The 260,738-nt window shown below is 57.2% G+C and overlaps 3 protein-coding genes across 16 annotated transcripts; 2 read left to right on the forward strand and 1 right to left on the reverse strand.

Moving 5' to 3' along the window:
• The first annotated feature begins 10,406 nt into the window (after positions 1–10,406).
• On the forward strand, positions 10,407–33,580 carry SLC19A1 (solute carrier family 19 member 1). 11 transcript variants are annotated; one of them, XM_081234908.1, is made up of 6 exons: positions 10,407–10,474; positions 12,878–14,430; positions 18,480–19,248; positions 19,326–19,518; positions 22,602–22,743; positions 29,861–33,580. In XM_081234908.1, exons 2-6 carry the CDS (start codon positions 14,242–14,244, stop codon positions 30,083–30,085), a joined length of 1,518 nt encoding a protein of 505 aa, XP_081091034.1. In that variant the 5' UTR covers positions 10,407–10,474; positions 12,878–14,241; the 3' UTR covers positions 30,086–33,580. The 11 variants fall into 11 exon arrangements, with proteins under 11 accessions (XP_081091034.1, XP_081091031.1, XP_081091038.1 ...); XM_081234905.1 differs by having other exon boundaries at positions 10,419–10,508; XM_081234912.1 differs by having other exon boundaries at positions 10,419–10,508; positions 14,192–14,430.
• An 80-nt stretch (positions 33,581–33,660) lies between these two features.
• Positions 33,661–129,983, reverse strand: COL18A1 (collagen type XVIII alpha 1 chain). 4 transcript variants are annotated; one of them, XM_081234888.1, is made up of 42 exons: positions 129,868–129,983; positions 129,672–129,766; positions 70,615–71,162; positions 63,677–63,766; positions 62,800–62,847; positions 60,961–61,090; positions 58,457–58,533; positions 57,903–58,079; positions 57,559–57,585; positions 56,135–56,197; positions 55,962–56,048; positions 55,602–55,655; positions 55,289–55,447; positions 54,403–54,465; positions 53,516–53,542; positions 52,287–52,418; positions 51,873–51,935; positions 50,573–50,599; positions 49,726–49,761; positions 49,209–49,280; positions 48,862–48,897; positions 48,501–48,590; positions 47,996–48,025; positions 47,888–47,914; positions 47,635–47,697; positions 47,328–47,402; positions 46,373–46,399; positions 46,123–46,176; positions 45,796–45,870; positions 44,438–44,506; positions 43,864–43,906; positions 43,285–43,347; positions 39,713–39,756; positions 39,341–39,463; positions 38,599–38,752; positions 38,442–38,515; positions 37,922–38,053; positions 37,473–37,505; positions 36,136–36,381; positions 35,631–35,828; positions 35,014–35,129; positions 33,661–34,084 (listed from the first exon to the last, which is right to left on the reverse strand). In XM_081234888.1, exons 1-42 carry the CDS (start codon positions 129,876–129,878, stop codon positions 33,871–33,873), a joined length of 3,972 nt encoding a protein of 1,323 aa, XP_081091014.1. In that variant the 5' UTR covers positions 129,879–129,983; the 3' UTR covers positions 33,661–33,870. The 4 variants fall into 4 exon arrangements, with proteins under 4 accessions (XP_081091014.1, XP_081091013.1, XP_081091012.1 ...); XM_081234887.1 differs by lacking the exons at positions 129,672–129,766; positions 129,868–129,983 and adding an exon at positions 81,237–81,978 and having other exon boundaries at positions 37,922–38,050; XM_081234886.1 differs by lacking the exons at positions 129,672–129,766; positions 129,868–129,983 and adding an exon at positions 81,237–81,978.
• A 108,942-nt stretch (positions 129,984–238,925) lies between these two features.
• On the forward strand, positions 238,926–250,048 carry POFUT2 (protein O-fucosyltransferase 2). Its single transcript, XM_081235485.1, has 9 exons — positions 238,926–239,161; positions 240,512–240,762; positions 242,957–243,101; positions 243,658–243,768; positions 246,200–246,266; positions 247,893–248,018; positions 248,305–248,485; positions 248,638–248,761; positions 249,765–250,048. The coding sequence occupies exons 1-9, from the start codon at positions 239,031–239,033 to the stop codon at positions 249,916–249,918; spliced, it is 1,290 nt and encodes a 429-aa protein (XP_081091611.1). The 5' UTR covers positions 238,926–239,030; the 3' UTR covers positions 249,919–250,048.
• Positions 250,049–260,738: the final 10,690 nt, after the last annotated feature.

Consider the following 260,738-nt stretch of genomic DNA (forward strand, 5'->3'; position numbering starts at 1 on the left):
TTCCCGGTTCAGGGCTGGGGCTGGTCACCCGCCCAAGGCAGACACCGCCAGCCTCACAGCCCAGAGGGTCAGGGTTTATCCCCAAGGTCAGGTGGGCTCCTTCCCTGGGGCGAAGGAAGATAGCGGAGACTGCCGGTGCCGGGAATACGCACGTTCCCAACATGGGAGAGTCTGTTGGCTCAGCTCTGTTGGGAGGAAAAGCTTCTTGTGCCCCAGGTCTTGTGTAAAAACCAACAAAGCAGTGGTACATGTCGTGACCTGTCCCGCCATCACCTGGGCGCTGGCGCAGGGCAGGCGGACGGGCAGGCCCTGTGTCGGGCAGAGCCCCGGCGGGGGACAAGCTCAGCCCAGGCCTGAGGGTCACAGCGGGGGGACCCACTCGGGGCTCAGCTCAGGGAGCCAAGGAACGGCTCGGGGCTCTGGGCTGCTCTGGGCAAGGCACCTCCTCCTGTTCTGGGGACGATGGCAACACGCTTGTCCCTCCACCCGGGATACTCAGGAGGTCTGCGCCCCAGGGCCGGGTCTCTGCTCGCTTGGACACTGCCGGGCGCTGGCCCTGGGCCGAACTCCAAGTGGGCGGCCTGCCCTTCCAGCAGCTCCCCTGGGCAGCGGTGCCAGCCTGGTCCCCCAGAGTCCCCTAAGTGTCCCCAGGACAGACACAACACACAGCAGCAGGCAGAGCCGCACTGCCTGCGGTGGCCGCCCGCTCCACTCGCCTGAGGCTCTTCCTGAGGTGGTTCGTTCTGGTTCCTCCTTCTCTGAACAGAGGAGTGAACCCCGCAGCACAGAACCACCAACGACACTCACTCTGCCTGAGGGCCCGGCCTTAGGGCGGCGCCTGCTCACTTGGGCCGAGTGCCCCCTCTTCTGGGTCCCGGGACATGGAGGGGGGACAGTCCCTACCTCCTGGGGCTGCAAGAGGGGCCGGGGTGGGGGGGACCAGCAGGTGACAAAGACTCAGATCCACAGGGGAGAGCACCTGGGTGTGCACCTGGGAGCAGGGGGATGGGACGGCCGCAGGGGGAGGGGCGGGAACGGGGAGGGAAGGGGGAGGGGAGGAAGCACGACTGACCCTGGAGTCTCTAGGGGCTGGACCTGGGATCTCGAGATCTCTTTCTTTACGCACTCACACTCACGCACGTGCGTTTACACGCACCCTGCACACAGGAAGTATGAACACAGCGGCCGTGTGTGACCCCGAGTTTGCTCTCTGCCTCTTCCACACACAGCAGTTCCTGTGTCAGGATGTGGTTTTAGCAGCCTCGTGGTGTCTTCTGCAGCCCTGCCCCCGCCCCCAGCTTGTGCAGCCCAGCCGGGGTCCCGCTGACGTCCCAGGGTTTGCTTTCTAAACAGCACAATCTTTCTGGCCCATCACAACTTTACGGAGGTGTGATTTACCCCAGTGGCAAGTCTTTCATCGTTAGCACGAGCCCGCCGTGGACTTCATGCTTCTTTGCCCTCAGCCTGGAGAAGGGCCTCCTTCGTCATCTCGTTGCCCCCGCCCGGCCCACAGGCTGAGCCCAGACCCCCAGCTCCGCAGAGGCGATGCCCCGGTCTCAGGGGACCCGTAAGTAGCCCTCTGTCTCCCGAGGGTTTGGATGCTTTGAACACAGTGGAGAGAGCAGCAGAGGGACTGTGCTGCCCCTTGTCAGTGAGAAGGCCCGGCCCGGCCCCCAAGCAGACCCAAAACATCCAGCAGGAGGGTGGGCGGCAGCGAGCCCCAAATGTCTGGGGTGGGGGAGGGGAGCACTGATGCCCAGGAGCAAGTCCCCCTCCCCACCCCCCGCTTCCAGTCTCACCAGGCCCCGCCCCCACCCCGCCCACCTCCCCATGAAGCCCTGAAGGCAGGCGGTAGCTGAGCTGGTCATCCGTCTTCCTGGGAGCCCGTGAGCTGAGGGCCACGCTCATCCCCTCTCCACCTGGCTCATCCCCCCTCCGTGGCCTATCCCCTAACCCTCCCAGAGCAGGGCCCACTGCAGCACTCTTATAGTAGCACCCCTGCTGGGGCAGCCCCTGGGCAGCCGCAGCACAGCGTCCCGAGAACCCCAGGCTGCTCACACTGACCCCATCCTCCAAGTCTTCCGACGGTCACTGCTGCAAAGTGATAGCCAAATAGCCTGTCCACCGAGAGATGAGGGACATTTAGACCCCTATGGAGTCACAACGAAGCTGTTTAGAAGAAGAAGAAGAATATCAAGTAATAATAGGAAAGTGCTCAGAAGACATTAAAATAACCAGTGGAAAAGAGCCACTACAAAGTAGAATTTGAATGTGACCATTTCAGAGACTGCCCTGCCTGGTTCTCATTTCCAGAACACAGAAGAACCCTCTCACCCTCTAGAAGCACTGGTGTCCTTAGCCTTCTCTCCCACATGGAGTGACACCCTCGCTACGTGAAACATCTGGGGGTAAGAGGGGTTTCTATCCAGCCCGGAAATCACTGGTAGTGGACGCTGGCTGCAAACAAGCTATTTTTAAAACTTCCATATAACATTATTCTTAGTGACCAGAGACTAGATGCTTTGCCTCTGAGGTTGGGAACAAGGCAAGGATGTTTGTTCTCACATGAGAATCAAAGTGATAAGGCAAGGAAAAGAAATAGAGGCATAACAATTGGAAAGGAAGACGTGAAAGTCTCTATACACAGATGGCATGATCGTGAGTACAGGAAAGTCTAAGAAAGCAATCCAGAAATACTAGGATCAATAAGTCAACTTAGCAAGGTTACAGGATACAAAGTTCATACAAAAATAAACTGTATTTCTGTATTCTAGGAACAAATAATAGGTAGATAAAAAATTTAAAACACCATTTACAGTACCATTAAAATCATAAAATATCTAAGAATTAATTTAATGAAAAATTGCATGTTCTTTACACTGAAAACTACAAAACATTGCTGAGAGAAATTAAAGACTATCTAAAAATGGAGAGATGTACCATGTTCATGGATTGGGAGGCCCACTGCTTGGGTGAAAATTCTCTCAAAGTTGGTCTATAGATTCAATGCAATCCAATCAAAATCTCAACAGGTTTTTTATTTTGTAGAAATTGAGAAACTGATTCAAAATTTATATGACAATGTAAGGAACATTCAATAGCCAAAACAATTTTGAGAAAGAAGAGGAAAGTGGGAGGGCTCAGACACACAGAAAATCAAAGGGAATGAATAGAGTCCAGAAAGAGGCCCACACATACACAGACAACTGACTTTCAACAAAAGTGTCAATATAATTCAGTTGGGGAAAGAATAGTCTTCGGATCAAATAGTGCAAGAACAGCTGGGTACCCACTGGGTACCCATTTTCACAACACTCACTTGAAATGGGCAATGAACCTGATGACTAAACAGTCATTCGCCATCTGGTTCTATGAGAATTAGGTCACCGACCACTGCAGTCCTGACCTTTAACACAGCCTGAAAGGAGTTCAGGGCAGAGATCAGGAATGAGGTGCTCTGGGTGAAGGGCTCTGGGAAAACTGGAAGAACAGGATGTCAGATGGTTAGATATTTTCAGGAGAAAATTTTATGAACCCAATTCTTGCATCTTCTTATACCTAGAAAAGCAGTAAATCCATTAACACAGGCATCTGCTCCTCGTGACCAGCAGCAACCTTCTACCGAGATATGTGCTTGATTGCACATACTGCCTTCACCAAAATCACGTATATACTGATCTCCCCGCTTTACCTCTTCAGAGCGTTTCCTCAGAGCTACTGAGAGGCTGTCTCCTGGGCTACAGTCCTCAGTAAGTCCCCAAATAAAACTGAACTCACGGCTCTCATGTTGTGCTTTTTTTTTTTTTTTTGCAGTTGACAAACCTCAGTTTAAAAGCTAAATCTGTAAAACTTCTAGACTTGTGTTGTCCATTTGGGGAGCCATTAGCTATACATTGTATTTAAATTTAAATTAATTGAAGTTAAGTTAAAAATTCAATTCCTAGTCATACTTCTAGTGCTCACACATATCTGGTGGCTGCCTGTCGGATGGCACAGACATGAGACATTTCTATCATCACAGGGACGTCTATAGGACTGGGTTGTTATACATGAAAACATAGCAGAAAATTTTCCCAGACGTGGGATGGGCAAATATTTCTCAGGATACAGCAAGCAATATTCATGAAAGGAGAATGGATGGACTGGACTTCATCAAAAGTAGATCTTCTGCTCTTTAAAGGATACTTAAGCAAACAAAAAGACAAGCCACACCTGGGGGAGAATATTAATATCCTATGTATCTAACACAGAAATGGTATTCAGATACGTAATAATCATTACAACTCACCAAAGAGAAGACAAAAATCCTCTTTCTAAAATATGCAAAAGATTTGAATGGCACTTAAAGATACATAAACTACTAATGAACACATGGGAACGTGCTCCATATCACGACAGTTTGTTAGAAAGGCTGACATTTAAAGAGGTGACATCACTCAGTGTTGACAGGGCTGTGAACGGGGCAATGGTACAGCCTCGGAACACAGGCAGTTTCTCGCAAAGTTAAATGTGCACCCACAATCAGACCCTACAGTCCACTCTTAGGCATCTACTCAGAAGGGGCGAAAATATACATTCACCAGAAAAACTCATGCATGGATGTTTGAAGCATTTTTATTTATAATCCTTAAAACTGGCAACAACCCAAACGTCCATCAAGGAATGAAGGATGAACACGTGAGGTGGATCCATATAATGAAAACTACTCAGAATAACAAGGAAAGAACAGTTGAGTGACTCCTAGAAGCACTGCTGAGTGCACAGCCGACCCTGAGTAAACCCTCTGCCCTTAAAACCCTGTCCTGAGGGAAGCAGCTCAGCGCTTGCCTGTGGCTGGGAAGGGGCTGTGGGCTCTCTGGATGGATGGACGTGTTCTGTATCGGGTGGGTATAAAGGTGGGCGGGGTGCTGTCAGAAGGCATTGAACTGCATACTTCAATTTATTTCACTGCAACTTATTGCATGTGAATTGCACCTTAATAAACTTGATTCTTTAAACCCTGCACTGCCCTAAGTGGGTGAAAGGTCGTGGGACCCCCATCTCGCTCCCTCATCTCCTGGGGGTCCAGCCCCAGCTTGTTTTGACAGGGAAACAGGCCTCGGGAGAAGAGGGTGGTGAGCAAGGGAGTCCGAGGGAACAAGAGGCTGGGGCAGGGAGCAGACCTGGGTGATGGGGAGGGCTACTGCCTGGACCCTCCCCAGCCAGGAGCATGGGCTGCCAAGTGGACGGGGCGCTGGCACCCTGGCCCTCGGTCGCAGGTCAGTCCAGGTGACCTTGGAGCCTTGAGGTGCATTGGGGGTAAAGTCAGGTGCACTCCATGTGACTTACACGCATCTCCCACGGAGACCATCCCCCCCGCCCCTTCTCAGCCCCAGGGCCGCCCTCCCAGGCTGCAGACCCCCGAATCCCTCCTGCACTTTGGGGTCGATCTCTCCGCAGAACCCAGGCTGATGCGCTGGGATTTCCAGGGGTGGCCATGAGTGGTTGGGGCTGAACACAGCGGCACCTGGCCGCACCCCGCCGCCCTCCCTGTCCCCGTCTCCCCAGCCCTCCCTGTCCCCGTCTCCCCCGCATTCTGACAGTGTCCCCCAGTTGCCCTCCTGCCCACCTGACCCAGGGGATGCCTCCTGCTGGTCTGAGTCACCCTCCTGGTTTGGGGCCCCCCACCTCCCGGTGTGCCCCGGGGGGCACGTGGGCCTGGCTCTGGGGACCCCTACCTGAGCAGCAGCCAGGGGTCCTCGCCTGCTCCCTCCACGGGCTGGACCCACTGCTGACACCACTGCCGTGTGGAAGTGAGTTATGAAGGGCCCTTCTCCTTGGAGTTTCCTTGGCTATTTTGTCTTATTCAGTCTTAGAAATGAACTTAAATTTTATTTGCCAAGTTTCATAAAACAGACAGCTCCTCCTGAGATCTGGAGCAGAACTGCATTAAATGAAGAGGCAGTGTCTCTGCAGACTGAGGTTTTGCCAGACATCATGGTCTCCCTCAGTTGTCACACTCGGTGGGAGGGGCTGTGCACAGACCCCCAACTGTGAGCACCGTCCTCCAGCCCAATGGGGACATTTGTTTTTACTGTGTTTCTTGGTCAAATTGACAAGCATTTGACAAGCATTCCCTACGCCATGTTATTTTAATTTTTTGAGGAGCTCTCTTTTGGATTTTTAAAAAATCAAGTTTTATTTGCTTTCCAGTTAATGAATTTCTGTTTTTCTCCGTATTTCATTCTTTTTTTACTTTCTTTTGTTCATTTTGTCCCATTTTTGATCTAGCTTCTGAGTTAACTGCTATGTTTCTTTAACTTTAATAGTACAGCCAGGAAATGATGAACATGATCTAACAGAGAATTCTCCTGGGGCCATTTGTCCAGGCCCCACCCACGTTGGTGACGGGTGTTTATCCACAGAAGCCTGATTTCCTCTTCGACCTGTGGCTCACTTGGAAGAACAGTTGAAAATTTTCAACCCATCAGATTTGATTGCCTTTTTGGTATCCTTAATATTTAGTTTTATGAAGTTAAGATCTGAGAATATGGCCTAAGCGAGTTTTCATTTTTTGAAATTGGTTTGAGCTTTGATTTGCAGCTTGATTTTGGGTCATCTTTTAAACTTTTCCATGGGATTGTGGGGGAAAAGTGTCTATTCTCGCTATGCATACTGCAATTTATATAAAAAATAGGATCAAAATTGCTCACAGTGGGACTTAAGTCTTCCACACACTCACTATGCATGTTCCATGGGGATCTCTTGAGTTTGGCCACAGGAGTCAGCGTCCCCTCCACGGCTGGATGTGGCCGCATCCTCCCTGCACATTCCTGTACCCGGTGCAATACCATGACTCTTAGAACTTCTGCACCAGGTGGGGTCTGGGTGAGAGGCAGGAGTGGGCAGGGCAAGTCCCACCTCAGTGCATAGTTCAGACCTCCACCTGTTATCGCCTGTCATCCACGGGCCAAAGCCAAGGGGCGATGACTCCCCCACCTCCCCCTGGGCCACGCGCACCTTCAAAGCGACCTGTGTTCCCAGTAGCCCGACACCCACCTTGGCTGACATGTCTCAGCTTGTTTACTCCTGTCCTGACACAACCCCGCCAGCCAGAGGCTCCGTGACCCTGGAGTGGAGCCAAGGGCGCTCAAGCATCCCTTACACCCCTGGGGGAGGGCAAGGCCCCTTCCCTGACGTCCTGAACCCCCAGCGCAGACATTCCTGGTCTCCATCTGAAAGCAATGCTGCCCACGACTGTGGGTCCTAAGCCTCAGAGGTGCCCTGACTCCCAGGTCCCTCTTCCTGTGAGTGGCCTCAGTCCTCCTGAAGTCCTCATCCAAGTTTTCTGGGCACCAGAGACCGCAGTACACACTTCGTTGGTGAGGGCTGAACAGATGCTCAGGATGCGGGGCCGCAGGACACTCGGGGCCGATCCGTCGTGCACCAGTGCCTCAGGGCGAGAGCCGGGCCCCTGGCCTGACCCTGTGGTGGCTGCGTCCTTGGGTGCCTTTGAGGGAATCTTTCCAGAAGGTGCTTGTTGGGGTGCCTGTGGCATGCGTGTGTGCCCATGTGTGCGTGTGCCTCTGTGTGCTGGCATCTGGTCTCAGCCTTGCTTCCAGAGGTGACACATGATACCGAGGCCGAGGCTTGGGGGAAGGCACGGTCCATCCCACTCGCCAACCAGGCCAGAGGCCACAGGCTCCCCAAGGGGCCCTGAGCCTGGGGCGGCCCAGGCGTGCTGGGCGGGTCCAGGGCCCTGTGTACCTCCCGCACTGAGCACCGCCGGTACGTCCTGGTCCCCCCACTGCGGTCTCTCCGTGTCTCTCCATCTCTCTCCCCCCACCCCTTCTCTCCACGATCCCACACCTCTCAGTCTGGTCTCACTCAGCCCGGGTCACCTTGGCTCCTGTCTCCTTTCTGTCCCCCCTTGTTGGGCATTTTGCAGTCGAAGACAGTCAGCTCCTCCGGTTTGTGAGGATCACTTTCCTTCTGCACTCTCTCCTCGGCGCAGCTCAAGGCCACCCCCGCAGCCCGTCCCTGGGCCCTCCTTTCGGGGATGGACCATTTCCCTGGGTTTGGCCAGGGTGTCCCCGCAGAGCCCGAGGGGCCTGGGCAGGAGCTGGCAGCGGGGAGAAGTCCACCATCTGCCCCCCGAAGCCTGGGAGAAGCCCTTTGGGAGGCTGGGCGCCATGGACCCCCAAAGATGAGCCTCCCTTGAAGTCCTCCCAGGGGGAGTCGTGCCCTGGATTGGGACCTCGGCAGGCTGGCCTGGACAGCAGTGAGCAGGCCCCTTGCTATCTCAACCTCGACTTGGGGTGCGGGGCTCTACCCGGTGGTGGAGAGGGAAGGGGATGGAAGGGGGAGGGGATACACTCTGGGGGGGGTGGTCCCAGGAGGTGGTGAGCTGGGGACGCCTGGAGCTGACAGGCTGGGGTACCCCGTCGCGGGGGGACAGGGCTGGGTGGGCCAGGTATGGGCTGGGGGCTGTCATTCACTACAACTGCTGAGCGTGTCTGAGCTCCCCTTTGAGAGAGGAGGGGTCTCGTGGGGCAGTAGACCCTGGACATCTCTGTGAGCAGGCATGACTGGAGCCTGAGGCTGGTGAGGCTGTGGTTCAGCGCTGCCGGGCCCCTCCTGACCCCTCCCGACCATGGGTCCCCCCAGGGACCAACTCTCTCTCCCTCTGTCACCCCGTGGCAGCTACTCCGATCCTGCGTGGAGCCGGAACGTAAACATCTGACGAATAGACTGTTAAAGCCAAGAGAACCACTTAAATCTACAATGACTGAAGCACAAGATCCATCCTCCAAAATGACCGCTCGCCCCAAGCCACTTGATTCTGCACGTCTCTCTGCTTGGCAATCCCACTTTCCAGCCAGCTGCACCTGTGGGGCCTCTGGGACCCTGTGCCCTGGTGTCCAGGCTGCTCCTGGCAGCAGGATCACATCCTGGACTCTGGAAGCCCTTCCCTCTTCCCACGGAGGAGCGGCCTCCTGGTGACAATGCCCATGGGGTGCTGTTGGGCACCATGGCCCAGCCAGACACTGCAGCCCCAGCTGGGCTGAGCCCGCCTGAGACCCCTTCGGGCCAGTGACACCCCCCACCCCGCCCCAGGCCCAGCGCAGGGTCCCTGAGGGACTTGGGGGACGGAGCTCCGATCCTCACTGTGGGCCTGCTCAGGGGCAGCTGCTCTCTGCACACCTGTGCACACCTGTGTGTGCCATGGGCGCCCACCCTTCCTGTCCCAGTCCCAGGGTGCTGTCCGTCCTGCTCCCCAAGGGGCCGCGCTGCTGGTCTGGGCCAGTTCCCAGACTTGGCCAATGGCAATGGCTCACGCTCCTTTGTGCCATCCTTTAGGGCAGCGGGAGGGCGAAGCCACTTTCTGAGGTTGTGAGGCCAGCCTCCAGGTTCTCCCCCTCCCAGCAGAGAGGAGTGGGGAGCAGTGGGGCTGCCACAGGGGCTGCTTCCCACTGCTCCAGCCTGAGGGTCACAGCCTGGGCACCCGCAACCTCCCTGCCATGACTCAGAGGCCGGCATCCCTCACCGTCACGGGCCTCACTGCGCCAGCCAGGTCAAGACCAGGGGGGTCGGTCCTGCCGTGAGGAGCGGGGAGAGACATTGGCCTGTCGCCTTCCTGGGATGCCTCCAGGGGATCCAAGCAGACCTCTGGTCCATTCCTTTGTCTTTGTGCCCCTCTCCCAAATTATTCTGCCTCCCTCGGGGAAGCTGAGCCTGTGCCTTGTTGGAGTCCCCAGTCAACCACCAGAGCACGTGTGGGTCAGGGTGATCCGCACAGAAGGCTGCGTGGGGGGAGGGTGCCCCTTCCAACCCCACAGTCCTCTCTCCTGCCTGGCTCAGTGGCCCACGTCCCTGGCTTGAGTTTGCGGGTTGGCTAGGAAAGGAACATCTCAGAATGAATGAACCAAAAAGAAAAGGCACAGGGTGGCGGCGGGACAGGGTGTGCAGAAGTCAGGGGGTCTGCACTCGTCGAGGGGCGGTCACATCTTGCGGGGCGCGGGGGACGCGTCTCTGTCCAGGTCCGTTCCCGGAGGCCTCCAGCACAACCCCGAGCTGTGATCAGTATGACCAGAGCCAGGCGCTGCGGGGGTAGGCGCTGCGGGGCGCGCGAGGAGTTCGGGAGGGGGCTCCGGAGGGTGCGGCCGGGCGTGTGGACGCACGGGGAGTAGCCCGCGCTGGGCGGCCAGGGGCGTGTGATCGGGGGCGGCGACGCGGTGGGCTGGGGTGGGGACTCAGTCCCGAGTCCCGGGGCGCGGGGCGTGCGCGCGGAGCTGCTGCGCCCGTCCCGCGGGGACCTCTGGTGCCACAGTGGGGCGCGTGTCAGAGACCGTGCAACTGCCGTCCGCGGTGACGTGCGGCGGGGGCGGGACCAGGTGCGCCCCCTCCCCCAGCCTCCCGGAAGCGAGCCGCCGCGGGGCATTGTGGGCAGTGTGGTCCCTTCTAGCGCCAAGCAGCGGAGGCCGCGAGCGCGCAGGTAGTGGGGCTCCCCTGTCTGCAGGAGCTCCGGGGTGAGGACCGGGGGCTGCGGGAGGAGCGCGGGGGTGCACGCGCTCCGAGAGTCGGGGTGGACGGGGGCCGGGGGCTCTGGGGCCCGGGGAGAGCACAGGGTGCATGGGCCCCTGGCGCAGGGCTGGGCGCGGGGGCGCTGGCGCTGAGTGAAGGGGTGGTGAGTCCCACGTGCAGCCTCGCCCCATGTGGGAACCCAGGCGCACGCTCCAAGCGTCTGTCACCTTCGGTCTCCGCGCGGGCCTGTGGAGAAGCCCCCGGTGCGCTTCTGGTCTCCAGCCAAGCCACTGTCGTTTCCTGCGCCCGGAGTCTGTAGTTGTGAACAACTTCCCCTTGGAGCAGCGCCTGGCGCGGTTGGAGCCCAGCGCTGGAGACTGTCCAGAGCAGTGGGAAGCTCTACACGTCTACGGGAGGAAAGCTATCCCCCGGGTCCTATCCGAAACACTTGTCCTGAGTGTCCAGGTATCCGCCAGGCACACACGTGTGTTCACGGGGTTCCTCGCCATGTGGGGATCCCCGGCCGTAGGTCTCAGATTACAGGTTGGAATCTGGGCCAGCTCGGAACTCCAGAGTGCATCTAGAAGCAGCTGTCTCCCAGGCTGCCCCCAGTGCTGGAGCCGTAGTCCTCGGAGCTCCCTGCTGGGGCCCGACCTGGCTGGGGGAGAACCTTGCTCCGCGTCCGCCCTTTCCTCTGCACCCCCACCCCAGGCCCCAGTACAGGTGGCCTTTCCTCCCGGGGGCCCTGCTTCTCCTGTGTGGCGGCCCGTGCTCCCGGGATGGGGCCAAGCAACTCCCCGTGACCCTGCAGTCCAGCCATGGGCCCATGAGCTGGCAGCCCTCCGCTTGTTTTGGAAGCTTTGGGAAGCGCGTCCGGTGGTGCGGAGCCAAGTGTGGGGGACTGTGTGGGAGGGACGCACCTTCCAAAGTGGGCCCAGCCTGGTGTGGCGGGTGTCCCTTTAGTTCGGATCAGTGCCACCGCTCACGGCCCCGGGTGGTGGTCCCGCAGTGCCGGCTCCTTGAGGCCTGGCCCTTCTCTCCAGTGAGGCCTGTAGGGGCGTTTCCGCCTGTGACGGGTGGCAGAGGTCAGCGCTGCCTCGCGGCCCCCTCCCCACAGTTCTGCCCTGGGTGCCCCTGCAGGGGCCCTCTCCCCATGGGGAGCCAGGGGTGCTGGTGAAGGGCGGGCCCAGGACTGTGCCCCCCACAGGAAGTTGGAGGAGGGCCTTACGTGGGTGGAAGGAACAGATTTTAAAGCAACGCTCAGGAAAAAACGTCAAACAGGGATGACAGTGGCCATTTCTGAAGGGAGCCCCGCGGGGTCTGGTACCTTCTGTGCTTCTTGGCATCCTCACTGCTGTTTCTGCTCCCCTGGCACGGGGCAGGGGGAGGCTGGGCTCCAGGGGTCACTGGGCCGCCACGGGGCGGTAGAGGTTTCCTAGGATAGGCAGCTGCCTTTGTCCGGGGAGGGCATCTTCACTCACGTCCTTGGAGAGTGGGTCCCTGGCACCCGGGCTGAGTGAGAAGCACAGAGGTAGTTTGAGTCCCTCTTTCTGGCGCGTGTGATGGCCCTTCCCAGCCCCCGTGAGAAGGCTGCCTTCCTTCGGCCACCCCTGCTGGGTGGCAGGCCTGAGGCTCAGGGGCTCCTTGAGCAGATGTTTTCGGAGACGGCAGGTAGAAGGCTTCCCGTGCAGCCTGGGAGACCCGCCAGCCAGGGGGCTGCGAGACCGTGTGCACGTGAGCCCAAGGTGAGCCCTTGGCCCTTTGCTCCTGTGATCCAAGAGTAGAGGAGGCCTGGGTTTCTCCCTGCTGGCCGGCGGAGGCCCCTCCTTCCTTCCAGCTGTGCCGTAACTCGGGAGGAAGGTGAGGGACTCCAGCACTGAGCACAGCGTCCCCAGATTGTAGGGGTAGGGCTGGGAGGGAGGGGGCGCAGCTCGTGGGACACTCCCCGAGACCCCATGTAAACCCCGTCCCTCCAGCCCTGCTCCCCGGGTGTCAGCAGACACTGCCCCCTACCCCTACCCCCGCCCCCCCAGCTCCCTGGCCAATGCAGGGTGTGGACCCTTGCATGTCCTTGCTTCTGGGGATGGCGGTGATCCACCACTGTGTTGTGACCCTGGAGGACTCCTGGGACCCTCAGGGCTGGGCGCCGGGGCCCTGGGGCCCATCTGCATGTCGGCCTGAAATACCGGAGGCGGAGCTCTTATCGGTGACCAGCTGGGAATTCCGAGGCAGCGGCTCCCTGCGTGCTCGGTCACCTGTTCGGGCGTGTCTGGGGGCCGAGTCAGGGTGCAGAGTCCTGGCGTGTGTCCGAGGCCTTCAGACACACTTCTGACAAGCTCACTGGAGTCTCAGAAGCACCGCCTTGGGGTTTCAGAAGCCATGGGAGTCCAGGAAGTAGAAAGAAGAAGGTGGTGAGCTTGCTGGGTTCTGGTGTCTGAGACTTCCGCCCCGGGATTCCGGGACGCCAGGTAGGGAAGCCTTTGTCATCTCTTTCAGAACAGGGGGGCCAAGAGCAGCGGTTTGTAAATTCTGGGCTTTGTAAATTCTCGGCTGTTCACCCCACGCTGGGTGCTTATCTGGCTGAGAGTGTGCATTTTTCTGGCACCCAGGGAGCAGCGCCCCGGGAGTGGGAGAATGAACTTGGGGGACTCCTGGGGCTGGAGTGGGGGGCCGTGTGTGCACCCCCTGCCCCAAAAAGCAGAGTCTTTCTGCTGGAGCCATTTGGCCTGTGTGTTCTTGGGGGACCACACCTCCCGGGGGAGGGGTGCTGGGGGAGGGGCCGGGTTCCAGCCCCCCTCCTAGCTGGCGTTTCGCTTGGCCCTTGAGAACGTTGGGACCTAGGACCCTGTAACTCCGGGGCCACTGTTGCCCCCCTCACCCCTACCCTGCCCCTCATTGTAGCTTCACAAACAAACCTGCCAGCCGCAGCTTCCTCAGGGGGTTGACTGCCGTCACACAGCAGCCCCCCGTTCTCCCTGAGTCACAGAAATAAACACAGGAGGAAGGAACAGCCGGGCTCATTTGACTGCAGTAGTTCCCCTTGCTGAGCAAGGCCCAGGCCTGTGTTGAAATCACGGTACTGGGTGAAGTCTTTCTCCGCCCTCGGTGGCCCCTGGGGGTTCTCTGCCCCCATCCCTGACCCCTGTACTGTGGTCTGGTGTGTGCCTGGCCCGGCAGGTCCTCCTGCCACGTCCTCTGGGCTATCGCGGGCGCGACTGCTTCTCCTCTGGGTCTGGCACTTGGACACGCCTGGTGCTGTGACCCCGGGAGGATCAGGCCGTCAGACCTGGCGGGGGAGGTGCACGCAGCCCAGCAATCGCAGCCGGCGCCGTGAGCACGTGAGATGAGCCCAGTGTCCCCGGGGACCTGGATCTTAAATTGCACTTAGTTTTCGTTACTTAACATTTATGGGCCCCACGTGGTTGGCAGCCACCCTATGGGAGCTGCAGCCCTGGAGCCCCCAGAAGTGGTGACAGCGTGGCCTGGCTGGGCCTGGCTCCTGGATCGTCACACGCTCCAGGTTGGACCACGGGGCTGGGACTGGGGCTGGGGCTGAGGCCTGTCCACCGTGTGAGGTTGAGCCCGATTGAATGCCGGGGGGAGGAGCCCTTTGCAGCCAAGTTTCCGGGGGTGGGAGACGGCTGCGGGCTGTCTGCTGTGCTGCCCTGACTCTGGCTCTCCTTCCCAGGTACAGCATCCCCTTCGGTCTCCTGCAGGGCCGTCGGGGACCTGGGCAGCATGGCCCTCTCCGGCCCGGAGGTGGAGAAGCAGGTGCCGGCGGAGCCCAGGCCGGGCCGCAAGCTGCAGTCCTGGTGGAGCCTGGTGTTCTGCCTCTGCTTCTACGGCTTCATGGCCCAGATGCGGCCCGGGGAGAGCTTCATCACGCCTTACCTCCTGGGCCCCGACAAGAACTTCACGCAGAAGCAGGCACGTGGGTGCGCGTGTGGGCGGGACGGGCCGGAGCGCGGGGGCTGCTCGGGCTGCGGGCGCTGGCGGCTACCAGGTCCCTGCTGTTAGAGGGATGGCGGGTCCGGCAGAGGGGTCTATGCCTGCCGTGGGCTTCTGAAGGGAGAGTGCAAGGGGGCCCCCGCCCGCCCGCTGGGCCCTTGCTTCCAGCAGAGGCCTGTTTGCCCAAAGGGATTACGGAAGGAATTTGCCTTTTGCTCAGAACAAGGACAAAGGATCTCATTGGAACCTGACTAATAAGCTTATACCTGACGGGAGTCTCTGGGGTCAAACGTGGAGTAGAAGCAGCAACAGGCAGTGTCCCTCCCGGTTTCTGGCTCCATAAAATAAAACAAATCAAAAGGGCTCAGAGGCCGTTGGTTGATGAAGCTCACGGTCTAGGCTGTGGTCACCACACCTCGTCCTGCCTGAGGACCGCCCGCCACCCCAGAGCGTGGCCCCAGCCCGCCAGCCCTGTCTGTCCCCTCCAGGGTGGCCGCCGGCCTCCACACCCGCTGTCGCTGTTGCTGGCCCCCTAGATTTCCCACTTGATTTCTTCAGGGAGCCCCTGCCTCTCCCTGGCCCAGATCTTGGCCCCAACCCCTCAGCAACCCCAGAATTAAGTCACATGGAGTCGCCGTGCAGATGAGGCCTGTTCCCTCAAAGTAGTCCTCTTGGAAGATGGACACACTGGGGTGCCTGGGCTGCGTGCACAGACTCAAATCTGTGTGTGTGTGTGTGTGTGTGACTGTGTCTGACCGCACGGCCAGCACTGCAGCCAGAGGGGTCACTTCCCAGGTGAGTCCGGAGTGGGGGCCTGCCCCCCTCGAACAGCCAGTCTGACACATCCCTCGCTCACTGATTGGCCAGCTCCCCGGACACCGCTGTGTTCTGCAAGGGGCTGTCTTCCACTGCGGAGGTGAGACGTGAGTGAGTGGGAAGCTCCGTGAAAATAACCAGAAGGAAAACCTGCCATGAACTCCCCCCACCTGCCCTCTTAGCTCATGCAGTAACTGATTAAACAATAGGTTGCAGAAATTAAGCCACCCACCAGGCCTTGGACGTGACCGGAGGACGGCAGGGGCCTGTGTGGGAAGAGCCCGGTGGGTCTGTGACCCTCCCACACAGATTTGGGCTGCAGCTGCCCAACTTGCATTCAGGACCTCAAACCCCAAACTGAGGGCCTGCCCACCCCTGCTCCAGGGGTCTCCGGGGTCTCCAGCTCGTCCCTGAGGGAAACGCTGCTGCTGGTGGCTTCCTGCTGTGACCCCCTGCAGCGTGAGGCTGCTTCCAGCTCCTCGGGCCCGCACCCGCGAGGCACTGTTGAGTTTCTGCCCATCTGATAGACGGAAGAGCTTGCTGCTGGGTTTGCATTTCCTCGATTTCTGCCGCGGTCCCGTGTTCCTGGCTGTCCCCGGAGCGAGGCCTCAGCCAGTCTCCCCCCTCCCTGTGGGCGTCTGCCTTCCTGTGCCTGGCGGGCTCCTGGCGCTGGCGGGATCCACCGCCTGTGGGCAGCGGCTTCTCCTGTCTGCGCCGGCCTCCTCCCTGCTTGCCGTGGTCCTTTTATGCCGCAGCTTCACCTTTTCATTCTGCTGGATTTTCCTTTTGGTTTGTGCTGAGTGTTGCCCCACATGCCGCCACCCCCGGTTCGTGAAGTACCTCCGGAGGGTCCGAGCTTTGCTTTGCGCCTTTGGGCCTGTGATTCCTCTGCATCTGAGCTGCCTGGGTTGGGTCGTGCCCCCACCCCTGCCATGATGACCCCTGCCCCTCACACAGCAGTCCCTCCAAGCCCATGGCTGACCCTGCCGTTCTGGCGGGATCCTCTGTGACGGCCCTGTCCTGTCCTCCCTCCCCTGTCAGGCAGGACTCAGCGACCCCTGGGTGCTGCCAGGTGTTGGCTCTTGAGGCTGCTCCTCTTGGAATGCAGGTCCCCTCTGGCCTGGCCTGGCCCTGCTCCCCGGTCCTGCCGGTCCTCAGGGCCCATGGCGCCCCATCCTGGTCCTGGCTGCTGTGGGGCCCCAGCCAGGCCTCCTGACTTCAGAGCAGCTGCTGCCCTGAAGCCACCTGGGTCATGACCTGGCCCCAGCTCCCGCATCCTGCCCATCAGCCTGGACCCGGCCCGTCCAAACCGAGGTGTTGGGAAGTGGCCCAGCGATGCTGGACCGAGGCCAGTAGGAGGCCGTCCTCCTGCCCCAGGGACTTTGTGGGTGCCCGTGCTCCCAGCACTTCACAGGTGTGACACAGGGCAGCCTCTCGCCTGGCCTGTGTGCTTGCCCTGCCTGAGAAGTGTGGGCAGCGGCAGCGGGACGGAGAGTCCAGCTGGTGTCCCTCAGCCCTGACCCCGTGGCCCTTGCAGCTGTGCAAGCCATCTGCCAAGAGGTTTTGTCAGCTAACTGAGGGATGGTTTGATGTTCCAGGACTTTTCCATAAACAAGGCTCTGACCCCTGCAGCTGGCCCCCATGGCTCTGGGACCAGCGCTGGTTACTCATCCTGCCCCGGGGACGGACTTGCACCAATACTGTCTTAGACTGTCCTGGGGCCATTAGTGCTCGGTGTTTGGGGGACCACAGCCTTTGGGGTCAGCCGTGGCTTCTGGTGGGCATGTGGTGCAGGAGGCCACCAGGCAGGGGAGCCCTGGAGGTGGTGGGTGTGCGTGCCAGCCCGGGGTCCTGGGCACACACTGGGAAGCACTGCCCTGGGGCTGGCTGGTCAGGTGGCACATCCTGGGTGGACAGATTCGAGGGCTGCAGAAACCTGCAGGTGAGCCGGCCACTAAGCGGTGGGCTTGGCTGGGCCCCACGTGCTGGCCTGGGCTCGGCCCTGGGTCCTCGGTAGCATCTGTAAAGTGGGCCTTGGTGCCTGCTGGCCTTGCAGGGCTGAGGGCCCCCTGGGCTGGCGCAGGGATCGCCCCATGGTGTTAGCAGGTGGTCAGGCCTGAGTCAGGTAGGACCCAAGGGAGGCCAAAGCCTCTGAGAGCCCAACAAGGCCCGAGGCACACCTGGTGCTGCCCTGGCTGATCTGAGCCATGGCCGGGCCCTGGGCAGCATCAGGTGGAATCCCTGGGTGAGGCTCTCAGTCGGAGCCCCTGGGAGGTGTCAGATGGGGTCTGGTGCAGCCCCTGTGAGGGGCCACCTGCTGAAAACCCACCTGGGGCCTCAGGAGAGGCTCTGAGCACAGGGTGCCCCCCGTGTCCATCCCCCAGGAAGGGGCCAAGGCCAGGGGCCCGGGCCTCTCGTGAGCTGGGACCTCTTGGTGGGGCCTGGGCCCAGGTGAGTCCAGGATAGCCCTTCCTGGGCGGCCATGGGCACATCTGGCTGTTGTCCCAAGTGGGTCTGTGGCTCTGGCCTCTGCCCTGTGTGCCCAGGAAGGAGGTTCCTACTGGGCCAGCCCTCTTGGAATGGAGAGCTGAGTGACCGAGGCTGCGGGCAGCTCCCTTGGTGGAGCTGGGAGTCCTGGGTCCCGTGGACGCATCCCCCTAGTCCTGCCTGGCAAAGCGGGGTTGAGGGCCCGGTCCTCTCCTGCATCCCTTGTGCCCTGGGACCGAGTGGGATCGGCCACTGAAGGCCTTCCTTGGCGGCCAGCATGAGTGTAGATTGGTCACGGCTCTGTTTTCTGTATCGGTAGACTTAAGGTGAAATCGTGTCGTGTTTTTATTTAGGGAGAAACAAACAAGCCTGGATCAGCATGGCTTAGCATGTAGTTACTGGTTATTTTCAGTGTACTTACCAGCTCTCTGCGTGTGTCAGCACCGAGCTGCTGTGTGAGAAGCACGCCCGCGGGGGATGGGGTCAGGGTAGAGCACGGTCGGGGGTCGGGCTGTGCTTTTCTCCATTTCCCTGGCTGCCCTGGACAGTCTTAATGGGCTGCCCGTTTTTGGAGGACGGCGCTCCCCACGTGGTCCTGGTGGGGCACCGCGGTAAAGGGGTGCGTGGGGTCCGGGTGGGGCTCCCAGGCACCCGGCCAAGCCCGGTAGACGTGATGGGCGACGGGCGCTCTGGGGGCTTGGGGTCACACGCCTGCTGTCCCGCAGGTCACCAACGAGATCACGCCCGTGCTGTCCTACTCCTACCTGGCAGTGCTGGTGCCCATCTTCCTGCTGACCGACTACCTGCGCTACAAGCCGGTGCTGTTGCTGCAGGGCCTGAGCTACGTGTCCGTGTGGCTGCTGCTGCTCTTCGGCTCGTCCGTGCTGCACATGCAGTTCATGGAGTTCTTCTTCAGCATCACCATGGCAGCCCGCATCGCCTACTCCTCCTACATCTTCTCGCTGGTGCCCCCCGCCTGCTACCAGCGCATGGCCGGCTACTCGCGGGCCTCCGTGCTGCTGGGTGTCTTCACCAGCTCCGTGCTGGGCCAGCTGCTGGTCACGATGGGCAGGGTCCCCTTCTCCACGCTCAACTACATCTCGCTGGCTTTCCTCACCTTCAGCCTGGTCCTCACGCTCTTCCTGAAGCGCCCCAAGCGCAGCCTCTTCTTCAACCGCGGAGCGCCCGCGTGTGCCGGGGCCTCGCCCTCCGAGCTGGACCGGATGAACCTGGGCCAAGTTGAGCCCATGGGTGGGAAGCCGGGCCGGCTGCCGGCCTCCTGGCGGGACTCGGCGCTCGCGCACATGCTCCGCGAGCTGGGCCGCACCGCGCAGCTGCCGCAGCTGCGCCTCTGGTCCCTCTGGTGGGTCTTCAACTCCGCCGGCTACTACCTGATCGTCTACTATGTGCACATCCTGTGGACCGTGGTCAACCCCACCACGGACACCACGAGGGTCTACAACGGCGGGGCGGATGCCGCCTCCACTCTGCTCGGTACGCCCCGCCTGCCTCACCCAGACGGGGGTGACCCGTGAGGCCAAGGACGGCGCCGACGCGTCTTGTCTCCCCAGGTGCCGTCACCTCCTTTGCCGCCGGCTTCGTGAAGATCCGTTGGGCGCTGTGGGCGAAGCTGATCATCGCGGTGGTGACGGTGCTGCAGGCTGGGCTCATCTTCCTCATGTACAAGACCAGCAACATCTGGCTGTGCTACTCGGCCTTTGTGCTCTTCCGTGGCTCCTACCAGTTCCTGGTGCCCATCGCCACGTGAGTCGGGCTGGTGCGGGGTGGCCACGTGGGACTGCTGGCAGGAGAGTCCCGAAAGACTGGGGCCGAGGGTGGGCAGCTGGAGGGTCGTGCACTGTGTGTATCGAGAGGCCTCCTTCCAGAAGGTTCCATGGGGAGCAGCAGGGGTATGTGCCGGGCAGCGTGGAGCAGGTGTGCTGGTACGTCACTCACATCAGGAGGCGCGTGAGCCCTGGGTGCCTTTAGCCAGGGCCCCACTTGTCCACAGCATGCCCCGTCCTGGCCACTGGGATCGCAAGGCTGGGCAAGGAGCCATATGGGTGTCCCCTTTGCTCCCCCCTTGAGCCGCAGTGTCCACAGGGACCGGACCTTGGGAAGTCCTTTCTTCCAGTCTCCTGGCCCTGCTGTCCTATCTTGGGTCATTCCCATCCCCTCCCACTCCGGCTGCTGGGCACGGTGGCCCACAGCCCAAGAGTGACTGGGTGACCCAGCTTGCCTTCTGCCTGGGGGAGCCCTTCCCCTGATGCCCTTGTGTTCCTCACAGTCCTGGGGATGCTCCAGCACTGGCCCAGGGACATCCGGGGAGCTGTGTGCTGACCACCCATGCCTTCCAGAACCTTCCTCAGCCTGCATCTTGCTGGCTTCTGACACCCTCATACACCTTTGGACTGGACCTCTCACAAAGCTGCACATGCACACCATGTGTTCACCCCAGACATGTGCTCACACCATATGTGTTCACACCATAACATGCCCTCATGCCACACACAGCGCACATGCTCAGGACACATGCTTACACCTCCTGCACCTAGCAGGTGGCCTGTCATTGCCCCAGCTGTTTGGCCCTAGCTCCCCTCCGAGCCCCATCTCCCTGGGGGCACCTCCCTCCGCACTTCAACTGTCCACTCGGATCACACACAACGAGATCTGTCCCTGCCTGGTGTTGAGCTCAGAGCGTGTCCTCAGACTCCTGACCCTCTGCAGCCGTCGCCCCGCAGTGTGGTGGCCTGATTCCCCTGAGCCGTCTCACAGGAGCGCCTGGCACCCAGCGTCCCTCTCCTGCCCTGGGCTGCGTCCTTCCTTTCCTCCCCCTCAGGGTCAGTGCTGCCCAGACACCCCGACTACCCTGCCCCTGCTCTCTTGGTTTCTGCTCCTAATGCCCCCCTGCCCCCGTGGCCGTGGCTATGGCCTGGACTTCCGCGCAACTTGGACGCTGTGTCCTCCCCTCCTGAGGCTCAGCCTGCAAACGTCCCACCTGTCCTGTCACTGTCGGCGTTCCGGAGCGGGCGCCAGGGCCGTGGGTGTCCTTCCCTCACTTCTCCCAGGACCACTTAGTGTCTCACGAGTTCTTGTTAATTGTGGAAGCCATAGATGTTCGTGGCAAAAAGATCTGATACGATGCAGAAAAGGTCAAATGTGAGGCAGGAAGGCGTGAAGGAGACAGCAGACCCCCTCGGACCCCCTCGGACCCCTGCAGACCCCCTCGGACCCCCTCGGACCCCCGCAGACCCCCTCGGACCCCCTCAGACCCCCTCGGAGCCCCGCAGACCCCCTCGGACCCCCTCAGGCCCCCTCGGACCCCCGCAGACCCCTTCAGACCCCCTCGGACCCCCGAAGACCCCTCAGACCCCCTTAGACCCCCTTAGACCCCCTCGGACCCACGCAGCCCCCCTCGGACCCCCGCGGACCCCCCACGGACCCCCACAGACCCCCTCGGACCCCCTCAGACCCCCTCGGACCCCCTCGGACCCCAGCCCCCGTGGCTGACGTGGGTGTTGGGCTGCCTGGAGCGAGCCGGGGCCACTCTGCACCCCTGCCCCTCGTAACCGCGTGGCTCCACGTCAGAGGGCATTGTCGTTGGTCCTCCTGGTGATAAGGGCCCTGTCTCCGATATCTTCCTGTGACAGACAACATGGGAGCCACACCTTCTCACCTACATTTTTCTTCCCAAATTCTGATAATGGCCTCAGGTGGGTCCTGGAAGGGAACCGGCCAGGTCAGAGGGCACGTGCTTTGGAAGGGGGTTTCAGAGATGTTGCAGACGCTGTCCAGGCAGGCACACAGCCCCTGCGGGTGGTGGAGGGCGGCCCGCGGGCCAGTTGCCTTTCCCTGGTGTCCCGCCCAGTTTATACCTGTGGCTTCTTTTTCTGCTGGGATTTCTTTTTTCCTGATTATCTGCAGCGCGCTTACATCTACCACACGTGATAGGAGCCTTTTATTACGTGTTGCCGTGTTCCTGTTTGCTTTCATCCGACTCCCGGAGTTGGTGCAGCACTGCCTGAGTCGGTTGTGTGTGTGGTGTGGCGTCCGGCCTGTGCCCGCGGGACCTGGCCCAGCTCCCGCTTCCCAGGAGTTACTCTGTCGTCAGGGACCTTTGATCCGCCTGCTGTCTTCTCTCAGTTAGTGCGCCGTTTGTCCCATGACTGCTCATCCTCCTACTTCGTGTACTGTCCCCTCCCCCGAGCCCCCCAGCAGAAGCTCCTCAGTCATTCTCTTTAAAGACTTCTTGGGTATTTTTGTTCGTTTATTCTTCAGAACTCTAGGACACTTCTTGATCAGTTTTTTCTTTTTTTTTTTAAAGGCACTTTGGGGCTTTTAATTGGAAGTACGTTCAAATGTTAATTTCTTTGCAGAGCATTGCAGGCTCTGAGCGTATTAATTCCTCCTGCCTTCTTTGTTTGTTTTACGGTTCTTTCTATAATGTAGTGAATCACTTAACGACAAAGGACTTTAATCCAGAATTTTCCTCATACTCTGTCCGGGCAGTGCCCTGTCTGTTAACGCCCGGCTCTCATGAGGCCGATTTTCCGGGAACCTGTAGCGATGATGACTTACTCTGCCCTGGAGTTACCAGGAGACTTGAAGTATCTCCCGAGGTTGCCTTCTGCACCTGGCTTTGCGCTCGCTTTGTGAGTCGTGCAGGAGGACGTGCCAGATCAGGACGCAGCCCCGGAGCGGTGGGCCGCCTGGGCACTGGGCGGGTCTCGCCTGTCCCCCGCGGCTGTTCCTGGCGGCCCAGGAGTGCTGCCCCGCACCTGGGCCTCTGCGCCTGTGCGTGCCTCTCGCCCCCAGCTGAGTCTGACCTCGGCCGCTTCCCCGTTAAGTTTTCAGATCGCGTCTTCTCTTTCTCAAGAGCTCCGCGCCCTTGTCTTCGGAGTCAACACGTTCCTCGCCACTGTTCTCAAGACCATCATCACCCTCGTTGTCTCCGACAAGCGGGGCCTGGGCCTCCCGGTCCGCTCTCAGGTGAGCCCCCGTTTTGGGCTCACTTCCTTGAGGAGGGAAGGCTCTGGGGCGTGTCCTGGCCAGGCCTCCTGGTGGCCACCCAGCCAGTGGTGTTGCCTTTCCCGGGACCCATACCACAGACCCGCTGAGGGTGGGGCGTCTCCATCCAGACCCTCTGGACTGAGCGGGAGCAGGGAGGGAAGGGTCAGAGGGCAAGGTGACAGGGGGCCACAATCCGGCCTGTGCGGCTCCCTGCCAGGGCTGAGTTTGGGGCTGTAAATGCCGCCCGCGTCTGGGCAGTGCAGTGGGCATGCGCGGTCGAGTGTGGTGAGACCTCTGGGGCCTCCAAGGCTGGCCTGGGTGCAGGTCGCTCTGGAGGCGCTCTCACTGGCCCTGGGCGCCCCCTGCACTGGCTGAGGTCCCAGGAGGAACAGAGGCGTGACCGAGCATTCCCTGTGCCCTCGTTCAGGTCCCTGCCTGCGATGGGTCCTGGCTCACCTGACAGCTGTCTGTCTCCTCTGTGGAGGGCAGCGGAGAGTGGAGCTCGTGGGGTTGACGTTGGCGCGTGCTGGCCCCTTTCCCATCCCCTTCCTCCATCCGGTCCTAGGCAGGTCCTCAGTCTTCCAAGAAGAACTTGAGAATTCCTGTTCGCTGTGAGGCTGGGGGCCGCTCGGGCATGTGACTCCCGGTGGCCTCACCCAGGGCAGGACCACTCTTGAGTGAGCTGGAATTAGCCAGAGGATGGTCCCATGGGAGGGATTGTTACCGGGCTCCCTGGGGATCCTGCCCCACCCTCTGCCTGTGGGACGCAGCCTCCATCTGCTGGGAGCCCAGACCTCCCTGGGGCTTGGTCAGCTCCATGGAGAAGTCCCAGCCCTCTGTCCGAGGTGCCTTGGTGATCTCAAAGCTGGCCAGGAAGGAAGTCCCGGGCATGAGAGACCCTCTTGTTCAGAAACTGGCTTTTTGGATGGGGTTTGGGCATCCATTTTGGTGAAGAACATCAGAGCCTCTGGTCCTTTGTGTCCACATGGGCAGGCAGGTTTTGGCCCTTGGTCACCAGTGGAGCCCTCCAGGGACACTGCCCCATCCACCCCAGGCTGAACACTGGGGACTGTGGCTGAGCAGGGTGGCCAGGCTGGACTCAGGTCCACAGGTGCATGTGCAGCTGCACCTATGGGGTGGGCGGGAGGGGTTGTCCGGAGAGCACAAGGCCTGTCGTCCAGAGGTGGCGGGCTGGGGCCTCCTTCACTGGGGACCCTCCAGGGCAGGCCTCTCCCCCAGAGCGGTGACCTCCGCAGGGGAGCATGTTGTCCCCTGGCCTTTCCATGGGGCCTTGCCTGGCAGCTCTCCAGCTGGCCTGGGAGGGGCCCCAGCACCTGGGGGAGCCTCTCCCTTTCTGGAGCCCTGGGTGTCCCAGCTCTGGGCAGCGGGGCTTCCGAGGGGCCCAAGGCGGGGGGCAGGGGCTGGGCCTTCCTCGCCTGACCTGGCCCCAGCCCCTTCCACGTGACAGCTTCTGGCCACGTTGGGTCAAGCTGACGACAATATATGGATTTTTCTCCTGCTGGATTAATCTCCTGGTTAAAAGGTAACTCTAGAGGTTTGTTCGTAGCTGGAAATCCTGGGGGCGTCCAGAAGGAAAGTCACCCTGGCTCCGCCTACTCACCTTTCCTGCGTGTGGTGCTCCGGGTGCCCTTTCCCTCCATCCTGGGTGGTGAGAGCCGGGCAGAGCCGGGGGTGGGAACCAGCACGGAGCGTGCAGGGAGCTGGCCTGGGCTGGCTTGTCTTCTCAGTTGAACTCTACTTCCGGGTCACCACACACTCACCTGTGGGGTAACAGGGGATGCAAAGACCCACGTACCTGGTGCGGGCCCAGCCTCCCCACCGGTCACGTCCTGCAGTTCTGCGGCGCGGGCGCTCTCGGGATACGGACCGCGCACAGTCGAGACGGGAGCAGCCCCCCCTGCCCCGTGCGGCCACACCGGGCCCCCACCCTGCCTCCTCCCTGACCGCTGGCCACCACGGTGTGCCCCCCATTTCTATAGCATTGTCATTGCGAGAGTGGGACCCTGCAGCTGTGAGTCGGGATTGCCTTCCCCACTCAGCCCAAGTCCTGGAGACACGTGGCTACTTCACTCTGGTCCTTTGCTGCGTGGGGCTCCGCGGTGGCTGGACCACGGCTCATTTACTGACTCACCGCCAAGAGCCCTGGCTTTATCTGGTTGGGGGCTGCTCTAAACATTTGTTTATAGCTTTTTGTGTGAACCCAGATTTCCATTTCTCTGGACAAATGCCCTGAAGTGCAGTTGTTGAGTCACGTGGTGGCTGCCAGACTGTTTTCCACGGTCGCTGCACCATTTTACATTCCCACTGGCCGTGCCTGAGGGATCCGGTTTCCCCACATTCTCATCAGCTTTCAGTGTGGTCACCATTTCTGTTCGGCCGTTGCAAACAGTGTGGAGGGCTGATGGTCCCTGTGGTTTGAATTTGCATTTCCCTGATGGCTGTGAGGCTCTTCTTCCCACGTGCAGCTGCCATCTGTACATCCTCTTTGGTGAAGTGTTTCTTCACTTTTCTGCCCATTCATTTCCTAATTGGCTCCTTTGTTTTTGCACTTGAGTTTGGAGAACGTCTGTAGATTCTAGGTAGTCGTCCTTTGTTGGGTGTGTGCTTTGCAAAGTCTTCTCCCTGCTCGTAGCTCACCGTCTCATCTTCCTAATAGGGTTGTTTTCAACATAAGTTTTTAATTTTGATGAGGTCTGATTTATTCACTTGTCCTTTTGTGGATCTTAGTTTTGGTGTCACATATAATAACTCTTTGGCCCTGGGTCCCAAAGATCTTCCCCAACATCTCAGTCTGTGACCTGTTTTGAGTTAATCTTTGTGTAAGGTGTGAAGCTTACAACATTTCATTCCTTTGTCTGTGGATGTCTGGTTGCTCTAGCACCATTTGCTGAAAAGACTGAATTGCTTTCCACCACTTGCATGAGTCTGTTTCTGGGCTCTCTGTCTGTTCTGTTGAGCTATGTGCCTACCCTCCCTCCACCACCACACTGTCCTGCTTGTGTAGCTAGGTGGTAAGTTTTTGAAATTTGGTACACTGATTCCTCCAACTTTGAAATTAAAAAAAAATTATTTTAGCTATTATAGTTTCTTTGCCTTTCCCTATAAATTTTAGAGTAATCGTGTGTATATCTACAAAATTTTTTGCTGGGCTTTTGCTAGGAATTGCATTAAGCCTGTTTATCAATATTGGGAGAATTGACATCTTTTATTATGTTGAATCTTCCAACCTGTGAACATGGTATGTCTCTCCATTTATTTAGGACTTGGATTTCTTTCAGCATTTTGTAGTTTTCATTCATTTCTATGTATTTCTGTCTCCTTTCATACTTTCTAGTTGACCTATGATTATTTCAAAATGTGTTGGTTTTTTTCCAAGTGTTTTGATATTTTCCTGTTATCTTTCTGTTATTAATTTCTATTTTGATTATGTTCTATTGTGATCAGAGAATACAATCTGTATTATTTCAATTCTTATAATTTGTTGAGGTTTGTTTTAGGGGCCAGGACACGGTCTATCTTGTTATAAGCTCCATGGACACTTGAAAAGAATGTGAATTCTGCTGTTTTGGGGTGGAGTGTTCCATAAATATCAATAAGGTCCTATAGTCGATGGTGGTATTGCTTTCTTCTCTATTCTTATGGAGTTTTTTGTCTGGCCTATTGTTGAGAAGGGGTGTTGAGGTTTCCATTTATAACTGTGACTTTGTCTATTTCTCCTTTCAATTCTGTCGTGTTTTTGCTTCACGTTTTTGCAGCTCTCTGTTGCATACACATACACTGGATATCTTGGTGGATTGAGCCTTTTATCATTATACAATGTTCTTTGCTGCCTGTGGCCATTTTCTTTTCTCTGAAGTTTACTTCACCTGATATTAATATAGCCATTCTGCTTTCCTTTGGTTAATGTTTACATGACATATGTCTTCCATCCTTTTACTTTTAACTTGACTATATTGTTATACCTGAGTATCTTGTAGATAGCATATGGTTGTCATGTTTTTTTAATCCACTCTGCCAATATCTGTCTGTAATTGGTTTATTTAGACCATTTATATTTAGTGTAATTGTTGATGTATTAGTCCTTATGTCTGCCATTTCATTTTTTGTTTTCTTTTTATTCTCTCTGCCTTTTGTTTCTGTTTTCTTTTTTTGTGCCTTCTCATAGATTATTTATAGATTCTTCAGAATTTCATTTTGGTTTATCTGTTGTATTTTTGAGTGTATCTCTCATGGTAACTTTTTTGATGGTTGCTTTGTGTATTAAATGGCCAGTTGTAGTGAAGTATTGAAATCTCACCTCCTTTAGGTCACTTTTCTCTCTACTGTTTAAGTATAAGTGCCTTACTTATTTCTTCTATATACCATTAGAGCCACCTAAGATAGGATAATAACTTTTGCTCCAGCTGTCAAACATTTAGGAAACTGAAGAGATGGAAAGTCTATTTACCCGCAATTTTGATCACTGTGTTCTTTCTCCCTCCTGGTGTTCCAAGTTTCTTATCATTTACTTTCTGTTTAGAGAACCTCCTTTAAGCATTCTTTCAAGGCAGGTCTGCCAGTGACAAATTGTTCTTTTAGTTTTTCTTTATCTGAGAATGTCTTGATTTATTTTTCATTCCTGAATTTTTCAGTATGAGAAAAATTTGTCATTTCCTTGTGGCCTTCCTGGTTTCTGATGGAAAAATCCAGTCGTTCTAATTATTTTTCCCTCAAGGTGTCATTTTTTTTTTTCTGGCTGCTTTCAAGCTTTTTCCTTTTTCTTTGTCTTTAACTTTCAAAAATTTGAATATAGTGTGTTGGTCTGATTTGGGGGGTGTTGTCTTGTTTGGGGTTCTCTCAGCTTCTTGAATCTATAGGTTTATGTCCCTTGCCAGACTTGGGAAGTTTTCCGAGTCATTATTTCCTCAAGTACTTTTTCAGCCCCACTTTTTTTCTTTCTTCTTATTTTACACCCATGACACAGTGTTACATTTTGTCCCCTGGAGAATGAGGCTCTGCTTTTTTTCCCCCATCTGTTTTCTCTTTGTTGTTCAGATTTGATGATTTCTATTGTTCCATCTTGCAGTTCACTGATTCTTTTCTCTGTGCCCTCCATTCTGTTGTTGAGACCATTTGCTGAGTATTTATTTTGGTTATTATATTTTTCAATTGTAACTTTTCGTCTTTATCTCTCCTGTTTCTTTGCTGAGACTTTTTTCATTTGTCTCAAGCATGTTTGTTATTGCTTGTTGAAGCATTTTTATGATGGCTACCTTAAAATCCTTCTCAGATAACTTTAACATCTCTGTCATCTTGGTGTGGGTGTCTGTTGATTGTATTTCATTCATTTAGAGATCTTTGTGGTTGTAAGTATGCTGAGTGATTTTTTTTTTAATGAAACCTGTACATTTTGGCTGTTACGTTTTGAGACTCTGGCTCTTATTTAATCCTTCCGTTTTAGCTAGCTTCTCCTGACACCAGCCTAGCAGAGGACTAGGGGCATGCAACTCGTTATAGCCAGGTGGGGTGGAATTCTAGGCTCCCGACTCAGCCCTCCTCACACTGAAGGGTGGGGTGGGGCTTCTCCTTACTGCTGGGCAAGGAAGGGAGTGCCAGCTCCCCACATGGCCTGCAGTGGTCAGGAGGGCCATGGGTGCCTCATTACTGCTCCCCATGTGGCCTCCAGTGACACTGGTGGGGGAGGGGCATTCTCACTGCTGCTGGGTGGGGTAAAAGTCCTGACTCTTCAGGGAGGGGGGGCACCACCTGGGGGGAGTGAAAGTCCAGGCTTTCCATGTGGTCCCTATGGGGGTGAACATTCCAGCTCCCCACTGGGCCCTGACCAACACCACCCGACGGGGGTGAGGGGTTTTACAGCCTGGGTCACGAGGGTGGGGTCTGGCTGGAGGAGAGTGGTTCCCATTCATCAGTGTCCTGTCCTGATGGCTGGGGTGGGGGTCCCTCTCCTGATCCTTCGGTCGGAGCAGCTTTTGTTGAGTGTTTTCTTCTGTGTTTCCTGGTATTCCTGGTTTGTGGGCTTCTTTGGTTCCTTTTTTTTTTTTTTTTTTTTTGCGGTATGTGGGCCTCGCGCTGTTGTGGCCTCTCCCGTTGCGGAGCACAGACTCTGGATGCGCAGGCTCGACGGCCATGGCTCACGCGCCCAGCCGCTCCACGGCATGTGGGATCTTCCCGGACCGGGGCATGAACCCGTGTCCCCTGCATCGGCAGGCGGGCTCTCAACCACTGCGCCACCAGGGAAGCCCTGGTTCCTTTAAAAATACTTGCAGCAGAAAGAAAAAAAGCCCAGGGAACACATTGCCGTGGTGCTTCTTGGATTCCAAGGTCCCAGCTAGTCTGCCCCCATCCACTTTTCAGAGGCACCTTCTGTGTGTCGTCTGTGCAGTGTCCAGGGTTTTAATCGTACTTGGGAGGAACAGGCAAGTCATGCCAGCTCCGTCTTCCCGGAAGCCAAGTCCCCGACGTTTCATTTCCTGGTTTTGCTTCTGAAAATGAGCTTTCCTAGAAGGGCTGAGCATGCAGTGCTGAGGGGTTCTCGGGGAGACCACTTGGGGCAGCTGAGCTCCGGGGCCGTGGGCGGGACTCACACTCGTCTGGCCCCCACACGAAGGAGACCACCCTGGACCCCCTGCCCACTGCGGTCTGAGAATCGGGGGGAGTTTCCCGTGTGCAGGGCACTCCTCCGTGTGCGTCACCGCTGTGCAGCTTCACTGGTCCCCGGGTGCAGGGCTGCACTGCCCTGGGGCCATGGGGGCTGCGGGGGCCGCGAGACCTGGGCGGCCTGTTCTCCTCCACCAGCCTCCGCCCGCACAGGTGTCCTCCGTGAGGACTTGGCCCCAGAGCCAAGTGCACATTTGCTGTCACACAAGGTGATCAAAGTGCTGCGGGGCAGATGGCGAAGGCGCAGAAGTGCTGGGTTTACAGAAGCTCCGCTGGGTGGGTGGGGGCTGGGCCCTGCTCCTGCCTCCACGACCCCTGGGTGCCCACCCCCCTTGCTGTGCGTGCTCCGCTGGCCTCTGAGCGGGAGGGCGTGAGGGCGGGTGCCCCGCCCGCCTCACCTGCGCCCTCTCTCTTCCAGTTCCTCATCTACTCTGTGTACTTCCTGGTGCTGTTTGCCGCCTATGTCCTTGCGGCCTTGCTGGCGGGCCTGCGCCACTTCCGACAGGGCCGCCACCAGCCCCTGCCGCCGGCCCAGGAGCTGATGAGCCCGGTGCGGGAGCCGGCCGCGCAGGACGGGCCCGCCCCAGAGGCCGGCGTGCGAGCCGTGGGGGAGCCGATGCAGCGGCCCGAGGCCAAGGCCTGACCCTGCCCGACATGCTCTCCTGGCCGGTGGGCGGCCAGATTCCTGACACCAGAGGCAGCGAGCCTGGGCCTTGACCTCACAGCTGACACGTCCCCAGCAGCTGCCTGTCTTCTGGGTGTCAACAGCCAGGTTTCCGGCATCGTCCACGTCGTCAGGTTGTGGCACTGGTGACTGTGGGGCCCCCGTGCTCTGTCCGTGAGACCCAAGCCTCGGGGGCCTCCAGCCTCTGTGAGGGGCCCTTGGCTCACCCCGAGCGGGGCACTCCTCAGCCCTGCTTCACGCCCTGGCCATGACCCGCGGCCTGCCGGGGACGCTCAGGCAGCTGCCCGGCCACTGGGGGCTGGTTTGCTGTCCCTGCCTACACGTGGCTGGTGTGGGGGGTCCACGTGCCCGCCAGACCTCCCTGCTTTCACCCCCTTGTCCCAGGGAAATGGCACAGTGGTCCCAGACGCAAGCCCAGGGGACCCGGTGCCCACGGGGGGTCCCGGGCCCTGGGGGTGGGGGCCGTGTTCCTGGGCCCGTGGCTGGACTGTGGCGTCTGCGCTTGTCCAGGTGCCTCCGTTGTAAACAATGCTCTCTTCCTTTTTTAAAAAACTGACCAAAACGAGGACCCTCTTCTGGCTTGTTTCTGGGGGAGAAGTGGGGCGCTGGGGTGGCGGTTCCGTCGGGTGGAAGCCCGGGAGCACCAGCTCCTCCGTTCTGGGCTTCACCCCAGGTCCTCTCTGTCCTTCGATCCGGAGCTGGGTTGATGCTGGCCCCCTCCTGGTGATGGGGGCCACTCACGCGCCAGCCCCCGGGGGACTTGCCCACGTTCCCCGGGCACTGCCGCCGGGCCCGAGAGCCGGTCGTGCTTCCTCTGAGATGTGACACCGTCCACTTGGCCCCAGGCACGTGAAGCAGACACACAGCCCCAGGGGACCCCTGACTCCACGCATCCATCCGGTCAAGAGAGGGTCCCAGCCCTGCCCCCCAGCAGGTGAGGACCCAACCCCGTCCTGAGCTGAACCCGGCCCCTCCCATGGCCTCCGACCCTCATCCAGGGTCTTTGGGAAAGGTCGCTGCTGCGAGTTCAGAGCAGGACGCCTGGTGGAGAAGGGGCCGGAGCTGGCTGCCCCCTGGGACCCCTGAGGTCAGGTTGGGTGACCAGGGCATCTCGGGGCACCCTGAGGGTCAAGGAAGAGGCTGTACACGCAGCTTGACTCAACTCACGGCTGTTGGTGTGGGTCAGATAGGGCAGGTGGTCCCCAGGCGCCTCCGCTCAAGACACCACAGCCGACCCCAGGGCGCTGCTGGGAAAGGGCAGCACCCCCTCCATGGCTCAGGGAGCTGGCGGGGCTTGATGGGTGGAGGAGGCTCGCCTCTGGCTATTGACCCAGGAGGCAGGGCTCTGCTCTGTGCCCCCCATGAGCATGACCCAGCGCCCTGGTCTCCCGCTGCCCCCTGCTTCCCCTGCAGCCTCCCCACAGGCGCTGGTCCCCCCACTTGGCCTCTGCCACCCCCGGTCCCGAGCTCCTGGGGCACCACTGAGCCCCTGCTCTGTGCAGTGTGCACGGCCCCTCGGGCTCAGACATCTGCCACAGCTGTGGGGGGCACGGGGGCCGGGGCCGGACCACCTACCCGGCTCCGAAGAGCTTGTGAGGCTGCTGGCCACTGCCAGGGAGACCCTGAGAGAGAAAAAAGGTGTGGGGCGCCTGTGGCATCCATGGACAGCCGTGTACATCCATGTGTTTCTGTATCTCACATCCGTGTACATCTGTGTACACCCACGTGTATCTCACACCCATGTATATCCACTCACATCTATGTGCCTCTGAGTTTATCCATGTACACCCATGCACAGATGTGTATATCTGCACATGTGTATATCCATGTACACCAGCGCACACCCATGGTGGCCCTCCATATCCGTGCATTCCACATCTGAGGATTCAACCAACTGTGGATTGAAAATATTTTTTTCTAAATTCCAGAAAGTTTCAAAAAGCAAAACTTGAATTGGCCATGTGCCAGCCACTATTTACATGGAATTTACATTGTATTTACAACTATTTATATAGCGTTTTTCTTGTGTTAGGAATGATAAGTAACCTGAGATAAATTAAAGCATACAGGAGGGTGTGCATAGGTTATATGCAAGTATTACACCATTTTATATAAGGGTCCTGAACATCTGCAGGTTTGGTATCTGAGGGGGTCCTGGAACCAATCCCCCACAGATACCGAAGGACGACCATGCATCTGGGAACCCATGTGTGTTCATGTGCATCTGCACACCTGTGTGTACCCGTATACATCTGCTGCGTACACCTGTGCACACCTGTGCTCCTTTAGCAGGACTGACCAGCTGGGCCGTCCAGGACAGAGGCTCCTGAGGACTCACGACAGTGAAAGCTGCTTGCAAACCAAGTGTCAGTGGAAATGGTCATTTTTATTTGGCGCCTGTTTGGAAACCACAGACACAGTTCACAGGACCAGCCCCTGCGGTTTACAGTGCCTGGACAGCAGACCCTGTGGCAGCTGGGCTCTGGGCCACCCCGCCAGCTCCCCTGGAGATACCCGCGCGCACCCCAAAATGTCCCCTGCACTCCTCCCACAAGGAGGGCAATGATGTGGGTTTTCCCCGAGACGCGCTGCTACAGACAGTGGTGAGCAGGGTCCAAGCACGTGTGGCCCGCCTGTGGACACGGCCCAGCCCCTCCGTGCAGCCTCGCCCGTCCCAGGGCTTGCTTGGCTGGCCAGCCTGTGGGCTCTGTCCTGGCGGGGGGCACGTGTGGCCTTTTGCCTCCGAGGGCTTCTGCCTCTCTGTCCTGCAAAGGTGAACCCGGGGCCTTGGTGCCAAGCTCAGCAGGAGGCAGGTCTGACCCAGGACTTGAGGCAGCCTGGGTCCAGGCCCAGTTGGGTCCCTGGACATGCTGCTGGGCAGAGCTGGTCAGGCATTGGAGTCAGGGAAGGAGCACCCTGTGTGAGGTCTGGGCCCAGGGACCCGGTGCTGGTTTATGGACCCCTCAAAGCTCTCCCAGTACAGTCCGGGCCGGGCCAGGCTCTGTGCCGGTGGGACCTCGGGACGTGGGAAGCCAGCGTGGGACAGAGAGGACCGCAGACGGGCCCATGTGGCGGGGCTGGCTGCACACTGCAACACCAGGAGCCCCGAGGGTGTGCGGGGGAGGGGGGGGGTTGAGCTTGGAACCTTGCAGCCAGGGGAGTTGCTGCCAGAGGCTGAGAGGAGGTGGTCTCCCCTGGCACTGCGTGTGACCCGAGAGAGAGCCGGCCAGCTGGAGAGAGGGCAGGAGGGAGGCCCCAGCGGCCTCCTCGTGGCTGCCCTGCAGACAGGCCTGGCATTGGCGCCACAAGGCTTTCTGGGCAGGAACAGAGCCACCGGCACCTGCCCGGGTGGCTGGGGGCCCCACTCGGCACCCGGGAGGCCTCCCCAGGCCGAAGGTTCCAAGTCGGCCTCTTGCCTAAATGGGCCAGGTCCACCCCCTGGTCTGATTCGGGCCAAGAGGGCAGCGCAGGCACCGAGGCTCTGGGGGAGCGGTGAGTGGGAGGGAGAGTCTGGGCACCAGGCTGTCTTAAACTTTTTTAAAAATACACTCTTTGGCTTCTTTTTATTTCTGGAGGATTACATGAAACGTGAACCATACAGCAAAGTGTCCCAGCCAGGTCCCCGCCCTGGGCGCCAGCAGAGGCTCCCTCCGCGGGCCGGGGGCGTGTCCACTCCCCTGCCTGCCGCCTGGCTCTTCTCCGGCCCTCTGTGTGTCCATCTGTCCGTGGAGCCAGCAGAGGCCCTACTTGGAGGAGGAGGTCATGAAGCTGTTCTCGATGCAGAGGACGATGAAGGCGTTGGAGCAGCCTGCCGCTTTCTGCTCCAGCAGCCGGCCCGCCAGCAGCGAGGAGGCCTGGCCCGTGGCTGCCCTGGCCTCTGTCCGCCACGTCTCGCAGTAGCTCTCCGTCAGCCGGCGCCCGCTGGGGTCCGAGCCGTGCCACAAGCTCTTCTGGGGCCTGCAAGGGGCACCGGCCGTCAGTCTCACCGGGGGCCACCCCCGCCCCACGCTGGAGGCCACCCCAGGCAGGACAGGGCGTCTCCCAAAGGCAGAGGTTTGGCGGGATGCGGGGGCCACTGGGAGGGCAGGGACTCGGGTGGCCAGGAGTCAGGCCAACCTCGTCCTGGGCGCTCGGTCTCCCAGATCACACCCCGTCCTGCTGCTGCTTTTGGGGGCACAGCCTGGCCAGCAGCACCCGGTGACCTCGAGGGCTGACCCTTCGGGGCCTGGGTGGACCTGGCTTCGAGTGCCCGTGCTTCGTAAAGCCCATCTCAGTACGGCCTCCTCGCTGGGAACGAGGCGCAGGCCTGGGGTTCTGGCCTCAGACCAGCCCCTGGGCCAGTGGAGCCCACAGCCCTGCCCGAGGCTCCCACACGGGCCGGAGCACGGCCCTGGCTCCTCGGTGAAGGCAGGGACGCGGGCTCGTCTGAGACCCTGAGCCCCCGAGTGTTGGGTAACAGGGGCCTCACACCTGCAAGCAGGGGCACAATGGGCGTGAAGCCAACCTGAGGGCAAGCTAGCGACTTCTGCCAGCGTGTCAGGTAGGCACGCGTGTTCTCCGACCCAGAGATTCCATATTGAGGAATTTATAGAAGTAATTCGCTGTGATGTTATGTGACAGACAGAGGGGGCTGGAGCCTGTCTCCCCAGCAGGAAGTTGGGGGCACTTGCCCGGGGAAGCAGGCCAGGTGAGGGTGTTTCAGGTAACACCGCAAACGACGCTCTCTACTCTTCCTCCTGTGCTTCTGGATTTTGGGGGTTTTAAGCCGCGAGCGTGTTCCAGGATTGGGTCAGCCTGGAGGCTCAGAGCCAGGAGCGTCGCCCCTTTGCTCAGGGCTCTTGGATCCAGAGAGGCCCCGAGCTGCTGCGCCCACACAGCGGACCTACCAGGCGGGGTGCTGTAGGACGTCTCTGCCGTCGAAAGAGAAGATGCGGGCACCGGGCTTCAGCTGGCCCTCGGAGCCCGAGAACAAGGCCTCCCAGCTGGGAGACAGCACCTCATCCTGCGGAGGGAAGCGGGGTCACCCCGTCTCTGGTCATCTCCTGCCAGAGGGACGAGCGGCCGAGGGGGCCGCAGCACCGCCCACGCCCACCCAAGGCGGGGCTGGCCCCAGGCCTCCCGCCCTCTCCCAGGAACGCAGGGCACCCGCCCCCAGCCCTGGACCCTGGGCCAGAGTGAGTCCACCGCCTTTGGTCCCGGGGAACACCGGCGCTCGGTGCATCCAGAAAGCACGTGGTTCCGTTCGTGGAAGGAGCCGTGGACACATCCCCGTGAAGAGCACCAGCGCAGGGATGCCCAGCCCTGGACTGACACACGAGTGGTGAGGGCCCAAGGGACCAGGCCACCTCTGGAAGCTGGTGATGCACCAGCGCGCCTGGCAGGCGGGGGCAGGGGTCGGGGACCACGTGGGGGCTCCATAGGGTGCCCGGTGGTCCTCAGGGGCAAGACCTGCCCAGTGCCCACCCGACCCCCAGGCCTGGCCCAGGTTGGGGCGCGCACGCACTCTGAGGTTGACGATGGGCAGGGTGGCGCGGTCTGCGCGGCGCACGATGCTGTAGAGGTCCTGCAGCCGCGAGGACAGGAAGGCACGGAAGGTGCCCGCCAGCCCCGCGGCGCGCGCCTGCTGGAAGCACTGGAAGTCGGCGCCGCGGATGCCACGCAGGCCTCCTGACTGCGGGCTGTTGAGCGCGACCAGGTGGAGCTGCAGGTGGAACCGCGTGTCAGACCCGATGGCCCGGGTCTCCGCGGCCCCCACCCCCGACCCCGGGTGGGTCTCTGGGATGCGATCAGGGTGGACCCCGGGGCAGCGGTGGGGGGGGAGGGGGGAGGGGGGAGAGGGGGGAGGGGAGGGGGGAGGGGAGGGGGAGGGAGGGGAGGGGCGAGGGAGCGGGGAGGGCGGGTCCCAGCACCAGCACCAGCACCAGCACCAGCACCAGCACCAGCACCCTCCCCGGCTGCTCTGGGCTCCGGACTCTCCAACCCCAGCACCGCCCAAGGTGGTCACTCACCACTGGCTGGAAGTCGTGGTGAGTGTGGGCGGGTGAGGCCGTGGGGGTTGCCGGCCGGAGGTGCGCGTAGGCGCCGGGGTGCGGGGCCCCGGGGTAGGGCTGGGCGTGTGTCAAGCGCGGGGCGCTGGCCAGGATGTCGTCGGCCCGCCAGGACCGCGCTGTGGGGTGCGGGGGCTCCCGGCGGGGGTACGGGTTGCCCTCGTGCAGCTGCACCACGGGGGGCTGCAAAGCGGCCACCTCGTTGTCCTGCAGGCGGAGAGGCAGTCGGCGCCGTGGGGCTGGGCCTCCTGCACCCGCGGGTCCCGCTGCCCGGCCCTGCACACCCTTCGTCTGCACCCAGCTGTGCTCTTGGGCCGGCGACGCCAGACTGGAGGTGGCGCCCGGCGTGTCGGGCCAGAGCCGGCCTGGTGACACCTCAGTCGGGCTGGGTGGCCCTCTGCTCAAGCCCCCGGGTCCATCACCCTCAGGAGCCACCTCCTCCCCGTGGCCCTGGGCACCCTTGGGCCGACCGCATCCCCCTGACCTCCCCCTGCTGCAGCCGTGGTACCAGCCGCCCCTTAAGCCTCTGCCCGGTTCCTACCTCTGACGGTGACCTCGACCTCCAAATGCCAGCCCCTGTGCCCCGCCCGCTTCCCAGTTCCATCCCTTTCCCACAGCACCCAGCACCTTCGGACACCTGTTGCCTGTATACCTGTTACCTGGTACCTATTACCTGGTAGTAACATCTAATGCAATCATAAGTTATAGAATGAATTCATGTATCTATCTGAAATGTTTATATTTATATAATTATATGCTATTGCCTAGTCACCTACTGCCCTTACTGCCTGTCTCCCCAACACGATGTCACCTCCGCGGGGCGGGGGCTTTGCCTGTTTCAGGCACAGCTGTCCCCGTGCCTAGAACAGCGCCCGGGACGAGGTGCTGCGTGAGAGAAGGGACTCCCCGAGCCTGGCGTCGGGGCAGACCAGCCCACACTGAACCCGGACCCCCGAGACCTAGCACGGAGCCCCGCTCTTGAGCCGTCTGAGAGGCTGTGACTTCTACTCAGAGGAGCCACCGTCTGGGGGACGTGACCCCTACTTAGGGAGACTGGAATATCCCGGGCCCCCTCCCACCTGCCCCCTCCTTCCTCCTCCCTCCACAGCCTGAAGGGTCTGTCCCTGTGCCCAGCCCTCTGGACGAGGGCAGACAGACAAGGACTCAGAGGAGCCCCTCACCTGGGGAGGGTGATGAGGACGGTCTGCACCCCCATCCCCGGCAGGGGGCCCCACCCAGGCTGCACCCCTGCCCACCGTTCCCCCGAGATGGTCGTGGGAAGAAGGGATGCTCCTTACCGTCCTGCGGGGAAGGGGCGTGCGGGCCTCCAGCTGGAAGAAAACAGGGGGTCACCCCGGGACCTCTGACCCAGCCAGCGCCACTCGCTCTGGCCGCCCCCCACACCGGGGAAGGCCGGCATGGCTGCATCCCAGTGCCCCCCACCTGGTGCCCGGCACACAGTAAGCATATCTGTTAGTTTAAAAACTGAGAGTCACTTCTCTGTGAACCTAAAACTGCCATAGAGCAGCTTCTAATAGAAGAGAGAAGTGGAGGGAAGCGGGTGAGGATGGAGGACCGCTGGCAGCACGCCCGCGGGCCCTGCCCGGCTGGTCCCTACTGCTCGCCAGGCGCCAGGGCCCCCTGCAACGCGGGTCCTCCGCCTCCCATCTTCTCCATACCCTTCACCCCGAAAGCGAAGTGGGAAGTCCCCCCACCACGTGCAGGGATCGCCCTGTCCAGAACTCACCAGAACCTTCCGGAACCCATTCCGGACCCGGACGTACAGCTCCTCTCTGTCGGCCACATAGACGAGCCAGCCCTCCGGCACTTCGGGCACCTGGTCCAGCAGGGTCTGGTACGTGGCCCAGACCCTCACCTGCTGGAAGCCCAGCCCAGTGGGGTCCCCCGCGCATAGAGGGCCTCTGGGCTCATGGGGAGGGTTGGGGTCTGCGACAGTCTGAAGACCTACGTGGCCGCCTCCTTGCCAGGCTGTGGCCCCATGAGCACCACGGGGACACCTCAACCCCGGAGTGCCGGGGCCACCACAGCCTCCGCACAGCAGACCCGCCCTCAGGGACCTTCTCAACGCCCTCCTTCGTCCTCCTCCCTGGCCCATCTCAGACCCCAGCCACACCTGGGTCCCCCACTTCCGCTTTGGAAACCTCGTCTCAGGGCTCGTGGCGCTGGGGTACCCACCCACACGCCTCCAAAGGGAAGGGTAGCCGGGCAGTGAGGGTCCGACAGGTCAGGAACAGGGTGGCGCTTACCCCTGAGGACGAGCCCATGGATCCGGGCGGTCCTGGGGGCCCAGGTGGGCCCGGGGGGCCAGGAACACTGATAGCTACAAGAGAGAAGCCAGGGGTGGGAACAGTGGCCCTTCCTGGATGAGGCTGGAGCCCAGGGCCCACTCTCCACCCGACTTACTCTGCCTGTAAGGGCCAGGAAAGGATGGGGGTCCCGGGGGCCCTGGAGGTCCGGGGGGCCCAGGAGGCCCCTGGCGTCCCTCGTAGCCGATGCCAGGGGGTCCCTGAGGTCCAGGAGGGCCAGGCTGGCCCTGGATGCTCTCTCCCTTGGGCCCCTAGCGTGGAAGACAAAACACAGGGCGCTGTCACCTATGTCCCCAGGCTGGGGACAAGCAAGCTTGAAAGTCCTGGCTGCATCTGCCACGAGCCCCTGCAGGGAACACGGCCCCCAAGCCCCCGTCCCCCCACTGCCCACGCGGGGCCTGGGAAACCCAGCCTTCCCACCCCGTGTGTCCCCCACTGGGACGGGGCCCTGGGACGTAGACGAGGACATCCACCCACAAAGGTGCAGCCCCGAGGGCCCCCACCCCTCCTCCACTCCCGGATGGCAGCTGGGGCCCACGGTCCCCCAGACGCTTTCAGGACAGAAGTCTCCCTGAGGGAGCTTGGTGGAGAACAGCGCCAGCAGGAGAAAGGAGGATCAGATGCCCAATCCGGGAGGGCAGCCACTGTGCACCCACCAGGCTCCCCACGTGGGTGCCCCACAATCGGGCAAGGAACCGGGAGGGGGACGCTCGGGGCCCAGGCTGCAGGGTGGACCTGCCCTTGGCTCCAGGCCCCAGGGACCCCGGGGATGCGAGCTCTGGCACAGGACGGGACTGGGCCTGTGTGTGGCACCCACAGGCGGCTGGGGTCAGACTCACCGGAATCCCAGGGTAGCCTGGCGGGCCGGGGGGGCCAGGTACGCTGGAGCTGAAGAACCCACCGCCCCCGGGCTCACCCCTTTCTCCTTTCTGCCCTGCGGCCCCTTGGTCGCCCTTCTCCCCCTGTGGATGGAAAAGCTTGTCGGGACAGCCCCGTTCCCGTGCCGTGTGGGGAGGGGCGGGCGCTGACCCCCAGAAGCCCACGGTGAAGCTTCTGTGGCCCAGGCCTGGCCAGCCGGACAGGACAGGGCTCGGCCTCCCAGCTTCCCACTGCGTCAACCGAATTCCCGAAAAACAGAGCCAGGGGTGTGCGTCCCGGGTGCCCTCTGGGGCCCCGTGTGGGGGGCGGTGTGAGGACCTGGGGTCACCCACCTTCATCTCAGCGCCCAAGTGGAGGAGGTCCAACGGGAACTGCCCTACGGGGGGGAGAGTTTGGGGGGTCCAGTGAGGTGCTGTCTTCCCGCCTGGTCCCCCCGTCCGCCCGCCCCTGAAGTTACCTATGTTTCCTCTGTGCTAATTCCTGTATTTCTGTGCAGAGACCCCTGCAGGTTTTGTTACACTTACTCCCAATCACTTGATATTTTTTGTTCACGGTGCCTTTTTCCCTGCAGTTTTTATCACTGACACACAGCACTGCAGACGGTCAAGGGGGACCGCAAACGATGGGCTTAACATTCGCTGTGAAATGACCACCACGGGACGTTTAGTTAACAGCCACCACCTCACAGAGACACACACGCAAAGGAAAAATCATGGTTTTCCCTCGTGACGAGAGCTTTTCTCTCTTCGCACCTTCAAGTACACTGGGCAGGGGTGTTGGCTATAGCTGCGTGCCCCCAGATGCTGTGTCCTGTAACTGGACGTTGGTACCTTCGACCCCTTTCACCCCCTACCCTGCATCCCACCTCTGGCAACCAACCTGAACTTTTTCTAAATGGTGCCTTTTAAAGATTTCATTTAGTCTATGACTGGCCATCGATTTTTGTGAACTGCCCCTGTGACTTTGGTCAATTCACTCATTAATTCTGACGGTTTATCTGCACATTGCTTTGGTTGTTGACATTCTCAAAGGCGTCCTCTGTGAGAACAGCGGGTTTATTTCTTCTGGAGTCACACTCTGCACTTGTTTCTCTTCCTGCCCCCGCACCCTGGCTGGGCTCCACGCCGGCGGCGGCAATGACCGGCCACCCCCCGTGGCCCCACCCCGCCACTGCGGATGGTGGAGGGAGGGTGTCCGCTCTTTCCAGGGCACGGGGGTGCCATCTTCAGTGTCTCTTGCTGTCTCTTTCCTTCATCAGTCCCTCGAGGGGAGTATTATTAGTCTTTTCAAAGCATTAACATCTGAATTCTTTGCTTTCTTGATGCTTCCTGTTATGTACATTTTTTTTTGTTTCCATTCACTGCATCTCCCATCTGTTTTCTGGGAGTTAAATCTATTTGTTTTCTAACTTCCTGGGCTGGATGCTTGAAGCGCAGGCTACTTAAGGCTGTGACCTTGTAGACAAGGAGCTGACAAGACCCTCACTCCTTCTGGGTGGGAAAGCGACCTTGGCTTACCCTTCTCCTGTGGCCTTTCCCCTGGAAACCTGATAAGGGTGGGGGTCAGACCCCCAGGGTGAAGTGATGCCAGCTGAGTGAACCATGGGCCTCGGGGAGCCCCAGATCTGGGCTCCGCCACGGCTGCTCCGGGAAACCCACGCCCGCCCAAGGCCACCCGGCTCATGTTCACGACCTGGAGCTTCTGTCCTGGGTCCTTCCTCAGAGGAGGGTGACCCCACTGCCACCGCGGGCCACGGAGTGAGGGCCGAGAATCCCAACCCCGGCCCTGGCTGCACCCTTGCCCCTCAGACATATCCTTGTCCTTCAGCTCCAGGGTTTCCAGTTCCCACCGTGGCCTCTCCTCCCCGCAGGTGCCCTGCTCAGTGGGCCCGTCCTGGTTGTGTCTTCGATGCTCCCTCGAGGGCAGACGGGCCTGAGGGACTTGCTGTGTGCCCGGCGTGGGCCTGTGGCCTCCCATGTTGGTGCTGGGACTGGGGGCCAGGTTGTCACTTGCTGTTCAGACCTTCCACCTCCCAACTGACCCGGTCTTTCGTCTGCTGCTTCCCTCGCTTATAGATTTCCCCCTGTACTGAGTGATTTGTGTGTTTTCCCTTTTAGTTCTCTCAATTTTTGCTTTTCATATCTTGAAGCTATGTTGTTACCGGTGTAGAAATTTAGAAGCGCTGTACTTCCTGGCAGGTTTACCCCATTATCATTATGGAGTTTAAAAGAATTTTTGGCAGTATTTCCTGCTTTAGAATACACCTGTGTGATTTCTCACGAGCACGCACACACGGCTCCCTTCTCACCAGACCACCACCCCCGTCCCCCTCGGCTCTCAAGTCCTTACACTTGGGCCTCTTGTACGCAGCACAGCTCCGCTTCTGTCGCGTCGACGACGTCCGTCTTTATACGGGAGAGTGGACCCGCTCACTGCACACACGCGCCAACGGCTCTGAGTTTAATCGATCTTCACTCCGTTTCCTGTTTCTCCGCCTGTTCCGGGTTCCTCTTCTCTCCTTTCCCGCCGTCTTCGGGTCGGGTTTTTCCTACGCTGTTCTTCCTTCCTGCTCGGTTGTCAGGGGCACGTTCCCTCCCGTCCTTGGCTGGACCCTGAGGTGACGGGTGCGTCCTTCACTTGGGTCTGATGTCACGAGGCTCCGGCCTCCTTGGGGCCAGGCTGGGGTCTCGGGGACGCGACCTCCCTGCGGCGCGGCCAGACGTGGACGCGTGGTCTCGCCGGCCCTCCTGCTCTACCTCCGTCCCCGTGTCATCAGCACCACTTCCTTCTCCCCAGCGGCCCTCGCGGTCCCCACTGAGGCTCGTGTCCTGAGAGGCCTCGCTGCCCACTTGCTCTTCCTGTAGGAGACGGTTGTCTTTACCGGATGCAGAATTGTAGGTGAGCGGTTCCTTGCTTCCAACCTTTGGGACCCTTTATGGTCTCTGGCTCCTCTCATCCCCGTGAGGAATGGGCTCGTGGCTCGTGTTGACCCTTCGCGTGAAGGGCTCCTGGAACCCTTCCTGGTTTGGAAGCTCGGCCGTGACGCCTTCAAATGCTCTGCTGCCCCAGCCCCACCCGCGGGTCCTCACCCGCACGCGTCTGACCTCCCCCGGCGTGTCCAACTGCCCAGCGCGTCGCCCAGACTCCGGGCTGACCCCTGCCCTCCTCGGCTGTGTCCCATCGAAGTCGCACGGAATCCTCACATCCAGAGGCTGCAGGTTTTCAGTCCCAGAATTAAACCCGACTCTCGCCCATGGGCCCCAGCTCTGTGCTGCCATCCCCTCTCCTCTACGTCTGGGCATCATCGTCGTCCTGGTTAAGGCCAAGCCTGGAAACTCCGGTCACTGCTGGCTGGTCGCTTGCCTGCTTGGGAATCCCAGGACCTCAACGCGCTCACCTTCCTCAAGGGGAGGGTTTGCTTCTGCTTCTGGCAGCTCGTAGGGCAACCCCGAGCTTACACAGACTCTGGCAGTGCCCGGGGGTCCAGCTCTCCTGGCTTCTGCCTGGCCTGCGCCCGGCATCACACTTGTTTTCCTGCTTCATCAGCTGCAGAAGCAGGATTCAGCAGGGGATTCTCGCCATCCCAGGGGACAACCGAGGTGCTGGGAGTTCATCGCCTGGATGATCCGGCCCGATGAGGCCCCCGCGATGCACTGGGGGTGCCAGGTGTCCCCTGGGAGGTGCACACTGGGGCCCAGCCCTGCTCCTCAGCGAGTGGGGGGCTGGGACATCCTGCCTGGCCACCACCTCAGGCCCCTGTCCTTTTAGCCCCCAGCCCTGCCCCGAGATCGCGGGGCCAACCAGGCATCCCGTCAGAGCCCCCTGAGCCCCGAGGGCTTCCTTCCTCCAGGAGCCGGGTGGGCGGGTGACCACACACAGCCCAAGGCCCCCAGAGCACTCTCACCTGGTGGCCCGGGTGGGCCCACTTCTCCTTTGTCACCCTTCGGTCCAGAAGGCCCCTGGTGCCCTGGAGGGACAGAGACCCCAGTGCCTGTTACTAAATATGTGACAGAGGCGCCTGGGACAGGCCCTCCTGCCCACGCATGGCCCAACCCTGGTGGGCACTGTGTGCACTGCGGACCTGGGCCAGGGAGGGGGCAGCGTGTGAACCCAGGGACAGTCAGAGCAAGAGCTCATGACCGGTGGAAGTGCCCGGTGGTTGCGCCCCAGGGGCTGCAGCCTCTGCTCCCAGAGGCCACGTCACTCCTGCAGGGAGGGGCTCGAACAAACAGCAGGCTTGGACGAGGAGCTGGAGCTGGACAGTGGATGGCCAGTGGGTGGCCGCTCGGTCTTCACTCCCATCCACGGCTGGCCCGCCTGGAAGGCTGTGCTGGGAGGACCCAGGAGCCCAGCAAAGGGGGCCATGATCAACCGGGACTGGGGGGCCTGGATCATCCAGCACCCCGGTGAGGGATGCCCACACCCTGCTTTGAGCTGTGGCTGGAGGGGTGACCTGCCCTCCCCGAGGCCCCAAGACCCTCACCTGGCAATCCCGGGGCTCCAGGGCGGCCAGACTCCACAAACGCCTGCAAAGAACAGGCCAAAGATGGCCGTTGAGAGAGACGCTCTGGAAATTGAGGCCACCACCTGCCCAAGGGTCTGCGAGGCCACACCCCCAAGCACCCCTGCCCCCCAAGACAGAGAAGCAGGGAGGGGGAGGGAGAGGACACAGGATTTGGAGTCGGGAGCCCCGGTCACGACATGACTGCCCCACGTGGTCACTTCACGTCACTGAGCCTTGTGAGGTGGGGGGTGTTCACCCCCCAGGACCCCAGGGCTCGTGCGCAGGAGCCCAGATCCAGAGAGCCCTCCCCGGACCTCACTTCCCCTGGGGGCTTGTCTTCGAACCAACGGCCCACCAGGTGTGGCCTACAAGGTAGGTGGGCCTGGGTCCCACCACTGCGCCCCTCCCAGAAGCCCCCCACCAGGGGCTCAGAGGCCGTGGCTCTGGCTGCCCTGCCTGGGGTTCAGCCCTCCCGGGTCAGTGGAGGGGAAAGGAAGCCAGTGCGGGGAAGTGTGAGGACGCAGTGGGAACAGCAGGTGTCGCAGTGACTTACGTTGCTGTCATAGACAGGAGTCCCGGGAGAGCCCGGGGGCCCTGGGGGCCCAGGTGGACCGGGCGGACCCTGCGTGGGGGGGAGAGAAAACCTGGTCAGTCAACACTGGAGATCGACACTGGCCAGGACAGCAGATGTGGGCAGAAGCAATTCTGAGAATCACGGTGAAGTCAGAAAACATCACATGGAGAATGCTTCCGGTTTACTCTGTGGTCGTGGGCTCCCTGAGGGCAGAGCCGTCCCCTTCCCGTTCCCAGATCGGAGTCCTGCCCAAATGCTCCCACGGGAGCCGTGCGGGCGGCTGTCTGCGCTGGACACGACCTCGGACACGGCTCGTGTGGTTACTAACTGCCAGCTGGGTGAAGGTCGGCTCCGTTCATTCACCCACTCGCAGAAAAAGGACAAACGGCCGATTCAGGTAGTGTCAGAAGAGCCTGTTCTGAAAGCAACGGCTCACTCGCCAAAGGGCTGGCCTGAGTGATGAAGGTGCCTGGGGACAGGGACCTGGGACCTCACGGGCACCTGCTCTCGGGCCCCTGGGCACCTTCGCCCCTACCCTGCGGCCAAGAGGGCTGGCAGCAGAACAGAGGCGCAAGCTCAGGCCCACAAAGAAGCCGGACGCGCTGGACGCCCTGACCAGGGCGCGCGCACAGCGGCTGGTGCTCCGCCTCTACAACTCAAAACCGCGGGGGGGGGGGGGGATTCGAGAGCCCCCAGTCCTGCTCGACCGAAGTGGCCCAGTCCACCTCCATCTCAGAACTCTGCAAGACGCCGCCTCGTGTTCTGAGATTTCATGAAACCACTGCAAGGAGGAGGGAGCCCGAATGAAGACACGCGGTGACGGAAACACCGGGAGAGCCGCAGCCTAAGCCACTGCCCTCAGGACCCCGCGTCGCTCGGCCAGGCCGGGTCGGAGGGGGTCCAGGAGAAAAGGCACCGGGTGCAGCTGGCGGGCCCACTGGGTGCCCAGCGGGGTCAGAGGCGAGTCCTGCCTCTCGATGGCACCGTTTCAGGTAGAGGTGATGACAGGGCCTCACCCGGGGACTTCACCGAGCCTTCAGCCCCCGAGGCGGCAGTCACTGCAGCGTGACGGTGGTCGAGCAAGAGCCCCACGGGCCAGAGGCGCCCACCCCAGGGCCCACGCGGCCTACAGGCCCTTCCGAGAAAACCACGCCGGGGCACTGTCCGGTGGCCTTGGCGCGTGTGTGTGCGTGTGTGTGCACACACGTGTTTGTGTGCATGGGGGTCTGCGTGTCCGAGGGCCACGAGGCTGCTCAGAAGCCTCCCACAGGTGAGCTCTGGGACCCGAGCCACTGCGGCCGGGCCTCCTACCCCCGCCTGCCCCGCAAGACACTCACCCTCGCGCTGAATCCCACGCTGGCATCTCCCGGCTCCCCCTTCTCCCCTTTCAGTCCGTTCACCCCGGGGCGCCCCTGGGGCAGAGCACAGTGGGTGGCAGCCGTGAGGGCTGGCCCAGCTGCTCCTGTCCCCACCCAGGGCCTCCTCGGGGTGCCCGTCCCTCTGCGGCCCAAGCTGCCCGCGAGCGGGGCTGGAGAGAGCCACGCTCTGGCGGGGGGTCCCCAGGTGGAGGACAGCGGAGAGACTGCAGCCCACTCCCCTCCAGGACCATCGTCCACGTGGGCCTGGGCTGTTGTCCACACCCGGCACGAGACCCAGGGACTCACCGGCCGTCCAGGGAAGCCAATTTCGCCCTTGTGCCCGGGCCGCCCGTAGGGACCCTGTGGGGGAAGCCAGGATTTAGGTGAGCCGTGACCGGCCCGCTGCCCCGTGGTCTCCCTCCCGACGCCTGCCCCCGCATTTAGAGGCACAGCTGGGATAGAAGCTCAGCTGCCACGCCTGCCCAGCAGCCAGGCAGGAGACGGTGCCCTCTGCAGCACGCGCATGTGCACTGTGGGAAAGCCTGGGTCTACTCACTGGGGGTCCTCGGAAGCCAGGCTCACCCTGAACAGAAAACCAGAAGGTACCGTTAGTTGGCCATAGGTCACGCCCCACAGTGGGCAGCCCCCGAGGGGTCCCTGTGTCCATCTGGATGCCCCTGGCGGCGCCCGAGGCACTGACAACACCCAGGAAGAAAAGGAAACAGCAACAAGGAGAAAGCTCTGGTCTGGTGTTTGTGTCCCGGGGCCCACCCTGGGGGCCCTGAGACCCAGAGGGTCGGCCCCACAGCGCCTGGGCTGGAGGGGTCTATGGGCCCCGACCTCAGCTGTGACACACGGCGGGGCCAGCAGAGTTCTCTCTACCCCGCGGCCCCTCGGCCCATCCCCCGACAATCCTGGGGGCCTTTGGGGAACCCCTGCAGGCCTGTCCCCAGCAGCCTCCTGATCCAGACCCAGCTCTCCCCAGGGCTGGGGGTCCCCTGTTAGGGGGGCAGGGGACCCAGGGCACAGGCCCCCGTGGAGCCCATTCCCGAGCCCAGCCATGCTTGGCCCCCTTCTGAGGAAGGAAGGCCAGGATCCCTGCCCCCAGCGGCAGCGCCCCCAGAGGGCCAGTCAGGCACCACAGGAGTGCAGCTCCCACAGGAGAGGCCCAGGCCGGGGCCCCCAAGAGCCCCCCGCTCCTCTGCAGTGTGGGCTCCGGTGACGGGCAGAGGAGAACGAGGGGCCAGCCAGGCTGAGGCTGATCCGAGGCGCAGGCTCTGAGGGGCCCCGAGGACCCTCCCACCAGGGTGGTGGGAGAGGAACAGACGGACGGGTGAGGGGCCCAGGCTGCGGAAGCTTCCAGAGCCCAATCAGCAGAGGCTCCCACACACGGGCAGGAGCTGGCCCTCTCAGGAGGACAAACCCCTCTGTGCCGTCTCCACGGCCCCCAAGCCCCGCTGCCCCGGCCAGGCAGGACAGAGGGTGCAAGCTGGGCCCAGACGCCCCCTCACCTTGGCTCCTTTCTGGGCGGAGGTCAGCGCTCTGCCATCAGGGCTGAAGACCATGCCCGGCTCACCCTTCTCGCCCTGGAACAGGGGGGCGGGTAAGGGAGGCCGGCTCGGGCAAGAGCAGGCCTCGCGCCCCCCCAGCCCTGCAGTGAACCGCCCTCGGCACCGACGCCACAGCCCAGGACACGGAGCCGTGAGCGGGGCCTCTGGCAGGTCCAGGGAAAAGACCAGAGGGGAGTCCGCCCCAAGTTCCCAGGCACGGCCCCCCTCCCCACGAGCGGTCACCCAGTGACCCTGGACGGTCCCTCACCTTGGGTCCCGGGAGGCCCTGCTGGCCTCTGGAGCCCAGGTCTCCCTTCGGCCCAGCTGGTCCCTGCAGGAGACACAGAGTGCTGCCCGGAAGGCCCCTGCCTTAGGGCCGTGAGCCCCCGCCTCACCCTAGACGCCCGCCCGACACCCCTGTCCGGATGGGGTCTCCGGCTCCTGTTTCTCGGCCTCACGGGGGCCCACCCGGCCCCCTGCCTGCGAAGCAGAGACCCCGCGCCCGCTGGGGAGGTACTCACGGGGAGGCCTGCGAGCCCCACCCGGCCCTGTGGAGAGAGAGACAGCGCCGGTCAGGACCTGCCGCGGGGAGGTGCCCGGCGCCCAGCCCGTCCCGGGGCCGCACGTACCTCGGGGCCCGGCACGCTCGCCAGTGCTCTCTGTCCACGAGTCAGCAGAGCCAGTGTCCCGGAGAAGGAAGGAAAAGGACCACATTTACCGTGAACACTCAACCCCCATGGCATTACCGACACAGACCCACAAAGAACACCAGAAAGTCAACGTGAAAGACATCTTCCTGGCTTTGGCCTCAAGGTCCCTGAGACGAGAAATGAAGCAGCCCCGGGAGTCCGCTCCCGCACCACAGAACCGGCCCGGGACCCTGGGACCAGGGGGTAGTGCCCCCCACTTCCCTGGGTGCTGTGCATGGGGGCCGGAGGGGGCCTGTCACAGCTAGAGTGGGTGACATGCGGGCAAACAGCACGACCAAAGGGCGGCTCTGGAAGGGCCAGCTTCGATGCCAAGAAACCCCATGGCACCAACAGACGGGGACCCCGGTGTCGCTGGAGGTCGCCCTACAGGGGGACGGCTGGGGACCTGGGGCAGAGCACATGTCCACCCAGGCAGTGTTCTTACGTCCTGCTCCGACACGTAGATGACAGGCCCTGGGGGTCCGGGGGGTCCTGGGAGGCCTGGCTGCCCCACTCCGTCCTTCCCTGGGTTGCCCTGGAAGAGAGTTTCCCCTGGGGGTTGAACTGCAGCCCAGCCCGGACTTGGAGGGGCTTCCGGTGCCCACGGGGTGTGAGGAGATGCCTGAGGGCTGAGCACAGTGGCCCACAAGCCCCCACCCCAGGCAGGGCAGCCTCTGAGCCCGGATACCCCCCAAGTCTCTGCACCACGGGGGCGGGCACGGGGCACAGGGCACAGGGCAGCACCCCTGGCCCTGCCGTGCACCTGCCACCCGTCCACGGACACCCACCAACTCCCGCAAACTCACTTTCTCTCCCTGGGGCCCTTTTTCTCCTTTTGGTCCCTGTGGAGACAGGAAGGAAATCATTCATCATAAACAGCACACAAGCCCCGCTTCCTGGAGACCCCAGGCCACCGGGACTGGCCCTGAGTTAAGATGTGGAGTTTCCCTGCACTGACCAAATGGGGCCTGGAGGGTGGGGGGGCCAGCCACGCAGGAAACCCCCTAAGGCAGCCTGGACCGCTGACTCACGTCCCACGGAGCTGGGGTCTCCGGGTCCTGTGGGGCCCTAAGATACACACTGGGCGCCAGCTCTCACCCAGGTGTGGCTACTTGGGGGGTGTCAGCCGCAGCAGCCCTGGGTGGCCACTCACCTGGAGTCCGGATACACCCTCCCTGCCAGGAAGGCCGGGGAACCCAGGAGCTCCGTCTGCTCCAGCCTCTCCCTGCAGTGGACATAAGGAGAGCACGTGCGTCAGCCGTGGCACCTGGGGGCCACGGTGACCCGGAGCTGGCCAGGCGGGGGTTTCCGCTGGCCACCAGCTCACACCCGATTCAACCTGGTCTGTTGACCACGTTGAGGGAGCTTCAACCTGCTCGGCCTCCTGGGGAGCGCCGTGGGGCAGAGGAGGGGGCAGGGCTCAGAGGATTCTGCTGCGGAGCGGGGATGGGAGGAAAGCTGTCCTACAGGCAAACCTGGGGGCACCCGGGGGGACAGGGGGACAGCGGGAGAAGGATGCTGGGCCTGGCATGGACTCACCCCTGTTTACTGAGGCCCCAGGCAATGGGGACCAGCCAAGCTCCTGGTCTCAGCCTGGGGACCCCGCCCTGCACCCTAGACCAGGGCTGCTAACGACTGTGGATTTCCTGAACCCCAGGTACTGTTCTTACCTTGGTCCCTGGTGGCCCCATGACTCCAGGATCCCCCTAAAATGGACAAAGGGTTCTGTGGGGCCGCGAGCGCTGGCCCAGCCCCCAGGCAGCGCCCACCCCTCCTCAGGTAACCAGGTGGTCCCCACGCCACACCCCGCAGCTCAGAGCTGAGGGCCCCGGGCCCTGCACCCACCCACGCGCTGAGCGCACACGGCCTGGACTGTTCTGGAGGCCAGGCCACCGTTTCCCGCAGAAGCAGGAGCACTCAGGTGACTTCACCTTGAACGGTTCAAGCAAGCTAAGAAGTACGTCCTTCTAAAAAAGCCATCTTTCCAACTGTCTCAAAGGTTTGCATATCACAGCAGAACGCTCTAAGAGACTGGGTGGCACAGCTGGCCCGCGGGGGAACCCTGCACTCCCGGACCGCACGGGTGCCGGAGGAGCAGGGTGGGGCTGCTCCTGCCCTCGCCCCCCGCCCCCCCGGGACGGGTGGGAGCTGCTGTCCCCCAGGGGCGGGGAGGGGGCAGGGCCAAGCAGGGAGGCGGGGCCAGCGGCAGCGAGAGAAGCACCCAGGTTCTGCCGGGCGACAGCCACTGCCCCCCGGGCTGGGGGCTCCTTCCCTGAGCCCCTCGCTCTCCCTAAGTCCGCACACACCTGGCACGTGTGGAGCCAGAGGTCTCGACTCACGGGGTTAGAAAGATGGGACGGCGCTACCCCCTGAACCGAGCTCTGGGGATCGTCTCCCCGTTAGGCTTTTCTGTGTTTTGCAAATTTCCCACGAGGAACTGGGGGCCACTGAGCAGTAGCTCCTGGCGGGGAGGGGGTGAGCGGCGGGCGCCCCCGGGCTAACAAATCTCTCACTGACCTTGACTCCAGGCAGGCCAGGCGGTCCCTGTGGGGGGCAGAGAAGGAAGAGGGCCGGGTCGGTGCTGCTCCCGCCCCTCGGGGGACAGCCTTTCCCCCCAAGAAAACTAGCCCCTCTTATAAAAAATACAAGAAAAGGGCGTTTGTGTCAACAGGGGCCCGCACACCCCGAAACCCCACCAGAGGTGGCCTGTCCTCGGCACCACCTGGTGTCCCACAGATGGCACACAAACTGGCCGCGGGGAGGGCATGAGCAAGTCACCCCAACACAGAGAAACCGGCATTTTATTAACTAGAAACAAATGCATTTGAACGGATGGGATGCTGCCTTTTGGCCTCCCCAGGGCACTGGCTGGTTTAACCCCACCCGAGGGTCTCCATCACCCTGAGGCCACGAAACAGCCCACAGACCCCTCCAGGGGTCAAGCGTCATGGGAGCTGCGTCCTTGGACCTAGAGGAGGGGACCCTGCCCCGCAACCTTGCCCTGTCCCCTTGGCTCCGATCTCACCTGATGCCCAGGCAGCCGACAGCTACTGCCCCAAACTAAGCCTTTCCAACGCATAAAGGGGAAGGCACTCAACTTCAAGGGGCAAAACTGCTCTATGTCACCAGAGTTAGCTTCTGCCCAAGTGAAAATCCTCATCAGTGGTGCTCAGGACAGGAGGCCCGTCCCACCACCCTCTCGCTGGGCTGAGACTCCAGGGGCCAAGCTGGACACTGGTTCGAGGTCCCCTAAGGACCCCCAGTGGGGTCTGTGTCGGCCCCGCGGGCTCCTGGGGGAGGGAACCCTCTCCCTGCCTGTCCCAGGCATCCTGCCCCCGGGATGGCCCCTCGTGCGTCCGTCCGGTCTAAGCTCGGTTACCTCTGGACGCCAGGAGCGCCAGCTGGACCTAATCCTGACCAGTGCATGTCGATGGCACAACAAGGTGTGATTTCATAGGAATCCATCCATTTTTCACAGGAAAAGTGTCCCCATTTTTCTTTAACTAAAGTTCTGCTCAGGTCAAAACTGTGTAACTTCCCCAAAGTTAGGGCCATAAAGAGAACTGGACTAGTATTTCTCAGGAAGACCTGTCTTTGGGGCCCATCCTGCCCCGTGGTCATTCAGCTCCACCACCAGTGGCATTCCCCACCCTGGAGACCAGTGGCCCCGAGGTGGACAGTGTCCTGGAGGCAGGTGGCTCGCTGGCTCTGCAGGGCTGCTCCTGGGCCCACTGGAGGCCAGTCCCAGGGACGCTCCCCCGGACCCCCCCAGGCGGCCCTGCCCCCAAGCTGACCAAGCCCAGCTCTGTTGCAGTACCTGCAGCCCATTGGCACCTCGGGCTGTCGACCAGAAGGGGCCCCCGGAGCCTTCCATGTCGTCCTGGAGGAGAACACACAGGGATGCCAGGGTCTGCGTGTCTTCTCATAGGAAGAGACCTGCCCCAGGCTGGGCAGGACCCAAACGCCCGAGCGGGTGGATTCTGAGGGTGGGGTTGACGGTTGCAGGGCCCCTGCTGGGTGGGTCATGGGGACGGCAGGGCGGACATGCGGGGCTACCAACGCCCCCCATTCAGCACTCACATGTGGGGACTCTGTCACCAGCCAGGAGGAGCCCAGGCAGGGGTGGCACCAGTCTGGCTGCTGCCCGGCAGTGCCGGTCAGTGTGGGTGCCCGAGGGCACCTGGGGCTGCAGAGCCGGGCTTTCTGGGGGCCAGGAGCAGCAGGTACTCACAAACCCCGCAGCGAGTCCTGGGCCTGGGGGCCCGGGGGGGCCCGGGGGCCCTGGTGGTCCTGCTGGTCCGGGGCGTCCTGCCAGGCCGTGCTCCCCAGGCGTGCCAATGGGGCCGGGGTCTCCCTTGCTTCCCTGCACAGGTGGGAGAGAAGGTCATCACCCTCGGCCCTCGGGTGTCCCTAAACCCCAGGCGCCACCGCACTGCCAGTGCACCAGTGTTTTCTCACGAGCATTTTACATCTGAAGAGCCAGGGGGGTGAACAACCAGCCAGGAGCTACGCAAACCCCACAGCACCTCTTTCTTCTGGCCTCACCAGACTTTATCCACTTAACACGAAACCACCAAGCAAGACCCCCAGGCGGGGGCCTGAGACACTCCTTCCCGGAGGGGGGAAGACTCCACTGGCGAAAGCAGGGCAGGGGGCCCAGGACCCCATTGCCACAGGGATGAGGGAACCATGAGAGCGTCTGTGACTGGAGCCAGCCCAGGCATCTCAGTCAAGATACTTGAGACCCGTCTCTCAGGTCTGAGTGGCCTTGGTAGCTGAGCATCTAACTCTGGTGTCCAGGATCTCCAACTACAAGTGGAGTCTGGCCTCACCTTTGCTGAATTTCACCCCCCGCTGTAGCCTTTTCCCTCACTGTAAATCTCACCAGCTTTCCCCGTTTATCCCTGAAGCCCATGGCCGTGTGTGCATGCACGTGTTATGTGTGTGCGCGTTTACACACCCAAGTCTCTACTCTGAATCTCGTCCCTCCCTCCAGGCCCCTCCAGTCCCACTGTCATCCTCCCCCTCCTCCCCATGGGTTTTCCCGGTGGACGAGTCTGGAGCTGCACCACCACGGCGGCCTCCCCAGTGACGGGCTCTCCCTCCTGGGAGGGCTGCCGGTTTGGCTCATGGAGGAGCTGGGGCGGCGTCCCCAGGACCAGGCCTGTGTGATGGTGCTAGGGACCCACTCGGACCACCCTGGGGCCCCAGCAGCACCCGACTGCCAGCAGCCACTCCCCCGCTGCAGCCCCCGGGACCCCAGGGCTGCCTGCCTCCGAGCACATCTGAACCAGAACTCGAGTGGAAACGGTCTTACAGGACAAACGCGGTTCCTGGCCGGACCCCACGATCAGTGCCCGGGAGCTCGATCTCCCGGCCGCCATGCCCTCACCCCCACCCCCTTGGCCGGCGGGCCCATTCCGTCCAGAAAGAGCAGCGGCACTGGGGCTTTGTCAGTACCTTGGGTCCTGGGGCGCCCGCCTCGCCCTGAGGGAGGAGAGAACAGTTACTTCCAGATCGGACCAGGGTGCAGGCAGCAAGAGAGAGCAGACAGCGTCTCACCTGCTTTATCCTGACCCATGAGGCCAAGTTTTCCCCTTGTACCAACTATTTATAAAACTCCAAGTGTCTCCTCTTGGCCCTGGTGCACCCCTGGCTGTTCCCGCCATCACCCCTGTTTCAGATGGGGATGGAGGCTCAGCCGTGGAGGGGGCGGGGCTGACCTCGCTAAGCAGCAACCCTCGCCCCCCGCCACCCCTGGAACCAGGCGGAGAGTCCTTCTAGCTCAATGGCTGTAAAGCAGCAAGCTCGGAGCACAAACGGTTCCCTTAAAACTGGCCTCCTCTGCTGGGCCCAAAACAGCCAGGTTCTCGCTGGAAGATCACAGGGAAGTAGTATCTCCAGACGACTGTGTGGGCATCTCCCGTGGTCCATCCCCGAAAAACCACATGGAAACCACGGGCCCTGGTTACAGGTTTGTGCAGCCTTGAAAGTTTCTCCATTATCAATGCAACCAAAATGGAAACTAGAAATAAAATGTCCAAATCAAGTAAAGGGTCGATATTCTTCAAAACCATTAGGCCAATTGTCATCATAGAGAAACAGCACTATGTAGTGAAGTCCTGGATTTTTACAGGAGCCCCAGCGGCCGGTTTTGAGCCAGCGTGGGAGGCCCAGGGTTCCCCGGCTGTCGGACCGAGAAGACGGCGGCTCCCTGTTGGGCTAAAGCCGTCACCGCCCTGCCCTGTGGCATTTCTCCTCTGTTGACCCGGGGCCACACCACCCAAGTACCCACACGCCACGTTGCTAGGTCAGGTCTGCCCTGGAGGCCAGGGGGAGTGACTTACAAGGCTGCCTTTCTGGCCGGCCTGTCCTGGCTGCCCATCTTTTCCTGGAGGACCTGGGGGTCCCTGGGGAGAGAAGAGCAGAGTGTGAGGCCAGATAGAGAATGATTTGGGTTAGCAGAAGCCCATCTGCGCATCCGGCACCCGAAACACTCCCGGAACACGGCCCAGAGTCCCACAGCTCACGGGAGACCCACCCACGTGCACGGTCAAGGGCGTCGGACAGCTCTGTTCGGGTTTGTATTTCTTTCTTCCCCCTTTTTAGTTTAATTTGAGTCGCCAATCAAATTAGGGAGGATGAGAAGGGCCACCAGCCCCGCGGGGAGGGCGTGGCCTTGCGTGCAGAGGTTGGGGCTGGTGACTGGCCGTGGACTCTCTGTAAAGGGTCATCACGCCTTCAGCAGGAAACCGCGTGGTCCACGGACTCTGTGTCCCGAGCACGTTTCTGGGTGAAAACCAGGTGCACATCCCTGGTTCCTGGGACCCAATCTCAACAGCGACACCTCTAGGCACCTGCCAGGCCACGGTGCAGTGTCCCCAGTGCCAGGAGCGGGGCCCGCAGGGCCAAACGTGGGCCCCTCTCAGCCTCCCATCCTCCAGGCATCAGGGCCAACCCCGTCCCATGAGTCACCCCCAGACGGCCTCTGCAAGGGCAGGGAGGTGAGCAGCTGTCGTGTGGGCACCAGCGGCTCGGCAGCCAGAACCACGGGGCTACCCACAGAGGTCCCTCCCACCCTGGGGGGCCCAAAGACGGGTGGCCCCCCAAAAGGTTTTGCAGGGAGGATGGAGGTGGTGAGGGAGGCTTTCACCCAGATGGAGGAAGGCCCCATGCTCACTGTCCCCCCAACCCAGATGCGGACACAGGCAGGTGAGGGGAGGCGGGCCTTACCGGGGTCCCAGGAAGCCCGGGGGGCCCATCCCGCCCAGGCACTCCAGGAAGGCCTGCGGGTCCGGGGACGTCCGAGCTGTTCATCCCGAAGCGGCCTGGCTCTCCGGGCAGGCCTGGGACGCCAGGGGGCCCAGGGGGGCCGGGGAAGCCTCGAGGGCCCTGGACACGGAAAACACAGAACCGTCACTGCATGCAGCACTGGCCGAAGGAGGCCCACTGCCCCCCACCCCGCCAGGCCTCGTCACCGCCCAACGGGCTCCGCTGGTGCTTGGGGACGTCAGGGCAGCGGCCACCCCGGCCAAGGGTCACTCACGCGGAGGCTCTCCAGGTCGCCACCAAACCCAGACCCCTCCATGTCGATGAAGGTCTGAGGGGAGAGGCCGAGTCACCAGAAGCCCAGACGGCCCACCTGCGGTCAGCCGGCGAGGCCACACCCCTGCCCCGAGGTACCCCCCCCCAGCACCGGCCCTTGGTGCTAACCGTGCAGGACTGTCACAGTGGCCTCGAGCCCCCCGACCCCCAATGAAAACACCCGAGGCAGCGCAGGGGCCAAGTGCCCGAGGCCTGCACACGCCCCCGGGAGGCCGGTTCCGGACCTGAGCAGTGCGGCATCAGAAGCCGAGCACGACCAGAGGCCCCTTTGTGGGACCGGGGTGGAAGAGGGAGGACTCACCAGCCTGTCATGTCTGAAGGAGGGTCCGGGTGGCCCCGGAGGCCCTTGGGGTCCTGGGGGTCCCCTCGGCCCGACCCCAGGATCCCCCTGGGAACAGAAGACCCCTGTCACACCAGGGTTCACAGCCCCACCTCGGGTCGCGCCTGCCCCACGCCCGGCCGGTTACCTCTCACCTTCTCGCCCTTGGGGCCCATGTCTCCCGGGGTTCCTGGGAAGCCCTGAGGCCCGGTGTCCCCCTGGAAGACAGAAGCCAGGAGGCTCGGTCAGGAGAAGACCCTGTGCCCGTCACCGGCCAAGCCACCACTGACACACAGCTCTGTGCCTATCATGGGGGCCACAGCGGGGCACCGCCAACCTCGGAGATGCGAGGCCGCCACCAGGAGCAGCAGCCCGCAGAGGTGACCTCGGTGTCCCGGGGACACCAGGCCAGACGGTGGCAACTGCCCGCCGCGTGTGTGCTGGCTCGCATGTGCTGCGGGGACACTGAGGACAGGAGTGCCTCCATGGGTGCTGCCTGTGTGAATGGGTAGAGTCCGCGCGCGGCTGAAACGGCCCCCTATGTGTTTGAGCGTCTGCACGCAGGGCGCGTCCGGCTCGAGGCCCCAGCGCACCCCGATCCAGGAGCTGGCAAATCCAGTCACCGGACCCTGGATCCCACACGTGCACACACACGCACCCCGCTCTGCAGAGGCTCCCGCAACGACCGAGCCAAGCTTGGTCCTCAAGTGCAAAGAGGCCGATGAAGGACAGGCTGAGTCCACATGAAACGTCCCCGCCGACCTTCCTGATGTCCCCCCGGGCGTCCACCAGGTCTCCGCTCAGTCCTGAGAGCCTCCCTCCCTGCCTTCCCGTCACCATTTGTGGGTCGTTTCACAAATCTTTATTTGAACCTTCTTGTGTCATTTTATTGTTATTATCAACGAATAGCATTTGTTGATTTTTAAAAATCCAAACTGTCTTAAGACAGAAGCTGTCTTATCCACTGTGATGGCTGACGAGCCTGTGGTTTCTCCTTTTTTTTTTTTGCGGTACGCGGGCCTCTCACTGTTGTGGCCTCTCCCGTTGCAGAGCGCAGGCTCCCGACACGCAGGCCCAGCGGCCATGGCTCACGGGCCCAGCCGCTCCGCAGCATGTGGGATCTTCCTGGACCAGGGCATGAACCCGTGTCCCCTGCATTGGCAGGCGGACTCTCAACCACTGCACCACCAGGGAGGCCCCTGTGGTTTCCCCTGCGAGCGTCTCTCTTCTTCTCTACGTGCTGTGTCCTCGCTCCACCGCCCACCCCCGACTTCAGGCTGTTTCTCTCTCACCTCTAAGAATCTGGAAGCTTTACTTTTACTTCTTTCCTTTTCTTTGTTTCCTGGTAGCCTAAACGTCTCAATACCCACGCATAACTTTATATTTCTCTATCAACCATTAGACTTATATTTTCTTAACGAAAGTTGCATTTTGAAAATGGCTTCATTTTGAAATCTCTTCAGTTTGTTGAGCTTAAAAAGAGTCACTGGGTAACCCCACTGGGTGGGGAAGAGAGGGAGCCTGGGGACTCATGCAAATGTCACAGATAACACAGGTTCTGAAAGAAAAGGCAACTTACAGGTTTCCCGTCTTCGCCAGGATCACCCTGGAAAGTGGGAGAGAAACCATCAGTGACAGAAAATCACACCTGACCCCCCCCGAGCTGACCGTGGAAACGGACCCCTGTCCCCCCAGCCCTCTGCTCCGAGAGGGTGGCTCTCTGCACGGGGCTTGAGAACCTTCCGTCCAGGGCCCTGTGGCCGCGTCCCCGCCCACGGCCCTGGGCTGGCTCTGCCTGCCCGCCGGCCACCCTCCCGCTGCACCCAGGGAAGGAATCAGCCGTCCGGAGCCCCAGGACCCTGCTGCCCTCTCCCCTCTGGCCAAGCCCCCACCCCCGGCTGGACGAACAGAGACAGTACTCACGGGCTCGCCATCCCTTCCGGGGGCGCCGTCCTTCCCCGGGGGTCCCGGGGGTCCCTGCGGCCCGGGAACAGGCTGTGCATCGGGACTCTGCACGGCGGAGCCTGCAGGACCCTGGGGACCGACCGGGCCGGGGGGGCCCTGGGCGCCTGGTTCTCCTTTCTGCCCCTTCAGGCCTCGCTGGGGACGAAGAGGAGAGGGTACAGGCTGGGGCGGGGGCACATACGCTCGCCTGCGTCCTGGGCTGGGCCCGGATCACACAGCAGGGGGACACAGACAAGACAGGCGCAGGGGACAGGCAAGGGGACATGCTTGTGGACGCACACGGGGCCGGCATGGTAGTGCCAGCACCAACAGAGGTCTGCCTGCCCGGCGTCCCCTACACCCGCCCTTGTGCTCTGGCTGGGGAGCGTCCCCAGCCGTGGACACCCAGTGCTGCTGACGCCCACGGGTACAGGGGGGCACAGAGGACGGCCGGGAGCCCCAGAACACTGTCAGGGTCCCCAGTGAGCAGAGCAGGGGCTCCGCCTGCTCTGGGGTCCCCGTGGCGACCTCACCTCTTTCAGGCTGCCCCCAGGGCTCCACTCGCTCCCGTCCCATGTGGCGACTGTGCTCAAGCTGGGGAGGGTCTGAGCTGTAGGAGGCAGAGATGGCCATCAGACCGTCCCCAGGCTGCCCCCGCCTGGCGCTCAGTCCTGGCCGGGCCCCAAGCCCAGGCTCCAGCTCCGTCCCCAGCACAGGCTGCCCCCGCCTGGTGCTCAGTCCTGGCCGGGCCCCGAGCCCCGGCTCCAGCTCCGTCCCCTGCACTCCCATTTCTCCTCCCGATGAACCGTCTGAGGGTCTGCGGCATCCTCGCGACCCTTCCCCCCTGAGTGCCAGGCGGCAGCGCCTGGGAGCGAGGGCCTCCGAGAACCCGGCTCACACATGGGAAGTGCAGTGCTGTTCTGTGCGGTGACCTAACCCAAGTCTCCCCTTGCGCCCAACCGCGTCCCTGTGGCTTCCTTTTGGGGGATGGTGATGGTGGCGGTTCCAGGACCCGTGGAGGGTCGGTCCACCTGCCAAATCCGGCCAAAGCCAGCCTCAGCCCAAGCTAAGGACAGTTCCCACAGCGTTGGGGAAGCAACAAAACAGCACAGAGACGAGTGCCTGCGGCACGGACGCCTGGCCCGACACATCATCCTGCGCGTCCCCCCACCCCCGTCTGCGGGTTTTCCCTCCACTGGGTGCAAGATGGCGCCTCCCCTTTGTGATGGACAGGAATCTGGGGGTGGACTTTGATACTGTTCCCCCAAAGCTTTCATCCAATAGCATCAGCACCACTAAGTCAATTACAAAACGGGATTCAAGCCGCTTTCCAACGTCCCGCTTCCTGAGGGGTCTGTGCCCTTGCGAGGTCCTGATCTCACTCTGACAGTGCCGGGCGCTGAGCTTGGGGGCCGGACAGGACCTCAGTTTCCAGGGTCGCACAGCTCTGGTGGACGTCCGTGCCCATTTCCAGAAGAACTCGGCGCCACAGCCCCCCATGCCCACCTGCAGCCACCCCTGGGCCTGCCCTGCTCAGTACGCGAGCCGGCCGGTGCCTGCTGGGGTATCGCCTCAGCCAACCCCGTCCCACCCCCACAGACCTGCCAAGTCACAAGTCAGCCACCGGAGGGCACCCCATCCTGCCCCACGCTGGCCTGGGAGGACACCTCCCAGGCCTCTTCCTGTGTTAGCATGATTTAAGACAAAATTAAAATTCCTGCCTCAGAAACATTTAAAACCGCAAAAATGTCGCTCCGAGAAAGCAAAGGCCTAAATAAGCCAAAGGAGACAGATCCTGAGTCCGGGGTCGGAAGACTCAACATTAACTGGACGCCCAGGCCTGTCCTCACACTGACCTGCAGCGTCAAAACCCTGGCAGCCCTTCTAGGAGAAACTGACACACGGATCGAAAATTCACACGAGCCTGCGAAGCACACAGAACACCAAAGCAGCTCCGTAAAGGAAGAGCAAGGCTGGAGGCCGCACACCACCTGAGCCCAGGCTTATCATAAAGCCAAGCGATCAGGACCGTGTGCAACAGCTGTGAAGACGGTGAGACAGGGTCCGGAATGGAGGAGAGTCCAGACAGACTGGCACATGCGCACATCTGTTCTCAGCCAAGGCCCAGGGCAACGCAGAGGCGAAGCACCCTCCTTCCAACAAACGTGCTGGAACCACATACGAGAACTACATCCTGTGGATCGCAGGCCCGAGTGAAAACCTAAGACTGGGCCGGCTTCTCAGACGTGACACCAACACCGAGACCCACAAAGAACAAACTGATAATTTCATCCAAGTTAAAACCGTGTGCTCTTCTAACTCACTATTAACAAAACGCAAAGATAAGCCGCCGCAGACGGAGAGGATATGTGACAAAGGAGTCGTGTACAGAAGACCCTCAGAATTTGACAACAGGAAAACAAACGGCCTGTTAGAAATCGGGCGTGAGACTGGAACAGAGTTTTATTAAAGAAGATGCAGGAATAGCAACTGAAGGGAGACGTGGGCCCTGTGGCAAGCAGCAACCTTCGTGGGCACCTGCACACGGCCACAGGCAGCTGTGCACAAAGACACGGTCCACTTCCCAGGGTGGCCCGGGCGTCCGAGCCTGTGCACCCTCTGGGCCAGGCGTGGGGGGAGCCCCTGAGCCCCCAAATGCTGCCCTACTTCACAGAGGGCCTGAGCAGAGGCACCTTTGCACCTCTTCCCTGAAAACCAGCTCTCACATCCTCCAGTGACCCCGCTGTCCCCAGGCTGGGAAGTAGCAGCACCCTTGGGACGGTCCCACAAATCCCTCAGGAGCAGCAGAAAGTGAGAAACAAAACACAGGAGAGACCACGTCCACGGAGCAGCTGAGGACCCGCCACCGGGGCAGCGAGGGGGCGGGGCATGCATGGGCCCTCCCCAGCGGGGCGTGCGTGTGACGGACGGGAGCCCCTCCTCTGCCACAAGGACACAGACACGTGCTGGGCGCACACACTGAATGCACACGCACACCCCACTGACAGACACTCACACCACCCCAGCAAAGCTTTACCTCCTAATGAAGACACCGTGGTCTCCTCCTCAATTTCCTCAGTTCTGAAATCTTCCTGGCTGCCCACTCCGGCCAAGGGTGGAGAAGTGACTGGAGGAGCCTCGGGCAGCCTGGGTTCCAGGGGTGCGCCCTGGGGTGAGAGTGGGAAGCAGCTCTGTTATTCAGCGACGCGTGTGGCCCATGAGCGCCGGCAAAGCTGTCAGGTTTACATGCGTTTGGTCGTAAAAAGAGATGTTTACGCACTTCAGGGAAGTTAAGGAGCCACCAGAGACTCCGTCACAGACATGAAGAAGCTCTAGGCCCCTCCAGAGCCATTTTCTCCTGGAAATGGGGGTCTCCACGCCCTGCAAGTCGACAAGTCCCCAAACCCCCCACACCTGGAGGGATGGCTGAGCGCCGGCCCCCCCCTCTCCCTGCAGGGCCCAGGACGGCCCCTTGGAGACTCAGGGAACCCCAGTTCCTGCCCGTGGTCCGGACAGTGACCAGCACGTAGCCGTCACCATGGCGGAAGCCCAGAGGGAGGGAGCCTCTGCGTTCACTGCACAAGGGGAGGGGTGGCCCTGCTCTGTAAGCCCACTTCCCTGTCCTCAGAGGCACCCGGAGCTGCGAGGACGTGGGCACAGGTGCACTGAAGACGCTTCCTGTGACCAACCATCCACACCTGGCACGAGCTCCCTGGCAACAGTGCTCGGGAGACGGTGCTGGTCCAGGTGCCCGGGACGGCATGCCTGTGAGGCCCGTCCAAGGGCTCCCCCACTGCCCGGTGGGCAAGCGGCACCCAGCGCTGGACACCAGGCCTCCCCCACTACAGCCACATCCCTCCGATATGGGGAGGGTCCCCAGGGACCCGGAGCTGGTCAGCCACTGACACCCCAGACCCCGTGGGCAGGGGAGGGCAGAGGCACTGAGGAGCACAGAGAGCGCGCAGGGGGCGCTGAGAGGCCGAGGGTGCCCTGGACCAGGCTGGGCCCCGCACAGAGGCTTCCGCACGGCCCCTCCTGCCTCCCTCACTGTGGCCTCGGCCAGACTTTCTGAAGCAGGAGCTGGCGGGACGGCTCCCTAGTTAGCGCACCGCAGGCCGGATGACCCTTTCCACCTCTGGCTGCCCCCCCCCGCCTCCAGTCTGTTAAGAGAGGCCCCGTGGCTGCAGTGCTTCACGCCTTGGCACCGGCACAGCGGGGACACCGCCGTCGCTGTAGTTTGTGCCCAGGGCCCCTGGGTGGAGATGGCTGAGGAGTGGACAGGCCACATGACCCCCGGCAGGGCCGGCGTGGGCACCACCCTCTGACACCCTCCAGGGGGCGGCCGGGCGCCAGAGCCAGCGCGGCTTCCCGAGAGCTGCTCTGGCCAGTGCAGGGAGCCCCGGCGTCCCCGGCGTGCGGGGGGCCGCCAACCACCCACCCCAGGGCGGCTCAGCACTCCGCCCCATCACGGTCCCTCAACTCCCAAGCCCTAGGAGGAGGTGATCTGTCCAAACAGGAGAAGGCGATGGTCCTGTCACTCCCGAGACACCCCCAGCCCTGTGTGTGGCTTTGGGCCGTGTGGGCTACGGAGCAGGGTTGGCCCCTTAGTCCCTTACGGCCCCACAAGCTGACGGGAGACGCAACAGATGCCAAGGTCACTCAGACAACCGCACGAGGTCTGGACCAGACACCGGATTCGAGAGAACATTCCCCCCCAGAGGAGGCTCAGCCGGAAGGCGTGCCAGCCACTCAGCCAGAGCCCCGGTCCCCCATCTCCAGCGGGAATTTGTCTTGGCCGCCCAGGGATCCCTTAGAATTCACACACTCGTGTGTACACATGTCCCCGACACCACACCCTGAGGGCCCCGGTACTCACCGACTCCTCCCAGGTCTCCGCAAGCCCGCTGCCCAAGTCTCCTGATGCCTGCAGGGTTGACAGGAAACAAGCCGGTGACCGAAGCCCCCAGCCCCCTGGGAGCTCGGGGCGGGGGGAGAGGGCGGACTGGGTGTGGGGGTCAGGGTGGTCCTCGACAGGGCACGTGTCCATCAGACCACTTAGAACGAAAGGCCCGCAGGAAGCGAGCTCAGCGACTGGCCGGACACACAGACCCGCACAGAACGCATTCCTTCCTCTCGACGGGTCATCCTGTCCCTGGGACGCTGTCCTGGGAAACAGCCGAGAGGGGAGGCCCCGCCCAGGGACCCTCAGGGGCTCGGACTCAGCGTGAAGGTCATGCCCCCTCTCGCCTGCCCTGCTCCCTGTACACGGCTGAGACCTGGGCTTGCGCTGGGGACACAGGTCTCCTGCCCGTCTGTCCTTCCCACGCCAGAACTGGTGTGCTTTCTGCCTTAGGTCCCACGGGACAGTGTGCACACACACATACACACACACACACTACTGCACACACACACTACTGCACACGTGCACACACACACACTTTTTGCTCTGGTGACTACTAGTGACTCTATCGCCAACTGGCTATTCTAGGGGTGATTTTTAACCTTTAGGTTCTGTAAGTGTTTCTATGTGGAAAGTTCTAGGCAAGGGAGGTTCTTTCTCAGGTTACAGGTAGATAGAAACATAATCCCAGGTAACATTGACCCAAAGCAGCAACTTTCAAAAGAGACCTCTCTGGTCCTGTTACTTTGGGTTTCCAGGCAAGGCCACCCCACTCCCGGCCTTGAGTCCCTCCTCCCACAAGGTGGGGGAGGGGAGGGAGCCCCCTGCCTGAGCCCAGGCAGCGGCCACTCACCCTATCGTCATCGTCCTCCTCGTCCTCATCCAGGCAATGCAGGGGGCTCACCTGGGGGTCCTCACGCAGCCTCAGATCCGAGATCAAGCCCTGAACACAGGGGGGAAGGTAGGTCACCAGGGGTCCCAAGGCAGGAGGCCCAGGGCGCAGGGAGACCCCGACTCAAGTTGCAGCCAGCTCGGAGTCCGGCACGTCTGAGGCCAATTCCAGGGGTGACACCACAGTGGGGGACACCACAGCGGGGGACACCACAGCGGGTGGCTTCACTCCCTCCCTCCTTCCCTCTTCAGCATGAATGCTCATCACCCTCTCGCAGGCTCCGCGCTCCCTCCGAGGTCCCAGCCCCACACTAGGTGCCAGGATACAGCACAAACATCTCTCGGGTCCCAGTGCAGAGAACAGGTCGGCAGTGTGCAGTGTCCTTGGAGGTGGTGTCCCCTCGGGGCACGAGGCAGACGGCACTGGCTGGGGGGAAGTCGGGGCAGCAGGCATGGAGAAGACCAGGACACCCGCTCCTACAGAAAGCCCGACGCTGGGGCAGGGCCACCACCAGCTGGGATGGCACGACGGCCGAGGACCTCAGCCTGGCTGCACCGGGGCCTTTGCCATGAGGTCTCCTGTTCCCCAGAGGGTGACACAACCACAGGTTCTGAATCGCAGCCGAGATCTCGGAGACATGTGCATGAGGCCGCTGGAGCCCGGGCCTTTGGTGCCCTTTCTAGAAGGCGTCCCTGCCTGGAAGTTATGAGTATTCACACATGCTTGCCTGGTATTTCTTTTGTTTTCATTTTAATCCACGGGATTTATCAGTGCATCTTCTCCTGAATAGAGACCACATTTCATCGAGTCTAAGATGCACATTTTCACAGCTCTCAATACAGACCAGTTTAGGTCAGGAGCTGGCCAACGTTCTCAGTCAAGGGCCAGATGGTGCATATTTCTAGGTCTTTGCTGCTGCTGCTCTGCGGCTGTGTCAGGAAGCTGACCACAGACAGTTGGTGGACGCTGGACGCAGCTGCCCCCACCAGACGGTACAGGACACGGAAACATTCACACCTCACAAAGTATTCTTCTTCTTTTGGTTTTTGCAACCACTTAAACATGCAAAAGCCTTTCTAGTCGTGGGCTGTATAAAAATAGGCGCGGGCGGGATGTCCTCGGGCTGTGTGCCGACCCAGTCAGGTTACGGTTTATCCCCTAAGTGCCCTTCACACTCCCTTTATCACTGATCCTCCGTCTCATGGCCATCCTGCTCCACACGTGACCACAAGCCGACAAACACCCCCCGCATGTCCCCATGCGCCCTCGCCTGAGGGCTCCACTCCTCTCTCCGGGACCAGCTCAGGCCACCTCCTCCAGGAAGCCCCACGGACGCCCTCCCGAGGATGAGCGCCTCCGGGGGCCAGTGCTGCCCGGCTCCACACTCAACCTTGCACCTCCACTCCCACTGATAGTGAGGCCTACGGGGTGGGACACCCCACCTCCCTGTGTGTGTGTTTGTGTGTACACATCGCGTGTGTCACATGCACATGGATGTGCACGTGTATACATGAGTGTATAAGTGTGTCATGCAGGTATGCGCATCGTGTGTGAGCGTGCACCTGCATCCCCATGCTTGTGTGTATGTGCACACGTGGGTGTGTATGTGCACAGGTGTGTGTGCATGCTCAGGCACACACATCTGATCCTGGGAGGCGAGTGAGGTCAGTTGGCCCAGGTGGGGGGCTGAGGGAGAGCCCCACAGCCCCCAGTTACATGAGGTCCTCATGTCCCCAACACAACTCTCAGCCAGGCCTGCGAGGGGAGGAGGGGGCCAAAGACACAGGTTGGGAGGAGGTGCAGGCGGGGAGTTTCAGCTCTGCAGCGCACGTGTGACACCCCCCTTTCTCAAGTGAGCACGAGGGCTGGCCTCAGGGGCGGTGGGCCCTGCTCGGCCTCACCAGCCGACGGGGGCACCAAGTCGCCGACAATGGCGTCCTGTCGCTGGTCGATCTCCAAAGGTGGCGAGAACAGTGTCCGTTGGTGGGAACACGGGCCACGTTCACTGTTTTCACCACCTGACCACAGCTCATTTCAGAAGCTCTAAGGCAGAAGCACCCATGGCTTCATGGCCAAGGCCCATCCTGCCTGGTGAGCCCCTCCTGCAGCTCCGACCCTCACACCATGGCAGGAGGCTGCATGCTTCTCACACTCAGGATGACCAGTGGTTCCAGAAGGTTCTGCAGGATGGCCTGGCGAGGACCAGCACCTGCCTGGTAATGTCTGGGCCTCCAGGGGAAGCTGACAGACCACAGGGCGGGGGTGCAGGGGTCACGGTCAGCACTGCCGTCCAGGAGCCTGTCCCCTGGCTGGCAGGAGGGAGGTGGCAGCGTCTTCCCGGAAGTGACCAGGCATGTGGAGCGCCGTCTCCCTCAGTCTGAGGTTAGCCCGTTGTTTCAGCTGAACCAGCGCAGACACCTGTGTCCAAAGCTGAGTCCAGCTGCTTCTGCCCTTCACATCCAGCTCCATCCTTGCCTCCCCTGGGTCCCCCGTCACCGGCCCCCCGAAAGCAGAAAGCCACGGTCTTCTTTGGAGCCTTGAACCAGCCTGCAGAATCCCCGCAAGGCCCACAGTCAGAGTGGAGCTGGCCCCTTCTCACGGCGACCGTTGGGGAGCTGAGGCTGTGTCCAGGGCTGGAGATCACTGGTGGGACAGAGGACGGCCTGACTGACCGCGGGACTGTGTAGGCATCGGGGTCCCTGGGCCCCGTGTGGTACGTGGATCCTACGGGCAGAACCTGGTTGCGGGTGGAGGAGAGGCTGCGAGGGGCTGGCGGCCTGCAGACCACCCGGGGCTGGAGCTCCGGTCTGAAGGGGGTTCGGCCGTGGGCAGTGGATGGTCTATGCCCCCCTGGAATCCTGAGATGCTCCAGCCACCAGGGAGGGCAGTGAGCTGCCGGGAGGGGTGTGTGGAGGGTCTGTGTGCGGGAGGGCACACGTGTGTGCATGCACAGGGGTTGGTCACTGGGCTCGGGTCAGCAGCATGTTGGGGATGGAAGTTCTCGGCCCACCCAGCCCTGCTGGAGGAGGGACAGGGCGTCTCCGGGCGACAGAGAGTCATGCCAGGGGCGGCGCGAGGGACCAGACGTTCAATTTCTAGAAAGCCACACTCTGAACGGCGCTGGGGGCACTTCGTGTGTGACGGCGATGCGGGGAGGGCACGAGGCTCCCGGCAGGCGGAGGGCATCTGGGCATGACCGTCCCCACACGGACACTGTGCCCTGAGGCAAGGGTCCCCACACCAGCCGGCATCAGGCCAGCCACTCAGCAACAGGCTGCCGGACGCCAGGAGAAATGGGGAGCAGGACACGCCGAGACCACGCTCAGCTGGGAAGACGCCAGCAGCACAGAGGCCACGAGACCCGCTGCACTGGACGGGCTCGCACTGGACGGGCTTGCACTGGACGGGCTCGCACTGGACGGGCTTGCACTGGACGGGCTTGCACTGGACGGGCTCGCAAGCAGAGGCTGTGAAATCCAGACCGTTTGCAGTCTGTCCCGTTGCCACCTCACAGGGCCACTGGGCTTAGGGTTGTGTGCAGACGACCAGAGCCCCACGCCATGAAAGCGCATCCCTCGTCACTGGTGCTGGGTCCATCTCCCTGGGACCCCAACTCCAGGCACCCCAGGGTTCTCCAGGGGGCCTCCCACGCCCCTGAGGGGTGTCAGGGGTGTCTGCTCCATCTGGAAGGGCCGTGTCCCGGCCCAGGGCAGTGGGGCTGAGCAAGCCTGGACGGGGGTGGGTGGGCAGCAGCCCTCCTGGGCCTGCTTCGCCCCTCCTCACCCCCGGCCCCTCCCTCCTCTGCTGGCTAACCCCCAGGTTGCCTGGTCCCTTGTCACCTACCCCGACTGTCTCTGTGATTGGCCCACACCACCACTGTCCCATTTCCCATATGTCCTGAACTGAGTGGCTTCTGACCATATCAAGCCCCAACTCCTCAACTATTTGCGTCAAATTCTATTACAAGCAACTCTCTCCCCATTTCTCCATTTCATGAAGTCAGGGAATTGCGTGACTGCTGCAGGACTGTGACCAGTTACACGACGGGTCGAGGTCAGTTCAGATGACTGACAGAGGAATATTGGGAGAAGCTGGTGACAGTGACCTCTGGTGCCCTGAGCTGTCCCTCAGTCAGGGGCAGCAGGTCTGGTATGGCTGGACTTGGGGGCCACAGCGAGAGGACTAAGGGGTGTCAGAGGATGCCAGCACTTTCCCTGCCTGCTGTGCTCCATCCTTGGGGCCAAGCCTACCCAAACCTAGCGTGGCTGGTGGGCACCCTCTTGGCTTCAGTGGACCAATCACTTATTCCTTATATAACGTGGCCAACAAAGCTGCCTGCTGAGGAAAATTCACAGCCTCCAGTGCCCTCATCATAGAACAAAAGCTGCGAATGTTCAACACAAGGTGCACAGCTGGAGCACAGCCTGGAAGTTGGGCCATGTCTCTTGTTCCCAAGCACAGTCTTGCCCTGGCCCAGTACCAGTTTCGGACGAGGGTCCCAGGAGGTCTGAAAACACAGATGACTAAACCTCAACAGAAACCTGGGTAAAGAGGAAAGTGGCTTCATAAAGAGAAAAGCCAACAGGAATGAGAAAACAGGAACACTTTCAACAAAGAGAAATTAAGTCAAGAAAATTCAACTACACAGTGTTTGAAATAGTTAAAAAAAAAAAGAATGAGGTCAATAACCACAGAAAAAGAATTGGAAGTAACATTTTAAGCAGAATGTTGCAACTACTGGGTGGAATTAGGGATTTCCCAAGAAATATTTATTACAAAATAAGCTCAAGAATAAGAATGAATGTGAAAGACCAAGGACGTTATAATTTTTGTGACAGGAGAAAACAACAGAGGGTCTGCAAGGATCGTCAGGAGGGGGGCCGCGCTGAGCACCCTGCTCCAGAGACCATCAGTGGGGACACCCTGGCTCATTTCGCACCCGAAGTTCTGTGCTCATCTGGGCCAAGTCTTCGCAGTCACACATGTGAGTGAGGCTTCCCCAAGAGTCTGAGTTCAGAGAGGCTGACAAACCCTGTCCTAAACCATCTTGTCTACTCCTCCCCCCAGAAAACACGCTTCACCTCTCACTTGGCTGGAGTCTGATCAGACTCCCAGAGAGAGATTCCTGGAACTGGAGTCCAAGCGGACAGAGGAGCCTCACCACACTGGACTCAGCTGGAGGTGGCACGTTACAGCAGGGGGAGGGGCAGCACCCTAACCCTGGTAAGCAGGGCTCCAGACAGAGCCGGCCAGTCCCCTCTGCTTGTCTGCTGCTCCTGTCTCTCTAATCTTCAAGGATGTTTCTGGGTGTCTATTCCAGGCCAGATTTAACCACATAAACACTTTAAAGATCCCAATGGTTAAAAAGAATGACCAGGTGAAAAGGCAAATGAAAAACTGGGAAATAAAATCTGCTGCATATGAAACAAATCAGTGTCTTACATACATAAAGAGTTCATATAAACCAATAAGAAACAACTGAAGCCATTAAAACAAAAATGCAAAGGACATAAACAGGCTAGTCACAAGAAGAAATACAAATAGCCAGTAAACACGTGAAATATTAAAGTTTGTTTTCACTCACAACTAAGAAATGCAAATTAAAACACCCAGACACCATTTGCCTGTGTATCTACCTGGCAAGTGTGTTTTGCACAGGTGACACCAGCCTGGTGAGACCCTCTAGCTATCCTCGAGGCAGGAAGGTGGTGACCTCTGTCAGCACCGCGAGACAGGCAACCCCTGTCCCCACCAGCACAGGAGCAACTTTTCTTTTAAAGTGTTAAAGAAACATGGAACTTATGGGGGAGATTTCCGTCTAGAAAAGCGTGGGAAATCTCACAACACCTCGCCAGTCCACACAGCCCCTCCCTACATAGAACGGCTCTCTCCAACTTCTCTCCAGTTAAACAAGTTTGAGGATCAAAATGAAAACACGAAGAGGCCCAGTTTGGTATCAAAGTCCTGCTGGCTCCCAGACCCCATGGGTGAAAGTTCCTGCCAGAGGTGAAAGGTCAGCTTTCAGAACCGAGTCACCAGGACTTAGAACAACTTTAACCAAGCAGCCTTTGTCTGGGCAATAATTAACTTTCTGTCCCCTGGGGACACATCCCCCATTAGCACACACAGGGACCCCTGTCTGGACCGCCGGGCGGGGCGTGCCAGCTGCAGAGTGGCTGCAATGTTAGAATTCAGGGACTTGTGGATCAGTGCCTGCTATGGGTGCCCACGCACTGTTTCCAGGAGGCGGGCTCCAGCTAAAGGTTCCAAGAACTGTGAGGGCCGAGGGCCCAGGAGAAAGACCCCACTAGGATCTGGGATCTACCTCCCCCCGAAAGTGAAGGCCAGGGCCAGGCCTGGGGGAAGGGGCTTCCCTGGGGACATGGTAGAGACCGCCACACGCCGGTCACCGCTGGGGAAATTCTGCCCATGCTGCTCTGAAGCGGAGGCCTGCCCTGGGCTCACCGGCCATGGGGCCACTGCACAGTTTGGCAAAAATAATAACCAGCACGATGAATGTTGGTGCGTGGCATGAACCCCCTGACCCACACTCAGCGCTCCACTGCCATCTAATTTTCACTGTGTGTGGTCTGCTGCTGGGCCTGGACAAAGCCCCCTGCTCACTGATGGGGGCGGCACCACACCCACATGCAGACACACATATGCACACATGGAGTGGGGCCCCTGACAGCGGCAGAGGTGGGTATCCAGTGAAGAAGGCGGTCCCAGAGCAGCAGGGGAATAAAGCCCAGGGGGAGCTGGGTGGACCAAGGGCCTGCTCCCCCCGGGGTTCTCCTGTCCCCGGAGCCCCTGCCGCAGCAGGTGGGAGCAACCATCGTCCCCATCCCCAGCCCGCCCCCTGCCCCCCTGCCCCGGGTGCTGGCGGCCATCGCGGTTACCTGGAACTTGTCAGGGTCTGCTCGGCCGGCCTGGGCCACGAAGAGGCGGGCATCGGGCTCCAGCTGCAGGCTGCGTGGGGAGTGCGCCAGGGGCAGGCGCTGGACTTCCTTGCAGTCCACGAAGAGCGCAGCATGCGCGCCGTCCACAGTGAGGGCCAGGCGCGTCCAGCGACCGTCCAGCGCGGGCAGCGTGAAGCTGGCGGCCGTGTGTGTGCGGGCGGCACCGGGCTCGGTGTAGAGCAGCTGCACCTGCTGCCACGCCCCGCGCGCCGCCGCCAGCTTCACGCCCACCAAGACCACCGCCTGCACCGCGTCCGTGACCGCGAAGAGCACGCCCGCGCGCGCCGAGGCCGGCCGCACGCGCACCAGCAGGGAGAAGTGTTGGAAGAACGTGCTGGGCAGGAGGCTCCGGGCCGCCCAGCCGTCACCACCCACGTCCGCGCCGAACTCGTAGGCGGGCCCCACGTCGGGGTCGTGCACCAGGGCCACCTGCCGCGGCAGGGGCTCCCCGAGCAGCGGCTGGAGCCCCACCTCCAGGACCTGGCTCTCTGTGGAGAGAAAGACAGCAGTGAGGCCCCACACCCCCAGTGAAACCAAGGCCCGGCTGCCCTCCCGCCCGCCCCGGCGGGGACACGACAGCCACCTGCCCGTCCAAGCGCCACGCCCACCCCCACAGGCTCGCTGCTTCCAAGTGGGGTGCAGAGACCCTCCCAAATTAGCGTGGTGGGAGGGGCAGGGGCACAGCCCTCTAGGGACCCCATCCCCCGCTAGCTCAAGGAGCCACCGCCAGGTGCCGAGGGCTCGAGCCCACCCCGTTCCCACACTGGAAGCCCAGGAGGAACGCACCAGACACTGGTCAAGGTACCCTCACCCACCCCGGACACTGGTGTAACTTCAAGACATCGCAACGTTACAAAAAAGAGAGAGACGCACACAGGGGGTGCCCTGAGCTGCGTCTACACTAGGAACATCCCGGAAACGAATTACACTCCTAGGAAGGGAGGCCATAAAAGGGGCCGCGTTTCTTGGGGGGCCCTTCTTAGCTGCGGTCTCCATGTCTGTTCACACTTGGTACCGCAAACTCCACCCCCGCCTCCCAGGTTGCTGGGGGTCTTACCAGCTGGTGGCTGCTTCGCGGGGCTCCTCACTGCCCAGTGTCCACACCAGGCGCCACACACAACCGCCCGACCTGGACAGGGCTGCCTGATGGACGACCCTGGCCTCTTCCCTCACCGCCCGTTCACACTCTCGGCCCCACACCGCTCCACCCATCCTCTCAGTTACCCCGTGCGCTTTTGTCCCTCCTCCTCCTCGTGTGGTCAGCGACCCCCCACCAAACGGAGCACCCTCGGCAGCATGGGCCCAGGTTGGGACACAGCCACGGTGCCTGGACCCGCCCAAGCCGTGGGTACAGCATGGACAGTGCTGCTTGCCGGGCGTGTAGGGGCCACTAGTGGCCTGGACTGATGATCGCTGGGACCGGGGGTGTCCAGGGCTGGGGGCGGCAGGGCCTACCTGGTCCCTATCTGTACAGGGGACGTGGTCACTGGCCGCCCCAGGAGGGGGAAACACCATTGCGAGGAGAGGCCGGTTCACCAGTGGCTTCCCTGAACGCCCACACTGCCGGGCAGAGTGGGGACTTGGGGGCCGTGGTCTGGCCAAGGGCCCCCCCAAGGCCTTTTCTCTCAAGAACCTCCGTAATCTGGGCGCGGTCTCCCTCCAAAATGAGGTCCACAGGGAGACGCTCTCCTGGGAGCGGCTGCTGACGTGTGGCTGTCCTGACCAAGGTGCGGATGAGCCCGCCAGTGTACACGCGACTATGTGTGCAGGGGACAGCATGGCTGCGTCCGTGCGTCAGTGTGTGGTGGGCGCCTGGAGTCTGGCCCCCGAGCGCAGGGTCAGGCCGACCTGGGACTTCCTGGGACAAAGCAGAGGGAAGAAAAGCTGGACCCTAACTTCCTAGGACAAGCCGTGCCTTTCAAAGAGCACCCTGAGAACAAAATATGAGAAGAGACAAGAGGTGCCCACACGAAGACCAGGGCTTTGGGTACCCGCCAGGCTGGTCCCTCCCAGATAGCGGCGTCTCTGCATGGCTCCGACTTCCCACAATGTGGGCTCCCCCTCAGCCTCACCCTGCCCCTTGCAGGTAAGACCCCTATGCAAATGAGAAGTGGGGAACAGCCAGGGCAGTGCAGACAGCAGCATCCACGGAACAGTGGCCTGGCCTCAGCGCCTGCCCAGGGTAAATGGTCCCCCTCACAGGGGCAGGGGACGTTCCCCAATACCCTGGGCTCTGGGAGGCCAGCAGTCACTTCCTGCTCAGAGACAGACACTGCTGTCCACCCAGATGGTGGCTGCTATATGGTCCCTTTGTATCAGAAGTGCCCAGGGCCCAAGTGTCCACTCGGGGAGATGCTCTAAGATTAGGAAAGAGGACCCTCACCAGCCTGAGTGCCAGTGGCCCCAGTGTCCCAACTCAGCTGCCCCCAAAGTTAAACATGGATGTGCCCCAGCAGCGCCCTTCCTCCCAGGCAGCTAGAACTTTTCCAGATTAATTGAGAACACAAGATACAGCAGCCGTTGACGTCCTGGGCTGGAAGACAATAGCGTGTTATAGGGACAGCCCAGGGACCCCAGAGATGCATGAGCAGTTCCTTTCCAAAGTTCTCCCATTTCCTCTCCATGAAATTCTCCATGGTTCCCATCGGGAGTAGGCCTCTGAATGCCACAGCCCTAAGATCACTGCTCCATTCTCCAATTACAGGCGTCTTGTGCGGGGGAAGTGGCCACACCTCCCTGCAGATCTGGCAGCTGCTGTGCTGGAGGTGCTGGCCAGAGGCGCTGGCCCAGCTGTCTCGGGAAGGGAACCAGTACCTCTCCAGAGAGCAACTGCCCAAGCCAAGCTCTGGGAGCTCAGAGGTACGCATTCCTGGGAACACAGTGGGTGGCACCTACATAAGCCAGGGCCCTCTGGTCTGCCACACTCGCTTCAGATCAAGGAACTGGGGACTTGCTCGTTGAAGACAGTTTCCCTTTCAGCAAACAGGCCAGCCAGGATCAAGTGGGATTTAGCCCAGGTACTTAAGGTTGGTTCAACATCTGAAGATCAATTAATGGAATCCGTCACACATCAACAGAATTAAGAAAAATCACATGGTCCTATCATTAGATGCAGAAAAAGCATTTTATAAAATCCACATTATGATAAAAAACTCTTAATAAACTAGGCATAAAGGTGAACTTCCTCAAGTTGATAAAGACTATCTACTAAAAACCTACCGTGGACATCATACTTCATGGTATACTTGAAGCTTCCCCACTAAAACCAGGTACAAGGCAAGGATGCCCCCTCTCACCACGCTTTTCACCATCATAGCTAATGCCATAAAACCAGCAAAGGAAATAGAAGCACACAGATTGGAAAGGAAGAAATAAAACTATCAATCTGCAGATGACATGAAAATCAAAATGTAGAAAACCCAAAACAATTACCCAAAAAATACTCCTGGAACTAGTGATAATGGCAAGTCTGTAGGGTATAAGATGAATGTCCAACAGTCAACCGTTTTCTATATACCAGCAATGAACAAGTGGAATTTGAAATTAAAAACACAGTACCATTTACATTAGCACCCCAAGATGAAATATTTATATTTATACCAGGTATAAGTATGACATATATGTATACAAGATCTACATGAGAAAAGCTACAAAACTCTGACAAAAGAAATCAAAGAAGAACTAAATGAATGCAGAGATATTCCATGTTCATGGATAGGAAGACTCAGTGATGTCAAGATATCAGTTCTTCCCAATGTGATCTATAGATTCAGTGCAATCCTAATAAAAATCCCAGCAAGTTATTTTGGGGCTATAAACAAGTCAGTTCTGAAGTTTATACAGAGAGGGAAAAGACCAACACACTACTGAAGGAGAAGAACAAAACTGGAGGACTGACAGTATCTGACTTTAAGACTTACTATAAGCTATGGGAATCAAGACACTGTGGTATTGGTGCAAGAGAGACAAACAGATCAATGGAACCAAACAGAAAGCCCAGAAATAGACCCACATAAATACAGTCAACTCATCTTTAATAAAAAAAATCAAAGGCAATACAATGGGGAAAAGATAGTCTTTTCAACAAATGGTGCTAGAAAAAAAAAGAATCTAGACACAGACCTTACACCCTTCACAAAAATTAACTCACAATGGATCACAGACCTAAAGGTAAAATGCAGAACTCCTAGAAGATAACATGGGAGAAACTCTTGATGACCTTGGGTTTGGCAATGACCTTTTAGATACAACACCAAAGGTACAATTCATGAAAGAACTGACAAGCTGGACTTCTGTGCTCCAAAAGACACAGTTACGACAATGAGAAGACAAGCCACAGACTGGGAGAAAAAATTGCAAAACACGTATCAGATAAAGGACTGTTATTCAAAATATATAAAGAACACTTGAAACTCAACAATGAGAAAATGAACAGCCTGATTAAAAAATGGACAAAAGATCTGAACAGACGCCTCACCAAAGAAGATATACAGATGGCAGTTAAGGACTTGAAAAGATGCTCCAAATCAGCTGTCATCAGGAAAATGCAAATTAAAACAACGAGGGAATTCCCTGACGGTCCAGTGGTTAGGATTCGGTGCTTTCACTGCCGAGGGCACAGGTTCAATCCCTGGTTGGGGAACTAAGATCCCACAAGCCGTGTGGCTCAGCCAAAAAAATATATATATGTGTGTGTGTATATATATATATATATATATGTAAAATAAAAAAACAATGAGATATCACTATACACCTATCAGAATGGCCAAAATCTGGAATATAGACAACATCAAATGCTGGAGAGGATGTGGAGCAACAGGAACTCTCATTCACTGCTGGTGGGAATGCAGAATGGTGCAGCCAGTTTGGAAGACAGTTTGGCGGTTTCTTACAAAACTAAACACACTCTCACTATAGGAACCAGCAATCATGCTCCTGGGAGTCAAAAACTTATGTCCACACAAAAACCTGCATGTGGATATTTATAGCAGCTTTATCCACAGTTGACAAAACCTGGAAGCAACCAAGATGTCCTTCAGCAGGTGAACAAATAAACTGTGGCCCGTCCAAACAATGGAATAGTATTCAGAGCTAAAGAGAAATGAGCTACCAAGTCAAGAAAAGACATGCAGGAAACTTGAATGCATATTCCTAGGTGAAAGAAGCCAATCTGAAAAGGCTACAGGCTGTATGGTTCCAACCACATGACATTCTGGAAAAGGCACAACTATGGAGACAGTACAAAGATCACTGGCCGCCAGGACTCAGGGAGGAGGGACGAACAGGTGGGGTGCAGAAGGTTTGTGGGGCAGTGAAAACACCCTTTGCGATACTGTAATGGTGGCTACATGTCATTTACATTTGTCAAACGCACGACGGAACATATAACGCTAAGAGTGAACCCTGAACTCTGGACTCCGGGTGATTGCAATGTGCCAGGGCAGGTTCATCAATAACAACAAATGTACCACTGGTGGGGGTGTTGACAGTGGGAAACTCTCTGGACCTTCCCCTCAAGTTTGCTACGAGCCAAAAACTGCTCTAAAAAAAGTCTGTTAAAAAAATTAGGCAAATGATAACAAAAGTAAGTAAATATTGCAACCCTGTTATCAGATAAAACAGAATTCAAGATGAAAGGCATTAAGTGGGACAAAGGGGATGGTAATTCTGACAATCCACCGAGACGTGATGAGCCCGGTACCACCCCGTGCACCCAGGACGCATGGCAAAAAGGGGAGAAAGTCCTCATTCACGATGCAGACCCTGGGTCTCTCTCCTGCCCTACTTTCCCGTTGAGATGGGACATAACCTCCTCAGTGAGACAACCTGATCACATGTCCAAAGAACGTCCATCCTGTCCCTTCCACACACATGGCAGTGGTCACCAAGTCCACACAGCTGTGGGGCTGGGGAACCTCATCTCAGCATCACAGAGAAAACCCACAGAGAACAAACATCTCAGAAACATGCAGGACTGGGAAGCATCCTAAACAAATGGAGAGGTGACCCAAGTCCCTGTGGATATGCCGACATGTTTACAGCGTTCAGATCTGTGCACACGTCCACCGTGACCAATCACAGCCTCGGGGGATGTTTCTGATGACCTAGGAGGGAAAGTGCCCAAGGGCATCCGAGGAGTCTTTGAAGAAGGCTATGCATTCCAAGTGGGGCGTGTTACCCCAGCACCCAAAGCTGGGATGCACAGGGGCTCTCGGGCCGCCAGTCATTAACACAGACGTGAACAATTGAGGAACAAAGAAGTCGGGAGGCTGAGCGGGGCCACTGGCCCTCCAGCGACACAGGGAAGCTTCCCAGACCCTGTGCAGGAAGAGGAGACTTTCAGGTGCACAGAACGTGATCCCACGTCCACAAAGCAGGACTCACAAGTATGTGTGGGTGCAGACACGTGCACGCACACGCTATGGCAGCAGAATAATGGGCCCCAAAGATGTGTGTCCCACAACGCCTGGAACCTGTGAGTTGTCGCTGCACTTGGCAAAGGGGACTTTGCAGGTGTGATTACAGTGACGGCACTTGGGATGAGACCATCCAATCTAACCACAAGCTGAGCAGAGAACCTCTCCCCACCAGGACAGAGAGCCAGAGAGACGCAGCCTGAGAAGGGCGGGCGGCACCACTGGCTTTGAAGGTGGAGGGGGGCCGTGAGACAAAGAACGCGAGCTGCCTCCAGAAGCTAGAGAAGACAGAAGCCGAATCTTCCCTGGAGCCCCAGAAGGAGCGCAGCGCTGCAGACACCTTGCTTCTGGCCCAGAGAGACTGATTTCAGACTCCTGACCCCAAAGGTGACAGACTTGTGTTGACTTGAGCCCCTGAGTTTGTGGTCATTTGTCTCGGTGGCCATAGGACACGCACATACCACATGTGTGCAAATCCACAGAGACGCCCCGCACAGGGAGCTGTGTCCGGCCCTCCCTCGTGAGGCCCGGACCTTGATGAGTGTCTTCACGACTAGCTCTGGGATGAAGATCTAACACAGGGAGAAGCAGCGGAGGACACAACGAGAGCAGGGGGGGCCCTCAGGGGCGAGAGAGGCAGGTGCAGGCGGTCCTGGGCCAGCACGTGCACGGTGGCAGGAGGAAGGCCCGCTCTGAGCAATGGCCACTCTGCACTCTCCCTCCTCGGGACTGAGGCTGCTCACCTGCAGAACCTGCCCCTTTCAGCGGGGCCTCCCCCGACACCGCAGGCGCCCCCTCCCCGACCCCAGCTCCGTCCTCGCTCCCAGGGGTCAGCCCCCGCCGCTGGCCCACCCAGCAGGGACCCGGGAGGACCTGGGACGGACGGTGCCCCACCCGCCCCTGTGTGGAGGCCTCACTCCCCAATCTCTGGGGCCTGAGGGACAAGAGCCCCTCCCGAACAGAGCGCTCTGCCCACGACACCATAGGGAGGGGAGGGGGCCGGGACACACACGGCCCACCATGGACCGGCCCGGTCTGCCAGGCAGGGGGCGGGCACGGCTCAGGGGCCCAGCCTGACCGCAGACACCGACGGAGCTGGCGGGGCCTTGGTGGCGGCAGCCGCCCTCCCCTCCCCTCCTGGCCACACGGTGCTGGGGGCCCCGCATGGGGGTCCCTCCCAACCACCTCCCCGAGCCCCACACCGCTGGACGCGCATCCCCCCAGCAGCCAGCTGGAGCCAGGGAGGAAGCAGGTCCAGGGGGAGGCGCTGTGATGGGCTGGACAGGGCCGCGGCCTCAGGCTGCTGTGCACCCATCCACGCCCCACCGGCCACTGTGAGGTGAGGGTGCCCGTCTGTCCTGGGGTCCTCCACCGCCCTGCAGGACACACTTGAGAGCAGGGACGCAAGTGGTGGTACCGCGGGCGTGCGGGGCCCCTGCGGGCAGCTCTGCTGGGGCCTGGGAAGGAGGCAGCGCCCGCGGCTCGGGCCTCGCCCACCCCGCCCCACGGCCGGCACAAGCAGCCCCAGGACCTCACTTGGCCAGAGCCAGTTTCATCCCAGGGCCGCCCTCCCTGGCCAGGCCTCCCCCCTCCGCCTGCCCCTCCCCCACTGCACACAGGGCTGGCCCAAGGGACTGGCAGGGGGCAGAGGAGGGGAAGGGCACTCCAGCCCTGGCCCCGTGGGACACCCCCGGCCAGGCCACAGCCAGCAGGGTCCCTGGTGTGGTGGACGTCCGAGCAGCCGACAGAAGAATCCCACAGGCTCCTGCTTTGAACACGGCCTCAGGCCGCGGCCCACGCCCAGTGAGAAGTCCCCTTGAGGCCGCTCCCCAGACCGGGCCAGCTGCGGTCAAGGAAATTCCACACCCCGTGCAGCCCTGCCTGGGCCCTGTCGGCACGAGGCCCATGCTGCACCGGCCCTCGGCCCCAGACCCACCGTGGCTGAACCCCCAACCCAAACGAGACCTGGGCCCAGCAGCAGGATGTGTGTGTCCAGGGCTCTGAGCGGGCAGGCCTGGCCCGTCCCTGCTCCCCGCCCCTGCCCCGTGGAGGTGGGCCTTTGCGTGGCCCCGGGGACCCTCCTGGCAGGACACCTCCCTGCGGTGCTGCCCCTGCCCCACGCGCGTGGTTGGGGACAGGGCAAGGCTGGCTGGGGGACGCGGCACAGAGGCTGGAGGGGCCCGGGCTGGCCCAGCATCGGGTGTACCGGGCACTGACGGCATGGAGGGTGAGGGAGCATGCAGCTCGCTGAAGCCCCCGCCCTCGGCGTGAGATCGATGCCCTCCGTGCCAACAGCCCGGGCAGGCCCCTGCCCCCGCCCTCGGCCCCGCCCTCAGGGACAGCCACAGGGCCCATGGGCTCCTCATGCGCCAGGCCCTCCCAGAGAGGACCCTGCCCGGGCTGTTCCTCGGACACCCTCCTGGCCATCCTGCTCACACGCAGGGCTCAGACACCGTCCCCCCTCAAGCAGCGTCCCCATCCGTCTGTCTGCAGAGGCCATGGTCCCGCCTCCCTCTTCTTCCCAGCCCTTGCTTTGCTTCTTCCTGGGGGTGGGCACCACCCGTCATGGGCACTGGTTCCTGCCCTGCCGCGGCCTGGGCACCAGCAGCCACCTCCTTGCTGCATCCCAGGCCTGGCCAGGGAAGCGCCCATGCACACCCCTCAGGGGCCCAGCAGAGTGACCCCCCCCTCCCGGGGTCCAGTGCGGGTGGCTCACCCCCGCTGGCCCAGCTCCAAAGCCCAATGACTTCAGAGACCAATGAGTGGGCCAAGGCTGCTCCCCGTGGCACCACGGTCGGGGTGGGGGTTACCAGTACACACACAGCAGGGCACGGATGGGCCCGCAAGTGCAAACGGGCAGCAGGCTCCGCTCAGGGGCCCAGCCACACCAAGGATGCAGAGGCAGCTGGTGGGCCCTAGGAGGCTGCGGCGGCCCGTCCCTCTCCCCTACCAGCCACGTGGTGATGGGGCGAGTCCATGTGGGGGGATGTGGCCCCCAGGAGGGAGTGGCCCTTTTGCTGCCCCGGGGTGGAGAGGCTCTGGAGCTCACGGACCAGCTGGGGGGCCCCTGTGAGCCCCACAGACTCACTGGCCGCTAGATGGTCAAGACCTCTCGACCTTAAGAGCAGCAAGCTCCCCCGTCCCTTCCGCCCCCTCGACCGTGCAGGCTGGGCACAGTGGCTGAGAGCAGCGGGCAGAATTCGGTGGGAACTCCTGTCGCCGTCCTGTGCCTTGGTTCCCCCTCTGCAACAAGCGTGTGGCATGCGACCTCAGGGCATGGGGGACCTGCCGTCACGCACAGAACCTCTGGTCTCGAGCACGCCTCTCGGCCTCCCCAGGCCTCAGCCTGCCCCCCAAAGGAAGCAGCGCACGCTGTCCAGCCTCCCGAGGGCGCTTGCCCAGCTGGACCGATGGGAAGGCGGGCGGCGGGCCGGCCGTTACCTGCAGGCGGCCCAATGAACACGCAGTGCCCGTCCTCGCGGGCCGGGAGCGAGGCACAGGGGAACGGCAGCCCGCGCCCGTCCAGGCGGCTCCAGCAAGCGTCCTCCAGGGCCTCGCAGAACTGGCGGCAGGGCGGCGGGCCAGGCAGGGCACCGGGGCCACAGGGGGGGGCCAGCAGCAGGCAGAAGAACCAGGCCAGGAAGCGGTGACAGTGGGTCTGGAGCAGCGCCCCCCAGGCCCGGACCGTGGCCTGTACCTCCTCGCCGCTCGCGTGCTGGAGGTGGTTGGGCAGCCAGAAGTGCCCGATGCCCAGGTGGCCGCAGAGCGCCAGGGAGGGCAGCAGGGGCAGGCAGCGGCCGGCAGCCCCCAGCAGTGAGGAGTTGTCAGCGAGACCAGGCCCCGCAGGATTAGCCACGTGGGGAACCCAAGCACCCCTGTCCCCACTTAGAGCCAAGAGTGCGGCATGAGACAGCTTGGAGGGGTGAGAGGAGAGAGCCCAGGGGGCAGCGTGCGCTCCCGGGGAGCCCGTCACCAGGGCAAGCGGAGGAGGCGTGCGCGTGCGGTCATCAGGGCGTCGGTGCTGTTGGCCAGGACGGGCTGCCGCGGGCAAGAGTCCCTCGCTGTCCAGCTCCTGGGGCCACCCCGGGGGCGGCTGGCTTCCCTGGGGAGGGGCCCCAGCCCGCGAGGAGGACACAGAAGCTCTACCTGAGGATGGCGGTGGTACCGCAGGCTCCCCGAGCAGGGCCCGGGGCCTGTCCGGGGAGGGCGGCGGCTGGGTGGGCGCTGGCAGGGTGCCGGCCTCGGTCCTCTGGGTGTCCGGAGAGCTCGGGGCCCCAGTGCTCAGCCAGAGAGTGGTCCCGTCATCCTGGGGGCCGCTGGAGGGTCCAGGGGTGGTGAGGGGGTCCGTGGGGTTCTCGGGGCCTGGCGTCCCTGCCCTGGTGGAGCTCTTGGTGGGGGTGGTGTCGTCCCACAGCTGGACGAAGCTCCGGATGCCCAGAGCCACGTTGAGGATCTTGGCTCCGACGCCGGCAATGTTCTCCTCCTTTGTGTCTGGGCTCACAGTGGAGGCCGCCGAGGGGACAGCGGTGGCCTGGCCCTGGCCCACCTCCGGCCTCTCCAGAGGCGGCTCGGGGCTGGCAAGGGCTTTCCACTGCTGGGTGGGGTCATCCTGGGGGGCCACGTGCGTGGTGGTGTCCTCTGTGGGCCGCACAGGTGAGGTGTCCTCTGTGGGCCGCACAGGTGAGGTGTCCTCTGTGGGCCGCACAGGTGAGCTGCCCGGGGGCTTAGAGGCCAGTGTGACCGTGGACCCGGCAGTGCCAGCGGGCCAGAGCCAGGACATCAGGTCGGCCCGGGCGGCCGTGAAGCAGCAGACGAGCAGCAGCAGCAGCAGCAGGCCGCGGTGGCCGCAGTGGCCGCGGGGCTCCGGAGCCATCAGGCTGTGCGCACCACGGAGCAGCGGGCGGCCTCTGCTGTCCCGAGGCGGGGCCCGCCCCGCCCGCCCCCGCCCCCGCCCCCGGGCCCGCGGCCAGCTCCCCTCCCCCTCCCGCCTCCCTGCTCTCAAGGAGGGAAACAGACGGACGCGCGCCTCTACCCAAGGTGACAGGCCCCCTGGAAAACGCCTCACACCTAGAAGCAGCCACAGACGCTCCCTCCACCAGAGGCCAAGGGGCAGCACTGACAGAGCAGTCGGAGGACTTCCCAGCTCCCTCCCCGGGCCCTCCCAGACTGCCGCGAGTCCCTGCTCTGGAGCGTGGGCACGCGTGGGCTCCGGGCCAGCACCCCGCGGTCCCCTCCGGGGCGGGGGCGCTCCTGGGTGCTCTGGAGCTTTGGGAAGGACCCTCCTCCTCGCCCTGCAGCCTGCAGAGCCCAGACCCAAGAGAAAGCGCCAGGCTCAGGTCCTCGGGGCGTCCGTCCTGCGCGTGGTTGGGAGCCTCAGGACACCGGGGTGCAGCCCCTGGCCCCCCCGTGCCCACGATGCTCTGCACTTGGAGCTTCTCTGACGGAGAACAGCCTGGAAGCCTGGCCTCAAGCCACGGCTCTGGGGCAAAGCTGGAGCTTAGAAACCACTGGATTCGCTGTGAGTCCATCCTCCTGTTGCAGCTGCCGCCCTGAGATGACAGCGTCCAGTCCCCTGGGGCTGCTCAAGTCACCTGTTTCGCAGCCTGCCCAGCTCTGTCCCCCAGCAGACGCCCGGCCGCCCTCCCCCCAGCTTCCGCTCTTAAAACCTGCTCAGACGCACCAGCCCTCTGTCTCACGGGCTGGTACCGCGCTCCCCGGCTGACGCTGCCAGTGTCCGAGTTCTCATCAGCTCTCGTCAGCGCTTAGCTGAGGCCTCGGGGGGTTGCTGATGAGCTCCTGAGAACTGCTCCAAAGGGACCGAGCACAGCAGTTCGGAAGCGACAAAAGGCAGAGGAAGATGAGGGACTCGGTGAGACCAACGGTACACAGACAGACAGAGGTCCCCCCTGCCACTCCCACACCTCAGAGCTCAGCCCGTGTGCAGGGTGGGTGACTAGGGGATAAGCCCTTCACGCAGCCCCCGGGCGCCAGCCTCCTCCAGACATCACTGGGCGCCCCTTCCGGGGGTGTCCCACTCTGCGGACCACTCCGGAGGCCGGGTTAGCCTGGCCGGCCTGCAGCTGGACTTTTCCCACCGAGCCCCGACTCCTTCCCTTCATAAAACTTCAGACGACACAATCCCTCTGTCCAAAACACTATCGGATGCTGCCCCGTGGCCTGAAGTCCTGCCAGCTCCTGCTTCGGGCTTTGGGGAGAAGGCCCGGGCACCGGGAGCAGCCTTGCCTGGGACTCGCAGCCTGTGCGGGTGTCTGACGTGGACGATAGCTGCTCCCTCCCCACCTGGCGCCTGCAGGGACCCAGCTCACGCCTTCGCTGTGGCAGGCACACCGCGTGGTGAGGAAACCTCGGCCGGAGACCAGAGGCTCTGGGTCACGGCCCAGGAGAGGGGGGTCCCGAGTGGAATCCAGGCGGTCTCTACACGCACACACGCCTGCACACGCCCGACACTCGCTTGTACAAACACATGTGTTCCCTCCCGCAGGCTCACATCATCACATGCACCCTCACACATCCACACACACACGCACAGGTCTCACCACACGTTCCACGCTAGACCCCACGCGTGCCCTGCATGCCAGCCACCCCTTCTGTCTGAGTCCCCTTGGAAGCCCGTCCTCTCCAGGGTGTGGCAGGGACCCCAGCTCAGGATGCCAAGGATGCCGTCGACGAGCACGGGCCAAAGGGCAGAGCTGGGCTGCTTGGGATCAGAACCCACGTTTCAGGACAGCTGAACAGCGGGTCCCCTCTCGAAAGGCGGGGGCACCCTGTAAGCCAAATCTGGGTCCCACCATCCATCCCAGAATTCTTAGAAACGCCTAGAGAACAGTCTCTTGCTAGTCACTGCCGCTAATGTGATTTTATGCCTAAAAGTCTCTGGAAAATCTCAGGGCAGATATTCCAAAGGCCCTTCCCCTCCTCCAAGCACGTCCCGGAGAGGGACCCTGGGCCCTTTTGAGGCAGAGCCCCTGAGCCCATCAGGGTGGGGCCGCCCTTGTCCCCGACGGCTCCGTGCCCTCAGTGACTCCCTGGGGGCCACTCGCCAGCCCCCAGCCCTGCATTCACTCGCTCAACTCACGCTTCCCGGGAGAGCCAGGAACGCGGAACCGCGGGGCAAAGGGGGATGGTAGCTGTGACCCCACTGCACTGAGCGACACACCACCATCCAGTGGGCAGCCCCCGCCCTCCCCGCTCCAGACCGCACCCTTCCTGCCCACCTTCTGGAGGCCGCGGTCACTCCCCGGCACTCCTAGGACGTCACACGTCCACCTTCTCTGGAAAACGTCAGCACAGCTCTGCCCAGGACTTGGCTCCCATCAGGAAGCAACCTGCCAAGGTGCTGGTCCGTGAGGCTCCCTGCACACATGTGCCCACACGTGCCCAGGCTCGCATGCACGTGTGCACATATGTGCACATGCACACACACACACACACGGGCGTAGCCCCACATGTGCACACACTCACATGCACACTCACACGGACACTGCAGCATTCAGAAAGCCTGAGGTGTAGCCCAGGCTCCCCCAGCAGGCTGCGGCTGCAACAGGACCCCCGCCCAGGCCCAGTCCTCAGGGACACACGGGGCTCTGGTCCATCCGTGCGCAGGGTCCTGTCAGCACTGGTCCCTATGGCGTCTGTGCTCTTTGTGGAGGCTGGATCATCTCCCATCACTCATGGGGATGGAGACGGAGAGGAAAATGGGTTTCGAGGGAACCCATCTGAAAGCCCACTGGGTCAGGTGACTTGTTTCTGAAGCACGTTGCTCTCCAAGGCCGGGCCCAGAGCGCCCTCAGCCCTCCTCAGAATCGCCACAAACGCTGTGCTGAGGAACGACCCAGGCCCCCCAGGTAAGGTGGCCCCTGCAGATGTGCCCCCCACCGTGTACAGAGTGGTCCCTCGGTCCCTGGTCATGCCCCCACCCATTCATCCTCATGCCCTCGAGGGAGAGGGAGCGGACGAGATGCTGAGGGGTGCACAGGCGGGTGCGTCCAGGCCAACATGCCCTCACCCAGCCCCCAGCGGTGACCTGGCCTTTCCTCCCTCTGCCCACCGCTCAGGGTATCACAGAGGCATTTCCGTGCAATCTGAGACGTTTCGTGGTGCCTCGGCGCTGCCCAGTCAGAACTCGGGAGCACAGCCTCCTCTGGCCCTCCCAGCCCTCCACCCGGAGCAGCCCGGGGGCCCAGTTTCCCGGGTCCCAGCCTCCTTCCTGGCGGGGACTTGGCCAGCTTCCCTGCGGCTCCTCAGGCCAGATTCGAGAGCAGAGGCCCAGGTCTCAAGGGCACTCGCCCCATCGCCTCGGGGCTGAAGTGGACCCCCCACTCCCCCACCCTGTGTGCCCTGCCCAGGGTTCCCAGCCGCTCCTGACAAGGAGCACGGAGGCCATGTCCTCAGTTACTTCACGGGGAGCTCAGGAAACAAACCAGCCCCTAATCACACACCCCCAGGCAGCATGTGCAGACGGGTGGGTCCCCGTGGAGCCCAGAGCATCCTGGGACCCCATAGGCCCCATGGAGCCCCTTCGTCGCCCTCAAGGGTCTGTGGTCTCCCTTCGGATTTCACTTAGGAGAACAGCCGGCAAAGGGCTGTCCAGCTGACCACAGGCTGCCCAGCAACATCTAAAGCCTTCCTGGGCTCCTATGACCTTGGGTCACTCTCTAGTCATCCCCTGGTAACCTGGGCACTGGTGTCGGTGGGGACAGTGGCGCCTGAGAGGCCAGCCCCTTGGAAGCCATCGCGGGGGCTCCCTGCATGCAGTGACTCCATGCGGGGCAGGCCCCTCGTGGGACCCTGGCCAAGAAGCCACCTCCCGTGGGACCTGAGGCTAAAGGTCCCTCTGCCCTGAGGACTGGCCCTCCCCCGAAGGAGCTGAGCTCTGTCCCAGGCCCTCCAGCCAAGTTTGGCCAGGAGGGTTCCAGGAGTCTGAGCATCTACCTGGCCCTGGAGGACCCTGAGGGCACTGCCCCACCAGGAAGTGGCCTCGATGTCCATAGACCCATGCGTGGGCTCGCCACTGCCTGCCACCAGCCAGCTGGGCTCAAAACTCAGAAGCAGGCAGCAGCTCGGCACCCAGGTGGGATGGCCTCTGGGGAAGGCTGAGATGCATCCAAGAAGACGCATGCATTGATCTAAGCTCCCAGAGCGGCCCCCTGGAGGACCCTCTGACCACATACAGGTGCCCAGAAGGGAAAAAGCCCACAGCTGCCCAGAGTGCCGTCCTCTGAGGACCCACGGCAAGTCCTGCCCATGCAAGGAGCCCTGGGGCCCCAGCACCCAGTTCAGGAACGACCGGGATCCAGGAATTCCTGGTGAGCTGGGAATTCACGAGGTCCAGGACCAAAAGCCAATGACAGCACAACTGCTGCTGTGGTCTCCATCTGGCAAACTCTTACACATCCCTCAAGACCCCATCCCCTGTGCTTGCTGTCCTGCGGCTCCCAGACAGGGCTCGCTGTTCTTGCCTTGGATCCTGCCTTGGTGACAACGCCCCACCCCTCGATGGTGTGGTAGCTTCTGTGCTTTGTTAACCTGGTGTCCACCTGTACTCACATTTCATGCTGCGTCCCTGACTTAAGGCAAGTTCTCCTGCGTGGGTGGGTTCCTCCTCCCACCCAGCCCTCCCCATGCCTGCAGAACTGTCTCTGGTGGCTGAAAACTCCCCTGGAGGACATCGGATTTCTGTCTGAAGGCTCCTGGATACTATCCAACACAACAAGGGTAATTTAAATTATAGAAGAGAATTCTGGACCCAGAGGAGACATGCGGGTGGCACTGGCAATAACAAGGAGGCTTTCTCTTTCTTGGAAATGAACTGGCCACAACTCCTGTAGATGCCTTGTAGGTGCCAGGTGACCCCTAGCAAAGCTTTGGGTGGATTACCGATGCCCCTTCTCCCCTCGCGCCCGCACTCCTCCCACGCCGCCTTCCTGGAAGGCCCCCCCTCCTCCACCCACGACACACACAGCGGCTCGTGGCCCAAGCCAGCGAACACCTTCACCTGTTAATTCACCCCAGGGCTCGCCAGGTGCACGGGTGCACGTGCGTCTATAGGTGTGTGTTTGTGTCTCTCTGATGGGCGTGTGATTACGTCTCTGTGTGCGTGCATGTGCATGTCTGTGTACACACACGTGTGCACACATCTTGGATCTGTGCCCACATGCGTCCACTCACTCCCGTGCACACAACTGTCTCTGGGTTCCTGGACGCCAGGGAGGCTGCAAGAAAGTCCTGCCAGGCCAGGGTTTGCTGGCCACCCCCTGGGGTCTGCATTACTCGGGGACGGGGGTTAGGACTTGCTAACTTGTTAGCCAAGGTTTGCACGTTCTCGGAATGACGTCCCAAAGCCGCAAATGTCTAAGCCGCTCCCTCAAACACCTGCCTCGGCCTCCCCACGGGCACCCGGGCGCCGGCCTCATCAGACGGGTCTCTCTGGCTCAGGATCACTCCCCCTACAAGCACGGGCGGAGGTAGGGGGGCGAGGGGCCGGCCACTCCTTCCGAGAGGACCCAGCACCCTAAACTTCCAGAAGGTTCTGCCCTCCTGCTGCGGGGAGACCCGCCCGCCTCCGGACCCCCCTCCGGTCCGCCTCCAGCCCCGCCTCCAGCCCCGCCCTGCGCTGTGTTCCATGTGGCCCTTCTGGTTTGGATTCCTGAACAATGTGGTCTTTTATTTTCATTTTTTCAAAAGCACAAAACACCCTCACGTGAGCAGAGCAAGTCCGAGGAACAAAGCGGAGAGCGCGCTCAGGACTGAGGCCTCAGGCTGTGAGCTCAGACGGCGGCCTCGTCTGCCCGGGTCTCAGGAATGCTGCCACTGGGGCCTCAGCCACCCTGGGCCTGAGGCGGGTTCTCTCCTGGGCCCCTCCGGGGGGGTCTGCCTGCGGCTGCCCACACATGGCCCAAAGACTGGCCCTGATTCCTCTGTTCAGCCCATCCCTCGGCCCGTCCCCGCCCCCAGCCTCCCCAGGCCAGCAGCGTCCTGCAGGGACCCCTCCTCAGGTCACCCAGGGTCACCTCTCCTGCTCCTCCCCTGAGGACCAGATACTAGAGGCCATTCAAGACGCGTGGGCCTGCGAGGAGCTGGCCAGCCCAGGCAGGTGTCCCCGGTCTCCAATAAGCAGGCCTGGGAAACCACAGTCCCAGCATCCAGTGCTGGGGACAGCCCCCAGGGTGGCAGCACGTCCAGTAAAGACCCGTACATTGTGGGGGCTTCCCTGGTGGCGCAGTGGTAAAGAATCCGTCTGCCGATGCAGGGGACACGGGTTCGAGCCCTAGTCCGGGAAGACCCCACATGCCACGGAGCAGCTAAGCCCATGTGCCACAACTACTGAGCCTGCACTCTAGAGCCCGTGCTCCACAACTACTGAGCCCGCGTGCCACAACTACTGAAGCCCATGCACCTAGAGCCCGTGCTCCGCAACAAGAGAAGCCACCGCTATGAGAAGCCCACGCACCACAAGGAACAGTTGCCCCCGCTCGCCACAACTAGAGAAAGCCCACGTGCAGCAACGCAGCCAAAAATAAATAAATAATATTTAAAAATTAAAAATAAAAAGACCCGTGCGTTGTGGACACGTTTACAGCCCTTCCAGAATGGAACACACCTGCTCATCTTTCTGTTTATAATTGTCCAAATGTTCTGCCCCAAGCCTGTGTTTCATGGTGACTTTTTTGAGCCACAGTGAGAAAGGCCACAGCTCTTGAGATGCCCATTGAAGGCCCTGCTGCTGGGCCTGCTGACGACAAGCTCTACGTGGAATGACTGCTGGCCAGGTTCCTGCACTGGCCGGGCCTCTCCTTGTGGCCACTGCCCGCCCTCAGGTTGCTGTGAAGATTAAGTGGCACAAGGTGGCCGGGCAGCCAGGGCTACAGGTCAAGGCCCACGGGTGCCTCCCCTCCCCTCGGGTGTCGGTCACCCAAGGACCCGCCTGGCCACACCGCCAGTGAGAGCCGAGCACACAGACATGAGGACCGTGGGCAGCGGGTACGTTGCGACACCGTCTAATCTTTAACCACCAGGCTGTCCAGCCCTCCCCCTCCGCCCTCAGGTGTCCTTTAACCCACTTCATCCCAGTGTGGGAGAGTGGAGACCCGGGTTCAGGTTGCCAGGTGCACGCCCTCAGCTGAGCCCCCAGCTCCCGCGAGGGCCGAGGCCCCACTGCCTGGGCACAGCGGGCAGGGGAGGTGGGAAGGAGGCTGTCCCGGCCCAAACCCAGACTCCTCTACGGTAACAGCAGAGCCCACGGGAACCCTCTGGATCCCAGATCAACACCAAGCGTCGCCCCGCACTCAGCTGGGCGCACTGCTCCCACAGCCCCACCACTGGTCTGCGGTGACAGAACACAGGGGACCCTCCGGCCCCCACGGAGCCGGCCCTTGGGGAGGCGAGCGTGGCAGGTGGAGACCCCCGGCTGGAGGGGTCGGCAGTGGACGTGAAAGGTGGCTGGGAGCAGAGATTCTCAAGACGTAGACACATCTCAGGGAAAAGGTGCCTCCCCGGGGCCACCCAATGACCGCCAGACACCCACACCCTCCCACCTCCCTAGGGAAGGCCACGCGGGGCACACGCGGTTGCCTGTCCAGGGTGTGCAGCTGAAGCCTTAATCCAAACACGAGGAAACAGCTGGACAAGTCAGACAAGGCGTTTCACGGGACAGCGGCAGACTCCCCAGAAACATCCACGTCAGGAAAGATGAGGCACAGGGGGCGGCTCTAAACTAATGGGCTGAGGGGCCACGGCCATCGAGCGCCACGTGGTTCCTCGATGCTCCCAGGGCCGCCGGGCAGAGACAGGGGCCAGCTTCATAAAGGACGCTATTGGGACCCGGAGGACCCTTGAATGTGGCCTGTGTGATAGAGGACAGGTGGACAGGAGGCGCACGCGAAGAGCAGGACACGAGTCAGGATGCAGCGCTCACATCCCCAAGGAGCGTGTGCACCTGCACGGGGATGTGAGTGTGGATGCACACGTGGACACGGTGTGCAGGTGTGCACGGCCCTGGGTACAGACAGGGACGGACCTGGAGACCGAGGGGAACCGCGGTGAAGGAAGTACGTGAGCAAACCCCACACTGTCCTTCCGACTTTTCTGCAGGTTTGAGACGTTCCCATGAGAGAACTTCATGGGGAAAGTGAAGCTCTCCTCCTGTGTCCGCCTGGAACGTTCTCTCCACCAGCTTTGTCTCTGGAAAGGCAGGTGACACAGCGGAGGGTGGTAAGAACTGCTTTCCAGGCACGTCCCGTCCCCGGGGCCACACGTGGGTGTTATCCCTGCCGAGCCTTCAAAAGCCCCTGGCAGGTCGCCACACAGCTGGGAGTGGCTCCCGCCTTCCCTGAGCGCCCAGCGGGCAGCAAAGTCACCGATTTCTCTGACTTGGCGTCATTTAGGTTCACTTTCACAAAACAAAGATCTAAACGTGTTTCTCTCAGTCAGGTTTTAGACTCTACAGGAATCATCCAGGCTACACCCCAAGGCAAAGCAGATACATTTACAGGCTCTAAAAACCCCTTTAAGAACCGAGGGGTTATTCTCCTTTTTTCTTCTTTTTTCAAGAGTGTTATTCTGGGTGCCTTGAAATTCCATATGGATATTAGGATCGGTTTGCCAGTTCCTACAAAGGCATCATCTGGGATCGGGTCGGAGCTGTACTGGCCGGAGGTTGTTTGCGGGAGGGATGTCGTCTTAACGATATTAAGTCTTCCAATTCGTGAACATGGGATGCTTTTCCTTAACTTCTCTCTATGTTGTTTTTTTAAGTTTTCAGAGTATACATTTTGCACTTCTTTGTTAAATTTATTCCTAACTATTTTACTCTTTTTGATGCTTTTGTAAATGGAATTTTTTCTCAATTTCATTTTTGGATTGTTCATTGCAAGTTATCGAGAAATACAATTGGTTATTTTATATTGAGCTTGTATCCTACAACCTTGCTGAATTTATTTGTTAGTTGTAACAGTTTTTTAGCAGATTCCTTAGGACTTGACACATATAAGATCACGTCATCTGTGAACAGAGTACAACACTGAATAGAAGTGGTGAGAGGGGGTGTCCTTGTCTTGTCCCCAATCTTGGGGGGAGCGTCCAGCCTCTCACCAGTAAGTTCGATGTTAGGTATGGGTTTTTCGAAATGCCTTTTATTGGCTTGAGGAAGTTCCCTTCTTTTCCTAGTTTTTTTAACGTTCTTATCACGAAAGGGTGTTGGATTTTCTCTAATGCCTTTTCTGTGTCTATTGAGATGATCATGTGATTTTTATTTTTTATTCTGTTGATTTGATGTATTACATTAATTTTCAGACATTAAACCAAACTTGCATTCCTGGGATAAAGCCCACTGGGTCATGATGTATAATTCTTTTTCTATGTGGCTGAATTTGGTTTGCTGGTATTTTAAGGATTTTTGTGTTGAAAGAAACACTGGACTGTAGTTTTTTGTGTTTATGATATCTGTATGGTTTTGGTATCCAGGTAATACTGGCCTCATAAAATGAGCTGGGAAATGTTCCCCCCTCTCTTATCATTTGAAAGAGTTTGTGAAGAACTGGTTTTAATTCTTCTTTAAATGTTTGGTAAAATTCAGCAGTGAAGCTGGTCTTTTCTTTATGGGAAGTTTTGGGATTACTAATTCAATCTTTTCATTTGTTATAGATATATTCAAATAGTCTATTTCTTATTGGATTTCAGTAGTTTATGTCTTTCTAGGAATTTGTTCATTTCATCTAAGTTATATAATTTGTTAAAATACAATTGTTCACAGTATTGGGTTAGAACAAAACTGGAGGAATCACGTTTCCCTACTCAAACCTTTTATAATGCTAAGTAACCAAGACAGCAGGGTACTGGAACAAAGACAGGCAGATAGATGAGTGAAACAGAATTGAGAGCTCTGAAATAAACTCACGCATCTATGGTCAACTGACTTTTGACAAGGTTGCCAAAACTATTCAGTGGGGAAAGAATAGTATTTTCAACAAATGATGCTGGGACAACTGGACAGCCACAGGCAAAAGAATGCAGTTGAACCCTTACCTCACACCATATACAAAAATTAGCTTAAAATGGATCAAAGACCTAAATATAAGAACTAAAACTATAAAACTCTTAGTAGAAAACATAGAATAAATCTTCATGACCTAGGATTTGGCAAAGGATTCCTAGATATGACACCAAAAGTCTGAGCAACAAGAGAAAAAACATAGATAAATTGGACTTCATCAAAATTGAAAACTTTTGTGCTTCAAAGGACACAAGAAAGTGAAAAGACAACCCACAGAATGGAAGAAAATATCTGCAAATCACATACCCAATAAGAGATGTGTATCTAGAATATAAAAAGAACTCCTACAACCCAACAATAAGAAGACAATCCAATTTTTTTAAATTGGCCAAGAATCTGAATAGACATTTCTCCACTGAAGACATACAAATGGGGACTTCCCTGGCGGTCCAGTGGTTAAGACTTCGCCTTCCAGTGCAGGGGGTGCAGGTTCGATCCCTGGTCGGGAAGCTAAGATCCCACATGCCTCGAGGCCAAAAAACCAAAACAAAAAACAGAAGCAATACTGTAACAAATTCAATAAAGACTTTAAAAGTAGCCCACATCCAAAAAAAAAAAAAAAGACATACAAATGGCCAACAGGCACATGAAAAGATGCTTAATAACACCAGTCATCTGGGAAATGCAAATGGAAACCACAATGGAAACCACAACGAGATACACTTCACACCCACTAAGATGGCTAGAATCAAAAACATAATCACAAGTGCTGGCAAGTGGGGAAGTCACAACCCTTATCCTCTCCTGGCCGGAGTGTAAGATGCGGCAGATGCTTTGGAAAATAGTCTGGCAGTTCCTTGAATGATTAAGCAGAGATACCTTAGGCCCCAGAAATTCCACTCTAGATACACACCAAGAGAAATGAAAGCATACGTCCACACAAAATCTTGTACACAAATGTTTACAGCAGCACTATTTACTTCACCCAAAAGGTGGAACAATACAAGTGTCCCCCAGCTGGTGAAGAGATACACAAGGGGGTCCATCCACACTTTGGAGTGTGACTTAGCCACCAAAAGGACTGAAGTCCTGACACACGCCACGACATGGATGAAGCTTGAACACATGACGTTCAAGTGAAAGAAGTCACACACAAAAGGTCACATATAGGTGATGCCATTTACATGAAATAGACAGAATAGGGAAATCTATAGAAAGTAGATTAGTGATTGGTTAGGGCTGGAAGTGGTAACAGCTAAAAGGTTTCTTTTTTTTACTGAAGTATAGACGATGTGTGATATCATATAAGTTACAGGTGTACAATACAGTGATTCACAGTTTTAAAGGTTATACTCCATTTAGAGTTACAGACTCTTGGCTATACCCCTATGTTGTACAATATATCCTTATGGCTTATTTTATACCTAGTAGTTTGTACCTCTTAATCCCCTCCCCCTATCTTGCCCCTCCCCCTCCCCTCTCCCCACTGGTGACCACTGCTTTGTTCTCTATATCTGTGGGTCGGCTTCTTTTTTTGTTATATTCACTAGTTTGTCACATTTTTAAAATCCCACATATAAGTGATAACACGCAGTATTTGTCTTTCTCAGTCTGACTTATTTCACTCAGCATAACGCCCTCCAGGTCCATCCATGTTGCTGCACGTGGCAAAATTAAAGGCTTCTTTCTGAAGTGATAGAGATATTCTAAAATTGACTGTGGTGATGGTTGCACACATCTTTAACCATACTAAAAACTGCTGAATCATACACTTGAAGTGCGTGAATTATGGCTAAATAAAGCTGTTTATTTATTTATTTATTTTTCTTTTAAAAATCAAATTTATTGAAGTATAATTTACATTTAAAACACTAATTTTAAATATACTGTTAGATGATTTTGACGTATATATATCCCAGTGGACACAGTTCACCAATCTATATATAGAATACTTTCATTACCCTAAAAGATTTCCTTGTGCTCCTTCCCAGTCAATCCCCATCTCTACTCCCAGCCCCAGGCAATGACTGATATGCTTTCTATTACTATTGATTAGATTATATTTTCTAGATTTTCATATAAATGGAATCATACAGTACGTAGGGGTTTTTTGGGAGTGGGGATCTGGCTGCTTTCACTCAAGATAATGTTTTGGAGAGTCACTCATCTGTTGATGGACATTTTGACTGTTCCCACTTTGAGGCTATTATGAATGAAACTACTATGAACTATCAAGGTAAAAGTCTGTATGGATATTTGTTTTGATTTCTCTTGGGGAAATATCTAGAAGTAGAGTTGCTGGGTCATATGGTAAGTGTATTTCTAAGTTTATAAGAAGCCATCCAGCTGTTTTCCAAAGGAATTATGCCACTTTACATTCTTGCCAGCAATGAATGAGAGTTCCAGTTCATTCACATCTTTGTTAATGTATGGTATCTTTTGTCTTACCTTAAGAATCTTAGTAGGTGTGTTGTGGGATTTCTTTTAATAACATCAAATTTATTGTACTTTTCTTTTATGGTTTATGTTTATTGTGTCCTAAGAAATCTTTGTCTGTCCGAAGATGGCACATTTTTTCTTCTATGCTTTCTTCTATAAATTTTACAGTTTTTAGCTTTTATGTTTTGGCCTATGATCCATTTTGAGTGTGTGTGTGTGTGACAGAGAGAGAGAAAGAAAAAGATAAAGATAAAGGTTCATTTTTTCCCATATAGATATGTTGTTCTAGCCCCAGTGTTGAAAGACTATTCTTACCCAGTTGAATTACTTGGTACTTATGTCAAAAATCAGTAATTGATAAGTATTTGGCTCTGCCTCTGTACTCTGTTCTGTTGCTTCTATGTGTCCATCCTTATGCTAATACCTCACTTTCTTGATTACTGTAGTTTTATAGTAAGTCTTAAAATCAAGCTGTGTAAGTCCTTGACTTTGTTCTTTTTCATAATCTTTTGGCTACTCTAAGTCCTTTATATTTTTACACGAATTGTAAAAGCAGCCTGTTAATTACTCCAAAAGTGCCTGGTGGGGTTTTTACTGGGATTGCATTGAATCTATAGGTCATTTTGAGAACAGTTAACATCATAATACTTTTGTGTTCTAACCCATTAACACAGCGTAGCTCTCTATTTAGGTCGTCTATAATTTCTCTCATCAATAGCTTATACTTTTCAGCATAAAAATCTTGCACATATTTTGTTAACTTTATCCCAAAGAATTCATGTTTTGATGAAGTTGCAAATGGTATTACTCTATTAATTTTAATTTCCAGTTGTTCATTGCTAGTATATAGAAATAAAATTGATTTTTTAAAATTATGGTAAAATTTACCATCTTAACTATTTTTAAGTGTACAGTTCACTGGCATTAAGTACATACTGTACACAGTATTGTGCAACCACCACCACTACCCATTTCTAGAACTCTTCATCACACAAAACTAAACTCTGTGCCCATTAAACAATAACTCCCCACACCCCCTATTCCTCAGCCCCTGGCAACACAATTCTGTGTTGTGTCTCTGTGACTTTGACTACTTTAAGTACCTCATAGAAATAGAATTATGCAATTTGTCTATTTGTGACTGGCTTATTCCATATAGCATAATGTCCTCCATTTTTATCCATGTCGTAGCATGAGTCAGAATTCCCTACCTTTTTAAGACTGAATAATATTCCGTTGAATTTATATACCCCTTTTTGTTTATCCATTTATCTGTTGATGGACACTTGGGTTGCTTCCACCTTTTGGCTACTGTGAATAATGTTGCTATGAATAAGGGTGTGCAAGTATCTGAGTCCCTACTTTCAATTTTTTTGGGTATATACCTAGGAGTAGACTTGTTGGATCATATGGTAATTCTATGTTCTTTTTTCCTGAGCATCTAGCATCTCATTTCTGAGTTTTTCTGTTTTATGCTATTCTTTCATATCTTGTATCATTTTTCTTAATGTCTTCTGGCTCATTTTGAAATAGTTACAGTTTTGATCTGTTTTGTGGGCACATTTTTCTTGCATGCTTTCATTTTCTGTGGAGGTATTTTTTCTGCTCTTTATTATTATTTTTTTTAATTTATTTATTTATTTATTTTTTATTTTTTGCTTTATAACAAATTTTAAAAAAAAGTAAAAAAAAAAGAACGAAGGGAGACTGTGTCACCTTTTTCAAACCACACAACCCTAAACGCTACTTAATTTGCATTTATTTGATTGTTCCTGAGATTGAGGTTTTGAATATATCAATGAAAATATCTCTTTCCTTTATAAATTCCTATGAATCTTTCCTTTATAAATTCCTATGAACTTTTACTCATTTTCTAAAGGAGTATTTGCCATTTTTTTAAAAAACAGGGATATGGTCACAGGTCATCTTTGCTGCTAATGTTGTTTTTCAAGCTTATCACAAAGCCTCTTTCACAAAACCCAGGTTCTTACTTTTAATGAGCTTAAGGTTCCCCTCCCACTCTTTCTGTGCCCGCAGGGCCTCTCTGGGCCTGGATGCCCGGCTCATCCACAGAGCTGCCCGAGCTCAACTCCGCGGGCCCGTGGCTGACACTCACAGGGTGCTCGTTCTGCACGAGGCACGTCGGACCACACTCCTGCCCTAGTAGGCATCAGCCTCACTACCCTCCTCCATCACATCAGCAGCCCAGGGAAGGAAAGGAGGTGGGCCGGCCCCCCAGCGGGGGCGGGGAGCAAAACCCTCCAGCTCGGTGCCCAAAGTGTAGCCACTCCTCTAATTCTTCACCGCCTGGGACATCGTCCCTTCCTTCATTCAACAAACATGCACCGAGCTCCTACTGTGTGCCCAGCCCTGCTCTGGGCGCTGAAGATGGGTCAGCCTCAGGGCAGGAAGAGTCCACCACAAAGAGGACATGAAGGAACAGAACCAGCTGGGAGAGCAAGGGACACACGGGGTGAGCGCCCAGACCAGGACGCAGGGCAGAGGGAAGGCGCCTCTAGGAAGATGATAAACAGAGCAGCGTCCCCGAAGCCCCCAGGGAAACGGGTTCCCCGCACGCGGACACCAAAGTCCTGTGCAGTGATGTGGCCTTCCCCATGGAAAGGCCAGACACCTGCTTGGCTACCCAGGAGGGGAGAAGCAGTCCCTGATGGCCAGCGGGGAGGACGGTCCCCTTTCCAGGACTCTTGAGGTCAACCAAAGCCGATGTCACCGTGAGACCTGGGTACTTTAGCAGCTGCAGAGTCCTCTAGTGTCTGCAGCTTCAGTGTCATGTTCGTGACACATACGATGGGGCACAAGGGGGCCAGCGTTTCAAATGCAGGCCCTTGACCCAGGAAATTAATCTTTGACTAGTGTTTCCACCAAGCGTCCCAGGAACTCGGAGCTGCAGAGCGTCACGTCACTGCTCCATTCTTTTTTTTTTTTTTTTTGCTGTACGCGGGCCTCTCACTGTCGTGGCCTCTCCCGTTGCGGAGCACAGGCTCTGGACGCGCAGGCTCAGCAGCCGTGGCTCACGGGCCCAGCCGCTCCGCGGCATGTGGGATCCTTCCAGACTGGGACACGAACCCGTGTCCCCTGCATTGGCAGGCGGACTCTCAACCACTGCGCCACCAGGGAGGCCACTGCTCCATTCTTCAGTGACATGTCCCCACCACCCCCTCATACAGGCACAGGGCAGCCCCAACCCCCCGTGACCTTCTAGAACCCATGAGAACATGCTGGGGGGGCAGGAGGCCCCAGCCAGGGGCTCCCAGCATCTCGAGGGCCCCCCAACAGCTGGGAGCTGGGCTCCTGCAGGCGCGGGCCAAGGGGGGAGCAGAGAGGACGCAAAGGACCCGAGGGGACCTTTAAAGCAGCGAGCAGCCCGATTAGTTTTTAAGGGCCTGGCAGCTGCTCATTAACTGGATTTTTCACGGAAGGCTGGAAGGCAGGCTCCCGCGGCCAGCTTCCCACGGGGAGGGGCCGGGAGGCGGTGGCCTGCTTGGCCCCCACCTGTGACCACCCTGGTTAGGGTCACGCTCCCTGCAGGCGCCACGCTCTGGGGCTCACGGCCCGGCCAGTCAAGGCAGGAGCCCGATGCCCTGGGGGCTGCACAGCTGCCCTACTGATTTCACGTCCACAAGCACTTCCTCGATGGCGGGACCCTCACTCATCTCACAGAGCCGTGCCCTCAGGGAAGAGGGCCCAGGCGTGCTCGTCCACCGGAGGGTCGGCCAAGACGCTGCTGCCCGGTGCAGGAGGACCCCAAACCACAGAGGACGTGTAGGGGGCCAGGGAGGAGGGCCGAGGACCCGGCCAGGCTGGAGGGTGCCAGGCAAGGACAGGACATCTCCGCGGTGACTGTGACAACATAAACGGGGTGCAGCCCGGCCGCGGGTTACCTGATCCTTGCTCTTGGCACATGTTTTTGAAAATTATGAACACAAAACTCACAGACAGTGAAGAATAAGGAGAAAGAAGAAGGTGCAGGGACTGGGAAAGCGGATGGTTTGCTTCACATGGGCACCGTGCAGTCGAGTGTGTGAGCAGTGTCCAGTGGCGTCCACACTCAGGGTAGTGGCCCAAGGTGGCTGGGCTGGGTGCCTGGGCAGGACCAGCCCACGTGAGGGCGCTGCATGGATTTATTTTAAGGACAGGGGTGTGCGCACCTCTGTGGGACGGCTCCTGTGTTCTGGTGCTACACGTGAGCTGGGCCCTCCCCTGCCTGGACTGTCTTCCGGGTCAGCCCTGGCTTAGCCATCTCCCACCCGGACCCTCCATCCCACACCCCCGGCCCTGGGCCCATGTCCCCCCTCACCTCCAGCAAGGCCCTGACCTGGAGCAGCTTCTGGCCGGGGCTTGGGTGCCAGCCCCGCAGGGCTCTGCAGAGTGCTGGGGGCAGGTGGGCGAGGGTGGTGGCCAGGCCAGGCTCTGTGGAGCACCTTGGGCTCTGGGAGGGCGTTTCTTGTCCTTCCTGCACTGCTTGGCCTCTGGGTGGCAGGACCCACAGGCTGGCTGAGTGAGCACATATGCCATCACACCCCAGGAGCCGGCGGGGCTCACAGGATGGCAGGAGAAAGTGTCACAGACACCCCAGCGCCTGTGGTGTCCCCAAAAGACATGCCCACCTCCTAAACCCCCACAGTACCCACGAACATGATCTTATTAGGGAGAAGGGTCTTCGCAGGTGTAATTAAGGGTCTCAAGACAGTATCATCCCAACCGGGTCCCAAACCCACGACAAGGGTCCTTACAAGAGACACAGAACAAGGAGAAGCACATGGAGATGCAGGGAGAGACAGGAGGGATGTCAGGGTGAGGGTGAGGGTTAGGGTTAGAGTTAGGGGTTAGGAGTTAAGAGGTTAGGGTTAGGGGTTAGGGGTTAGGGGTTAGGGTAAGGGGTTAGGGTTAGGGGTTAGGGTTAGGGGTTAGGGCCGGGTTAGGGGTTAGGGTTAAGGGTTTGGGGTTTGGGGTTAGGGTTTGGGGTTTGGGGTTGGGGTTGGGGGTTAAGGTTAGGGGTTAGGGTTAGGGTTAGGGTTAGGGGTTAGGGTAAGGGTTAGGGTTAGGAGTTAAGGTTAGGGGTTAGGGGTTAGGGGTTCGGGTTCGGGTTAGGGTTAGGGTTAGCTGGAATAGGCAGGAAAGACCCTCCCCTGGAGCCTCCGGAGGGACCACAGCCCTGCGATACCCTGACCTCAGTCTTCTGGCCTCAGATCTGGGAGAGAATAGTTTTCTGTTGGTTTAGCCACTACAGTGTGTGGTCATTTGTGATGACCACCCCAGGAGCCCCAAGGGTGGGAACAGTGGGGGCAGGCAAGGGACGGGGGTCAGCAAGCCCACCCCGAGCACCACGGCTCTCCCCTGCAGTCGGGCTGCCGCCCTGTGACCTGCCTGCCCACAGCGCTGGTCCCACATCTGTGGTGGAAACGGTCCCTAGTCGGGCGCCTGTGCACTGGGTCACGATCACCCACGGGACGCCAAGGCCCTCGGGGGCAGAGCCACGGCTGGGGCTCACCACTGCCCACTCTGTCCCCTCCCCAGGTGGACCCTCGGCTGCGCAGGAGACGAGGACGTGGTCTGCTTACAGCCGCGTATGCAGGCTGCCCAGGCCCCTGACGAAGTTCGAGGCGCCACGGTGGCGTCTTCCAGAGGCGGCCTCTGGTCACCGTCCATCTGTGTCACAAGAACGTGACCTCACATACAGGGGCCTCAGCTGCCTCCTGGGGTCAGGACAATAGGGTCGCCTTGCTCTGGCCTCAGGTGGGGAAGCAGAGAGAGCACGTTCCCGGCTGCCCGTTGGGCTCCAGGCCTCGCCAGGGAGGGCTCCATGCAGCTAAGACCCCAGCGGGAGAGTCGGCCCTGGTCGGAGGGCAGGGACCCCATGCCACCCCTTGCACAGGCCACCCACTCAGGGGTCCACTCCACGGGCTGAGAAGCCAAAGGGAGGGACATTGCAGCCCCTGACCTCCTTGGCTTCAGATCTTTTGCTAACACGCACCCCCCCCCCGCCCGCCGTGCCCCACCATCGAATGGCACTTGCTTGGAGGATGCAATCAAGTACACCCAGGATACAGAAAACGTCACTGGTAAGTTGGTGCCAGAACAGTTATGAAACAGACAGCTGGTCTGGGCCATGATCTCCTTCTCTGCCGCCTGAGATGTCCCAAGAACCAGGGGCAGGAGACCCGCCAGCCCACCCACGGGCCCTGCTCCCTGCCCTTTCAGGGCCGCCGGCGACATGGACGGGTGGAAGGATCAGGTCGGGGCTCCACCCTCACAGGCGGGCGTCCAGACACCGTTGTCCACCGGGCTCCCACTTTCCCTTCTGGCTGAACGCATAGCCGGAGCCTGTAAATCCCTTCTCAGGCTCATTCGTACTGAGCACCCTTCAAACACCAGGCTCTGTGCAGATAAACTGCCTCCCAAGCCCCTAGCTGAGCTCCCCGCGTGCGTCCAAAACTGTCCCGCGCTCTGCTGTCAACAGTCTTTGTGCGCGGAAGACTCCCCAGGTCCCGCGAGCGCAGGGTTGTCATGAGGGGGACCGGCCACTGGGTGGAGCCACAGACCCAGGGATGGGAGACCCGGTGGCGATGGAACCAAAAAGTTCACTCTGTGGGGTCCTTTCAAAGAATAAAAGCATCGTACATGCTGTGATGCACAAAGGCCCAGGAAGGAGCCACTCCCGCCCACAGCTCGGTGACACCCACTCCTCTGTCCCCACCCTCGGACCCCCAGTGACTCTGAACCTTGGGACCCTCCAGGCCGGCCTGCGGGGACCCAGCTCCATCCGGCTCACTGGGCCACCGGGAGGCACAGGCGCTGGGTCCCAGTGGGTCTCGTCTGGTCTGGCTGCTCTAATGCTGCTGAACTGACGTCCTGACAGGAAGTGCTTCCCAAAAATGGGGTCATGGGGTCAAAGACACAAGCTCCTAGAATGTAGGTAACAGAGAGGGTCGGGACCTTCCAATGAAGACACAGGATGCACATGCCCCCGGCACTGCCAACCCTGCAGTGGGGATGGCATGTTTCGTGTTTCCTCCACGCAGGGTGCAGGCAGGCAGATGAACGTATTCTGCACGTGGGCCAGAGGGAGGGGCAGACAGAATCAGAATCACCAAGATACGCACATGCTGTTCCCGGAGCCTGTGAACACTGCGGGGAATTCAGGTGCCGGTGGATTAAGGCTGCTAGTCAGCTGACCTTAAAGAGATGATCCTGGATTATCTGGACAGGCCCAATGGACTCACAAGGGCCCTTAAGTAGGGAAGAGGGAGGCGGATGAGCCACAGCCAAAGACATGGCATCACGAGAAAGACTGAACTGGTGTCACTGGCTTTGAAGGCAGAGGGGCCCAGAGAGTCAAGGACGCGGGCACCTCTAGAAGCCAGAAAAGGCAGGAAACGGATTCTCCCCTGGAGCCTCGGGAAGGATCAGCCCTGCCCACATCTTGATTTTAACCTAATGAGACCCACGTCAGACTTCTGGTCTCCAGAGCTCTGAGAGAATAAATCTGCGTAGTTTTAAGGCGCTGACTTTGTGGTCATTGGTCACAGCGGCCGCTGGACCCTCATCCGCTCTGCATCTCCTGCCTGCTCTGCGGTGGGCCCTTCACCTGACCAGCAGCCCCTGCATCTCCACGTTCGGGGGTCCCTCCTGCATCCAGCCCTGTTCTTCCGCGTCTGGGGTGCGGGTTGCCGGCCCCCTTTGTTACGGGGCACAGGCTTCCTTCTGACTCAGCTTTGCAAACACTTTCTCTGGTTTGTTCTCACTTTCATTTTCATGTGATCAACCCTCCATCCCTCGCTCTTGGTGGGTTCTTTTCTAGCTGCCCCCCCACACTGTGATGCCCCCGACCTTGCCCTGAATGACAGCCTGATGTTTGTAGTTTCCTTCCTAACATGGGGACCTTCAGACCATTGCTTCTCAACCCGCCGGCCAGGACCCGCTTCCCCCGACCTGTCGTGGCCAATACTTTATAAAATACAGTAAAAATGTCACAGTGATGCAAGATGACACAAGCGTTTCCACACGGGGACTGTCGCTTTCTGTGCTCAGTGCCCTCACCCCAAACTGCCCGGGAGCCCTGGGTCACCATGTACGGAGACATCTGAGTCGGTTTTTTCCAGCTGCAGGGACAGACCTGCCCACGCAGGTCAGCAAGCAAACCGCCGCTTCCAGAGAACAACCACTGAGGCGTGCTGCACGGGGCCAGTGGGAGGCCGAGCACAGAGGGGCCGCGGTCAGGCTCAAGCCCCGCAGCCCTCCCCTCCTCTCCTGGGGAAGAGCTGCCCCCAAGCCAGACCCACCAGCCCTACAGGAGAGCAGAGCCCTAGGCTGGGGCTGGCGGGGCCGCGAGAAGCTGGAGGAGGGAAAGGAGGGGTTTGCCGAAAGGGCAGGATGGACGGCTGGTGCACCCACTCCCACGGCTGCCGTGCCCACAAGCCGGCTCTGGGAGTCGCCACCCAGGGCGTGTGAGTGTGCATCTGTGTGTGTGTGCGCGAGACACACACATCCCACCTCCAGAACTCGGGCAGCTAGGCTGGCCCAAACCTGGGAGGGGACAGTCCTTCTTGGCCTGGAGCTGCTGGGGATGGACGCTCGAGGACACACCATCAGCTCTAACGGCCTCTTCCTGGCTGCAGCCTGGGCGTGAGCTGCGTCCAACAAAGGCGACCTTGTCCCCTAATTAACAGCCTCTCTTGTTCCAGAGGAAAGTTGAAAATGGGTATTCCATTAAGCTTTAAAATCACAAAAAACGTGGTGCAGGAAGTTATAAAAGTGAAAGTTGATTCATCTGAAGATGGTTTGTTTCACTGGGGCGCCAGGCACAGCCCCCTTCACAGCCCACCCTGAGTCATGTGGGCCGTTCCCCCTCCACGCGGCTGGACGGGGTCCAGGACAGAGTGCGGCTGCTTCCGTGCCGCATTCCACTGGAGGATGAAGGGGCCCCGCCTTCCTGAGAGGCTGCTTCTCAAAGCAGGTCCCCACCCACGTGGCCCAAGGAAATCAACGAAAGGTTAAAATCAGTGTCACCAACAAGATGACAGAGTACATGGGAACACCGCAGGTCAGACTGGAGATGAATTCCCTGTGAAAACGTTCCTTCTCAGAGGACGTTGTCTAAAAGAGCCCAGAATCATCCTGGCTTTACAGGCCACGCCCAGGAGGAGAGCCGGGGCCCCAGTACGTCCCACGCTGGCCCTTGACCAGGCCACCCGTCCCGCTCCTCCCACGAAAAGGGTTGCCAGGAGGGGCTCCTATGGGTGATGGAAGGGACGTGTGTTCACAGAAGTTCCGATTCACACCCACACACCCACGCGAGGGGACCACAAGTCGTCATGACCCCCACGAAGCCCCAGCCCTGGGCCACACCCAACCCCTTGGCCCTGTGGGAGCCTCCTTAGTGGTGTCAGACCCTCCCATCTGCCCCAGCTCCCCACCCTGCCCCCAGCAGACCCCACCCACTGCAGACCCCGCAGATGTCCCTCCTTGAGCCGGCCTGTCTGTCCCATAGCCGTGGATCTGGGCAGGGCTTCAGGGCTCGGCCCATACCTGCCGGACACTCAGGCCATGCGGGGCTCCCTCTGCCAGGATGGGGAGCACCCTGGCCCCCAGTGCTCACCAAGGATAGGGCTGCCATTTCTGGATGGTTCTGTGGCCACAGCTGAGCGCCAGACGGTGGGCCTCCACACCCACCCTGACTGCCTGCCCTCGGACCAAACCACTCCCTCTGGGGGCCAGGGTGGGGGACCCACAGCACCGAGGAGGTGTGTCCCCTCCTGTCCCCCTCCTGCCCCACCCTGCTCCCTGGGACCCTCACCTGCACCTGCATCCCCCGCAGGGGGCTCACCCCACCCACACCTTCTCGTGGCCCCCACCTGGGTGTGCACGAGCTCCTCTCCCACCTCGTGCCATCAGGGAAGGGGGCAGGGTTGCAGACACAGACAGCAGGGCAGCGGGTGCACCAAAGACAGGGCCCACCGAGCATGTTCCTAGAAAGCCATGGGGGTCGGACACTGCCTCCCCGATCTACCCACTAACCCATGCCCTGACAGGGTTCCCATGCCTGGGTTCTTCTTAAACTGCAGCCTGTTTGTGTAACGCGGACCGCAGAGCCCCCATCTGCCTAGAACAGGCTGTTCAAAGGCCCTGGGGTCGTTCCACACCCAGAGCCATCCCAGCACTGCCCAATGAAGATGAGCGTCCGCAGGAAGCCGGGCTCCAGAGGCTGCGACCCTCCAGGACCCCTGGCCAGGGTGAGGGGTAGCCTCCGGACCCTGCAGGACACCCCCTATCTCCACCCCAGCTGCCAGCTTGCCCCCGCAGACACACCCCAAACCACCTGCGTTGACAAGCCCTTGGTAGGAAGGAGGCTGAGGAAGGAGATCCGAGTTGCAAATCCACCTGCTGCGCCCTCTGGGGCCCTGTCACGGTGCGGGCTGAGCAGGACAGACAGATCCTCCCACTTGGATGTGTCACCCTCGACCTGGGGTCAGATGGTCTCTGAGCTGAGAGCAGAGGTTTCAGGAGCCCCCGCACCTGTGCCCATGTGGGGGCACCTGCGTCCTGCTCCCTGAGGCCGGGATCAAAGGGCAGAAAGGCTGCTGCACCCCACCCCCGGGGGGCCACACCCCCTGGGTCCCCGTGCACGCGACCGTGGGGCTGGGGCTCCTGGAGAGGCCAGAGCCCGTCCCCCAGCTGCCCACTTCTCAGCGCCCGCACGACAGCCTCACAGCCCCTTCGCGGCCGGAGGTGCAGGGCAGGCACGTGGCCGGTCGCCATGTCAAGAAACATCCAGAGAATGGGGCCTGTTGGGGCCCCTCAGAGTCTCCCCTAGACCTGCTCCCCGATGAGCAGAACGAGCTTCCCTCTTCCCAGGACCTGTGAGGAGGCCACGGAAACCTTGGGGAAGGGGCCTCCTCACAGGTCCTGGGCAGAGGTCTGTGAACCTGAATCCAGCCGCGAAGACCGCCGAGGCTGTGGCGCGCCTGGGCCGTCCGAGGCTCCCCCAGCCCCCGGAGCAGCCCAGCCCGGGACGGCCACTGAGTCTGCCTCTCCCTCGGGAACCAGGTGGTCCCATTGGCACACCTAGCAAGTAGTGACAACCTAGTCCCTTAAAGTCTGTTCAGAATGTACCTATTAAAAATGAAGCATTTTGTAAATTTTAAAAGATTGAACCAAAACATTCCATCTCATCAGCCAGACTTCCTACTGACATCTGAACAAATTCAACATGTTTCTGTCTCCGTGTTCTTCTACAAGACTCAGAAGGTCAAAAGAAATCAAACATTAAAAAGAGTCTGTGACCCCTCTCAAAATGAAACCGCTGTTGTTATTTTCTTTGGCTATGTCGTTAAGTCAAGTTTCAAAGAGGATTAACATCTGTGCAAGCTGCTGTTTTTCTCTAGAACCTTTCTGGCGTTTTCTCACGCAGTCATTACAGGAAGGGGGCCGGGGTGCCCTGTAGGGGGCGTTTTTCGGGAGCCCTCAACGGCACATTTGACATCACTCTTTAGTCAGGTGGGCAGTCAAGGGGTCAGTCTGATTTGTGCAGTTTCCGTCCACGGAGAGGTGAGCAAGCCTCAGGCAGGAGGGGACGAGACTGCGCCCTCCCCAGGGGCACCTCAGGTGGGTCCCACGTCACGTCTTCACAGTGTGGAGCCACCAGGGGTGTGAGGGAGGGGTCCTGCCCTGGGTGACCTGCTCCAGGCCCTTCGAGGAGCGTGAGGCACGGGAGCCTGGAGATGGGTGCAACAGAACCTCCGGGGCCGCCTCGGGGGAGCCCACCCTGGAGAGCCATGGGCAGGCTGGTCCTTGGCCAAGCTCACGAGAGGCACCTCGGGGGGTCGCTCCCTCTGCCCCTGGGGTTCCTCCCCGGGGTCCCAGGGTCGGGTTGGCCTGCCCATCCCCAAGGCTCCAGGCCCTGCAGGATGCCCTCCCACCCCAAGGCCGAGTCCCTCAGCACAGGGGCCTAAAAGCAGGCACCTGGGCCCTTGGTAGGCATTTGCTCCATTTAAACCTGACAGCAACTTGACTAGACCAAGTCTTCAAAGACAAGAAAGGTGGGGTCCCCGAGGCCTTCCATGAATGCCTCCTGCCAGGGACCCACAGGGCCAGGCGAGCACCACTTGGGCAGCCCTCCCTTCTCACCTTCCTCCAAGGTCCACCTCTGTCCAGCCCAGGCCCCGTCCAGCCCCGCCGGCTGCCTGGCCCTTACCGGCCTCTGCATTAGTCCTGGGCCTGCGTCCAAAACTGTCTCAAGTAACAGACACTGAAAGCTCAGAGAGCGGCCGGGGGGCTCCCTGAGACCTCAGGGAAAATTCTGTTGGGTTCAGAAGCGTACCCAGCGCAACTACTGGGGCCTTGAGAAAACTGCCATCCTCTGGGGGTGGCAGGAACCCCCATCAGATCCATCCCCCTGCCCCACCCTGGGCCATCAGCGCCTGGCTTCCCCCCGGCCCCTGCGGCCGCTGAGTGGGGGGGCCCGGGCGGGGAGCCATGCGAGGTGGGGCTGCACACGGTCCCTGCACACAGCAGGCGCTCACTGGAGGTGTCTGGGGTGCCCGCCGCCCTCGCCCGGCGAGAGCTCTGCTCTGGCTCAGGTCGCCCCCCAGGCTGCCTGACAGCCCAGATAAGCTGCTGTGCGTGGAATGTGACCTCCCCGGGGACATCAGGCCCCAGCCTGGCAAAGAAACCACCTGGAAGACAATGACAACAGTCCCCGCAGGTCACAGTGGAGCCGGCAGCCGTGGCCTCCCCACTCGTTTGTGTCGGTCCCTTCCGATCCCTGCCGGGCTGCCCACCGTGCAGGGTGACTGTGCCACAGAGCCTGGTGACCCCAGCTCCCCGGCTGGCCAGTCCCCGCTGACCTGACGGCCTGCGCCATGAAAGGGCCAGGCCTGGGGCCTCTGCCAGAAGGGTCTACGGCCCTAAAAGTTCTCTCCGTGTGGCCTCTGCCTAGACATGAAAGCAAATTCACCCACCGCACGACGAGGCCCGAGGCCCGGACCAGCCGCCTGCACATTCCTAGACTTCCATCTGCCTTGGAACCGGACCCAGGGTCACCAGGAGCGACCCCCGAGCCTGCCCTGCACAGGCCTAGGCCCCTTCTGCAGCTCCCACAGGCCAGGTGGGGCAGGAGCCTGGGGCACCCCACCTGGAACCCCCTCCCAGGCACCCAGGCAGGTGGCTGAGGCCCCCACGGCAGTGGGGAGGCCCCCCCATTCCTGCCACTTTAATCGCTTCAAGCCACCTGCCCTAAGTGGGGGCAAAGTGACTAGAGCTGAGGAGGGACCTTCCACCGCTTGGACTACAGCTGGGAGCCCCCATAGAGGGTCCTTGAACATGCAGGGATGCAACCGAGACCACCGGGGCCCACATCCCCACTTCATGGTCACGCCACGCCCCGGCCCCCAGCATCAGTGTAGAAGCAAGCAGCAGGGCAGCAGGACCCCTTGTGGGGGACACAGGGCGGCCGTCAGGGGGGTCAGAGGCAGCCACCCGGGGAACCAGGCCCAGGTGCGGATGGGCCCCGGGGAGGTGGAGAGCGGGCACCGGCAGCCGAGGTCCCATAGCGGCGATCACGGTCACGCAGCTCACATGCCTTCCAGATGCTGGGGGTGGGGAACCAGACACCCAGCAGTGTATCTGGCTGTACAGAAGGACCCCCGACACAGACAGCGACCTGGGCCCAAGAGGCACTGCGCTCCCCGCCCCACCTGTCCCCTTCCTCCTCTCAGGGGCTTCATCACGGTCGTGGGGCCTGGTTGCCTGCTCATAGCCTGTTCATCAGCTCAGAGCTTAAAGCGGGAAGACCACGCCTCCAGCCCCACCAGGGACCACGGGCGGTGGGGGGGGGGTGACCCGGAACTGAGGCCCCTGGATGCAGCTCCAGCCATGCTGCGCACACAGGCGGACGAATGAGTGGAGGAGGATCGTGAAGGAAGACGCCCCTGGGACAGCCACGCGTGTGGCAGGAAGCCTCCGCCTGACCTGCTTGACCACTCCCCGCAGCGACCATCCTTCCACCTGCCTGCGCCTTGCGAGCCCCATGGTGGTGAGCAGAAAACACCCCTCCATCCTTGAGGGTCCTCAGGAGGCCACCGCCGGGGTGCTGTGCACACATGGTCCCACGGGGCTTCCAAGAGAAGGACCCTCAGACACAACCTGGGTGCTTTTAGGGAAAGCCACAGTCGCGAGCCCGGAGTCCCAAGTCCAGAGACAGTTCAGATACACAAGAAAATGTTTTAAAAGTGAAAGGACCTACACCGGCATATCATTTAGTCATTAAAACAAAACAAACAAACAAAAAACCCCACAAAGCACTGACACTCTACAACGTGGATGAGCCTGGAAAACATGATGCTCAGTGAGAGAAGCCAGACTCAAAAGGACAAACACTGTAGGATTCCATCCACATGAAATGTCAAGAGCGGGCGAATCCAGAGACAGGAAGCAGATAAGGGGGACCAGGCGCTGGGCAGGGAGAGTGACCGCCAGCGGGTACGGGGTTTCCACGACAAGAATGTTCTCCAACTGCAGGGCCAATGGCTACATAACACGGTGAATGTACTAAATGTCTCCAAATTGTTCACTTTAAATGGTTAGTTTTATGCTATGTGAATAAATAAATAAAAGTTAAAATAAAAAAAAGTTAAGTAATCTAGTTGGTCCGCAGCCTAAAGAAAAGAGAGCATATGACACCCGTGTCGTGAAGTCTCCTGACCTCAAGTCCTGGCCCTGGCCACGCCCAGCCGGTCACCGCCTGCACCCGGTGGGTGAGGGTGGCCCACCTCCCCCAGTCTCCTCAGCCCCTGTCCGGGAAGGCCACCCCATCACGCAGCACATCCACGGCCCCCAGCCTCGCTCACCCACATGCTCCTGAAGCCCTGAGGGGCACCACGCGGTGAGATGCACCCTCAGAGCTCCTGGGGGGACCAGAGGGGGCATTCAGAAGGGCTGCGTGAGGGAGGTGGTGTGGGCACATCCGCCCACCTCGGCTCCGACCCAGGAGCCCTGGGATCCTCTGGCTCCCAGGACGACGGCAGGAAGCAGCCTTCGCCACGGAGGGGCCAGAACCCCTGGGGGCCCCTGGGGCCTTGAGTCACTGTGCCTCATTGCTCAGCCGTGAGCTCATCACCCAGGTGCCAGCCTGCACCCCGAGGCCGTGCCCTGTCTGCTTCCCCATCAGCCCTGGGGTGTCCGGCCCCAAGCCCCGAGCTGAGCGCAGACAAGCCAGGGCCCACGTGTCTGGAGGCAGAAATCAGAACCCAGATCCTAGCGGGACTGGGGCCACTCAGACCCCACCGTCCAGCAAAGGGGCCAGTACAACATGGTTAGCACGTGGGCAGCTCCACCCGGACATGCCCGGCTTGGCCGGCGGGGCCCCGACACGCAGGCAGGCAGGTGAGATCACGCTGGGTGGGGGCAGGGCAAGCGGGGGCCTACCCACAGGGTGTGGCGCCCTCACCAAGCAGCGTCCCAGTGGGATGGGTGCAGTGGGCTCTGGGCTCTGACTGCGGCAGAGGCCAGGGGAGCCAGGTGCCTTGGGCTGCCGTGACCAAGGGGCACCTGCCCCTTGGGGTCCAGCCCAGAAGGCGCGGGCGGGAGGGGGCTCTGGGCCCCGAGTCTCTGGGAACATGTGCCCACATGGGAAGGAGAGGGATGGGGACGGCGGGCGGGGGCACATTCTGAAGTGAAAGCTCCAGTGAGACGGAAGCAGACGTGAGGAAACATCAAGACGACAAGCTCGGCCATTGCCCACTTGGGGCACCACGTGGTCACAGCATCCAGGAGGTTCAGCAGACCCGGCCCTACGAATGCTCCATCCAAAGGAGCCTCAATTAACACACACACATGTGCACACATGCACGTGCACACAATACACACCCATGCACCTGCGCGCACACACATGCACACTCACACACCTGCACACACGCACACCCATGCACCTGTGCGCACACGCATGCACACAAGCACACCCATGCACCTGTGTGCACACGCATGCACACAAGCACACGCATGCACCTGCATACACACATGCACGTGCGTTCACACACATGCACACGCATACACGCACACACTCACGGTCTTTAAAAAAAGGTCTCATGAAGCAACGGGTGCTCTCTTCCTCAGGGACTGTCTGGCAGCAGGATGGGAGACGCCCGCTTGCTCGGGAACACCTGTGTTCAGTGACCATCACACCCTCTTACCTCTGCTCAGCCCCGAGCTCCCTGCACGGCCCTCGGCAGCTCCTTCCACCACCAGGGACTGTGGGTGAGACTCTGCAACTCCCAGGGTCTGGGGTCCTCCCCCGCCAGCCAGCAGCCCTGGGGCCACTGGCCACGGTGAAGAGGCAGGCAGAGTGTCTGCCGGGGGACAGGACAAGCTAGGGAAGAAGACAATGGAACCCACAAATCCGCAGCCTAGCCTTAAATCCAGGGATGCCAGAGTTATCACCCAAGGGACGTCACCTCTGCGGCCAGCAGACAGGCAGGGGCTCCCTTGTGGCTCACCAGGAGCCCTGGCTGCTGCAGAAACGGCCCCAGCTTCAGACACACCTCCACTCGGGACTGTTCGTGGAGGCTTGTGGGCCCCTGAAATCCAGCAGGGAACACACCGGGCCCCGTGCACAGTCGGTGCACAGAAAAGGTGGGAAGGGTGCGCCCTCCAGGCCAAGCCCTGCCCACCCCCCGCCATCTCAGACGCTGACCCCCACAGCCGGGGACCCCGCGGGCCATCCGGCTGTGGATGCCTCTGCCCAGACACCCCTACCCTAAAGGCTGCAGGCAGCCCTGAGCCCAAGCCGCAGGGCCCTCGCCGGCCGCCTCGAGGCCAGCCCCCCAGCTGGGACGGAGGGCACAAGGCCACATCCTCAGAGGCACGCACCTCGGTCCACAGGGTGCAGCCAGCACCCCTGCTGCTCCCGGGGCACCTGCAGGCTCCTCGGGGTCTGGGGAAAACGGAAGCCACCAGCTGCCCCCACTGCCCTTCCCGACCCAGTCACTGGGCCTGACCGGGGCCCTCAGAGCCGGTTCTCCCTGGTCTGCCTCAGCAGGAATGGGCACCCAACCCCACCGCCACCCACCTGCGTCCTCAGCCTGGCCAGAGTGGCCGGCCAGGCTCGGGCGGGAGGACCTGGAACTCTCCTCCCCAGTGTCTGGGAGTCACAGGCCCCCCTCACCTGCACACATGGCCCGTGGTCCAGCTCCCGGGCTGCCCCTTCCCTCGTGCCCCGTCACCTCGGCCCTCACCCCAACAGCAGCTCGCATCAGCCGCGTGCTTGTTCCTGAAACTGCTCAATGTACTGAGGTATCAAATGATCCACCGAGACAGGCGCTCAGAGGGACCGGCCTCTGAAGGGGGCTCAGGGCTTTGGAAAGACGCAGACATAGACAAGCGGCTTAAGAACACTCGCTGTCGTTTACGCCAGGCAGGGCGCCTGCAGAAAGGCGGGAAAACCAAGGGGACTCGCGCTCAGCCCCTCCCGAGTTCTCGTCCAGGTTACAGAGGCAAACAGAACCACAGACGATGCTCCACGACGTGCCGGGATAAAGGACGTCGCTGGGTCAGGACCAGGTGCTTCACCCACGCAGGAACCGCAGGTGGCCCTGAGGTTTGCGTTTCTGCGTCGGCGAACAGGAATCCTGGGGCCTGGAGCTGGATGCTCAGGTTCCTCTCTCTCTCCTTCTCTCTCTCTCTCTCTCTCTCTCTCTGTCTCTCTGTCTCTCTCTCTGTCTCTGTCTCTCTAATTTATCAGGGTTTAAAGTCAGACAGAACTAGGTTCATAGCAGCACACAGCCACGTCCTTCAGGCCCTGGGAGGAGCCCTCCTGGATGACGTGGGGAGCAGGCGTTCCCCAGAGGCCCCCAGTCACCCCACGCCAAGTCCTCAGGCAGGGGCGTTTCCTTCCTGGCACCCCATGTCTGGAGCCCCAGCTCTGCATGCCCCCCGGACCAGGGCCACAGCTGGGGAAGGCAGGGATGCAGGACACACCCGGGGGACCTTGGCCCCTGCAGGAGGCCCCTGGGGGCAGCCACATGCGCCAGCCAGTCCCGCCCGGGCCCCCGCAGTGCCGTCCGGCCTTAGAGCACAGGAGGGATCCTGACAGCAGAAAACGGAGGTTTAGAGAACGAGAAACCACAGGCAGGGACGGGATCACGCGGATGAAGATCAACAGGCCGACAGGCACACAGCTTAAATTCCTTCCCAAAGTGACAGTAAGACGGAAAGCAGCCAGCTGCAGCCTCTGGCATCTGGGAAGTTTCGGGTTTGTTGCTCTCATTGTTTTAATCAGCACGGGTTCTACTGGGGCCCACCCGACGGCCCAGCCCAGGCCACCACCGGGGGCTGCAGGCCCTGCCTGTGGCCCTCAGGGACGCCTGAGAACTGGGCAGTGTCCCAGGTCTGGGCTGGCGCCAGCCACCTCCTAGAGATCCTGCTGTGACACCAGGGTTTTCAGGGGGCTTTACAGGGAGGGCCAGTAACCTGAGGCCCTCCGGGGGCTGCCCGGGGCAATCTGAACGAGGTAGGTCACCAGGCGGAAAGGGGAACAGCCAGCCTCGGGCCTCGTCAGACCTGTGGGAGGCCGGGGGGGTCCGTGAGTGGTGGGCCCCACAGAGGGAGCTGCGGGCGGAGGACGGTGCCCTGCCCTTCCAAAGTGCAGGACGGAAACCACAGGCCTCCAGCCACAATCCCCCTGTGCCCCCTGAACTGAAGGGCTCGATCCACACCTTGGACCGGGTCTCGGGGGCCGACATTAGAGATGGGCCCCTCCTCTGCCACAGCATCCTCCTGAGCCCTCTCAAACAGAGCAGCACGAGACACAGGGGGACATTCTGAAGTGAGAATGGGAGCAGAGTGTCCCTTCCGTCCAGTGACTCTCTGCGGGGGACTCCAGGCCAGCGCAGGGCTGGCCCCGGGTGGTCACCATGCTGCGGCGTCCCCTGAACACTCGCCCGGGCCCCGCAGCTGACACACGGCAGAGCTGGGCACCAGGCGTGATGACCGGCAGCCTGCCCACCTCCCCACCCATTCCAGGGCCTCCCAGCGAGAGGGATCTCGTGTCCACTCCCAGAGTCTGACAGGCCTGCCACGGGCAGCACCGAGTGTGCTCAGCCCAGCAACGGCCAGGACCCCGCTGTACGGAGGCGCTCAGTGGGTGTGGGCGTGCTCTTCAGCTGCTGTGTGAATCGACATGCCCTTCCCCATAAGGTGCTGGCTGTGCTACCACGGGTGTCACGTTGGGCGCTCAGGCAAAGAGGTGGCCCACCAGGGTCCTCGGGCGGAAGACCCTCTCCCGACCCCATGGCACCAGCGCTGGGCACTCAGGGCTGCCCCACCAGGGTGGCAGGGGCAGCCCAGCTCCCCCAGGCCCAGTGCAGTTTGTCTGGTGGTTCCGGCCAGAAGGCCGCTGAACGGCTGGCTGGACACGGGCTCCCCAGGCACTGAGACCCCGGCGGGGAGGGGGGGCTCCTCTGTCCAGCCTCTCAAGCCTCACGCGCGTTCTGCACCTTACACTCCAAATCAGACGCGCGGCAGGAACGTCTGGGTTGGGGACACTGGGCGCACCCGGCCACTGCCCGCAGGGACGGCGCTGCAGAGCCTGGTCCTCAGACGGCTCCTAGGAGCTGGCTCAACCTGGGGAAGGTGCCACCGCAGCTGCTGACCATACATCTGGGGTGAGAAGGAAGTCATTCTTCCAAAAACGGGGAGGGGCTCAGGGGGGCCTGAGGGCTCATGTTGAGGAGCTCGGCGCTGATGGGGTCCCACAGCAGGGCTGGGACAAGGTGCCCACACGGCAGTGAGGGCGGCCCCTGGGAGACCAGGACTCAGAGAAGGCGACCTATGGTCACCCAGCGAGGCAGGTTGTCCAGGCCGGTCTGCGGCCTTGGCCTCCCGTGCTCTGTCCCGCCTGGGGACACCCAGGACAGACGGACGCTCTCGAAGGCGCCCAGCCCCAGCAAGGCTTCATCATCAGACCCCGAGGCTCAGTGACCCCATCTCCCAGCTCAATTTGCCCTGAGGACAAGGAAGAGGTAGCAGTGATGGCTGGCCACAAGTCAGGGCCCCTGAAATCTCTCGAACCTCCTAGAAACTGCCCTCCAGGACTGAGGGGTCTCCCCCGCCGACCCCCATCTCCCTGTGGGGACAGCGGCCCTTCGGCCAGGGAGAGCCCGTGAGCCTCACGACCCCGAGACAGCCATCCGAGCCCCTCCCGGCACGGCCTGGCCTCGTGCAGCAGGACCTCGTCTGCTCCGTGTCTGCTGACACCCAGCATCCAGCGCGGTGGCCAGCCGGTGAGGGGAGCCGGGCCAGACCGTGGGCTTCAGCGTCTCTCTCCCATTCCTGCAGCTCCACGGCGACCAGCGTCCGCACACCTTCAAAGCCCGCACAGGAGCGGGCAAACCCCCTGGTGACCCCTGGGTGCAGGAACGCCTCTGCATCCCCAGTAACTGCGCACCTAAGCCAGGCCCTCGCCCCGCGAAGCTGCACCGCCAAGACCTCAGGCAGGGCCGGCCGTGCGCTCTGGCCAAGTGCATGAGGCATCATTCTCACGAAGCCCTCAGAAGTCCATCCATGCATCTGGGAAGCATTTACGAGCCCCAGCTGTGGGCCAGGCATGACGTTAGGTGCTGGGGGCCTCAGGTCCCCGCGCTGGGGGAGGATGGCAGCCAGACACTGATGCCCAGGGCACTGGGCAGGGGAAAGGTCAGCGGCCACAGTGGAGGTGCAGGCGTCAGGTCCAGGGGGTAGATGAGGTCCACCAGGCAGGGACGGGGTAGACGGAGAAGCAGGTGGACACTCGAAGGCGGGCGTCGTCCCCTGGGGTGGCCATCCCGGTGCCCCTTGGGCCACGGCCCACCATCTCCTTCCCAGGCCACAGAGAGGCTGGCATGGAGCGGGGAGTGGGGGGGCCCGGATGGGCCTGTAGCCGCTTCCCTCCAGGTGGACGCAGGGTTGGGGAGAGGGGGCCGGGCTGGACCAGTGGCCAGCTAAGGACCCCCTGCCCGGGCTCCGCGGGACGAGGGGCAGGTTGGCGGCTGGACAGCTCGGGAGGAAGCTGCGTGTGGGGGGTGGAGATGGGGGCGGCGAGGCTGCAAGGAGCTGACCTGGGGTGCAGATGCCACTTGGTTAAACCTCAGGGTGAGCCTGTGAGTGTGTGCTGTCCGGGTGGAAGGAAAGGAGGTGTGGGCCGAGTCGAGTGTGGGGTGGGCTCGGGCCCCCCCCCACCGTGGGCGTGAGGGTCACAGCCGCCCAGAAGTCCCACAGGCCGGTGACCCAGGGCCCTTGGAGCCGAGGACATTTGCGCAGAGCTCTCACTCCTCCAGTACAAGCAGGTGCCTGGCGTCCGGTGCCCAGAAGATCTTGACGGCCCTCCCAGCCCCAGCGCCCACCGGTCGTTGCCCAGTACCTGGGGCTTCGTGTCAGGAAGGCACCCCCCGCACGTGGCTGAACTTAAAATGACATGAGCCTCGGTCAGCTAGGAGCAAAGATGCCACCTGTCACCCCCCGCCATGCGCCCACCCCTTCCAACCCCGTGGGAGGCACCTGCAGGAATCGCCAGATGGAAGGGACTGTTACTAATCAAATGAAAGCATAATAAGTAGCATGCGGAGACCTAGCTTCTCATTGTGAGCGGTTCTGGAATCTGCTAACTGCAAACTAGCCTTACCATCAGGAGCGGAGGAATCTGGTGCCCACAGACAGGAGCTGCACTCAAATGTCCACCCATGGCCTTGTGGTCGGGAAGGAGGGTGTGCTCGGGACCCTGTACCCCCACCCCCTCCCCACCTCCGGGCTGTGTCAGGGGCCGTGTGACAGAGCGGGAGGAGGGAGCGTCCCCTGACCAAGGCCCCAAAAGGACAGCGAGATGCAGGAAGGCCCTGCCGGCCGTGTGGAACTCTGCTCCGAGGTGAAGTAGTCAGGACTCTTCCTCACTCAGCACAGCCTTGCTGCTCTGTACACACTGGGCCTCAACCTCCCTTCACCGGACTCACCTCCTTCTTGCTCCCATCCGACTACCGCTGACCCTGCGATGGGACCATTCCTAGTGCTCAGCCCACCCACTGTCACTCCTGGGGTCAGAGGCACAGGTGGTCCTTGAACGTGGGCCACAGGTCTCCTCACAAGGGGCACTAAACACATGGCACAGGATTGTAAATTTCAGTAAGGATGAAACAGGGCTGCAAACACTTCCGGGGACAAAGTCCAGTCTCACCCAGAGGCCCTCCGTCTGCCCGTCTGTCCTCAAGGAGCCTAGAGTGTGCTGAGCGGGACCCACACGGGCACCAGCCAACCTGACACAGAGTAGGCGCCAGTGCAGACGCCGCTGGGGAGCCCGTCGGGAGCCACAGAGAGGGGCCCGCCTTCCAGCCTGGTGATTCGGGGGCACACTGAGAAGCACAGGCAGGCCATCAGCAGCCCTGCCCTTCCTGGTAAAAGGCAGGAGTGTGCAGCAGGACCACGGAACTCGCCACGCACAGCTCCCCATGGAGGCCCCTGGGTCCGGAGCCGCAGCTCCTTCTCGCTGGGAGTCCTGCACCGCTAACGCTTGGTAGCCTGAGGGCAGCTGGGTCCAAGTGCCTTCGCTGCCCACACCCACCGCTGGCCCCAGAAGGTTCCGGAGAGTGGAAGGACAAGGAACCCGCTCTCTCAGGGCTACAGGAATGCCATCCCGCCAGCCGTAATCCTGTTGCTGGGATACGAGCGAAGAGGAGACGCAACCGAGCTGGACTAGCGTCTAGACAGCACGACCTTCTCCAGATATAATTGGGCCCAAATCGCAGCGTCATGAGCTGATATAGCACAAATACGGGACGAAGCTGTTTTTGGTGTCTCGTGGGGACATTCCTGTGGTGAGAGGGCCATCGCACCTGCTCAGGCCGTGAGCGCCAGCCCAGGGCGGGGCCGGCTGCAGGCTGTGCACAAAGGGGCTTTCATCTGAGGGGCCTCACAGCCTCGATTAGTGATGAGAGAGCTCAGAGGTGGGGGGGATGTGAATCGTGAGAGGGGAACTCCTGTGCTCAGTGCAAAGTGAAGTCAGAGCAACCTGCACCAGTGCACCCACCTGGGGCCCAAGCAGGTGCGAGCAGCCACCCCCAACCCCGGAAGCCAGAGCCCCACCTCCCATCATGAGCGTCCCCCCACCTCACAGGCAGCCACCGGCCCGGGAACGGCACAGGCCACAAAGCGGCACCTCGACCTGGCCTCGGGGGTGACGCGGGCCGGGGTGATGGTGGTGTGGCTTCACCTGGGCCGACGCAGCCACAGCTTACAGGGGGACGCCTTTACCTGAGAGCAGGTTACACCGCGGCCTGTGCGGTGTCTTCCCGCCCGTGTCCTGGGTGAGCCGGGGCTCACGGAACGGCAGGGTCGGCATGTTGACCACCAAGGAGGAGCAGAGGGACGGCGGGGGGCAGGACGCACAGCCCAGACCCCTTGGCACAGGGGGGCGGCCGGGCCGGGACCCAGAGCCGTGACCCACGGGGAAAGAGCAAGGACACCCAAGAGTGCGGTCGCAGGGACGCCGGGCCCTGGCACACGGAAGGGCGTGCGGGGGGCATCCGGGGGGCTGGTCAACAGGCACAGGGAAAGAGAACGGGCGCCCCGAAGCTCGGGCAGTCACAGCGAGCGACCGTCACCGCTGATAGGACGAAGTCCGCTCGGGACACCGCGGCACAAGGAAGGCGTCTCCGCGGATCCCACCCCCGTCTCTGTGACCCGCGTCTCCCAGAAGCTCAGGCCCAGCGCTGCCCTTTAAGAAGTGGCTCCCCAAACATGCATGTCCTGAGCCAGGAAAACAGGAGAGACTCCTCATCACTCAAAAAGGCCCTTTAGTAAAAGCACATTAAGGCACGAGGGTTGTTTCAGTAGAAGAGAAAGGCAAAGGTCAAATCAGATGCTTCCAAACACCTGAAACTCAGAGTGAGATGGCACCCCTGGAAGCGTCGATCCTGGATCGTTCCCAAGGGATGCTCGCATGTAACTGGGGAAACGCAGGGAAAGGTGGATGGCGGGGAGGGGCTGATTTCCAATCCAGTGGGCAGGTGAGAGCTGCGGCTTTAGAATTCAACTCCTCATCGTCTACTAGCTACTTAGGGTTCAAAACCCAGTACAACCTGCACAGAGACCTGGTGAGCAGGGTCTTCAGCTGGGACTGAACAGACCAGGGTGACCAGCCATGATGGACGACGCTGCCGCCAAAGGCCCTGGATTTCTGAATCCAAGCAGAGACATGTGCCCTGCCCCTCCTCTGTCCCATGACCCGGGGGAGGAGCTGCACAGCCTCCCCGCAGAGTCCCCTGAGGAAGTGACCTTTGGGCTGGGCCAGCCCTGGCCGCTCCTGAGATGGCCTACAGAGGGCCTGAGGCGGGGGGCCCATCCACTTCTGGGAGTCGGGGGATGGGAACAAGAGCAAACTGCACCCAAGGGTCACGGGCACAGCCCCCAACCCCTCCTGGCTGCCTGCCACCCTGGGCTCCGTCTCTGGCCGCCCAGAAGGTACAAAGCCAGGCCTGCGGGAGCCAGGCTGAGCTCTCAGCCACACGCCCTGCCCGGACGTCCCTGGTCTCTCTGAGTGCGTGAGATCTGAGAAAGGTCCCTGTGCCGGAGGAGGGGTGACAACACCCAGTACGTGAAGGCAAATGAAGATGTAGTTTGCCTGTCAGGAGCCACCTCACAGATGGGCCAGTCTGGCCATTTTCGTAAGTGAAGCAAGTCTGGCCACCAGTTCCCACAGGCCATCGAGTCTCTTGGCACAGATAACTGAAGGTCCACCTCGGATAACTGAAGGTCCACCTCGGATAACTGAAGGTCCACCCAGAATCCAGATAACTGAAGGTCCACCCAGCACCCGGATAACTGAAGGCCCACCCGGCATCCGGATAACTGAAGGCCCACCTCGGATAACTGAAGGCCCACCCAGCACCTGGATAACTGAAGGTCCATATCGGATAACTGAAGGTCCACCCAGCATCCAGACAACTGAAGGTCCATCTCGGATAACTGAAGGTCCACCCAGCACCCAGATAACTGAAGGTCCAGCCAGCACCCAAGATGGTTGGAAGCTGACAAGCACTGGTCCATTCCACAAGTACTGAGTACTGTCCACCTGCCCGGCAACTGGTCAGATTTACTTTATAAACCCTTTCTGCAACACGCCAGGACACTGGGCAGAATTGGCACTTTCTGGGAATGTGCTTTTGTGCCATTTGCCTCATTCTCCAAAAACAGAACAGAGGGGGTTGCTGTCCAACCTTGTGGACAATAACACCCACCCCTGCCCTGCGAGGGCCCTGCCAGAGAGAGTCGCAGGAGAGACCCCCCGACACACACAGTCCCCTTGCCCACAGGCCCGTCCAGGCACTCTCAGGCGTCCTGACGTCTGCCCCGGCCCCGCTCACCTGCCCTCTGTCCGCCCTCCTCCCTCCCCCGTTCAAGCTTCCATCAGCCAGTTGGAGCCCAGAGCCAGCATGTCAGAGCCCCTGGTGCCACCCGGGGACACATGGAGGTCATTCTGGGACCTGAGAATGGGGTCCCACTGAGCTCTAAGAGATTCCTAGGATGGGGCCCCTCTAACCTCTCCACAGAGAGTCCCCAGGCCAGGGTGCTGGGTGCGCAGGACGGGGAGTCGACCCTCGGGACTTGGGGGTCAGGAAGGGCACTCAGGGGCCCTGTACAGGGCGTGGGGGTCCCAAGGCCTTCGAAAGTTTCAGAGGTTTCACACTGTCGAGAAGCAGCACTTTACCAACGAGAAAATTTGTGTCACTGTGACTCCACCCCTGCCGCTGACCTAGCCACACACTGGACAGCGTCCTGCAGCTGCTGGAGCAAATGACCCCAGAGTCAGGGGCTGGAAACCACACGAACTGCGCTCCACAGTTCTGGAGGCCAGAGGCCTAAAACCCAGGTGTCGGAACGACTGTGCTCCTTTCCGGAGGCCCCAGGGAGGACCCAGTCCCTCGGTTCCAGCATCTAGAAGCCGCCTGTGTTCCTCGGCTCGTAGCCCCTTCCTGCATCTTCCAATCTCTCCCTCAACCTGTGCTTCCATCGCCACGTCTCCTTGTTCTGACCTGACCCTCTGGCCTCCCCCATCCCTTCTTAGGGCCCTAGGATTACATGCAGGCCCACCCGGGTAATCCAGGGTCATCTCCACGTAGGCCCTCCCGGGTAATCCAGGGTCATCTCCATGTAGGCCCACCCAGGTAATCCATGGTCGTCTCCGCAGCTCAAGAGCCTCATCCCACTCAGAGTCCTGTTTACCACGTAAAGCAGCATTCACGGGTCCTGTGGATCAGGATGGCGAGGTCTTTGGGGGCTGACATTCAGCAGACCATATGCCATGGGAAGAAAAAGTTTAAACGCTGGGAGGTGGGGTTGTCTAGGGTCTTAAATGTGGGGAAGTTAGGTGCTTGGGAGGCCAGTTCGCCGTCCAGGAGTGGGCGGTGGGGTGGGGATGTTTTCCCATCTGGGAAGCAGACCAGCTTGCGGCTGGCTCTCCGGGGGGCCCTGAGGCTTCTGCACCCAGAGGGGCTGTCCACGCAGGCTGGGAGTGGAGTCAGCAGGGAGGGCAGCCCAGGTCCGTTTAAGATGTCCCATTTCCCCCACATTGACAGTAAAGACTGGGTTGGAATGGGTGCTTTTTCTTTCTGGTTTCCAAGCCTCCACGGCATTCTTAACTATTGCTGCAATATAAGGTTATGAAGGAAGGAACAGCAGAGCATCGCAGATTCTGAGTCAGCGCCGGCCGGGCCCGAGTCCCCTGGGGATGGAGGCTCACATTAGCCAGAAAACAGGAAGGTCCTGGCTGCCCCAAGGACACGGGTGACCTGGACCAAGATGGGTCCCCCGGTGCCACAGGGGGACAAGGCCAAGATGGGAGGACCCAAGGCAAGCAGAGGTCGCTGCCAACACTACCCGCCGGTGCGGAAGCATGCTAAGCCTGCAACCCTGGGTCAGCCTTGGGGAAGTGAGAAGAAGTGAGCCAGAGAAGTGAGCAAAGTGACAGCTGGAACCTTGAAGTGGGGCAGGAGGGCCGGGCCCTGCAGGGGCATCTGGGCTCAGAAAGGGCCGTCCTCTCCTCCAGGGGCCAAGAGGATGAGGAGCAGAGGTGGCTCAGGGCCAGGTGTGGACACGCCCAGGGCGGCGGAAGGAGAGCTGTCTAGTTGGAATGATCGTCTGTGGTAGAAAAAGCCTCTCCCAGCTCCACCGATGGGCTGGCTGCGCCCTCTCCTGGGGGGGGCTGCCTTTTAAAGCCCTCAGGCCCCGTGTGAGGAGGGGAAGGAGGGTCTGAGCTGGGCCCGCGAGCGGTGCCTGGCGGCCTGGGGTAGAGCCGCTGGAGAGGGAGCAGGTCTGCCCCAGGTAGGGAGACCCCGAAGGTGAGCGTGCACGGGATCCAGGGTGGCTTCCCCTCGTTCTGGTTGGAAGGCTCGGGTGACAGAGGACAGAAAGGACGCCACCCTGTCTGTTGTCCTCTGAGCAAGCGCTGCCCAGACGACACCCCATCAGGCTGAGCTCAGATTCCCAGCACAGACGGGGCCTCAATGCGGGAACCCCAGGAACTGGCCTGGCTCGCAGAGAACAAGAGGCTCCGTGGAATCTCAGCGGGAGATTTTTTCAAAATACAGCAGCCTCGTGACAAGATCCAACAGGCAGAGGCAGGTCTGCGATCCCTGGATCACCCCCATGGGACACGTGGGTGGGTGAGACCACACGGGCACCCGGGCCCAGAACACTTGCAGGACTTCGGAGCTGCGGGCGTGAGTGGGCTGCTTTGTCTAAAACACATGATCGTCTTAGCAGGCGGAGCCCATGGCCAAGTAAGAAGGACAAAAACTGTGTTCCGGTCACGAGGACCCACTTCCTGCTCTTGGTGCTCACCAGGCCCTCCTTCCAGGCCCCGCCCTGCCGGGTGGCTTAGGCCATCCCCGACGGTGTCCCCAGAGCCCAAGGAGGAGTTGTCAGGGCACATCCCAGGAAGCTCCCTGCAGGAATGCCCTATTCAGTCCCACAGAGCCCCACTGTCTTCCCCAATTTACAACCAGAGGCACAGAGACGGTGAGGAGTCTGCCAAAGGTCACACAGCGCTCAGAAGCAAAGCTGGAATTAAAACCTGGAGCCTGGGCTCTCAACCCACATAGCAGATGGTGTCCCATCCACAAACACAAAGTGGCCAGCCAGGTTGCCTGCCAGCTGTAATAGACCACGATTTAGTGACTCCATACTTGTTTTCTGCAAGGACTAGCTCTAACTCCATGCCCACCAAAGCCGAGTCAAGAAAATAAGAGCCACATGCAGCACGTGGCCCCCCAGCACCCTGCCTGCTGGCGCGCACAGTTTTCCTCTCTGAATTCTCCCGACCCCCGCATCACCCCTGCAACGCAGATGAGCCCAGGCCGCTGTCCCTGAGCCGTGATCGTCACACGTGTCCTACCTCTACAGGAAAAGGCCATAAAAATAAGGGGAAAAAACAACACCCTGCTTTAAGAAATTTCACGTTCCCAATTAAAGCCTGCCCATAAACTAGAAAATATGCCAAATATGCCCCCCAGGAGGTGACACCACAGGCAGGCATGAAAAGGAGGAAGAGAGTGCAGAGGATGGATGTCAGAGAAGGAGAGATGCGAAGGCCAAAGAACACTCCAGAACCTGCACCCTCACTGGACGGAAACTCACAAAGTAGAGCACAGAAATGGTATTTCTCCATTTATCAGATTAGCAGGATTTTCAAAGTGACAGTGCCCAGCGCTGGCGGTTTGGGCTGAAAAGCTGCACGGAACTAATATCCATCTGGAGGGATGTCCACCCCCCTCCCGTAGGTCCCAACCAGAGCCCCACCCCCGCACTCAGCCCCAGCGCTGCCATGGGGCCTCCCCAGATAAGCAGCCCAGACCCTGCCCTCGGTCACCCAGGGACACTGCTGTTTACCTTCCTGTTTGGGGCAGGCAGGGCGCAAACAGGTGCTCAAAAATGACTCAGGAAAGAGGAAGTCAATGGACCAAGGGGCCAGGTGGCTGGGTTCACCACCCACCACCTCCCAGCCCCGGACCAGTCGGGGCGAAAGGAAGGCCTTCCCGATTTCTCCACTAATGAAAACCCCGACCCCCGGCCCCAGATGCGTGAGCCCCAGCTTGGAAGAGACCCTGGCTCCGTGGGCCAACTGGCTGGTCCAGGGGAGCTCAGGGGCAGGCAGGGCCCCCTCAGGGGCTCAGGCCCACCCTGCATCAGGCACCCGGTCGGCCTGCGGAGCACTACCCCCTCTGCCCACGGCCCTGCCCTCCCGACTGCAAGGGGAGGGGGAGAACCTTCCCGCCTCACGCTGTCAAAGCAGCGGCATCCAGGCAAATCACGGTTTCCCTTCCAAGATGAAGTCCCCTGGTTGCCTAAATGGAAACGGGGAAGAAAGGTGTCCCTTCGCCCTAGAGGCCATGGGGGCTCTGGATTCAGGCCCCAGCAGAGATGCTTTCGGCCTCCAGCTCCCAGCAGCTGGGTCGGTGCTCTTCCCTGGGCCCTCCCCGTTTCCAGGACGAGAGAAGCTTACTTTTGTGCACGGTGGGCACCAAGATGCGGTTCAACCGCTGCTGGGACGTGCCCTCCAGGCACTGCTTTCACAGCGGCTCAAGTCTCCCCAAAGCGGAAGGGCGCCTCTCGTGCTCACTGAAAACAGCCTGTGCCAGCAGGTTCTGTGCAAACAGGAGACCCAGCTGCCGGAGCCTGGTACCGTCTCCAAGATTTCTGAGCTTGGATGCAAAAAAAGGAGGCCTGACCGTGCCTAATTCTGAATCTACTCAAGGAACAGTGCAAAAAGTAGAAACGAGTACTTCGGACCAAAATTAAATGAATGACTGAATGAATAAAAAAATAAATCAGTAACATGCAATGTCTGCTCCGGGCTCCACGACAACCACCAACACCAATCCATCAAAAGCACGTACGTGGTCTCTGCAGTTCCCATTCAGGCCCTGCCACTGTGACCCACCACCAAGCTCTGGTCACACAGGCTCCATCCCCTCGCCTTGCAGCCTCGTCCCCAACCAAGCCTTTGGCTCTGGTCTCATGTCCTTTGTGGGGAAACACCCTGTAAAGGTCAACCTTGACCCGTGGCCAGTGCCTGGGCCAGCTGGACCTACCACAGAGCCTCTTGGTCTTCCAGAAACCAGGGGTGGCCAAGAGCCCCACCCATCACCCCAGCTCAGTGCTGGGTGCCCCTGCCCTGTGCCATCGGCCTCGTCACGGTGCATCAGCCCAGGAGTGTCCCCGTCTGCCAGCACGGAATTCCAGAAAGGTGTACCGGCCTGTGAACAAGTCCTCCTTCCTGGGCACTCGCTGAAGTCAGCCAGGGGGCCGTGCCGGGACTTGTCTCCTCTGCCAGAGAAGCTGGGGCAGGGGTAGGACACGCCCCTGCAGGTTGGCAGGCGGAGCACAGACACTGCCCTGCGGCCCCCAAATTTCATCTGACTCAGCGCATCCGTGATCTAAAGCTCCTTCTGACAGCCGTTCTGCACGGCCCAGACCCGCCAATCGAAAACATGACCCCAAGGGCCAGCCCAAGTCACCCAGCCACACCCTGCCGGCATCGGGCAGTGCTGGGGAGCAGGACAGAGAAAGCTCCCTGTCTTCACCAAGCATGCCCAAGGGATGCAGTGGACGGTGCGAGGTCCCGGACACGTGTGGAGATTCCACGAGCAGCATCAAACACCAGGCACGTCACACACGGGCGCTGTGAGGGGCTTCACAATGCAACCACCTGCTGCTCAGGGCACCCAGAAAGGGGGGAGGGGCTGTCCCCGCCCCGGGAAACAAGCAGGAAACCAAGGCAGCACCCACCCCCCCAGTGCTCCTCCCAAGACTGGCAGGAGGGCAGGGAGGGCTCAGAGGCCCAGTCCTTCTTGGGAAGGAGCCGGGCCTGGCAGAGAGCTCATCCAGACCCTAAGCCATCAGGGATGGGAGGCGTGAGGTCCAGAGAAGCCACGTGACCCGGCAAGGGACGAGAGCTGTGGGGACCCAGGGCACACTGCAGGCACCGCCCACAACGTTCTCACTGTCCTTCTGGGCCCCTGCCGTCAAGATGTATCAAATGCAATCATCTTATGAGCGTGCCAAACATATATTTTAATTTTCCCAATAATTTATCCCTCCCTCCCGCCAACAGCATCAGGTTTCGGGTAGTTTCACATGTCACATCCTGCACTGTCCACCTTCTACCCAGACATCAGACAGTTGGTGCTTGGCCAGCTGTGTTCTGGGGAGAGGGGCCGCCGTTTCGGGGTTCTCTCTCAGATGACAGCTAACCCAGAGCCTCCAAGCCTCCGAGCAGAGAGCTGAGATTAGAGTGTGCCATCTGTGGTCCGACCCTCGCAGGCACGGGGGTGGCCACGCCTCGACCAGGACTGCAGACGGGCAAGTGCCATGGGGCATAGGCCAGCCACTGCAGACAGGGCCGGGCCTGGGGTCTGCTCATCGGCCTCGGCTGCAGCAAGAGCAGCTTGCCCCTCACCCACCCCTCCACTGACCGGCCCTTCCCCGCAGTGCTCAGGCCTTGAGAGAGGGAAGTCCGCTGGCCATCGTGTCAGAAGATGGGTCTTGTCCCATTCTGTCACCCACGGAGCGCCAGGATGTTTTCAACAACCCAGCTGAAGAGAGACCAGGCACTCTGGTGGGGAGAGAGCGAGCGTGTGCATGGATGTGCACGTGTGTACATCTGTGTGTGCACGTGTGTGTGCGCATTGAGCGCATGCGCAGCTGTATTTTCAGGGTGAAGCAGGGCGGGTGGGGCAGGCTCTCTAGGCCCCTCGAGCTCTGGACAGCTCAGGAGTCAGTTTCTCTCCTTCTAGGTTTCCTTGCAAGGACCTTCCCCCTCCTCCTTCTTTTAAAGGAAAACAAGAGTGCCTTGAAAAACAAGTTTTGCTGAAATTCAAGACTACCTTAGAGGTCTTATTCCTGAACCCTGAAGACTCCCCATCTGTGCTGCCCCTCCAGACGAGCCTGCCTTGGACAAAAGTTCCTTCCCTCTGCTTAGATCCCTTACCCAGGTGCCTGTGAACCCCAGGATGACAGACACCCCCCGGACACGGGGACCCACAGGGTCTTGGCCATGTCCTGTTCAAGCCTAAACCCTGCAGGCCCACCAAGGGAGTTCTGGGGAGGGAGGACCATGGCCATCAGCGGAGACCTGGACCCACTGATGGACCCTAGTGGTGAGAAAGGGTGGGACACGCGGGTCTGGGGGTTGGGGTGTGTGGGGAGCTTACCGAGCCTGAGCCCAAAGTCACATGTGGGAGGGGCCAGAGACAAGGCGACTCAAAGCCTAGGGCTCTGGCGTGGCCACAGGCATCCTGCAAATGCCCACAGGGCGAGGTCCTTCTTGCTCAGCCCTGAAGGAATGACGCGTGGGCAGACGCCACCTTAGCACGTGTGACTCCGGTACTTCCTCCGGGAGAGGGGACCGCAGGTAGCACTGAGCCCCCAGGCTCGTAAGCCCGCCCAGCCAAGGTCCCACCAGCTCTCTGGCTACGGGGGAAAGCACACGACGCCATTCAAGAGCATCAGGATGACAGCGGCCAAGCTTAAGCAAAACAGCAAAAGTCGTTATTTATTTATTTTTTTGGTCAAGTACAGCACAGAGACAGACTTGGGAAAATGCATCATTTGGGGTCAGAAAAAATGTTCAAATCAGCAAACGGGGCTTAAGTTTTTGACTCCCAGGGGTAATTTTGAAGTGTTTCTAGAACAAATTGAGCCCCTGCTAAGTCAGGCGTTCACATACTTTTGCTCTTCTCCAACATCTAGAGGGGCAATTATTATCCCATTCCAAGGGGACTTGGTCCCAGCAGGGAAAGGAGCCTGTGTTCTCCCAGCACGGGGGAGGGGTGGGCGGCACACAAGCCCCGCTGAGGCTGCTTCCTGCTTTATGCTCCAGGGAACAAAAAGAGCACATTCTGTTGGGCACCTTGCAAGGGGCTCCCTTCCTTCTGGACGAGCTGAGACTCCGGCAAACCCTGCTGTGCTTTATCTTCTCTCCCAACACTGCAGCCACACAGCGGGACAGAAGATAAAGCACACCATTTCTCGGGCTTCCCTGGTGGCGCAGTGGTTAAGAATCCGCCTGCCAATGCAGGGGACACGGGTTCGAGCCCTGGTCCAGGAAGATCCCACATGCCGCGGAGCAACTAAGCCCGTGCGCCACAACTACTGAGCCTGCGCTCTAGAGCCCGCGAGCCACAGCTACTGAGCCTGTGTGCCACAACTACTGAAGCCCATGCACCTAGAGCCCGTGCTCCGCAACAAGAGAAGCCACCGCAATGAGAAGCCCGTGCACCGCAAGGAAGAGTAGCCCCTGCTCGCCACAACTAGAGAAAGCCTGCGCGCAGCAACAAAGACCCAACACAGCCAAAAATAAATACATAAAATAAATAAATTGAAAAAAAAAAAACACCATTTCTTGAACTGGTACTGTGCCACCCACTGCCCCCAGAGTCTGCATTAACTTGAACCTAGAGGTCTCATCTCACCCAACCTCCGGAACACATTTTATTTTTTCTTCTCTGAGGCTCAGAGTCAACACCCTTGACTTCCTCTCCTTGATGACAAAGTTTCATAAGCTGGGGTGTGGATGCTTCAGTGTCTTTCCTTTTCCCGACTAGACATAATCATAAAAGAGCCTTCAGGCTCACACATTCCTGCACATGTCTGAGGGGATGGCCCCTGAAGCCACGATGTGGTCCCAGGCAGTCATAAGAACCCCAGGAACCCCGGGGACCACAGAACCCTATAAGGACAAACACTCCCTAAATGCCCCCCCCCGCCCCCAGAGTTAACCCAAATACCTGAGGAGTTATCTGCTACACTACAAACAGGTGCTTTCCCACATCTATTTACCAGGTGGTTACTTGTTTAAAAGGTCTGTGTTGCCGTTTAACCTGATGACCCAGCTGACTGGAAACAATGAAACAAATTATTATGGCTCTCTCCCCAGAACACTTCTCTCCGGCGACACCCCCGCCCCCGCCCCACCCCCGCTGTGGCAGCAGGTGACCGCTGTGCTGACCACAGTGAGCACTCACGCCGCGGGGAGCCGGCTGCCCGGGACGGATGTCAGGGCAGGCAGTCTACTTCCACCTGTGATAAAGCACCTACGCTTTGGGGGCGGGGGCTCCCCTCGGGCCTGGCACCTCCACCGGCTCCTCCCGGGCCTTTGCTGGGCCGGTTGGGAAGAGGACCTGGGTCGCCGCATGGTTGGGAATGGGGTCCCTGGAGCTGGGGGCAGAGGAAGTTTCAGCGCAGTCAGAACGGCCTTCCCGACCACAGTTTGCGGTCCACGCGGGAGCAGCGGCGGGAGGGCGCCGCCAAACAACGGACCCCTGCGCATTGTTCTCCCGGCGGCTGCTCGGTGCTCGGCCGCATCAAAGGGACCGCGCGCAACCCGACACCGCGGCGGACGCGGGGGCAGAGGCCTGGCGGCCGGGGCGGCTCACAAAGGCTGGCCCTGGGGAAACCTGGGCACTTTTGCCTCAACAGGTTAGAAACAACACGGCTGCGCCCCGCACCGCACTGTCCTCCCCAAGACCTGCTAGACTCCGCGCGCGGTTACACTGGGGCCCAGAGGCGCTGGGAGGCACCAGGCCGGTGACGGCGACACAGGCCCGCGGTCAGGCTTCGGATGCCCGGGCGTCTCCGAGCCACCGCGTGTGTAACGGCCGTCACCACGACCTCGGCTCCGGGACCTCACTGGCCCTCGGTCCGCAGCGCTGTCCGTCGAGCGCATCAACTTCCCCAGAGTCGCCGAAGTTTGGTCACGACACGAGGGTCTCAGGACGCAGCTGGCCCGCACCATCCCCAGCCCGGGCCTCTCCCGAGTCCCGGGCGCGCCCAGGTGGCGCGAACCCCCGCAGTCGAGGAATGAATGGCCGTCGCGGGACGCTCGGGCACACGGCCCCGGCCCGACCCCGTCCACCCACCGACCGCCGCCCGCGGGCCACCTGCGCGCGTGGGTAGAGCAGGGGCCGCCTCCCGGGACCGAAGCCGAGACGGGCTGGGGTGAGGACGTCGCCGCCTGGGACCTGCCAGAGACCCGCACGAAGTGCGGCCGGAGGCGGGCGGGCCAGGTGCGAGCACTCTCGCGTCCCCGCTGGCCTTACCTGGCTCTGCGGACGCCGCGCTGACCCCAAGCAGCAGGACCAGGGGGGCGAGCAAGTCCAGGAGGCGCCGCCGCCGCGGTCGCAGCCAGGGCCACCTGCGGGCACAGGCCACAGGTTAGGGTACCGCGCGCGCCCCCGTCCCCCGCCCGTGAGCCCCCGCTGCCCCCACCCGTCCTCGGCACCGCGCGGCCCGCACCTCGGCGCCATGCTAGGCGGGCCGGACCGTCTGTGCCGCGGGATGCTGCGCCTCCACCGCGGTGCGCCGGCTCGGCCGGCCGCGCTCTGACCGCCGCGGGGACCAGGCGGAGGGCGGGCGGGCGGGGGCGGAGCTGGTCAGGGGGCAGGACGGGCCAGGGCAGTGGGCGGGAAGGGGGCCGGGCAGGGGGCAGGGCCTGGCGCGGAGTAAACCCTGCGCGGAGCGGGGTGTGGACCCGGAACCCGACCATGGGCCGCTCCCCGGGTCCTAGCACCCCTGCGTTGCAGCCGCAATGTTTCTCCCCCGACCCCCAGTCCCCAGGCAGCGTGGCCGGCCCGAGCCCCCGCCTCAGGAAAAGCTGCCCCTGCCGCTGCCCAAGGCGGCACCTGGGGTCTCAGGCTGCAAACCGGGGCAAGGTCCAGGGACACGCAGTGTGTCCAGCCCAGCGTCTCTTCGGGAAGGTGACCGTAACCAGGGGATTCGCCCTCGGGCCCTGAGTCCGATGGGCAGCAGGAAGGCGGGCGATTTAAACAAAGACGTTCCTCGCCAGGGGGTGACGGATGGAGGAAAGGGGAGCCGGGCTTCTCCTGCCCAGCCTCGTGGGCGCCGTGGCCGCGTCGTGGCCCACTCCCCACGTTGCGCGCACTCCTGAAGCCCCCCAGGGGATGGGCCCTGCGCCCCACGAGGTGTCTGCTCTGGCGCTCCTGCCTCGGAGACCTGGCCCAGGAGGCCCCTCCACATGCTGGAGGTCCGGCTGCCCCCCCCGCCGCCCCCCGCAGCTCTGGGAGTTCTGTCCGGCCCTTTCCATTTCCGCAGGCCACTGCTCCCCAACCCCCAGCTGACCGCCTGACCTCAGGTCCCAGCTCCTTCCTCCAGGCAGCTGCGAAAGGGGTCCACTCCTCAGACCACCCACAGGCCTCTCCAGGCAACCAGAGCCCCTCACATCGACCTCTTAAAGTAAACTCGCATTTCCCTGGATCTGGTCCCCTCGTGGTTTGCAGGAAACATGGCCCCCAGTGCCGTCACCCTTGGCTTAGTGTCTCTGCTGAACCCTCTGGATTCACCCCCCTCCTTCCCCACTGCCACCTCCTGATCCAGGTTCATCTCCTGCCTGACCCCTGAGCAGTGTCTGCAGCGTAGACTCTCTGGGCCTCTCCACACCCATCTCCTACCACCCCCCCACCCAAGGCATCCTGCTGGGTACTCCCTGCGGCACTGACACCACCGACCTCACCCCCTCCTGGCCTAGAGACCAAGCCCCTGGTCTGGTCCAAGCCGCACGCCCTCCAGGCACCTCTCGTATCTACCCATCCTCCACCACCACCTCCCTGGGCCTTGGCCAGCGGGCTTCTCCTGGACCCTCCTGACAGCGGCTCGCAGCCCCTCCCTCTGCCCCTGCTGGCTCTCCAGCCTAAGCAGAGGGCCTGCTGGGATTCCAATCCCATCGCGTCACCCTCCCTCCCCTGTCTGCTTTAGTCTTCAGAGGCGGATGGATGCTGCCCTGCACCCCAGGCCCTGCCTGCCCCATCTTGCTGTGCCCGTCCACCTGCTCGCTTCTCCTTCCTCACCTGACTTCGAACCTCCAGGTCCAGTGAAAAGTGTGCTCATGGCCCATGCGAGGAGAGAAAGCAACTTAGAGGATTGTGACCTCATTTTTTTAAAATGAAGGAGAACAGCATTGAATAGAAATGCAAAACTTTTGTTGTATATGTGGATGGAGGGGTGGGGTGGGGTCCATGTCCTCTGTGTGTCTGCCGAGGGGTATGTGTGAAAGGGATGTGTGAGTCTGTGATGGAGCTGTCTCTGTGACTGTGTGTGGTGTGTGCATGTGTGTCTGTTAGTGTTGTTACCAAACCAAACTTGGGTCTGCTCGCCCAGTTGCAGCAAAGCCAACCTACTGACACTGGGTTGTGGTGGAGGACAGTACGGCATTTATTTTTGCGGGCACCAGGCAAGGAGACCGGTCAGCTCCTGTTCAAAAGAACCAAACTCCCTGATGGCTTTCAGGGAAGGCAGCGTTAGGGGTGAGGGTTGCCGCTCATGGACTTTCTTCTGATTAGTTGGTGGGGAGGTAAAATCAGGTCTGGGGTCTGCATGCTTGTGGTCAGCATGTGGTCACCGTCCTCCTCCTGGGTGAGCGTCTTAGTTTCTGCAGAACAGCTCAGAGATCTGCGTCAGGTTGCTGTGTGAATCCCTTGAGGAGGAGCTAGGACTCTGCTTTATCGCTGACTATGGTTGAAGCTATCATTGCTGCTCTGGATTGACTGCTTTTCCTTTGTTTCTGGTTCCCTTACTTCTCTAATTAGTAACTGCTTGAGTCTGCTCTTTGGAACTCAGGGAAGGCCTAGGAGACTAAAGTTTTTTTACAAACAAGAAATGGGGGACACGGAGGGGCTTTTGTACCCCGGGGGGCCCTGCAGGGTCCTGCTCGGTTTCAGTGTGTCATGCCCCTGTGTGTGTGGTGTGTTCATGTGTGTGGTAGGCATGTCCTGGGTCCTGACAGTGTCCCTTCCTGTGCCTTGTGGCCCATCAGTCTATCTGTGCATGGGCTGCGGCCCTGCTCCAGGGTGAGGAAGCTGAAGGGCGGGGCTCTTCAACCTCTTGCCTCTCCCCTGCCCTCCCAAACCAACCCACTGGGCCTGACTGTGGGTTTGGGAAGGAGAGGCTGGACGAGGGCGGGCAGTGCTGTGTCCCTGCCCACACTGGGGCCTGGGATTTACCATCTCTCTCTGCTCTCAGGTTGGGAGCCCCACAGCAGGGGTGAGCCCACCTTTCTGGGCTTTGGGGGGAGGGCCAGCTTCAAGGGGCATTCTGTGTCATGAAAAGTGCTACAACAAAAAAAAATACAAAAGTAAGACTTTTTACTGTGCAACACTTATGATTGCTGAACTTATAGCTGGGAAAGTACATATCTTGTGCTCATTTTTTTCACTGAATGTCTTATTGCAGACTCACTGCTATGTGTCTCCACAGTTCCCACGGCTTTCTCATCTTTTTCTTATTAGAGTTTTATTTTTTCTTTTATATCCACAAGTAACATGTGATCACTGTAGAAAAATACAAACCATATACACACACAAAGAAAATAAGTCCCCCAAATACCACCAAGCATCACTGGGCTGTGTGTCTTCCCGCCCTCCTCCACAAAGACCCCACCCTCCAGGGGGGACAGACCCAAATCAACTCGCCCCAGAGAAGGACCCCAGCCGTGCCCAGTGCTGGGCAAGGTCCTCGGGGCACAATCTGGGCAGCAGGGGTGGCCCAGGCCTGTGGGTGCCCCACAAGGGGCTTGGGGGGTGGCGGCGACGTCCAGGAGCAAAGGCCTGGAGGCGGAGCGGGTCTTGGCGAGGGCCAGCCCGAGCGCAGTACAGTTCTGGGACACGTGATGCGTCTGGTGAGGTGGCTGGAGCTTAGAGAGAAGTGCTGACCCGCCTGAGCTCAGGTGCGGGCCTCTTTCTCCTCTGTGCCTCGTGCTGTTTCCCATCCCTCTCCACTGCAGTGGGTCTCACGGCTCCTTCTGCAGGGAGAAGTGGCAAATGACACAGAAGTAAATGACAGATGACACAGAAGTGCTGTGCTCGTTTCAGCTCATCCTGGTGACACGCAGGGTTGGGGACTCCCAGACACCCGTCCAGCAGGGACCCGCAAGCCCAGGATGCTTGACTGACGTCGCCCACCCACAGAAGGCTCTGTGATTTAAATCGACACAGGGTTTTCCAAAGCCACAGTGGACCTGCTGAAGTCTGGGGCCTGTGCAGTGGGCACCCGCCTGCTCCGTGGGCGCGTCCTGGGTGGGGACTGTGGGTTTGTGCAGGGAGAGAGGGGCTGTACAGGGAGGGGCTGCGGGGCCAGGGGCACAGAGCAAGGCCAGGGACGAGGAAAGGGCAGGACCTCTGACCTCTGCCCAGGCTGTCCGTTCTCCTTGTGTCCAACGAGACACCATGGGGCTTGCTGTGCTACAAAAGTAACTTTTCATCAGGAGAGGAAGAAAAGTTACATGGTAGGCAGAGCCCGCTGTGAAAAGCACAAAGCGTATCCAAAAAGCGTGTCTAGTCGCACGTCAGTTCTCAGGCCCTAATGGCCGGTCCACTGGATCTGAGACGCAGTTGTAGCCTGACAGTGAATGGACCAGCTGACCCCGGCCCTGGGCTCTGACCTCTGTTGGACTCTGCCCCCCCCACTTCCTCCATTGCCCAGTTTCTTCTCTCTGCCTCACTGGTCACTATGTGAGCCAGAGTGTATATTTATTGGTTTCCATGCTTGCTGCCCTCAAGGCCAGCGCCCTACCTTGTGCCCAGACATCACACCTTTTGTGTTTGCACCTGCAGCTCCTGGGGTGACGCCTGCCTCTGGTGGATGCTGGATAATTACCTGCCAAATGAAAGATGAGAACTGCCACTGCCTTTTGCAGCCTGTGGATCTCAGCCCTTCCCCTCAGCTTCACCTGGACTTCAATCTCTGACCAGCGGAACCCTGGGCACCGGGCAGGGCAGCTGATGAAGCCGGTTTTCGTGGGGGGATTTGTCAGAGCAGAATTTGGAAATAGCAAGTGAATGATGAGATGTACATGAAATAGACCACTACATCCCCATGAAAAATCTAATTAAATGAGCAATGTTTATGTGGAAAAGCCACATCCCACACCACGGATGCCACGTGGTGCCGTGATGGGAAACGCGCATGTGGGGAGGTGACGAGCCAGCTGTGAGAAGTGACTGTCAAAGGTCCATAACACACATTTCTGTTAATTTTGGACCGTGCCACTTCCTCATTTCACTGCTGCACGGAAATGCCTCGGCTCCTGTTGAGTCATGGGGGAAGGGGAGGGGTCCCCGAATTCTCAAGTGCATCATCTAATAGCCCAGGATGGTCTATTTCTTGAGAACTGCCTCCTCTCCACTGCGGCTCATCAATACAAAGGAAACGCACGTTGCCAGCTCCCTCAGATGGGAGGAAGGTGTCTGGGCGACTCTCCCGCCCCCCATTTCCTGCCCACATGGCAGCCTTCCAGCACAAACAGCACCCCCGGCCCCTTCCCTTCCCTGGGGCGCGACCACGACAAAGCCACCCCGTTCAGACAAGTTAACCAGAGGGTCGCTTTCCCCCCTCCACGTGCGCTAGGGTGGCTGCTCAGTACAAACCAACCCCCAAAGAAACACCACACACACACAGCCTGGGTCTGCTCACATTCAACACCAGCATTAGAACGTCTCCAGCCCTGACTCCACCAGGGATTCGGCCTTGTCCTCCCTGCCCCAGCCCACCCTCAGTGTCCGCGGATCTCAGCCTGACCGCCTGGTCCTCAGAGCAGTCCCAGCCACCAGTACGTCAGGCTGGCTGACTTCCCTGCAGAGCGCTTATCACTAATATTCTTGTTCCTTTATTTGTTCACTTGTCCGTTTATTTGCTTGTGGTTTTCCCACTTCCCTCCAGTAGAATTCAGCCTTGCCCCTGCCCCCCACAGGGGATGGTGTCTTTGCTTTGTGCACCACAGACCAGAAGGAAGGAAGGAAGGGAGGGAGGGAGGGAGGGAGGAAGGAACACAGGTATATTTCAGCTGAGAAGGGCAATTCCAAGTGCTCCTTCTCACGAGGGACACGAGAGCCCCAGGATGGAGCCTCCAGGGTGGGACTGGTTTGTACCTAACATAGCCTCCAGCCTCCTTCCCCGGCACCACCTTCTGGGGCACCCCTCCTCCACCTGCCCTCACCCCCAATCAGAGTGACAGCCCACTGAACTGACTCGATTATAGCTCACTAAAACCCCAAATGTTACAAATAAAGCTAAGGTCCCCCTGACCCACCTCCGCACCTCAGCCTCCTGCCAAGTTAGTCCTTGTCACTATCCTTCTGCTGGCTTTTAAACATACATTTTATAGGTATTTGTTACTTTAGAAATGTAGAAAGTTGTTTTGTGAAAATTTAAAAACATACCTGGGATAATGCTCGTGGTTCTAAACCTTGCTTTAGGGACTTCCCTGGTGGCGCAGTGGTTAAGAATCCGCCTGCCAATGCAGGGGACACAGGTTCGAGCCCTGGTCCGGGAAGATCCCACGTGCCGGGGAGCAACTAAGCCTGTGCGCCACAACTACTGAGCCTGTGCTCTAGAACCCGAGAGCCACAACTACTGAAGCCCGTGCACCCAGAGCCCATACCCCGCAGCAAGAGAAGCCACCGCAATGAGAAACCCGTGCACCACAACAAAGAGTAGCCCCTGCTCACCACAACTAGAGAAAGCCCGTGCGCCGCAACGAAGACCCAACACAGCCAAAATTAAATTAATTAATTAAAAAATAAATAAACCTTGCTTCATTAACACAATAGCTCTTGACACATCAGTATATACAAATTTATTTATTTATTTATTTGGCTGCACCGGGTCTTAGTTGCAACATGCAGGATCTAGTGACCTGAACAGGACCGAACCCGGGCCCCCTGCACTGGGAGTGCAGAGTCTTAACCACTGGACCACCAGGGAAGTCCCCATATACAAGTTTATTTAAATGACTGCACACATATCCCATGGAAATAGCATACTGAGTGATCCCACCTTAATGAGATTTAAGTTGTTTTCAATCATTTGCTTAAAATAATGTACTTCCTTGAAAAGAGAAACAGTGAGACAGTGTGAAACGAGTCATGCTGAGAACGGAAAACACAGTAAAGAGATGGAGGGTGGTTTTGACAGGCTGATCAGGAACCTCAACTTAGCCAAGGAAAGAATCCGTGAATCTGAAAGTAGCTGTACAGAAGTTATCCAAACTGAAAAAGAAAGAAAACAGAACGTAAAAAGAACAGAGCAATGCATCCAAGGGCTGTGGGACAATGTCAGTCTAATGTCCATAAAATTGGAATCAAATTTTATGGAGAAAGGAGACAGTGGGAGGAATAGAGGAAATATCTGGACGAAAATGGCTGAATGTTTTCCAAGGGTAATGACAGACCCCAAACCGTAGATCAAAGAAGCCCAGAGCAGATGCATCAGGATAAATGCCCCCTCAAAGTCAAACAAACAAACAACAAAAAAACAAAACAAAAAAAACTCATATGCATGACACATTCAAGCTGCTGAGAAAAAAAAGATATGGAAAAAAATCTCTAAGGAAACCAGAGAAAAAAATAGATACATTACATTCAGAGAAATAAAGATAAGAGTTATAGCAGAATTCTCTTCAGAAACCATGCAAGCTAGATGACATTGAAGGGATATCTTTATAACCCTGAAAGAAAAAAAAGTGTTAGGTCAGAATTCTGTACCAGTGAAAATATCTTTTAAAAATTAAGGATTAAGAAAAAAAAAAGACCATCTCAGATAAACAAGAACTATGGGAATTTCCTGCTGGCATTCCTGCTCTACAAGACATGATAAATGATGTTCCTCAATCAGAAAGAATATGGTATTAGTCTGCCAACTGGATCTTCACCAAAATATGAAGAGTACCAAAAATGCAAGAAACGAAGATAAGATAAACTTTTTTCCCTTATTTTTAATTGCTACAAATTATAGCTGCCATCAAGAGGAAAAACAGTAGCATTGTATTGCACTGATAGTGTACATGAAAGTAAAATGTATGATAGTAACATCAGGAAGGGTGGGAGGGAGGAATTAGGAAAATATTGTATTTGAGGTGTATGTGAAATGTCTAATGCTATTTGAAGGTAAACTCTGATTAATTTAAGATTTATATTGTAAACCCTAGGACAACCACTAAAGTTTTTTTAAAGAGGTAAAAGTAGTAAGTCAAGAGGACATAAAACAGAATGATAAAAAAAAAAGTTCAATTAACCAAAAGAAGGCAAAAAAAGAGTAAAAGAGAAACAAAATAACAAAGTAGAAGACAGCTAGCAAAATTACAATTTTAATGCAATCATCAATGATCACATTAAAAGTGAACGGTCTAAACATACAAGGTAAAAGGTAGAGATGGTCAGATGGGATTTGAAAAAAAAGTATACCATGTCTACAAGAAACCCATGTTAAATATAAAGACACATGTAAGTTTCAGGTATAAGGATGAAAAAAATACGCCAATCCCTAGCCAAAATAAAGTCAGGGTAGCTATCTTGACACCAACAGACTTTAGGAGAAGGAATATTCTCACAGATAAAGCAGGACATTAAGTAATGGTGAAGGAGTCAGTTCTCTAAGAGGACATCACAGTCATAGACGAGTGTGTACCTAAACAACAGGGTTCAAATATATGAAGCAAAACCTGATAGGACTGGAGGGAGGAATAAAGTCCCAACTGTAGTTATGTCAACACTCTTCTCTCAGTGATTGTTAGAACAAGTAGACAGAAAAGTCACTAACGGCACAGAAGACATGAGCAATGCTGTCAACTACCTAGGCTTCGTTGATATTTATTGAACCCTCCACCCAACAATACTTTTTGGTTTTTTTTTTTTTTTTTTTTTGCGGTACACGGGCCTCTCACTGTTGTGGCCTCCCCCGTTGTGGAGCACAGGCTCCGGACGCACAGGCTCAGCGGCCATGGCTCACGGGCCCAGCCGCTCCGCGGCATGTGGGATCTTCCCGGACCGGGGCACAAACCCATGTCCCCTGCATCGGCAGGCGGACTCTCAACCACTGCGCCACCAGGGAAGCCCAACAATACGTTTTGAGAAGAAGAATACAGGCAAGGGGAGCAAGGGCCGACAGAGAGAGACGGCTACGGAGCCGGGGGAGCATGGGAGACGCTCCATATCATCCGTTGTTGGGGAGATTCGCGCTGAGGCCCAGAGAGATGCCCACACCCCTATTGGAAGGGCCAGGATTTAAAGACAACTGGGCCATGTGTCACCAAGGGTGTGGAGGCACCGGAACTCTTGCCACTCATCTTGGGTGGTATAAAGTGGAACAAACACTTTGGAAACCAGTTTGGCAGATTCCTAAAAAGTTAAACATACACCTACCTACAATCCAACCATGCACACCTTGGTTTCTGTCCACACAGAGACCCTACCCAGAAGTGCACAATAGCCCCAACGTGGAAACAAGCAAGTGTCCCCCAGGAGGTGAGCAGATAAACAGGCTGCGGAACTTCTCTGCTGAGGAGCACCATCCAGCAATAAAATGGAATTAGTTACTGGTCTGCACTAAAAGCAGTAAACGTCAAAATATCGTGCCGAGTGAAAGAAGCCAGACAGAATGTACATACGATGGCTCCGTCCTTGTGAGGTCCTGGGAGCGCCAGAGGGGGACCAGTGCCTGGGCTGGGCTGGGCGGGAACAGGGAGCACAGATGACAGATGGCCAGGACACCCTGCGAATCACACACGGATGTATTTGTTCACCATGTGGATGGTGCTGACGGGTTCCCAGGTGTACACAGACGCCACCCACATCAAATGCACACTGTATCTCCAGCTTATCAGATGTCAATTACATGTCAATAAAGCTATTAAAAACACCTCACTAGAGACCGTTGCACCCTGGCTGGGAGCACACGGTAAACAGCCGTTAGCTGACATTAGAACCAAACACCACCCTGTGTCATTGGTGGTGGTGGTCAAAATTAGTAAACTTTGTTTGAGCTTCAAAAAGTAAAATAGGGCTTCCCTGGTGGCGCAGTGGTTGAGAGTCCGCCTGCCGATGCAGGGGACACGGGTTCGTGCCCCTATCCCGGAAGATCCCACATGCCGCGCAGCGGCTGGGCCCGCGAGCCATGGCCGCGGAGCCTGTGTGTCCGGAGCCTGTGCTCCGCAACGGGAGAGGCCACAGCAGTGAGAGGCCCGCGTACAGCAACCAAAAAAAAAAAAAAAAAAAAAAAGTAAAATAACAAGTAAAAGGCAACCTCAGCTTTACCCCTACTGAGGCTCAGGTGGAAGGACCCTGAGCAGGAATCACCCTAAGAACTTCAAGTCGCAACCCCGCACCCGTCAAGCTGCAGGCCAGGAGGGGACACCGGGGTGGGGTAGGAGGGAGCCACCCACACACATGTGGGACCACAACAGAAAGCCCGTCGGAAATGGACCCAGGACTTCACGGGGAGCTTTGTCGCCAAGGGCTCTGTGACACCTGTGACGTTTGGGCCTGGCACAGAGCTTCCAGAACCCATGGAATTCCCGGAGTGGGGGAGAGAGAGGGGCCTTCTGCTCTTCCGAACAAGCCCTTTCAGCCACACCTGAGCTTATGCTAATGAGGTGACCCTGGCAGGATGGGGCTGTCGCCAGAGGAACCAGCCACAGGATCAGAGGTCGGACCTTTCAGCCCAGGGAAGGGAGAGGGGCTGGAGACTGTATTCATCAGCAATGGCCAGTACTTTAATCAGCCGTGCCTGCCTACTGGAACTTCCATCAAAGCCCTACACGAAAGAGTTCAGAGCTCGGAGAGCTTCTGGCTTGGTGAACACGCCCACCTGCCCGGGCTGTGACGCACCTCACGCCTCGGGGACAGAGCTCGTGTGCTCGGGATCCTGGACCTCGCCCTGTGACCCCTTCACCTGCTGTTCACTTACACCCATTATATTAAACCAGTTATAGTAAATAAAGTGCTTTCCTGGGTTCTGTGAGCCGTTCTAGCCAATTATTGAAACAGAAGAGGGGTTCGTGGGAACCTCTGCTTTGTCGCCAAGCTGGACAGAGGTGTGGGCGTCCAGGGACCCCATCCTGGCAACTGGTGTCTGGGGGGGACAGTCTTGCGGGACTGAGCCCTTAACCCGTGGGGTCTGCACTAACCCTGGGTGGTTAGTGTCAGCACTGCCTGGCTGGGGAGCCCACAGGTTTGGCCTCAGAACTGCTGTGCATAGAGGAATGGTTTCCCTTCAGTGCCTTGCCAGGGGGTGGGAGGGCCGCCGAGGCCACCCTTGCCCCGGCCAGCAGCCACTGTGTCTGCTCACCCTTGAAGCCCCCTCACTGTCATCGGCTGATGGCTGGACTGGTAGGCGAGAAGACTGGGAGGGTGGGGAGTGCTTGGGGAGGTTGGGGAGTATTATGAGGTGGTGGGTGACCAGGTGGGCTGGTAGGAGACTGTGTGGGGAGGTGGGGTGCTCCCCTGAGCTGGGGCCGCAGGAAGGACAGGGCGGGCTGTACTTTGGCAAAGGGGGACTTAGCTTGGGGAGCCTGGGGCGTGGGCCAGAGACTGTGGGTATCGCAGGCTGGAACAGGAGGAGCTTGGAGAGGCTGGGAGTGGCTGGGGGGTTGGGCTGTCATTAGGGCCAGCCAGCCTGTGGTTAGGATGAGTTGAGCAGCTGAGAGACCCGGGACTACACTGGGAGGTTGGCGCCTAGGATGGAGAATCGGGAGCAGGAAGGCAGGTGGGGAGCACGAGGGACCCTGAGGCGTATAGACCCCAGGGCGGCAGGGTTTGTGCGCACATGTGGGTGAGGGGCTGGGGCATGTGGTACCACCTGGTAAGGGGATGTACGGGCTCGGGGGCAGCGGGCCCAGGGAACCTGTGGGAGGCCCGGCCTGAAAGTGACCGAGCTGAAGCCACTGGTTCTGAAGCGGCACCAGGAGGGAAGCCAGCTGCTCCTGGGTCCTTCCTTCCCGACACTGAGCACGAGGTGCCACAGCTGGCCTCCAGCGGGTTCCAGGCGTGGTGGCAGGAGAAGCCGAGGAGCATGCTGGTGGGTCCAGCAGCCCCCCGCCGGCCCATGGCTGGGGTCCTCATGCCACACTGGCCCATCTCCACCACAGGCAGGAGGTCAGTGCAGCCAGTGCAGGGGAGCCGGTGGCCCAGCATGATGCACTCAGATGCCCTCCGGGGGCTCACTCTCCCCGACTGGTGTCCCCCAGACTCCAGTTGCCAGGATGGGGTCCCTGGGTGCCCACACCTCTGTAAGCACAGCCACTGTCACCCCAAAGGGACATGTCCTGAGGGGTCCAGTGTCCTGGAGTTGACTCCATGTCGGGTGACGACCATCGAGTGGCCAGCATAGGTCTTGGTGTCACACAAGAGAGCCGAGTGCCAGTCATTGATGTGGGCACCGTCAGAGGGGCCGGGTGGGGGGCAGCTCCCACCCCATGGCTCTCCTTGTGGCCCCCGGGAGGAGCTGGGATGCTGGCCGCCGCCTCACCCCCACCCCAGAATTTCTGGCCTTCCAGATCCATCGTGACCCACACTGGGACACTGATGACAGGGCCATGGCCTGGGGGTGGCCCTGGCAGGGCTGGTTCCCTCTGAGGCTGTGAGGGAGAGTCCTTCCAGGCCTCCCTTCCGGGATCCTTGGAGTCTGTTGGCTTTAGAGACATCACTCCAATCCCCACCTCTGTCTTTACGAGGTGTCTCCTCCTGTGTGTCTCTCAATGTCTCTTTCTCTCTTCATACACGGACACCTGTCATATTGCATTAGTGCCCCCACCACTCCAGTGCGACCTCATCTTAACTATTTATACCAGCAGAGACCCTATTTCACAGTAAGGCCATGTACTGAGATTCTGGAAGGATATGAATTTTGTGAGGACACTATTCAACTCAATACACCAAGCACTGGCGAGGCACAGCAGTATTGGGGCAAATAAGACTACAGTTTTCTAGAAGGTCACTTCGAGAATATGACAAATGAAATGTTTGATTTGCATCCATATGTGAAAAAATAAAAAGCTCGTAGCAAATGAGTGGGCTTGGAACAAGTGGATTTTTCTTGCAGTTACAGGAATTCCTTTTATAAAATCCTGTTCCTCGCAAGTAGCAGATGCTGTGATGCCCCTGTTTCCCCTGGAGGCTCAGCACAGGCCCCTAAAATTCAATGCCAGCACCTGTGTCTCTTGGCCTGAGGCTTCTTCTGGAAGTGCTGAGCAATTAGCACACCCTCATACCCACCCTACAAGCTGTTTAATAAATACAGTAGATCCCTTTCCCCTGGAAATTCATTAAAGAAGACATTCATAAATGGAGAGAAATACCCTGTTCATGAATAGGAAGACCAAATCTTCATAAAGATGTCCAGTGTCTCTAAAGATGTTCAGGCACAATGCATTTCAAGTAAAGTACCAGAGTTTTTGGAACTTCACAAATTGAATCAAGATTTGTATGAAAGAACCAATGTCCACGAATTGTTAAGTTATCTAGAAGAACCAGGTGGGGAATTTGCCCTGCTAGGTATCAAGATGCATTAAAAGATACAGTAATTAAGGCAGTGTAGTATCAGCAGAGGGATAGACAAAGAGATTAACCAAACAGGGTAGAAAGCCCCAAAGCCCACCCTCACAGATATGGAAACAAATGCAGTTAACGCCCTTACAGCTCAGCGGGAAAGGATCAGCCTTACAAAGGGTGCAGGAATGTTAGTACATACGTAGTTAAGAAGGAAACTGAATCCTGCTCTCACAATGTGATTCAAAAATAGTAATAAATTCCAAATACATTAAAGGAATGCAAATGGGAAAGTATTTTAAACTGAATATATAGAAGAATATTTAATGATCACAAGGGGAGGAAGGATTTCTTAAAACACAAAACATTCAACCATAAATAACAAGATTGATACATACAACTACATTAGAGAACTGTTCATAAAAAGACACAAGTATGAAAGTGAAAAGACAAGCTGAAAACTGAGATAAGATATTTACCACAAAAGATTAGTATCCTGAATACATAAAGAACATCTACACATTTTAAAAGGAGAAAATCAAATGACATAAAAGAAACACAAAAACAAATGTCACAGAAAAGATGTAGGAATGGCTCATAAAGAAACGAAAAATGGCTCTACTCCATCAGTAAACAATGCAAATTAAACCTACTAAGACATTCTACTGTGTACTCACCCCACGTTGGTAAGGATGGGGAGCGATTGGAACTCTGCTGCCCTGCCGATGGGCGTGTGGGGTGGTAGTGCTTTGGAAGACTATTTGACATTTCCCAGTAGAATTAAAGATACACTTGCCACATCACGCTGCAATGCCATTCTTAGACACGTAGTCTGGACCAGTGTTTGTCAAACTGTACACCCATTAGTGAGTGATGAAATCAATTTCATAAGATGATGAAAGCAGTGATGATGATGATGGAGGTGGTGATGATGGTAATGATGGTGGTGGTGATGATGGTGATGGTGGTCATGGTGATGGTTGTGATGGTGATGATGGTGCTGGTGGTGATGATGGTGATGGTCATGGTGATGATGATGATGGTGGTGGTGATGATGGTGATGGTGGTCATGATGATGGTGGTCACTGTGATGATGGTGTTGATGCTGGTGATGATGGTAGGAACAACAATAATAGAAAATAGGGGAGTAAATGTCAGCAAACATTGCACAGTCTAGGGTAAATATTCCTTCATAACCATTGGTTTCAGTCATGTGGATGTGCCCTGTGTCACCATGAAGATATTGTGGTCAGAAAGTTTGGAATACACTGTCTAGAGAAACACTTCCATCTGGTACGTGTGTATTGGGTGACACGCACAAGAAGGATTATAGGAGAAAACCCTGGAACCAACCCAAAGTACCCCGGCAGGGTGTACTCTACAGATGTGCGTGTGAACTCAGGCAGGTGCCTGCTCTTGCTGAGACACATCCCCACCCTCCGCTCTGCTCTGTACCTGAAAACCACACTTCCGGGGCTCCCTTATCAAGGGGCTATAGTTGAGCTTCAGCCCGTGGGAGGTGCTGGCTGAGATGGGAGGGTGGGAGGAGGGGAAAGCCAGGGCTTCTTGCGTCTTTCTTGCTTCAGGGGGCCTGTAGGTGGGCAATGGCAGCCGCTCCATGGTCAGGACCCCTGCCCACCTGGCTCCCGCTCCGGTGACAGCCTCTTCCCTTGAGCATCTCTGGCAGCCCGAAGCCGCCCACGTGAGGTTTCAGCCATCTCCCTTTCATGTCCAGCTCCCCTCATTAAATTCTGTCAATAACCGAGTGGGGAAAGTGAGCGGACGACATGCAGTACGATTCCTTATAAAGCTCGGAAAGTGAAACCAAGTGATTTACAAGTCTCCGTGCACATGGTGCTCATTATAAAGAGTGATGGGGGGCTTCCCTGGTGGCGCAGTGGTTAAGAGTCTGCCTACTGATGCAGGGGACACGGGTTCGTGCCCCGGTCCGGGAAGATCCCACATGCCACGGAGCGGCTGGGCCCGTGAGCCATGGCCACTGAGCCTGCGCGTCCGGAGCCTGTGCTCCGCAACGGGAGAGGCCACAACAGTGAGAGGCCCGCGTACTGCAAAAAGAAGAAAGAAAAAAAAAAGAGTGATGGGGAGAGGCTCGTGGGGGACGGGACTGTCCCTCTTCTCAAGGTGGGAGGGCAGCAGACACCCTTGGGCCCCCCCCAAATCCCAGGGCCTTGCCAGTTCAGGGCACCCCATAGGGGATTCAAGAGCAGCACCTGCTCCTCGCCTGCCTGAGGGCTTTCTCAGATGCACACAGTAAGTCAGGGTGCCGGCTCCCTCGCCATCGTGGGGGGCGTCCCTGAGCCTCGGGGTCCACAGGTGTCTCCAGGGCCCAGGCTGCCTTGGTCACCAGCCCTTCGATGGCTGCTTCCCTCCCGTCCTCCTGCCCCCCTGCCCACCTGTCTGTGTCTCCTGGGGTCACCTGCTTGGCTGGAATCCTCTTCTCAGAGTGGCTTCTGGAGCCACTGGAAGAGACAGTGGTGTATTTGGGTGCAATTTTTAAGTTATTATTCTTTAAACTCCGTGTATGTATTATAAATATACTTCTGGGTGTATGATGTCTTTTACAGCAAGAAAAGTAAATTAAAATGTGTAAGACCAGAATTACAAATGGGGATGAATTTTTGTGATACAACGTGGACTCTCCAGGAAAGTTCTTGGTTGAAGAGGGGCATCCCGACCAGTTCCCGTCCTGTGCCACCGGACCCGTGACGGGACACATGAGCACTCCTGAATCATGCAGGGAGACCTGGGGGTGCTGGCCCAGGACGGAGCCCAGGAGGGGGTGGACCCACATGCCCCTGCCTGCCCCCCGCCCTGCCCAGCCCTCTCTGTCCCCTCCTCCCCCATTGTCCCCTTTCCTCTGAGCTCACACCCACTTCCCCATCTGCTTCCCCTTTTCCTGTTTTCTGTCGGGCCCTTCTCTCTGCCTCAGCCTCCCTCTGGGTTTTCTGTGGATGAAGGAGGAGGAAAGGGCGGGTGCAGGGCCTGGCAGGCAGAGAGGACACCGACGGCCAGCTGTGCCCTTTTCCCAAGGCCTGCAGGATGCCAGTCTCGGCCCTTCCCTCTGGCCAACTTGGCTTTGGACTCCGCCTGTGCGGGAAGGAGGCTCTGGAGGGTCCCACTCCGCTCGCTCGCTGCAGGGCCCTTGTCTGCACCCTGACAAGCCTGTACAAAGACCCTGTAGAGACGCCCTCAGCCCCTCTTGATTTTATTTATGGCAAAAGGAAAAGGAAACCAGGCCGGGAAGCCAGCCAGCCCTGAGTCACAGGCTGCGAAGAGCTACAGAAACACCGTGACAGGGGGCCGCCTGGGCCCCTGGGCAGGTGTGAGCTCCTTCCTGGCTGTGTGGGCCCCACCCCTTGTGCGGGTGGCAGAGGTGCTGCGCCCCTTGAGGAGGCCTGGAGAGGAAGGCCCAGAGATGGTGAAGGTTCCCAGGGTGCCCAGTGGGGACAGGTCAGGGCGAACGCCCTCTGACCACCCAGGTGGCACTGGAGGTGGAGGCATAGGTGCCTGGGATCCCCAAACACACAGTGGACTCCTTCCCTCAGGGACAGCTGGGCCTCAACCCCCCCACTCACCCAGCACCTCCAGGGGGACCAGCGTCAGTTCACCTGCAAATGAGCACTCCCAGCCCCCGAGCTCAGGGGATACCTGTGGCTAGCACTGCCCAGGGCCCCGTGGGGACAGGGGACATGGCCGTGGTGCTTGCCTGGGTTCTGGGGGCTGCGAGAGACCACGCCTGGTAATCAAATGGGCATGCGTGTGCACGTGTGCATGTGTGTGCGTGTGTGGGTATGTGAGTGTTTTCTGGCTTTCTTACAGTAATTCTGAGTTCTGCCACCCTTTTTAAGGCATGAAGTCTTTCTTCTCACACCCAGAAACCCAACAGCCGTGTAACCTGGTTTCTTTTCCATCCCTCCCTCCCTCCCTCCCTCCCTCTCTTCCTTTCTTTCTTTCTCGTTACTTCCTTCCTTCCTTCTTTCTTTATGTTGAGAGCACGTTTTGTCAACATAAATTAAGAGTCATACAAATGTTCAGATTCTCTAACACCATGTTGTTCCTGGGCTGAATCACGAGGAGGTGATTCAGGTGACTCCCAAGACACATTCAGAGAGAGGTTCAGAGGGACATTATGCACCCCGACAAAATGCAATGCGAACGACCAACGATTGGAAATGACTTGTGTGAGTTAGGGCGCATCGACAGTGGAACATGATGCAAGGTTGAAAATTACTGCAATAAAGTCTATAAAATATGTGGATCACATCTTACTATTAAATAAAAAAGAACAAAAAAGTGAGCCCACAGTATGTCTAGTACTACAGCAACATGTGGACACAGAAAAACTAGTGGAGGGCAGAGACAACCACACACGCACTGCGGGTGTGAGGCGGGGGCGTACCCCCATGCTCCCCTCTGTGCTCCCCTCTCCCACCTTCTCTCATGAGGAGGAGTGGAGATACACTTGAGAACTATAAATATTTATTGATTCCACTGTGTGTGCACCACAATGGTCCAGAGTAAAACAATGGAAAATGACACCCCGTCTCCAGAAACTTACAGTCGGTCAGGAGAGACTCATATGCAATTTCAAAAATGACAAGTGTCGTGACAAAGTCCTAATCAGGTAGGGTGACTATGGAATTCACTGTCTAAACCGAGACAGCTGGGAGAGTGAAGGGGTCACTATTGAAAGCTACACCAGAAAAATGAGCACGACCTGTCCCTGGAAATCCACACCGACGGGCAGCATCTCACCTGGTGGAGGCCCGGGAAGGCCCGACCCAAGAGGTCACACTTGACCTGGGCTTGGAGAGCACACAGGTGGACGCCAGGTGGACGGGGTGAGGGAGGGGGGTAGGACCTTCCAGATGAAGAAGGGGGCTTCTGTGACGCACAGAAGCAGGGACGCCGGGACGGGATATTAAGCTCCATGGAGCTCAGGCCAGGGCTGATGTTAAATTCCCTGATCGGTCCAGAGAAGAGCCCCCCAGGGGGGAACGTCCATGAAGAGGCATGATGTCCTGGAGGGCCTGCCACTCCCAGGTTAGCTAATCCTAGAGGCAGAAAACATTTCTTTCAAATGCAAAGGCACCAATCAGAGCCCACACCCCAACCCCCCCCCCAGGGCCCTCTCACTCTGGGCCAGTGTCCACTTGCCCTAATCACCCAGGGCAGGTGCCAGATGCCTGGGGACAGCCCCTGCGCCCAGCACCTGCTGGGATGATTCAGAGCAGCCAATCCCAGGCCTGCTGACCCTGCCTTACCCATCCTTCCTGTGGAAACCACCATCTAACTCTTGCCCCCATTTCCCTCTCACTCCCTCTGCCCCCTGACCGACCCTGGTGCTTCCCCATGGGGCCCTGCATGGTGTGACGTGTCTCCTGATTCTTGGGGTCTGTAGGTATAAACTTCTTCCCTCATGACATCATTTCTGTGTCTGCATGTCGTACCACACGGGATTAGAACAAGCTCCGATGCCCTTCAAACAGCACATGTACTGGGTACCTGCCAAGGGCCCGGCTGGCCTGGGGTGCAGCAGTAGGTAGAGCCAGGCTGCAGACCAAGCAGAGCCTAGGGTTTTCGGGATTTCATGGCTCTGCTGAGAAGTTGGGCTTTTATCCTGACAGGGACCTGCTGAAGGACTTCAAACAAACACCGGCCTGATTGGCGTTGGCTGTTTTTACCTCTTCAGCCCTGACTTCCCTTCCCTTCCCTTCAGCCGAGTCCTCCATCACTAGACGAGACAGGCACCCCAGGGCTCAGGACCTCTACTGGGGACACTATCACTCCTCTCTCCCCTCTCCACCCCATGGACTGATCCCTGCCCTAAGCCCCTCCTCCTGCCTGCCTGGGACCCTCTCCCAGGTCTCCAGAAACCTCCTCATAGGCAAGGGTGGGCCACACTAAGATAAGAACTTCTCAGTTCTGATAAGAACCTTTCATTAAATGCATTCTGTGGGTGGGAGGTCCAATGGAGCCCGTCAGTTCACCATGGGTGGTCCCACAGGATGGCCACGGGGTGGTCCCTACCAGGGGCTGCGTCCTGGTTGTCAGAATCACCCAAGTGTTACTTCTACAAATACAGATTCTAAGGCTCTGCCCAAGACCCTGTAACATGAGAATCTGCAGAGAGAGGCCTGGCTGGGTTTCCCATGGGGCCCTGAGTGGTTCTGATGAAGGGCTAGCCTGGGGAACTGCTGCTGGGCAGGGTTCCAGCAGCAGAGTGCCCTGAGTGCCCAGCCTCCATGCCAAGGGTGCAGGATGGCAGGGAGGTGTGAATGCCACAGCCCGGGGGGAGTGTGCCTCCAGCTGGGCCACTGGGCTCAGGGTGTGGCAGGACTTCAGAGCCTTCTGCACCCCCTGCTCTTTGGGCAGACGGGGAACTTGTGAACCAGACATTAGGCAGCTGCCCTAAGAGCTTCTGGTTTCTGGATACTGGACTTGAGAACCACTGCCACCCCCAATGCCCCTGGGGGAAGGAAGTGAACCAGGACCTCAAAATGCGGGGGGGTTGGGGGGGATTGGAAGGCACTTAAGCACCACCTACGCCTGCCTTACCTTTGCACCAGACTCCTTCCTGCTTTCTGAGGAATAGGATGCTCCAACCTCACTTGTGCTCTCTTCACAAAGAAAATAACTGACGTCAGCAGGCCCCCCCTGTTTTATGCTGCTTTATTGCTAGAAAGCTCCTTCTTGTATGAATTTTCAGTCTGCCACCCTGTAATTTCTACCTCATCTAACATTCAGTGTGACACCATCAAGGATTGAAAAGGAGGAAGTAAAGCTGTTGTTTTCAGGTGCTATGGTTGTTGACATTAAAACCTGAGTCTACAAACAAATTATTATAAGTAGGAGAGCTTAGTGAAGTCACTATACAGAAGGTTAATGTACAAAAGTCAGCTGGATTTCTGTACATGAGCAGCAAACAATTCCCCAGAAAAGGAATAAATAGAAAACCTATTTACAATAGAATCACAGAATATCAAGTATTTAAGGATAAATCTAACAAAGTTTAAGTCTTCTGCAGTAGAAATTATAAAATTTCATCAAGATAAAAATTTCAAAGGCATATATGGAATGGCATACCATATTCATGGATAGGGGCACATGTTATAAAGATGACAATTCTCCCCAAACTGATGCATAAATTCAATGCATTTCCAATCAAAATTCCAACAGGGTATTTCATGGGACGTGCTGGGATCAGGCTAAAATGTACACAGAAGAATAAAGGACCAGGAATATACAGGGCATTTCTGAAAGGGGAGTGGGGATTTCCCCACCACATGTCAGGACCACCATGAAATTACAGTAATTGAGGTGATTCAAGGTTGCTGTGCGGGTAGACAACTGGGCACCGGGATTGGATAGAGACCCCAGAAGCAGACATACATGTGAGTAGAAGAGAGAGCAAGATGGGGAGGAGGAAGAAGATACCCTCAGTCAACGGAGCGAGAAAAAAATGGCTACTCACATCCAAAACGATATAACTAACTCCGCATGGGTTAAGGACATAAATGTCAAAGACAAAGCAGTAAAGTCTAAGTGGAAAACATGCATGACTCTCTTTTAGACATTGAGGTTGGAAAAGATTTCACAAGCATGGTGCACAGGTTTGGACTATTGTACCAGTCAGTGTCCTGGCAAGAAACAGGGCACATGCAGAACAAGTCATTTGTGGAGAATTTTAGGAAGAGATCATTGACAAGGATGTGGGCAGCATGTAAGGAACCCAATATAGGATGCAGGGCACACTGGGCGGTAACACCAGGGAAAGGGAGGGATTTTGCAGGAAGCCAGAGGGAGCTGTGGGGAGCGGGTCCTGAAGAAGCCGTGGCCCCTGGTGGAGGCACTCACTGACCCTCAGTGAGCGGAGGGGGGACCTGTGGAGTCCGTCCCTGACCTCACCCAGCTCCCAGTCTTAACTCCTGCTGGCGTCTCCCAGGGAGGAACCCACCAGAAGCCAAAGTGCAGCTGTCAGGGTGCAGGCCACCGTCACGCCTCACCTCAGGTGTGAGGGGCTGCAGAGGAGAGCAGGAGCCAGAAGTGACCCGCACACCTGGGAGGGAGCGGTCAGCTGGCTGCACTGGGTTACAGTAAGAACCACTAGTAAGGACACCCTGGAGAAAGCTGAAAGAGGCTGACAACACACACAACTGAATACAGGCGGGGTCATGGGTGCACAGTGACTGCCCAGGAACCAGGATCACAGTCACCCCAATAAAAAAGGGCAAGGGCTTCCCTGGTGGCGCAGTGGTTGAGAGTCCGCCTGCCAATGCAGGGGACACGGGTTCGTGCCCTGGTCCGGGAGGATCCCACATGCCGCAGAGCGGCTGGGCCCATGAGCCATGGCCGCTGAGCCTGCGCGTCTGGAGCCTGTGCTCTGCAATGGGAGAGGCCACAACAGTGAGAGGCCCGCGTACTGCAAAAAAAAAAAAAAAAAAAAAAAAAAAGGGCAAACCCTGTAACCTCAGGTGGACACTTGCTCTGAGGTGTAAAACAAATTAACGCACGCCCACCCAGCCACTGCCACGTGAGGACCAGCGAGGGGAGAGTCTGGGGTCAAGGACCCCCACGAGCCAGCTCTGCACTGCAGCCTGGAGGGGGGCGGGCAGGGGTGGCTTCCGCATTGTTCTCACTTCCTGAGCGGTTCCCAGGCTAAGTGCCCCCTCCATTCCCCACTGCTATAGGCAGGATTACAAGACCGCGGCCTCTTCCTGTCCTGGAACAATCCCGCCTGTCAGCCTCTGCCCTGGGAAGGATCCAGAATGCCTCAGAGCTGGAAAAAGCCGTGACCTCAGCAGAGAAGATCTCTGGGGACAGGACGGATGCGCCCAGGGCCTGGATTCCTCCCTCCAACTCCAGCTTGGGATTCCCAACATAAGGGTCCCCGAGGGAAGCTCCTTTTAAGGACAGTGGTGCCGTGGGGCCAGCTGGGCCATTCTCGGAGCAGGGGGTACTCTGATGGGGACAGGGCCAGCCCAGCTGGTCCAGGAGCAGGAAGCTGGGAGTCTGCACACGGTCCCAACTCCCCCTTCCCCAGGGACCAGGGACAGTGTCCGGAAGACACAGTGAGGCCAGAAGTGGGCAGAAGTGGTCACCAGCCCTGGCACTGCTCATAGCCTGGACCCCGTCACCATCCTCAGGCGAGGCACATCAGCTCAGAGGCCTGAGGTTTTCAGGAAACATTCTGGATCCCCAGAGCCATGATTTGATGTGTAGACTCTTCCATCTGGCCCAGAAAGAGGGGTAAAATGCTCATCTTTGATTTCCCTTCGAGCTCAGTTTGATTTGGTGAGCACAGCAGATCTTTACTCCAGAAGCTTCCGGCACAGAAGGGGAGTCCGCGTGTGCCCAGAGGTGCCCACCGGGGGGTGTCTGTGCCATGATGAGTACTGGCCCACACGCACTCACCCAGATGTCCGCACACACTCATGCGCCCTCACGCACACAGCAGCCCTGTCCCCCGAGGGCCCTGCCAGAGCTGCCTCCATAGGACCTGCACCCTGAGCCCCGAAGGCTGGCCCCGGTCAGCCCTCTGGCTTCACACACCTTGGGGTTAAAGGTGAAATAGAACAGAAAATAGTTAAATATGATGGAAGACCGAAAGCTGTGAGGTTTCAGAAGTCCTCGGTGGGGTCGATTCAGAGTTGGTAGGGTTGTGTTCTAGAAAGTGGCCTCAAACAGTGAATCAGCTGTCCCTGAACCTTAGCTCTGGGGGAAACAGTCACATTTTTATCAACCAGCCAACAGATGACCTACTTCCTGCCTGTCGCTATGGAAAGCCTCCTTGTTAATGTACTGTTGTGGCGGTAACATGAACACCGGCTGTGGGAAGCCTGTTCTGACATGGGTTTTCCCCGTGAGGTGCACCCTTGCGCCCAGAGTCCAGGCAGCACCTCAGCCCTGCCCCAGCTCGGGAGGGGGGCGGATTGTTTAAAATGAAACCACCAGCGAATGCAGAAGGCGGGCACCACCTAGATCTGGAAGAGGACACCCCACAGTCGGAGCTGACCCGGGAAGGCAGAGCTGGCCACTCCACCTCAGCTGGGAACGGGCGCTGGGACTCGAGCTGACCAGCGCTCCCTGCAACGACCGCGGCCAGTGACCACGGAGGCACACGGTACTGATCTGTGGCTACAGTAAACCTCAGGGATTAGGCGAATTTACAAGAGCAGAATTTGTGAACCATGGAACTGAGATCATTTCCTTTGAAGGAAAACTTAGAGATTAGAAGTAATATGGCAACAGCTTTATGGGAAGGCATGTTTCCCCTGCACTTACACCCATCAGAAAAACCCAGGCCTGGTGGGCCTGGCGGGCGGCGGGCCCCACCCCAAGGTCTTCAGTGGCTGAGAGGCGCCGAGTTCTAAGAGCTCTAACTAAACAAAGGCTTCGGGGAGGTTCTCCAGGAAACAGGCTCTGGGGCTCCGTCCACCAGCAGGAGTCAGTGGGGGCCGGGACACAGCCATGCAGGCAGACAGGGACGGGCCTGGCTGGGACACCCTTCTTGTGCAGCTTATGAAGCGGGTTTCCCCCTGTGTGAAAGCCAGCGTGTGGGGCTGGGTTCAAACACCATCAGGCTCCGCATCAGCTGTGTATCTCTGGAAGGGGTGGGGGGTGGGTTTCAAAGGAACATAAAGGAAAGATGTGTCATGGATGAGGCATCTGCTGCAGTCCCCCGAGACGCTAATGCAAAAATAGTCGGGACTTTTTCAAGGTCACAGTGATTCTCCAGGTCTATTTTAGGGCAAAGTGAGGTCTGAGATACACGAGCACATGGGACTCTGCAGAGGAGAACTGTGTGCTTCCCAGCTCTTCGCCTGGGCTGAGTTGATGTTTAGATTTGGTTTCAGAACACCTTTTATCTGCACAGCACCTTATGGAACTGCTGCAGGGAAACAGGATTGAAAGCTTGAAGGTTAAGGGCTTCCTGTAAAAGCACTTCCAGTAAAAGGACAGCCCAGGTGTGTCCCCCCACCTGGCACCACAGACCTGACGCAGCCGCAGCTGGGAACCCAGCAGGTGACGGCCAGCTCAGGTGGCCGCCCCAGGCTGCCTGCCCACCTGCCTGGAAGCCCTGACTTGCTGGCTGGGAATTCCTTCTGAAAGGATGCGCCTGACCCCACAGTGCCCATTCCCAGGGACAACCTCGCTGGTGCATGCAGGGGGTGCTTCACTGAATCGGATTCCTCACATAGCTTAGGATCCCCAGGAGGGTGGGAGCCCAGAGCAGGGGCGGTGCTTGGAATCCGTCTCCTGGGACTAATGGCTCCTTGGAGAACACATCTGTGCAATTTAAACATGCTTCTGCTACCCGGACCTTGGGCCCCTCCCCACATCAGGCTCAGCAGTCATGGGCCACAGCCACTGAGATGCAGAAATTGATAAAATCTGTGTAGGAAATAGTCTCTCAGCTTTTGTTTCCATTCTTTTTTTTTTTTTTTTTTTTGCGGTACGTGGGCCTCTCACTGTTGTGGCCTCTCCCATTGCAGAGCACAGGCTCCAGACACGCAGGCTCAGCGGCCATGGCCCATGGGCCCAGCCGCTCTGTGGCATGTGGGATCTTCCCGGACCGGGGCACGAACCCATGTCCCCTGCATCGGCAGGCGGACTCTCAACCACTGCGCCACCAGGGAAGCCCCAGTTTCCATTCTTTTAAAACAAAATTGTCCCATTCCATGCAAAGAGAAAGCATAGTTCATGCAGAGACACATCTGTCTGCATCTGAGTCAGCAGGGATGCGCGTGCCAGATCAGCCTCTGACGCTCCAGGGAACGACCTAGCACATCTACCACCCTCGGCAAGGCACTGGTGCGTCCACAGCATCTCTTGAGAAGTGTATGGCTTCTGTAGAGATACCCCACCCCATGTGACACATCTGACTGGGGTCCCTCAAGAACACGGTCTGATTGGCCCGCACCCTCACTGGGCCTTAAAGCAGCTACTGAAGTGGGAGGACAAAGCCTGCTCCCTCCCGAACTGGATGGCTCCTGCCTAGAGACGCCCACCTGAAAGCATCCCTCACTCACCAGGGAGGGGGTCTACCTTGGGCAGGACAGAGGCAGGATCTCACCCCCACTCCTCCCAGCCTTCCCCACTGGGACCCCCACAGTCTTCAGGGGCAGACACTGCTCAGCTGACTGGATCTTCTCCCATCTCTACCCCACAGCAAAGCTTCTATCTCTCCACCTCTATCCTCTTCTCTGCCCCTACACCTATCCCTATCCCTACCTCCACCTTTGTCTCTCTCTAACCCCATCCCCATCCCATTCACAACTCCATCTCCATCTCTACCTCCACCTCCATCCCTATCCCCATCCCCATCCCCACTGCCATCCCCATTCCCATCTACATCTCCATCCCCATCTCCATCTCCACTTCCACCTCCATCTCCATCCCCATCTCTCTCCATCACAACTTCCTTCTGCACCTCATCTCCGGCTGCATCTCCATCTCCATCTCTACCTCCACCTCCATCCCTGCCCCCATCCCCATCCCCATCCCAACCTCCACCTCCACCTCCACCCCCATCCCCATCCCCACCCCCATCCCCATCTCTCTCCATCTCAACTTCCTTCTGAACCTCATCTCTGGCTGTATCTCCATCTCCATCTCCACCTCCATCTCCATCTCCATCCCCATCCCCACCCCCATCCCCAACTCCATCTCCACCTCCATCTCCACCTCCATCCCCATCCCCATCCCCATCTCTCTCCATCTCAACTTCCTTCTGCACCTCATCTCCGGCTGCATCTCCATCTCCATCTCCATCTCCACCTCCATATCCATCTCCATCTCCATCTCCATCCCTAGTTCTGGCTCTATCTTTAGTTCTTTCCATCTGTCTTAATCGAGCAATAAGTGGCCTCAGATGTGGTCACAAATGCTTTGGGGTTGGCAGAACCTGGAAACGGTCTATGATGGCTAACCCCAGGCTGTGACTTGGCCACAGTCACCCCTGTGGCTACATCCTTGGCTCTGGTGGTAGAGAGTAGGGGCGAGGGATTTGGTAGGTGGGTGTGGTGAAAGCCTTTGTTGAGGAAGGAAGGAATGTGGAGCCAGAGTTTCCTGTAGGAGTTGGAAACACCGGTGGCTGGGATGGCATGTGTGCCAGCCCCGGCAATTTTGATCTGACCCCAGTGCGTCACCCCTCGGGCCCAGCTGAAGGAGCCCCTGGAAAATAAAGGTCACTTTCTTCTCCTCCTTCTTGGAGGCGTCTGTGCGTCAGAACATAAGTTTGCTTTTGTCTTTACTGAGAAAGCACATTTTGTGCTTTCTGAAAAATGAAACCAGAGAACTTGTTCCACCAAGAGCTGAGGGCAGATAAACAGAACAGCATACAAGCAGGTCCTGGGGCAACAAGACGGCCACGCAGCTCCCTGAACGGTCCTCACCGGCTGTGCACACACCCGCCTCTGCCGTTTACCTAAGGTGACCAGCACCCCCAGGCAACCACTGCCGAAGTAAGGTGGGGCCCCAAGCACACTTGCTCCAGCATTCACCGTTTCCAGACCTTCTCATATTTGCATCATTAACCGTGTTTCTATTGGCACTGTTTTTAACTGAGTTAGAGAAATCAGACACCTCTATTTCAGTGATAGAGATTTCCGATCCCTATCTGGTTTTGTTGTTTTGTTTCATCTAAGAATTTACCTCTTAGGCAGGAAAAAAGCCTCTGGTTCTTGGAACCTCCATCACACGCCCTTGCTGACCCTCTCGGGAACTCTGAGAGGGATTATCTGCCTTCTCAGAGGAAGAGGCAGGGGGAGGGAGGGGGGGCTGAGACCGCCGTCCGGGCGGTGGGGCCTCCGGGCGCTGGGCCTTTGCTCCGTCCCCTGCCAGGGTCCTCTCCACTGAAGCTGAGGGCCAGCTTGGCCTGGTGCTCAGGCCCCGTGGCACAGCGGGTAGTCACCTGGGAGCTGAAAGCCCACCGAAATCGGGCCCCCCACAGGAGTGGAGTCCTGGGTGGAGGGTCCTTAGTGGTTTCACAAGAGCCTGGTGAAGGTGCTGTGCAGCCTGGGCTGAGGACCCTGGACCAAAGGGAGCATGACCTCAGGATGGCACAGGGCAAGGTGGGGGCCTCTCACGGAGACGGTGTCGTCCCCGCTCGCTGGAGGCCCGCGGGAGATGGGGAAGGGCTCCCGCGAGCTTCACCCTGCCGTCATCCGTGGTGAACGCAGGCCCCACGTGGGGCCCATTGCCTCTGTCTCAGTGGCCAACTGGATTCCTTAAGGGTCAAGCTTGGGGGCGCTGGATGCCCGGCCTCGGTGCCATTGCAGGGACTAGCCTGTGTTTATCTCCATGGAGAGACCAGTGACCAGCCAGCATTTCAGCCAAGCCTGCCACAAGGGCCTGTGGGATGTGGTCAGAGGAGTGGGTCCCGAGGGAGCGACAGAGGCACAGAGCCCAGGGCACCTCTGCACCTTGATTCCTGCAAAGTGCAGGTCAAGCCAGGCCGGGCCCAGCAGGGAGCAGCGCGCAAGCTTGTGGTCCATGGATCCCTCCTGGGGGTTGGGGCCTGAGGTGGGAAACAGGCAGGTGCAGGGATGGGCTGATGCTCCCCAGCCAGGCCTCCCATCCATGGGGCGGGAAGCAGGGCAAGTCCCCTCACGGTTACAGAAGCTGCAGCCCCTCCTCCCAGCTCCCTTCTCTGCCCCCCTAGCACCCGCTCCACCCCCAAAGGCTCTGCCAAGACCCTCCGCTTTCGGCCTCTCTGTCCTGTGAGCGTCCTGGGGCCGCAGCAACTTACTACAAACCAGGTGACTTGGAATGACAGAAATTTATCGTCTCACTGTTTGGAGGCCCCAAGTCCAGAATCAAGGTGTCACAGGGCTGCGCTCACCCTGAGGCTGCGGGGAGGGTCCTTCCTGCGTCTCCAGCCCCCGCGGGCTCCCGCCTGCACAGGCAGGTCCTCACCCGTCTCCCCTCCGCGGACCCGCAGCCCTGCCCCTCCCAGCTGTCTCGTCTCCCTCTGCTCCCGTCTTCGCAGTCACTTGTGATGGGCTTCGGGGCCCACCCACATAGTCCAGGGTGGTCTCCCCTCTCAAGACCCTTCACTTGATCCCATCTGCAAAGAGCCCCTTTCCAAATAAGGCCACGCTCGTCTCCAGGGGTTTAGGACCTGGTGTCCTCGGAGCCATTTTCCACTGAGCAGCTCCTGGCAGTTGAGCAGGAACCCGGGCACTCTCATCGGGACAGAGGACGGTCCTGCAGGGCGGCCACTCCTCCCTATCCTCTGCCAGGGCAGACGGGTGCTCCTGCGGGACCTCCCTTCAGGGAGCTCACAGTTCCCACAGGGGCCTGGCTCCCGCCAGCACCTCTCTGTGGGGCCCACGGCACCCAGAGGAAGGAGGCTCTTTCGGAGGGTGGTTGGTGGCTGAGATCCCAGCTGTGGCCGCCGTGCGCTTCCTCAGGCTCTGGGCTTCTCTCTAGAAGCCGAGCGCGTGTCTGCTGAAACTTTAGTGTCACCCAGGTTTCCCTGAACCCGGCGCCGGGTTCTGTGTCTCCACCAAGGACTCTGGTTCCTCGTCACTGTAGCGGGTCTCACTGCCTGGCTGAGCTGCCCCCTCCTCTGCACCCCCCTCCGTGCCCCTGTGCCCCTGTGCCCCTGCCCCCCATTCTGTCTTCAGTTTACGGCTCACCCTTCAGCAGCAGCAGTCTGTGTGACGAGGCATGCTGTGCGGTGACCGGCACACGGAGCAAGAACAGGGACCTCCCTGTCTGGGCCCCGCGGAGCACCGGGCGCATCCTGTCCTGGGGGCTGCGGGCTCCGTCGTGAGTGGAGTCTCCGCTGCATCAAGATCATGGGTGACACATCTGGAGACCAGGGTGAAGCTCGAGGCTTGGATCAGGCCACATGGGGCCACGTGCTGTGGGAGAAAAGGGGTGGGGTGCACAGGGAGGTGGGGAATGTCAGCTGTGCTCCCAGGGGGCCCGGATCAGACACGGAGGTTACTGGCTAAAAGGAGACATCGGGGAAGACAGATGGGAAATGAACGTGGGCTTTCCCTGGGAGGCGGTGAGATCGGGGGTCTGGGGCAAGCCAGACTGCCCCCGATCCCGCTCCGCGTCCCCGGGTGGGGTCCTCGGCATCCTCGCCCCCCTGGTGGGGCCACTGGCGGGAGCCGCATCCACAGCTGTGCCGTTGGGTGGCCGTCGGGTGGGCAGATGCCGGGCTCGGGGCAGAGGGGAGGGTGTGTTGGGGTCTGTTGGGTCTGAGGGGCTTGGGGAGGTGTGGGCGAGGAAATCGAGACGGCAGCTGGACAGAGGGGCTCAGAGGGGCCCCGAGACGTGGGCGTAGAGGCGGGGTCGAGGCCGAGGGGCCAACAGGAGTCCCCGGTGGGGAGGCTGCAGGTGATGGCCCTCACGATGCGGAGGTCAGAGCGGACTCTGCACGGGTGACCCAGGACGGGGCCGCTCGTGGAGGTCTGCGGAGCGGGTGGGAGGTCTCACGGTGACCTGAGTGCCGGGGGCTCCCTCACCTGGACCCCGGGGAGGGTGGGGCTGGGTGGGCTGGGAGAGGATTTGGGAGATCTGGGGGAGGCGGGCTTGGACCCTCCCTGGGAGCTGATCTGTGAGCCCGGCGGGGTCTCAGACCACAGCCCTTTGTCGTGCGCAGTTGGAGCCTGGAGGGCCCAGGCAGCCCCTTTCCTGTTGTCCATGGCAGGTACTGGGGTGAAAACAGCAGGGAACTCTCCCCCTGCAGCGCCATGTGTCCAGGACTGGCCCAAGGGCTTGTGCACTTGATTGACTCGGGCTCCTCCATGGGGCTGGTTTAAATTTTCAGTAAGAGTCCAGCTCAAGTGACGAGTTTGTTAATGAAGATTGTTTTCTCCTCCTGGTCTTTAAGAGAGAAAAAAAGGGAGTGTGGGGCTGGCTGGAGCCTCTTTCTTCTGTCCAGTCCTGGAGGCTGTGCTCACAGTGAGGGGGTCACTTTCACAGTCCTCTTCGTGGGTAACGGCCTTTGTATGCTTCCTGGAATGTGGCTTTTATTTTGCAGCAAAGCAAATGTTTTAATGTTTGTTTTCCTTTAACAAATAAACATTGGCTCCAGCAAATGTCAGAGAAAATACAACAATAAGCCCAAGTATTCATGATTAATGGAGGGAGAAGAATGACCCTCCCCCAGATCGGTCCCCAAGTGGGTTTTCCAGGGAAAGTCTCCTCCACAAGCCCTTCAGAACCCGGGCCAGTTTCCGTTCTTTTAAGTGAGAGCTTTCTCCCGGCCTGGGGGTCCCTGTCCTGAAGCCCCCTAAGCTCCAGGGAGGGCCCTGCAGGCAGCCAGTCCCTGATGTCACATCTGTGTCTAAAAAAGCATAAGACTTTTTTAGACATGAAAAAGCATGCGTGAGTTAATTCCTGGCCCCCGGGCTGCTGGTGGGGGGGTCGAAGACCTTTCTAAGTCACCCCCATCAGAACGGGGGGGTCAGGCCTTCAGATGTATCCCCCCACTGACCTGGGGGACCCCGCTGAGCGGCAGCCCCCCCGACGAAGACCTCCTAGGTTGTCAGAGGAGCCTTGGCCTCAGCCTGGGGGGGATGCCCCCAAACAGCCTGTGTGTCTGCGGATCTGGGTCACCATCTGGAGGTTTTCTCGAGGAAAACCAGGCCTGAACAAGAGTGAAGGATTGTGCAGAAGGAAGCGTGGGCGTCTGGTCTAATCACACCCGTTCACACGTGTACACACACAGGTATGCACGCACACACACACATCCTCACACCCACCCACACATGCACATGCACACACCAGCAGCCTGGCCACTTGCCTTGGCTAGCGTTCCCGGCCTTCCCAGCTCCCGGCCGCTGTCCCAGGAGTCTGGGGTCGCTGTGAAAGGTCAGGTGAGGACACTGCAGCCCCCAGACCTGTGAGCACATCCCCCTTTAAGGTGGCCTCAAACAATTCCAGGAGATGACCCCTCCCCTCCCCTCCCCTCCCCTCCCCCCCCCAGCCAAGACAAGGAGAGACAGACACATTCCAAGCCCCAGGGTGGCACCACCACCACTGACAAAGGGACACAGGACTCTCCAGCAGGCACAGGGTTTGATGTGCACACGGCAGCAGCAGGGTGGGCGGCCAGCTCTACCCTCCTTGGAGGAAGCACAGCAGGTACACCTGTGTTGTCAGCCCCTGTGCTGCTCCTGGGCCCGTCCCCAGGGGCACTGCTGGCCTCCCAGCCTCTCCCGGGGCCTGTGGTCAGTGATTCAAAACAATTCAGACCCTTGAGTTTCTTTCTCAGGAGCTGAAGCTCACACTTGGGGTGGGCAGAAACCACAGGCCTCCCGATGACCAGCGGGCCCCGTGGAGTCATCCCCGCACTGTCAGAGGCTGAGAGCCCACAGGATGCCCTCATCCTCTTCCAGGGTTGGGTGTTGGGAGTCTGCTGAGTGACCTCCTCCCTTTTTTCTTCTGTGCCTTGAGGAGGGGCGAAGTGTGGGAAAGAGTTGTCCCACTGTGACGTCAAGCTCCGTGGTGTGACCCCGTCCCCCGGGCTCTGGGGTCCTGGGCCCTGGAACCTGGAAGGAGCTGGGTGGCTCTCTGGGCTCCACGTGGCAGTGAGAGGGGTGACATCACCCAGAGGACGGATACTCGGGGTCTGGGTCGCCATTCCATCTCCCTCTCCTTCCTGCAGCACTCCCGTGTGGGTGCGAGAGCCCCTCTGGACAGTGCCCACCTCCAGGGGCTCCTTATGCTCCGGGCAGTGCTGGGAGCCTCGTGGTGGCCCCGTGTGTGTTCTCTGGGCCCCATCCCAGGCTGGGGTCCAGTCCTGAGGAAGTGCCACCCTCCTGGATCCTTCAGATTTCCCAAAGCCCAATCCCACCCCCTTTCCTGCCTGAGGCTGACTTGACTTGGTGACCAAGGAACTGGGCCCTCTCATGAGGGCCAGGAGCCTGGAGCAGGCAGGGGCAGAGGACGGGGTGATCCAGGGCTGACAGACACCCTGTTCCTTGGGAGGCTCTGGTACATCTGCTGTGGAAGGCCGGGCTGCATCCCACAACTTCTTGGGCTTCTGGGGCTTCAGGTCCCAGGGCTCTGGCCACTGTCTCTCCACATGGCCTTCCAGGCCCCTTCCCAAGTTCCTCCTGGGGAGGGGTCCACAGCTAAACCCAGCTCCGAGGGTTCTGTTGGCCTAGGCCAGGTGGGGAGCAGTGACCACAGACCTTGGTGGGGGGTCGAGAGGAGCCTCGTCCTTTCTTACACCTGCTGACCTGACCTCAGGCCAAGAGTACTGCAGGCCTGTGGAGTCATGCCCAGCTGAGTGGGCAGCTCCCTGGGGGAGACGACCCAGAGCTTCTGCACATTACTGCAGTGTCTGGATTTGAAAAAGGATGACGGAAGTGGGGGGAGTGTGGGTATCACCCCTGGACTTGGATGAAGTTGGGGTGGTCCTTCTCAATTGGCCAGCTTGGGTGTGACCCTCACAGAGGACCATGGGGTGGGGGCAGCCATCTGCTAAGAGCCTGGCTGAATGTGGTGGCCAAGGGAGCAGCTCTGGGGCCAGACTGTGGGGTCCCGGCCCTGCTCCAGGCTGGTGTGTGCTGTGGGCAGCCACTTGACAAACAGGAGTGCTTGATAACAACTGCCCTAAGGGCTGTTCCAAGGAAGTAGTGGGTAGGTTGAAGTGATGGACCACACTCCCCACCCTGGGTCCCCACCTTTGCTGTGTGACTCGAGGTCCCTCATGTTCCGACACTGGCCCAGTCATGGGACTCTCTGGCCACTGAGGTATCAGCAAAGGTGATGCAAGCAGAGGCTTTAGGGGCACGTGTGCAGCTGGGCGTGTTCATCTGGTGTCTCTGCCACCATCATTAGACCATGCCCATGCCAGTCTGATGGAGGAGGGGGAGTCTTGCAGCAGTGCTGAGTCCTCAGCCAGCCATCCCTTGCGTGTGAGCAAACCCAGGCAAGATCAGGTAAATTTGAGGAAAAACACACCCACACACCTCAGAGCCAGACTACTGAAAGCTAAGACAAAGAGAAAATCTTAAAAGCAGGAAAAAAAGCCAACTTCAGTCAAAGGAAACCAAGATCACAGCTAACTTTCCTAAGGAAACAATGGAATCAGAAGACAATGGAAGAGATCTTTGAAGAAAATCAGTTCCACCCAAGAATTTTTTGAGGTTTTAATTAATTAATTTAATTTTTATTTTGAGATAACTTTAGATTCTAGTCTTTAGCAGTTACAAAAATAGTACCAAGGGTCCTCATAGATCCTTCACTGAACACCCCCTAATGTTAACATGTTACATGACCTTGGCTCAGTGGTCAAAGCTAAGATGTGATCATTGATGCAATGCTGTGAACTAAACAGCAGAGTCTCAGAGGGTTTCACCAGTTTTTCACTAATGTCCTCTTTCTGTTCTGGGATCCCATCCCCTCTTTATTATCACATCTCCTTAGTGTCCTCCAATCTGGACAGTCTCTCAGCCTTTCCTGCCTTCCACGACCTTGACACTCTTGAAAAGTACTGGTTAGGCATTTCATAGAATGACCCTCAACTGGTGTTTGTCTGATGTTTTCTCATGGGTTTTGGAAAGACCACCCCACAGCACATCGTATCAGGGGACAAGGCCATCAGGATGCCTTGTTACTGGTGATTAAACTTGGTCACTTGTCTTCGGGGTGTCTGCCTGGAGTCTCCAACACAAAGTCACTTATTTCCCCTTTTGTGTTCTGTCCATCGGAAGCCAGTCACAGAGTCCAGCTCACACTCCAGGAGAGGGGAGTTCATCTCTGTCTCCTGGAGAGAGGATAAACTGGTTAGCGATTCATGCCAAACCATTGCAGAGCTTAGCATTTTGAGCTATGCAAATGTCCTGCTTTCCTTTAAAGTTTTGCCCACTGATTTTAGCATTTATCAGTGCATTTTGGCTACAGCAATCATTACTGTAGTATCATAATGATGATTTTCTATTTCCCTTATTTCTTCTACATACATAAAAGATAGTTGATAAAATTAAAAACAGGATAATTAAGGAATTTAAGGAGAGGAGACAGGACACAGAACAGATGGGAATAAGAGGAAATGAACTGTAAGACACTGGTTGTGACCCCAAATATCTTACAAATTACATTAATGGCAGCTGAACAAAATACTGTCAAAGATTGTCAGACTAGATTAAAAAAGCAACAAAATCTAATTATATCCTGCTTATAAGGAATACATCTTAAAAAACACAGAAAGGATGAAAGTAAAGAGATGCAAAAATATACCATTCAATCACTAATTGAAAGAAAGCTGGTGCAGTTACACAAATAGCAGAGCTGTGTCACCAAAATGACCCTGCAACACAGTAAGGAGGGAGGTCTTGTCAACAAAGGGTGCTGAGCTGATTGATGTCTGTCTGGGACTTTGTCTCACATCACACTGACACGTCAATTACAGATGGATTGCTGCTCTAAAGGTGAAAGGTAAACAACAAAGATCTGGGGATATGACATAAGGAAATGTATAATCATGGTATCCTAAATAGACCAGAAAAAGTGTGCGTTATAAAGACATGTGGAAAATGTGACCTTCTGAGTGAGGGGAGTTACTGTACATATCCTGTCGTTGAACTAACAGAGGATTTGTGTAGATAACCAGTAAAGTGCTCTTGCAAATCAAGAGAAATCACTTGCACAGCCCAGAAGACACACGGACATGGGCTTAGTCCCTTCACAATGGGGGAGACCCGTAAGCATGTGGAGCGGTGTTCAGCCTCATGACGCATCAAGGAAATGCAAGTCAGACCATGAGACACCGTCATACCAGAATGGTTAAAATGGAAAGATGGACAAACCCAAGTGTTGACAAGGACATGGGAAACCAGAGCCCTCACACCGTGCTGGTGGACAGGCAATTGCTACAGCCACTCCGGGAGACCAGTGGTCTCCCTCCTCTAAGGTGTGATCAGCAATTCCACTCCCTTGTATGTGTCCTACTGAAGCACCCACTCAAGTTCACCCAAAGATTATTTATAGCAGCATGACCCCTGATCCCCTACGTTGGAGACAACTCAAATGTCCATGGTGGACTGGTTGCAGTATGTCCGTCTGATGGAATTCTGCGCAGGATTGAAAGAGACAACTGCATACAGTAGACAACTGCATACAGTTGGACATCAATGTGTGCACGTCACACGTATACAGTTGGGCAACAGCAGCCATTCACAAGGAGCAGAGTGTAAGGGGGTTCCCCCTCAGGTGGTGCAGGTGGGGGCTGGAGCCTGAGGGGGTGCCCCCTTCCATTTCGCGCAGGTGCCTGGCCACGCCCCCCCCCTTGTGCTGGCCCTGCCCTCTGTGTAGCTGGACTCAGGTGATACCAGCCGGCTTCTTCCCTCGCTAGACCACCAGCTCCTGGGAATGGGGACTTTCTGAGCCACTCCACACGGTGTCTGGCACGTCGCAGCTGCTTGGCGAGGATTTCACGAGTGAATTAAGGAGGAATGTTGAGCCAGAAGTGTCACAGCCAGACTTACTCAGTGCTGGGGAGTAACTCCTGGGGATTCTGCTGAATCATAACTTCCTCTGGGCTTGGATGTGCTTTAGATGGTATGTTCTGAGCAGATGGAAGTTTCTTGGCCTCTGGGACTGAAACAGTGGATGTTTAGTAGATGCATCCAGAAGGAAGTGGCTGGAATGTGACTCACGCGGCCCATCCGAGTGCAGATGGGGTAAACAGGCTCCAACGACTCCTGCTCATTTAGAACCAGAGGAAGTTGGGAGCTGAAGCGTGAACAGCTGGGTGGAGGCTGGCCAAAGTCTGGATGGCCCGATTCTAGCTTTTTTCTCATTACATGGGGAGCCCGTGACAATGTCCCTGGAGCGTCTCAGGCTGACAAAATCACCCCATCAGCATTTTCACTGGCAATCAATTAGGTGTGTCCCGGGCAATCTATTCCTGAGGAGGAGAGCCAGGCCTGATCTTCTGCAGGGGTACAGCTGTAGGGGGAGGGGTGGTCCACAGTCCAGCGACAGTAGGTTGGAGCCAGGGGAAGCACAAAGGCCTGGTTGGGACAGCTTGGGGTTTGCACCGGGGCTGCCTAGGCCAGCACAAGGGTGTTTGAGACGAGAGCGAGGATCCGGCCCCCATAACATTCGTCAGGGGTCACGGCGACATTGGGATTCTCTCTGCCCCCCAAACTGTGCTCCCAAGGGCATGCCTGAGGCTGGCCACATGGGGCCACGTTGACTGCGGCACTGACGGACACAAGGGACAAGACGTGGGGCAGCTGTCTGCTAACAGCCAGCCTTGCTCTCCTCCTGCGGGACCCAGGCAGCCCCTCCACGAGCTCAGTCCAGCCAGCGATGGGAGGGGACAGGCAGAGCTGCCACAAGCCACTGCCACCCACTCGGTTGTCACAGCCGGTCACTCTGTCCTCATACCCTCTGGGATCACAGGAGAGCAGCCCACGATATCCCAAAGTATCCCCCAGTATGTGTTCCATCCCTGCCTGTTCTTGCTGTCTGCAGCCCCTCTTTTCGTGGGAGCTGAGGCCTCCCAGTCTTGGAGTTGGGTTGAGCCCTGACTTGAGGAGGGGGAGATGCCAGCCTTCCACAACTCCGAGAAGCCCAGGCTGGGACGTCTGTGGAAGGAGGAAGGACTTCTGGGTTCTGAGTCCTGGAGGAGCTCACAGCGTCACACCATCCCCCGGGAGGGGGAAGCCAGGGCCGCAGGACACCCTCCCCCCAACCCCGCCCGCCCACTCTAGAGTGGAGACCCTGAGAGGGGAGAAGCTCAGAATCACCCGGGCGGGTGTCCGAACCCAAGAGAAACCAAGCATTAACCCAGAGGAGATTCGATTGCCCTGAGAGGGCCTGTGAGGGAGCTGAGGGCAGGAATAGAAAATAAAGACCCCCTGATGCACATGTGGCCCCTGCGCGGAGCTATCAAAGCCACCTCGGGGAACCGACCCGACGTCCGGGCCCACGAAGCGCCTTTGCCCGTGAGCTCGTTGGTTCGGGTGACGAGAGGGAAGGTGAGAAAGTCTCCACTGTCTGTGCCGCTTACTCAGCTTCCGTTTGTGCCTTGAGGCTCAGGGTCTGTGACAGATGAATTAGGGACTGAAGAGGGGCTGTCTTTTCAGTTCCTTTAAGCTTGAGTGGTTTGGGGGTGTTCTATGGGATCCCCAGCGTTCAGAGTCCCAGGAGATCTGGAAGAAAACCTTCCTCCGTCAAGTCAAAGCCACTTCTGCATTCCGTTCACTTGTACCTTTCATGACATTTGGGGTTTTATCCTCCACGTGAAAAATGAAAGTTCTGTGCCCGTGGGTTTGCCTTTCAGCTTTGTTTTGTCTCTGACCTGAGTAAATAAGAAAAACTCAAGGTGCGAGTTACTGGGCACCAGCGGGCCAAGCATCGTTTGGCTCTGGGTCCTGTGTCTGGTTCACGTCTGCTGCCCAGAAGTTCCCCGTGGACTCAGCGCTGGGGAAAGGCCGGCTGGCCAGCCTCCCAGTTTGTCCCCTTTGAGATTCGAGACCCGCAGCCAGGGGCACACGGCCGGGGGCCTGGACCGGCCGCTTTGGGGGAAGAGGCTCCCGCTGGCCCTTGGGGAGGTGGAGAGGTAGGGGCAGGAGGGGCTGGCCCGCTGACCAACCTCCTTCCTGCAGATTCAGGCGACTCCCTCAGGCCCATGGCCTCCGACGTGTTAGCCACACACAGACAGAAGGGAGGAGGGAAAGGCAGCCTCTCTCCTCAGGGGATTCGGGTCCTTTGTGACGGTGGGCCGGGGAGAGCCCGAGGGGTAGGGAGAGCACAAGGTGCCGGCCGCAGGACTGGGCTGGGGGAGGAAGGTCAGAGTGCTTGGCAGGCCTCCAGGCTCAGAGCAGCTGGGCTGGGCAGGTCAGGGGGCCTGGGAACCAGAGCGGCCCTGGGGGCAGGGCCGGCCTGGCGGGGGAGGGCGCGCTTGGGCCCTTCCTGCCCTGGATGGTGGGGCTGTGGCCCAGAGGGCCGCGCCGTCCCAGCCTTGGAGACTGAGGACCCTCCTGCTCCCTGCCCATAGTGCAGGTCTGTGGGAATCCCAGGCCCACCAGGGGCTTCTGTTCTCACTGTCACTTCCGGCCGAGGGCAGTGGTGTGCCCTCCTCCCATGGCCAGGCTCCTCCCAGGCTTCTGCACCAGCTCCCAGGCGGGCACGCTGCCCAGCACTCCTTCCAGATCCACACACGTGCGTGGGCGTGCACGTGTGTGAGCGCATGGGCACGTGTGTACATGCGTGTGTGTGCATGCGTGTGCATGTGCACGAGTGCTTGGTGTGAGGCCGGCTGCAGCTCCCAAGGGGTCTGTGGGGGCCCTTCTGCCGCGGGTCCTCGTCTCCGCCTTCTGCTCCACAACCAGAGACCCAAGGAAGTAAGGCGGGCCCGGGAGAGCATTCCTGGGAGTCCCTGCGGCAGGAGGATGGCCAGGCTGAGTGCAGGGCTTGAGGAGGCTGAGAGGCCGCCGGCCGGCTTCGTGTGGGCCTCCGGCTGGGCGAGCGGGATGGCGGCATTCACCGGGGACCGTCCACGGCGGGGACAGCGGGTCTAAACGGCTGACCCGCCACGGCTGTGAAAGGGCACTTGCACAGAAAAGGAAAGGTTTGCGCCCTTAATGACAGAAAGGCCTGGGCAGAGTCCTGGCCCCGGGGCGCAGGTGTGGGAGCTGGGCAGGCAGGGGATGCGGCCCATTGCGAGGCCTGGCCTCGCAGAGCATGTGCGGGTGGAGGGGTGGGGGCGGGGCGGGGAGGAAGGAGTGCGGCTGCCGTCCGGGCCCTGGAACTCTTGACGCTCTGTGCGGCCTCCCACCTGCCGGGACCTTCCTGACCCCCAGGACCAAACGCAGCCGACACGATGGCCACCTCGGCAAAGGTGGGCCCTAGGTTGTGGGGCATGGGTGCCCGGCAGAGGGAAACACGCCCCGGAGGGGAGGAGAGTTTGGCAAAGGCTGTTTACAAGGACTGGTGCAGTAGCCAGGGTTTGCAATGGGAGCGGCTCTGCCTGGGCCTGCAGGCGAGGGAGTGACCAGGGAGGGGGACACCTTGTCCCCTCTCTCCTCCCACTGCCAGGGCTCCATGGGGACAGAATTAAAACCAAGTCTCTTTCCAACCCAGGAAACCTCTCCATAAGGGTAGAAGAGAAGGACGCAACTGTGTGATGAGCTGGCGTTAAACCAGACTGTGACGCACAGCACGGCCACTGCCGAAGCCACTGCAAAGACAGAAAGAAACCAGACTCTTTGCGATAAGGAGGCTTTGCAGTTAGAGTCCAGTGACTCGTTCAGCACATTCCCCCCACCCCCGCCCCCCAGGAAACGGGTGTCGGGGAGTCACCTTCCTTGAAGATCACAGTTCAAATAGCTGGCTCCCAGGCCTTGAGGAGACATTCCTGAGTGGTGAGACGGCCCATTAAAAAGATTTACAAACATTTGGAAAGTACAGAGAAAGCCATTCTGGAAAGGGAGGGGAGGAGGGGCCTCATCTCTTATTTTCAGCAGGGAGGAGTTCGCATCTGCCCTGGTAGCTCCCCCTGGCCAGCCCTCGGGTGGCCCCCGGGCAGGCAGGCGAGGGTGTGGGCGGATGGGAAGGTCTGCACCAGGAGCAGAGGGAAGGGCCCAGACTCTGCTCAGGACGTGGGGCGCAGCCGGCTGCAGCAGGGACCCCAGGCCTGAGAGCATTAAGCTGCGTGGCTGCCGGCCTTTGTGAGAGGTCGGTAGGGACCGTCTGGAGCTACTGTCCAGCTGCTCGTCCCAGCCCACATTCTCTCACAGGAAAAAGACTAAGGCGCGTTCCTTGTAACAGACCAGCATCCAACAAAAACTGCTTGCCCAAATCCCAGGCCTGGGTGTGGAGGCCCAGCAGGCTGTGACTCAGGCCCAGAGTTGGGATGGAGACCTGCACAGTGGGCTGCAGGATGTGGGGAAGGAGCGTCCACCCACACACTACATGGCCAGTTGTGTTGTATCTTTTCCTGTAAAAGTTGAAAGTGAACTCCCAGACACGGGACACGATGTACTTTGGGATAATGAAGCAGCCTCTACTACTCGAGAAACGGGTTCTATGAGTCAGGACAACCTTGCAGGACATCTGTGGGGACAGTGGGCCAACAGCGGACTTTCTTGATACCCCATCAGCTGATGGGACACCCTGCCAACTTTAAAAAGAAAAGATTTTTGAGGGTTTCTCAAAGTTTAAAAACAATGAGAACTCTATGTGTGTACCTAAACGTACTGTAGGAGAGCAACAGGAGCCTTTCTTCTACCCTCTTAAGTTCTTTCCCGGAGGCCTGTGAATTAAACTGAGAAAAGCCAGATTAACAGAGGAAAAGGTTTATTTCACATGCACCTGGGGGTGGGGTTGCATCACAGAAAAGAAAAGTCCAAAGAGGTGGGGTGGAGGGTGGTGGTTATACAATCATTTTAACAAAGGGCAGCCCTCGTGGAGAAGAGACGGGGGCGGCGGGCAGGGGGCTGTGGGCTGGCGGGGGCGGGCGGTAAGTTGTGGGAAGGTGACTAGGAAACTATGGAAACATGGGTTGTTTAGTGAGGTCTGTTATACAGACTCAAGCCCAAGAATGATCTGAAGACACCTTTGCACATAGAAACTATCTTTATAAAAGGGAAGAAAGGAGGAGGGCAGAGACCCCCCCTGTGCTCAAAGTAATCTTCACGCCAAAGTGGCATATTTTGGGTGCCATGTTTTGATTTCCTTCAGTCCAAAATCAGATCAGAGTTTTTAAGGAAAATAAGTTCAAGGAAACTTTGAGGAAGAAAAATCTACAGATTCACCCACAGGCAGCGCTGTGATTTAGTGGGACTTGTTCTCTCTGTGGTCATCGCGCTCCAGCTTCCCAGGGCCTAGTGCTCTGGCCCTGGTGGTGCCGGAGGCTATTCCTGTGACCTCTGGTCCTGGGCCCGGTCACCCCAGCTCTCCCTCCCCCCACTCTGCCTCTCACAGAGCCCGGCCCAGGGTGTTTCTTCAGCTCCGCCCCAAAATGCGTGAGGATTCCTGGGGGGCCCGCACAGCGGGGCGTCACACGAATCCCTCGGGGCAGCACCCAAGAGCCAGCCCACCACCCTCACGCCCACTGGGCTGCACCTGTCCTGGGCAGGTAGGGACGCCTGGTGGTCACCTCGCGCCTCCTGAAGCCTGCCCGGTGGGGGCCTGCCAGGAGCACAGGACGGGGTGTCCCAGGGGCGGCTACTGAAGCCCAGCAGGACCCTGCAGGGCCCTCCTGGGTATAAAAGCCCCTCCGTGTCCCCCATTTCTTGTTTGTAAAAAAGCTTTAGTCTCCTAGGCCTTCCCGGAGTTCCAAAGAGCAGACTCAAGCAGTTACTAATTAGAGAAGTAAGGGAACCAGAAACAAAGGAAAAGCAGTCAATCCAGAGCAGCAACGATAGCTTCAACCATAGTCAGCGATAAAGCAGAGTCCTAGCTCCTCCTCAAGGGATTCACACAGCAACCTGATGCAGATCTCTGAGCTGTTCTGCAGAAACTAAGACCCCACACGCCCCACCCAGAGACACAGTTTCCCCTCTCGCTGCCCCCGCCAGCCTCTCCGTTCAAATGGCCAAGAGCCTGGGCTACGCCTTCAGGGTCCTGCTGGGTGGGAGGGGCCACCTGCTCCAGGAGCAGCGGGCGGGCCCCTCAGCTGGGCCGGTGGTCAGGTGGCTTCCCCCAAAAGGGGCTCTGGTGCCGCCCAGCCCCTCACCCTGCTCCCAAGGGGCGGCAGACCCATCCTGCTTTCTGGCCCCCATGGGGTCGGTGGGGGGACACAGCACTGGATGAGTCAAGGTTCAAGGGTGACGGTGGGGTAAATGCCAGTACCAGGGGCAGTGGGCGAGCAGGCAGGGCGGCTTCAGGGAGGAGGTGGCCCGGGACCTGTGACCCACCCTGCTGGGCCGGGAATCACCAGGCCAAGGCTGGGAGGACTCGGGCAGAGGAGGCCTGTGTCACCTCCTGCCACGGCCCCGAATCTCACTGTGTCCCCTCGCCATCCGCATGCCCTGCACCAGGGCCCCTCCAGTGTGACCTAGATGTCCAGCCACTCGGCCGGATTCCCTGTGGGTGACCGGGGCCGCACAGGCTGCTGTGGGGTAGCTGAGATGGCAGCGGGGCCAGGGCCAGTCATGGGCCACCCAGTCCCCGGCACATGCCAGCTCGAGCTCCTGTTGAGGGCCTCAGGTGGCAGTCACAGCAGGAGGCATCCCTGTTGAAGGAAGAACATGGGGCTGGAAGCTGAGAGCGCCAGGGGCCTGCACCACCCGACTCAGACACCCGTCACGGGGCCCCAGGCTCCTCGGTGGTCAGCGGGTCTCTGCAGCACTGAACTCTGACCTCCTGCTGCCCCCAGGTTCCTGCCTGAGCAGAGAGGGAGGCCAGTCTTGGCCGTGGGCATCAGCCACCAGAAGGCTGAAACTCCCAGGCCCCTCGCCCTGGGCACACTGGGAACCTAGTCAGGGTCCCTGTTGGGAGGTCCCCGGCACCACCTGCCCTGTGCTCCCACCCCGAACCTGGAAATCCTGACTGGATCCTGAGTCTCCGGATCTGTGGCCCACCTCCACCCTATTATACAGATGTTAGGGTTTTATTTACCTATCTGGGCGATGTTCATTGAATTAAGACATTTTGCTTGTGACAGTTTTCCCTTTGTAACTTCTTTGCAATTCCCCCAAGATGAGTTACTTTCAAATCTGAGTTTCCCTCGGCTGCCGTGACAAAAGACCACACACTTAGTGGCTTAAAGATCACAGGTATCTGACAGTCCCCCGGGCCACGGGAGGCTCCCGGGACAGCCTGCTGTGGCCACCCCACCCCCACCCCCCAGCCTCCATTCTGCCGTCTGACTGCCTTCTCCTCTGTGAGGACCCCTGTGGTCACATGAGGTTAACCCACGATGACCTCCCGTCCCACCGTCCCCAACCTTGATGGCGTCTGCAAAGTCGCTTTGCGGAACGAGGTCACTTGCTCACAGTTCCAGGGACTCGGGCCAGGGTCTCTTTAGGGGACTCTTATTCTGCCGACCACCCGGTTCTAACAAAACTCCGTCATGTCTCGTGGAAGCTTTCTGCGGGGGGATGGTTCTGCCTCTCCGGTGACTTATGCTCCCCGGCCATCGGCCTCCCTGAGCTTCTCTCTGGTTTGAGATGCTCACGTTTCCCTCAAGGCTAGAGGGGGGAGGGTGGGCGCTGCACCCGGGGCTCCCAGCACACAGGGAGGTGGGGGAGAGCTTGGCTGAGTTAACCCCATAAAGCCCCCGATGCCGCGTGCTCCAACGTGGTCCCATCGCTCTGGAAGCCCCCTGCTCCCACCCTGGAAGGGATGAGGGGATGGCTGATGGCTGGTCCAAGGGGATGAGCCTTACAACCATCCCAGGACCACGTGGCCAGCTCCCGTCTGCAAGGCCACCCTCCTCCACACTGGTCTTCAGGGTGCTCTCCAACTCAGGAGGCTCGCCTCCCCTCAGTGTCCTTGTCATTAAAACATTCCTTTATGATCTCTAGTTGTTAGGTATAAAATAGGTTTCAAAGTCACTTTAAGCTCATAAAGGATTCCTTTGGGGATTGTCTTCATTTCAAAGGGACTCCTTGGTTTCCACCATCCCCTCTGCAGGGGAGGTCGGTGCTGGATCATCAGAGGCCCCAGGGCTGCTGTCCCTCTGGGTCTTCTGGGAAAGTCCCCTCCCCAGAGGGGCCTCTGACCCCATCCAAGGTGGCCCCCGCTCACCTCCTTCCATCCCAAGCAGGGCGGTCGCTCCGTTCTTGTTTCCTTGTCACTCACGAGGACGTAGCCATGGGGGCCCAGGAAGCCGGGCAGGGCCGACCCGTGTCCCAGGTCTCCCCGGGCCACCCCCACCCCCCTCAGGGGCTCCATAAACGCGGCTGAAGCCGGTGAACTTTCCAGCATCACCCACCCCCAGGTGGACAAAGGCTCCACGGCTGAAATCTTGTAAAGCTCATAGTACAGTTTAAAAGTCCCCTTTTATCAGACCCCACACACTGTGAATTGCCTGTTCCTAATGGCCTGGTGAGGAGGGTCTGTTTGTTCCCGTCCTTTTTCTGGCTGGTGTGAGGGCAGGTGGGGTGCGACCTCTGCAGGACTCGGGGCAGAGCGGGCGCGACAGGGGGACAGACCAGGCTTGACTGCAGCTGAGGAGGGCCCTCCCCTGGGGCGTGCACTGTCAGCGGGTTTGGCCCCGGCTGACAGGCCACCTCCGAGCACAGCCCCTGCCGTCTTCACCCAGACCAGCACGCCTTCCCAGAGTCTGCAGAGCTGGCCCCGTCCCCTCAGGGCCTTTGCACATACAGACCCTGCTGCAGGACCCACCAGCCCTTCTCCAGATCCTCATTCCTGCGTTGCCCCAGGTCCCGATGGTCGGGACCCCTGACATACTCTCCTAGATTGGTCCTTTGGGCAGCTGGACGCCTGGTGAATCAGGGCTTCAAATCCAGGCTCTGAGCTTCCCAGCCGAGTGGCCTCCTCCTGCCTCGGTTTCCTCCCCCATCTGACGGGGATGATGGTAGCGCCTATGACAGGGTCGCCGTGAGCACTGCATTAGCCCTATAACCTGCACCTACTGGAATTAAACACAGGTTAGTGATGAGCTGACCCACTCCCTCCCCAGCCATGAAGCTCTCGTCCGGTTCTGTGCCCACGGCCAGTCCAGCCCTGTCTTGTGCTGAGGAGTCCAGTGAATGGAGAGATGGCGGGACCCGGGGATTCTGGCTCTGAACCGAGTGCCCATCTCAGTCCTGGAAATGGATGTGAATCAGGTCCTTGCCTTGCTCAGGAGTGGTGTGGAAGTGGCCCCGGGACAGTTTTGGTCACCCCTGGTCAGATCTGCTGGCAGGAGGGGCCTACTGGTACCCACGACACTCACAGCAGGGACACGGGCTGGACAAGAAGCAGGCCTCGGCAGGTCTGCATACTGACCCTCAGGGAAGGCCGTCTCCCTGCTCTGGAGCCTCACCCGTTGGGTGACATTTGTTGGCGGAAGCCCTCCTGGGGTCCTGGGCCAGTCCTCGGCTGCCACGGGGGCCCTTCAGCCTGGGGACAGGGCTCGGGAGAGTGGCCACAGAAACACAAGGAGCTCAGGCCAGCGTCCCCACTCAGCCGGACGGTCTGTGTTTGTGACTGTTACATATGGGCTTCATTGACACCCATGCTGTTGTTTACATGATGGATTGAAAAACTTGAAAACTGCAGGATACCAGGCAATTTGACTATTCTTTCCGTATTTGACAGAAGATAAGCTAGGATTCTCTACCCACCGCCCATAGCTGCCACAAGGATGGAGAGCACACCCATGTCTCCCATGACACCCTCTGTGCCCGGCAAGTGCCCGGCACCTGCATAGAGTGGGCGAGAGATCTGAACTCTCCGTAGAGAAGTGTGTGTGAACCCGGAAAGCATCATTAACAGGGAGACCAAACGCGAGGAACTGGACATTCTTTCTCTGTGAAAGAACATCTGATTGGAAAAAAATGCAGCTCCAGGGACCTAAGGTCAGCTTTGAAATGTGCAGCTTCAGCTCGTTCGACAGCAAAACAGCCTCATAAGCACGGAGCCGGGGCCTTGCTTGCTGTGCTTGTGAGCATATGGCCACCTCCTTGAGAGAGACAGATTTTGTCCCTGATTTAACTGCTCTTCTTTGTTTGTTTTTTTTTTAGTGTTTATTTTGAAATAATTTCAAACAAAGAAAATTTAAGAAAAGTTGCAAGAATAAAGAAGGGACTTTCCATGTAGCTTAACTCTGACTTATTGATTTCTTACATTTTATCCCATTTCCTTCAACACTCACACTCTCTCTGAAGTGCTTTTAGAACCAATGGAAAGTAAGAGTCCCTTGGCCTGTGAGTACCTCGGTGCACGTCTCCTGGGAGCATGGACTTTCCCCTACAAATCCTCAGTGCAACTGTTGGATAATATAACACAATCATATGACCAACAGTCCCTGCTCAGCTTTTGCCAAAGTTCCCACAGTGCTCCTTCCCATGGGGGGTAATGTCCGGGAGCTCACACTAAACTTGGTTGTCACGTCTCCTCCAGGTGCTGGGCCCTTCCAGCCTCTCTCTGGCATCTGCTGTTGGCTGAATGTAAGGTGAGATCCGGTGGGCAAAGGGGAATTGCTGTTTGCAGAGTCTCAGCCTGGCAAGCCCAAGGTGAGAGCAGAGGGGGGCGGTTGGGTGGAAGATGGTCCCTTAGTAACAGACACACTTTCCAAATTGCGTACCTCTGCTTTCTCAGCCTCCCTTATTGCATTGGCTGCAATTTCCAGTACAGTGTTGAACAGCGTGGTCAGAGCACCCAGCCTTGCCTCTTCCCAGACTTCTGGGGTCAACATTCTGTACTTCACCAGGAAATGGGATTTTAGCTGTAGGTATTTTATGGAGGGGCCATATCAGGTGAGAAGGTTCCACTTTATTCTTAGTCTATATAGAGCTTTTATCATAAATAGGTGTTAATTTTTTTTTAATTTATTTATTTTATTAATTTATTTTTGGCTGTGTTGGGTCTTTGTTGCTGTGCACAGGCTTTCTCTCTAGTTGAGGCAAGGAGGGGCTGCTCTTCGCTGTGGTGCGTGGGCTTCTCATTGCAGTGTCTTTTCTTGTTGCAGTTCACAGGCGCTAGGCATGCGAGCTTCAGTAGCTGTGGCACACAGGCTCAGTAGTTGTGGCTCGCGGGCTCTAGAGCGCAGGCTCAGTAGTTGTGGGGCACGGGCTTAGTTGCTCCGTGGCATGTGGGATCTTCCCAGACCAGGGCTCAAACCCGTGTTCCCTGCATTGGCAGGTGGATTCTTAACCACTGCGCCACCAGGGAAGCCAAGTGTTAAATTTTCGTTGAATGAGTTTTCTGCATTTATTGATGACTATATATTTCATTTTTTTAATTCTACTCATATGATGAATTACATTGATTGATTTTTAAGTATTAAACAAATCTTGCAAATTTGGGCTACACTATGCTTGATCACACTATGTGGTTTCATTTTACATGTATCACTGAATTTAATTTACTAATATTTTGTTAGGTATTGTATTTTGCATCTATGTTCATGAATGTTATTAATCTCTAAGTTTCTTTTCTTACAATGCTTTTTTGTCAGGTGTGGGATCAAGGTTATGCCAGCCTCATGAAATGAGTTGGGAATTGTTTCCTCTTCTATTTTCTGAATGATTCTGTGTAAGATTCATAATATTTCCTCCCTAAATCTTTGATAAAACTCACAGTGAAACCATCTGGGCATACGGTTTTCTTTGTAGAAACAGTTTTGATGATGAATTCAATTTTTAAAGATAATCATAGGTCTAATCAGATTTTCTATTTCATTTTGTGTTAGTTTTCGTAAGTTGTATTTTTCCAGAATTTGTGTCACCTAAGTTGAATTTATTGACATACAGTTGTTCATAACATTTATTCATTCTTTTTATTATTTGAAGGATCTATATTGATACCCCTACTCTAATTCTTGATTTCTGTCTCCTCTGTTTTTTTTAACAGTCTTGCTGTAGAGTTATCAGTTTTTACAATTTTCAAAAAATCAATTTTTGCTTTGTTAATTTTTTCTGTTTGTTTTCTAGTTCATTACTTTCTGTTACTATTTTTATTATTCTTTTACTCTTTTGTATTTAATTTGCTTGTCTTTTTCTAGCTCCTTATGGTGAAAACTTAGATAATTAAGCCTTTTTGTTTGTTTATATCTGACGTAAACATTTAAAGCTATGAATTTCCCTCGAAGCACTTCTTTGGCTGCTTTCTATAAGTTCTGACATGTGTACCTCTGTGTATGCACATGTGTGTACCTATATGTATATGCATACCTGTGCATGTGTACATGTGCACCTGCATGTGTGTGTATGTGTACCTGTGCACATGTGCATGTACGTGCTCATGTTTGTGTATCAGTTTGCTAGAGCTGCTGTAACAAAGTACTACAAATGGCAGCTTTAATGACAGAAATTTTTTCTGCCACAGTTCTGGAGGCTAGAAGTCTAAGATCAAGGCGTCAGTAGGGTTGCTTCCTTCAGGGGTCTCCGAGGGGGAATCTGTTCCAGGCCTCCCTTGTAGCTTCTAGAAGATCCTTGGGTTTCCTTGCCTTGTGGAAACATCACCTTGGTCTCTGCCTTCATCTTCACATGGCATTCTCCCAGTTGTATGTCTCTGTCCAAATTTCCCCTTTTTATAAGGACACAGTCATATTGGTTTAGGGTCAACCCTCATGATCTCATCTTAAATTGATTATCTGTGTTATGGGCTGAATTTTGTCCACCCCCAATTCATATGTGGAAGTCCTGACCCCCTAGCACCTCAGAATGTGACCTTATTTGGAGACAGCATCTTTAAGGAGGAATTAAGGTAAAATAAGTTCACTGGGGGTGGGTCCTGATCCCTTATGAATGGCATCCTTATGAGAAGAGGAGATGAGGACACAGACACACACAGAGAGACGACCATGTGAGAACACAGGGAGGAGACGGCCGTCTACACACCCAGGAGGGAGGTCTCGGCAGAAACCTGCCACATGACACCTAGATCTCAGACCTAAGTCTCCAGGACTGGAGAGAATAAATGTGTGTTGTTTAAGCCCCCTATTTGTGGTGTTTGTTACACCTGCCCAAGCTAAGACACCCTATAAAGCCTCTATCTCCAAATAGGGTCACATTCTGAGACATTGGAGGCCAGGAATTTAATATGTAAACTGGCGGGGGACACAATTCAGCCCATGACAGCATGTATATGTGTGTACATGTATACATGTGTGTATGTCTATGTGGGGAAACCACGACTCTGTGTATACAGGACACAGGTGAAGAAACTGGATCCAGTGCAGTGATGGGACCTGCTGGGGAAACCCAGGATGCTGGGCAAGTGGCCTTCCCCTTATGGTGCCCCCACCCCACCCTGAGGCCTCAGCTGCCACTGCCTGACCCCCACCCGTCCTAGAGGTGACTTTCCCACAGACTGCTGAGGTCAGGTGATGGGTCCCTGCCGCCCTGGCTGTGGGCACCTAGACAGACAGTGGGTCACCCACTGCAGCTGGGGATGGACCCCACAGACAGGAGTGTGATGATGCTGCAGAGGTGACTTCTGGGCACCAGGACAGAGCTGTGAAGCTAAGAGCCAGAGGAAGCCTGTGAGAGGGGCTGGTGGGAGAGCCCAGCTGAGGGCAGAGCCTGAGGGGACCGAGGGCAGGACAGCAGGGCCAGGGTGTTGGGTCGGGACGGCTGGTCCTGCTCTGGCGTCTGGCCTCTCCCCTGGTTTCTGACATTTTTATTTCTGGCGTATCCTCCGCAAGGCCCACAGACCCCCAGCATGCGTATGGCCGCTTTGGAGAGAAGGCAGGGCCTGGCCTCAGGTGGTGTCCGTGCAGAGGGCGCGGGGCTGACTGATGGCCGGGGGCTGCCCCAGGCCAGCCAGCTGGCCACGGCCCAGACCACACCATGTGGGACCAGGAGGAAATGGGTCCCAGATGCTGCTGAGTGGGCTGGGTGTGAGCCTCCCGATGTATGGAAAGAGGAGGCTGGCTGCGGTTAGCTGGTCCAGCGTTCCAGGGCTGTGCCCCCGGGGTCACCTTGTGGGAGGAAGGAAGTGGTCCTGGGAGGGGCAGATAAGCCCTCCTGCCCCCGCAGGAAGGGTGGGTCACCTAGGCTCCATCTGGACCCTCCTTTCCCCAGAAACCATGGGCCCAGGTTAACCCCAGGGCACCTGTGGGGGTGGGTGCAGAGGTGAGCTGGCTGGCACACAGACCCAATGCACCCCCAAGGCAGGGCTCCCCAGTCAGCCTCCTGGGCCAGGGAAGGGAGTAGGATCCCCTCCCCTGCCCCCAGCACTGCAGGCAGGCAGGTGGCAGAGGGGGAGGCCAGGTCTCTGCTGGCCACAGGTCCAAACTGCTCAGGAGACCCCAAGTGTGAGCTGATCGCTGGCCCAGCACAAGCTTCAGGACCCCACACGCCAGGCTGGGGGTCTTTCACCATCACTCAGAGAACTTTGCTGGGTTTCTCTTATTTCTCAGCAGCTGCCTTCCTGGGGTGGAGGGAGACCTTGTCTGGACCCCCACCTGCTGCTGCCCAGCCCTGGTCCTCACAACTCCCAGAGTCTGGAGACCCCTTTCTCACCTCTCCGGGGACCTCTTGGCTCCTTAGTTCGTCCTGGCAGGTTCTTGTCCACTGGAGTCCAGAGTTCGTGCAGCCAGAGAGGAGCCACAGATGCCCGGGGGAGGATGGCCCCTCTGGGACAAATCATCCATCCAGTCTCACCGCCTCCAGGCAGTCCTCCCCCTGGAGGCTGTCTGTGTGCCCTTCCTCTGTGCCAGCTCGCCCCTTGTGTCTACCCAGCCACCAGCCCCTTACAACACTGGGCTCTGCACCCGAGGTCCCTGCTCCGGCTCCTGACTTCCAGTCACCTCTTGTCTGATAAAACCCTGCTCTTCAATCCCGTGAGTTTTCTAGCAAAGTTCCCTGTTTATTGGTACCCAGGCGAGGTTCTCTCCAGCTGGTGCTTTGATCAGTGTCCTGGGAGGTGTGAGGGGGGAGGGGGGATGGCAACTTTTGCCCCACCGGGACCCTGCTGTGTGTCTCTCCCCACAGGACGAGGGTCTGGGGACCTCCAGCCTGAGGTCTTTCGTAACATCCATCTGCATACAGCAGGCACTCAGCGCTGCTCCACTGAGATGTCTCAGGGGGAGTCACCGCCCCACAAGGTGCACCTTGGCCTGATTTTAGAGGTCCTGGCTGGAGGATCCGAGTGTCCCCAGACCCGGGAAGTGGGCACCAGTCGATGATGGCATCTGGGGATGAGGGTGTGGTATGGAGCTCTGCTGTGGGTGTCGAGGTTCAGGATTGTGACCTGGAAATCCTCGGGACCAACTTTTCTTTTGACTGGAGGGGGTGCAGAGTGGCCAGAGCCTTCGAGAACTGGGGGCCTGGCCAGGCCCCCAGTTCGTGCTCTCCGGCTGCTCCCCCGAAGTTCCCGGGTTGACACCCCCTTCACCTCTGCCCTCTGGCACCCCTTCCCCAGTCTCACACCCACAATCCCAGCCTTGTTGCTCCCCAAACAGAGCAGAGCTTCTGCCCTTGCAGGGCCACCCGGGTGAAGCCACCGGCGATTGAGGGAGGCGCCACTTCCACCTGGAGGGGAGCCCCCTGCCCGGTGCAAGGCAGGGACCTCCCTGGAGGGACACAGGTCAGGACCAGGAGGGAGTGGGAGTGGCCCCACTGGATCCGATGTGGCAGAAACCTGCCTGGTTGTCCTGAGCCCAGGGAGCACGCAGGATGGGCGAGGGCTCCGGCTCCCGAGGTCTCTTCCAGCCCAGTGCAGGAGGGCAGGCCAGTGTCGGGCCCCCGGCTGTGTATGTGAGTGCACACGTACGCGTGTACAGTGTGCGCAGTGTGCATGTGTGCATGTATGTGGTATGCGCACATGTACATGTGTATAGTATGAGCATGTGTTCATGTACATTTAAAATTCAGAGCCACTCACTTCAGTGATGTAGAGATGAGCATAGACAGAGCCTCCAGAGTTTTCCTCAAGCAGGTAGTGTCTCCCTCACTGGCCCAGAGAGACAGGAAAGCCCCCCTGTCCTCCCTTCTCTAGGGCTGCGTGTGCCCTGGGGTTTTAGAGGAGATGCTGAGTCCCGGCAACTTGGAGGGTTCCAGAGTGATGTGCACAAACACACCAGCACATGCACACATATGCCACGGATCCCACTACTAACAGCCGCACAGAACGCTGCCCCGTAAGCCCCCAGGAGGCGCAGAAAGGCACTTCCTCTGCAGAGCGGGGTGTGCGATGGGATGGGGGATGCAGCCCAAACCACAACCTGCTCTGCTGCCAGAGGGCGGGGGGGCCTTCTGGCCCGAGAACCTCCGAGGGTTGTGAGTCGGTCCTGCTGCTGGTGCTAAGACCTGGTCAGTCTCGCTGATCGGTGGTCCCTGATGCTCGGGGATGCGGGACCCCAGACCCCTCCCAGCCCCAGTCAGAGCAGACATGGGGATCAGCCCAGGGCCGTTCGGGGTACCCATCTCCCCCATGTTCACAGTACATGGCGTGGAAACCTGGGTGTGGGGCGGGCAGGGCTGACTCCAGGGCTTGCTGGTGACCCAGGCAGTCTGTCTGTCTGAGACACGTGGCCCGGGCTGCTGGACCCCAGGTTCACATGGCAGAGTCCATGGAATTGGGCTCAAGCGACCACAGACCAGGTGCTGTGTGCCGGGCAAAACCCCATTCACTCCTCAAACCTCCCTGCTGTGAGGAGGGTCCCATTTTACAGACGAGGACTTTGAGGCCCAGCAAGGTCGCGATCTTGCCCAAGGTCACACAGAGGAGGGGAGGTGAGCGGTTTGGAGCGCGACACTCTGGCCCTGCACGCGGGGCCTTCACTGCCGCTCTGCGTTGCTCCTGCTCCAAGCCTCCCAGGAGGCTGACGCGGTGGTGTCTCGGGTCTGAAGATGCTGGCGCTCCTGCAGGGGAGCCTGGACACCCCGCATCTCGACGGGGGACCCCCCAGAAGGGAGCTTGCAAGCACCCAGGGCCCCGGGGTCTGGGCCCTCCACACCCCTTTGGCTCTTGACCCACGCATCGTGGGGAAACGAGATTTATAACCTGGGCTGATGCAGACCACCACTGAGTGTGATCAGTGAGTCCTATTTCCTTCCACTCCTTTTGCTTAATGTCCTGCTTTTATCCACTCTTTCCTAATTCTTAAAGCTTTTATTAGGAAAATGAACCCCATGTGTGTCCCCCTGTGGCACATTTTCAGTCAAATTGGGGACGCCACGTCACTTGCAGCCATGACTACCATGTGTCCCAGGAATGACTGGGCCTGTGCCCCATGGGAGCCCCGTTCTGTATTTGGTCACTGTGGCTACCTTGTGTGGTTTCAAAACGTCCTCTGTCCCCGCACTTCCCAAAAACCGGGGCTGGGTCTAGAGTCCCGATCAGATTGGGGGCAACAGGCAGCGGAGACCCCCTCCTGCTGTGTCTCTCGGGGGTCCCGATGCAGGGGGGTCAGCCTGATCCACATGGCAGCCCCCCAGCCCGGAGCTTCCGGCGGCGCTCGTGGCCCGTTGGCCTCCCCCATATACTCCACGGCAGGAGCAAAGGGTGAGCTTCTCTTCCCGCCGTTCCTTCTGAAATTATCAGCTGGAAATCCTCTAAACAGCTTTGTCCTGGAGCCAGCCCGCTCCTGCAGGAACCAGGGCAAACTACTGGTTTCTTATTTCATTGTCTTTTCTTTATTTGCCGGTCTTCAGAAACTCCACGCCCTGACAGCTGGCGAGGGTCACGGGAGATTTTAAAGTTTTAAAAACGTGATATTTTGCAGCCCATTGCTGCCATTGGTCTATTTGATGCCAAATGCCCCAGTTTTGGCCAGGGTGGGGGCCTTTCAGGCTGGCGCCTCATCCATCTAGCGGGACCCCGGGTGCTGAGAACACCTTGCTTGCAGGTGAAGAGCATTCAGGGCACTTTCTGTTCCGCCCAGCCCCGCACTTCGTCACATCTCCAGAAAGCCCTGGTCCTTACAGCAGGAAGAGGTGTGTGGAGGGCACAATCTGGGTGCTGGGGGCCTCAGCCCCCGAACTGTCCTTGCTTACCCACCATCCAGGGGCAGAAAGGAAAAGACCTATTCTTTTTTTCTTTTTAAAGATTTATTTATTATTTATTTATTTTATTTATTTTAGGTTGCGTCAGGTCTTAGTTGCAGCACGTGGGATCATTGCTGAGGTACGCGGATCCCTCGTTGCGGCACGCAGGCTCCTGTGGCATGCAGGCTTCTCTCTAGTTGTGGCGCGCAGGCTCCAGGGCGCATGACTCTGTAGTTTGCAGCATGCAGGCTCTCTAGCTGAGGCGCGCGAGCTCAGTAGTTGTGGTGCATGGGCTCAGCTGTTCCTCGGCACGTGGGATCCCAGTTCCCAGACCAGGGATCGAACCTGGGTCCCCTGAATTGTAAGGCAGATTCTCTACCACTGGGCCACCAGGGAAGTCCCAAGACTTATTCTTATAAGAGAAAAATACAGTGTGAGTCCAAGAGTTTATACTGACACCTCCGATTCGAATGCAAGAGTTTTCCCAACTTCTTTGATTTTATATTTGTGTCTATTTTCTCTAATCCTGAAATCTTGATTCCTAATGGCATTAACATAATATTTTTTGTTTTCATCCTTACGTGCTTTATTTGAAACTGAATTTTTGTAGTTTAAAGTTAATAAAAGCAGTATTATTGCCAAAGATTGGATTATGAACACAGTTTAATATTTCTGTATGATTCCTTTTGTCCTTATGACTTGTGCCATTAGGGGTGTATACTCCAGCTCCTTGTATTTAAAATTCAGGTGAAACTATTCTCTGTGTGATTAAGCCACCAATGTGATATAAAATTTGTTCATTTGTTTTGGATTTTTAGGGATTGCTTTGTTTTTCATTTTTGTTTACTTTTATAACTGAATTATATATTTATATGAGTCCAAGGCAAAACTAGCAACCAAGGCTTACTCAGTCTAACCTGGCTTTCTGGCCAGAAGGCCAGTTCGGCCAGCAGGGACCATGGCCTCGTGAGCTCATGTAGGACATCTGAGAGGTCCCTGCTCTGGGGATGGCTGGCCTGTCACCTCAGCCTCTAACTGTCATCATGGACGTTCAGTGCCTCTGCTGGGACTTGATTCCCTGTGTTAATCTATTTAACAAGCTCACTGTGACTGCTGTGCTGGGCCTGTGAGGGGTCACGGAAGCCCAGAATCAAGTGAGATACAGAGCCTGTGTGATGACCCCAGACAAGCAGGTGGAGTCCAAAAGGGGAGCTCCGGTCCCCATCACCCCGCCTCTCCCAGCCACCAGCGTGGTGCAGGGCATGGGCAGGGCCAGAGGTTGGACCGGCTGAGCCAATGGCTGGCCACAAGGAGCCTGAGTTTGCTCTGCTATGAGCCCAACTTTCCTCATCTGCCCCTAAATCCAAACTCCTTCCAGCTGGCCACCAATGAGCTGGACATTCCACAGGCCACTTTGTAGACACCAGAAAAACCTCCCAGAGCTTCTGCCATTGGCTGACCCTGGATGTAGGTAGATGGGGCAGATGGTTAAGTGAACAGGAGCAAAGGCCGCCAGGCCGCCAGCGTCGTCACGCGGGGCTCCTGTGCCTCACTGCAGCTCCCGCTCTCGTCCTTGTGACTGAATTAGAACAGCTCTGCCATGGAGTGCTGAGCCCGGAGCGGGCTCAGAGGATGGCTGTGCCGACCCAGGGGTGCGCCCGCTGAGCACGAAGCCCCCTGCCTCCTTCACCTCCTCGAAGGGCATGGGGCCCTCTCAGCCCCACCTGATGCACCCAACACCATCCAGATGTGGGTTCCTTCCACAGTGCAGGAGACGTAGACCTGTTTTTATTCCATTATCGGGCAATGTTCACCGATTAACATCAGGGTTGTTGCCACTCTTTGCTCTGCTACTGATGTTGTAATTAAAGTCCTTGCACCCACCTACGTCCGTCCCCACCATAAGCTTCCACACTCTCTGTTCTATCATCGGCTTGGTTTGGGTTGGTTCCATGTCCTTCCCACCCATGAAGGATGGAGACTTTGTCCTGTTTACTGACGGACCTCAGGGTCCAGCCCTGGAGATGTCCCCACCACTGCAGACGCCTGGGAGCATCATTGTTTTACCTCTCATGTTCACACCCACAACCCACCTGGGAATTGATTTCATTTTTCCATGTGGATATTTAATTAACCTGGAACTATTTATTAAAGAGGTCTTTGTCTCTTGCTCTGTAATCCCAATTTATTATAAATCAAGTGTCCAACATATGTGTGTGTCTTTACGTGAACACTTCATTTCATCTCGTTGATCTATTTTTCACCTATTTTCCATCTTAACTTCTGGAGCTTTGTATTGAGTCTTGGTATCTGATGGTGGAGTCACTAAGTTTGGTTTTCTGCAAGATTGTCTTGGCTATTCTGGTCCCTTTGCATTTCTACGTAAACTTCAGAATCAGCTTTTCAGTAGCCCCACCCACACATGCACACACACCCCCCTGCTGGGATTTTAATTGGGATTATAATGAAATTGATAAGTACATTTTTATATCTTTATAACATTTGTCTTTTAATCTATGAATATGTCATAAACCCTCATTTATTTAGGTCTTCCTTAATACCTTAATACCTGTTTAGTTTTCAGAATATTTTGTTAGGTTTATTGCTAGACATTTGATGTTTTGAATGCTATTGAAATGGTTTCATTCAGAAATTCTCATTTTCTAATTGTTGCAGGTCTATATAAATACAATTGACTTTTGTATATTGTATCCAGTGTCCTTCCTAAATTCACTTTAAAAATACAGCTTTATTGAGATATAATTCACATACCACATAATCCAGCTATTTCAAGTGTAAATTTTTAGCATATTCACAGAATTATGCAATCAGCATTGCAATTGTTTTAGAATTGTTTTATTACCCTCTCCTCAAAGAAACCTCATACCTTTGCTAAATTCACTTTTTTTTTTTTTTGCTGTACACGGGCCTCTCGCTGTTGTGGTCTCTCCCGTTGCGGACGGAGCACAGGCTCCAGACGCGCAGGCTCAGCGGCCATGGCTCACGGGCCCAGCCGCTCCGCGGCATGTGGGATCTTCCCGGACCTGGGCACGAACCCACGTCCCCTGCATCAGCAAGCGGACTCTCAACCACTGCGCCACCAGGGAAGCCCTAAATTCACTTTTAATCAAAGCATTTATCTATAGATTCTTTTGGGTTTTCTATGTACACAATCAGACTGCTGTGCTTGCGGTCATGAAGCCTGCAAGCACCTATATAAGTAAAGGTTTGGTAAAAACACGCATCTGCTATTGATGGAAACAAACTGTGCTTAAGAAGAGCCTGAGTTTGCATATGTGCTGATGTGAACAAGGCAGCCAGAGCAAAGTGGGCGGCACAACGCACACTCTTGTGTGTGTGTGTGTGTGTGCGCACGCACACACTTCTGATCTTAGGTATGAACTGAGAATCATTCAGGTATGAACAGCATCAGGAGGTTTGGGGGATTCCAGTACAAGCTCCCAAGGGCCTCTCTTGTAAAGGCATCTCTGGATACACCCCCTCCCTCCCCAAAGAAGATTAAACCCGCCAGGTCGTAGGAGACTGATGGAGAGGTGGGATGAGTGTGGCCAAGCCTGGCCCCTCACCTGTGCTGCCGGCAGGTGAGGGGCCTGAGCAACCTCAGCATCTGATGGCCGGGGCAATGCCGATGGAGTTCATCCATCTGGAGGAACCAGAGGGCCTTCCAGCCTCGTTCCCCATGGTCCTCAGCAGACGGGCTGCTTCACGACCCCCAGGTGCCTTCAACAACTAAGAGACAAAAGTTCTCTCTGCCTCAACTATTTTTTCTGCACCAACCTCAGGTACATTGGGAGTGAAAGACACTCTGTTTAAGAAAATTTCTGCTGGAGTAAGGAGCACATTGTATCGCTAAGCTTGTGCTTTTCAGGGGAAAATCACATTGATAGCAATGCAGAAATTTTCATTTAGACAAGTTCACAAGCATGGTTTACAGCTGTGATGTTCACACTGGTATAACGTGTCAGGTTTTAAGAGCTGAATGTCCAGGGATACCTGGGCAATTCCCTCCAGTGTGGGGAAATCCCCCCTCGCCAAGCCCCTCCTTCCCATCCTCCCCCCTCCTCTCCTGTCCCCTGTCCTGGAACTTCCCACGGGAGGTGAGCAGAGGCCACCGACTGGCTCCAGCCTGGACCAGAGCTCAGCGTTCCTTTGTTTTGACAGAGCTTGTGCTTTCTAAGAGGAAGAAACGGTGTTGAAAACTCAGTTTGAAAGATGATGGACTCCTGGACTCCTGGACATTTGCACAGCTAAACGAGTGAGAAAATGAAGAAATGGGTGGACAAATGTTTACACAGGAAGAGACTATAAGATTCATCTGTTTCCATGTGAATTCCAACCAGTAAAACTAAAAGCTCTTATGAAACAAAACTGTGTTTTGGAATCGAAGGTCCTGCTTTGAGTATAAGCTTACACTCAGAAGAAAAAAAAACAGCTTCTGAGTTACTTGTCTGTAAATTGGCACACACCACAAGAGATAAGATAACATGCTTCTGGATGTGTGCCCAAGATACAGAACAGTGGCTGGTTGTGAAAACATTTCCTTCCAAGGCTAATGTTTTCAGAAGGAAAAACATGGCAAAATTTATTACTATGACGTTTAAATCTGTTAGGCCTGATTTATTTTATTTTTTTTTTTTTTTGCGGTATGCGGGCCTCTCACTGTTGTGGCCTCTCCCGTTGTGGAGCACAGGCTCTGGACGCACAGGCTCAGCGGCCATGGCTCATGGGCCTAGCCGGTCTGCAGAACGTGGTATCTTCCTGGACCGGGGCACGAACCCATGTCCCCTGCATCGGCAGGCAGACTCTCAACCACTGCGCCACCAGGGAAGCCCCTGATTTAATTTTTAACCTAATAAAAAGGACCCAAACTAGTGAACAGGTCATTATACATTTTTCAAAACCCAAAGAATGTCTGTCACAAAGAGTGAGCCCCAAAGTAAATATTGGATTTTAGTTTATGATAAGGTGTCAATATCACTCTCAGTTGTAACAAACGTAGCACATGGACGTCACTGAGCAGAAGCGGAGCTTGTCCGCGCGCAGGGCCAGGACCCGTGGGAACTCTGCTCTTTCTACCCGCATTATCTGTAGACCTAAAGCTCCTCCAAAAATAACCTTTACTCATTTAAAAAAATTTAAAGGAGCCAAACCGCAGTCCACTTCTCTAATAAACTCTATATATTTTCTGTAATAATAATATTAATCATTTTAAATGTCAGATTTGGAGTCTTTCATGTCAACTTTTGGAAACACGTGGTCTAAGAAGCCTGGCATTTTAGCAATTCCCTGTTTGGTCATTTTCCGACCCAATGCTGCTAATTAAACATTTTGTAAATGACTGTAACATACAAAGCTTCTCCCTTTTCTTTAGTTTATAAATAGGAATTTATAGGCATACAGATGATATTATGATATTATAATATTATAAAGACTAAGAACAGCTCTACTTCAATTGTCTTTGCCTGTTCAGGCTGCTGTAACAAAATACTGCAGCCTGGGTGCTTGTAAACGATGGAAACGTATATCTTTTTTTTTTTTTTTTTACATCTTTATTGGAGTATAATTGCTTTACAATGGTGTGTTAGTTTCTGCTTTATAACAAAGTGAGTCAGTTATACATATACATATGTTCCCATATCTCTTCCCCCTTGTGTCTCCCTCCCTCTCACCCTCCCTATCCCACCCCTCCAGGCGGTCACAAAGCACCGAGCTGATCTCCCTGTGCTATGCTGCTTCCCACTAGCTATCTACCTTACGTTTGGTAGTGTATATATGTCCATGCCTTTCTCTTGCTTTGTCACAGCTTACCCTTCCCCCTCCCCATATCCTCAAGTCCATGCTTTAGTAGGTCTGTGTCTTTATTCCTGTCTTACCCTTAGGTTCTTCATGACATTTTTTATCTTAAATTCCATATATATGTGTTAGCATATGGTATTTGTCTTTCTCTTTCTGACTTACTTCACTCTGTAGGACAGACTCTAGGTCCATCCACCTCACTACAAATAACTCAATTTCGTTTCTTTTTATGGCTGAGTAATATTCCATTGTATATATGTGCCACATCTTCTTTATCCATTCATCCGATGATGGGCACTTAGGTTGTTTCCATCTCCAGGCTATTGTAAATAGAGATGCAATGAACATTTTGGTACATGTCTCTTTTTGAATTATGGTTTTCTCAGGGTATATGCCCAGTAGTGGGATTGCTGGGTCATATGGTAGTTCTATTTGTAGTTTTTTAAGGAACCTCCATACTGTAGGCAGCTCATGGAAACGTATTTATCACATTCTAATGGTCACGGCTGTGGAGGCTGAGGCCAGGTGCTGGCGGAGTCGGAGGAGGGGTCAGGGGAGGGGAGGGGGAGGGGCCCCAGATGGCTCCCTGGGCACCCACGTGGGGAAGGAGCAGGCGCTAATCCCACCCTGAGGCTCCCCCTTCACACCCAGACCACCTCCTAACACCATCACACAGGGTCTGGACCCCAGCACGTGGATTTGGGTGACACCGAGCCTCTGACCGCAGGACAAACGTTCAGGGTGGAGCTTGAAGGTGAACATAACCAGGGACTTTGGCGTGAACCATCGCTTTTTGATCTGATTTCATCACAGTTTCTGACATTCTCAATGGCCTCTGCACTTTGCACAAATACAACATTGGGGAATAAACACCTGAGTTCCTTTGAAAAATTAGAATTCAAACCCAAACGGTGGGTTATTTTTTTAAAATCAGAAATTCCAGACAAATCTCCCAGGCCCACGTGTGTCTGGCCCTTTTGTTGACCCCTCCACGTTCTGTGGCCACACTGGGGATCCATCCAGGCCTTTCGGAAGGTAAAGACGTCTCTTTCTCTCTCCTCCGAATGGTATTGATTTAAAACACCCGCAGGGATGACCACCCACAGCCGTCCGCTGTGACTCCGATCCCAAGACATCAGGACAAAATGAAGGGAAGGGGCTCTCAGCGTCGGAGAGGCAGCCTCACGGCTCCTTCTGAAGCAGAGCTAGGAGGCAATGAGACCCGTGTGTGCGGGGCCATGTGTGTCATGAGTTACAATTTAAACTGAGGCCCCAGTCACGTTACCAGTGTCATCTAAACAGACTGTTTGCTGTGACCCTATATGTGTAAGGTGTCGTACGACCATTAATAAGAAAGCAGTAAAAGGGCTTCCCTGGTGGCACAGTGGTTGAGAGCCCGCCTGCCGATGCAGGGGACGCGGGTTCATGCCCCGGTCCGGAAAGATCCCACATGCCGCGGAGCGGCTGGGCCCGTGAGCCATGGCCGCTGAGCCTGCGCGTCCAGAGCCTGTGCTCCGCAACAGGAGAGGCCACAACGGTGAGAGGCCCGCGTACCGCAAAAAAAGAAAAAAAAAAGAAAGCAGTAAAATGGGACCGCGAAGGAAAAAGCTGATTAATAAGAAAAGCGGGAGCAATAAATGTAAGGACTTTCATTAAAACAAAACGAGGAAAGAATCGACACACTTCCTTTGCCCCATCTTGCCGCCCATTGTAACCACGTACGGTGTCTCCCTTTCAAAAAATGTGTACCTTTCCGTGATTCTACTAGACACTCAAGTCCTGTGAACAGAAAAACATAGAGTGGGCTTGTCTAGTGGACAGTGTACCCATGGAGCCATCTCAGGTGGCCCCCAGGGCCTGGGAATCCCATCCATGCCTCTGAGTGAGGCTTCCCGTGTGACAGAGGGTGGAGACAGACCGCCCCCAGGAACTAACCGCCATGGCCCAAGCATGAGCTCTAGGTGTTCAAATGCCAACGCCTTCAAAGGACACATCTATAACTGGACAGAAGCATAGTCCACAGAAGGGCTTCTATGTCGTAATCACACAAAAATATCATGCATACTGGCTTGAAACAGCAGACGTTTATCCTCTCACAGTTCTGGAGGCCAGAGGTCTGAAATAAAGGGGGGGGGCGGTCTTTGCTTGCCCCTTCCAGCTCCAGGTAGCCCCAGGCGTTCTTGGCTTGTGGCCGCATCACTCGGTCTCCACCTCCGTTGTCAGGTGGCCTCCTCTGTGTGTTGTGTGTGTGTATGTGTGGGGGTTGTGCATGCACCTCCGTGTCCAAATTTCCCTTTTTTCTAAGGACACGGTCATACTGGATGATGGCCCATCCTCATGACCTCATCTCAATTGATTAAACCTGCAGAGACCCCATGTCCAGGTGAGGCCACTGTCACAGGCACAAGGCGTTAGGACGTTAACATATCTTTGTGGGGGACATAATTCAACCTGCAACAAACATATCTGTGTGCAGGGCCGACCCAGTCCCTGTGAGCAAAACTCTGGAGGGACTTTTTCCCAGGTTTGGGGAGACCTCCCACCAGCGGTGTATCAGTCATCTCTTGCTGTGTGACAAGCTGCTCCCCGCCCATCACCTTTATTGTCCTCACAGCAGCTGAGCTGTGGGTCCTGGCTCAGACCTCTCCGCACTGCAGCAAGTGGACCCTGGGGCGCGTCACCCCAGGGCTAACTGGGGAGATGGGCTCCCATGGCGGCAGGTGGGGCCCTTCTGCTGTCCTCTGGGAAGAGAACCAGGCCTCACCCCGCCCCCCCTCCGCTGTCCCAGGGCCAGGGAGGGTGACATTCCCGGCAAGTTACACAAGAAAGTTTATGCAGACAGCCCGGTTCCCAGACATTCCTGTGGCCAGGGATCTCTCCTTTTTTGAAACAATGAAAACACCTGGGAGATTTCCCTTTTTTCCTGCCAGGTGTGAAAAACCACAGAAGCTTCTAGTCTTTGTGGCTCAGAGGCAGGCAAGCGGCCTCACTGCGCTGAGGGCACCTTGTCCGGAGACCATGGTGATGGGTGCCAATTTTAAGGCTGACCACGGGGCACTTGACACCTGTGGGGGGTTCTTAGATGAAGTGCCAGGTTCTTGCTCCTTTGGGGGACAGATGGGCTGAGGTGGAGCCTGGACCACACCCCTGGGAACAGGCCTGCCTAGTGGATGCCCACTAAGACTCATCTCACCAGAACCGAGGGCGTGGAGCGCTGGGGACCTTCCTGGGCCTCGCCCGCTGGGGCGGCCGGGTCTGGCACTCCTCACGCACGTCTGCGTCCCCTCCCCACCTGGGTTACCCAGCAGTCTCACAGTCCTGGATCTCCAAGGCCTGGGCCCATCTCTGGGGAAACACTGGCCCAGAGAGGGGGCAAAGGCCCAGCTGCACAGGCAGCTGGAGGCCGGTGGGACCGCAGGCCCCGTGGCTGGAGAGTCTTTCCCAGTGGAGTGCTGGGCCGGGGTTGCAGGTGGCCCCCCGGCAGGGGGTCTCCAAAGACTCTCGCTTTCAGCCACTCTCTTTCAGATGTGCCACAGAAATGGAGAAAAAGACCCTCCGTGGGACAGGCAGAAAGGAGCATGAACTAAGCCGTCACCTCCTCTCTCAGGGCTGACACCTCGGGGACGGCAGAGCAGCAGAGGGGCCAGGGTCTCAGCACTGTCAGCAGTGCCCCCTCTCCGCCCAGCACCCCTGGCCCTGAATAAACGTGCAGACAGACAAGCACAGACCTCAGGCTGCAGTTTACAAGGCTGTTTTACAGACTCGTCTTTCTTGCCTGTCGCCAGCACACCTGAGCCCCTCTGAGCTGCCGGCTGAGCTCCTGTGGCGCCAGGTGTCAGGAAGGCACCAGCTCTGACTCCAAACCCAAGGTCTTCCCAGAAGCTGCCTCATCCTGGTGACCTTCTGAGCCCAATGGATTGGGGTGGGGAAGCCACAGCGTTTTCAAGGATACACGACGTGTGTCATCAGCCCCCAGGGAGGTCGGTCCAGCAGCCCTGCCTGCCGTGTGACCCCCAGACCCATCTTGGAGAGGGACCTCAGGGAAGAGCCCGCTTTGCCTTGAGCATCCTGCCCTGCTTGTCCTGGGCCCTGAACCTCGGTGTTCCCTCACGGGGTCTGCGGAGATTCAAGGGTAGGACGGGTACAGACCCTCAGCCCCTCCTGACACACGCCAGCCCCGCTGACCCCTCTGCGGCTGCATCTCTCTGTCCCCTGCAAACAGGCTTCACCTGCTGTGGACGGCGCCCTGCCCAGGCCTCCTCAGGGCCCAGCCCCCCACCCCCCTGGGGCCACTCTCCTTTCTGCAGCTCCCTCCCCAGGGTCCCCATACACCCTTGGACCCCATGCCTCGTCCTCCCTCGAGCCCGCCCCACGTCCCACCCCGCGATGGGCCAGGCTTCCTGAGTGACCTCATTTCCTGTGCACTGGGGGTGGAGGGGGCGGGGCAGGGACTCAGGCAGGTGGAAGGCTCAGAATCTGTTCCCCCAAAAGGTCAGAACTCCAGAGGGTGCTGGATGCCGTGGTAACAAACGGGCAGGACATGACGTGGTGAAATGGTCGCTGATGCTCGCCCTGGGTGGGGAACAGACCAGCAGGGGCTCCGCCTCCAGGCAGCCCTCCAGGGGCCACTGGTTTCCAGGTTTCTGTTGTGTCTTTATGCCACCAGCTAGAGGGGCCCCCAGGGACGACTTGGGTCCATGCACACCATGTCCACTGGCCAACTTGTCGTGTGGCCACTCCTGGCTTCCAGGAGGATGAGATGCCCCATGAGCCTGGGAAGGAAAGGGCTGGGATTTGGGGAATGCTGGGCGCTGCCACAGAACCTCGCCACGTCTCTGCCCCCTCCTCATCGGGCTGCCACAGGCAACGCTGCTGCTTATTTGTCCAAGATCTGCTGGTTCCGGGAACAGTCTCGATGCAAAAGGAGCTTCCATTCCTGGGATCCACGGAATTCCCGTCCCTGGAGAGTAGCTCCTCGGTGTCCACCCTGCACGTGCTAACCTGCCGACCTCCCGGTGGACTGGCTTCCCCTCGGCGAGCGGGGGGGCACGGGGTGAGGGCCCCTGCCCAGGAGAGCCGAGGGCCAGAATGTGTCCAACCAGATCACAACTGGAAACCCCATGGGAGCAGGTGTCCCGTAGCTGCATTTCTGAGAGCCGTGTGGCTGCAGCTAATTGACCCAGCAATCCCACTACTGGGCATATACCCTGAGAAAACCATAATTCAAAAAGAGTCACGTACCACAATGTTCATTGCAGCACCATTTACAATAGCCAGGACATGGAAGCAACCTAAGTGTCCATCATCAGACGAATGGATAAAGAAGATGTGGCACATATATACAATGGAATATTACTCAGCCATAAAAAGAAACGAAATTGAGCTATTTGTAATGAGGTGGATAGACCTAGAGTCTGTCCTACAGAGTGAAGTAAGTCAGAAAGAGAAAGACAAATACCGTATGCTAACACATATATATGGAATTTAAGAAAAAGAAAATGGTCATGAAGAACCTAGGGGCAGGACAGGAATAAAGACACAGACCTACTAGAGAATGGACTTGAGGATATGGGGAGGGGGAGGGGTAAGCTGTGACAAAGTGAGAGAGTGACATGGACATATATACACTACCAAACGTAAAATAGCTAGCTAGTGGGAAGCAGCTGCATAGCACAGGGAGATCAGCTCGGTGCTTTGTGACCACCTACAGGGGTGGGATAGGGAGGGTGGGAGGGAGACGCAAGAGGGAAGAGATATGGGGACATATGTATATGTATAACTGATTCACTTTGTTATAAAGCAGAAACTAACACACCATTGTAAAGCAATTATACTCCAATAAAGATGTAAAAAAAAAAAAAGAAGTAGCCAAGAAATCCTGGGGTCACAGCACGCGGCCTGGGCTGAGGGAGGAGAGAAAAGCGGGGGTGTCAGGTGGCAGAATCGGGACCTCAGCATGGGCGTAGGGGGCACTGCTACCCAGGGTCTGAGTGGAGGGAGTGGCCAGGACCCCACGTGCCCGGGGACAGGCATGGAGACGCCGCACTAGGAGATCTGGGGAGGGTCTGGAGGAGAACTGGGCAAAGGGCGCGTCTGTGATCAGCTACTGATGTGGCCCCCAGCGGGGGCTGCCCTGGGGCTGCAGGTGGGTTCAGGGGCTGGAGCCGCACAAGACCTGGGCACGACCAAGGTTCCGTGGGGCTTTTGATTAGAGGCCCCAGCGCGGCTCTCAGTCCTGCCCGCTGAGGGATGCCTGCATGCCCACCTGTGGTTTCCTCGGCCCTGCCCACCGGCTGCTGGGGGTCCTCTCGGCCATCGGGCCTGATGTCCACCTCGGGCAGGGAGGGCAGGGGTCACCGTGCCCACCGTTACTGCCCCTGAACCACTGCTCCCCTCTGGGCCGTGGAGGGTGGGAGGGACACAGCTGGCGCTTCCCCACCTTGGGGGGCTGGGGACACAGTGCTGGCACCTGCCATCCCACTGCTCTCACGGCCCCTTGGGATCCTGGATCCCTCACCCCTCTCCCTTCTCTGAGGTCCCGACACTGTGCCCCGTGGCCGGGCAGGGGAAGGCAGGGGGCTCAGAGGCGCAGGCCGGCTCCTTCAGCCCCTCCAGAATCATTCACCCAAGATCGGAGCCCGCAGCTGACCTCGGGCTGGTCTGCAGTCCCGCAGAACTTAGGAGAGGGACCCCAAGGGAGCTCTTCCCACCTGGTTCCTTCGATTCCCCTCGGTAAGAAAGAGGATCTGAGGGGAGGTGATTCGGGCCTGGAATCCCACGTCCAGGCAGACCCAGCGCTGGGTGGATGCGAAGCCGCGGCCTTTCACACAAGCCCGCCCTGCGCTCCTGCGGCCGCGGGGCGACCTGCCTGCAGAACCCACGCAGACGGCGGAGCCGACAGCTGAGTCTACACGGCGGCAGTGTATCACCGACCGCCGCTCTCCACCGGAACGGGGCCTGGCCGGGTCTCACCGGGGAGGACCTGGACTCTGGACTCGATGGGGACACGGGGATAAATGCGTGCATTGAAGTCCCCGTGTGACCAGAATGGAGGGTGTGGCTCCAGGCCCACAGCGGGAAAAGCACTGTTCCCGGTGGATTCTGTAGGATTCAGTTAACACCAGGGGCCTCTGCGTGTCTCATTAGAAATCAAGGAGGATGGAGATTAAATAAGCCAGGCACGTAATTTAAGGATGTGGCGGAAGAGTAACAACATGAAGCCCGGGCAGAGGAAGGGAAGCCCTAACGAGGGGAGAGTGGGCTCAGGGCACGGGGAGCGGACGGGGCCGCGGCGAGCAGACCCGCAGCTTCAAAACCACCTCCTCCTTTCCTGTGGCCCATCACTGCTGCGTCCGCAGGGCCCCTGGAGTCCCCGTGAACAGGAGGACAGGTGGGCAGCTTCCACAGGGAGGGATGCCCCCGGCTCTGAGGCACGGCCGACCCAGTGGAGCCAGGACAGAAGCCGCCTGCGCGGCTCAGGTGGCAGAAGACGGGTGTTTCTCCAGGGCCCGGAGGTGGCTTCGGTCTCCAAAATATCTGAGATTCCAGCAGACGCCTCCTTCACAGTGGACGCTGGGCCAGGGAGAATGAGAAACGCACCCAGGGGCCCTGGAACCCGCCGCGCCCAGTGGTCGGTGCCGAGGTCGGCTATCCCGAGAAGAAGACAAAGGTGGCAGCTCCGAGCGGTAAGAACAGCAGGTCCGACGGCGGCCCCTCCACCACTTCTGCTTGCGCTCGAACTTTCTCTGCCTCACACCCAGCTTCAGACTCAACGTACTTAGATCTGTTTTGTGGGGTCACGTGGGTGGGGTGAGCAGAGGACACAGCCTCGCCTTCCTGTCGGTCATTCCTCTCCTCTTCGCTCCTGGTCTTTGTTGCCGGGGCGTCCAGGGAAGAGAAGGGGTCCTCAGTCTGTGCATTCAGACAGCACCCAGAGCAACGTCCCCTGTGGGCAGCGGTGGCCACGGCTCCGGTGATGCCGCAGTGGTGACCACACGGGACCCCCCCCAGGGTGTGTCCACCTCCTCCTGCGCCCCCAGCCCCCTCCCTCGCTGCTGTGCGAGCCCCTGGGCCCCCCTGCCCTGAGGTCCTGCACCCTCTGGCCTGGTCAGGTCAGCCCGTAGCAGCCCTGGCCAGAGAGCAGAAGACAGGCAGAGTGAGTGAGGGCCCCCGAGTTGGCTGCGTTACTGACGAAGGCCAGTGGTCCCACCATCCGGCCTCTCCAGCACGCTCGCTTCTGGTTCCGGAAACTGAGCCTTTGAGCATGAAGGTGTGCTGTTGTGGGTCCACCCTACACCCCGCAGGTCCCTCACCCAAGGCTCTTCCTCAAATTACATGCATGTGAAGGTACCAGGCTAATCCCTGACCAGTGCATGGTCCCTGAGGGCTCAGATCGGTGTCCATCACGAGAGTGAGGCACCCAGCCCGAGGCCACAGTCCAGTCCAGAGCTGCCTTTGCAGCACAACTTGGGCAGTTGGGGTCATTAAACAACACTCCATCTCCCTGTTTCAAGACCTCCTTGGCCAAACCCACCCTGACTTGTCTAGAGCTGACTACCCAGGGCCCAGTGGAGGCATTTGAAGAAGTGTCAGCTGGAAACGCCTGGACAGGGCAGCCTGCAAGGCTCATCTGCATTGGGGGTGGAGTGGGGTGAAGGAAACCATCCCCACCAGAAGGCAAATGTGTCTCCTCAGGGGACCTCGGTCCAGACAACGTGCCTCTTAGGTTCTGGGTCACATTTGGTTTTGGGACCAGATGAATGCGTGACTCCAATGGGAATATGGCATCAAGCTCACTGAAGTTTGATTTCCAGACTCCCGGGTCCAGCTGCGGGAGCTCCACTCCCACCTGTACAACAAGAACAAAGCTGGACAAACTGCACACTAACAACCTCTCGAGCCCATCAGGGAACCTGAAATCTGGTCAGAGTCAGGCTCCCCCAAGGTGGGACCAGAGCAGCTGCCTCTCAGAGCAGGTGCTGTGGATGCCACAGAAGGTGGTCAGCAGAGTCATCCCGAGACTATTAAGCCGGGGAGGTGTGCAGAACTGGGGAGAAGATGGGAAGAACTCTTGAGAGCTTTCCCCATGTGCTGGCAGCCCGGGTCTCCCAGCCCATCTCCCCACGGCCCCCTTAGAGCCTACAGGGGCAGGGGAGGGAAGCAGGGGGCAAGAACACCTGGCAGGGGTAAGAGCCTCCATCAAAGCCACACCTGAGACCAGGCTTTCCCTGCCCAGGGCTGAGGTGGGGTCAGAACATCAGAGCATGTTCCTTCCTGCCCCCAGCTGGTATGGCTGTGCGACACAGACTCTCTCTCAGGAAGCAAGACCCCAAAGCTAAGGGGGGACCAACACACATATGGATGGAGAAGGGGGAGCGTGTTCCACCACAAGGGTGAGATTTGTGTACCCCCAAGCCTGGCTTCCCTCTGCATCCTGGTGGGGATGTGACATGGTGCAGCCACGCTGGGAAATGCTTTTGCAGTTTCTTGTAAAACTAAATGCGCAACTACCATACGACCTCACAGCTGCACTCCTGGGCATTTATCCCAGAGAGATGAAGACCGTTCACATGAAATATGTCTGTACACTAACCTGTGTGGGAATGTTCATAGCAGCTTTCTTTGTGATAACTCCAAACTGGAAACAGCCCAGATGTTCTTCAACAGTGAGTGGGTAAACAAACCATGGTCCATCCGCACCACGGAATATTACTCAGTGACAGAAAAGAACAAGCTATTGACACACAGCCACCTGGATGGCTCTCCAGGGCATCACGCTCAGTGAAGGAGACAGAACTGCACACCATGTGATTCCAATTACAGTCACCCTTGAAAGACACATGTGCAGTGAGGAAGGTGGATCAGTGGTCCCCAGGGGTTATGAGTCAGGGGAGGCGGTTATATGAAGGGACACCATGAGGAGTGTTTTGGGGTGACAAAGCTGCTCTGTACCCTGATTGTGGTCGTGATTATACAAATCTATACATGTGTTAAATTCATAGAACTGTACCCATATGAAAAACGGTAAAGCTACGTATAAGTTCAAACAAACAACCAAGTATTGAGTGGTAACAAAGAATAAAATAAACATTCTTCAGTACACACTGGTAATAACGATTAAATAAACAAACAAGGGAGAAAGAACAAATTCTCCTTCCTTGTAGAAACACTCCAAGTATAAATGCAGAAGGAGTGGGGAAATAGAAAATCAGCACCAAAACCTCTCCACCATCGGTGGGCTCAGAAATTAGTGGAGGGAACTTTTAGGAACAAGAGGATCATTGCAAAGACTTAAAGTATCTCCCCAAAATATTTATTAATGACTCTTGCGGTTTTCATCTGTGTCCATAGTTTCTCCGATGCTTGTCCTTTCCCAGGGTGCAGCCTAGCCTTCCTCCTGTGAGTTTGGTCTGGGTTAGTGACCGGATTCCAGGGAGTAAAGTGGGGAAAGGGAAAAATAGTAACTTAACTGTGGAGAAGCCAGCAGACGCCACGTTAATGAGTGATTGGGGTCAACAGCCCCTGTGATAGGATGATGCCAGGAACCCCTGATGAGATGTGACAAGAAGGACACCCCACCTCTGCGGGGTGCCTGCCAAACACCCCTGACTCTGGTCCAACGGTGAGAAAACCATCAGACAAGGTTGAAGTGAAGGATGGTCCACAAGCCCCAGGCCAGCGTCCAGGTGCTGGAACACAAGGAGAGCTCAGGAGCTGTGCTCAGGGTGGAGGCGCCTCCAGCGGCGGACCTACAGCAAGTGTGCTGGGGGGCCCTGGACAGGACGGGGCAGGAGAGAGAGCTGCTGGAACTCTATCATGGAGTCTGTGGCTTATTCACAGCGACGACTGGTGGTGACTTCCTCGCGTCTACCTGTGGGCTGTGGTCCTGTGCGAGTCCCTCCCCACCCCCGGCAGGGAGGTTCAGAGGGCCCCTGGAGCGCCCCTGGAAGGAGGCTAAGGTCATCTCAAAATAAAAAGTTCCTAAAAATCTTTCAGGCAACAGGTGTTTAGGGAAGCAATCTCTTTTTGTAGTGAGTTAGCTTATTCTTGCTAATTTCGAAGCGAATCCCACGTCTCATCTGTGGTCTGAGACAAGTTAAACCAAATCCAAGAGGATTTCGTGTTTCAAAGGGCAGCAAGCCGTAATTTGGGCAATTGTACCTGAAAATATTTCCTACTCCCTGGTATTTCGTAACAATGAGATGATTATTCTTCCCCAGAAAAGGCCCTGGGGGCCTGAGCGATTTTTCTCTAAAACCTAGAAGGAATGTCCTTCTAGGAGCAAAGCGCCTCCCTGAGCCCACATGTTAGCCAGATTCTTTACGCCAAAGGGGGCTCTGTGTTTTGGCAAGACCTGGTTTTCTTGATTTCCTGTTTCCTGAAGATGCCCCCTCTCCCCACATATGACCCCCCTCGACCCTGGCCGCACCCGGCGGTCTGCACTGCCGGCCCCATCTGAGCAGCCAGGGGGCAACCAAGTGCCCCCCACGCAGGGAGCCTTGCTGGGGGTGGAGTCCCAGAGATGCACGGGTAGGCGCGGCCTCGAGGGACTCCTGGGCTCCAGGCCACGCAGACAGGAACTGCTGTGGCCTGTGGGCAAGGTCGGAAGGCGCTAACGTGGGCTGAGCTTGTGTTATGAGCCACAGGCCGCGGGGCTTTCAGAAGCTGTAATCGCCCCATCCCTAGACAAAGTCAGCAAGTCCAGAATTATTACTTCATTTCACAGATGAAGAACCTGAGATTCTGAGCCGTGGGCTTCCTGTGCATCTGGGAGTGGGTGCTGCTTGCCCCCTCTCCTGGGGGTCGAGAGCTTCCCCTGGATCTCTCCCCAACCCAGACCCCTCAGAGTCCCAGGAGAGGAGGGCATCTCAGCCCAGACACCACAATGGACGTGCACAGAATGAACATCCCCCTCTGAGGGTCCTGAACTTCCACTTGGCCAAAGCCGGAGCCGCCAAGTATGCCTGATGCCCCTCCCCCTCCCTTGTCCAGTTCTGTCCAATGAGCTCAGCTTCCAAGCAGTCCGTCCACCATGCGGTCTGCAAAACCACCTGGTCCAAGACCTGCTCACCTGGGCGTCGGCCACTCCTCCACCTGGACCCTCACATCTTCCCACCCCCCATGCCATGCGATCTCCACCAGCATCCCAGTACTCAAGACCTTCCACTGGCTCCCCGTCCTGAGGACACTTCCCGGGGTCTCTGGGTCCCCGTGCTGCTCCCTGTTTCTGCTTCACGGACCTCTTTCCTCCCACACACCCTCCTTCCTGCCACAGGACATTTGCACATGCTCTTTCCTCCTCCATTCCTCCCACACTGCCCTGGGCCTCACCTAAATGTTCTCACGCTGACCCATCACCCCTTCCCCCCCCAGCGCCCTGCACTGCTCCCAGGTAGCACCCTGCATGGTTCTCATTAAGTAACTCTGGGTCCCTCCCTTGGGTGGCATCTGCCCTCTACAGTGTGTTCTGCAGAGGGCAGCTCCATGTGCCCCGCCCCTGGCCTGGACTCTAGCCATCCTCAGCACCTAGGACAGAACTAGCCACTCAGTGGGTGCTTCACAAATCCTCATGGAATGTCGGGTGAAAATGGTACAGCAGGCCTTAAACCTGGCTGTTTGACTCACAGATCGGAGCTCTTCATTACACCTAGATGGGGAGGATTAATTTCTCCCAGACAGTCGTGGAGGGAGGGCTTCCTGGTAGAGGTGACATGGTGACATGTGAACTGGGCTTTTTGAAGGCTGAACTTACTGCCAGGGAGCAAAGGGTAAGGAAGCAGCCTGTGGACAGAGTCAGCAGCAGTGATGCTTGTGGAATGTAGCTGCGGTCACTATAGCCAGGGGACAGGGCAGGGGAGGGGGGGAGACAAGGGAGGAAGGACCTCGGTGCCCAGCACATACGTGGGACTGCAGTGGGAGTCATCGGAGGTGACTAAGAGAGGACATGACCCAAGTCTGGAGGGAATGGGTTCTGAATAATGCAGCACAGGGTGGGGGGAAGACCAGGGGCCGGGGGGGGGCGGTCCCAGGGGTCCAGGGTCCATGAACGCCGCAGCTGTAGCATTACTGAGCAGAAGAGACAGAACCGGGGGTTGGGGCAGGGGCAGCCGATGCCGGGTAACCTGGGAGCTGGACCCAATGAACAGGCACAGTGTGCAATTTGAAGAAAAATTAGAAAATACTGACAGCTGAAGTAAGAGGAGTGCAAGAGAGAGAAATGGGGGCCCCATTCTCCCCGCAGGGTGTCCCAGGCAGCCTCCCAGCCTGTTCTTCCAGAGGGTCCTGAGTTGTCCGAGCGCGGGCCCTGCGCTGTGCCCCGTCCTGGCGCATCTCACCCTGCCCGGGGCGGTGGGTCTCACCCGCAGTGCGTCAGACAGGCAGGGCCCACGGCTGGGGCTCCAGGGAAGGGGCGAGGCAGGTGGACTCCCAGTCAGTGACTCTGGGAAGGGACTGTTGGCCTGGGCTCTGGCTTGGAGAGACACGTCGCGTCCTGCCAGACGTCCCCGCGGGCCCCAGCTGAAGGAGGGGTCCTCCGGGGCTTGGCTGGAGAACAAAGCCCCTGTGTGCTGCTTGGGGCCGAGGCCCTGGGGAGGACAGAGCCCCTTTCAACGCCAGCTGTGACCCCTCGGTGCCCAAGGCCAGCTCAGCCCTCTGGCTCCCGGGGCAAGCGGCATGGGTGACGCAACTGAGTCAGAAATAGCCGCACGACGGGCCATGGCCAGCGGGCATTCCTGGGAATGGGCTCAGCCCCGTCCAGTTGGTTCTGCCTCCAGTCGAGATCAGAGCAGGCCCTCCGACGGGCCAGGCTGCTCAGAGACCCCAGAGGGTGATGGCATCGTCAGCTAGGTGAGAAGGTGTCTCCAGCAGGGCCTGCTCTGCGGGGGCCAGGGCCAGGGCTGAAGAACCACGGGACACGGCGGTCCAGACCAAGCCCCTCGGAGGGCATGAGGGACCACGGCCCCTAGGGGACCAGAGCCCCCCATGGAGGACAACAGCCCACGGGGGGACCACAGCCCACAGGACCACAGCCACGGGGGAGAGGTGGCATCACGCAGCCAGGTACAGGCAGGACGGAAACCCAGGGGCACTGTCTACGTCGAGCCTGGGAGGAGATCAGCAGCTGCAAGTACAGGGTCAGTGCCACGGCCCCCGTGGTGCTGGGCATGAGGGTCCTTGTTGAGTTAGGTCAGGAATACAAATGTCTGAACGAGCGGTGGGGAAACAGGCATCTCGCCCAGGACGTGCCCTTGTGCAGGTTGGAAGGGCCTGTGTGAAGGCTCCGCGTGGGCAGCCACCCCCAGCCCCATCCTGCGCAGCCCCAATGGCCCAGGCGACCGCCACGCGGCCCCAGCCTCCCCGTGGACGTGAAGCTGGACGCCCCCCGCAGGCGGAGGACTGTGGCCTGATCGTAGGGACAAGGTCGGATGTGGCAGTGGTGTGGCCGGGACGGGGTTCTCAGGAAACGGGGCGTTGAGTCTGAGGGAGAGGAGGCGCTGGCCCTGCCCGGCCTGCAGCCGTGCCTCTGCGGACACACGACCTCCTCTAACTGCCCCCGGGGCCTGTCCCTCCACCCACGGGAGGACCTTCCCTGTGGCCCGGCTGCCCAGAGCCAGGCCCTGCTCTGGCCCCTCGCAGCCCCAGGTCTCATACAACTTGGAAATGTGTGTTATTAACTGGCCCCGGGTCCTCCGTGATGGATCTCGGTCACAGCTTAGGGACTGGCTTGATGGGTCTGCAGCAGGTGGGGGACAGGCCAGGCTGGGGTGCTGCGGTTAGGGGGAGGGGCATCGGGGGAGGGGGCCTGGGGGACGGGACCGCGGCTTCAGGCGGGAGGGCAGGAGGACGGCGGGAGTGAGGGGGCCTGGGGGAGCGAGGTGCCAGCCAGAGCGGATCTCGGGGCAGAGCTGGGAGAAGCCCGCACACCCCCTGCTCCTGGGTCCACTAACCTCACCCACACCACACCGCGAGCCAATCCTGCCCCAGGCCTCAGTGCCCCCTCCCTGCCCCCCCGGGGGGCCCCAGGGCCCATCCCTGCGTCTGTCCAGGGAGGCTCTGTCCCCTGCCCGCCCCTACCCATGCATCAGCAAGCCCCAAGGCTGCACCTCCCTAACCCTTCCAGAATCTGGCTGCCCCGTGCCCGGCCCCCAGCACCTTTCTCCCCCTACAAGTCTCCCTGCCTCCCCCCGCATCCCCCCACCTTCTCCTCCCAAAGGCAGCCAGGTGTTTAAGCAGGTGAGGTCTCAGCTCCTCTCAAGCCCTCTGCAGGGGCCCTTTCTTCAGAGGAAACCGCAAAGCCCTCGGGTCGGCTGCCAGCCCCGGTGCCTCTGACACAGCCCACACTCTGAGGGCCGGGCCTTGGGGTCTGTGCCTTTCCCGTCCCCATTCCCGAGCCAAGTGTCCCGATGTCTGCCAGGACGGTCCCTCACTCGTCGGCGTCTGAGCCGTGTCCCGCCCTGCGCTGGCTCTGCCGTCTCCCTGCCTGAGCCCTCACTGGACTCCTTTGCTTCCCCAGGATGGTCTGGCTCCCTCCCCGAGCACAGGCTCCCCGTTCACTGCCCTCCCCCACAATCCTGCTGCCCCCGGGGCAGGGCGGGCCTGCGGTCGGTGTCGGCTGAAGCAACAACAGGCCAGGGAACAGCAGGTTTGGAAGGGGGAAGGGGGAGGGGGAGGGGGCTTCTTCTGGATGAGCCCTGCGAGGCGGCCGCCCAGGGGTGGGTGGTGCCCTGGAGGCTGACCAGCCGGGGGCCGGAGACCTTCAGGCCCAGCACGGCAGCACCCAACCTGTCGTGGGAAAGAACGTGTTCAGTGTTCCCACAGAGAACAGGTGAGAAGCGGCTGGTGACCCTGGTGACCCCAGCCTGCGATCCAGCAAGGAGGGGTGATCCCAGTACCCATGAGAGGCCCAGGGCCCAGCCACATGGCCCTGCCAGGACCCCTTTGGGGGGCTGGGATGGGAGTTAGGGTCCTCCAGGACGATAACTCAGGACCTTGGCGCCGGTGGGCAACCTCCCTGCAGGTGGGCTGGCGTCGGCCAGACACTCAGGGACTTCTCATCCCGAGGTTCCCCCAGAACGAGAGGGACACGCAAGTCCAGCTTCCCACCAAGGGCTGCCCCTATTTGGCTGAAATCCTTGCTGAGAACCTACTTAGCGCCTCAAGCGCCTCAGGAGCCCGCGGGCTACAGCAGGGCGGTTCACATCATAAGAACAACGCGGCGATGGTGTGCAAAGGTCACAGGGACGTCTCATAGGAGCAGCACCTTCTAGACCATAATCATCATCAAGCTGGGGATTTTGACACCGTGAAAGCCCAGGCACTTCAGTTAGCCGCTGGCTGGTGAGGGAGGGGCAGGGTGGACACCCCCTAGCCAGTGCTGAGCCCACACAGGCCAGCCAGGTCTGGAGGGGGCACAGCATTCTGAGCACCTTGATTGTGAAAGGCCTGGAGAATGGTCTGTGGCTCGGGGGAGGGGGACGGAGGACAGCAGGATCCCTGAGTCCCCAGAGCCTGGCCCAGGCGGTCAGCGCCCAGCCGGTCAGTGGTCAGCCAGGTGAGTTGAGCGTTTGTAGTCACACTGAAGAAGTAGCCCCGAGGATCGTACTCCTGGTGTAATGTCTGCTGGCTGCATGCGGCCTTGGGTCAATCCCTCCGTGGGCGGGGGATGCTCTGGCACCCGGGACGCAGCCGCCAGCGAAGCAGACACAGATCCCCAGCCACCCAGGAGCGAGGGGCGAGCCACGAGCCCTAGGGCTCACACACAGGTAGTGCGTGTCCTGTATTACAGGTGATGTGTGCTGCAGAGAATGGGGACTGGGGAACCGGGTCTGAACGTGCGGGGACCGATGGGGGTGGGGATGGCCTGACGGAGAGGGTAGAGCTGAGCAGGACGGGAGGTGGTGTACAGGGGGCTGCGGGCTCCCAAGCTCTCACCATGAGGAGTCGTGGGCGTCCACCTGGGTCTCCTAGGACACCAGCTCTGAGGCCCAGTCACGTGCTGGGAGAAGCAGGAATCATGTGGAGTGGCCTCGCGTGGGTGCGTCGGCCCTGCAGCCTGGGCCGAGCCCACACCTGACAGCTGCCATGGCCTGAGTCCCTGCGAGGGAGCCGTCTCAGAGCCTGGACTACGGGGCACCCCACCCCGCCGAGCCAGTCAGCTGGCAGAGCCAGAGAGCAGGTGCTCCAGCGCTGAGCCACGTCTCTAAGGTGCTCCTGGTGATGCCAGGGGCCGCCTGGCGGGGTCCAGAGGGCTCAGCCTAAAACTGGGGACGAGGGGAGGGGCCAACCAGTCACCTGTCTGTCACCTACTGCTCCTGGGGACTTCCTAGCAAGGCCGGCCCCGTTCATCCTGTGAAAACACTTGGGAAGCACCTCGCGTGCTTTCCTCACCCCGTGTCCCGGGCCCTCCACATGCAGGTGGTCACACCACACGCCTGGGCAGCCGCCACCGCAGGAGCATGCTGGGCATGGCTGCATGGCCGCCTGGGCACAGCTGGTGTGAGAGCTACCTCTGCCCGCCCTGCGGGGCCCTGACGACAACCCGCCTCTCACTCGCACGTTCCTTGTGTTGTTTGCACGTTGGACACCTAGCGCCAGCAGAGCGCCACGGGCGCCAGGCTCAAGGCCGGGGCGGGGCTCCAACCATAAACCCTCTCTGGGAAGATGTTACAATCTGGTCCTGGTCTCACGTTTCTAGCGCCATGTTTTTCCCGACCCCCTTTGAAAAGAAGAGCAGAAATGATGGGGTGACCCGGTTCCGGCATGTCCTCCTGGGACACATCCAGACAAGCCGGGCCCGGCCCTGCACAGCGGGCGAGGGGAACGCACACGTCTCAGGAAACACCTCGCCAGGCTCACTCACTGGGCATTGTCTCCCCAGCGAATGACTGGCCATCAAGTTATGTTTTTGAACCTCTGAGATACATGTATTATTTGGGCCCAACCCAGGTATTCTGGTAAAGACTGGTAAAGAGATTTTAAAAATAAGCCGGAACCAGTGGCTTCTATGGCTGAGTCTGCAAATGCCGGTGACTCAGCTAGGGCCAGGCGCTTCATCATATAAGGATGTGGAGGGCCAGCCTGGCCAGCTGGGGGCTCTGCTCGACACTTCTCTCCTGAGGGCCCCCAAGGCGCAGATGTTGGTTAAATTTCATTTAACTCTCAGGAAAGCGTCATTGGAGACAGGAGGGAATTTGGACCCCCAGGTCCAGTGGGTAAGGGCGGCGAGGACTCTGCAGCCGTCAGGCCCGGACACGGGCGGGGACGCAGAGCAGACCTCGGGTTCAGACGGCACCAGGCTGGCTGCCTTATAAGGAGCTCCCGGGGCCTCCTCACAAGCTCCCAGAATAGCCTCCTGGCTTGGCCTTTGGATGGGCTGGCTCCAGGGTCCCAAGGAGAGTGCTGGGGAGGCCAGACCAGAGGCTGGTCCGGCCCCCACTCAGACTGGCTCCTTTCCTCCTGGGGGCCGCGGGGAGGGAGTGGGGAGAGGGGCAGGCGCCGCAGGCCCGCAGATGCAGACGTGGGCTATTGTCCCGGCCCCACCTGGGCCGGTCGCTGCCCTCCGGGCACTGCTCGGTACAGACGGGGCCAGACCAGGGCCTCTGAGCCTCTTCCGAGTCATGGTCCCTCTGGCCAACTGGAGAAGCCTGTTTGCTCTCAGAACGCTGTTTTAAAACGCATAAAACCAAACACAGAGGATTATAAACCAGTCGTGTTGACACACAGCCGCGGCACATCTTGCAGTGTGTGTCGGACACGTGTGCTTCCCCACCGGGGCACTAGATAGCAGTGTCCAGCTGAGTCCAGAAGCCACTGCCACGTTTGCACGTCCAGTGTCACAAACCCCAAATCCCACCCAGGAACCCTGGTGAGGGACCCCCGGCGGGCTGGTGTCTCGAGTTTTCAGATCTGACACCTCGGAGGGCTTTGTCACATGAAAGACTCAAACCCACTGCCTATCTGTCTACCTGTTTCCACCTGCACACACGCTCACACTCACATTTACACCAACACGGGCTTGAACACGCTGGCGTTCGCTCACACACACACACCCTCCCCCTGCCCTGACACCACCCCTCCCACTCAAGGCCTGGTGCCCCTTCCTGTCTTCTGTGCCCATGAAAGGCCAGCCGTCTGGTGCCCTCTGACCCTGGCCTGACTCAGAAACGAGTCATCGACAGCCCCGCCATCCAGATGAGAGACCAATCTTGCCCTCCCACCCGAGGAAGGCCGCCCAGTGCCCGGGATCTGCAGGATGTTGGGCCACATCCTGTCCAGCTGGCCACTGGCCATTCGGGACGGGGGAGCAGTGACTCCACCTCAGGATAGGAGGGACCCCGGAGCCCAGCCTCGGAGAAGTGTCAGGGTGCACACAGACCCCGAGGGGGTCCCAGAGCACAGGTTATGCTGAATCGTTGCAGGAGCGGGGGGTGGGCAACGGTGAGGCTTGAGGGGGCCCAGGGGTGAGGGTAGGAGGGGCTGGGGTGGGGCTGGAGGGGACCCTCCTCCTCTCCTCTGAAACCCCCAAGGCAGACCCAAGCCTCAACCCAGAACCCAGAAGGGGCCTCTCCTCCCGTCCAAGCCCTCCAGAGCCCTGTGCTCACATCTGCCCTGGGGCGGGGCTCCCTCTGAGAGCTCAGGCCCTGCCCACCAGTGGTGGAGGTCAGCAGCTGGTGGCCACGGTGACCGAGGGAGGGGCTGAGAGGCTCCCTGAGCCCCAGGGCTCTGGCATCCCTGACCGAGACCCAAGGGCACGCACTGTTTCTGGGCAGGCGTGTGGTGGAGGGGGTCCCCGCATTAAATAGCAGTGGCCTCCGGGGAGGGGTGGCAGCTCCCCAGCTTGGTACCCCTCTACGCCCGGCCCCCCACTCTTCTGTAGGGGGCCTGGGCCAGCTGTGAGTCAGGGAGGGTGGTTGGGGTCGGGGGTGGGGGGACGGAGGCGCCCACCAGGTGGTGTCCCAGCAGGCCAGAGGGTGGCCTGGGCCCCTCTGTGGGACATGCCTTGGGTGGGGGCACCTAGGGACCAACGTCTCCAGGCAGAGCCCGCTGGACCGCCACTGTGGGCAGGGATCCGGGTGAGAGGCTGGGCCACGTGGGGGCCCAGCATCCTGGGAGATGGCTAAGAGCTGGTCACAGGCTGGTGCGGGCCGCTCGGAGATGCCGTCCCGCATCCCCGAGAGCCCGGGGCGACCCGGATGACGCCAGCCCAAGCCAGAGGCCGCTGCAGGGGGCAGAAAGCTTGTTCCAGAGAGAGGCGGGCAGCCTGGACTTGGGAAGGGGCTCGGGGTGTGGGTGATGGGAGGTTATGGGCAGCAGGGAGCGGGTGGCCCCTCGCGAGGAGGCCTGAAGCCCGGGGGTGAGGGCAGCAGCGGCCGCCACACAAACCTGGGGAATGTTCCACTTCACGCAAGGACCTGGGAGCTTCTGAAGCGGGAAGGGGCACTGTGGCCCCCAGGGCACTGTCCGCGTGGGCCCCGTGCTGGAAGCCGAGCCTCCAGAACCGGCCCCTAGCAGCACCCACAGGCAGTGGGCTACCTCGGATGCTGTGGGGAGCCCCCTGGCCCCCACCGGGACATGCTGCCTCTGGTGGGTTTCTCTCCGGGCCAGCCTGAAATGAGGGTCTGGTGACCATGGCCCCAGCCCCACCCTGGGCACCCTCAGCCTGATCTGAAGGGCCGGGCTTGGGCTCCGTCTCAATGCGTCCATTTCTCTCGGGGGACCCGAGAGATTGGGGTGGGGACACAGCAGCCACCCCAGGTCCCATCTGGAGGCGGATAGTGCTATCAAAGGCACAGGGTGGCAGCGTCCGGGCTAAAGCAGGTCCCCTTGAACTGAAGCCAATCCACACGAGTGGGACAGGCGGGCTTTCGGGACAAGAACTGCTTTTTCATGGCCGTGACCAGCGGGGAGGGGGACCTGTCCTCCCACCCTCTCCCAGGGATGCTTTCCCACTCTTTCTCCTGCTCAAAACTAGGTTCTCAGATGCCAAGTAAGAGAAGAGGGGTTCTCCCGGTGAACACAAGCCCCCACCCCCCACATTTCCTCTTCTGCGCATCCCTCTGGTGGTGGGTATTTGTAAGGCAGCAGCAACAAGGGTGGGGGGGTCCCCTTGAGGGAGGCTGGGCCTCCCTGGGGCTGGGTAGAAACGCAGCACCTGGGGTCCCACCCCAACCTGCTGAGTCAGAATCTGCACTTGACAGAGAGCTGGAGCCCGAGCGCCCAAGGATGGACGCCCAGGAAGTGTCCAGTGGCACTGCCGTCTCAGTGCAGGGACGTCCGTGCCGGCTCTTTCCCCAGCCTGCCTTCTCCGAGCTTGGCAGACCTGAGGGCGCATCCCAGAGGGAGTGCCAGCCCCGCCTGCTCCCCATGTGGGTGGGGCCCGCGTCTGCATTTCTAGCTGCACCCAGGGGTGCGGAGGCCTCTCTGCGCAGCCCGAGGGTGTGGATACAGAAGCTCCATTTCTGTGTCTGGAGCCAAGAACAGCCGGCTTTACACTGAGAATCAAAGAACAGGGCAGGGCAGAGTGTCTGCATGGAGAATGTGGGCACAAACACGGACATCTTTCCTGCCCCCGTGGCTCCGGATGCCGAGATAGAGGAGGCCCCGAGGCCACAGTCACGGCCGGAAACCACAGGGCCACCGACCGCCAGCCACCCGCTCTTGTCAAAGCTTCAGGTGGTCACACTTTTCCTCTGTGCTGACATCTTCCCTTGTTTCCATGAGGTTGAGGGGTCCTTAGTGTTGACAATCATCCTGTCTGTCACCTACCGCTTCCTTTGTTTATGGGGTCTTTTTTCATAAAAGTTTAACCTCTGCTGTCCTCCGGTTCACACATCTGCTCCTTCCTGGCCTGGGTGGGTGTGTCCTGGCTTCGGAAAGCTGTTCCTACTCCCAGGGTCAAAACCCGGGTCTTCCCAGTTCCCTTCTGCTAGTCACGTCATTTGTTTTACATATTTTTTGAGTGATGTGAGGAATGGTCTGACTCCACATATAATTATTCCATTCTTCCATCCTCTCTCCTTATTTGAGATGCCCCTCCCCCCGTGTACAGAATTCCCACAGATGCAGGAAACGTTTTCTGCATTCTCAATTCTGTCCCATTGAGTTATTTCTTTATTCCTGTAACCAAAAAACCCTGTTTATTTACTCTGGTTTTCTTATGCGTCCAGATGTCTATTAAGACAATTTCTTCCTCTTAGTTGGTTTGCTGTTGTTGTTGTTGTTTTTGGTTTTTTTTTAATAGGCTTTCAGGGAAGTTTTAGGTTCACAGCAAAATTGTGCAGAAGGTATGGAGATTCTCCATAGACTTCGTGCTCCCACACCCACATAGTTTACCAAATTATCAATGTCCCCCAGCAGAGTGCAGTGTTTACAGTCAATGAACTTATATTGACACATCGTAATCATTCAGAGTCCTTAGTTTACATCAGGTTCACTCTTTTTTTTATGGCAATGACTTTTTATTTTATTTTATTTTATAATCTTCATTGGAGTATAATTGTTTCACAATGGTGTGTTAGTTTCTGCTGTATAACAAAGTGAATCAGCTATATGCATACGTATACCCCCATATCCCCTCCCTCTTGGGTCTCCCTCCCACCCTCCCTATCCCACCCCTCTAGGTGGTCACCAAGCACCGAGCTGATCTCCCTGTGCTATGCAGCTGCTTCCCACTAGCTATCTACTTTACGTTTGTGTGTATATGTCCAAGCCACTCTCTCACTTCGCCCCAGCTTCCCCTTCCCCACCCCCTGTGTCCTCAAGTCCCTTCTCTATGTCTATGTCTTTATTCCTGTCCTGCCACTAGGTTCATCAGTACCATTTTTTTTTTAGATTCCATATATATGTGTTAGCATATGGTATTTTTCTCTTTCTGACTTAACTTCACTCTGTATGACAGACTCTAGGTCCATCCACCTCACTACAAATAGCTCAGTTTCGTTTCTTTTTATGGCTGAGTAATATTCCATTGTATATCTGTGCCACGTCTTCTTTATCCATTCATCCGATGATGGACACTTAGGTTGATTCCATGTCCGGGCTATTGTAAATAGAGCTGCAATGAACATTGTGGTACATGACTCTTTTTGAATTATGGTTTTCTCAGGGTATATGCCCAGGAGTGGGATTGCTGGGTCATAAGGTAGTTCTATTTTTAGTTTTTTAAGGAACCTCCATACTGTTCTCCATAGTAGCTGTAGCAATTTACATTCCCACCAACAGTGCAGGGCGTTGTACATTCTGTGGGTTTTGACAAGTGTGCAATGACATGTATCTACCCTTATAGGATAGGACAGTTTCACTGCCCTAAGAATACCCTGCACTCCACCTGTTCATCCCTCCCTCCCCACAACCCTGTGGCGGCCACTGATCTTTTCACTGTCTATAGATACGCCTTTTCCAGAATGTCATAGAATGAAATCATAAAGTATGTAGACTTTTCATATTGGCTTGTTTCACTTAATAATATACATTCAAGTTTTCTCCACATCTTTTCATGGCCTGATAACTCATTTCTTTTTAGCACTGAATAATATTTCATTGTGGGGATGGAGCACAGTTTATTTATCCATTTATCTACTGAAAGACATCTTGGTTACCTCCTAGCTTTGAGAATTGTGAATAAAGCTGTTATAAATATCCTTGTGTATGAACATAGTTTTTGACTCTTTTGGATAAATACCATGGGGCATGAATGCTGAATTCTATATTGAGTGTGTTTAGGTTTACAGGAAACGGCCAAACTGTTTTCCAAAGTGGCTGCACCATTCTGCGTTCCCATCAGCAGTGATGAGAGTTCCTATTCCTCCACAGCCTCACCAGCATTTGATGTTGTCTGTGTTCTGGATTTTGGACGTCCTAATAGGTGTGTAGTGGTAACTCCTCATTGTTTTAATTTAATTTAATTTAATTTAATTTAGTTTCCCTGATGACTGCTGATGTGGGGTGTCTTTCCATATGCTGATTGGGCATGTGTATATCTTCTTTGGTGATATGTCTGTTCAGGTCTTTTGTCCATTTTTAAATCTCATTGTTGAATTTCAAGTGTTCTTAGTATATTTTGGGTAACAGTCCTGTATCTGATACATGTTTTGCAAATTTTTTCTCACAGTCTGTGGCTTGTCTTCTCATTCTCTTAACAGTGTCTTTTGGAGAACAGAAGTTTTTCATTTTAAGGAGGTCCCACTTGTCAATTCTTTCATTAATTATGCCTATGGTGTTGTATCTAAAAAGTCATTGCCAAATCCAAGGTCATCAAGAGTTTCTCCCATGTTACCTTCTAGGAGATTCATAGTTTTGCATTTTACATTTAGGTCTGTGATCCACTGTGAGTTAATTTTTGTGAAGGGTGTAAGGTGTGAGTCTAGATATACTTATTTTTTATGTGACTTCTGGTTGTTCCAGCGCCATTTGTTGAAAAGTCTGTCTTTGCTTCTTCATTTTGCCTTTGCTCCTTTGTCAAGGGCCAGGTGACTCTATCTGTGCAGGGCGGTTTCTGGTCTCTCTGTCCTGCTCCACTGATCTATTTGTCCGTCTCTCCCCAATACCACACTGTCTTGATTACGTAGCTTTGGAGCAGGTCTTGAGTCAGATACTGTCACTCCTCCAACTTTGTTCTTCCCCTTCGGTATTGAGTTGCCTTCTTGGTTATTTTTCAGAACTGTCTCGGTTCTTCTTATATATACACTTAGTGTTTCGAATTGTTGGGTTCCATCAAAAATTGGGGGGAATTTGGCTAAGGTATGGGGGAATTATTGCTTTTAATGTATGAATCAGTATGGGGAGAGCTGATATCTCTGTAGTTAGAGTCCTGGGCTGTGGAGCAAAGTCCTCTGCTGTCCTGACCGCCACCCTCCCTGAAGGGAACAAGCCACCAAGGGGACCTTGCAGAGTGGTCTTTGGGGAGAGTACTGGGGCGAGTTTGCTGAGCTGACAGGGGGAAGCCCCTAATCTGGACGGGACCCAGAGCCGCAGATCAGTTAGGAACGCCAGTATCCTTGAGGGGCAGGACCCTTGCTCTGTTCCAGGTCCCATCGGAGGTTGGAGGAGTGGGTGGGCAGGGCCTCTGATAGGGTCTTGACCCTGAGGCTGGAGTTGTTCAGATGGGCTAGTGCAAAGCCTTCCCGCCAAGTTTCCTGGAGACTCTAAGCCTCCTGGGGCACCTTACACCCCTGGAAGAAACCCCTCTGCTTGATCTGATGCTTCTTGCCTCCAGGGCTTGGGGAGCCGACTCCTACCTGCTCCACGGTCAGAAGTGAGTCTCACAGGAGCCGCGGCCCACGAGGTGCCACCCTGCTCTTCCATCGTTTCGTTGTTTGCCTCTGTCTCTGGGGTGGACCAGGGCTTCTGTGGCCGACTGAGCAGCTGATAGACATCTATTTATTTTGGCAGAAAGGATTTTTCAGGAAATGAGAAGTGGATGAGGTTGTTTAGTCTTGTCCTTCTGCTGGCTCTGAGAAAGGCCAGGGTGCTGGGCCACAAAGCGGGGGTCAGCAGAAGCCAGGAAGGGAGCTCCCGGTGTGGGGGTCCTCATCCTACTCGGGACCCCGTCTCTCTCCCCAGGGCACTCAGCCAGCTCCACCTGCACCGACGTACCCCGGAAGCCAGTGGTCTGGCCACTTTCAGCATCTGAAGCAGATGGAGCGCGGGCTGCCCCGCCTGCCCGGCTGTGCCCTGCACACCTGTGTTCTATCACTCAGCCTGGAACGTCCCCTCAGCCACCTCCTCCTGCGGACACGCTGAAGGTGTGTGCATGTGCAGATGTGTGCAGGTGTGCGCAAGTACATGCACAGGTGTGTGTGCACGTGTTCACATCTGTGCAGGCTTGTGTGATTGTGTGTCAGCGTGAGAACGTGTGTGTGATTGCATGTGAGCATGTGTGCAGGTGCATGCAGGTGTGTATATGTGTGTGTGTGTTCACGTGCTCATGCGTGGTCCTGGAGCAGCTCCATCACCAGGACAGAGCTCAGCATCTCCAGCCAAGACAATGCCGGAGGCCTGGACCTTCCTGGAAGAGGCTGGTTTCCCTTGAACAGCCCTTTGGCCTCAGCCAGGTTGCTGTCCCCTTTCAGGACCCTGTTCTCCCCACCTGAGGACAAGCAGGTGCAGGATGTGATGCCGGCTGTGATCGGGGACACAGATGTCCACTTGAGTTTACAGCCAGGCGGGTGTCCTGAGCCCAGCCCCCCGGGTCAGGGAGGAAGCTGGTCCACGGGGGTCAGGGGGTGTCGCAAGGCCGGTCCTGGCGCCACCCGGCTCTCCTCTGGCACTGGCCTGACCAAAACAGGTCAGCAAATAATTTTCTCACATAAGAGTCAGGTGGGCCTTTCTCTGAGCAGCCTGACCATCCCCTTGTCCTGTCACCTTTAGTTTAGAAGAATTCGAGCAAAACGTGTGTCTCCGGTTCAGAGGGGAGAGGTGCTCAGTGACCCACGGTCACCCCCAACGAAGACTACCAACCGCGGCTCAAACCACAGAAGTGGATCCTTGGCAGCCCTCTGCCTGGGTGTGGCGAGGCCTCTCCAGCTCCTGGGTCCTGGGCTGGGGCGTCCTCCTTTCTCCTGAGGACCCTGGTGACAGCGTTTAGCGGCCCCTGGAGAATCCCAGATGAACACATCTTGAGGGTATTTGCTTAGCCAGGACTCTATAAGGTCATGGTCACAGGTTCCAGGGATTGAAGGTGGATACTGGGGGGTGAGGGGCAGTTTTTGGCCCACCGAGGGCTGAGGACCAGAAAGCTTTCTCCTAAGCACCCTGCTGCCCGCTGATCACAGGCCCCTTTGCAGAGGGAGGGGTGAGGCTGCCTGGAGGAGGGGGCTCGGCTAGAGGGGTGCTGGGGCTGCTCAGCCCTCCCTCAAGGGCCAGACCCCTGCCCGCTGTGCTTCATCCCTTTTCACCAGCCCAGCCACACGAGGCAGGCGGATTTATCCGCAGATGACCTCAGCCCGGCCCAGGGTCCTGAGGGCGCCCACCGCCGGCCTGCAGAGACGCTGCCCTCTGAGAGCGCAGGCCCCCGGGGCCCTCGCTCCGCATGGACATTTGGACGCTGGAAAGCTCGATTTTGCAATTTTCCTGTGATGTTTACAAGAGCCTCTTCCCGTTGCCCCAGCGTGCTGTAAACACACAGGCCCGGCTCTCCGCTGCGGAATTGCGGTTTGGTGGCCGGTTCCAACAATGCGCTCCCAGCCCCGTGGTTATCCGCCTCTCCGGGAAGGCGCTGGATCCGCATGGAGGGGAGCGTGGCAGCTCGCAGGACCCCCCTTCCGGCCCTCCCGCCCCTCCCGCCGAGCCCTGGTGGCTGGGGGATGTTCCGTCCTGCTGGCCTGGCAGCATCTCGGGTCGCACTCGGGTCCCGCTCCTGAGAGCAGGGATGGAGCCTGGCCCCTCCAAGCCCCAGCCCAGAGCAGGGCCGTGCAGCGGGCAGCAGGTGGGGACAGGGCACAGCAAGCCTGATTTCACTGAGACGGAAGTCTGCTGGGGCTTATGGGGCCATGATGAACGTGTGTGTGTGCAGGTGTGTGTGCATGTGCATGCGCACCAATATCCTTAAGGAATGGATTCCGCACCTGCCAGCGTGCACAGAATGTCCATCTTTTTGTGTATTTGTGCATGTAGGTGTTCTTGGTGTGTGTGTGCAGGTGAGTGCCTGTGTGTTCCTGCTGTGGGTGTGTGTGTGTGCACAGCTCCATCTTCCTCTGGTGCCCTGAGGGAAAGGTGACATCGGGGAGGTGGCTGGGGTTAGCTGGGTGTCAGGAAGCCCTGCAGGGAGCCAGTGCAGGGGAGGCCACCCAGGGCCCCTTTGTCCAGAATGAATGTCAAATGTCAAACACAGCCCCAAGGGAAATGGTTCCCATAGCTGATCCTGTGCTGAGAGCGAGGATGGAGGGGGCCCAGGAGCCGCGACGGGAAGGAACTAGGCCCCTCTGTGCACTTGGGGCAGCTGTGGCCACGCCAGAAGCTGAGCAGACCAGCTGTCTGGCCACCCGGCTCTCTTACTTGTCACCTCAGAGTCTGAGGCCCCCCGTCATGCCAGGCCCTGCCCCTGGGCCCGCTCAGGAGCCGTGATGCTGGCTGCAGGCACGGGCCACTCCCTCCCCAGGGGAGCATTTCCAGGCCAAGATGGTCACAGATATGATCATTTCCGGTGGTTGCTCAGAGCGGCCAGAACGATTAGAAGTGGATGATTTAAATTAGCTTTGGCTGAGGCCAAGTCCCGGGGTCTGCAGACCAGCCTGGATCTGTTCTCCCCAACGGCCTCACGGAGATCGGAGCAGAGTGACGACGTGGCCCTGCCCCCGCCCTACACTGCCGTCCCCCTGTGGCCCCCAGAGTCTCCCCTCCTCAGCTGCTGGCCTGACCATGGGCTGCCCCGGGACCAGCAAGCCCCTCGCCCCCAGGGGTGGTGTAGACCTAGCGTCTCCTCTTCCGCACGAGGACCTCTGCCCTCGGGTCCCCAGGTGTCTCCTTGCTGCTGAGAAGTGGGCAGGGAGGGAGTCCAGTGGGGGTCAGGCCCCCATCGGGCGGGGAGGGACGGGGCAGGGAGGAACCTGCAGGGGAGGGGGCCGCACAGACAGGGCAAAATCAGGGGCCTGGCTACACACAGGTTGAGTGCGGGTGGGGATGCTGAGCAAAGAGCACATGTGTGGAGGCTTCTGGGACCTGGCTTCTCTCTGGTAGAGGGAAGAGTCCAGTGCAAAGGAGGGGATCTGGGCGAGCTGTGGGTTCGAACCTGGGAAGAAAATGCTACAGACACGGGCACACATTGAAAAGACAGAGAGACCAGCCTGAAGGGACTCCCACTGGGACAAATTCAAGCATCAGAAAAAAAAACAAAGACAGTAACAGATGAGAGCCTATTACATGAAATGAGACTGTAGTGGCATAAATAGATTTAATTATTAATAAATGGGGAAAAGAGAAAGCTCTTCCCTACAGTAGAATTCCAGCTGACGAACGATGGGACTAGAAATTCACTGTCTGGTTTATATCGCATTTATAGTGATGAGTTCAGGCTGTGGGAACATCGGAAGATGCTGACCAGCCATGGAAGTGAACTGAACCCACCCCGCGTGTTCCCGCAAAACCTGCATGAATTACAGAGAGGAGCCACCTTTCCAGGGCCATGGTCCCCACATGGCCAGGGCTGCCGCCCCAGGAGTGACATGGGGACACATCCACAGCCCGTGGACAGGATAGGACACACCCAGATGAGCTACTACCCCAGGGTCAGCCCGGGTCTAGTCTGGGAAGTGTCAGAAAACCCTAATTGGGGACTTTTCACTCTTCAGCGATGTCAGAGTCATGGAAGCCCAGGGGGGACCGGGGACGTTCCTGACTGAGGGAGGACAGGGACACAGCCCCTGGAAACACCGCGTGAACCCAGGGTGGGTTGTCATGCTGTAAACGACGCTACCGGGACAACTGACAAAACGGAAACGGGTCTCTGGGTGAAGGAGAATTTGGTACTATTCTTGCAACTTTTCAATATGTTTGACATTGTTTCGAAATAAAAATAAAAATTTGAAGAAAAGGCAGTTGCTCTGGAGTCCGGGTTCCAGGCCCTGGAACCATCTGATCGTGCCTGCACCCGCCCGGCCCTCGGGAAGCAGGCCCACAGGGTCCGGAGGGCGGCAGGGCTGGGACCCCCTCCCCGGGCCTCTGCAGGAGGAGGGAGGGGGGAGAGGGAGCAGCTCCAGCGGCAGGGACCCAGCAGGGGACTCGGAGCCCAGGGGTGGCCCGGTGGGGAGCCAACTCCAGTGCCCACTGCCCCTCCGCAGCCCAGATGGACGGTGGGTGGCACTGAGCGTGTGCCCTAGCTCCAGGCCTCCTGTGCTCCTGCCCCACCGCCGCGAAAGCCCACCGTGGACACCCACCCACCTGGGGTCCTGCTCTCACACACACACATAAACACACCCACGAACTCACAGGCACGCACATGCACACACACACACACATGCATTTCCCTTGCAGGTAAGGCTGGAAAGATGCCCTGAAGAAACGTCCAAAATGCAGTCCCATCTCCAGGGTGTGGAACTGTATGTGGTTTTGATTTTCTATGGTTTGCTTATCGGCATTTTCTAAGTGAATACACAATATTTTGTGGTGAGAATATCTAAATAATATTCTTTAAAAAATAGAAAGAAGGCGAAAGATCAGGTAACAGGGCACTCACAGTATGCTTTCCAGACGTTTATTTAAAACACAACCTCGGAAAACCCTGGTGCTGTGCCTCAGACAGTCTTGGACTTGAAACGTCCTGCCGCGGGATTTTCAGCCTCTAGGAGGCTGAGTCCTGGCCAGGCCACTGGCCGTCCTGACCCTCCTTCCTCACCTTCCTGGGCTGCGTCCCATGTCACCCCCAAGGCCAGGTCCCAACACGCGTCCTGCAGGGCCAGCCAGACAGGGCCACTGCAGGTGAAGAGCATGGGAAGTGCGGAGGAGCCACGGCTCCCGAAGCCAAGCAGCAGGTGGGACGGAGGTGACCCCACGCACCTGGACCGGGAGAGGAGGGAAGGCCCCGCGCTGCAGCGGGGCTGAGACGCCATCAGCTAGACACGAACTGGGGTTTGAGCTGGAGGTCGGGGAAGTTTTTAACTACACACATATAAGACGTGTACCTACACACGTACACTCACACGTCTGAGGTTTTAAGTGCGTAAATCTGATCACATCCATGCTTTTTCACAGCAGCGTTTCCCGACCTGAATGGAGGGCTGCGGAGCTGGCCTGGGACAGGACGCTACAGACGGGCAGGAAAGCCTGAGGTCTGGCTGGCACACGGGGTCAGAGGGCATGAGGGCACACACGGCTAGAAAGGTCGCGGGACCGAGTTTGGACTTGATTCTGCACGTGGAGCGCAGCGCCGAGCTGCCTCTGCTTTTGTTCTGGGTTGTTTGGGACGAGGTGGAAACCCACAGGAGGAGCTGGTGTGCAGGCGCCTGGGACGGACCGTGGAGGCGGGACGGGCACACAGGTCTGCCAACTGTGGCAGCAGCACGTCCGCCGTAGGGAGCCCCGCGCTGAGGCTGGCGCCGGCCTGTGGAGACCGGGGGCGGGGTGGGGGGGACCGTGATGGCCCTTGGTTCCAGGCGACCTTTTCACGGCTGTCACAGGGCAGGGCAGCCTGCGCACTGCCCCCCGCAGAGTCGGGTCCCTGATCCCGGCTCCGCTCCTGAAACAGACACGCGTATGGTGCTGCCTGGCCCACGTCAGGTCACCCCGTGGGGACTGGGCTCAGAGGACAACACAGAAACCATGACTCCCTGGCTGCTGTCCTGGCTGGGAGGCACGACTGTCCTTGCCCCGGCCCAGCCACCGCGAGCGTGGGGCGGCACGACCTGTCGTCTGAGAGCCGTTGCGCGGTCTTCGGACCTCACCCACCTCTGGGCACAGCAGACCCTGCAGATGGCGCAGAAAGGGTTCAGGTCCAGGAGTGCACGGGGCGACTCGGCACCCCACGTGTGGGAGACAGAGTGAAAGGCGCTCGGTCCAGCAAGGGGGCTGGTGTCGGGGATGCGAGCTGCAGTCCAGCGGGGGCGGCCCGGCTGGAGCCTACACCCCTTCCTTCTGCAGACTACACGGGCGCTCCGAAAAGAGCAGTCGGCCGCCGCTGGACGTGAGCACGTTCGGGGGACACGCCAAGCTCACGGGAACAGAAGGAAAATCCATCCGGCCGGCAGACTCTCCACCGCGGACACATGGATTCTCCGTGCTCCTCGGGACCCCAGGGACGCATCTGGCCGCCCGCCTCTGATGAGGGAGATAACTGTTTCCCTCGGGATCACGGACGGCCTGTCCACGCTCCAGAGTGTGAGGCCAGTCCCCGGGGCCACATCACAGCACCGGGCGAGGCTGGGGGACACTTCCCTTGCCAAGGGCAGAGGCACTTCCTCTGAGTGGGAGGGTGGCTGCTGTGCCTCATATTTGGGGGATAAAAGCACCCAGGACTGCTTCCCAGCCCTCCTCCTGCCCCTGCGTCTGGCTGCTGTGAGGCCGAACTTTAGTTTTTTTTAACATCTTCATCGGAGTATAATTGCTTTACAATGGTGTGTTAGTTTCTGCTTTATAACAAAGTGAATCAGTTATACGTATACATATGTTCCCATATCTCTTCCCTCTTGCGTCTCCCTCCCTCTCACCCTCCCTATCCCACCCCTCTAGGTGGTCACAAAGCACTGAGCTGATCTCCCTGTGCTACGGGGCTGCTTCCCACTAGCTATCTATTTTACATTTGGTAGTGTATATATGTCCATGCCTCTCTCTCGCTTTGTCACAGCTTACCCTTCCCCCTCCCCGTGTCCTCAAGTCCATTCTTTACGTCTGCATCTTTATTCCTGTCCTGCCCTTAGGTTCTTCAGAACCACTATTTTTTTTAAGATTCCATATATATGTGTTAGCATACGGTATTTGTTTTTCTCTTTCTGACTTACTTCACTCTGTATGACAGACTCTAGGTCCATCCACCTCACTACAAATAACTCAATTTCATCTCTTTTTATGGCTGATTAATATTCCATTCTAGATATGTGCCACATCTTCTTTATCCATTCATCTGTCGAAGGACACTTAGGTTGCTTCCATGTCCTGGCTATTGTAAATAGAGCTGCAATGAACACTGTGGTACATGACTCTTTTTGAATTATGGTTTTCTCAGAGTATATGCCCAGGAGTGGGATTGCTGGGTCGTATGGTAGTTCTGTTTTTAGTTTTTTAAGGAACCTCCATACTGTTCTCCATAGTGGCTGTAGCAATTTACATTCCCACCAACAGTGCAAGAGGGTTCCCTTTTCTCCACACCCTCTCCAGCATTTATTGTTTGTAGATTTTTTGATGATGGCCATTCTGACCAGTGTGAGATGATACCTCACTGTAGTTTTGATTTGCATTTCTCTAATGATTAGTGATGTTGAGCATACTTTAATGTGTTTGTTGGCAATCAGTATATCTTCTTTGGAGAAATGTCTATTTAGGTCTTCTGCCCATTTTTGGATTGGGTTGTTGTTGTTGTTGTTTTTGATATTGAGCTGCATGAGCTGTTTGTAAATTTTGGAGATTAATCCTTTGTCTGTTGCTTCATTTGCAAATATTTTCTCCCATTCTGAGGATTGTCTTTTCATCTCGTTTATGGTTTCCTTTGCTGTGCAAAAGCTTTTAAGTTTCATGAGGTCCCATTTGTTTATTTTTGTTTTGATTTCCATTTCTCTAGGAGGTGGGTCAAAAAGGATCTTGCTGTGATTTATGTCATAGAGTGTTCTGCCTATGTTTTCCTCTACGAGTTTTATAGTGTCTGGCCTTACATTTAGGTCTTTAATCCATTTTGAGTTTATTTTTGTGTATGGTGTTAGGGAGTGTTGTAATTTCATACTTTTACATGTACCTGTCCAGTTTTCCCAGCACCACTTATTGAAGAGGCTGCCTTTTCTCCATTGTATATTCTTACCTCTTTTATCAAAAATAAGGTGACCATAGGTGTGTGGGTTTATCTCTAGGCTTTCTATCCTGTTTCATTGATTTATATTTCTGTTTTTGTGCCAGTACCATAGTGTCTTGATTACTGTATATTTGTAGTATAGTCTGAAGTCAGGGAGCCTGATTCCTCCAGCTCCATTTTTCTTTATCAAGATTGCTTTGCCTATTCGGGGTCTTTTGTGTTTCCATACAAATTGTGAAATTTTTTGTTCTAGTTCTGTGAAAAATGCCATTGGTAGTTTGATAGGGATTGCATTGAATCTGTAGATTGCTTTGGGTAGTAGAGTCATTTTCATAATGGTGATTCTTCCAATCCAAGAACGTGGTATATCTCTGCATCTGCTTGTATCATCTTTAATTTCTATCATCAGTGTCTTATAGTTTTCTGCATACAGGTCTTTTGTCTCCCTAGGTACGTTTATTCCTAGGTATTTTTTCTTTTTGTTGCAATGGTAAATGGGAGTGTTTCCTCAATTTCTCTTTCAGATTTTTCATCATTAGTGTATAGGAATGTAAGAGATTTCTGTGCATTAATTTTGTAACCTGCTACTTTACCAAATTCATTGATTAGCTCTAGTAGTTTTCTGGTAGCATCTTTAGGATTCTCTATGTATAGTATCATGTCATCTGCAAACAGTGACAGCTTTACTTCTTCTTTTCCGATTTATATTCCTTTTATTTCTTTTTCTTCTCTGATTGCTGTGGCTAAAACTTCCAAAACTGTGTTGAATAATAGTGGTGAGAGTGGACAACCTTGTCTTGTTCCTGACCTTAGTGGAAATGGTTTCAGTTTCTCACCATTGAAAACGATGTTGGCTGTGGGTTTGTCCTATGTGGCCTTTATTATGTTGAGGAAAGTTCCCTCTATGCCTACTTTCTGCAGGGTTTTTATCATAAATGGGTGTTGAATTTTTTTGAAAGCTTTTTCTGCATCTATTGAGATGATCATATGATTTTTCTGCTTCAATTTTTTAATATGGTTTATCACATTGATTGATTTGCATATACTGAAGAATCCTTGCATTCCTGGGATAAACTCTACTTAATCATGGTGTATGATCCTTTTAATGTGCTGTTGAATTCTGTTTGCTAGTATTTTGTTGAGGATTTTTGCATCTATGTTTATCAGTGATCTTGGCCTGTAGTTTTCTTTCTTTGTGTCATCTTTGTCTGTTTTTGGTGTCAGGGTGATGGGGGCCTCATAGAATGAATTTGGGAGTGTTCCTCCCTCTGCTGTATTTTGGAAGAGTTTGAGAAGGATAGATGTTAGCTCTTCTCTAAATGTTTGATAGAATTCACCTGTGAAGCCATCTGGTCCTGGGCTTTAGTTTGTAGGAAGATTTTAAATCACAGTTTCAATGTCAGTGCTTGTGACTGGTCTGTTTATATTTTCTATTTCTTCCTGGTTCAGTCTTGAAACATTGTGCTTTTCTAAGAATTTGTCCATTTCTACCAGGTTGTCCATTCTATTGGCATATAGTTGCTTGTAGTAATCTCTCATGATTCTTTGTATTTCTGCAGTGTCAGTTGTTACTTCTCCTTTTTCATTTCTAATTCTATTGATTTGAGTCTTCTCTCTTTTTTTCTCGATGAGTTGGCTAATGGTTTATCAATTTTGTTTATCTTCTCAAAGAACCAGCTTTTAGTTTTATTGATCTTTGCTATGGTTTCCTTCATTTCTTTTCCATTTATTTCTGATCTTACCTTTATGATTTCTTTCTTTCTGCTAACTTTGGGGTTTTTTTGTTCTTTTTTCTCTAATTGCATTAGGTGTAAGGTTAGGTTGTTTATTTGAGATGTTTCTTGCTTCTTGAGGTAGGATTATATTGCTATAAACTTCCCTCTTAGAACTGCTTTTGCTGCATCCCATATGTTTTGGGTCATCATGTTTTCATTGTCATTTTTTTTCTAGGTATTTTTTGATTTCCTCTGATTTCTTCAGTGATCTCTTGGTTATTAAGTAGTGTATTGTTTAGCCTCCATGTGTTTGTATTTTTTACAGATTTTTTTCCTGTAATTGATATCTAGTCTCATAGCATTGTGGTAGGAAAAGATACTTGATATGATTTCAATTTTCTTAAATTTACCAAGGATTGATTTGTGACCCAAGATATGAGCTATCCTGGAGAATGTTCCATGAGCACTTGAGAAGAAAGTGTATTCTGTTATTTTTGGATGGAATATCCTATAAATATCAATTAAGTCCATCTTGTTTAATGTATCATTTAAAGCTTGTGTTTCGTTATTTATTTTCATTTTGGATGATCTGCCCATTGGTGAAAATGGGTTGTTAAGTCCCCTACTATGATCGTGTTACTGTCGATTTCCCCTTTTACGGCTGTTAGCATTTGCCTTATGTATTGAGGTGCTCCTATGTTGGGTGCATAAATATTACAGTTGTTATATCTTCTTCTTGAATTGATCCCTTGATCATTATGTAGTGTCCTTCTTTGTCTCTTGTAATAGTCTTTGCTTTAAAGTCTATTTTGTCTGATATGAGAATTGGTATTCCAGGTTTCTTTTGATTTCCATTTGCATGGAATATCTTTTTCCATCCCCTCACTTTCAGTCTGTATGTGTCCCTAGGTCTGAAGTGGGTCTCTTGTAGACAGCGTATATTCAGTCTTGTTTTTGTGTCCATTCAGCCAGTCTATGTCTTTTGGTTGGAGCATTTTATCCATTTACATTTAAGGTAATTATGAATATGTATGTTCCTATTACCATTTTCTTAATTGTTTGCGGTTTGTTATTGGAGGTCTTTTTCTTCTCTTGTGTTTCCTGCCTAGAGAAGTTCCTTTAGCATTTGTTGTAAAGCTGGTTTGGTGGTGCTGAATTCTCTTAGCTTTTGTTGTCTGTAAAGGTTTTAATTTCTCCATCAAATCTGAATGAGATCCTTGCTGGGTACAGTACTCTTGGTTGTAGGTTTTTCCCTTTCATCACTTTAAATATGTCCTGCCACTCCCTTCTGGCTTGCAGAGTCTCTGCTGAAATATCAGCTGTTAACCTTATGGGGATTCCCTTGTATGTTATTTGTTGTTTTTCCCTTGCTGCTTTTAATATTTTTTCTTCGTATTTAATTGATGATAGTTTGATTAATATGTGTCTTGGCATGTTTCTCCTCGGATTTATCCTGTATGGGACTCTGCATTTCCTGGACTTGATTGACTATTTCCTTTCGTATATTAGGGAAGTTTTCAACTATAATCTCTTCAAATATTTTCTCAGTCCCTTTCTTTTTCTCTTCTTTTTCTGGGACCCCTATAATCCAAATGTTGGTGCGTTTAATGTTGTTCCAGAGGTCTCTAAGACTGTCCTCAATTCTTTTCATTCTTTTTTCTTTATTCTGTTCTGCAGTAGTTATTTCCACTATTTTATCTTTCAGATCCCTTATCATTTCTTCTGCCTCAGTTATTCTGCTATTGATTCCTTCTAGAGAATTTTTAATTTCATTTATTGTGTTGTTCATCATTGTTTGTTTGCTCTTCAGTTCTTCTAGGTCCTTGTTAAATGTTTCTTGTATTTTATCCATTCTATTTCCAAGACTTTGGATCATCTTTACTATCATTATTCTAAATTCTTTTTCAAGTAGACTTCCTATTTCCTCTTCATTTGTTTGGCCTGGTGGGTTTTTACCTTGCTCCTTCATCTGCTGTGTGTTTCTCTGTCTTCTCATTTTGCTTAACTTACTGTGTTTGGGGTCTCCTTTTCACAGGCTGCAGGTTCTTAGTTACTGTTGTTTTTGGTGTCTGCCCCCAGTGGCTACAGTTGGTTCAGTGGGCTGTGTAGGCTTCCTGGTGGAGGGGACTGGTGCCTGTGTTCTGGTGGATGAGGCTGGATCTTGTCTTTCTGGTGGGCAGGACCACGTCCGGTGGTGTGTTTTGGGGTGTCTGTGACCTTGCTAAGATTTTAGGCAGCCTCTCTACTAATGGGTGGGGTTGTGTTCCAGTTTTGCTAGTTGTTTGGCATAGGGTGTCCAGCACTGTAGCTTGCTGGTCGTTGAGTGGAGCTGGATCTTAGTGTTGAGATAGAGATCTCTGGGAGAGCTTTTGCTGTTTGATATTATGTGGAGCCAGGTCTCTGGTGGACCAATGTCCTAAACTCGGCTCTCCAACTTCAGAGGCACAGGCCTAACACCTGGCCGGAGCACCAAGACCCTGTCAGCCACATGGCTCAGAAGAAAAGGGATAAAAAAAGGAAGAAAGAAAGGAAGGAAGCTAAAGAAAGAAGGAAAGAAAAAGAAAGAAAGAAAGAAATATAAAGAAAGAAGGAAAGAAAGAAGAAAGAAAGAAAAGAAAAGAAGTTATTAAAATAAAAAATAATTATTAAAAATTAAAAAAAATTTTAAGTAATAAAAAAGAAAAAAAGAAAGAAGTGAGCAACCAAATGAAAAAACAAATCCACCAATGATCACAAGTGCTAAAAACTATACTAAAACAAACAAACAACAACAAAAACATGGACAGACATAACCCTAGGACAAATGGTAAAAGCAAAGCTATACAGACAAAATCACACAAAGAAGCATACACATACACAATCACAAAAGAAGAAAAAGGAAAATATATATATATATATATCTATATATTAAAAAAGAGGAAGAGAGCAACCAAATCAATAAAGAAATCTACCAGTGATAATAAAACTAAATACTAAACTAAGATAAACATAAAACCAGAAAAAAAATTAGATGCAGAAAGCAAACCCCAAGTCTACAGTTGTTCCCAAAGTCCACTGCCTGAATTTTGGGATGATTCGTTGTCTATTCAGGTATTCCACAGATGCAGGGTACATGAAATTGATTGTGGAGATTTAATCAGCAGCTCCTGAGGCTGCTGGGAGAGATTCCCCTTTGTCTTCTTCGTTCGCACAGCTCCCGGGGCTCAGCTTTGGATTCGGCCCCGCCTCTGCGTGTAGGTCGCCGGAGGACGTCTGTTCTTCGCTCAGACAGGACGGGGTTAAAGGAGCCGCTGATTCGGGGGCTCTGGCTCCCTCAGGCCGCGGGGGAGGGAGGGGCACGGAGGCGGGGCGAGCGTGCGTCGGCGGAGGCCGGCGTGACGTTGCGTCAGCACGAGGCGCGCCCGTGCGTTCTCCCGGGGATGTGGTCTGTGGAGCCCGGGGCCGTGGCGGTGGCGGGCAGCACAGGCTCCCGGGAGGGGAGGTGTGGAGAGTGACCTGCGCTCGCACACGGGCTTCTTGGTGGCGGCAGCAGCAGCCCCAGCGTCCCACGCCCGTCTCTGGGGTCCGCGCTTTCAGGCGCGCCTCGCGCCCATCTCTGGAGCTCCTCCTTTCAGCAGCGCTCTGAATCCCCTCTCCTCACGCACCAGGAAACAAAGAGGGAAGGAAAAGTCTCTTGCCTCTTCGGCAGCTCCAGACTTTTCCCCGGACTCCCTCCCGGCCGGCCGTGGCGCACTAACTCCCTTCAGGCTGTGTTCACGCCGCCAGCGCGCCCTGACTGAAGCCCGAGCCTCAGCTCCCAGCCCCGCCCGCCCCGGCGGGTGAGGAGACAAGCCTCTCGGGCTGGTGAGTGGCGGTCGGCACCGGTCCTCTGTGCGGGAATCTCTCTGCTTGGCCCTCCGTACCCCTGTGGCTGCGGTCTCCTCCGCGGCTCCGAAGCTTTCCCCCTCCGCCACCCGCAGTCTCCGCCCGCGAAGGGGCTCCTAGTGTGTGGAAACCGTTTCTCCTTCACGGCTCCCTCCCACTGGTGCAGGTCCCGTCCCTATCCTTTTGTCTCTGTTCTGTTTTCTTTTGTCCTACCCAGGTACGTGGGGGAGGTTCTTGCCTTTTGGGAGGTCTGAGGTCTTCTGCCAGCGTCCAGTAGGTGTTCTGTAGGGGTGGTTCCACGTGTAGATGAATTTCTGGTGTATCTGTGGGGAGGAAGGTGATCTCCACATCTCACTCCTCCGCCATCTTGAAGGTCTCGTGAGGCTGAACTTTAAAACATCAGCATCTCCAAGCAAATATTTTAACTGCTCAGTGCAGGCAGCACTGCCAGGATTATTAGAATTCACATCGAAACCCCAAATTCCCACCCCTCCCCCGCCGTCAGAATCTTCCATTCCCCTTCCCCCCAACCCCCCAAAACACATCCGTCCCTTCCCCTTGGTGACACCAATGCCTTGGATGGGCCTTGGTTATGTCCACAAGGCAGGACGGGAAGCGCCAGGCACCCACTGGGTTCACGGTGCCAGCACTGCTTGGCTGTGGCTTCGCCCTTACGTGTCCCAGCTGAGGGGGGTCACAGCCCCTGGGCTCTGGGCTGACACTGACTCGAGCAGCAGCAGCGGCACCAGGCAGCTCCCACAGCAGGTCCCGGCTGAGCTAAAGGCTGCTCAGGGCCAGCCGGGCCCAGAGCCTGTCCCCAGCCTCGGGCAGACGGGGACCTGGGCGCCCTCTGACCCACCACAGGGCTCGGGCCCCAGCCCCAGCCCCATGCTGGAACCTGCTGGTGGGCCTCCCTGGGGGGAAGTAAGGCACCAGACAGAGAGGGAGGGCCCTGCAGGAGGGGCTGATGGATGGACGGACAGGGCCTCGGGGGGTCTGTTCTGGGGGGACAGGGGCAAGCTAGATGTCTGGGGGTGAATCCGGGCAGAGAAGACTCCCAGGGCGCTGACCACCCTCAGCTGTAGGCACAGCTCCTGCTAGCTTTCAAAGGAATTTTCCTGACATTCTCATGATGTAGGCTTTCCCAGTTTCATGAGATGAAGATAGAAAGTTGTGGTTTGCTCTAAGTCGTCTGGTTAGACAATGGAAATTCCACCCGTGGTCTCTGATGGGATAATTCTCAAATGCCTCCAGGGGCCCAGATGGACCAGCTAGCTCTGGGAAATTCTCCCAGACCCAGACCCTCATCATTCTGGGGGGTTTGGGGGTCCCAGGAAGCTCAGTGGGGTGGTGACGGTGTGAGTATAAATGCTGGACCCACACCTCCCAGGAGCCCAGGCCCAGACCTCTGTCTCCAAAAACTTCTTATGTTCAGGAGCCTGGTGCTTACTTTACCCTTTTCTGTATCTGTAAAACCAGGCGGCTTCTAAAGGCCACTGAATTCTACCATCTCCACCTCCTGTACGTCTGACTCCCAGGGGTTCCATGGGGCCTCTCTACTCAGTGCTCATCCCATCCTTCTAGAAGTGTGTTCTGCCAGCTTATGTGTCTGAGCCGTGAGTGCCCCCACGGGGAGAGTAGAGAGACATGGAGAGATGGAAAGAGAGAGAGAGAGAAAGTGAGGCGGGGTTGGGGGAGAAGACGGGGGAACGGGGGAAGGGGAGGGAGACGGGGAGACAGAGACACAGAGGACTGGGAGCGTCAGAGGGGCCCCCAGACTTCGTTCCTCTCTCCCACTCTGCCTGCTTGCTCTAGACCCCAGGACATTCTTCTCGTTTTAAAATTGAAGCATAGTTGATTTACAATATTGTGTTAGTTTCAGGTGTACAGCAAAGTGATTCAGTTACGTGTATATATATATATTTTTTCCAGATTATTTTCCATTATAGGTTATTATATGATATTGAATATTGTTCCCTGCTTTATATAGTAAATCCGTGTTGTTATATATAGTAGTGTGTATCTGTTAATCCCAAGTTCCTAATTTATCCCTCCCCCCACGCTTTGGTAACCATAAATTTGTTTTCTGTCTCTTTCTGTTTTGTATATAGATTCATTTGTATCATTTGTATTTGTCTTTCTCTTTCTGACTTACTTCACTTACTATGATATTGATAATTTCTAGGTCCATCCATGCTGCTGCAAATGGCATTATTTTATTCTTTTTTATGGCTGAGTAGTATTCCATTGTATATATGTACCACATCTTTATCCATTCATCTGTTGATGGACATTTACGTTGTTTCCATGTCTTGGCTACTGTGAATAATGCTGCTATGAACATAGGGGTACATATATCTTTCTGAATTACAGTTTTGTCTGGATATATAGCCAGGAGTGGGATTGCTGGACCATACGGTAGCTCTATTTTTAGTTTTTTAAGGAAGCTCCGTACTGTTTTTCCACAGTGGCTTGCCAAGTTAACACTCCCACCAACACTGTAGGAGGGTTCCTTTTTCTCCAGCATTTATCATTTGTAGACTTTTTAATGATGGCCATTCTGACATGTGTGAGGTTGTACCTTATTGTGATTCTGGTTTGCATTTCTCTAACGATTAGCAATGTTGAGCATCTTTCCATGTTCCTGTTGGCCATTTGTATGCCTTCTTTGGAGAAATGTCTGTTTAGATCTTCTAATTGATATTGAGTTGTAGGAGTTGTTTGTGTATTTTGGAAATTAACCCCCTGTCAGTCACCTCGTTTGCAAATACTTTCTCCCATTCTCTAGGTTGTCTTTTTGTTTTCTTGAGGGTTTCCTTTGCTGTGCAAAATCTTTTAAGTTTGATTAGGCAGGACATTCTTCCTTAACCTCGAGTCCCTGGGAGTTCAGGTCTGTTTTTGCAGCCAAGAGGCCTCACCAACACACGGAAGCTCAAAGAGCCATTGCCTGTGAACACCAGCCCCGCCAGGCATTTGACAAGCCTTAGCACGTGTTGGCTTTAATTACTGTATTCTAATACTTGATATTTGATACAAATTCTATTTGATTGTGAAGTCGCCCCAGCACCCTGCGTTCCCCGGTCCTGTCTGGGGCTCTGGCTCTAAGCCCCTTTGGAGATGTTGGCCCAGATGTGACTCTCTGGTCCAGAAGGTTCCCACAGACAAGGACTGTGATAAGAGCCTGGCCTGCTTTCTCCAGCTCTGGCCCTGCTCCAGCAGCTCCTGCCAGAAGCACGCTATCTTCCCCAGAGGAAACAGCTCAGGCCTGTGGTCTGCAGACCTGCCTCACCCCAGGCACCGACCACAGCCAACTGCATGCTCACACTGCCGTCTCTTTCATCTTCTGAGACCTTGTTTGTATCATGGTTTTGCAGGGTGTTAACACCACTCAGTTACCCAGATGCTGCCCAGACTTTGAACTGGTTTAGGTAGACATAACCTATTATATCCTTCTTAAAAGCACCATTCTCAGCACATTTCCATCAATTAACAAAATTCAGAGAAGGGAACTTTTCAAGTAATTTTAGACAGGTTATTATTAAAAACATCTGTGTCATCTTTTTAAAATGTTCAGTAACCTCACGTTGACAATTTTTTTCCTCTGTGCCATCAGACACATTCTCTGCTGGATGTATAAGCTAAACTCTGGAATAAAGGTAACTTGGATAAATGCTGAAAACCAAAGCGACTCGGTAATTATAGCAATTTTCCTTTCAAGTTCTGCTGGGCGGAACAGGCATTAATGTGAGAGCACCCACAGAGCCCACTGGCTGCAGTTCACAATCAACCACTGTCCCTGTTACCAAATCTCACTCAGGAGACCTCGGGGGGCCACACCTGGGACACACAAACTATTCCCAGAATGAAGGGAGAAAGGAGAAAAGAGAATGGGGGATTTAAAAACTATGAAACTATCATGTTCCAGCTTGTAGTGATAAATTTTAAAATCTAGACTAAGTGAATAATTTTCTTGGAAAATATAAAGCACAAAATTGACTCAAGTAGAAACAGGAGATCTGGTCATTCCGATGGTAGGGGGGAGCACAGAAAAAAAAAGTAGCCACAATTTTATCCTTAAAAAGGCACCAGGCACAGGCAGTTTTATGTGTTTCCAAGACCTTTAAGGTATAATCTCTCTGCAAAGGAGGGACAGAATTTAGGAATATAAGCCCTGGAGACCAGCTGCCGAGTTCTAATTCCATCTCCACCTCCTACCAGCAAGGTGATCTTGGGATGGCCACTGGAATGCTCTGTGCCTCAGTTTCCCCATCTGTCAAATGGACGTGAAAATAGTGCCTAATTCATAGGGTTGACCTGAAGGTTATTAACTCATGTAAAATATATAGAAATGCCCCTATTGCAGAGTAAGAGCTCAATACAGATGAATTGTTATGAAGAGTTAACATTATTCTGAGGCACAGAAAAGACAAAAGCATCGCAGTTTATTCTATATAGCTAGTCAAACCCCTGAAAAACCAATGGTGGGGATCACACACACACAGACACACACATGTCAATAGGGACACATGATTTATAAAGGGATGGAATTACTCTAAATAAAAGCATCGACAGAATCCAATACAATCCAATACAGGAGCAAGTAAAGCTTATCTCAGGATTGCAAGGATGAGTCTACATTATAAAATCTGTTAGTTCAATTTGCTACGTTAAGAGATGAAAAAGAAGAAAATCCTCCATCGTCTCAAAAGAGAGTCAGTCCCCCCAAAAGCATTTGGTACCAGTTAACATTCTTTACCAAATTTCAAGCATACACAGCTGCAAGATCTTCAGGAAGCCAAGAATGGGAGGAAAATTCCACAACCTCTAACAAATATTGTGCTTAATACATTAGAACAGAAGTTTAAGAAAACTTCTATAAAGGGTGAGATAGCAAACATTTTAGGTTTAGGGGGCCACATGGTCACTGTCCCAACTATGTGACATCACTGTTACAGCACAAGGCATTAGACAATATGCAAATGAGTGCAAGTGGCTCTGTGCCAATAAAACTTTATTTAGAAAGAGAAACTACCAACCGTGGGCTGGATTTGGCCTTTTGGCCATAGTTTACAGACCTGTGCATTAGAGCCATTCACGTTACAGTCAGAAACGAAAGATACTCGATTTCATGTTAGAGTCCTAGTGAATATAATAATACCAGAATATATATATATGAAGTACAAATACTAGAAAGGCAGAGATAAAAATATAATTATTTGCATAATGATATGACTATTTGTCTAGAAAATCCAAAACAATCAAGTGGCAAACCATCAGAATCAAAAGTGGCCAATTTTAAGGTCAACTTACAAAAACAATAGCATTTATTAAAACGGCAGTATATAATTATAACCTTTCATGAGAAAAAGTGTCCCATTTGTAATAGCAGCAAAACCCAGGAATAAACCAAGAACTGAGCAATTCTGACTTAAAACTAGAAACATTACTGAAGTTCTAAACAAGTCGCCAGACAGACCCCTTCCTGAGCAGGGTTCCCTGTCACACCAACGTCAGTTTTCTAAATTGTGCCCACACACTCAGTGTGATCCCAATAAAACTGCCAACAGGGTTGGTTTGAAACAGCTAATTCTAAACTTCACGTGGAAGAGAAAATGTGCAAGGTCCATTGAGACATATTTTTAAAACAACATGAGAAGGAACTTGCTGTAAAAACCATCGTAATTCACGCACTGTCATTGTGCAGAAATTGACACATTGGTCAGCACTGAAAGACCAGAGACTGAACCACGTTTGTGGGAAGTTAGCTCATGATGAAGGTAGCGGTTCATGTCAGTGAAGAAAGGATACCTTTTTCAGTGAATGATGATATGACAATTGTCGGTGCATCTGAAAAAAGAAAATTATAAACCCCAGCAGCACACAGGGCCCATGCCGAAGGTACCCTTCCTCACAGCCCCTGGCAGCTTCTCGAAGCTCAAGCTCGGAACCTTGAGCAAGGTGGGTTTTCTGCTGGGGGGCAGGACCCCGAAAACATCTGTGTCTCCATGGAAGCCTCCCTTCCGACCCAGCTGGGAGGTGGGCTGCAGCGGTGGGAAACCGTGTCTCCCCCAAGCAGAGGGCTACCAGGTCGTGGGGGACAGGGGACTGTGAGAATTTGTCCTACAGCCTTTCTGGGATAAAAACACTGGCAAATGTCAAAAAGTGCGTAATTTGTTTTATCTAACAGGCTGCTTATTTACGTTGGGAGGGCGGGGTTCTCTCAGATGATTGTGTCAACGGAAGCACAGGCAGAGCCAGGAGGGGGGTCTGGGGCTCCTGGCCCCAGAAGGTGAGCCTGGACCTCCAGCACCTATAGAGACAAGGCTGAGCGGGGGTGGGGACACGACCTGATGGAGAAGGGAGATTGATGGGGGGACACGGGGATGCGATGGGGGGTTACCACGACACCAGACAGTGACAGCCACTCCGTCTGCGGTGAGGAGGGAACAGAGGGAAGGAATGGGGACCATAGTGGGGGTCACCTGGAGGGTCTGGGGGGATTGTGTCTCAGCTGCAATGATTAGGCTGGGGGTTCTCGGGACAAAGGCCCCTCCACCCCCTGTCCAAGTTCTCAAGGGCTGGTCTAAAAGCTGCCCCCCAAAGTCCACCCTCTGAGTTTCTGGAACTCAGCTGGAAGAATATGCAATCCAGGCCAGACGGAGAGCACAGGCCAAACAGGGCAGGGGTCACGTGGAGCTGTCACCCCACGCTCTGCGGTAGGGCCTCCTCGAGAATCCACAGAAGTCCCCGTTCTGCCTCATTCCAAGGAGGAGCCCCAGACCCCCTCCTGGCTCTGCCTGTGCTTCCGTTGACACAACCATCGGAGAGAACCCCGCCCTCCCAACGCAAATAAGCAGCCTGTTAGATAAAACAAATTACGCACTTTTTGACATTTGCCAGTGTTTTTATCCCAGAAAGGCTGTAGGACAAATTCTCACAGTCCCGTGTCCCCCACGACCTGGTAGCCCTCTGCTTGGGGGAGACACGGTTTCCCACCCCTGCAGCCCACCTCCCAGCTGGGCTGGAAGGGAGGCTTCCATGGAGACACAGATGTTTTCGGGGTCCTGCCCCCCACTCCTGAGGCATGGACAGGGATCCGGCATCCAGAGCCAGAACTGGGGACCCAGAACGTGACTAAATAACTTTCTGAGTCACCTGTGTTGGGGGTGACCAATTTTTGTTTCCATGAACACAGCACAGCCTCTGTTTTGGGGGGACGTGGCAGGCTGACTTTCACACTGGGTCTAGCTTCCCCCGACTGCACCCCAGGAAAGAGAGGCCCTTCCATCCCATGGAAAGGCCAGGTGGGGAACCCAGCCCAGCCGGGGGGCTTCTGAGCCTGCAGCATCACACCCAGGTGCAGCATCCCTGCAGAGTGGCCAGCGGGACAGCACCTCGTCACGTTCTCACTGTGGACCCCCGGGAAGCCCCGGAGCACCCTTCCTGCACGTGCTGTGAGCCGCCACCCTGGAGGGCAGGCCCCTCTGTGGGCAGGCCACCCAGGGATGCTGGGCCCACATGCTGACCACAGGAATCCACACGCCCCCAGGAAACCCCCGGCAGCCCACAACTTGGTCACCTGGTGGCCTGGGTCACGCGGGCACCTCGGCTGTCCCACTAGGGAGGTCCTGGCAGGCAACCCCCAGGTGCTCCTGTTAAGAAATGCTTCTGGCATGTGGCCTATGGCCACAGAGCCCAACCCAGAAGCTCCCTGCCCAGAACTGACTCCGACAGCAGTCAGCTGCCCTGTGCCCGTCCAGGGACAAACGCCAGGACTTTGTTTCCAGGAATCGTGATGAGCAAGGGGGGCAGGATTCCACACTAAGTCCCGAAGCTTGTAACACATGGATCTGGTAACTCACTCTGTGCCCTGGAAAGCATTGGTGAGAAATGTGTGTATTGGGGTGCCGGCGACCCCAGGAGAGCTGCTCTTCGGGATCCTGGGACCCTCCACCAAGCCTCAGGCTTCTCAGGGGCGGGGCCTAAACGTCCAGTCTCCTCCACGGGAGGAGGCTGCCTGCGTCCTGCGTCCAGGTTCACGTTATTGCAACCTTGGCATGTTCTCGTCACTGGCTGCCTATCCTGCTCCCGGGGCCCGGCCCCGCCTTGTTCTCACTGACCCTCGGCGCTCCTACCCCGTGCAGGGCCAGGCAGCCCTGAGGCTGCCCTTCCCCTGTCACCTTCTGCACCCCCCCACCCCTGGGCTGCCCCCAGGTGGGCTGGGGGTGTTTGTGAACGTGGTCAAACTGCGGACACGACTAGACAAAGCTGGGGGGCGGTGCAGGGCACTGGGCTCCCCCCAAAGCACCATCTGCTCCCTTCTCTGAAAAGGGACCTCCCCCCACCGCGGCCGTCTGCTCAGAGCAGGGTCCCCAGCTCTGGGCAGGGACTCGCCCTGGAATCTGGTTTCCAGAAGAATCTCTCCAACCCCCTTTGGAGATTCCCAGCTCGGAGTTGCTCTTGTGTCTTCCCCACCAGTGACGGGACCCAGGGTGCCCAGGACTGACCCTTCTGAGACCTGCGGTGGCCCCAGAACTCACAGGACACACTTGCCTGGGCCCCACGCCAAGGGCCTTCCTTCTCCCACCTCAGGTGTGGATCCTGGGCTCCTCTTTGCGGTCCGCTGGACTGGGCCATGGGGCCTGGAGTAGCTCCTGGGTTCGCTGGGGAGGGAAGACTTGGGCCAGACGGACTCACCTGGGTTCCCCTGCTGGGCCCAGCTCCAAACCCCGCTCCTTCTTCTGTGTCTGGAGGCTCCCAGGAGCCTCAGGGCGGGGCCCTTCCTCTAACTGCCTCCACGGCCTCCGACGGCCTTGGGGAAGGACTCTCTTGCCCTCTTGTGGCCAAGACGCTGTGGGTAGACAGGCTGCCGCTGGAAGGGTGGACGCACCTGGGGATGGAGTGAGAGGGAGCGCTTTCTCAGAGGTGAGGGGTCCGGAAACCTGACACCCAGTTAACAAACCTTAACCACTGGGAAGAGTGTGGTGCAGGGGGGGAAGAAGGAACCTACTTTCAATTACTTGTATAAAGATTTCTTTTTTTCTCTTAAAGACTCATAAAACCTCTCCTGGGTCATTCCTGGTAAAGACCATAATCCAAGGGTCAACCAGGAGATACAGAGGAGGGGAGGGGAGGGGAGGGAGGGGGAGGGGAGGGGAGGGGAGGGAGGGGGAGGGGAGGGGAGGGGAGGGAGGGGGAGGGGAGGGGAGGGGGAGGGGGCCCATGCAGAAGAGGCGCCCCTCCCTCAGATAACAAACTGGGCAGCGGATGCCTGGCGCCCCGCGGGGCTCTCCTGTTCCCAGGACTCTTTCACCAGGGGTTGTTTCCAGAAGAAACAATGGTGGAGGGGCCAAAGAGAGCACCTAGACCTCCGCGAATAAACAACGGGGCAGTCACCATGCTGGCCCCAGGGTTCTGCAGCAGGGCCAGGACCTGCACTGGAGATTACAGGTCTTCCGGCAGCTCCGTCCCAGATGGAGCTCCAGCTCCCAACGTCCAGTGGGAGGGGTGGGGGCCGCCCTGGTCTTGTGGCCCTTGCTGGGGAGCATTGATCTTTGGTTGCTGGGTGTTTTGTGACTCTCTAAAACCTGCTTTGGCTTCAGTTTGGGTCCAGAGCAACAGAAAAAGTGTATCCTTCATCCCTTTGCATTCAAATCTTTTCAAAAGAGCAAATATTTGCCCACAAAAATACCTGTTGCTCTTCCGACATGGCCCAAATGCCCAGGAGTGCGGGCAGTGCACTCCTGGGCAGCGATGGAGAGGGGCCAGCTGCCTTTGGCCACTTGTGGCCCGGTGTGGCTGCAGCGCTGTGGGCACCCGGCGAGGAGGGCCGGGCAGGGAATCCCACCTTGCAGGCCTCTGTGCTCTCAGGGGTGAGGGAAAGGCCCTCCCTTTCCTGGGGGGTTGCATACAGGCCACCCATCCTGGAGAGAACATGTAGGTCTGTAAGGGGGTATCTTCGGTCTTGTCCAAGGGAGGAATGTGGGTTTTGTTTGTGTCCCTGGAGAGGGGAACTCAGGGTGCTGGGGGGTTGCACACTGGAGGCTTCTGGACTTCCCAGAGCCCCCGTGGTGGTCTTTCCTGGGCCAGGGGGCTGTAGGGGCCTTGGGGTCAGGCCTGGTCTGTGGCGAGCGAGCAGGTGTGGAAGCTGCTTTCGGTCTGCATACGGCCCCCCAGTGCCCCCATCAGAGAGTGAAGCCCTGACAGGCAAGGTGGCTGCACTGGCTGGAGTCGCTGGGACCCATCCGTCGGGTGGGCCTGCCGGATCTGCGACTCAGGTAACCCACCTGGCCAGCCGTGCGGGCCTGGGGTCGGTCCTGTGGCTTGCTCTTCCGCAGCCCGCACGCTGACCCTGTGCGCGCCCGGCGCGAGGGGAAGCAGCGGAGCCCAGGCGGAGGCCCGCGTGGCCCGCCGGTCAAGGAGTCTGCGCCCTACGCCGCGTGACCCCGCCCTCGGCGCCAGCCCCGCCCCAGCCTGTACCCCGTGCGGCCCCGCCCCCGTCTAGGCCCCGCCCACATCCCGGCCCAGTCCACCCGCCCATCAGTCCCGCCCCCGCCCCTCGGCCGGGCCCCGCCTCGGCCCCCAGCGGCTCCGCCCGTTCTACCGCAGCAACGCCCCGACTCGGGATCGAGCAGGACTCTTGACCTAGGTGGGCCCCGTGGCGTTGCCGTGGTACACACGACGCTCTCCAAGAGGGCGGGCTGCACTTCCGGGGCGGGGAGCGGCCACCGGAAGTACGTGACCGCCCGGGGCCATGGCGGCGCTCGGCGTCTTCTGCTTGCTGCTCGGGGCGGTATCCTGGCCGCCGGCCTCGGCCTCGGGCGAGGAGTTCTGGCCCGGCCAGTCAGCAGCCGACATCTTGTCGGGGGCGGCGTCCCGCAGACGGTAAACGTTCTCGGCTGGGCCGGTGGGCAGGGACCGGCGAACCGGGAGGCGGGGCTCGGAGGGCCGGGAGGCGGAGCGGTGGAGCCTCGGTCTCCCCTCGCCTCTCGGGACCCCTGGCCTGGGGCCGCGAGCCCCCTGGAAGGGCAGGCTGCAGGTCCGCGTTAGGGGGCAGGCCGGGGCCCCCTGTTACATGATGCGGGCCTTGCCTGGAGTTCGAGGAGCCCCCGAATCAGATGTTCGAATGGGTTGGTTCTTAAGAAAGCCCAGCTTTGTTTACCTGCAGGAGAATATCCGTCCCATCCAGGCGTTGGTTGTTTCATAGATAAGTCTCAGGAATAAGAGACAAGCGTCAGTGCCATTCAGCAGTTACTGAGGGCTTGACCGAAAACAGACTGCTGGGCGCGGGATGTCAAGATGGTAGATGGGCCTCTTCCTGGCAGGCTTGGGGGATTGGAGGCTCAAGCCAGGGATCACAGCATGGCCTCGTTTGCAGTAACGGAGATGCAGAGAAGGGGGCGGTGAGGACATAGCAGAAGCTGAGGTCTCCTGCCTGGAGCTTGTGTAGAGAAGTCTTGCTTTACATAGGGCAGCCGTTCTCAAAGTGTGTCCAGGGATCCCTGAGGTGCCAGGCCATTTTCGTAGAAAGGCCAGGACATCATCTGCCTTTTGCACACACTCCCTCGAGAGTTTACTGTGGAGTTTTTCCAGAGACCACCTGGCCTGTGATACCATAACACAGGGAGTGAAGAAGCAGACGGGAGGATCCAGCAATCACCAGACCAAAAAGAGATTTTGCAGAAATTAAAACCAGTGCCGCTCTTGTCCCTCATGATTTTTGTTTTGAAAAATATACTTACTTTTCATTTGGAAATTTGGAAATACTAATGATAAAGGTAATACGTTTATTTTTGTTGTTTTTAAGGGAATTCATAAATACTTTTCTAAAGTTCTTCCTTTAAATTCTAAATCAGGAGTTATCGATCGATTTAACCCGCATAAACAGTAGCCTTTGGGGTCCTCGGTAATCGTTAAGAGTGTGCAGGGGTCTGTAGACTAAGAAGTTTGAGAACCCCTGGAGGGTGAGTGCTCAGATTCTGGCTGTGAGGCTCTGCTGGTCTTAGCTGTGAATTATTAGCTGGTGGTTAAACGGATGCTGAGATGTCTTCTGCTGCTACTTGCAGGCTCTTTAAGTGACTGGTCCCCTAGAAACGGGTGGGCCGCTGCCTCCACATCACAGACCAGAAGCTACTGACCGTGCCTGGAGGCGGGCGCTAGGCCGTGGACGTGGGTGTTGGGTTTTCTGTGCAGAGCCCTGGCCCTGAAGAAGCCCTCTCCTGCCCTCCCTGCCAGGTATCTTCTGTATGATGTCAACCCCCCGGAGGGCTTCAACCTCCGCAGGGACGTCTACATCCGAGTTGCCTCGCTCCTGAAGACGCTGCTGAAGACTGAGGAGTGGGTGTTGGTGCTGCCCCCCTGGGGCCGTCTCTCCCACTGGAAGAGCCCTGACATCCACCAGGTCCGGATTCCCTGGTCCGACTTTTTTGATCTTCCAAGTCTCAGTAGAAACATCCCCGTCATTGAGTATGAGCAGTTCATTGCAGGTGAGGCAGGTGGCGGTCCTGTAACTGGGGCTGTGCGGGCGTTGGTCTGGGCGTGAACGTCAGGCCAGGCCCGAGACCTCGGCCAGCTGGGCCGTCTCCTCTTGGGCCTTTGCTCGGCCTAGGAGGGGCCCTGCTTCCGTTTCCCCCACTACCAGCGATTTTGACCTGTCCATAGTTTTTCTAGGGAAATAGATCTGAAGCATGTGAGCTATGTGTCCCCTTGCCTCTGAAAACCCCGGCCACCTGGTGAGCTGGAGCTGTGATTGGGGGAGCAGGACCACAGGCCTCCCCCTATGCAGGCCAGGCTGTTCTTTTTTTTTTTTTTTTTTTTTTTTGCGGTACGCGGGCCTCTCACTGTTGTGGCCTCTCCCGTTGCGGAGCACAGGCTCCAGACGCGCAGGCTCAGCGGCCATGGCTCACGGGCCCAGCTGCTCCGCGGCATGTGGGATCTTCCCGGACCGGGGCACGAACCCGTGTCCCCTGCATCGGCAGGCGGACTCTCTACCACTGCGCCACCAAGGAAGCCCCAGGCTGTTCTTACCTGAAGGAAAACATGTTGCGTGTGTGGCGTTGGCTGGGTGCTGGAGGAGACGTGTGACCACACGTCCTGTCTCATTTGGTTTTGGTCAACCTTCTCCTTTTAATGTTTTTAAGAGGAAAGAGTTGACGATTTCTTAGAATGAAGGTACTTAGAGCTCACGTGTGCTTTATTCAGAAGATGTAAACAGGCAGGGACACCTCTGCCCCGATCCCTGGAGCAGCCCGGGAGAGTGAGTCACAGTTCCTGAGTGGCGGCCTTAGCGCTTCTGCTGTGCGAGGGCCTGGCGGCCTGAGCGTCGCTGCTCCCACCGAGGCCAGGCCCACGCGTCCTCCTCGTCAGGTTCTGTTCTCACCACACCGCAGACCCTGTCCGGCGGGGACGTTCTCCGTGTGGGGCTCCGCTGTGGCTGTAGGGCCACCGGACGACCTGCTGCCGTCTGCACTCCTGCTGGGGAGGCACTCCTGCTGGGGAGGCTGGGGAGCAGCCTTCCTGACCCGACTCGGCCCTGGAAGCAGGCTCGGTCTCGTCTGCGCGGGCCCTGGCGCCCAGGGGACCGGCCCCTGACCTGCCAGCGCGAGGTGATGGCGCCTCGGCCACGAGGGGTGCTTAGTGACGGCAGACGGCTATCATCCCTGCCGCCCTGCAGGTCGTGTCCCTCGGGCCGGGCCGTGGGGGTGGGGACCAAGTCCCCAGGTGACACTGTGGAGGTGGCAGACCCGCCTTGACCAGCTCAGGTTTACCGCTGCAGAGGGGACAGGCATGGGGCGGCACACCCCGAAGGCCTCCAGGCCGGCGTGTCAGCCCCGGTGTTGCATCCCCCCGCCCCGCCGTAGGAGGAGCCCCAGAGCCCGGGCCTCGTGCCCAAGCCAGAGAGAGTGTGGACGAGACACCGGGTCACTCACTGTGGCTGTCTCGTCAGTGCGCTCCGTCGTTGCACCTGTGAGCACATCTTCACTTGTCGCCGAGTCGTGGCTGGGAGGCTCCAGGTGTGGGAGGAGCAGTGGGTGGGAGGGACACAGGCCCCTGCTCTCCGGGGCCTCCTGTTGGGGGCGGGGACACGCAGCGCTCGTGGCAGTGACCAAAGCCTCAGGACGAGAAAGCAGGGAGGGGTGCGGAGTGGTGGGCAGTGGCCGTGGACTGGGAAGGCATCCTTTTTGGGGAGATGCAGTTTGAGTGGCCTCACGGGGGTCAAGAACGAGCCCCGGAGGGGACGGTCCAGGCAGGTCAGCTCTTCAGTGGTCCCGGGGAAGGAGCACCCCCATGGGCTCCAGGCATCACGGCGGGGGCAGCTGTAGGAGAGGAGAGGGGCAGGGCGAGGGCAGCCTGCGGCTGTCGTGGGGACTGGCCCCGCCCACAGCGAAGTCGGGGTGTGGATGGAAAGAGAAGGGGGCCCAGGCAAGGCCGGATGCTGTAAGAGGTTGGGTCGCTGAGCGGCCCAGAGGAGATGCTGGCTCCTAGACACCCACCCCAGACGGCCCTCCCATCCCCTGAGGGACCCCCATGTCCCGAGGTCACTTGTTCCATCATCTCTGCTTTTATGAGCTTCCTCCAGTCCTGTTTGGGAAGACGGTGGCGTTAAATACAGTGGTACTTCTCTGTATCGCCGCGGTGTGTGCTGTGGTCACCGTTACTGTCGGTCCTTGTCTCCTGCAGAGTCCGGCGGGCCCTTCATCGACCAGGTCTATGTCCTGCAAGGTTATGCAGAGGGCTGGAAGGAGGGGGCCTGGGAGGAGAAGATCGACAGCCGGCCCTGCATCGAGCCGCCCCTTTACTCGCAGGACAAGCACGAGTATTACAGGTGCCACCGCGTTCGGGGACTCAGGCTGGTTTAGAAATACCTGGCTGAGACACACGTACCTTTTCCCGTGTTGTTTAATGCACTTGAACGTGGTCGTGGCGGCGTTGTCACCCCAGACTGAGCTGCCATCAGAAGAGCTGCCTGTGGAAGTGCTGCTGTGTCCTCCCCAGCCCCGCCCAAAGCGCCCCCCGCACGGGGGACCAGAGTAATCCGGTTCTAGACCTGGAGCAGCTCAGGAGCTCCTGAGAGCACAGCTGCCTTAAGGACAGTTACTGGCCCTGGCCCGTGAGCGTTCGTTCCGCCGGGCTCCTTCTGGCCGCCCCTGCTTTCCCGTCACCGTACCGTCCAGGTTCCTGAAGAGAGCTTCCGTGGTCTCGTCAGACCAGGTGAAGTCTGTGGTTTCTTTAAAGATTTCCACGAGGTCACCACCTGTGATCACAACCAGTGAGCTGTGAGCTAAGAGAACTAATAGCTGGGTTTATCCAGGTCAGGCCGTGCGTCTAGACGTCACTCACTGCCCGCTCACTAACCGGGTGCCGTGGGTCTTGTTTTCCAGAGGATGGTTTTGGGGTTATGAAGAGACGCGGGGTTTACACGTCTCCTGTCTGTCTGTTCAGGGCTCGGCTTCCGTCATCGCCCCTGTGCTCCTGAGAAACACGTCCGCACGGTGAGTGTGTGGTCCCCGGGGGACGGCTGGGGCGAGGGCACGTGTGAGCGTGTCCGCGTGTGCCTGTGCCCCGTCCTGCCGGCAGGGTCAGACCTCGGCCGCGCCCCCCCCCGCCTCTCGAGCAGGGGGGCCGGCAGCTGGGATCCAGGGGAGCCCCCAGGCGGGGCGGCCGCGGCTGTTCTCCTCCCGGTGCTGCTCGGAGCGGCTGTGCTTTTGAGCCTCACGACGGGGGTCTCTGGTCCCACCCCTGGTGGGTGGTGGAGTCGGATTTACACCCGGATCCTGCCGGAGGTGGATCCCGCCGGAGGTGGATCCCGTCGGAGGTGGTGGGGCAAGCCGGGGCCTGCTGGACGCAGCAGGGCGTGAGGATGGGCGTAGGGTCGGGGGGCGGGCGGTAAGAGAGGGACGGGGATGAGGGCCGTGGGGTCGTGAGGCTGCGGCAGGGGGAGGGCCGGGACAAGAGCGGGGCCAGCGGGGCCAGGAGGGCTTTGAAGTGACCACTGAGCGACCAGGGCTGGGGCGGCAGCCCGGAGCTGGCCTTGGAGGTTCCGCACGGGCGAGGAGTGCTTCCCCTCGGGGCCACCCCTGACATCAGCCTCTCTTGCGGCCTCCTCGAAGCCTGAGCTGCGAGTGGCCAGAGGAACAGCTCAGGCCTCTCCTGGACACACCTCCCTGGCGGCTGCTCCTGGCCTCGCGTGTTGGGAGTGTGTCTGCATGGCCGGTTCCTCCTGGAAGCAGAGAACCAGCCACATGGGCCCCGCCCGCCCGCCCTGCCACCAGAGGGTCAGCAGGGAGGGCTGGGCTTCCGGGTGAGTGGCAGGGTTGGTGCGCCAGGCGAGCTCCTCAGGAGGGGCTCGTGCTGGGTCTCTAGGCAGGTGTCCTAGGAGTTCCCTGCGGGTGTGAGTTGCTGGGGACATGGGGACCCTGAGAGGGCCCCTCCTGGTAGCCACCTTCAGTGTCCCTGAGCCTGCGCACGCACAGGGCAGGCCCCCTGTGCTCTCCGGGGCCCGGGACGGTGCAGACAGTCCCAGCCCGGCCCCGGTGTGCCGGAACGCCAGGCCGGCTCCCCCCGGGCCCGTGTCCGCAACACGCACGCGGGTCCACAGAGGCAGCAGACGTGTGCTCTGCTCGGTGGGTCCGAGCTCCACGCAAGAGATGAGGCGGCTGAGGGCGCCGCTTGCTGGGGCCCCGCGTTACTCGCCTTACAGCTGTTCGCATTTCAAAAGCAGATCTGGCTGCAGCTTTGGGCTGTGGGACCGTTTCTTCCGAGTCCCATTTGTGGGTAAGGGGAGCTGAGCCCAGGACAGACTTGTGCCCAGAGGCCCCTCTGTTTAAAAGAGACGCAGGGGGCTTGACAGCAGGGAGATGGCGGCGCTGAGACCCACGAGGCTGGACGGGGGTGGGGGGAACCCCACCAGGCAGAAAACTCAAGATGTGAAAAGCACTAACCAGAGAGAGAAGGTTGATACATTCAGTTACGTTAAAATTAATAAGTCTTGTCCATCAATAGAAAGCGTTAAAATGGAAAGACAAACCACAGAGAGGCGGGTGCGTGTAGCACGTCGGTCACGTCAGTCAGTACAGGGCTGGGTCAGATACAGGCAGAGCTGCTAAATAAAGATGAGTGAGTAAAAGGGCAGGCGGCCTTGTAGCATATTCAGCAGAAGACGCTGTCAGGTATACCGCCGAGGGAACACGCTGCTCTCAGACCCCAGGGGAAACGCAGGCCGCCGCCTCCCAGATGTGGCCTGTTTCTGGAGGGTCCTTTCCATGTGTGCGGATTCTCAGGTTGCTCGATTAGCTCAGGCAGACCACCTTTCCTGCCCCTCACTTTGCAAGGAGGGAGTTGCCTTCCTTTAAGAAAGGACTGGCTTTGGCTGGAGAAATACAAACATGATAAGGAGTCTGTTTCATTAAGGCGATTTTTAAAAATAAGAGTAAATACTGAGTTTTGTTCCTTTGGGATAGCCATCATTATATGGCTTTGCCCTTTATCCAATAACATGATGAGTTAAGCCACAGATGTTCTAATACTGAACCATTTTTGCATTCCTGGTGTGAACTCCATTTGTCACGTGTGTCATCCTTTTAATATATTGCTGGGTTCTGTTTGCTAATTTTATGTTTTGTTTACTTGTGGGTTATTTTGCGTTGAGAGTCACAATCGAGCTTGGTAGCTCAGCCAGTTCAGTGGCTGGGACAGGAGAGAGTCCATCCATGTTTAGAGTCACTTAAGAATCAAAAGCTTCTGCAGGCAGCTGCCTGTGAGAGGCTCAGCAGAGATTTGCCCAGACGCACCCAGGCGACCCAGCAAGGTTTGACCCTCTCAGGGTTCGTCCCTGATTGTTCCCTGGCCCAGGGCCTCCCACATGACAGTGCTCTCTGGAGCGTGTGAACATAAAAACCTTCTTTTCCTGTTGTTTAAAAACAGGTCCGTGATGTTAGACCGAGCCGAAAACCTCCTTCACGACCACTATGGAGGGAAGGAGTACTGGGACGTGAGTGTTGCGCGGCTCGCATCTCTGTACACGTGTTCAGTCTTGGAAAACCCGAGACCCTCAGCAGCTCTTGTTTTCCACCTTGCTGACTAGACTGCTGAGGCTCTTAGCAGGCGTGGGGGAGGGCCCGCCGGCCAAGGAGGTGCTCCAGGCAGCGGGCTGGGGCATCCCGGCCCCTCCTGCGCTGCATCGGCTGTCCTTTCCTGCTGACACGTTCAGAACCTGGAATTAGAGCTCCGGCCGCGTGTCCGCAGCGTTGAAAGGCGGGGCGTTCTGTGCCCTGAGTCCTTAATAGTGGCGTCGGGCTCTGCTCTGACGGGGAAGCGCTGGCTCTGGGCGCACAGACAGTGACAGTGAGGCAGGTGGGCGGGAGGCGTCTCCCGTCCTCCTGGGGGTGGGGACGGCTTAATTGTCAGGCGTCTGGTTTGGAAAAGAGGCGCGGTTCTGCCGACGGGGGCCCCGGTGCCACAGTTTGACAAAAGCGTCAGACGTTCCCTGAGAAGAGCCTTTGGCTGCAAGGTGGGGACCCAGGTGAAGTCAGCCTGGCCTGTCGGGGGCTCTGCCGGGCGAAGGAGCCTCCAGGGGCATCAGGGGGGTGGGCTGCAGGGGACACGGGGCCTGCCCCACTCGGCTCCCACGCTCCCCCGGGTCCTGGGACCTGTGCAGAAACTGATCTTAGAAGAGCCATTTGTGTATTGCTGAAGTGAAGTACAAGTTTTTAGGCAAATTACAGCTTTCTTAAATTAAAAATGAGCCCTGAGCTCCCTCAAGGCAGATACTTTCCAGCCTGGTGTCTCCTCCTCCCCCACCATGGGGATTTGCGCCCCGTCTCACCTGGGGCTCCCAGGGGATGTGTCGCTTCTCCCGAGGCCCCTGTGCAGGAACCGGTTTCCCTGGATCTCTGCACCTTGGCGCTGCCAACGGTGTGGACAGAGCCCCGTGGCCATGCCCCCCACCCGTTTCCACGTGGTGGGCATGGTATTTTCTGCCGCAGGGGCTCCCAGGTCTGTTCATTGAGGTGCAGGTTTATTATTTATGGCAGCTAGTATTTGAAAAAGAAAAACATGGTATTTGCTGTCAAAAAAATGCAGTTGGTATTCTGTGATCTCTGCACCTAATTCACGATGAGGGGCAGTTCCGCACGTGGCGAGGTCCGGCCCTGGACCGCGTCCTGTCCTGTCCCTGCAGGGCGTTGGTCAGTAATCGGTCCCTAGATGGACCCAGTCAGGCCCCCCAAGTCCCCCCCAGTCGTCACCAGCCTCAGCCTGTCTGGTCCTTCCTCCACCTGGGGAAATGGGTGTCATGCCCCCTCTGCAGCCCCTGACCCCCAGCTCTCAGGGTCTGCCCTGTCTGGGGGTCGTTGATGCCTCCTGTGGGCGGGCTGGGCAGGCAGAGGTCCCCAGGTGGGACCCTGCTCCCTGGACTCGCGACCTGGGTGCCTCCTGGGCAGGTTGCTGCAGAAGCGCAGAAGTGTCAAAACGTGGACACGGTGGTTCTGTGCCTCATGACAGCACTGTGGTCCCCGCCAGCCCTGAAGGGTCCTGACCCCCCTGGGCACCTGCAGTGGGGGGAGGGGTGACGGGCGGGGACCCCGGGGCCGGGGCTCACGGCCCGTTGCACCCACAGACCCGACGCAGCATGGTGTTTGCCAAGCACCTGCGGGCCGTGGGGGACGAGTTCCGGAGCAGGTACCTCAACTCCACGGACGCAGCCGACAGGATCCCCTTTGAGGAGGACTGGACCAAGATGAAGGTAGACCCCACCTCTGTAATCCTTGGCGGGGGGGATGCATTTTATCTCTTCAGACACCTCACAACTAACCCCCTCATTTAGGAAAGGGCAGAACGGGGCACCCTTGTCTGTCACAGGGCTGCCGGGCCCACGGCCCCAATTACCAGAGATGCTGCTCATCAGCGGGGAGCCCCCTGGCCTGGTGCAGACGTAGGGACGTTGGCCAGTAATCAGTGCCTAGATGGACCCGACCAGGCACCCACGTCCCGCCCGATCGTCACCAGCCCGTCTGGTCCTCCTCCACCAGGTCAAGCTGGGCTCTTCGCTGGGGGGCCCGTACCTGGGCGTCCACCTGAGGAGGAAGGACTTCATCTGGGGGCACAGGGAGGACGTGCCCAGCCTGGAGGGGGCCGTGAGGAGGATCCGCAGCCTCATGAAGACCCACCAGCTGGACAAGGTGTTCGTGGCCACGGATGCTGCCAGGAAGGGTACGTGGCTTCCATCCGTCTGTTTCTCCCACAGTTCACGGGAAGGGGTCGTGTTTCCGTCCTCCTCGCCCCCCCCCCCCGTGGTCCTGCGGTGTGAGCGCGCACACACGCATGTCTCCCGCGGCCGCATCACCTCCCTGATGCACCTGCAGAGCTGGACGGGCTGCGGAGGCTGCTGCCCGAGATGGTGCGGTTCGAGCCCACGTGGGAGGAGCTGGAGCTCTACAAGGACGGGGGCGTCGCCATCGTGGACCAGTGGGTCTGCGCACATGCCCGGTGAGCGGCCCCTCCCGCCACGCACACACCTAGCCCGTGTCGGAGGCCGAGTCCTCACGTGCAGACCCCCAGCTCGGCCCTCCTCGCCTCACCCGGGGCCTCGCCTCTGTCGCGTCTTGTCTCGGGGGAGGGGCCATCCCGCTCCGCCCACCCCTGAGTCCTGGTCCCCAGGTACATCTCGGGCACCCGCGGGGCACCCTGCCCAGTGTCCCGTCCTTGTCATGGGAGGCAAGCGGCCTACAGGGACTTGGGCCCGGGCCTCAAGGGTTCCTCTGGGGCTCATCTGCCCACCGGCGCTGGGAGAGCAGGGCTGGGGTGAGTCGGGCACTTGGAGTAAAGTGGAAAATCAGAGAAGAGTAGGTGATTTTCCCTCTCCTTCCAGAATCCTCAGACATGCTGGGTGCAGGGGCGTGTGTGGTTTACCAGGTAGATGCGTGCCCTGTCCTGTTCCAGGGGACACCTCCTCCAGGCTGAGCAGAGGGCTGAGGGCGGACTCAGCCCCACCAGGGGTGCAGGGAGCAGCCCCAGCCCAGCCCTGTGCTCTGGGCCCTGCCCCTCAGCCCCGAGGTTCTGCTGGTGGGGGGCGGGGGGATGGGGTTCGGGGCTTCGCTCTTCCCCACCCACCTTGGGCTCAAACCTGGCGGTGACGGGGAGCAGACCTCCGGCACGTGTGTTCCAAGGTGCCGTCCCTGGAGGGGAGTTTCCTCCTCCTCCGGCTGCAGCCCCGCCCCTCCACGGGAAGGCCCGCGTGGCAGGTTGAGCTTGGCCCTGAGCCCTGCCCCGAGCAGCCAAGGTCTAGCAGTGGCCCGAGCCTGCCCCCGGTGCGAGACCTGTCACCCGAGCCCCTGCGGCTGCCACAGCCCAGGCCGCTTGGTGGCGACGGGCCACGGGGAGCCCCGGCCGAGGGGACTGGGCCGGGGGGGCTGGGCAGGCGCCTGGGGTCATGGGTGGATGTGGCTGGTGGGTTTGCTCCGCAGCCTGGTGACCTCACGTTTCTCAGCAGGTTTTTTATCGGCACCTCGGTCTCCACGTTCTCTTTTCGAATTCACGAGGAGAGAGAAATCCTGGGGTTGGACCCCAAGACGACATACAACCGGTTCTGTGGGGACGAGGAGAAGGCGTGCGAGCAGCCCACGCACTGGAAGATCGCGTACTGAGCCGGCCCGCGGGCGCCCCACATGCAGGCTCGCAGCTGCCCTCAGGACAGGTGTCGCCGCCGGGGCAGGGACCCCCCGGCTGGGCAGCAGGCTGTCCCCTCTCCAGTCTCAGGCCCGGGAGCCCTGCGGAGCCACGTTGCATCTGTCCTGCCTTTCCCAGGCCCACCTGTCTGCCGTGACCCAGCACCACCACTTCCCCGGGATGTGGGTTGTTGGCTCCGGATCCAGAACCGTGTCTCCGGGGCTAGCGAGGCCACCATGATGCCTCGGAGGTGCTGGCTTGTCCTTGTTGACCTTGGTCTGGAGGGTTTCCCACAGCGTTGGGCAGGCCTGGCGCCTGGGCTGCTCCTGTCCCGGGTGGTGGGCACAGTGCCACAGAGCAGGGCCCCTGGTCCTGCCCTTCTCCCCACGTGGGACCCCGTGCCAGCTGGATGGTGGGCGAACCGCCACATCACAGGGCCAGCCTGAGGCCTTTGAGGGCCTGTGATGCCCTTGCCCCATCCGTCCCCCACTGCCTGGGTCAGAGCATCGGAACATTCCTTGGCGAGTCCCAGTGCTTTGTGTGCTCACGGGGACGGGGGGCCCCCGCCAGTTGTCTGCAGGGTCCATCCAGCTGTCCAGGCTGTCTGGTCTGTGATGGCCACAGCAGTACGAGGGGTGGCCAGATGCTCGTCCTCGAAGCCCCTGTGCTTCCCTCGCGAGGGCAGGGGTGCGGCTGAGAGGAGTGGGGTCACTCCAGCCTCGGAAAGCACCTTGTGGACCAGCTGCTGCACGCGGGGCGGAGGCCGGTCTGCAGAGCCCTGTGCTGGGACTTCACGGCCGCCACGAGGGAGCTACCGGGAGGGCGCTGCTGGGGGCCCACCCCGTCCCCTCCGACTAGGCACCCAACTTCCTACAACACCTGGGGTGACTGGCAACCTGGGCGCCGGGAGCCATGCAGAACCCATGAGTCTGGGCCCTGGCCGCCCCGCGGCTCCTTCCTGAGCTCTAGAGAGGCCCTGATCACACGGCGGGGTCCTGCGGTGTCACCGCTGTGCCAGGTGAAACTGCGAGATATTTATTCTTTGTACATCAAGTATTAATAAAATACATTTTCTAGAAACGGTGCTTTTTCCCACCCTGCATTCTCTTTCGGCTGAGCACTGGTCCAAGCATTTGGACTCGGCCGTTACCTTCCTTTTCAAGAAAAGCTGCGTTGTCGTCGTCTGTGTTTACAGGTGTGAGCATCGTGGAGGCACCAGCCTGGCACCGCCTACCCTGCCGGCTCTTCGTTCTTTGCACGTTGGCCGCCAGGCTTGTTTGGGAAGAGCCCGCGGTTCTACAGGTTTGAGAACCGCTGTCGTCTAGGTGCCGAGGGGCCAGCAGTGGAGCCTCCCTGGGGGCTGCATCCTGCTGGGAGAGGCCAGCCAGCGAAGCCCCACCCTAGAGGGCAGGGCGCGGCGGGAGGGGCCAGGGGTGAGCCTCAAGGGGCCGTGAGGGTGGGGGCCGCTGGGGGGTCTGGGGAGAAGCGGGGGACAGCCTGGAAGCCGGGCTCCAGGTGACGCTGTCAGGGCCGCCGGACGTGGGGCGGGTGGTTGGGAGGTGGCGTCTCAGCTGCTGGAAGGACGGGGGCCGGGGCCTGTGGTCTTGGTCGTGTGAAAGGGCCGAGGGGGAGGGGCAGCAGGTTGGGACCCTGACGGTGGGCGGGGCCGGAGGAGGAGGAGGCATCCGGGCATCGCACCCCCGTCCTGATGGAGAGACACGGTAGGAGCTGTGGCCTCGTGGGCCTCCCCGGCCCAAGGTCTGTTGTGAGTCCAGCTGTCGGGGTCAGGGCGGTGGTTCTCCGGTCGCAGGACAGCCTGGACAGGGACAGGGACATGGATGGGGGAGGGCAAACCTGGCTGGCTGACCTTGAGCCAGAAGGACCATGCGAGCCCTGCGTCTCGGCCGGGCCCTCCCAGGACGGAGGGTGGTGAAGAGGACGCGGACAGCCTGCAGCCTGGGGACCTAGCCTTCCAGCACAAGGCCCTTCACCCATCCAGTTTGGGGCTGCTATCACGATGCAGTCTAGGTTAGGAAAGCGGTCACAGAACATTCCCAGCTTCACCTGGTGTAAGACCACCCATGTGATCCCGAGGTGCCCTCTGGGCCACAGACGGACCCCTCATTCACCCCGTGGGCACTGAGCACCCCCCAACCCTCTGCCCCGGGGCCTGGGTGTCCTGATGGAGTCCGGAGAGTGGGCGCTGGGGAGGCCTCTGCTTGAGGGAGGACCAGGGCCTTAGGTGATGGTCAGGGAACACGTCCAGCGCACAGGACCAGCCAGTGCCTGGCATGGCGGGAGAGTCTTAGAGGAGGGCGGCACTGCTAGGCCCAGAGTTTGGAGGGGGCACCCGCCTAGCTTGCTGGAGAAGGAGGGGCAGGTCCCAGCCCAACGTGGTGGGAGCCCCAAGGTCTCGGAGCCCCGAGGCCATCAGCAAAGTTTCCTGCTATGGAGTGGGCTTGGGCGGCTGTGTGTGTGTTGGGACAGGAGGGACCCCCAGCACGGGCCGGGCCAGGCTGGGGGCCCCAAGACAGACCTTTGCAGGTGGAGGGCGAGGGAGACCCAGATGCCAGAGGTGCCTGGTCAGAAGGTGGAGAGGAGCAGATGGGAGATGACCAGGGCTGACGGCCGCCCTCCTGGAGGACTTGGGGGCTGTCGCACGGGGAGGAGGGGCCTCAGCAAAGCCCCTCCCCGCCCCCCTCCGGACCCCTCAGTCCTGCTCCAGCTGACGTCTGACAAACCCACTCATCACTCATCGTTAACCTTTTAAAAACAAAGGGCAAGTGTCAAACCCGGACGTTTGAACTTTCAGGGATTCATCTCCTCATCTGTGGAGAAGGTCAGGGAGGCAGGCGCGTGGGCAGGAGACAGCGCTATTGCTCTAAAATTGTTCCCCTGACCTCGAAGGCAGGCGGCAGCTCAACCAAGCAGTGAGGCCCGGCCTGAGATAAATATTCACGTCCCTCCCCGCCTGCCTGTCATCTCTGTGATTAAGACAGGTCCTCGTTCAGTGAGGCTATGACACAGCCAATTAACTATTGCAACACCGTCACCAGCACTCAGAGAAACCCAGGACAGTCACTTGGTCCTTTCCAACCAAGCAAGGAAGGTAAGGGACTGGAAAACTCAAAGATGTTATTTAAAGACTGACTTCCAGAGGAGATTGGCTCAAGATGGCGGAGTAGAAGGACGTGCGCTCACTCCCTCTTGGGAGAACACCAAAAGCACAACTAACTGCTGAACAATCATCGACAGGAAGACACTGGAACTCACCAAAAAAGAGACCCCACAACCAAAGACCAAGGAGAAGCCACAGTGAGATGGTAGGAGGGGCACAATCACAATAAAATCAAATCCCATAACTGCTGGGTGGGTGACTCACAAACTGGAGAACACTTATACCACAGAAGTCCACCCACTGGAGTGAAGGTTCTGAGCCTCAAGTCAGGCTTCCCAACCAGGGGGCCCAGCAACGGGAGGAGGAATTCCTAGAGAATCAGACTTTGAAGGCTAGCAGGATTTGATTGCAGGACTTCGACAGGACTGGGGGAAACAGAGACTCCACTCTTGGAGGGCACACACAAAGTAGTGTGCGCATCGGGACCCAGGGGAAAGAGCAGTGACCCCATAGGAGACTGAACCAGACCTACCTGCTGGTGCTGGAGGGTCTCCTGCAGAGGCGGGGGGTGGCTGTGGCTCACCATGAGCACAAGGACACTGCCAGCAAAAGTTCTGGGAAGTACTCCTTGGTGTGAGCCTTCCCAGAGTCCGCCATTAGCCCCACCAAAGAGGCCGGGTAGGCTCCAGTGTTGGGTCACCTCAGGCCAAACAACCAACAGGGAGGGAACCCAGTCCCACCCATCAGCAGACAAGCAGATTAAAGTTTTACTGAGCTCTGCCCACCAGAGCAACAGCCAGCTCTACACACCACCAGTTCCTCCCATCAGGAACCTTGCACAAGCCTCTTAGGTAACCTCATCCACCAGAGGGCAGACAGCAGAAGCAACAAGAACTACAATCCTGCAGCCTGTGGAACAAAAACCACATTCACAGAAACATAGACAAGATGAAAAGGCAGAGAGGGCTATATACCAGATGAAGGAACAAGATAAAACCCCAGAAAAACACCTAAACGAAGTGGAGATAGGCAACCTTCCAGAAAAAGAACTCAGAATAATGATAGTGAAGATGATCCAGGACCTCGGAAAAAGAATGGAGGCAAAGATCGAGAAGATGGAAGAAATATTTAACAAAGACCTAGAAGAATTAAGGAACAAACAAACAGAGATGAACAATACAATAACTGAAATGAAAAATACACTAGAAGGAATCAATAGCAGAATAATTGAGGCAGAAGAACGGATAAGTGACCTGGAAGAGAGAATGGTGGAATTCACTGCTGCAGAACAGAATAAACAAAAAAAAAAAAAAAAGAAAGAAAAGAAATGCAGACAACCTAAGAGACCTCTGGGACAACATTAAACACAACAACATTCACATTATAGAGGTGCCAGAAGGAGAAGAGAGAGAAAGGACCCGAGAAAATATTCGAAGAGATTATAGTTGAAAACTTCCCTAACATGGGAAAGGAAACAGCCACCCAAGTCCAGGAAGCGCAGAGAGTCCCATACAGGATAAACCCAAGGAGAAACACGCTGAGGCACAAAGTAATCAAATTGGCCAAAATTAAAGACAAAGAAAAATTGTTGAAAGCAGCAAGGGAAAGATGACAAATAACATACAAGGGAACTCCCATAAGGTTAACAGCTGATTTCTCAGCAGAAACTCTACAAGCCAGAAGGGAGTGGCATGACATATTTAAGGTGATGAAAGGGAAGAACCTACAACCAAGATTACTCTACCCAGCAAGGATCTCATTCAGATTCCATGGAGAAATCAAAAGCTTTACAGACAAGCAAAAGCTAAGAGAATTGAGCACCACCAAACCAGCTTTACAAAAAATGCTAAAGGAACTTCTCTAAGTAGGAAACACAAGAGAAGAAAAGAACCTACAAAATCAAACCCAAAACAATTAAGGAAATGGTAATAGGAACATATATATAGATCATTACCTTAAACCTGAATGGATTAAATGCTCCAACCAAAAGACACAGGCTCGCTGAATGGATACAAAAACAAGACCCATATATATTGCTGTCTACAAGAGACCCACTTCAGACCTAGGGACACATACAGACTGAAAGTGAGGGGATGGAAAAAGATATTCCATGCAAATGGAAATCATAAGAAAGCCGGAGTAGCAATTCTCATATCAGATAAAATAGACTTTAAAATAAAGAATGTTATAAGAGACAAGGAAGGATACTGCATAATGATCAAGCGATCAATCCAAGAAGATATAACAATTATAAATATATATGCACCCAACATAGGAGCACCTCAATACATAAGGCAACTGCTAACAGCTCTAAAATAGGAAATCGATAGTAACACAATAATAATGGGGGACTTTAACACCCCACAACACCAATGGACAGATCATCCAAACAGAAAATTAATAAGGAAACACAAGCTTTAAATGGCACAATAGACCAGATAGATTTAATTGATATTTTTAGGACATTCCATCCAAAAACAGCAGATTACACTTTCTTCTCAAGTGCGCATGGAACATTCTCCAGGATAGATCACATCTTGGGTCACAAATCAAGCCTCAGTAAATTTAAGAAAATTGAAATCATATCAAGCATCTTTTCTGACCACAACGCTATGAGATTAGAAATCAGTTACAGGGAAAAAAAACATAAAAAACACAAACACATGGAGGTTAAACAATAAGTTACTAAATAACAAAGCGATCACTGAAGAAATCAAAGAGGAAATCAAAAAATACCTAGAGACAAATGACAATGAAAACACGACGATCCACAACCTATGGATTGCAGCAAAAGTAGTTCTAAGAGGAAAGTTTATAGCAATACAATGCTACCTCAAGAAACAACAAACATCTCAAACAAGCAATCTAACCTTACACCTAAAGGAACTAGAGAAAGAAGAACAAACAAAACCCGAAGTTAGTAGAAAGAAAGAAATCATAAAGATCAGAGCAGAAATAAATGAAATAGAAACAAAACAATAGCAAAGATCGATAAAACTAAAAGCTTGTGCTTTGAGAAGATAAAATTGATAAACCATTAGCCAGACTCATCAAGAAAAAGGAGAGGACTCAAATCAATAAAATTAGAAATGAAAAAGGAGAAGTTACAACAGACACCGCAGAAATACAAAGCATCCTAAGAGACTACTACAAGCAACTCTATGCCAATAAAATGGACAACCTGGAAGAAATGGACAAATTCTTAGAAAGCTACAACCTCCCAAGACTGAACCAGGATGAAATAGAAAATATGAACAGACCAATCACAAGTAATGAAATTGAAACTGTGATTAAAAATCTTCCAACAAACAAAAGTCCAGGACCAGATGACTTCACAGGTGAATTCAATCAAACATTTAGGGAAGAGCTAACACCCATCCTTCTCAAACTCTTCCAAAAAATTGCAGAAGAAGGAACACTCCCAAACTCATTCTATGAGGCCATTACCCTGATACCAAAACCAGACAAAGATACTACAAAAAAAGAAAATTACAGACCAATATCACTGATGAATATAGATGCAAAAATCCTCAACAAAATACTACCAAACAGAATCCAACAGCACATTAAAAGGCTCATACACCATGATCAAGTGGGATTTATCCCAGGGATGCAAGGATTCTTCAATATATGCAAGTCAGTCAATGTGATACACCATATTAACAAATTGAAGCAGAAAAAACATATGATCATCTCAATAGATGCAGAGAAAGCATTTGAAAAAATTCAACACCCATTTATGATAAAAAAAAAAACTCTCCAGAAAGTGGGCATAGAAGGAACCTACCTCAACATAATAAAGGCTGTATACGACAAACCCACAGCAAACATCATTCTCAATGGTGAAAAACTGAATGCATTTCCTCTAAGATCAGGAAGAAGACAAGGATGTCCACTTTCACCACTATTATTCAACATAGTTTTGGAAATCCTAGCCACAGCAATCAGAGAAGAAAAAGAAATAAAAGGAATACAAATTAGAAAAGAAGAAGTAAAACTATCACTGTTTGCAGATGACATGATACTATATATAGAAAATCCTAAAGATGCCACCAGAAAGCTACTAGAGCTAATCAATGAATTTAGTAAAGTTGCAGGATACAAAATTAATGCACAGAAATCTCTTGCATTCCTATAGACTAATGATGAAAAATCTGAAAGAGAAATTAAGGAAACACTCCCATTTACCATTGCAACAAAAAGAATAAAATGCCTAGGAATAAACCTACCTAGGGAGACAAAAGACCTGTATGCAGAAAACTATAAGACACTGATGAAAGAAATTAAAGATGATACAAATAGATGGAGAGATATATCATGTTCTTGGATTGGAAAAATCAATATTGTATAAATGACTATACTACCTAAAGCAATCTACAGATTCAATGCAATCCCTATCAAATTACCAGTGGCATTTTTTACAGAACTAGAACAAAAATCTTAAAATTTGTATGGAGACACAAAAGACCCCGAATAGCCAAAGCGGTCTTGAGGGAAAAAAACAGAGCTGGAGGAATCAGACGCCCTGACTTCAGACTATACTACAAAGCTACAGTAATCAAGACAATATGGTACTAGCACAAAAACGTAAATATACATCAATGGAACAGGATAGAAAGCCCAGAGATAAACCCACACACCTATGGTCAACTAATCTATGACAAAGGAGGCAAGGATATACACTGGAGAAAAGACAGTCTCTTCAATAAGTGGTGCTGGGAAAACTAGACAGCTACATGTAAAAAAATGAAATTATAACACTCCCTAACACCATACACAAAAATAAACTCAAAATGGATTAGAGACCTAAATGTAAGACTGGACACTATAAAACTCTTAAAGGAAAACATAGGAAGAACACACTCTGACATAAATCACAGCAATATCTTTTTTGATCCACCTCCTAGAGTAATGGAAATAAAATCAAAAATAAACAAATGGGACCTAATGAAACTTAAAACCTTTTGCACAGCAAAGGAAACTACAAACAAGACAAAAAGACAACCCTCAGATTGGGAGAAAATATTTGGAAACGAATCAACAGACAAAGGATTAATCTCCAAAATATATAAACAGCTCATACAGCTCAATATTAAAAAGACAAACAACCCAATCCACAAATGGGCAGAAGACCTAAATAGACATTTCTCCAAAGAAGACATGCAGATGGCCAAGAAGCACATGAAAAGCTGCTCAGCATCACTAATTATTAGAGAAATGCAAATCAAAACTACAGTGAGGTATCACCTCACACAATTTAGAATGGGCATCATCAGAAAATCTACAAACAACAAATGCTGGAGAGGGTGTGGAGAGAAGGGAACCCTCTTGCACTGTTGGTGGGAATGTAAACTGATACAGCCACTATGGAGAACAGTATGGAGGTTCCTTAAAAAATTAAAAATAGAATTACCATATGACCTAGGAATCCCACTACTGGGCATATACCCAGAGAAAACCATAATTGAAAAAGACACATGCACCCCAATGTTCATTGCAGCACTATTTACAATAGCCAGGACATAGAAGCAACCTAAATCCCATCGACAGACGAATGGATAAAGAAGATGTGGTACATATATACAATGGAATATTACTCAGCCATAAAAAGGAATGAAATTGGGTCATTTGTAGAGACGTGGTTGGATCTAGAGACTGTCATACAGAGTGAAGTAAGTCAGAAAGAGAAAAACAAATATCGTATATTAACGCATATATGAGGAACCTAGAAAAATGGTACAGATGAACCAGTTTGCAGGGCAGAAATTGAGACACAGATGTAGAGAACAAACGTATGGACACCAAGGGGGGGAAATGGCGGGGGTGGGGGGGGTGCTGTAATGAATTGGGAGATTGGGATTGACATGTATACACTAATATGTATAAAATAGGTAACTAATAAGATAGATAACTAATAACTGCTGTATAAAAAAATTAAAAATAATAATAATAAATTAAAAAAAAAAGACTGACTTCCAGAAATTCTGTCTCAGCCCGTGTACCTCCTTCTGGCCATGGATGTCCTGGAGGTCAACACTGATGATGTTCTGGTGTGGATTTGGGGAGAGTAGGAGCCCCTCTTTGTGGACCGAGAGCTGGAGACAGGGAACTCCCATCCAGGCATCCCACCCTGGGTGACATATTTGGGAGAAAGAACCAGGGGCTGAGCTTGTACCGGAGGGAACAGATCTCTGCTGAAGGAGTGTGTCTCTTGGCCCTGAAGACGTCCCAGGGGAGGGGTAGTAGATGGCTGTGCCTGGGCCCTCTCCAGATGGGATTCTCTTCTCAAGGCCAGGCATCAATCAAGAGAACAGAAACCCAGCCAGGCTTCTTAAACAGTTCGAGTACATAAAACTCCCACCACTCAAAAGGCCAAGGGTGACTGCCATTAGGCACAGCTGGATCCAGGGGCCTGAACAGCCTCGCTGGGCTCTGGTCCATTCCTGCTCCCCATTCTGCTGTCTACTGGTGACCCCAGTCTCCACAGGGCCCCCATCACAGTGACAAGATGGACAATGTCTCATGTCCCATTTCCACATCCAGCAAGTGAGAGTGTTACCTTCTGGATGCCCCGCAAGCATCCGTCACACCTGACCCCAAACATGGCCTGTGTGTGTGGGTCAGTCCAGCTCCCACAGGTGGGTGGAGCCCCTCCCAGCCCAGCTAGGAGTGGGGAGGGGAGGCCAACCCCCTCTACCTGAGCAGGTGGGCTCTGCACCTCGGGACTCGGCACTTAGCCCTGCAAATGGTCCTGGGCAATAATCCGGGAAGCCCTTTTCATGCCCCCCAATGCCACACGTACGCACATGCACACACACACATACACACATGCACATGCACACACGCACATGTACAAGCTCGGGCAGGAGTCCTCAGGACACACGCTGCTCCCTCTGCCTGGGCACCTGGGGTGGGGGCCTCAGGCATTGCCCTGGGTCCAGCAGCCTCCCTGCCCAGGTGCCCAGTCCAGGTGTGGCTGCCTGGGTCCTGCGGCCTGGGACCCAGGGAGACTGTTGCCACCAGGACCACGGACACTGACGGTTGGCTGAGCAGGACCTATAATGCCCACTAGCTAATGGCCACACCCTCACCCTGCCCGTTACACCCTGACCCCTTAAGTTTGCTGTGAGCCCAGGAGGGTCCCAGAGTGGCCGAGATCCACGCTGCCATCAGCCCTTTCCCCCTCCCCAGGGCCTGTATATGTGAGATCACGTTCTACACCAAAGTTCAGGAGAACTGTTTCCTAGAAACTGGCTGGCCTCCCCTCCCCCACCCTAACTGACCAGCCCTGGTCGTCAGGCACCTGTTTACCTTGGAGAGGGAACACTCCCCAGGGTTCTGAGCAGTCAGTCGTGGCCCACGGGACACTGGCGCTCGGAGGCAGAGATGTGGCACCCTCACAGCCATGGAGGGCCTGCCGCCTGCTCTGGGCCCACGTGCCGGCTGATCCTGGAACAGTTGTGGGGCACTCTGCTGGTCTCTGAAAGCTTGACCCGAGCCTCCCAGCGTTTCCATGGGGGTTCCTCGTTTGTGCTGCAGTGCTGCTTTTGGTAGCAAGCAGAGGGCACAGTGTCCAAAGAAGGAAGGTGCCAGGCAAGAGGTGTCCTGCCCGTGATGAGGTCTGTGGACAGTGTAGTGAGACAACCGGCCCCCAACACCACAGGCCGCTGGAGCTCTGGG

The sequence above is a fragment of the Mesoplodon bidens genome (genome assembly GCF_964165515.1).
Source record: "Mesoplodon bidens genome assembly, chromosome: 5".
Classification (NCBI taxonomy): domain Eukaryota; kingdom Metazoa; phylum Chordata; class Mammalia; order Artiodactyla; family Ziphiidae; genus Mesoplodon; species Mesoplodon bidens.

Excerpts from the sequence above, each read along its gene's own strand:
- POFUT2 (XM_081235485.1), top strand. The coding sequence starts at position 239,031 with ATGGCGGCGCTCGGCGTCTTCTGCTTGCTGCTCGGGGCGGTATCCTGG. Across the intron at positions 239,162-240,511 it reads GGGGCGGCGTCCCGCAGACG|GTATCTTCTGTATGATGTCA; the intron begins GTAAACGTTCTC and ends CCTCCCTGCCAG. Across the intron at positions 248,019-248,304 it reads AGGACTGGACCAAGATGAAG|GTCAAGCTGGGCTCTTCGCT; the intron begins GTAGACCCCACC and ends CTCCTCCACCAG.
- COL18A1 (XM_081234885.1), bottom strand. The coding sequence starts at position 81,963 with ATGGCTCCGGAGCCCCGCGGCCACTGCGGCCACCGCGGCCTGCTGCTG. Across the intron at positions 56,049-56,134 it reads TGGGCCCCAAGGGCGAGAAG|GGGGATCCTGGGGTCGGGCC; the intron begins GTGAGAGGTAAC and ends TTCTGTTCCCAG. Across the intron at positions 55,656-55,961 it reads CCTTCAGACATGACAGGCTG|ACCTTCATCGACATGGAGGG; the intron begins GTGAGTCCTCCC and ends CTCTCCCCTCAG.
- SLC19A1 (XM_081234908.1), top strand. The coding sequence starts at position 14,242 with ATGGCCCTCTCCGGCCCGGAGGTGGAGAAGCAGGTGCCGGCGGAGCCC. Across the intron at positions 19,249-19,325 it reads TGCCGCCTCCACTCTGCTCG|GTGCCGTCACCTCCTTTGCC; the intron begins GTACGCCCCGCC and ends TTGTCTCCCCAG. Across the intron at positions 22,744-29,860 it reads GCCTCCCGGTCCGCTCTCAG|TTCCTCATCTACTCTGTGTA; the intron begins GTGAGCCCCCGT and ends TCTCTCTTCCAG.